The 288,358-nt window shown below is 39.8% G+C and overlaps 2 protein-coding genes across 4 annotated transcripts in view; both read right to left on the bottom strand.

The window, feature by feature from the left end:
• Positions 1 to 47,287: 47,287 nt before the first annotated feature.
• On the bottom strand, positions 47,288 to 190,076 carry RSPO2 (R-spondin 2; the record flags this gene model as incomplete). Of its 3 annotated transcripts, none has more annotated exons than XM_080909460.1 (5): positions 47,288 to 47,403; positions 93,059 to 93,247; positions 95,140 to 95,283; positions 116,183 to 116,371; positions 189,983 to 190,076. In XM_080909460.1, the coding sequence occupies 5 exons, from the start codon at positions 190,074 to 190,076 to the stop codon at positions 47,288 to 47,290; spliced, it is 732 nt and encodes a 243-aa protein (XP_080765586.1). The 3 variants fall into 3 exon arrangements, with proteins under 3 accessions (XP_080765586.1, XP_080765585.1, XP_080765587.1); XM_080909459.1 differs by having other exon boundaries at positions 189,962 to 190,076; XM_080909461.1 differs by lacking the exon at positions 116,183 to 116,371 and having other exon boundaries at positions 93,059 to 93,244.
• A 73,620-nt stretch (positions 190,077 to 263,696) lies between these two features.
• Positions 263,697 to 288,358, bottom strand: part of EIF3E (eukaryotic translation initiation factor 3 subunit E) — a 30,033-nt gene continuing 5,371 nt past the window's right edge. The window contains exons 3-13 of the mRNA XM_080909484.1: positions 286,863 to 286,980; positions 285,116 to 285,158; positions 283,855 to 283,959; positions 279,474 to 279,599; positions 278,818 to 278,942; positions 274,822 to 274,948; positions 274,085 to 274,186; positions 272,681 to 272,790; positions 265,360 to 265,462; positions 264,717 to 264,851; positions 263,697 to 263,859 (exon numbers count right to left, since the gene is read on the bottom strand). Coding sequence (XP_080765610.1) covers positions 263,821 to 263,859; positions 264,717 to 264,851; positions 265,360 to 265,462; positions 272,681 to 272,790; positions 274,085 to 274,186; positions 274,822 to 274,948; positions 278,818 to 278,942; positions 279,474 to 279,599; positions 283,855 to 283,959; positions 285,116 to 285,158; positions 286,863 to 286,980 — 1,133 coding nt within the window. The 3' untranslated portion in view covers positions 263,697 to 263,820. The remainder of the gene's footprint in view (positions 263,860 to 264,716; positions 264,852 to 265,359; positions 265,463 to 272,680; positions 272,791 to 274,084; positions 274,187 to 274,821; positions 274,949 to 278,817; positions 278,943 to 279,473; positions 279,600 to 283,854; positions 283,960 to 285,115; positions 285,159 to 286,862; positions 286,981 to 288,358) is intronic.

Raw genomic sequence — 288,358 nt, forward strand, 5'->3', positions numbered from 1 at the left:
GTTTTGTTTTTGTTGTTTAGTTTTGTTTTTTTGTTGTTTTTGGTTTTGGTTTTTGTTTGTTTGTTTGTTTGTTTTTTTTTGTTTGTTTTGTTTTTTTTGTTTTTTTTTTTTTTCTTCTGGGAGCTTGGTTTCCTTCTGGGAGGAGGAAGGTCAGCTAGGTTTTTTCCTCTGCCTCTCTGAGCTAGAAGGCTTTCACCAAAGCGTCTGGCTCTTCAGTCTTCATTTGGTAAAATTGAACATTTGGGATTTTGTTTTAAAAACAACAGCATGGTGTGGATTTTAAAGTGTAAAAGCACTGCCTAAAGTGATGGAAGAATTAAATCCATCTTGAAAAGTGAATTTTTATATCTATACATCTATCTCTATCTCTATATATCTACATTGAGTAGTTGAAAGAGACACAAATGAATTAGACCCATTCAAGAAATAGTTACAAATTGGTAATTTAGCAGTGTTGAGTGCTTTTTTTTTTTTAGACCCACCCAGCTATAAACAAGAGAAAAAGGAAGAAGGAGAGAGAGGGGCAAGAGCTCTATTATATTTTTCATGCTCAAATAATGTTGAGCTGTTCACAAGCTAAAAGGAAAATGCACCCTTTGTGTATTATCAGGAAAATTAGAAACTTAACATATTTGCATAACTCCTTTGTATGTGTTGGGGATACAATCCAAAACTCCCCAGTGAATATCTGAAGTGAAAAATGGCATCAACTCAACTTATTTTCTCCTGCACATTCTTTTCTATGATTAAGTTTAATGCAATTTTATCATAGAAAATTATTACTAATGAAAATAGTGATTAAATATAACTAGTATTTTATTGGAAAACATGTGAATGTGTTCTTTCTCATGCTATATTACTGTGTGGTAATTATTTTTATTTTGTGGTGACATGAGATGAGACCATGCTTGAGTTTCATAACTTCACCAGAAAGATCCACCTGCTGGGCCCCAAATGTTTAAGTTCATGAGCTTTTGGGGGACAGTTTTTGGACCACAGACAGACAGTATATGAAGGGCTTCAGGTGTATAAGCTAATTACTTTACAAAGTTTATCCTTCATTCACTATATCCAAGTCATCTTTCATAAGCATAAACCTATTTACTTAATGTATTTTTCTTAGAGTAAAGTCTAGTTGAGTTTTTTTTTTTTTTTTCATTTTAAATAGGTTGGAGTTTTAACATAAAACTTTATGCATGCGAGGCTTGCTAGGCAGGTTCTCTACCACTCAACACTAGCTCTAAGGTATAGTTTCTTCACCAAGAACTACCAAATCCTTCACACACCTGCCCAACGTCTTAACCTCACCTTCCTCCCTCACACTTCCTTGTCTTAACTCTTTACCTCAATTCATTCTGCGTCATCCTGACCTGGTTATCATGTTGTTACCCCGATTCCTAGTCACCCATAGTTTGGGAACAAGTTCAGTAACAACAGCAAGTTAGGCCAAATTAAACAGATCTCTATTGTCCGTGATAGACTCACCAAAAGCGAGCCAAAGCTAGATAGCAATGGGGGCAAGTTTACACATCCCAGGCAATTTAAAATAATGTATTTCTCCAGGAGGCGATATAAACCATGAACTGTCTTCTCTTTAATAAAATGGTTCAAGAAAGATCTGTGAGGCAAATTTGATGTGAGCTAAAGATATCCTGAACTCATCCAAGCTACTTTAAATTAAAGCCCAGACCAGCGCCTCGGTGCATAGAATTGAGATTCCTTTTATTTCCGTAAACAGACAGAAGGGCTACAATTGTCAAATGACCAGTAAACTGCTTTGAAAACTTGAAACTGACCATGGAAGAAGTCATTTTCTGATTACTTGGGATTTAGACTAACATCTTCTCTGGTTTTTTAAATAATTGAGTACAGTTTGCCTTTATCATGCATGCGAATGCAGGGGGGGAGAGAGGGGGGAAAGGGGGGAGAGGGAGAGAGAGATGGAGTTGCAGATGGTGGCAGGGTGAAAATGATTCCAATGTCCTTCCTCAGAATCTTTATATTATAAACAAGGTCCTACAGACAAAATCTGATGCAAATGACACCCTTTTCACTAGCGCGTCTCACTTTGTGATAAAGCATCCATTCTTCCATCCATACAGAAATAAAGTTCTTAAATTCAGCCTTAACCTTGCTTCTCCTGAAACCACATACAATATTCCTTGGATTTCTAGATAAAGTTGGAATCCTCCCCCCCCCAACCTCGGACAGCCATTTCTTCTTACCCTAAGAGATGCATTTGAGATATGGTTTCTAGTCAGAAGATGGCCTGGGACAAAATATAGCAAATAAACCTCTTATTTGAAGACACGGAGAAAGGATGAATAGCAGTGACTATTTCCTGCCTCAGCCAGCCGTTGCATCCTCGTGATTCTCAACCCACACCCACTGCTCATAGCCAACACAGAACATTCTGTCCATCGCTGAGCTTCCGGTCACAGAGCAGCATATCCATCTACTAATGCAGAAACACAGAAAGATGCTTGGTGCTTTCAGCTTTGTTCGGTTCAAGACTCTTCTTTCGGAGCCTTCAACAACGCTGTAGATAAGCCCTTTACAAGCTGCCTAAAAGAGTCAAATGCTTTGCTACCTAAAACAGATACTGCTTTGCCTCTATAATGAACTCTAGTCTTGGTTTATCTCATACAACACCAATTCAGTCACAACTTAAAAGAAAACCCTGCCCAGACATGACTTCTATGCTGTCCTGGCTGACAGCAAGGCTCTGCCTCACACACTCACACAACATAAGGAAATCTGGTACTTAAGCCCTTGTTATTCTCATCCCTGTGTGTCCAGAAGGATGAGCCCACACCCACCTTCAAGCCTCAGGAAAAGTAGAAAGCAACCAAACCGACCACACCTCTCACTCTGACTATACCCATTACTCTAACCACACTTCACTCTGACCCCACCCATCACTCCAACCCCACCCACCACTCCGACCACACCCACCACTCTGACCACACCCACCACTCTGACCACACCCACCACTCTGACCACACCCACCACTCCAACCCCACCCACCACTCTGAACCCACCCATCACTCCAACCCCACCCACCACTCCGACCACACCCACCATTCTGACCACACCCACCACTCTGACCACACCTACCACTCTGACCACACCCAGCACTCTGACCACACCCAGCACTGTGACCACACCCAGCACTCTGACCACACCTCTCATTCTGACCACAGCTCTCTCTGTTCTGTAACCCAAATGCCCCACTTCCCCACCTTGCTTCCTCATCAAAAGCACCAAGCTCCCTATGTCAAGCATTGAGTCTTCTCAAGGGCAGGCCGAGAAGTTCAACTCAAGCTTCAGGCACATAACATCTCTTCTGTAATTTTCTGGATTTATAATCTAAAACATATTGGTTGGGTGGGACGATCTAGATCTGGATATTATACAGCTTATGACATGAATGGATGTGTGTTCACGTAGACTGTGATCTGAGACTGCCTTTTAAAAACAAGTTGAGGGATAGTCCGCATTTTAATCTAAATTGTGTTTAGATGAGATAAAACGTGTATCATTTCTTTTTACTTGTGCAAATAGTACATCTCCATGGAAAAAGTAAAAAACAAAATGAAGTACTTTTTTTTTTTTACTATATACTCTTTTCCTTTCCTCGATATGTTCTGAGAACCTATATATAAAACAGTAAAAAGGATAAAAAAAATTGGTCTGAAAATCTAATGTTACACTGATATTTCAAATTGACCGAATCATAGGTTTCTTCCTTCCTGGGCTACTAACTGCTTCTGTGTCCAAGTAGCCTTTGATAAATGCCAACTTTTTCCTGTTGGTCATATGTTCATCTGTGAAAACCAGGAAACACTTCCTACTCAAATTTCAGGCGGTGGCATTTATTCCTCAGTCACGGCAGCTGTTACATCATTCATTCCCTGACTAACTTCTGTTCCATTTCTTCTCGTTCTATGACATGAAGATGGGAATTGCAAATCAGTTTCTTAACATGTTGATACTGATCCCAAAGTCCATTTGGGAGCTTGAAAGTAAAGCCTTTCTTGTTTTATTTTTTTGTCTTTTCTTTTTCTATTTTCTCTTTTCTTTGGGTGTGTGTGTGTGTGTGTGTGTGTGTGTGTGTGTGTATACACATGTTCATGTGTGCACATAAAGAAAACAGAAGTAAATGTTTCTGTCTTCCACAATAAGGCTGGACTTTATTTTTTAAGATAAAAATGCCATGGCGGAGAGATGGGGGGCAGTGGGTGGGGGAACACTCTCATAGAGGCAGGAGGAGGGGTGATGGGACAGGGGTATTCCAGAAGGGAAAGCAGGAAAGGAGATAACATTTAAAATGTAAGTAAAAGAAATATCCAATAAAAAAGAAAAACAAAAGATAACAACAACAATAAGACTGAGTCTCTCACCGAACCTGGGGCTCCCCGATTGGCTGAACTGCTTGTCCAGCAAGTACCAGAGACTCACCTCTGCGTCTCCCCCATGGTTACGCCATGCTCAGCTGGGTGCTGGGTATCCAATCTTCACATCCTCATGTTCATAGGATAAGTGCTTTACTGACTGGGCTCTTTGCTCACACTTCTTTGTCTATTTCTAACCTGTCAGAAGACACACTCCTGGGCTGATAAACAAATCACCTGAAGCCCCCCGTGCCCAGAAATGGTCAGTTTGCATACTTAGGATGCTGCTGACAGAGATCTCAGGCAAATGACAAGGGGAATTTTACAGAGTGGACGATATCATACATTTCCTAAGGTGCGAATGACAGAAAATACTTGGTGCAGTTATTGACCAAGTTAAGCCAATATATAGCACTAGGGAAGCAAAATCATGAAAGATTTGGAAAGCGTCTGTTTCGCCTTGACTAAGGGACCTGGGGCAGGGAAATTGGGTTGTAGCCAGGAGAGGTATCATCTTGAATGTTTATTGAGAAAGCTGAAGATGGGGACCCTGTCATCTGAGATATTACACAAGATCTAGAAAATGCTCACGGTAGGGTTGTAAATGCAGCTTATTGCTATAGAACTTCGTTAGCATGCCTAAAACCCATTGTTTTACCCACAGCACTAAAAAATAAGAACCAAACCAAACAAAACCAACGAACATGTAACTCAGTGAGTCATGCCTCATTGCTGTGCTAGCCAGACTTTGGAGCCTTTCAACCTCTCCCAGGAAGGAAGGGTGGCTTTCACTGGCTGAAAAGAATCTAGAGATCAAGTGGACCAAATTTTAAAGGAGTTAATGAATATAATATATCCCCTAGAGTGGGGGATGTCTGCATCATTTAGCAGAAACCACAAATGATGCACAAGATGTCTTGATGCTGAATCCAATCACAAAGAAACAAACATGGCATACACTCACTGACAAAAGGATATTAGCCCCAAAACTCAGATTACCCAAGATACAATCCACAAACCACACGAAGCTCAAGAAGTAGGAAGACCAAAGTGCAGATGCTTCAGTCCTTCTTAGAAGGGGAAACAAGAATATTCACAGGAGGAAATACAAAGACAAAGTTTGAAGCAGAGACTGAAGGAAAGGTCATCCAGAGACTGCCCCACCTGGAGATCTATCCCATATACAGGCACTGAACCCAGACAACATTGCAAGAAGTCATGCTGACAGGAGCTTGATATAGCTGATCCTGAGAAGCTCTGACAGATCATGACAAATACAGAGGAGGATGCTCACAGCCAACCATTGAACTGGGAAGGAGATCCCAAATGGAGGAGTTAGAGAAAGGATTGAAGGAGCTGTAGGGTTTTCACCCCATCAGAAAAACACCAACCAATGAGTTTGCACAGAGAGACCCATAGCCTCAGGTGCATATGCAGCAGAGGACAGCACTGTCTGGCATGAATGGGAGGAGAGGACTTTGGTCCAGCGATGGCTCGTTTTCCCAGTGCAGGGGAATGCCAAGGCACTGAGGTGGGAGAGGGTGGTTGGGAGAGGGAGCACCTTCACAGAGGCAATGGGAGGGGGAGGGGATTGGGGGAAGGGGATAACATCTGAGATGTAAATGCAGAGAATATCAAAAAGAAGAAGAAGGAGGAGGAGGAGGAGGAGGAGGAGGAGGAGGAGGAGGAGGAGGAAGAAGAAGAAGAAGAAGAAGAAGAAGAAGAAGAAGAAGAAGAAGAAGAAGAAGAAGAAGAAGAAGAAGAAGAAGAAGAAGAAGAAGACAAATACCAGAGCTCCCGGGCACTAAAGCATTATCCAAAGACCCATGGCTCCAGCTGCACATGTAGCAGAGGATGGCCTTGTTGGCCTTCAATGGGGAGAGAAATCCCCGGCCCTGCTAAGACTTGATGCCCCATTATAGGTGAATGTCAGGGCAGGGAGGCTAAAGGGTATCAGTGAGTAGGGGGCACCCCCACAGAAACAAAGGGAGGGGAGATGGGATAAGGGGTTTATGGAGGGGAAACCAGGAAAGGTGATAACATTTGAAATGTAAATAAAATATATTCAATAAAAAATTCAGCAAATATAAATAAATAAATGTAAATGTTGAGAAGGGAAAAAAAAGTATTCATTCCTCCTCTCTCTTGCGTGTTTATTGAACACCAGAAACAAGAATCCAATGTAAGACCTGAAACTTTGAGGTTGTGGAACAAAATGAACTGAATATAACCAATTGAGAGAGCAAAGCCCAGGACTGTCACCTAGAAGAGTCACTGGGGGGTGAGGAGTAATAGGTTTTCTGGATCCCTTTTTGTCTCATCCACGGTCTTTAGCACTGGTTGCCATCATATCTAGATTAGAGAACACGCCCATCTCCTTTAAACTGCTTTTAAACTGTTTCTTAGAAATCAAGATAACAACTTCCCCATTGCCAAAGTCTCCCCCTGGCCTGCGGTTTCTCCTCTGAGTGTGAGCTCTGTTGCTTTCGCTCATCATGTGATGTTCTTGGCGTCTTAGGCTGGAAGGATTGCAGTATTTACCTGTTCCAGGGTAGAACCCGTACAGCAGGCTCATCTTGCGAAGAGGAGCAGACACCTTCACTGCCGCCTTCTTCAGAAGCCAAAGGAAAGCGCTACTCCGCAGAGCTATGGCACTCTTAGCACAGCTACACTTTGGACCCACAGGGGCTCAGAGGGTGGGTAATGTTTGCTGCAGCAACATAGGCTGCCCGAGGCTAAACACAGATGATGGCTTTGGTGAAACGAAGCAAGCCACTCATGGAGGTATTTGAAAACTGAAGGCCCCGTAAGTGTCTTCAATCTAGCCCATTTGAGATCTTAAGTAACAACTACAATCATTTAGCAAAAGCTCATGGTACCGACAGGCAATCGGCATTAATGTTCGCAGTGTGGCTAAATGTACTTTGGTTTCTCACTCCTAAGGCACAATTGGCCCAAACAATACTCATCTCTCACCTCTTAGGGCATCCCCCTGCTGTGTTTGCCAAGGCTACAAACCTGCAGTACCTTGGGATCATCTGCCAATCCATCTTCATAAATTACTACATTTGATAAACAGATACTAAAGCCCTATCCTACTTAATGAAGTGCTTCTCCATCCCTTTTTGAAAACAGGAAAAAATATTTTTCTCTTTGGTTTCTGTCTTTCACTTCTTTCTAGTGCATGTATTTGTGTGTGTTTGCTTGTATGGCAGGGAGCTCAAGGAAAAGGTCAGGAATATTTCTCCTGCGTCAGGAATATGCTTTGCATCAGGGTATCAGTCAATCCCAGAATTCATTGCTTTGCCAAGAAGCATAGAGTCAACTCCCCTGACCCTAACTAGATTCCATTTCTACACTAATATCCAGTACATACCTACTTTTATATCTTCCGTCCATTTTCAATGTTCTTCTTTTTTAAGATTTATTTATTTATTATATATGAGTGCACTGTAGCTGTCTTCAGACACCAGAAGAGGGCATCAGATCCCATTACAGATGGTTGTGAGCCACCATGTGGTTGCTGGAATTTGAAATCAGGACCTCTGGAAGAGCAGTCAAGTGCTCTTATCCACTGAGCCATCTCTCCAGCCTTTCAATGTTCTTGATAATGTAAGTATATCTCACTCCACATAAGAAAAATTCTGAAAATGTATATGCAAAGCAAAATGAAAATATGTGATTCTCCAGGGGAAAACAGTTGCCTTCAAGTCATTATTTAAAGGAGGCAAGAATAAATATTATATTTAATTATTCGTATTAAGAATTGCCATTATGAAAATAAATATGTTCTTTAGATCATTATATATATTAAATTAAATAAGTATCTTGAATATTAAATTAAATAAACTAAACAATTTGTAAAGGAGAAATTTGGCAGGTCTTATCTTGCATCATTTGGAGAGAAGTTAAAGGACTGGAGGGAAATGCCTTAGGGAAAAATGTCTGGTGTTTGCATTTTAGGAAGTTTTCTTTCTACTACTAATAAAATAAAAAAGGGATTTTTAATGAATCAATGTACATGGTTTAAAGGTTCAGATGCTAAGATATAGAGGGACAGGTTGTGTTTAAGATAAATTCTCTTTTTTAATGATTTCAAAGGCTTACCAATGGCAGAGAAATCATTGAAACCTGTCACAGGCTTCTCTCTAGTTAGCCCTTCTCCTTTCATTTTGCTCAAGTTGCATTTTATCAGTAACAAAACAACTCAAATTCTGAAACATTTTAATGGGTGTGTTCAAGGATGTGCATGTACCCAACACAACTGTGTGTGTGTGTGTGTGAGAGAGAGAGAGAGAGAGAGAGAGAGAGAGAGAGAGAGAGAGAGAGTGAGTATGTGTGTGTGTGTGTGTGTGTGTGTGTGTGTGTGTGTGTGTGTGCATTTGGAGACCAAAGAACAGCCTCATGTGTCATGCTTAAGGACACCATTCACTTTCTTTGAGGAAAATTATCTAATTGTTCATAAAATCAACAGTTATGACTGTGCTCTCTGGCCAGCACTTCACATGGGTTAGTTATTTTTGGTCTACATCCTTGGAACTTCGATTATAAGTGTGTGCCACCACACTTGGAATTCTTGATGCATGTTCCCCCCAATGCTACTCATATGATTCCAGTCTCCAGGGCTTAGTTTTGTATTTCTTATTGGATTTTATTACACCTACTCTGAATAACTTCTCCACAATTTCATTTTTCCATTTTCTCTATTACAACTTCACAGAAAGACCATGAAGAAGAGCACACAATGTGCATGTTATTTTAATGGTACCATTGGTTAATGAGAAGTACCCACTAAAGATGGAATAGATGGGTCTGGAGAGATATGGCTTAGTATGTAAAATACAGGCTGACTAAGTATGATGTATGCCGTTTGAATAGCCAGCACTCAATAAAAAAAGAAAGCCAGGTGTGGTGGCCTGTTTTTATAATCCTTGTGTGGAAAAGTAGAAATTCATTCAATGGCAAACTTTGTCTCCAAAATCTGAATAACAGAGCAATAAAGGAAGTCACTGATATATGCATCTGTGTTCAAATATGTGCAGGTGTATAACACACACACACGCCATAACAAAAGATGGAATGGGCATGAAATTACCAAACTATGCCGACATGTATGATGTTTTGCCATTTTGAAAAAGGATGCCGTAGGAATCACTTCACCTTACCAAGGAGAAACTCAGGTCAAGATGCTGGAGGACTTTCTAAATCCACACAACACAGTGTCTATCACACTGTCCTGCCCACTAGAATTCCTACTTGAAAGAGTTCAGGCACTGTCCCTGCCTACATGCTACACTGCCTACTAATCCAAAGTTCTTGAGACTGGGACATAAGTTTAAATGATTTTTTTTTATCCCTAAAAGGCTACCCACATGATTCTAATGCACAGGGTTTAGTTTTACTCTTCTTATACAACTTACTGCCTGGAAGCCAGGATTCTTACCTGCTAACCAGTTACCCACAATGCCCTATCATGGGTATGTGGAATAGCATACTGCAAAGTAAAAGATGAGTCTTTGAAGAACTTAAACAAACCTTGTGAACATCTAATTTTACACAAAGGAAGGTCTATATTAGCCAGATGACTCAGGATCCTTGTTCCTAACATTGTATATCTACTGTCTTCAGGGGTGTGTGCTAAGTCTCCAGGGACTCATTAATCAGCCTGACCAGATCCAGAGAATGGTGACAAGTTGTACTTCACATAAACTTCTAGTATGCACTCAGACTTTAAGGTCCCAAGAGAACATTTCTGTGAAATATTTTCTTGCATCCTTCTTTCCAGGATTGTAATCCGAACTCTGCCTATTGGATGTATTCTTTTTCTTATTTGGTTTCCCTTGGAAGAGAATGAAAACTCTGAGCCTTAGCCACTCCTCCATCTTGTTCTCATTTGTGTATTTGGTGGGCCAGCAGAATTTGTGTGCTTCCTTTAATTTCGAGAGAATTGTGTGGCATTATTTGGAAAATTTACAATGAAGACGTATAGACCTCAAACGCAAAATGAAAGTTACGTTAGATGTTGAGCTTTCCTTAAAGGTAGAAGTGGTTCGTGTGATGTTCTTGCCTTGCAGAGAAATTGGGTGAAGTCCCCAAGTTCCCTTTGTTTGATTCCTAGATCTTCTTTGTATAGAACTTTGACAGGGAACACATACACAATGGCCGAGTAAATACTATCCAATCAGGAGCAAAACGTTTTTCCTGAAATCTACTGGAACGGAAAAGTGTCCAATAATAAGGAAGAGGATCTCTCTGAGGAATGTTGCTTTTTACCTTTAAAAAAAAATGTGGTCACATCAAACTTCTTAGGCAATTTTTTTGTTTGTTTTTTTTTTTTAAATAACACTGTCCTGGTTAGTTTTGATCTCAGTGTCAATGAATTATACAACACTTTCTCTTCTTTTACAGAACAGCTACACCAATTATATTTTCTTAGTGTATTTTTTCTCTTGTTAATTTCACCGTCTTCCTCTATTCCAAGAACCTAACACGATACCTGACATATAATAACATTTAAAATGTTCTTTTGATGGAGCATAACTCTTACCATTTTCCTCCCATAGACACTGTCCTATTGATTATAGGACAATTGGCAAAAGTGAATGAGGAAAATATGCTTGCTAAAGTTTTTGTCATTTTTCAAGTTTTGACTTATAAAATGCCCAAACTTCTGAAACCACTAAAAATGCAGAAATCACTTTTCAGATGGCTTTATGTGGACTTAAAATGTAAACTTGATCTCGACTTCTAATTCTACTCCATGCTAGCAACTTGCCTCGTCATGTAAGGTTATTATATACGTTAAATCTCCAAGACCAACAACAATGGTATCCTCATAGGGTAGAGTGAGAAAATGCATCAGTAAAAAGCTAGCAGAATTATTGTCCCAGAGGAGAGTTTTAGTTTTCTAGTTTCATTTGTGTTTCTGTGATAAAATATCCTGAACAAATATCCTTGCTTTCACTAGTTTTCTCCTTTAACAAATATATTTCCCAGAGGATGGCGCCACCCAAAGTGGGCTGAGTCAATTAACAATCAAACGAACTCCCCACAGACTTGTTCATAGGCTCCTCTGATCTAATCAATCCTCAACTGAGACCCCTTCCCTGTTGTTTCCAGGTGGCGCCACATTGACAAATAAAACCAATCACCACATTCAGTTAATTCTCAGTAAATTAAAGTCTTTGAAATAAATACATGAATAGATCAGTATTTTGGTGGTCCATTTTGAACTTTGAATGGGAAGTTTTCGGGTTATGAAGAATGAAGGTGGAGAAGCTCATGTCAATCACCATGACTCTGCTTGTTGGGTCCCTGGGCCTTAGCTGCAACAGAAGGTCACTCTACCTGTGCCTTCTGGAGCCACATCAGAGGTCTGGAAAAATTTCAATTAATTTCTGCTGTTTAATGACATCAAATAATACAAAACTTCTATTGTCCCCAGTTTTTCCTTAATTTCTATTTAAAAACTCAAAATTTCTCTAGAAACTATACTGGAAAACTGCATAGTGATATGATATTTATGAAATTAGAACTGGAAGTTTGAATATCATATTCAGAAACCCACGGAATTTCTCTGACTTCGATCTTGAATTATTTTGACAAGCACTTTGTACCTACTGTGTTAAATGCATGTCTTACTTTATCCAAAATTAACAGCAGTTTGAACTAACAACTCACAGAGCTTATCACTTAAGTTTTTGTCGCTTAGTTTCCTCAGCTGTTATATGAGAATAGTGAGGGAATTACTGATTTATGCTTATTTGAGCATTAGAAAAGTTAACTGAAGTGAAACACATTGACAGAGGTGTGGCACCTATTGGCGTTTAATAAATATTTACTCCTTTGATAGTACTGAATCTCTGTCCTGTCTTTATGCATGTCTCTTTTCTCCCTCCCCCCTCTCTGTCTCTCTCTCTCCCTGTCTCTGTCTCTGTCTCTGTCTTTCTCTCTCTCTCTCTCTCTCTCTCTCTCTCTCTCTCTCTCTCTCTCTCTCTGTCTGTCTGTCTGTCTGTCTCACACACACGTACACACACAAACAGCTTTGAAAGATAATAAACAGTAATTATAGCTGATGGTCACTTTCCCTAACAATATTGCAGTTAGTTTATTTTGCATGAAGTACATATTTAGTAGGTATTTTTAAATTTCAATGTCAGTGAGGATTATTGCAGAGCGAGCGATCTTTAAACACCTCATCATTGCACTGAATGTTTTTTATTGCTGTGTAGGTTAGGCCTTTTCTAACTATAGTTCAGTAACCACCTACATTAAAAAATAGCACGCATTTTTAATGATGCAGACACTTATCCCTGCCCAATCCTGCAAATGAAACGCTGGGAGTATGAAACCAGAAAAATATGCATTTAAACAGATTCATTAAACAACCTCTTATGATAAAATTTGCAAACATTTACAACAGATTGAATGTGTTACTTTTTATCATAGTATTTTAATATCATTAAAACTGGAAGACACAGTGTCAACTTCAGTCACAGAAATCAATCAAAGATAATAAGTAATTATTGAGTACTTCTGTGTAACAAGGACATCTGGAATATGTCCTAGTAAACGTCTGTATATAATTGTGTCTCAGAGACCATTTTCATGGAATGTTCTTTAACACTCTGTCATTTTACTGAGATGTCATGGGACAAATCTAATGGTTGCATAATATAAACATGGGGTTCCAGAGTAAATCAACAGGCAGAGGGAGAAGAAGAGATATCCATCATTAAAGAAGTGAAAGTGCATAATAAATTTGGAAAACAAACCTCATAATTATGTCAATAAACTATAAAGCAAAAGATGAAATATCTCCAGTGTGACGGTACCATCCAAGTCATAGATGCAGTGGACCATTGTTCTGCATTATCAGAAACCAAGATACATCTCTCAAGGAAACCACACGTATCTCAGTAGATACACTTGGCTTTGCATGCAGATAAGGGAGATTCTGGGCCCCAGTCATGATGCTTATAAACCTGCCATTATGCAGAGATTGTCACAGTCTCTTATACTAAAATCCCAGCTGGCACCTAGCAGTGTGTGGAGGGAACTCAACACTAAAAGAACCACATCTTTCAACTTCACAAAACTTAGGATGAAACTCAAGCATCTGGAAGTTGATTCTGGAGTTGACAGTGCACCTCAGTTCTAATGCTAAATGATGAACTCTCTCTTAATCTTCAACAATGTCCTTAATAGCAGAGGCCAAGAAAACTATGCAGAGGAAGACACTGCAAGTTACAATTATAGCAAAACAATAAAGAAGAAATAATTTTTCATACTATGATGTCTCAGGAAATCAATGGTTTTAAACTGAATTTAAAAGATATATAAAATTTGTCACCTGAACAGAGGCATCTTATGGGACACAGGGCTTCTGGGCAAAGGAATGGTACACACATATGATTAAGATATTTGATATTAATCCATGAGCTTTTAGTTTATGAAAATTATAATGAATAGTACAAGCAAACATTTAGCATTTTATAATCCAAATGCTGACGTTTTAATCAAAGGAAAGAATTTCATTCATCTTTTCTCCTGAATATCATTGAAAAGGGGGATTCTTCTACTGAAATGTAGTTTTAGCCTCTGATCGCTGTAGATACTGAGGGTGAAGGGACAGGACAAAATAAGCTGTCTTCGACTCTTGAAATTTCTTAGCTTTGACTTCAAAAATTAAGAGGAAGCACATTTACATTTTCCACCCCTAATGGAAGAACCAGTGACTAACAGAAGAACACACTTCTGAAAAGATGCCAAGGAAATAGCTGGGTTTCAGAAGCCATGGACTGTACTCGGTACAAATAGCATTTGCAGTTTTAAACACAAGGCTCTGTGGCTGGGGTATATGAAGAGAAAACGAGACTGAACCTCATGTTCTGATGAGCAGAAAATGTACAGCTATGCTGAAACCACTCCAGTCTTCCAGTTGAGGGACTTATTTATTCTAGGGCAGCATTAATCTGACACTCCATGTATGATATCACACATTCGACACTGTTAGGACATAACAGTCCTCAGCGTGAACTATTTATATGTCCTTGAGCTGTGAGATCACTGTAAATATTTTCATGAAAAGAAAATAACTAAAAGAAGAAGGTGAGGAGGAAAGAAAAATGCAATAAGAAGGAAGGAAGGAGAAGAATAAAAACAAGATCCTCAGTAGGACAGTAAAGTTGAATATCGTAGGCATCAAAATTTTCATGCTCAGTAACCCTGGGATTTCTATTAAGGACAAATCACCTGATTAGGATAGACAAAATTCAGATAGTCCACATTCTGTAACTACCTGTGAAGTCTCTCCCCTTCCCCCGCCTTTCTCTTTTTCAGCTTTGAGGTTCTTTTTTCCCCCAAGCTACCTACAACTGGAGGACAGAAAGCAAAGGCTAGAGACAGTGGATTCAGAGAAGAGTGTTTTCCAGCCTGTAAGTTTGTAAGACCCTCAGCACTACATAAATCAAGAAAGGAAAACACAAGAGGAAAAGTACTTACTGCTTCGCTATGACTTAAATCAGCATTTATTTTTATACTTGTTCTCTGAACAGCTTAAATGTCAAAGCTTCAGTTTCATGAAACAATACATTTGGTAGAGGCCAAAATGTTTTGAGTTGTTTTTTTCTTTTTTTATTCATGGTATTTCCACTGCTGGTGTTAGCCAAAACCCAGGCTTCATACCCAGATGAAAATAAATATAAACCTTTAAACCTCAGAAGTGGACAGAATTTGCTGTGAAGATTGAATGACAGCTTAGGTTAGCTTGCATTCTATCTGAACTAGACCCCCTGACTTTTACATGAAGAAAATTGCTATTGGGCTGGTGGAGCAAATTCAGGTCCCAAAACTAGACACTCAGAAATTTGATGGAAACCTACTCCATCAAATAGTAGGCAAACCCCAGTGCCCCAGTGGTTCATGACATATTGTTATTTTTTCTGTTATTTCTAGTAAGGGGTTTGGTGATGAATTGAAATATATTTAGAGATTGTAACAACTGATTTTTGGGAATTTAACTCTCAAAAACTCAGTTTGCATAAAAATAAGAAAGAAAGAAAGAAAGAAAGAAAGAAAGAAAGAAAGAAAGAAAGGAAGAAAGGAAGGAAGGAAGGAAGGAAGGAAGAAACAAAGAAACAATGAAAGAAAGAAAGGAAGGAAAGAAGGAAGGAAGGAAGGAAGAAAGAAACGAAGAAACAAACAAGCAATGAAAGAAAGAAAAAAAGACAGAAAGAAAGAAAGAAAGAAAAAAGAGAGAAAGAAAGAGAAAGAAAGAAAGAAAGAAAGAAAGAAAGAAAGAAAGAAAGAAAGAAAGAAAGAAAGAAAATCAATAGCCTTTGTATCACCTCAAGACCACATAGCTGGTCAATAATTATCTGTCGTTCTCCTTTTTTACTTATTCGTGTGCATGTTGGCCTTTTTTTATTTTCTAACATGGACAGGATGAGGCACATAAAAGCACTTATTAAAGGACATGATTTTGCCTTGAAGCAGCCCTGTTTCTGCCCCCACAGGATGTGCAGGCTCTCCCCAGCCCTCGTGCTGATTGCCCTCTGTGGGAAGTAGTGGTCAATTTTAATTAACTAATTTACTTCCAACAAGTGTTTAATTAGGGCTTTTGCCCATATGTTGTGCTCTTTTGAAGATTCTGCCCAAAGTCAGACCTTTCTTCAAAAAACTTCATCTGACTCTCTGGCACAAGAAATCTTTGAGTATACAAAAGAAAGAATCAACATCCTTTGACAAGTATTAAATACGATGACTAAATGTTTAACATAGAAAAAGCGTGGAACCAACCACTAGGAGGGGAAAATACGATGTGATTTGATCATGAACCTGAGGACAAACCCTGGAAAATCAAGAAAACTATGCAGGAGAGGTGAAGTCTTTGTCACCAAAGTTGGCAGAGAATAGTCATCTATATTCTCTCAGATACTCTCTACCCTCTCATTTCATGCTCTCAAGAGTCATGGGATGTAAATGGTGCCCATTTTCCAGAGCAGGAAGCCAAACAAGAAATTTGAAAGTGACCCACGTCACATCTGGCAGGCATTACCCTAAGCGTAAAGAGCCTCTAAGATCGCAGTGAACTTCAGGTGTGTCTTAAAGAAGTGCTCCTCCAAATCCAGTAAGCAACAAAATGGCTGGACACTTCCTCACTTGGCATAGTCCAGCTCTACTGGTTTCGGGGGCTGTGTAGGAGGGCATCCAAAGATGTAGGGGTGTGAGAGGCACCATGACTATCCAGTCACATACCAGGTCAGGCTTCCATTTTCTTACCTACAACAGAATGTGTTGAGTAAACTAGGGAGCTTCCAGAACCTCTCCCAAAAATAATAGAGTAAGCCTATAATTCTATTGTGGGTTAGGAAAGGAGGTGAGGCCGTAGCCATGTTAACAGGAAAATTCCTTAGGCCAGTGAAAGCTAGAAATTTATCTGAGCAGAAAAAGCAGGTTGACAGATTTGGCAGCCAACACACCAGAGAAGGTTCTGGACACTAGTCAACACTGTGACAAGACTGTGTTAGAGAAAAATAAACATAAAACATGGAAAACAACTTAAGTGTCTACATTTTACTCTATCAACCAGTCATTTGGTTACAAGTTAAATAACTGGTTTTTTATGGTTTATGGTTTCAATAACTGTCTTGTGCAAGGAACCAAAGCTCCATTGTTGTGACCAAAAAAATGGGTCTACTTGGGCTAAGGCAGGTGCTGGATCCAGAGGCAAGGTAATCTCTTACAAAACATTTTTTCCTTATAAACCAGAGTTTTAACTTTAATAGAAGTCCATTTTTCTATTTTTTTTGTCTTGGATCATTTCTTTGATGTTGTATTAAAACAAAAAGTTATTGAACTCAGACGATGAGAGGTTACCTACAGAGCTCACTGGCCACGCCCTCCTACTCTCCAGATTCTCAATTCCAGGTTGATTCATAAGGTACAAGGAGGGATATAGGAAAGTGTGCTTTAGCCATACTTTATTTGCCTTTTGTATGTGGTCCTCATCCTTTGAGACGTACCTTCCTAGTTAATATGAAAAACTCGGCCCGGAGTTTGGCAAGTTTAACGAATAATCCTTATTTATGTAATCTGGATGTATATAAGTGAAATATATACCCAAGGATAATGGTAGCCTCTATTTACTTAATGCAACACATGCAGTAAATATTAAATATTTTAGACGTGTGCATTAAATGTCATGCTTTATAATACCCATGAAGTTTTTTTTTTTTTTTTGGTTGTATTTTGAGACATGTGAACCTACTAATTTCTTTCTTTATTTAAGCCATCCTGAACTTGGATTTTTGATTATTTGCAGCCAGAAATGCTCAAGCTGTTTTGTATTTTCTATGCCAGACATATAGATTTAAACTGACTCCTCCCCCACAAAAAATGCTTCAGTGACTCATGGTACACAGAAAGCATGCATGTCTGACAAGCAACACTGTGATAAGTTTCAACACTAAAGTATTGGAAAAGCTGTGGAAAAAGAAGGAAGAAATGACAGGGATTTGGGAATAAAAATCTATTGATTATTGGTTGGATAAAGAGCAACATACAGAGGACCCCAGACAAAGGACTGGTTTGTGCCATGGCTTAGAAATGTGGAAGAGGTAAAAGCATCAGATAGGTGATTGCAAGACTCTCTACTCTGCTTGACTGAATACAGGGAATTGGGTCTGCTCAGGACATGGAAGACTTCCATCTCGGCTTCTGAGCTTGTTAAGAAAGTTCATAGAACTGTGTTATCTTGACTCAGATGTCAGGATTCTAATCCCGACTTTGTTTTCACGTTATCTACATAATTTGCATGCATTTCTGAACTTCCTTTTTTTTTAAAAAATAAGTTAGCTATATCTAATTCTTAAGTATTGTGAACCTGAAAGATGATGAATACCGTATTTTTAGTGTCTTATGATAATAATAGCAGTTACTATTGTGCTAATACAAAGAGAAGACATTCTTCTGAAACCCAGTCCTCAAGAACGTGATGCAGTAACAATGCTGACAGGAAGGCCCAGGACAGGATGAGAAGCTTCGCATTTAAGGGTACTGTAAATTGCTTTAGCTTATTAGCCATTTTGGAAAGAATATAGACTGGAGATCAAGGTCGAACTGAGGATCACAGTATCTATGCTGGTATGGAGAAGAAAATCAAGAAGGAACCAGACGATCAGCTGAGAGCTTGCTGGTGACAGAGCTAGGTAGGGAGAAACAGATGAAAAAGAGAAAACTGATTGAAGAGACACTTTAAGAGAAAGTTGCTTGAAACTTGTGCTAAGACCTTGGGATAACGTTCATTTATCTAGCTTGGGAATAGTGATGCCATTCCCTGGAACCTGTCCTGTAGGGGTTGAGGTGATGTCATTGCGCCCTTATTCACATTTCTTCACTGCATCTACTCAGTGCTTTGTCCAAAGCAACTCTTTCTCACTCTGAGATGTCAATCTCCTGTACCTCACTGTGCATTTCTTCAGCAAGCAAAATCCAGCACACATAAGAACTTAGTAAACATAAAAACTCTTGGTGCCCATTATAGCGCTAAGGAACTAGAGATTCTGAGCCTTCATCTGACATCTCAAGTGTTGAAACAAGCCCACCAGGTGATTCTAATGCATTCTGGATTCTGCATACCCATTTGTCTACGGTAAGCTTAAGGGCATGGATGTTTTGTACCATTCTGGATTTCTAGTGAGGAAGCAACTCTCGCAGCATTCTGCCATACCCAGAGAGAAGACTCACCGTTTTAGGAGGTCTGAGGCTGAGTAGCCCAGTGCCTGCCCCCAACCAGAAACACACACATCCTTACAAGGTAAACTCCGTAAGAAACAGTCACAGTCAGTTTGGAGGACTCTGTGACTAAACTTGTATAATCGGAATCTTCTTTGAAAAGAAAATGAGAGCGTTCAGAGATGCCGTGTAGTACTCACTACAAAACTACCTCAAGCCCAATCCAGGAACAATGCCCTGAGATCCAGCTAGGAGAAAAAATTAGGGGGCATTGGAATATGTGAGGAAGTAATCAGAAGGAAAATCGTCTGGGACATTCCACTGCTCTTAGGGACAAGGCCATTCTAACTCCCAGAGTCAAAGATAATAGCTCATCATGCCAGGTCAATGGCTAAAATTTCAAGGGTCAACAAGCCATGGTCTTAAAGGCTCCAATTACAAACTAGACTACCAGACAGATGCCCAATTGTCTGCTGGATCCTGCAGCAGAAACGTTATGCTCCTAGAAGGGAGGGGGTGGGGTGAGTCTTTGGCTCTCAGGGAAAGAGGATTAATCCTATCCTGACCCCTGGGTCTCAGCTGCCAACTATCCATTAAATGTCTGGCTCAGTCGCACCCCTGGATGGGCTGCATAATTTCAGAATAGCTCTGAAATCCCTTCCTGTCTGTGTTCCAAATAAAATCCTCTGCACAGAATGTTTTTCTTAGTTTCACATCCAATGAGATTTTCTGTTCAAACATTGTTAGACACATTCAGTTTAAACTGTCCTGCCCCTACTAATACAGAAGTACACTTTCAAAGTCTCTCACATGATGAGAAACCTCAGTATAGGAGCCTCTGCCGATCAGCACTGCCTACTTTCTCACAGTTCATCTCCCTGACCTTCTAAGCTAATTACTGGTAGCCTGGTTCACAGTTCGACATCCTTGTACCAAAGCTAGACATGTAGGATTACTCTGAGGTCAAATAGGAGACCTTTCATCCCCCCTACAATCCTAATAATAGAAATTTAGTGCAAATAACCAGGAAAGGACCCACATTCTCAATTCTAACCCAAGCCTTTAGGACATTTACGGTAACTAACACATCACTGTCTCTGAATATAACATGTGACTAACAGGATCCTATAATCTTCTCACCGACATAATCCTAAATTTTCATATCGGAAAAAATAGGGATAACTGTAAAGGCTAAAGAAAAAGGCATTCAAAATCAATGTTTTGGAGAGCAAGAATTAGCAATAAGAGGAAGAGGAGGTGGAGTATATCATTCTAGTATTTCCAGGTTATGCCCCAGAATCCTGGGCATCTTCTAGTTGAAGAAGTTGCAATATCCACAAATTATATTCTGATATTTCTGATTAACTAGAAGCTTCTGTTTCACCTATGAACACATTCCTACACAAAATACATCTGCTGAGAGCTTCATCCATGCTACTAAAGCCACACCGTGTAGTGCCATAGTTCTTGGCACATATCTATAAATTACCAACTCATCTGACTCTTACCCCCTTCAAGATCATAGTTGCTACAGTTCTCTCAGTGTGGAGCATAGATCAATACATGGCTAGTGAAATAATACAACCCACAAAAAGCAGATTTGCTGTTTGTGTATCAATGGTATTATCAATAGTTCTTGTTTAATGAACACTTACTTTCCATACTATGACGAAAGACTAAAATCACATGAGTGAATAGATCAAGAAATGTCCTAATGTAAAAACTGCAACAGAAGCTTGGATATATGGTACTAAGCTTGTGATGGTGAAGTACAGTACCAAACCACCAATACTGTTTGTTGTGAAAGTGTTGTTTCAGGAATTACGTCAGATATACATAAAGTACATAACCTTTCTCATCTTATCATAATACATTATCGGTATACAGATGCACTAAGATGGCTTCTCATCTTATTTCCACCCTATGATGAGCTACTGTTCTACTTCACTTTCTGTGGTTTTGATAAATATCAGGACCAAAACTTAGGCTCCATCATCAAGGAGCAGGAGCTCAAAGCTGGAACCTATAGAGGTAGTCCCTATAGAAGAGAGGATATATGTTCTGACATTTCTGGTTCAGTTTACTGCTTTGTACTCCTGCTCAGTTAACTTCCTTACACTGCCCATCTAGTAATGAAAATGTCCTACAGCCAACTTGATGAAGCGTTTTCTAAATTGAGGTCACCTTTTTCTAGGTACATAAAGCAGGCAACCAAAAAATAACCATCAAAGTCAGCATCAGTTCACCATGTGTCGAATATTCTTGGTCAAGAACAGATTTAAATGATGATTTGGGACTTAGCGAAAGCACCTCTCCCTCCCTCCATCCATCCATCCATCCATCCATCCATCTATCTATCTATCTATCTATCTATCTATCTATCTATCTCGCTCTCATCTGTTATAAAAAGTAGAAATGAATGGAATAGACTGTTCTCTCTAAGAGACTTTCAAGTACAGAAGTCTAAAACAAAAGTACATTATTGAAAACTACTTTGGTCTGCTGGTTCTTTAGAGTAAAATAGAGAAGGAGCTGAACAATAAATAAAAGTTTCAATTTTGTTTTATAGGTGATGGAAAACCTAAAGAAGAACTTACAGGATATGTTTCACATTTTTAGAAGAATTATATCATCTATATGTTGAGGAATGGTCTAAAACTGGGCCCAGCTGGAAGCAGGCAGGACTTCCTGAGCCATCTTCCTAAATAAACAAGTCTTCTTATTTTAGGACAATATTTATGTCTTATGTTCTTATTTCTTGACTAAAAAATATTTTCAAAGTTCTAGTGAGAAGAGCAATACATAAATAATAGAATTATGCCAATACCCTTATTAACAAAGGTGTAACATACTCAGCAACATATTAGAGATTCAAATTTCACCAAATTATAAAATGTCGTGTTTGTGTGTATGAAGATGCCTTGCTTTAAATGCATATATGTCAGTCAAGGTTATTTGTTACATAGTTATAACAAAAGGAGAATGTCCTGTGTCTCCCATTAAGACTTGAAGAATGACTCAGCAGTATGCACATCTCGACTATCTGAGAGACTCTCCTAGCTAATTGCACAAATACTCTTTTCAGCTTCGGTGTCATCTCTGCAGAATCCTCCAGGAAACATCAGAACTTACAACAAGTAGGTCTAAATAAATGTAGGGAATTCTATAATTGTCCACACAATTCTATCTGAAAATATATATAAGCTTACTTTCCTTGATGTCATCAAACAGTATGTAGACATCATGACATCACCATCTTGTTCCCTGGTTTCTCTCTCTTAAACCTTTCTGCTTTCCTAGATAGAGTTTTCAATCCTCATACAATAGTTTTCTATTATTTCCAAAGCATATTGCCATTCTGAATTGTATTCTTCTAATTTTCAACACATTATAAGCATCCTATAAAAGCAAAGATGGGAAGAAATAATTTTCCATTTAATATAAAGTTTAAAAGGCCAGGAGCCCAAAAATTCACACACACACACACACACACACACACAGAGAGAGAGAGAGAGAGAGAGAGAGAGAGAGAGAGAGAGAGAGAGAGAGAGAGAGAGATTGAGAGAGAGAGAGAGCCTAATGACTTTATTCAGTTTTGTTCTTATGTAAGTATGTAAGTATGATTAAAAATTATTACTTGAGATTAGATAATTTATCAGGGGCTCCTCCCTGAGGAAAACTGATTGGCCCTTAGTAGGCAATTGTTGCCGGTAGCTTTCCATCTAAGGGTGGAACCTTGGGAAATATCCTCCATCCATGTTGGCATGTCCATGGCACTCTCAGAATTCATGTTTTGCTTGCCCAGCCATATTTCATGCATGTAGGTTCCCTGCCATGCATGGACAATGCTATCTAACACGAAGTTTTCTAGATGGATACCCTTTTTGTAATTTATTTTTATAGCCACTGAGATAAATATGCTAGATACACTACTTAGCCTTATAACTAGTTTACAAAGTATTATAGTTACAATTAGTAAAAACATGGGCACCCACATGTGTTAAAGAAGTTTACAATTGTTGGCATAAGTAAGCATGAAAGCAAAATTCTAAATAAAAGTCTCTTCGACTCACGAGTTCCACAGTGCTAACTACTGCTCTCAATTACTCATCAGAAGAAGTGACATTAAGATGATATATGTGATGGGAAAGACGGTTAAGATGGTTTTATCTACTGTCTTTCCCATTACGGGAGGTAATTATAATTGGTGGAAACCAGCTTGAAGCATCGTTACTCTAAGGCCATTTCTGAACAATGACCGAGAATCTCAGTGTCAAGCCTTCTCACGTATGAAAACCCCAAAATGAAGGTGTCCTAAGTTTAGACTCTATATAAGAGATGCAGTCCCTGGTTTCCCAAGTTCATTAATCCATACACGCCAACTTGTTTTGAGGCAGACAGTCCAAATGAAAAATAAGCAGGTTTCTGATCCGTGAAGAAAGCTGAGAAAGGAGAGTCCTCATGATCTGAAGTTTTGATGTCAGGGCCTCTTTAGTCTCCACTTAATAACTGGATATCATTTCCATAATTCAATAGTGATATAATTCTTCCAGAGAAAATTATAGAACCATCATTAGTCTACTGAAAACCCATGCTATATACAATCGAGTTGATGTCATCTTTCGTACAAATTTTGCTGGTTTCTAAGTATCTTCTACCATGGCCACTCGCATTGCTCCACGCAGAACACATTGAGAAGGAATCCATGTGATATATCACTCTATTTATCTTCAACTATGTATCTCAGTATCATATCATTGGAGAAATTAGCTTGACACTCTGGAATATTTAGCTCACAAAACTGAAAGAGAAATGGGATATACAGTAATCAATAGAAGTGATGTAAGTGAGTTTGGTTTATAGAGCTGAAGATTCACGTAACCGTTCAGCCATCTGGCTCACAAGTGGAAGGAAGCAAACTAACCGAGTTGGCTGCGAGGATAGCACGAGAAGACCCATCTGGTCCTTAGCAAACATTGCATGAGTGCCTACTCTGTGCCAGAAACTGAAACCAAGGGTGAAGATAATAGCTTGATTGAACTCAGCACCAGAGTCTCTCTCTCTGTCTCTGTCTCTCTGTCTCTCTCTCTCTCTCTCTCTCTCTCTCTTTCTCTCTCTCTCTCTCCCTCCCTCCCTCCCTCCCTCCCTCCCTCCCTCCCTTCCTCCCTCTCTCTCTCTCTCTCTCTCTCTCTCTCTCCAGTTGTTTGAATTCTCACACAATGGACAAAGCTAGGTTATAACAAACACCAATGAAGAAAAATCATTTGTTGACCAAATACTTAATAACCACATTAATTTTTTTTCAAAAACATTTACTTTTTTCTATTGTGAAAGAAGCAAAAGTAACTTAGTTAAGCTCAGTATTTGTGTGGAATGACAATCAACCTTTTTCCAGTATTTATTTTCCACTCAACACTCTTTCCTCATTCCTCCAAAAGTCTACTGCTCAGATCAACGTCCATGCAAAGATATCCAGAATTCTTGAGATCAGAAGATGTTACTAACTCAGTCATGGTCAGCAGTACCCCAGAGACTGATTTCGAGGCTCTCCCTTCTGCCCAAGATCAAAATATTTGAACTTCTCCTGGATGCAAAACTAGATACTCTTCTGTCCTAATATTGACATGGCACATAGCCATGTATAGTTTTCTTTTATTCTTTCATTGATTTTGACACAAATTCATGCAGTTACCATCAATGTGATCTGCCTCTCAGAAGTTAGGTATGACCAGGTCAGGAATTATGCCAGCTCAACATCGCTAATATTCTCTCATGCATTTCAAAATCTATATTCTACCCACACTTTCACATGTGGTTTGTGCCTCTGTGTTTTAGGATGTCTAAGAAAGGAGTAATACAGCATCACCCAATATCAGCTGCCTTTTCAATTTTTCCAAACGTATACATGTGTTACCTTTAAAGATCTTCTAGCTGCCAGTTCTGTTCTGTGAGAAGATGGAAGTGGGTTTAGATTTTATTCATGCCCAGCTGCTGCCAACAGAGTGCATCCTTTCTCTTTATGTCGGGTAGCACAAAACACTCAGTAGATTTTTCTAAAATGCAAAACTATGAGTACATTTCTAAAGCGTGCAGATCAATTTTAACTCAGAAGCTCCCTAGACAGTGAAATCCCAGGTTACTTTTGTTTATACCCACACATTGAGAGTGAACAATGTTCCTTTTCTATAGCAACTGTAGACGTCAAGGGATTCCTTTGGAAGTTTTCATACCTCCAAGGATGGGGTCATGGCTTTGTACCCTTTGGGGATAACCACATTGACATGTGGTTTAGTACATTGTTTATAATAGTCCATTTCCCTGCATTATCCAATAGAGTTACATATTTCACTAAGCTGTAAACTCCCAATGGTATGAGATGCTGTATTCAAATAAGTATTTAAATTCTTATATCCTAGCAAATACTATTGTATCTAACAAATCTTCAGTTAAAGACACTTTGATCATCTCTATGAGTACATTTCAAAGAGAATGACATGGAAAACCACTGACTAGGAGAAAACTGTGATGGGGACCAATCTCATTAAGTAATTATATCCATTATCTAAAAAAAAAAAAAAAAAGATGGTAACAACATACTAGAAGGAAAATACAAAAAAATAATGGACACAGAAGTTGAACATTTTATGAAGAAAACACATATTGATAACAAATAAGCACATGAAAATATTCTAATAGAAAGTAAGATATTATATATAATACACACCACACATTTCTCAGAATGTTGAGCTTACCTCGCCTTGCCTTGCGTTAATGAGAGTATCAGTGAAAATGCATGTGGGTAATATTACTAATGGTAATAGTCCTAAAGAAAGATGCAAATCTTCAAAACTGTTAAACATAAACAAAACATATATATGCTCATATAAAATATTTAATGTAAGCACATATATTTATTATATAAAAATATATACCTTAAGTACATATAATATACACTTATATAATATATTATACTCGTATATACCTATACATGTTATATATAAATATTATATATACATATAAAATGTATATATAAAAGACCAAAATTTAAAAGTACATACTATACAGTTATGTTTACACAAACTATATTTTTAAAAATATAGTTTACATTTTAGAAATATAAACTTCAGTGTGTGTTAGCCATCCTGGTCAACATTTGCTTAAGCCCAGAAAGCAAAACAGAAGATTAAAAGAATATTGGAAGATGTTTGAATTTTAGACGTGATGGGTGTTTTCAATATCTTAATCATCGTGATTTGTTTGTGAGTTTTGATATGTCAGATCCTACCCTATTTTACAATATGAATTTATTTGCTGATGATACCTAAATACAGTTGTTATTGTTTATAGAAAGGATAAAGTGAGAAATGATGATGACTTATATTTTTAAATTAATGTTTGACTAAAGGTTTCTATAAAAAAAAAAAAAAACACTGACTCTATTATTCCTTCGCTTAACATGCATTTATTTAGGAATTCTTATTTTCTCAGTCCTAATATATAAACAGGGAAGATGGGGTTACCACAACTCACATATTAAATCTTTGTGACTAGAGAGATGGCTCGGGGTTAAGTCCACTTACTGCTCTTCCAGCAGACCCTAGTTTGATTCCCAAAACCCATGCCAGGTGTCGCACAACCACCTGTAACTCCAACTCCAGTGGATCTGACACCATCTTATGGGTTTTGGGCATTTTTAGTAGACAGACAGACAGACAGACAGACAGACATACACACACACACACACACACACACACACAGAGAGAGAGAGAGAGAGAGAGAGAGAGAGAGAGAGAGAGAGAGAGAGAGAGCTATATTTAAAACTATGTGTTAAAAATTAATGTAAACCTTTAAATTGTATGGACAGTGGAAAAGACATGCTCTGCAGAGTCAGAAGGACTATTTGTCATTGCTAGGAAGAGTCAATTAGAGCAGGAGACAGAAAGAGAACAAGTGGAAGGATTATTATTTTATTGAGATGGACAAAGGTTCACAGGTGATTTAGCAGAAACATCTTTTATCACCTTAATGGTTTCATTCATAAATATTCATAATAGCATTTTTAAAAGATTTTGCATCCTAGAAATAATGTTCTGGCCAGTACTGTTAATTACTTGACCCTTTACATTATTAATGTCCCATTATAAAAGGAACAATATAGGCTTGCTCGTGATACAGGAGTGGGTTATGGCAAATTAAAAATCACATATAGAAATGAAGGCCTGTGAAATTTCTAAAAGCTAAACACCAATTAGAAAACCAGTTTCAAATTAGAATCATCTCTCATCATTACCACTTTGAAGGGAACTTTCTTGCTCCGTAGTAGACACATAGTTCCCTTTCCTTTTGGAGCTGAACATGAGCTGTCTACTTGCTTAACTTTCCTTGCCTGTGTTGATTTTTACACGTTGATATTGAGGCAATCAGATAAAATGGTCTCTATACTATCACTGTATTCATCTCTGCTTCATCTCGACTTCCACCTACTCATGGACCAACCCAGCTCATTCAAAACACCATGTGCTGCGTACTAACTCCATTTAGAATAACACTGAGTCAACACACCAGACCTTGAAGCAGAAAAACCTTATTGTTTGCTAGAGGAAGAAAACCATGTAAATAAGTTTTAGCAAAACACATGTTACAAGACTTATTGTCTTCAAAGTAAAGAAGGGAAGTGGATTATCAGCTCTTTTAATATAGTGTGCACACCTTCAGCCTCCTTCTGAAACATTTCCCTTCTTCCTGTCATGTCCTATTATTTGGGTCTTTAGGGTTATTGATTGCAGCCAAGCCCTTGTTATTATCCTGTGGCTCAGTGCTTTGGCAATAAATCATAACATATTTCAAATACAAAGAACTTTAAATAATTTGAAGAGTCTCATAGAGATGAAACAACTGAAAAGTAGTTGTCTGTTAAACATGTGACTTTCACCTTCCTCCCAGCCACATCACCCCTTCCAAAAAGAAATTACCATACAAATTTGAGCTCTATCTCGATCTATCTCGAGTTCCACTTTCTGTTTCTATTATGTACACATATACAAATATTACATGTGTCTACACTGCTACTTGTATGTTTTAAAAGTTTCTCTAACTCACAACATACATGAGAGGTCTGAAATACCAGACTTGACAACAAATGTGTAGGGGTTATTCTTGGCTGGTATTTATGAAGTAAATGACCTGTTATCTATTCTTCCTTTCTAGGTATAAACATTCCATGTCTTATTTCAGGTTTGGTGATAGAATTTTAATGAGGCTGATTCAGCAATGTTGCTATAAACAGTTCTGTGTCAGGAGCTGTACACACATGAGTCTTCATAGGTACAGAGCTGTGCACACATGAGTCTTCATAGGTACAGAGCTGTGCACACATGTGTCTTCATAGATATAGAGCTGTGCACACATGAGTCTTCATAGATATAAAGCTGTGCACACATGTGTCTTCATAGGTACAGAGCTGTGCACACATGTGTCTTCATAGGTACAGAGCTGTGCACACATGAGTCTTCATAGATATAGAGCTGTGCACACATGTGTCTTCATAGGTACAGAGCTGTGCACACATGAGTCTTCATAGATATAGAGCTGTGCACACATGAGTCTTCATAGATATAGAGCTGTGCACACATGTGTCTTCATAGATATAGAGCTGTGCACACATGAGTCTTCATAGGTACAGAGCTGTGCACACATGAGTCTTCATAGATATAGAGCTGTGCACACATGAGTCTTCATAGATATAGAGTTGTGCACACATGAGTTTTCATAGGTACAGAGCTGTGCACACATGAGTCTTCATAGATATAGAGCTGTGCACACATGAGTCTTCATAGATATAGAGCTGTGCACACATGAGTCTTCATAGGTACAGAGCTGTGCACACATGAGTCTTCATAGATATAGAGCTGTGCACACATGAGTCTTCATAGATATAGAGCTGTGCACACATGAGTCTTCATAGATATAGAGCTGTGCACACATGAGTCTTCATAGATATAGAGCTGTGCACACATGAGTCTTCATAGATATAGAGCTGTGCACACATGAGTCTTCATAGATATAGAGCTGTGCACACATGTGTCTTCATAGATATAGAGCTGTGTACACATGTGTCTTCATAGGTACAGAGCTGTGCACACATGAGTCTTCATAGGTACAGAGTTGTGCACAAATGAGTCTTCATAGATACAGAGTTGTGCACACATGAGTCTTCATAGGTACAGAGCAGTGCACACATGAGTCTTCATAGGTATATTGGGATTCAGAACCACTGGACCATCTAACAGGCAAAATGTACATTCTACCAAGATTGCAAATATATTGTTGGAATGTACATTATGAAATTTGTTATATGGCCGATTCTTAACAAAATCATGTTATATTTTCATAGGAAAGAGTACCAGATAGCACTTCGATACGGTTTGAATTTACATTCTCTGCTTACAAATGGAGGCAGGCATTGTTTCTGACTCAGTGGTCATCTAACTTTTTCTTCCATGGGATGTTTTTATTTATTTTCTCAGTGTCTTCCAGCCAATGAACTTACTGCCTTCAATTTAAAATTCATTAAGATTGTTTGAACATTTATTATTATCTTATGGCCTGAGAAGAATATTAGGTACTGGAGTTGGAGGGTGGTTGTGAGCTGCCTGACACAGATGCTGGCAACCCATCTGGTCTTCTGGAAGAGCAACAGCACACCTAGCCCCCAAGTCATGTTTCAGCCCTTTATGAAAGTTTTGTTAGAATATACTTGAGCCTTTAAAATCTTAAGATACGTAAGTTTAATTGGAAAAATTGTACTTAAAATATTTAAGTAAATTCTCCTTGCCATGTTTATCCTCAACTCAAAAACATTCCTCTTTATAATAAAATTTCTTGCCTGGAGCTGCCCTGGTGCCAGAGTACTCTAGACCCAGACCCTGCTGGTAGAGACGCCATTGAATGACGAGTGCAATGAATGACTAGTCTGAGAGCACAGGTGTGACAACAACATCGGCTCAAATTCCTGGACAAAGAGAGATCTAGAATAATAAAGAACGATAGAAAGAATCAACAAAACCAGAAAATGATTCTTTGAGAAATATCAAGACAGATAAACCCTTAGCCAGAATAACTAGAGGGCACAGAGACAATATTCAAATTAATATCAAAACAAAATCAGGAATTAAAAGGGAGACATAACAACAGAAACTGAGGAAATTAACAAACCATTTGATCGAACTGCAAAATCCTATATTCAACAACACTGGAAAATCTGGATGAAATGGACAATTTTCTAGACAAATTCCAAAGTTAAACCAGGACCAGATAAACCATCTAAACTGCCCCATAACCCCTAAAGTAATAGAAGCAGTCATCAAAAGTCTCCCCCCACCAAAACAAAAAACAAAAAAAAAAAAAAAAACAAAAAAAAAAAAACAAAACAAAAAAAAAAACAAACAAAAACAAAAAAGAAAAAAAAAACACAGGAGCTGATGGGTTTAGTGCAGAATTCTATAAGACCTTCATAGAAGACCTAATACCAAAACTCTCTAAACTATTCCACAAAATAAAAACAGAAGGAACACTACTCAATTCCTTTTATGAAGCCACAATTATGCTTACACCTAAACCACACAAAACCCAACAAAGAAAGAAAACTGCAGGCCAATTTCCCTTATGAATCTCAATGCAAAAATACTCAATATAATTCTCACAAACCAAATCCAAGAACACATCAATTGATCATCCATCACTTTCAAGTAGGCTTCATCCCAGGGATGCAAGGATGGTTTAATATATGGAAATCCATCAAAGTAATCGACTATATAAACAAACTCAAAGGAAAAAAAAAACACATGATCATTTCATTAGATGCTGAGAAAACTTTTGACAAAATTCAACACCCCTTCATGTTAAAAGACTTGGAAAGATCAGGAATTCAAGAGCTATTCCTACACATAGTAAAAACAATATATAGCAAACCAGGAGCCAACATCAAACTAAATGGCGAGGAACTTAAAGCAATCCCACTAAAATCAAGGACTAGACAAGGATGCCGACTCTCTCTCCCTACCGATTCAATATAGTACTGGAAGTCCTACCCAGAGCAATGAGACAACAGAAGGAGGTCAAAAGGATACAAATTGGAAAGGAAGAAGTAAAAAATATCACTATTTTCAGATTATATGATAGTATACTTAAGTGACCCCAAAATTCCACTGGAGAACTTCTAATCTGATAAACAACTTCAGCAAAGTGGCTGGATACAAAATTAACTCAAACAAATCAGTAGCTTTCCTTTACTCAAAGAATAAATGGACTCAGAAAGAAATTAGGGAAACGACACCCTTTACAATAATCACAAATAATATAAAATATCTTGGTGTAACTCTAACCAAGCAAGTGAAAGATCTATATGACAAGATCTTCAAGTCTCTGAAGAAAAAAATGGAAGATCTTTGCTATTGCTGAGAAAATTATTCTCAACAATAAAAGAACTTCTGGGGGGATCACCATCGCTGACCTCAAGCTGTATTACAGATCAATAGTCATAGAAACTGTATGGTATTGCTACAGAGACATGAAGAGACTGGTGGAATAGAATTAAAGGCCCAGAAATGAACCCACACACCTGTGGTTACTTCATCTTCAACAAAGGACCTATAACCATCCAGCTGTAAAAAGATAGCATTTTCAACAAATGGTGCTGGTTCAACTGGCAGTCAGCATACAGAAGAACGCAAATCCATCCATTCTCATCACCATGTACAAAGCTCAAGTCCAAGTGGATCGAAGACCTCCACATAAAACCAGATGCACTCCAACTAATAGAAGAGAAAGTGAGGAAGAGTCTTGAACACATTGGCTCTGGGGAAAATTTCCTGAACAGAACACCAGTGGCTTATGCTCTAAGAACAAGAATCAACAAATGGGACCTCATGAAATTGCAAAGCTTCTATAAGGCAAAAGACACTGTCATTAGGACAAAACAGCAACCAACAGAATGGGGAAAGTTCTTTGCCAATCCTACATCTGATAGAGGGCTAATATCCAATATATACAAAGAACACACATAATTTTAACTATTGATCCATCTCTATCTCTTAAATGACTCTTTTTCTGAAGAGAACAAAGACTTTTATATAGGATCTGGTATATAATTTGCAAAGCCTCTAGTAAACAAAAATTGTAGAGAAAGACTGATCCAAAATTTAGGAATTATAAGAGAACCTCAATACAGCAATAAAACCAATATAAAAATTATGCCACCCCCATGGCCTCATGCCCATTAATTCAGCCCTGGATGTAAGTATAATTTTAATTCAGAACATAATCACAAGTGCCTTAAGGGAAAATTGTGTTATGCTTTCTCAGGAACACAACATAATTGGTGCTTCCATCTGGACAATTCTTTTGGTTTGATGAAATAGCACTGAGTAATCAAAGCAGACCTGGCTGTCATTAGCAAAAAGTGTCAGGCTATATGAATCACAGCTGCAAAAAAAAAAAAAAAAAAAAAAAAAAAAAAAAAAAAACAAAAAAAAAACAAAAAAAAAAAACAAACAAGAAGAAAACAACAACAGCAAACCATACTTAAGTTGAATCACATAGAACATGTTCCAAACACAGCATTGGGAAAGGGCAGTCATTTTTAGACATGAAGAATTATGGTGCTGAGCACCAAACGGCTGTGATTCTGTTCTCTGATCAGTGGGAGCCAAAGAAACTCATACTTCACTTTTTTGTGTGTGTGCTTTCACCCAGTCAAGACAATATAATTCTAAGAAAGCGATTGAAACGTACTCCAGGACGGAACATCAATCGGTTTTTGTTTTGTTTTGTTTTTAAAATAAGAGTGAACAGACCAACATTGCTGCTTTTCTTTTTTGGAGTAACTTCAATGTCTAAAAGTTGCTAAGTAACACTTTAATAATAAGAGATTTCAAGGCCAGGAGATTAATGATCCATGACCCCATTTAAGAGAAACATTAGTGCATCGTGAGTCGAGAGGACTGAATACAGTCATGGGAACATTGGGTAATGTGTGTTTAGCCATTTTCGTGGCCTCTTCTCTCTGCTGCTCACAGTTGTCTTGGCATGGCTGTTCATTAGATTGTTTTTTAATCATCCCAGACTCACTAATAATTACATTGGAAAACCGGGTGACCTACACAGAGCAACCATTGTCTGGCAACTATCATGTTGAAAATTAGTTCTAGATTTGATAGACACATGTTTAAAGCAAACCAAGTGAGTCTTATAGTCCATAGGCTCATTTCACTAAAACCAGCTATCCATTCTTCTTTTACAAGACCCACCCCCATCCCCCGGTGCACCACTCCTCATGGGAAGCATAGATTCCTTCTGCCTTGGACATGAGCAACTGGTTCTCCCCACGAAACTGGAGCCTCAGCTCAACCACCACACCAAGAGGACACAACCTGAGCAGAAAACAACTTCTGAAGGTCTCCTGAAGCCAAACTTGGCTGCAGTCCTCTGTCTGGAGTGCAAACTTCAAAGGAGAAAACAGCTTCTGTGGATTAGTGGCCACGAGAGCTTTAGGGGTGAGTAAAACCCTTGACTGGAATTTAAAAAAGAAAAAGAAAAAAAAAACTTGGCCTTGGCTCATTCTGCTGAAAGCACAAAGCGGTTTTAGGAGGAACACATCACCTTTTAAAATAAATGACTAATATCTGTGGAAAAGACAGCGAGCCCTTCATCCCTGGGGAATATTCGTGGGAACATGGTGTCCAACACTCACAGATCACTGCCATCCGAATCTTGTCTTCTTCTGGCCTCTCAATGTCAATCATAGGAAGAGCTGCTAATATTTATGGGTACTCAGAAAGAAGCCCCCAAGAATGTTCATTACTATTTTGACCTAAAGTCAAAGGTTGGGATTCCAGTACTGGCTTCTTTTAGTTTTTTTCCTTACACCACAGAAATGTATAGATAACTTAAAGCTGGTGTCCTGGGGTTTTATCTTTTCTGTGGTGAACTAAGAAAGCTGTTACCAGAAAGGGACATTGCGGTATTCAGGGGAGGAGACTGCAACACGGACGATTATCATTCTTCCCACTCTGTGATGGACCCCAGGTTTCTCATGTTCAGAGTGGTTTGATATCCTCTTGGAAGTATTGAAAAGGGCAGTGAGAAATAAAAGACGTATTCCCTATGCATCAACAATTTAATAAGCACACATAGGCAAATGGTGCTTAGTGAACACAGCATGTTAACTGTCGGAGAGCATTAGAGCTCTGACCTGTATCACTGCTAACCAAGCCTCACAGGAAGAGCTTGCTAAGCAAGTGGCGATTCTTCTTTGTGAATAGGGCTTGTGTCCATTTGTGAATCTGTTAAAAGGGCCATTTATAAAACACAACATTTATCTGTCTTCTTTTTCAAATATACTCCCAAAGAATGTGCATCTCAAGCTAATGACTTCCAGGACAGCCATATTCTTAGCCATACATGTTAGCTTGAAGTTTCCTGGAGAGTGCCTCCTGGTTTTCAGTTTTATTTCTGATCTTCAAGCATCAGTTATCATAGTCTCTCTCCTCAGAGCTCTGAATTAGCTCTCATTTCTTTTGTACGTTAATACTAAAGATCCTAGACTTTTGTATTCTCTGTCCTTTGTCTCCTGTACATAGCCACCATTAAGAAAGAAAGATGGAGAGATGGAGAGAGAGAGCGTGAGAGAGAGAGAGAGAGAGAGAGAGAGAGAGAGAGAGAGAGAGAGAGAGAGAGAGAGAGAAAGGGAGGGAGGGAGAGAGAGAGAGGGAAAGAGGGAGGGAGGGAGGGAGTGGGGAGGGAGGAAGGGAGAGATCATTATATAGCTTCCAACTTTATAGTTTGATGAAATTTTTCTTTTTCAAATTTTTATGTTATTTACATTTCAAATGTTATCTGCTTTCCCAGATTCCCCTCCATCTCTGCTATCTCATTCCCCTTCCCCTGCTTCTATGAGGGTGGTCATCCCTCCACCCCTTCCCTCTGCTCTGACATTCCCCTGCACTGGGGCATCGAGTCTTGGCAGGATTAAGGATACCCAACAAGGGCCATCCTGAGCTACATGTGCAGCTGGAACCATGGGTTCCATCCATGTGTGCTCTTTGGATAGTGGTTTTGTCCCTCGGAGTTCTGGTTGGTTGGTATTGTTGTCCGTATAGGGTTACAAACCCTTCAACTCCAATTCTTTCTCTAACTCGTCCATTGAGGACCCCATCCTCAGTTCAGTGGTTGGCTGCGAGCATCTGCCGCTGTTCTTTCGTGATCTGACAGAGCCTCTCAGGAGACAGCCATATCAGGCTCCTGTCAGCATGCACTTCTTGGCATCAGCAATATTGTCTGGGTTTGGTGGCTGTGTATGGTCTGAATCCCCAGGTGAGGCAGTCTCTGGATGACCTCTCCTTCAGTCTGTGCTCCAAACCCTGCCTCCATATTATCTCCAGAGACTATTTTTGTCCCCCTTCTAAGAATGACTGGAGCATTCACACTTTGGTCTTTCTTCTCCTTGAGCTTCATGTGGTCTGTGAATTGTATCTTGTGTATTCGGAGCTTTTGGGCTAATGTCCACTTATGAGTGCACACCATAGGTGGTTTTTCTGTGATTGAGTTACCTCACTCAAGATGATATTTTCTAGATCCATCCATTTCCCTACGAATTTCACATAGTCATTATTTTAATAGCTTAGTAGTACTTTGTTGTGTAAATGTACCATATTTTCTGTGTCCATCCATCTACTGAAGGACATGTGGGTCCTTTCCAGTTTCTGGCTATTATAAATAAGGCTGCTATGAACATGGTGGAGCATATGACCTTGTTGTATGTTAGCGCACCTTTTGGGTATATGCCCAGGAGTGGTATAGCTCTGCCCTCAGGTAGTACTATGTCCAATTTTCTGAGGAACCACCAGAGCGATTTCCAGAGAAAGAATTGAAGGAGCTGAAGGCATTTACAACCTTATAAGAACAACAATACCAACCAACCAGAGCTCCCAGGTACTAAACCACAATCCAAAGAGCAGACATGGAGGGACCCATGGCTCCAGCTGCACATGTAGCAGAGGATGGTCTTGTTGGGCATCAATGGGAGGAGGAGTCCTTGGTCCTGCCGTGTAGGAGAATGTCAGGGTGGGGAGGCAAGAGGGGGTGGGTGGGTGCCCATAGAAGCAGGTGGAGGGATGATGGAATGGGGGAGAAAGGGGAATCTGGGAAAGGTGATAACATTTGAAATTTAAATAAAATATATCTAATAAAATCAGTTAAAAATAATAGTATGCATGTACTGCTCTTGCAGAAGACTGGAGTTCAGGATGCAGCCAGGAGTGGCTCACAACCACCGGTACCTCCAGTGCTCTAGATCCAGCACCAACTTCTGGCCACCAAGGAAACCTGCGTTCACTGGTAGATGCAAACAGGGACAGGCACGTACATAATTATTTTTAAATTTTGTAAATAATTAAATAGAGGAGAAGGAAGGAAGGAGAGACTGGGGGATGAGGTAGGGAGGAAGGTGCAGAGAAATGGTGAGGAGGGATGGAAAGGGAAGAGAGAAAAGGGGAAGACAGGAGCCATTTGAGGGCAGAGAATAAACTTGAAGCTCCAGTTTAGTGCATAGACTGAAAGCACTGCGATCAGTTTAAGCTTGTAATAAACTGTCTTACAATAACAAATACCTGTACAACGTTAACAGTTAAAAATGCCATGCTTAAAACAATTATGTGCTAGAGTTAGAAACCTTATTTAAATCAGCATACCTCTAGTGTATTTGTCATGGTGGCAACGATTGAACTCCAGACCTTGCAAAAGACAGACAAGGGTATACTCTTGTGCTACAGTCTCAACCTGTGGTTCTGCTTTTGTTAATGTACAACTGTGGTTAAAGGTAGAAATAGTCCGAAATGTTAAAGGCCAGATGTGCTTTCAGAAGATATTTTAGAACATTTTTGCACCTCCATATGTAAAATGCCCCACTTTTGCACATTGCTTGCATATGGTTGTCCATTATGCACAGGGTTGTACAATTAGTAAATCGTAGTAATTAACACATACAGTTTCAAACAGTTGCTACTTCCATTTCTTTGTGTTTAGTAACCTTTCAACCCCTGTCTTGGAGTTATGCTGAAATGCACAGTAAGTTCTTCCTGCGGTAATCCTACTGTGCTAAGAAACGCTAGCATTGAATGTTCCCCTCTTGCCACAGTTTTGTTCCCATTAGCCGGCCTGTCTCATCTTCCGAGCTTCTCACACATACCTTCCTTCTCTCCTCTGTGCATTTCCGGATATGAGTGAGCCCAGGTAATTGTCCTTCTGTGCCTGCCGTATTTCATTTAACACAGTGACTGCTGGGTGCATCTGTGTTGTCTGTTGCAGATGACTGGATCTCATACATTTTTGTGACTGAGTAGTAGTCCACTGTGTATACTTAGTACATGTGACTCTCCACCTACTCTTCTGTCGATGGACAATTAGGATGGTTTCATGTCATGGCTGGTACGAATAATACAGCAATACCATGGGAGCACTAATATAAAATAGTATGAAAATGTCAGTTTTTATAACATATCTTTATTGAAGATGATACCTTAAATTTTATCTATGTTAAAGATTATTTTTAGACCACGAGAGCTCTTCATGTTATATTTGAAATTTCCAAGAGAAACTATAAACAGCAATGAATCATGGACATCATGATGCTAAACAGCGCATACTTCTTTTTATCGGCCTCACAAAAGATATTACTTAGGAATCAGCATCATGGAGAAAGAGCATCTACTCAGCCCGGTATCATTAGTAACCATCTTTGAGTAGAGGAGGGTCACATACCCTTCCCTTAGGGAGGGTATTCGAATGATAGTTTTTAATATCATCTTCATAGCTTTGATTTTTATCACTTTATACTCCAAGTGCCCCAACCATAATGGGTAAATTAATGTCATGCTTCCTGAATGGCCATATCCAGTGTCCCCTCCCAGTGCACAGTACAAGTTCTGGAGCATCACCGGACACTGTAAATTTTAAACATATTAAAAACCTTTTGAATGCCAGTCATTTCTCCTAACAAGGATCACATGGCTTGGCATTAGACATTATTTAGTGTCTTATCAATGCTTCTAAAGCAATGAAATCAAACAGAACTGCTTGTCCATGTCAAAACATCTAAAAAGATAACAACCTCTTCCATTTAATTTTGAAGCTCAGAAGAAATCAGTGTGGGTGCATGAGTCGTGGGAAGCAGAAAGACTAGACCTATGGTTTAGGGGTCTGACCATGGAGTTGTGTGGAATTGGGCCCGTGAAAACTCTTGGTACTTTGGAAAAACTTAGACCATATCCCAGATATAGGTAAAACAGCTTTGAACTTGGGCCATTATAATTTCACTTGGAAGAACAGGTAATTTTTTTTCAGGATAGCTTAAAGACTTACATAGGTGTGGGACATGGGCCTCCCCAAGCCTGCATCCCCTTGACATCCATTTTCTGTGACTCTGTTGAGGGAGTCCATACCAGATTATGGAGTGGCCTTGAAACTGTATCCAGCCTTCAATTATATTTGTTTTTATTTACTTTTATATTAAATCATCCAAGACTGTCACAGAATCATATAAAGTGGATTTGTGGTAATGTTTTCCCCCACATTATTCAGAGATACATTTAGATTGGCTTTGAGCAGCAATTGTATTTGTCTCTGAGTGTAAATCACATAGTCATCTCTGGGAAGAATCAAACTCACATCCCAAGAACACATTCAGCCAGTCTGATGTTATATACTTGGGTGCATTTTGATAAAACACTGCTTGTGGAGATTATCAACAGCATGCTTTAAGACAGATCACTTAGCACAAAAGACAATCAGCATTATGGAGCAAGGGAAATGCCATCTAGTCTAAAAGTATACTTAATAATGGTTGCCAGTTTCGAGATGGTGGTCTTTCTAATGTTCAAAACATCCATAATTAGGGTGTAGCAAATTTAATGACAAAGAACTGCACACAGCTCCTAATTACAGTGGCGCACTGGTGATACTAAGATACTAACAAAAGGGTAATGAACACACCATCTATTTTGACTGCTGCTCTTCCCCAAAGCACACCAAAGTTCAAACATATAAGATGAAACACATTCAGCTACCCTGTCCTCAAAGCTCAGCAGCCTGTGTTTCTGAAATGCACTAATTTAAATTTAAAGACATATAGTTACTGTTTTCCCTTTGTAGGCTGTCAACACCATACACACAGTGGGGTCGCCATCTGTTTTCAGCGTGGGTCACTACCAATTCATCCTCCTGCTCAGTGTTTTCAGGTCTAGAGGGTGGACATAAATTTGGCCACCTGGGTGCTGGTGTTATTAACGTGTACCCCAGGCACAGACTCATAAAGTGGTTTCGCTTGGAGCAGAATCCTGGTGTCTCCTTTTTCCATTCGATCAATGCCCAGAATTGCTTAGTATGATTCTAATAGTGTAACTGCAGAACACACTAAGAACACAGAGAACTTCCAGGGGTGTATGCCCACAAAGCTAAGAGAAAATAATGTGTGCTGTCGGAGACAGGAATACATGGACGATACAGAAGAGGCAGAGCATTAAGGAACGTAGAACAAGGCTGGTTATACAGGGGCCTGGAATTGTCTATGATGTGCAGGGCTTAATGCTTGCATAAATCGCCGTGTGTGGCCTTTGAGGATGGGTAAGCATGACGTACCTCCACATAGCAATAAAACCTACATCAGTCCCTCTCAGGTCACTTAGCTCAACACAAAATGAAGGTGTCACCTAAAGCAGCTGTTTCACACTGGTTAAACTTTGACTTTATGCCAGTTTGTACACACCACATAGAATTGAGAAATCAGCTGAGAAATTGCAGAGGCAGATAACACAGATGCCCGTGGCTCTTTGTCCTGCCCCTCTTAAACATTGGGCGAAATTATGTCAGCACAATTCCCATCACATAAAAGAACAGAAAGCAAATTCATACTGCAATCATCTCATCTTGTAAAGAAATGTAATATAGTAACTGAAAAATCTTATAAACAATAGCAATGTTCTCTTCGCCACTCATAAAAATTTTCTTCTTGAGCTCCCAAGATGGCTTAGTGGGAAAAAGCCCTTGCCATTGAGCCTGATGAACTGAGCTTGGTTTCCAGATCTATATGTTGGATGAAGAAAACTGACTGCTACAGGTTGTTGTATGACTTCCATACCAAAAGCACACTATAAAGGGGGGGGGGGGAAGGAGAGAGAGACAGAGACAGAGAAACAGAAAGAGAGAGAGAGAGAGAGAGAGAGAGAGACAGAGAGACAGAGAGACAGAGAGAGACAGAGAGAGAGAGAGAGAGAAACTTGCAGACAGACAGAATAAAAGGGTTTTATTGCCAAGATTAAGATTCTAGGCTGAGAAAATACTGGACCATTATCTAAATCTAATCCTTTAAATTAACCAAATGTTTGCAGGATACCTGCTGCCCACTCATTTCAAGGGACTACAGCCCAGCTAGTTGTTAGAATAAAAAGATAGTTGCTTAATTGTTAAGAAAAGCGCAAACACCTTATTTTAAAACTTTGTTTCAACCTATATTCACTGTAGCAACTCAGACCAAGGTATTGGGAAATCAGAGCTATAAGACTCTTTTTTAAAGGCTACTTTAAGGAGTCACAGCTCCCTATGAAAGTCCAGAGGTTAACCTGTTAGATTGTCATGAAAGAAGACCCAAGACTGTGTGGCTTAAAGAACAGGTATGTATTTCTCACTACTCTAAAGTCCATGATGAAGGTGTTGACTCAAGATCAAGAGTAACAAAGGACTATTAAGGCTCAATACAACAATCATTTCTATTTATTTGTATAGCTTGGGCAACTGTTTGAGAGAACTGTCCTCTATATATTAACTGAAACACATAGACTTCTTTAACTTCATGGACCTGTCTTTGTGCTCACGGCTCAAACCCCGTGCAAAGGGTGCGCCTGCTATTAACTATTAGTTGTTAAGTGATTGTATACCATTTCTCTGAAACCCCATAGATTTAAGTCAGGCACAAGGACCATCTACCTGCAAGAGGACTGAGGAATGGAATGCTACTCAAAAAAGGAGAGGGACAATTCTACTAGGTTTTCCTACACTTATCCAAGTATCACACATAAGTGAGAATACACTCTGGACAGACATGTAATGGAGTAATGGAGAGACTATCACCACACATTTATTTAATTTCGATTTTAAATGTAAGTAATTAAAGATTTCATTTGCTCTATTTTATACAGAAATGCATGGGGGGAAAAAGAGGGACTTTTTTTTTTACCACAATCTTGCTTTTTAGTTAAATACCATGATTGTGTGTATGTGACTGCCTAATTCTGTTCAGACATGTATTCGCTCACATCAGAAGGCTACCAGAGAAACTCAATAATTACAAGTTTGAAAAAATCCCCATTGCTGAAAATTACAAACTCAAGGACCTGTAATTCACCGAATGCTTGTTTTGTAGCTCAATTGATATATTTTATTGATTTGGAGAGCAATAAACGAAAAATTCTTGTAGGGCCATTGAGATAATTATTTCATCATAAATGTAAATGAAATTGGTAGATGGTATGGTAACCTGAAATTAAGTATCATTATCACATTTATGTGAAGAGTAGTTTCCACGTGTTTTAAGCATTGACATACTTTTTTTTTTCAATATCAAAACCACTTTCAACAGACTGTAAGTTATTCGTAAATTTCACTCTCTGAGTATATGGTTTAGAAATAAAATTGAGGCAACACCAACCTGTAATTAGTACAATTTTTCTAACTGTCTTTACTTCTCTCATTATTTTCACTATATAACAGAAGGGAAGGGAGCCACATAAAGCCTAGAACTTTAACCCGTGTTAAAGACATGTCCCTGTAACCTTTGTCTGAGGCTATCCTTGAACTCTTGATCCTAAATTTGTCAACGCTGGGATGATAAGTGTGCATTGCAATTTCCAATGCGGCTCTTCTTGGTCGCCACTATTACCTGCTTCTGGTGTTCCTCTAGGAATACATTTTTGTTCCTCTTTACTTCCATCCCACCCCATCCCCTGGTTGACAGTGAAGGTTTGAATGTACAAAGTCTTTGTTCTCCCATCTGCATTCTTTCTGCGCTAGCACATGAAGGTCTATGATTCAAAGAATAAGCAATATTTTAATATATTCCCAAATTATAATCTGGCCTTGACCTTGTCTTTACAGTCCATAATTAGAAGCAACTGCCTTCTTGCTTCTTCTACTTAGCTACCTAACACCACCTTATGCTCAGCATATGAAAACTCAGATCACTTGTCCCCTACATATTCTTACTCAAGGCTGCATTTGTTCCTTTATTTCATATCCAACTCCCAACGGTCCTAGATCCTTCTTCTATTTAATATCGCTCACTACTGTCCTATGAATTCTCATCAGGTTAGTGCAATGACTTAATTCATTTTGCTTTTCCTCTTGAAAAATCTACCTTTTACACAGATGACTTAGTGAACTCTGTACAGAAATTAGAGCACATCTCTCTTCTGCTTAAGCAGGACAAAAATCCAGTAATTTTTTTGCCTCCCAGAATATAGAACAAAATTTGAATTGTCTCTAGAGCCTTCCTTTCTCCCTGGGCCTTCTTGGTTCTATCTTCCTTAGACAGCACTTGAGCATTTCTTCCTGGTTTTTGTTTTCTAGTGCCTTGGCTCTTCTTTCCAAGATTTCAAACCTTTATCACTGAGGCTTTATGTCAAAATATACCTGTCATGTTCCTTCCTGCCATTGACATATAGTCTACTGTCCACCGCAGAGAAACTCACAATTAAATCAAACTTCAATCTGAAGCACAAGCCATGCATAGAACAAGCAAACACTGTCTACAAGATTTTACTTCTAAAAGAAACAGTCCATAATCAACTTCTAGTCGTGATAAGACATCAGTGGACATGAAGCTATCAAATGAAAATATACTACCATGTTAGAGGACTGCTTAAGAAGTTCTGAAACCCAGATGAATAAGGATGCTTATTTTATGTAAACAGCCATTTTTAAGAAACATTTTCTGGCTGATGAAAGTTTCTCTTTGGGACATTAACATGTACCAGAAAAGCTAGGCATTATTAATTCTCTATTAACGTCAACATTTTAGAAGTATTTCCCTGGAACTCCACTTTTGGATTCTAGGTATTTTGATCAGAAGTCAAGAATCTGATCGGAAAAAAAAAAAAAAAAAAAAAAAAGAATCTGATCGACAACATTAGCTGAAGCTGGCGAAGACGGCATGTGGTAGTTTGCTGACACTATTCTTCATGCTTATATGGCAATGTGCTTAAATATTTATTCTGTACACATTTTCCTGACACCCTAACCCATTTTTCTGCTTGGAGGCGTGAACCATCAACTTCTGAATCGGAGAGTTTGTCTTTATAGTTTAAAATGTATCAATTAAGACCCTAAACAAGTGCAAGTTAAACACTGTCCCTAAAGACCTGACACTGACCCTAATCTCAGCTCACTCAGACTTTTCTCAATCCATCTAAGAAACTTAAGTGGATGCTAAACGGACATAATGTTAAAAGTCTGTAAGGCGCGGGAGCATGTTTACCAAGAGTAGTAGACTAGATATGTTAACAGAAAAATAAGTGATGAGAACATAAGGGGCTTTTTGTGGTGACTTAAAGGCAGCATTTAGAAATAATATTATAGTCCAGAATGGAGCCAAAAAAGGACCCAGCCCTCTGAAAGAAAGGGAAAAGAAAAACAAAAGGGAATGTAAACACTCATCCTCAAGACAGGCTTACTACAATCTGACAAGTTGTGGGGAACAAGAATAAATGAGAATCACAAAGAGCCTTGCTTAACCAGAATGTCCTCCGTAACTCTTAACAGGGAGGCTGCTGGTGCCACAATTCTACAGCAGGCCGGGGTGGTTATTCTGGCCAGCTTGTACTTACACCAGCCTTCTGTATCATGGCGCACAGCATTACCCAGAACGCCTTGCTCCTAAGCTCGGGAACAGGTCTAGATGACTGCTGGCCCTCTAAGAAGCATTTGAGGGAGAGGAAGCCTGGACATTTCTTTTTGCAACATTTCTCAAAGTTACCAGGTTGTGTCTGAGATTTCAGCTCCTCCTAGACATGAGTTCTGTCCTTGTTCCCAATGACCCCGGTTATAACTCTATTCTCAACTATAGCTTTAAGGAAATAACTTGGTAATTGCATTTTGGAAATTCCACCAGCTGTGTAACAAATATATTCTTGGTATTAGAGTGCATTTGAAATGCTTGGTTTGTTTTCCTTGAGTGCACCCCAACTGAGAAATACAGCCCTGAATTCAGTGCTTCTCAGAAAAAAGTAGGTATAAATAAAATCCCCATTAAAATAAAGTGAATGACTAGAAGTTAATCAATAGGTTGAAGGTGTCTGGTGCTTCCATAAATGTTTATCCATCTGTTTATTTGCAGTATGAAAAATTGACCTAGGATTATGGATGCCAGCAAAATTCTCTTACCATTGAACAATTTTAGATTCTATTTTGTTAATAGAATGTTTGGGAGAAAATAAAAATAGCCAATAGAAGAAATAATAGGTAATAATTTCTGTAGTACTTGGCAATGTGCTATAGTGACCACACTTCACACACACACACACACACACACACACACACACACACACACATATATATACATATACATACATATATACATATATATACATGTATACACATACATACATATATATACATATACATACATACATACATATATACATACATACATACATACATACATACATACATACATACATACATACATATATATATATATATATATATATATATATATATTGCCACCCAACTCTTAACTCTAAGCCTGTACTAGGATGTCATGGTTTCCTCATGACTTTGCTTCCATGAGGTCCTGCAGACACCACAATCCAAAGATGCTCACATTAAAACTGGTGTTATATTTTCTCAGATATGTGTGTACAAAATTCCTCCGTACACTAAAATTATGAAAAATACTTAATGTGTGTGAGTGATATGTTTAAATGTTTCTAAATGCATTACATGTAGGGAATGACAAAATAGCCTGTGTCCAGTGTGGATGATGCAATGTTTTAAAAAATATTTGTAATGTACAGTTGAGTGAAGTCCATCAGAGTGGCTACAAAGAACTGTAGTAATATGACTTAAGTAATACAGCCCTTAAAACACAGCCCTATGGAGAGATAAGAACCCAAAGAGATTAAACAACTTGTCTCAGGTTTGTTAGCCTAGATTGGACTTAAGCAGCCTAGTTCTGAAAATCCCACTTTCCCCTACTATGCAATAATATTTTAGATAAATGAATGTCATAAACACTAATATCAACATAATCTCTCACGGTTTTGATCACTCCCTGGTTGGTAGTAGAATTGGTAGAGAATGCAATGCCCTTTTTCTTAAGTGTACTGTTAAAGCAAAAGAAAAAGTCTAAAGAACAATTTTTGAGTTTTTAATGCACAAAAACAGCTCAGATAACAAGCATTGACTTATTAACAATGAAGTATGATATCAAGGGGACCCCCCACCCACTCAGTAAATAGGAATAGAGTGCCAATATACAAGAAGAGAGGTGAACACTTTAGGAACAAGCTCAAGCCCCAAAGTTGGATACAACATTCAGATATGGCTTTTCTTGCATCAATATTTTCACAACAAGCTTAAGACATCTATACATATCAGTAAGATGTTTCTGAATCAACAGAAATGCTAAAGAGGTAGTTTGACCAATGCAAGGCAAGGAACACCTTTGCTTTGGATGTTTCCTCAAAACTATACAACTTACTTTGTTCTAATTTTCTCTGGGATCAGCCAGGAAAATAATGCATTTAGAACTTGCCAATTCATAAATCAATTGACCAATTGACCCAAGGGGATGGAGATGTTTTGGAACCGTGGCCATGTGAGTCGACTGGACAGCTTCCATTATGTTCTCTATTCTAATGTAGTCAATTCTGACTCAACTGGAAAATGTAAAATGTGGTTCTCACGTGGGGGAAGCCATCCTATTTCTTTTTCATCTTCTGGGTGGTTTCATGGCAGCAGCTTCCCCAGTGACCCAAGAATATTGCCAGGTGACTTATCATTCGAAGTCATGGGTTATTCTGATTTGAAACAAAAATGTAATTGGAAATTGTATAATAAATACAAGCAACTGGACACAAATGTTCTTGCTTTCAGCTGTATTTCATAAGTCATCGATATTTGGACTCAAAAGTAGTTTGGCTTCTGATGGCCAGAGGCTGCATGCTGCTTTCTGTGTGTGTGCTGACATGAACTGGGGAAGTTCTATCAGCACTGAGACCCTGACATCACTCATTTGACTCTATATACAAACTAACTTATCCTATATTTACAAATAGGAACAAGCCCACCCCACCCCCTCCAAAACCAATAGCAACAAAAGAAAACAGGAGGCAACAAAGCACTTGTCAATTTTCAAAACTAGAACAGCCATGTACGAGACCATGGTTAAGAACCACTAGAAACAGCTTATCAATCAGGAATAGCTTGTTACACAATAACTCTACAGCAAGGAGCTTCGGATGCAGTTCGGCAGAATCTGTACATGTTAGTGCTAGGATGAAATGTGGCAGAAATTTCCACAGCATACACCTAGTGAGAAGGCAGTCTCGTTGAAGGTCACCGATGCGCAGAACTCTGTGAGGTGACATTAAACACTTTTTTCCATGCACATTTGTCTTTGACAATGCACACTGTGAGAATGAAAAATCACAAGTGAACAGTGCTCGATCGATTAGCACGGTCATTCACGGCAGTCGGCACAGACGCATTTTCCGATGGTGATCTACAGCCTCGTGCCTCCTGCGGGTCCACAATGCCGGGGACAGGTTCATCTGATGCACTGTGGTCATTACGACTGTGTAGATGCATCAGCTCCCACTGATTCATCTCAACAAGCTCCTGCCATCACAGGCTCCAGATTCTAATCAAACCATAAATAACCCAGAGACCAGCCTTGGGCATCTCCCTTTGCAACATTACTGAAAACGGATACTGGTCAGAGGATCAGGAATGCTGTCCAGCAGTGTGGATTGGAGAGTAGCTCTGTGCACTTTTGCAAAATAACAACAAAACAAACCAGGAAATCTCAAAGTGCCCTAGCTATTTCTTGTAATTTACTGGTTCACTCTGTCTGTAGCTAGGAAGATGCTGTGCTGCTCTTGGGCTCTCTCAATCAGCTTCCGTCTCTTCTTCTTGTTTCTCTTCTCTTTTGCCTTCGGTGTTCTCTTCCCTAAGATATATAAAGAAAGGGTAAAAATTAGACGATGTCAGAAAAGTCTCTTTCTAAAAAGAAACAAACAAAAGAACCGAGCCATTAAGGACTTTGTATAAAGCCCATCTGGAAAACATCACCTATGGAAAATTGTTCACATTAATTCTGATGAAATAATAATAATTTTCTAGATTGGATACGTCTAGAACAGAGACAGATCTTCTTGTTACAGACAGCTGGCATATTTAAGAACTTCCCAGAGGCCAGGTCGGTCTTTCAAATATCCTGGCACAAAAAAAAAAAATTATTAATGTTCTCCCCCTTTTAACAATGCTACCTTTTATAAGGCATCTCAGCATCTTTTTGCTGCTCCACGTGTCTGTAGGTCAAAAGAAAAATAGTTTCTCTCTATAGTAAATATTCCAGAAGTTTCAAACTCCCTTCTTCAGAAGTATGGGGTCTTCTATTTCCTTACTGTGCTTTAGCCACTAGAAAGCCTGGGTCACAAATAAATACTTGAGAGTTTCATCCATCGTGGATTATTGCATACAATTTCTCCTCTGCTATCTTCTGTTTCTGGTCTATTTGTCACTTCAGAAGGAATTGACACTTTTCACATACATGTATAATAAGGTTATAAAAAAGGGGAACAAGAAACAGGAGGTACTTGGGTTTGGTCATTTTATGTTACAAACATACAGACACATGACAAGTGTGAAAGAAAGGGGGCTTCAGAAATGTCTTATTTTATAAAATCACCACTGCACACCCTCAACACAGAAACTCTATTCTAGAAAAAATTCTGATTATCAACCGTCCTCTCTACCTTCTGTGCTCCCAACTTCACACACAATACATGTTCTACCCCTGTAGGGTTCAGGCATCAGATACCAAAGCAATCAGCATAGAAGAGAAAACATGAATCTGACCATCCAATGGATGCACTTCCGTCTTCTTATACATATGAAATTCAGTTCCCTAGCCCTTTGCATTACAACCTCAAAATGAAGAAGGTAACAATTAAAAACAACAACAAAAACAAAACAAAAAAAAAAAAAAAAAAAAAAAAACAAGATGCAGCTGGAGAGATAGCTCACTGGTTAGGAGAACTTACTGCCCTTGTAGAAGACCTAAGTTCTGTTCCCATGGTGGTTCAAAACCATCCGAACATAACTCAAGATCCAAGGGGCCTGAGGTTCTTCTGGCCTGCACAGGCACCATGGAATAATATCATATATATGTATATGTATACGTATATGTATATGTATACATATATATACATACAAGAAAAACACTCATACTCACAAAATAAATCTTTAAAATTTAAAATAAGCAGGAGATAAAGATATATATATATATATATATATATATATATATATATATATATATATATATATATCTTTTAGAAAACCAAAGTAATGACTCCAGTTTCCTAAGTTAAAGGAAGTATTTCCTATTCGTTCACTTTCTCATTAGATGGTCACTCTCAGGACTGAGGAAAGGAAATAGTCTTATGTCTCAATGCCACAGCAAAGTGACAGGAATATAGTCAACATTTAACAAATAGTGCCCAAGTAAAAACCAGTATCACACAGAAAACAATGAAACCTATTTTAATAGACTCTACATTAAAATAATGAGGACATGAGCGCAGCCCCGTATTAAGTAATAGAGGTCCTTGAAGTTAACTTCTGGTTCTCATTACAATTTGGCATTAAATGTTATAATGGCATTTTGCCATCTTTAAACATAGTTAAGCCTACCCAATGAAACCCTAGTCCAAGGCATCATTAATCCAAACAGCTGTGAAGTTATAACTATGAAGGTCTATTATCTCAAATGATGACACGCATGAGGAGCACAAAGAAGAACTTAAGAGAAAGCAGCATGTTTAAAGAGAAGTGTCGAGTACAAAGTTTTACAAAGATTTCTCAGTTCTACATGTTCCCTAAGCAAATATCAAGTTCGCTACAATCATTGCTGACAATAGTTTTAAATTCATTCGGTTTACAAGGAGAACGGGGGGGGGGGGGGCACACGATTCTCCCTGGCCAGGGGAAAAAGAAAAGACATCAATGGTGGACCGTGGTGAGAGTGGGGGATGGTAACAGGAAAGATCAGGTTGGGGAAGGACAAGACAGTGTACAGAGAGGAAACAACTGGAACTGGTTGGGGGGCATCTTGGGCATTCCTACAACAATGGAAACTCCCAGGAATCTATAAAGATGACCCCAGCTAAACCTCCTAACAATGGAGCATATAAAGCATGAACTGGATATATCCTGTAATCAAGCAAGGCTTCCAGTGTGGGGACTGGGACACCAACTCAGTCACCAACTATTAGCTAGCCATTATATATATATATATATATAAAACGCTTCCTAATAATATTCTGTTATACTCGTAGACATATACTCGTAGCATAACTGTCGTCAGAGAGGATTCATCCAGCAACTGGTGGAAACAGATTCAGAGACCCACAGCCAAACATTAGGCAGAGCTCAGGGATCCTGCCGAAGTGGCAAAGGAAGAATTTTAGGAGTCAGAGGGGTCAAGTACACCCCAAGAACACCTACACATTCAACTAATCTGAGCCCATTGGGGGCTCACAGAGACTGAACCAGCAATCAGGGTGTCTGTATGGGCCTGCCTTAATATGTAATATGTAATCATTTACATGTTGTAATGCTTATTGCGTAGCTTGGTCTTCTTACAGGACTCCTTTGTCTGCTTTTGAAACCTTTTCTATCCCACGGTGTTGTCTCATCCAGCCTTAGCATGAGGAGAAGAGGCTAGTCTTATTGCAACTTGATACGCCATACTAGTTTTCTATCCATGGGAGGCCTTCTCTTTTCTGAAGAGCAACAGAGGTGGTATGTATGGGGGAGGGGTGCAGGAGAACTGGGCGTAGAGGAGAGAGAGGAGCTGTGGTCAGAATATGTGTACAGAAAATACTGAACACATCAAATATTCATTAGGTTTGTCATTCCTGTATCTAAATCTTGGCGTTTCTCTTGGAAGTAAATTGAAATTAAGTGAATGGAAAACAAAGCTAACATGGCTTGCCTAAACTTGTTCTACTAGACTGAAAAATGTCAGAGAGAACTCCTGGCATTCAAAACTTCAAAATCAAATGCAAAATTTCAGAATGATTCAAAACAAAAATCAAAATTCATGTGGAAAAGGTCACTAATATAAAATTAACTAGATAGGGCTGGAGAGTTGGCACTTCGGTTAAAAGAACCTGCTACTAATGCAGAGGACCTGGGTTCAGTTCCCATGGTGGTAAATAACCCTCCATGGCTTGAGTTCCAAGATATCTGAGTTTGAGCTATGAATGCTTGTGAGCCATTATGGGAAATGAATCATATTTTCACTAAACCCTAACCTAAGCATACTGACTCAGACTTTTAAGGCAGTTAATTTTCTGTCAGTTATCTAATAATCATTCCAACAAAATCAGCAGCATCTGAGGGTCTTTGGCTTTGTAATAGGACAGTGATATTTACTTGAAACACTTGGTATTGTGGGCTTATTCAGTGATGCTTCTGAAAACTATGAAATCTTCTTTCAACTAAAGGTTTTTTTTTTTTTTTTTTTTTTTTTTTTTTTTTTTTGATGACAAGTTCTAACCAAACAATGATTTGGGGACCCAATGACCCAATGATAACTGTGTTTTCCCTCTGCAAACTATTGAGTGCAAATTCTTTGCCATTGTTTGGTTGGTTGGTTTTGTTTTGGGCCAGTACCATTTCTGGTATTAAATATATTTCAAATACCAAAGAATTAAGATAGCAAGCCAAAATCTGACCACAAACAGGAGTAAATTATGTGAAAATATTTTGTGGCCCACAGTAGATTGTACTGGTTTAATGTTCAGCTTAAAATAATAAAACAATATTAAAAAAGAAAGTGTAGAAAGGATTCTACATATATTTTCTTCCAAATTTCAGACATTAGACAATTAGGTTAATACCAAGAAATATATCTGACCTTGCTCTTATCTATTTGATACTCTTTATTGGACATAAATATGCTAGGTTTTGTTCCCACTTAATTTTTTAAAATATGCCTAGATATATTCATGTATCTACATGGGGACTGGATATTAAAAGTTGGAGAATTATTTCTGGACTTTGTATTACTGCACATTCTCAACATATTACACACATTTGAAGGCATGAATACTTGTTACTCTAAGAGAAATCTAACAGATTTAACTTTGACTCTTTAGTTCAAAAGGGAAGACTCAGAATTTTACTTCACAAGACAAGGTTTGGGTTTGTAAGTTTGGCATCCCCCACAGAATACAACTCTACTAACAAATTCTACAAATTGCTATCCCAAGTGCTTTGAGAACACATGAGCCATTACTACAGCCTGAACAGTGCGACCTACAACATCTATGCAAGATGGTGACTCATCTATGTCACGGTCTTTAAGGAAATTAATGTGAATCGAGAGAAGAGCTATGTCCATGACAATCTTGATACTGTGATTGACATAAATGGTAAGACATTTTGAGTCATCGCCTACATCTCGTCACTACTAACCAAAAGGTGATGACGTATTATATGAAAACATAATGTTGCTAAGATAAAAGGAAGATACAGTTTTCAAAAGAAAAAAACTAGAAAGGTTATTATCAAAGGCACATGGTGAAGCAACACAATCTTGTTGACTTACACACATGTGGAAATGGTTCAAAAGCATATCCTATCCGTTCTTGTACAGTGAAAAGTGGAAGAACGATTATGAAAATACTTCTAAGACTCATCTGTAGATTGCTGCTGTTGCATTCACAATACAGTACATTGTTTTTAAACAAAATAGCAGGAGGACTCACACATTACATGAAAATCTGAAAACAATGAAATCTGCTAAATTCACTCTTTTATTTTCTTTTCACAAACTTTCAAATCCTACAGATTTGTTTTCATTAGACGTCAGAGAAAATTTTTGTGTCGTTGCAGTAATGGCTCTTAAAATTCCATCAGTATGGCCTACAGGGTATCTAGGGTCTCCACGGTGCCTACTGTTTGCCCTAAGGAACACTTTCCAAGAGTAAAGGTAACAGGGGTAAACTAAAGGCAAAACCCAGTAGCTGTGATTATAAAACAGAAAAGCTTCATTTGATTCATATATTCCTGTACAGATAGATGGAAATGAGAAAAACCACATAGGACAACTAGAAAACTTTAGAATTAAGTATAATTTCTGTTGTAGCCACAACCATAACAAAATAACCCACTATGTCCAAGATGTGAATTTTGTGCTTTATGCAATTTTACAATTCTGTGAATTTATGACATCTTTCAGGCAGCTAACACTGAAGGATGTTGGGTCACTTTAATAAATGTCCTATCAAATTCTGCCGTATCTCAGAAGGCAATCTGGATGGAGAACAAGAAAAGTCCAAAGTCCAAGGGGTCTGGGTTGCAGACAATGAATGTCAACTTGGTGATTTCTTGTTCTCATACAGGCACACTGAGTTTACCAAAGAATGATTAGGAAAAGAAATTTATTTTTTTAAAAGAGCAATGACTGGTTCTGGGAGGAAAAAAAATGCCAGTTCCCTTTAAAAATACTTTAAGTGTCCATATAAAAATATACAGAAGACGTAAATACAATTCATAAAGAAAATTTAAAAGTTAGTAAATATATGTAACAATTAAAATGCCAATAAAATCAAGCGTTGATGCAGGACTCTTATGAGTGAGAATCCCTAACCGCATTAGGAATATTAGCAGGCACTGGACACAACAAAAAAATGTAACACTGACACAGAAATTTAATGAAGTCATCTGGCAATATTCATAACTTTCGACTGAGGCTTAGGAATCTATGTAGGAAAATAATATAAACTTTCCGCATGGAGATGTTTTCTGTGTTAGTGACAGAGCAGTGAATTATCTACATGTCCTGGTACAATTTTTCATGACCTCTTATTTTTATGACCACTGGAGCAATAAAATACCCTTGCAACAGGACTGGTGTACTTTATATTGTGAGGCTCTAGCAACTAAATCCATGTTGAGAGTACTACTATTACATGGTCCTAATAATTATCATTAAAGGGTCTAGAAAAATTCTTTAACATAAAAATTTTCTTATAATCGTAAGGCAATTCACTCATATAGTGGTCACACATATTTGGATGTAAAGTATATATGGTTAGGAATAACTGACCTAAACACTTCAGACATTGAAAATGAATCTTAATTAAAAAGACGCTAGTTTTATTGTTGTTTTGTCTAGAAAGATATGTTGAAGGGACAAATATAATAAGCAAGCTTGGACCTACCACAGTCTGTTGTAAGAGTTCATTGTAACTATTTTAAATGGCAAGTGAATTGTCTTTATTGCATGTATATAATGTTCTAACATATTTTCGCCTGGTAAAATGACTAAATCAATTTAATGCATTACCTCACATACTTATCCATAGCAGGAATACCTAAAGTCTCTCTGGAACTTTCCTTCATATTCTCATTTACATGGGCTTGGGAGGCAGGGGCAGGGGGAGGTGAAGAGTAAATATGAATGCTAACATTCATTGTGATTTTCAAGATGATCAGTGTGTTAAAAATTAACAAGCCATCTATTAAGACTTTACTTGACAAACCGATTTCAACAGCTAGACCAAAAAACTTCCAAGTAATAACTTAGTCACTTCAAAATTTACAAAAGAGCATATGGTTTTAAAACTTGTACAATGTACAGTGGGGGGAAAAGCCCTTCAATAAATGGCGCTGGTCTAACTGACAGTCTATATGTAGGAGAATGAAACAGATCTGTATTTCTAATCCTGCACAAAGATCAAGTCCAAGTGGACCAAGGACCTCAACATAAAACCGGATACACTGAATCTAATAGAAGAAAAGGTGGGAAGGATTCACGAACTCATTGGCAAGGGGGAAGGAAATGATCACAGGAGGCAGAGGGAAGGAGGAACCTGGGTGGGCAAGTGGGGGCAGAATCAGGTATGGGGGGAGCAGAAGAGAAGCCCAGAGGGCCAGGAGAATGGAGATTAGCAGCATGGAGGGTGATGGAAGGTGAGGGGACCCCGTAGAAAGCACCAGAAACCAGGAAGTCAGAGACTCTAAGGACTCAACAGGTATGAGCTTGGTCAGAATGCCCAACACTGGGAGAGGGAACTCAAAGAGGCCACCTCCAAGAGACAGACAGGGCCTCAAGTGGAGAGGCAGAGTTACTGACTCACAGTCAAAATTTCTGGCCCAGAACTGTTCCTGTCTAAAAGATCTGCATGAAGAAAAAAAGGTGAGACTGAAGAAAGGGCAGCCCCATGACAAGCCCAATTTGAGATCCATCTCACGGGGGTGATGGGGTGGGGACTAAGACCTGACACTATGATGGGCTTAAAAACAGGAGACTGGCATGGCTGTCCTCTGAGAGTCCCTACCAGCAGCTGACTGAGACAGAAGCAGATACTTACACCCATCATTGGACTGAAGTCGGGGACCCACAGGGTTGGATTAGGGGAAGCATTGAAGAACTGAAGGGGAGAGCAGCCTCATAGCAGCCTCAGCTTATCCAGACCTCAGGGAGCTCCCAGAGACTAAGCCACTAACCAGGACCATACAGGGGCACATTTGAGGCCCTTGCACCATACAGCAGAGTTCTACCTGGTCAGGCCTCAGTGGGAGAAGATATGACAAGAACTTTCCCCTAACGAATAAAGATTTCAGGGGGACCAATCACTGGGCGAGGAGTAGACAGGACTTCCGGGCAGAGAGGAAGAGGGGAGGCAGGGAAAGGAGACTGGGTTTTGGATGGAAAAGAGGATAGAGACAAAATGTAGGTAGGGAAGGCCCCGGTTCAGGTGGCAGATCTGAATGGCTGGTGAATTAGAGTGGTAGTTGTTATGCCCAGCAATTGTTGTTACCCGTTGGTTGTAAATTAAGATTTTTGTGGAGTTTTCCTTCACGCAGCAACTCAACTGAGTTCAAGAGAAAGGTATGGATGCTGGATGCACCAAGCCCACCATGAAATTGGGATGTGTGGGGCTGGCGTGGCAGCAACCCACCACGAGAATGTAGCGACTTGGGTGGAGAGGTTTTGAGAGCTCTGGGCCAGAGCGTCTGCCAAGATGTAAACACCCCACTGGTGCCATGGCCAGCCTGCACCTCTAGCGTGAGATGGTGCATCTTACTATTATTAACATTTACCACTTCAAGAAGATGCCCTTAAACCTTGAGACTTGAGGCCCCAGAGAAGGGAAAGGTCTAGTGGAGGAGAGAGCACCTTCTTCATAGCAAGGGGAGGAAGAATGGGAGGAGGAAATGGGGGAAGGGGTGCCTGGGGTGTAGATAAATAAAATAATAAAAACCAACGTGTACATGTAACAATAACAAACATCAGGCATGAACTTGAGAGGAAGTGAAGGGTGTCACAGGACTGGTTATAGGGAGATTGGAGGAAGGAAAAGGGAGAAACTAATGCAATTATATTTTAATTTTCAAGCACCAAAAAGAAAAGACCACAGCACCCCATAGTTAAACAGTAAGTATATAAAATAAAAAGCATACAGAGATCTGCAAGAGGAGGAAAAAACACATTATCACATGCAGGGAAACCCTATCAGAACAGCAGCTGGTTTCTCAGTGTAAACTTAGGAAGCCCCAGGATTGCAAAGCAGTGCATTTCAAGTTCCTAAAAGGCCATGATGACCAATCTAAACTAATACCCAGCAAAACTATCTGCCATCGTTGGAGAAAGAAAAACTTTTCATGAGATTAAAAGCATTGAGAAGAAAGAAGATGAAGAGGAGGAAGAAGAGGAGGGAAGGAGGAGGAGAAGTAGGAGTAATAATAATATTTAATAATAATAATAATAATAATAATAATAATAATAATAATAATAATGGAACTAGAAAACTCAACAAAAGCTCCAGGTCATATTGAAAATAGTCTAAGACGATTATATAGTTCTAAGTATCTATGTTAAAAATCAGAAAAAGCACAAACAAATGAGTTAGTGGAGAAACTTAAAATTTGGAAAAATAAGAACAAGCCAAATCCAAACCCAGATGACAGCAAGAAATAATAAAAATCAGAGCAGAAACCAATTAAATACAAACAAAGAAAAATACAAAGAGTCAACAAATCTTGAAGCTGTTCCTTTGAAAACATGATCAATATTGATGGGCAGTTGTCCAGCTATCTAAAGGAAAGAGAGGACTCAAATTAAGAAAATCATAAATGAAGAGGGAAACATCACAACAAACCCAAAGAAATTCAGAATATTATAAGAGAATTCCTTAAAAATCTGTACTTCATTAAGTTGGAAAAGACATGGATAAATTTATAGATGCCGTCAAACTGCTGAAATTAAATCAAGAAGAAAACAACATTCTAAACAAACCTATAGCAAATGAGGAGACTAAAATAGTAATACAAATCTTTTCTATGAATTAAGTCCAAGGCCAGATGGCTTCACAGCAGAACTCTACTAGACTTTCAAGAGAATACACAGCCCGTCCTTCTTAAATTATTCAAAGACAGAAACAGGAGGAGCAGTTCTAAACACTTTATATGAAGCCAGTCTTACTCTAACGTGAAAGCCAGGTAAAAACACAGCACAAAAGGAAGCTACAGGCCAAATTCACTGATGAAGATAGATTTAAAAAAACTCTCAATAAAATAATTCTAACAAAATGCAGATATATACAAAAATAGAGTATCCACCATAACCAAATTGGATTTATTCTTGACATGCAGAAGTGGCTTTATATACTCAAATCAATACATGTAATAAACTACCCACATGGATTTAAATACAAAAGACACAAGACCAGATCCATAATTGAAAAGATAAAGCCATTGATAACATAGAACTTGCATTCATGATAAAAGACCCAGAGAATGTAGAATTAGAGGAAACATACCACAACATAATAAAGGCTGCATCTGAGGAACCCACAGTTAACAGCACCCTCAATGGGGAAAACAAAAGAAAACAGTACTAATAGCAAAACTAGAGGTAATCACACAGCAGTCAGGAGTGAGACAGTCCATGACCTGACTCCTTTTCAACATCATGCTTGAAGTACTTGCTGGAGCAATAAGGCAAGAGAAGAAAATTAAAGGAAACCAAATAGGAAAAGAAGTCAAACTGTCCCTCTTTGCAAATGACATAATATTATACACTGGAAATCGCAGAAATTCTAGTAGAAAACTTCGAGACACTATCAACAAACTAAAAAACATAGCAGGATATGGAGTTGAATCGCATCAATCAATAGCACGAGCCATCAGCAGACAGAGATAAGGAGATCATGGCTGTACTTCTATACACAATAGCCTCAGAGAAAATAAACTATCTAAGAATAAACCTAACCAAGGAAGTGAAGGGACTTGAGAAAGAAGCCATCAAACCTTGGAAGAAAAAGATAGTGAGAGACATTAGAAGATAAAATATCCTGAGCTCTTGGGTTGGTCAAATTAGTATTGTGAAATTGACCATTTCATTAAAAGCCAGACTCAAAGCAATTTAAAAAATCCTCATCTCATTCTTCCCAGAAATAAGAACAACTGTCCTGAAATGTAATGGATACACATATAATGCTAGTGGGGTCACTATCCCCTTAACTCAAGATAGATTGCAGAGACACAATAATTAAACACAGTGTGTTACAGGAACAAAACCAGACCTGGACACTTTGTAGAACAATGAACAAAATCAAAGTCCCAAATATGAGTACACATAACTTTAGGCATTTAATATTTGACGAGGATGTCAAAGCCACACTCTGAAGAAAAGAAGACATCTTCAACAAACGGAGCTGGGAAAACTGGAGGTACACGAGGTACAGATACAGGTGAATCTCAGAAGAGGAAGAGGAGGAGGAGAAAAACAATGGTGACCAAGAAGTAGCTCAAAGATGAAGTCTCATTTTACTGCAGCAAGCACGGCACAGATAACAAAAGAGCCAACAACAGATGCTGGAGGGATGTGGGGGAAAGGAAATCCTTATCCCATTTCCCAGCTATGACACCTACAAAGCACAATGACCAGTGTGGCATAACCCTGAGGGTTCATACAGTAGTGGGAGAAATAGTCTTCCCCAGAGAAAAGTACACGGCTGGTTATATAATACCAGAGTCAGCCCTGAAAATAATACATATGAATAGCATCATATGGACCACGTAAGTTATACATAAATGTGTGTGTGTGTGTGAGAGAGAGAGAGAGAGAGAGAGAGAGAGAGAGAGAGAGAGAGAGAGAGAGAGAGAGAGAGAGCGCAAGGAGAATTATATGGGTGGGATGTAGAGGAAGAAAAGAGAAGGAGAAAATGATGTAATCACATTCCAATCACATTCCAAAGAGAAATGGGAATGAAATGACTAAAATTCACTGTATATGAACATGAAACTGTCAGAGTAAAAATAGGGGGAAGTCCAGTTCTAAATAAGTGAAAAATATTAATTAAAAACTCTGCACACAGACCTCGTGTAATGTTCCAGTTCCTCCTCTTCTTGCACTGTAAATGGCAGAGCAGGTCAGTGACTCCAGATCAAACATAAGAGCTGAAATGGGGCCTCTCTATGCGTACAAACATGGAGCATTATTCAGAATACCAGAATCCAGAAAGCTGACTGCCCATGTATGCCGAGTGGCTTCATTAAGCCATTAGGCCTGAAGTGTGTTCAGTGTGTCAGTCTGTCTGTCCAGGTTGTGCTATGTGTGTGTTCTTTGCGACCAGTTCTTACAGAATATAGATAGTATAAAACGTCCCATTACCCATTTGTCTTGCCTTAAAGATCTTGCTTTGCATTCAAAATGGTAGAAAGGGAAAACAATCTAATCTAAGAAGCACTCACACCCACGTGAACTCTTATACTACCACTAAAGTTTTTTGTATATGGTATTCCGAATGCCCCTGCTTTTACAGCCGTAAAAAGTCACCCATTGGCTGTGTGATATGACTTGTATAGGAACACCTAGATAGTCCCAAGCCTTTATCAATGCACCTGAAGCAATGGGGTTGACATCAAAGTGACGGGGTTAAAATGGGGCTTGATTCCCTATAACAGTTTTCACCCCGGATAGGTTACGTCCACAGACATAGCTCACAGAGGGGAGGAAATGTTTGAAGATGTGAATCTCTTCAGTTAATCATAGGAAAGAATAAGCAGGGAGAAATGGCTAAAAATTCTTCCCATAAATACTTTGTTTCATGGCAAAGGACAAAATTTCTGGGTGGGGGAAATCTAAAATAAATCTTGTTCTGTTTATACCGTGGGGTTAATAAATAATATGATATGATATGATATGATATGATATGATATAATAACTTCCACCACCAGGGGGCAGTAATTCACTTTTACTGTGAGACTACTAGTGAAGCATTTGGTGTTTGTTTAGTTGGTTGGTTGTTGTTGTTTAAATTGTTCAGGGAAACTGTACAGTTTTTATTTCTTATATTAATTTAAACCTCATTTTAAGGCTTACTTTTTCCCACAGATAAGTTCTATAGAGGATTAAACAGTAACAAACCTGAATGCAGCACAAGGGAAAATATAATTGCCCTCCTGCCAAAAAGATGTCTGTGGGCAAAAGACCCGTGAAGATGGTGCTACTCTTTAGCCATTTAGCAGAAAACCACTACAGATGTCAAACGTTAGTAGGACCTTTCCTTATGGGGAAGTGAACACATACTATATAAATCAGTCTTCTTGCTTTCATCTCTAGTTTACAAGAACACTTAAAACTAACCATGGTCTTCAGCAGCCTCTCTTTCACACACTGAGGACAGGCTGAATGTCGAGAACCAAAGCTGCCCATTTCTGAGGAGTTCAGACAGAACACTCCGAGCGAGTTGATCTCCCACCCACACTGAGTGAGCTCCGGGGCTGCAAGTTAAGAGGCAGCAAGTGACACTTCAAACGTGCTGCTCAAGTTCAGCTCTGCTGGGTGCGTTGGACGCTGAGCAAGTGAAGTGCAAATGTCTAGAACGACCTGTCCAACCTTCCTCTACCTACTGTGTAGCAGGGTCGGCTACAAGGAGGATTTCGGCGGCTCCTACACAGACTTACAGCCTTAAAAAGTCATTATAGACAGATGTAGTTGAGTCATTTGTCAGTGAAGACAAAAAGCATCTTTAGACGACGAATATTCCCCTTAGTGGTTTCTCTGACAGATGTCACCACAGCACAACCATGAAGACCCTTTACTGCTACTGCTTGTTCCGTGGGGTTTGTGTGAGTTCACTCTGATTCGTTGTTCATTCTCTTTACCTTTGGTCAATATTCAGTCTACCAAGTTTCCTGAATACAGTTCAAGACTATAGATCGTATGATTATGACCCATTTTAAGTGCTTGCTAAACAGTGCTAATTCATTGAGCATTCTGGACAGATAGGTACTCAAAACATGTTGCCAAAAACATTATGTAGCAAAACAGACTCAATTTACTCAGAATAATCAAAACTGTCAGAAAGTGTTCAGACTCACTTGGCAATTTTATAACACGTCTGAAAATAATGGCATCAGGATTGTCATAGTTTCATGTTATCCCGTCTACTCTGGTGTTAAAGGAAGCCACACAAAGCTAAAAGTTTACAAATGACACTAACATTTTAAATATATAACAAATAATTTACAATAAAGATGTCACTGAGTCGGAAATTTCCAAGGGGAGATTCCAAGTTGAAGATCCTATAAAGTCAACAAAAGCGATAACCTGTCATTAAACAACAAAAGGCATATAAAAAAAGCAATGACCCATTAAACAACAGTGGACTTTTCTGGATCTTAGCATGCTGTCTTAGGCCTGTGTTGGATGAGAAGCTAAGGTCATGGAACTGAAGCAATTCTATGACAAAAAAAAAAAAAAAAAACAAATAACCTAATTGAAACATGGACAAAGGACTGGGAGAGACACTTCTCAAAGGAAGAACAGCACAACCTGATGGGAAGGAATCTACCCAAAGGAACTGAAATCGTCATGCTGAGGGAGTCTGATGTCATTCCCATACATTCCCACATCATCCACGATATCTAAGATGTGGAAGCAACCCGAGGGCTCATGGATAGATCCATAACTAAAGTAAATGTGACGCACACTGGAAAACTCCATGGCCTTCAGTATAATGGTCTGTTATTAGTCACAGTGTAGACACAACTGGCCAAGATTACAGTAAGCAAAGCAAGCCATTACAGAAAGATAAATAATGCGGTGTGGTTTTGCTTATATAAAACCTAGAAAACTTGCTGGAAATGTCCATGCGATTTCAATCTTATCAAAGAGCTACAGACCACCAAGGAAAGGCGGAGAGGTGGTCCTCCCCAGGAAAAAGCACACCAACGGGCTGTGCGGTGTAAATGGTCAGCCCTGAAAACATATGTGAAAGTAACGTGGTATGGACTGACTGGGTGTATCGGGGGATATATATGTATATCCATATCGTATATGCATGCAATAACAATGAAAGAGGCTGCGAAGTTTAGGGAGAGTGGAGATATAGGTGAGGATTTGGGAGGATGAAGCAAAGAGGGAAGTGTAAACGGTATAAGCACAAGAAGAAAAGAGAAAAATCTAAAAGGAAAATGGAAATCATATCTACATCAAATAATATTTGGCAGAATGAACAAGTAAAGAAATAATTGTGAATCTCCATAAAAATATCTGTATCTAAATAGCTGTATACTTATATCTATATATAGCTATTAACCGCCACTTCCCCAACACACACACACACACACACACAAGGAAACTTTAATGGGGCAGAAAAACAAGACACAAACTATAAGTGTGTACTTGAAACATACAACACTTAGCAAGGTTTTTTAGCCAGAATGCTAATAATAAAATATGGGGTTAGTCAACCAATGTCTCAACAGCTGAACCACACCAAAGCTCGCCCAATCACACTGCTCAGGAGCTGGTCATGAGGCAAAGCAGCCTTGTGCATGGCAGGTGAAATGTCACCACACTGCTGAGTGACTTACACAAACTGAGGACAAAGTTGAATTCTAGCTACTGTGTCTGAGAGGCCTGTTGCCTAGTAACGCACAACCAGATGGAACCACATTGCTTGAAAGATTGTTGAGGCGAGAATGAAGAACACCAGAAATCATTTACCTTAGATTCATGCCCTACTTTAAGTTTCTGTTGGGAAGCATATGTGTGCTTTTTATCATATTACCATACATATTGTTGGCAAGTCTTATAGAGAATATTAGAATAGCAGGGATTCAGGTAGGACAGGATATCAGACATGGCTGCCTACCGCATGCCAGATTTCTACAAGCTTACACACCACTGCTTGACTCAATTGATTGGTTGATGATTGATAGACTGACTGGTATTTTTGATTCTTAGGAGGGTTTATGTGACTCTTCTCAACGCTTCGCCGCACAGTTGGTTCCGGTTTTTCATATATGAGTTCTTCACCCAGTAAACCCAGGACATTTCTCAACTTGCCCATTTTTTATTACTATCCCCCCTTTAATCCCACCATAACCCTCTAGAGTTTGTCTTGGACTTCTAAAACTCCATGTTCCCTAATTCATCCTTTCTATCTATCAGGTCATTTTGTACCTAACAAGTCTGCGTTTAAAAATAACTGCTGGGTGTAGGTTCAATTCCTTACACCTCACTTGACCTTCTTTTATCTTTAAACACACTTCGTCTCAGCACATTCATTTCATTGACTTTTACGTTCTCATTTGGTTTATGAATGTTTTCCCCGAACCCCATTGGGGACAAACATTTTCTTCCAGAAATGAATGTCAGAAGTCTGTTCTTTCCCCAATTCTGAGTTGATTTCACTCTTATTCTTAAATGATGTCACATATGTTTATAGTTGGCTTCTGCCCCTCCACCCCCACCCCCAGTTATCTCATATGTAGAAAGTGAACTGAAGAGATTGCCCTGACTCATCAATCAGGTAAGGATTAAATTCCATTTCCCAACAGGAAACTAGCAGCTCATTAACCCTTTATCCAACCTAACGCTTCATACAAGTGGTTTTCTGTGTGTGACTGACAGAGAAGCAAGCCTCCTGGTTGTCTGCATCTCCAGTACACCAGACAAAAATAAGCTCATCTTTAACCAACAGCTCTTCTTTCTAGGCTCTTAACATCATACACCTGATTACATCACACAAAGGAACCACCCTGTCCAAGATGCAATGGGTTTCCTAGATCTTATGTGTTTTCTGGAAGATGGTAAATGTTTCTAATAGTTTTCATTGTATGTTAAGGCAGCCATGACTCTTTCCCTTGCCCCAACACAACCTAAAAACAAAAAAATAAAAACAAAAACAAAATGAATTTGTTTACAACAGAAATATGATACCTTCTTCTTTCCTTGTAGAAAAAACTTTTACTGATCAATTGTAATCTTGCTAGTGCCCCTCCAGAGACACCCAGTAGCTATTAAGACAGTAACACCAAACTCCAACAAATTTCTAGATATGACTATTTAAAAAAATTTATAGACAGGTAGACAGACACACACATACACACACTCTCTCATACACAAATGCACACTCATTCCCACATAGACCCATGTACACAGTGCACACAGACACAGGCACACACATGGGCTACTCTGCTTCTTTGAGAAGTCCACACCCACACACAAACCAGGTATGTCCTCATTTCTTTTGATAACCTCTCTCTTCCTAACCCTCATACTTAAAAATCTTACTTTTTAATTTAGAGTTACAAATAGTTTAAACATTTCTCCCCTACCCTTTCTCCCTCGAAGCCTCTCCCATATAGCTCTCCTTCCAAATTCAGGGCCCCCTTTCTTTACCAAACTGTGCTCCAAAAAGCAGCCCCCCTCATCCCGAAATGCTGAAATGTTTTTCACTGTTAATGTCACAAATCCAGATTTGGCCTAAATTTTACAGAAGACCCCCAGACAACCAAGTGTGGCAGTTAGGTGTGCCACTGTCCCCACAGGACTCATAGGAGGTGAAGAATGCAAAGCCAATCTGGAATACAGAGTGACATTTTGTCTCAAAAGTCAAAACTAATAATTAGAGCTCTCCTGTAAGGCTACTGCATTAATGAAATAAATCACTAATTTAATTTAAGACAGGCCCTTCTATCGTGATAAAGCAGAGAAGGCGTACAGCTAACGAATGTCTGCTGGGGTTTCTAACTAATTAATCAGGGCTTCACTGAGTGAGGACAGGGTCCAGGTCAGAGTTTGCCTGGAGACTCTCACTCAGGCATTATCAGCAACTGGACAGACTTTTTTTTTTCCCATCTCTGTCCTTCCAGGTTTAGTTGCTGGAGCATCTTCCTAGGTTCTGCCAATGGGATGTCACTTACAATGTTATCCTTCCCATAGCTGTGTTTTGGGAAGAAATTTAGGAGCGTTGGCCAGGGCAAATCCATTCAAATACCGCTTTGACCAGAAGCCAGAGGTCACAAACACTAAGTTCATTCAAATATTCATTACAACAAAAACACAGCTAAACATTATATGACTGAGAACTACTCACAAGTGAAACACCATTTTTTAAACATGAACACAAGATGAAATTCTCACGATTCTACCTGAATGACAGGACAGGACCTCAAGGCGCATCTCCTCCATCTGTCTGCATTAAAAAGCATTTACACCCATTTATTCCAGAAAGACCATTTTAAAGACCCAAGAGAATACATAAGTATTCTTAATAACTTTAAGTACCAAGTAGCTGTTGACTCTTTGAACTCCAAACCTTTTGTGGTTACTCGATTATGACTTCTGAGAGTGAGAAAAAACTCACCATACAATCTGCAAGCTCTTTAAAACTTAGGTCACTTTTTTCCCTTGCTGAAAGCATGCAGTTAACAGATATACTACTTAGCTGACAAAGTTTGCAAAATTAATTAGCTTATATAAACAGATACTGTGTTCATTCGTCTTTTGAAATGCTGTGTTTATTTTAGAGACTCAGAAATGCATTCTTGCCAAAGTCTCCCAAAGTAGCCTGCAAATCTTTCTGCAATGCCATTCTTCTAGCATAACGCTGGGTTCATCTACTAAAGGTGCTTAGAGGAAATTAAAGTACACAACTGGGCCTCCATGTCTTTCCTATCCTTTACATGTGGAACACTTAGAAGTCTTGAAGTCTTAGAATGGATGCTTTCTCCCATCATCTTAGTCCAGAAGAGCAGAGCAGTATAAAGGTTAAAAACTTGATGTTGGAGACCAACTCTTAGTTTACTTTGACCTCATGGCCACCATCTGCTGTAAACCATAGCAGTTTCTCTATGACATGTGAACATGTGAGAAACAATAGTAACCTGTTAGGCCAAGTGGATGTTTGGATTAAGTGGAAAGCTGACACCTACTCACGGCACGATATAAGCACGTGACATGTCTTAGTATGGTGGTGTCTGTCATTGCTAATAAAAGCAATACCCAATGTCAACAGAGCACAGATAAGTTTGCGTAAACCAACTACACTAGATAATCTGAATCAGAGGGAAGCCATAGGAAAAGTTGTACAATGTGACCTGACACCATGAAGTTCAATGCCATGTTCCAACACAACAGATGTTTAATTGTTACACTCATATCAGGAAGGCTTCTTCCTATGGCTGTTGAAAGGTATCCACCGATATGATAAGATTTACCGTGTATCCTATGTATCCTCTGACTTACACAGATTTGCCAAAGTAACTTTTCATTGTTTTGAGAGATTAAGTAATGCTACAGAAGTTAGTCCTGTCCAACAAAGTAAGGATCCCACAGCCAAAGGAAAACACCCAAAAGAAAACAAATGTGTAGGGGAGATAAATTCACTTCGTGATGGATGTTTACCAAAAAGAAAATTACATGCACAATTCTCTCAGTTGGGGACCAATGGCAAGTTACATGCCCCCTGTTTAGCAGTTGAAAGCCAGCCAGATCCTGCGGCTTGGCTCCCTCACAAGCCTTAAATGTGAGCACTTCCAGAACTGCACCCAAGAAGGCAAGCTGCTCTCAGCTGAGCAGCAAGGGAAGACAGGGTTCTTTAACTACAAGCTTGAGAGATTACACAGATCAATAGCCTCAGTGTCTGCTAAGTGCAAGTATCAAATTAAGTCTTAGAATCACTGAAGGGTCCTTCAACTCACAGCATCCATCCCTCTTCTCAGACTGTATTTTCTGACTATGGTCATAGCAAGAATTTGAAGAAATGTACAACAGATCTAAATTTCAAAAGCTGCCTTTCTCATTCATTTTTTCCACCTCTCCCAAAATAAATATCACAATATGAAAGGGACGGAAAACAATTACCTGTATGTCTAATTCTCAGTTGTTGCTAAAGTTAGATGGCATAATCTCTAAAAATGTTGCTGGGTAGAGGTATTTAGGACCAAGCCAGCTGCAGAATTCACGGAAAGACAGTAGTCACCCATCTGCAGGACTCCAGGTGATTCTGATATTTTCAGTGGTTTGAAAACCACTTCTCCATGTCATTAAGACTGGTTGTATCTATTGTTTATGGCTGACGTTATCAACTGGGGTTCTAGTTAACATTAACGTACATGAACATGCACAAGTACTACAGAAATATTATTCTTCCATTACTAACCCACTAAGGATCCAATCCAATCAGCAAGAGAGAAAGTCTGTCGCAAATTATTATTTAACTCTAGAGGTCGCCAGTCGACTCAGTAAATGTCTGCGATGCGGAGTCAAAAGCTTTCCATCTTAGTAATTTGCAGTATTTCCTGTTGTTGCAACTGCCTAGACAGTGAGAAGAAATGTAGATGGGGGGTTTGCAAGAGAAATTAATGTAAAGGAAGAGGAAGGAATCAAGCAATCCAGCCTCTACTGTCTAAACACTATACTCCAACTGAGTAAGAAAAAGGCTGCTTCAGCTAAGTAACTCCGTCGTTAATGGACTACTCTCAAGCTAACCTAATGAGTATCTTTCATCGTGCCGGAATTCTCCCAGAGATTTCTTGTGGTATGAAGATACATTCTGATCCATAAAGTTGGAAAACAAATACCACTGCGCTAAAATTATACCATCTTGGTTTTGTAATGGTTCCAAACTGTGTTACCTCATCTCTAAATAAGTCATCTAACTCATGATGGATACTCAGTAAAGTCTTATTAAATAGGCAATTATGATCTAACACTGAAGAAAGGAGTATTTTTCAAAAGCATCCCTGCACTCCCCAACACATATCAAGACCAGACCCAGGCACCAAGGTTGGCCCCATTACCAACCAGATACTTGGCTTCGCTACTATGTGTCATTTTTCATCTCATGACTATAAGAGATGGTTCAAATCCTTAACAGTTGACATGCTAAAAAAGTAATATTTTATAATCCAATTTGTTTCTCATCATTTAGGCAGATGTTTTAACCAAATGGCTAATTTGTTTCAGAGCATATATAAAAGCCAACATTTCTCTACCCAAGCTAGAAAAATACTAGCATTTTGGCAGCATTAAAAAAAAATTAGATGACTCCCATAGAATCTTGTGATGAAAATAAGAAGCTAACTACAAGACAAAATTTCAGATTCAAACTACTTAATTTACTAGTCTTGCACTATAACATTTATCAACAGTAAACAAGAGTTACTTTGTTTAGTGTTATTTCCTACACACTAAAAAGAGGATTACTAGAAAGTGTGTCTTTATTACTTACATTTCCTCCAAATCACAGATTTTTTTATTCAGTCCTTCTGGCTCCAAGATAGCCTGCGTCTAGCAATGCCCTTGGTAATTTGAGATCTGCAGCATACATTTAACACAGGCCTCTTTTATTTTCCTTCACATGCCTTCAGAGTACATGAATGTTATCACTCCGCATGACTTTCTGTTTGACTGCTCGGTGCTCGTGAAACTAACTGAATCATACCTATCTGCCGTGTCACTGAAACAAATATCATACTATAAAAACAAAGAGGGGGGGAAATAAAATAGAGCTGAGTCAAAAAGAATCACGGAGACCTGGATAGGAACCAACAATAAACATGGTGTAAGCAACTCACATACGCTCTGGGGAATTCACAGCACTGCACACATGACAGCCACATTCCACTGAGAAAGACAAGGCCTAAGGGATACCATGGAGGAGAGGGAATTTCCCCAGTTTACTTTTCATTGGGGCAGCAGAGAAATCTTCACATAACCAGATATTATGTCCAAAGAACAACTTACACATTCCTAAGTACTAAAGAGAGACAGTTACGAACACAGCTATTTGTATAAGCTATTTCTTTTATGTATATGTGGGAGGAAGCTAGTATTTGAAAGATACGGAAATTTGGACTGGGAAAAGAATAAAAGAAACCACATAATGCCTTAGCAACAACATTTAGCCACCACGTTGGTGTACCCCACTAGCAAAATAATAAAAAAATTGGCTAAACATTAAAACAAAGTGACCACACAACACAAATTATAACATGTTTTGAAAAATGCCTGTTATTTCTGAAGCAGCAAGCCCAAGACCTACATGGTTTGTACTAGGTCCTCCGTGTACATATTTTAGTGAGCTTAGTATTTATACAGAACTTCCTACTGTGGGGATGAGTGGGTTCCTCTTGTACCTACGCTTGAGGTGCTTTTCCTACTGTTCTGTAGCCATGGCCAACTTCAATGACAGTTTGGCTTCTTATTATATTTGGGAGGGGGAGGGTGAGAGAGGGGGAGGAGAAGGAAAAGAGAGGGGGAGGAGAAGGAAAAAAGAAGGGGAGGGGGAGAAAGGGGGAAAGGAAAGGGGAAGGGGAGAAAGGAGGAGGAGAAAGGGGGAAGTGGAGGGGAAAGAGGGAAAGGGGAGGAGGAGAAAGGGGGATGGGGAGGGAGGGGAGAGAGGGGGATGGGGAGGGAGGGGGAGAGAGAGGGGAGGGAGGGGGAGAGAGATAGAGGAGGAGGAGGGACAGAAGGAGAGGGGGAGGTGAGAGAGAGGGAGACTGAGAGAGGGAGAGGGGGAGAGGGGGAGAGGAGAGATTGCTAAATAGCAGGTTCCTTCACTGAGCTAAGAGATGAGCTAGGAATTTGAGCACATTTGTCCACTTAGCTTGTGAGTTCTTCAGCTTTCAAAAGGATGGGTGATAAAAGATTTAGAAGAACTAAAAAAGGCAGAGGCTGAGAGAATGGAAAAGAATGCTTTGTTTTTTTTCCTTAGTTCATGTTGATGACTCAAAGTGCATCTTCTATCCCTCCTGAAAGCCAAAGCTGTGACATATCTTATGAGGCCTTCCTACCATACTCAGTACCTGAAGGAAGACCTATGATGTGATTTTTATGAGGAAGGCCCAATGAGGTCTTCATTTGTCTATCACATAGCTCTTCCACTGGATTTCCATCAACAATGTAACCCTTAGGACAAAACCCCAAAAACATGTTCTTTTAGTATTAAAAATAGTTCCTGTACACTAGGCTTATCATAAAAGTAAATATAAAAATCATACAAAATACTCAAATTATCAAAAGAAAATGTCCAAGATGACACATGTGCCATATAAAATATACATACTTAAATTATCCATTCCTTTCATTTTTAATAACCATAAAAATGCTGGTCCTAAATTTATTATCCACTTAAAATATATGTACTCATATATGTAAAATAAAATATATGCCTACACACTTATATAAAAATGTTTTAATCATTGCCACATTAACAACCCTTTAAAAATGACAAAATCCATGAACTCATTTCTGAGAGTTAACTTATATGTGCCAAGTTTACCTCTGAGAAATATTGCAAAATTCATTTGCACAGAGAAGCTGACATACTCTGGGTTCTATTTGTCTTAGCTGGCGCCACTCAACACTTAGTAGAAAGCTTAGGAAACAAGAACAGAAGCTAAAACTATCACTGGACAGAACAACATGTTATAAATCCAACACTGCTGTGTTACTTTGGACCCATTTCAATCCATCTGAAAACTAAAGACCTCATCGTTGGGCTTGACCATTTAATTATAAGGATTGAACTATAAAAATTTCAAAACACTGCCAATGTCTTGACAATGCATCTTAACATGTGAAAAATCTATTTTTTTCTAAACCTTTTAAGGAATGTTACTTGTACTATCAATATTCTTTTAAGTTGGAGTCTGAGAAGAAGAGAGGGAAGGAGAGGGAGAGAGAGGGGGGGAGAGAGAGAGAGAGAGAGAGAGAGAGAGAGAGAGAGAGAGAGGGAGGGAGGGAGGGAGGGAGGGAGGGAGGGAGGGAAGGAGGGAGAGAGGGAGAGGGAGAGGGAGAGGGAGAGGGATCAAAAATATGAAGTTAGAACTTCTAGGACTTGGGAAGAATATGATTAAAATATATTTCACAAAAATATTCAAAATAGTGAAAGAAGAAATAAAAATGGCCTTATTGTATTGTTAAATTGCTTAATTTATATGTCTCATCTTGATCTTTTATTGAGAAATCTTGACAAAAGGAAACTACTTACTCCAAGTACAGAAAAATAGAGAGTTAGCAAATGTGACTTTAAGATATAATTAAAAAATAAAATCATGTTCTTACATGCAAAGCATTTATTTTCTCATTTCTATAAGAGAATTTGGTTGTATACATGATCTTTAGTATACATTTTGCCCAGTGATCAGACATATATAGAAAATATTTGGAAAGATATTTAAAAATTAAATTAATTTTAAGCTCATTAATCTTGAAGTTCATAATTTTAAAACTTATTCCAGAAAATAAATGTTAATAAATCCAATGCTATTTATCATAAATAAAGATCAAAACTGATGTAATCTAAATACTTAGCTCAGAAAAAATGTCAATGTCATGGTATCTTACCAGGTCCTGGATTTGTAAAAGAGCCTAATCCTCCTGGGAAGACTGTCCAAATTTCAGAAAACCATTTTCAGGTCTCCAGACACAACAGCTGGGGAATACTGACAGAGCCAGTGAGGCAGAAAGCCAATCAAGAAGGAAGAATGCAAAGGCACACAGTATGAGAAGGAACAACCACCAGAGCCACAAATAGTGATCTACTGAATGCCAAATCAACACCCTTCAAGGAATGTAGCCAGGAATTTTGCCTGGCTAGCAGAAAAGCTTGGAATCAGGACAATACTGTGACTTTCTCAAATTTCCAGTGACTTTGGGAGCAACCTACAGCTGAAAGAGCTTCTGTAACCACATACATCTAAGGAGCCATATATACCCCCTGTGTACCCTACATCCTCACTGAACCTCCTAAGATAGTCAGAACCCACCGTTTGCTCCCATTTCATAGAAAGAAAGACTTATCAGCAATGTGTCTAGAGCAAGAATTAACAAGCATTAGCTCTAAGGTGACCACATCAGCATTAACTTTTATTTTAACCACGTTGTCCTGCCTCCCATTGTTTAAGAGAAGAAATATGAGGATGAAGGCAGGGAGCCAAAAGAGAAGCCCTGAGAAGTGGCAGGAGACGTTACATTATTAGAGAACTTAATTCTTACAAGAGATACCCAAACACCCCTGAGTATCAAAATAGTTAGGTCTACATTATGACCCTGATAAAATGACCTTTAGCCTGATTTTACTAACTAGGTGCTTCGTTGAAAGGATCTGATCCAGGTTACAAGAAAATACCCAGCCTCAGAATTTTCAACACACCAGTTAAGACAGCATACATTTTACTCATATTCAACACATACAGAAGAAATATGAATGAACTAGGTATTAAAAATACTGATCTTGCATGCAAAGGCACTCTTAAAATTGAAAAATAGTGGTGCTTAATTAAGTAATATCTTATTGTCTTCAGATTTTAAGTTGGAATAGATTAAATAAGAGAATCAGATTTTCTTAACACATTAACAGTGTGTGTGTATGTGTGTGTGTGTGTGTGTGTGTGTGTGTGTGTGTGTGTGTGTGTGTGAAAAATAAAGAAAAAAGGCCATAATATTGGGAAGGACTGGGGCACAGAAAGGGATGGAAATGGGGAAAATTAAGTAAATATCGTACATATATATAAAATTTAAAAATGAACTTTATACGTTAGGTTTTTGAAATTGTAGTAAAAGTCTATTTGAAGACTTAAACAAAAGTAAATCATCAATGAGCGTTAACACCAATGAGGCATGCTGTAATATATACTTCATGCACAGTCATGAAAGCAAAGTTAACAAAGTTCATCCAACAATAAATGCTAAAGCCATTACCAAACTTCACATTTTCTGTCCTTTCATATATTCAAACACATCAATTCCACTTACAGCAAAGTCTTCATCGCTTCTCTGGACAGAAATACTGAGAATAATTTCTGCCTGTAATGTTCCCACTACCCATTTCATAGACCAATTCTTCAGACACCTCTCGTGCCAAAGCTTAGTCTTAAACTTCTCATTTATGAATCCTGAAAACTCACCCGGCATACTGAAATAAAAAGGTTTTCTTTTCAAAATATACACGTTCTCAGCCGACAGTATCGGCACAAAAGGTCATTTATTAAAGCTATAATGTCCCACCCACTTAGTGAAAATAAATACAGCGAGAAACGTACTATTCCTCACCAGCCCCTCAACCAACTGGATGAAAAGTTGTGTGTTTCACCTGAAGTGGCTACAGGAATGTAGAAAGTATCTGGAGGCTAAACACAAAGTACAGGTTCAGTCAAAACAAGCCCTTCCCCTCATCACCCTCAAGCATATAGCCTCCGAGGAGACAGGTGACAGATGTGCCCAGGGACCAAAATAAAATAAAGATCCGGCCAGCCAAGAGAAGAAGGAATTTAAACACAACAAAGGCTTATGGTAGTTAGCACATGTTGGTGCTAAATTTCCTCTGCACGCTGAGGTAGGCAAGTGTGTGGAACAACTGAGGTGCAAAGTCCTGGAATTGAAATGGAAATCTTCTAGACTTCTGAGACTATAGAGGCTGATTTACAGCCACAGTACACCCCATGGTGGGGTTCCAGTACAGCCTATGGCATAACACTGGGTGCAGATCTGAGATCTTTCTACTGTGTTACTGCATTTCTAACGAATGTCAACAGCTCAAACAAAGCCGTAAGTCAGCAGAAAAGACCTTCCACAAACCTCTCCAAGTACAGTGTTAGATATCAAAAGGTCACAGAAATATCTATAATGAGAGGAAAGACATTGTGGAGAAAGAAAACATCTCTGCGAACAGCAGCAGCAACTGGGGTAATAATTCTCGCGTGTGATGAACTCAGGTCAAGCCCTAAACAAGCATTCTTTCCTTTCAGTTACCAAGTCACATGGCCACTGGCAGGAACTGTTATCACTTCATTTTCTGCAGAATGTTTCAGAAACTTGAAACCACCCCTGCATTCCCTGTGTGAATACCCTGCAGTTTCAAACAGCCATGGAGTGTTTGCTTCCCAAACTGAGTGCATTTGATGTCCTTGGTGGTGTGATCCATCACCCACTGTTTCCCAGAGAGAAGAGGGATGAGGAGGACGGAAAGGTTACTGAACAAAAGGGCCACAGTGATGTTACTGTGTGGTACAGGACATCACTGGTATTCGCAGTGAGGCCACCTCACATGCTTTGGACTCCTAGTCCTGCAGTTTAGTGACTCAAAAAGTAGGCATCCATTAGAGAGTAGGCTATAGTGCTGAGTAAGGTGACAATTTAAAATGGGACCAAACTGGTTCCTTTTGGCTTTGCTGATCCTAGAAGAGCAGCCTGTTAAGCTGTCCAAGAGTACAAGGCAAAGAAATGCTAAAAAATTATCTGAAAAGATGTGGCCCACATTCTTCATTCATTTAACCAAAAAAAAAAAAAAAAAAAAAAAATCAGTTTCTAGAATCACAGTGTGGTGTGTGTTACTGCTGTGATAATATTTGGAATAATAATCGGAATAACTGGAATAAATATTTGGAATGCAGAATTAGTATTTGGTGGGTTATGCAAAATCAAGATACCTATTTTTAGGTAAGCTTTATAATTGCTTAATATCGTCTTATCTATTCCTAGTTAGGAATGTCACTAATAATGTATATCTCGACTCAGGTTCCATCAATCAACACAGCAGGACCTGTCTTCCTGAATGGTTCAGGCCTAGCCAACCTTAGAACCTTCTGGCTCTGCCATTGCTACAATATCTTCAGTCTTACAGACCAACAAATTAAAGAGAAGTGTGCCTTTTGCCACAAAACCACCTAACAAAGGAACTTTGTTTCAAACAGGGTGCTTCTCACATTGCTCAGCCTCTTGTACTGAAAGCTAGTTTTCATAGAGGATCATAGCTCCTTAGCACACAAAAGGTAGATTTTTGCCTAGAAGGAACTTGAAATGCAAACTTCTCAGCTTTCTAACTTGGACCAAGTAAGGTATATTTTATAACAGACACTACCCAAAAGGCAAATTATTCCTACAAAGTCCTAATTCTGCTCTCAATCCCTAGAGACATGACCCTGTTACCCTTCACCCCTCCCCTCGATATGGTCCTACACTTTTAGTGCATATTTTAAAACCAAAAAATAGTAGTAAAGCTACTTTCAAGCCCACTTTCAGAGTCCCAAGAGATGATGCAGAGGTGTGTAAAGGAGCAGTTTTCTAATTTAAAAGGTCAGATTTTTTTTTTCAGGAACTGTCGATCTCCCAGGATGCTTTGCTCATAGCTCCTTGGCCCCAGACTACCAGCTTCTTCCTGGCCATACATATCCAGAGGGTCAAAGAAATCTTGGGAATCTAATGCACCCCTTCCCAGCATGATTCTGAGAGCATGATCACTTCTCACAAAAAACTTAGCTGCAACATTTGGTCAAGCGGTGAGCATGAAAATGTCAAATATATTGGCCTGCTCTAGCCATGGATATGAGCTTGATCTCTCCTGATAACGTTTAGAAAGGGTTAATGGATCTCTTAATAGATTCCGGAAACCATTGATTTTTTTTTCTAAGATGTCTTTGTGTCCCCTGCCACTGGCTCTTGCTTCCACTCCAGTTCTAGCAGCTTTGGTTGCTTTTCAAATTCGGGTCATCTTATCAGCAAAGCTAGTGGTTTGTACAACAATTATTAGGGGAAAAAGATCAAGCATCTTACTAGAAAAAATTACATAATTTACTTATTTCCTTCTAGGCTGTGAATCAAGAGACAATTATACCAAAGCCACAGCAATTACTCCCAAATTCTAGCTAACCATTTGAGATGCACTTGATTGGCATCAAGATATTAGCTGTCACTCTATGGTCTTGCTTTAAAAAAAATGCCAAACTTCCCTTTGTTTTATATTTTCATAGAATATTATATATAATTATATTATATTACAATTACACTGACAATTCCCTTAAAAACATGTGTCAAAACTTTAATAAGTAGACTTTGAAATCATTTATATGAAGATAGTTTACAGGCACCATACCCTAGATGATAATGGTAGATCCTTTCTCAATTGTGAGCTGGGGAAATGCCTATATAGACTTGACTTTAATAGCCTTCAACAGATACTCCATTAACCACAAATAAAACCCACTACAAAGTATGAGAAATGTGAAATGAGATTTGCATCTCTCTGCTGAATATCCATTCTTGTGGCCATCAGCATTATTCAGAACATAATTAGAACCAATAGAAAGTCAGCATTTTTCCCAGACCCTTCTGTTCACATAGAAATCTGCTGAGTTTGATGGTTAGCAGACTCACTAATGGTGCAATTTTGAAGTAACACGAGACTGAAAAGTCTATAAACATTGCAGTTAAACTAGCAAATTATTTATAGTGATTAATAAATCACACTACAGCTACCAAGAAAACCTACCATAGAAATGTCTGAAAAGAGGAAGGCAGCGGAACAAGGTTATAGACTGGCACATGGTTTTGACAAAAGACAACATATATCACTTTCTTCCAGGGTCATACAACTGTCTTCAATTAACTGACAACAATTATCTGCCTTTCATTAAACTGCCATCACCTGCAAGGGGACATTAGATGCCAGGTTGTTGGAGAAGGATGTCGAATTCTGTAAGAACTCCATGGAATAAATTCTCATAAGAAAGCCCCAATCTAGAATCTGTGTGTCTAGATGAGATCCTGGCCTTCTTAAGACCCCCAAAGCTGGCTGAGCTGAGAACTGTTCTTCCAAACCTATCGTCCCTCTTCTACTTCCAGATTCCAACTGCAAGCTAAAAGGCTTGCAGTTCAAATTAGAGTGAGCAGCCTTGGGGACAATAGAAAGAGGCCAGCTGAAGAGGTCAATGTCGTTTTTTCAGACTGCGTGAACATTTTAAAAACCTTATTGGAAGGGCTATAATCTAACACCCAGAGCTCTTTAATCACAACATTGTAGTGATCTCGGAAACACAATCGTGCTGGAACACAAGTTCCAATTAACTTAATTTCCCCACAGTGTAATATATCAGAAATAAAGACTGGATTTTAAGATATTTTGATTCTTTTGTAATACCGCCTTCCAACGTACAGATTTTTAAACTTGTTTTCTCATGGTGTTATATGGAAATGTTTTACTTAATAATATTTTTGTCCCTCTTATGAAAATTTAAAAAAAAAAAAACACAAGATTCTAAAGTTGTTTTGATCAAAAAGAACTATGTAATTTCCTTTTGGGGAGAGAGGTATTTTGAGCTAATAATTTGTTTTGATTTTGTTATTGTTAGAAGGAACAGATGCTAAACATATTTTAAAAGTTTGAATGCATATTCAAGCTATTTCTGAAACAAGAATCTAATGTGAGCTAAAAGTGTGGCTTTTTTTTTATTTTAGCAACCTTTGTTTCTGTCTGACTTTCTCTCTGCAGTAGCAGATGAAGGCACTAATCTCCTGAATGTAGAAAACACCAGCACTGAAGCCAAAGAGAATCAAGTTTAAGATGATTACACTAGATTCCATCAAAGCAACTTGGCACGCATCCAAATTCGACTCCCGTTAGCTGACGAGATTTCATCAGACTGTTTAAGACACAAGGAAGTAAACACAGGGGGAGAGATGCTGAAAATGATGTGTCAACTGTCAACCAGAACACAGAGCACAGCACAAAAAACGTTTCCCTCCATGCAATGCCGGGACCATTAACTCTCTCACCTCTAGGGATTTACTGCATTTGTTAGTAAACATTGAAGCTGCATTTAAGATATCACCCACGTGAGCACTGTGATTAAAAGTAAACCATTTTTTACAAAAAAATCCAGTACTTGGGAGGTCACTGTCCTTGTTTGAACTCCTTTAAGCGAATCCTTAATAAATGTCAGCGGTTGCTGAAGGAACGGTCCAAATTAGGCTACTACCATTGTTGGAGTTTTCGAGCTAGACACATTTGCACACGCCATCCACCTGGTGGAAAGTCTTCGAGTCGCGGTTTTGGGAATATACAGCTCTTATGTTTCTGATAAAGTAGAGGCAAGATTGCAACACAGAGCACACCACTTCAAACGGCACTCCAGAAGCTGGCCAAAATAGCTCTTAATTCAAAGCACATTTGATGACTGTATTAAGCCAATCTGTGCACATAGAGCTGACAATTACACACAATGGAGGAAGTGCCGAAATGCAGCAGGAGCTTGACATTTGAGATGGGAATTATGTTAAATTACTCAAGATAGCAATACCTCTCTCTCGGCATGTAAAATCCATGTATAGATGCAAGGCAGATGCACGCAGCTTCCTCCTATAGCCTTTGACATAAGATGAAAAGGAGAGAAGGGGGCGGGGGGGGGGTTAGAGGCTTTATGAAATACATCTTACCTAAGTTGGTATTAAATCCCTCTACCATGCCGCTGCACCAGACATTCAAGAATGATATATAAGTACTTGGGAAAATAGACCCTTCAGACCAACCGGTCTCATCAATTTTTGAAGTCCTCCATGATAAAGATATATTATTACTAATTCAAGCTTCTACCTTGGGTTACTATGGTGATCTAGATATCCAAATAATTAAAGGAAGAGTGAGCCAACACTGAGCAGAAAAGACATTAAGACCTCTAAGAAGTGTCTCTTAGGAAGAAGGCCTGAAAAACTCTAAAAAGAATATTTTATAGGCAATGCAAAATGACACCAAGCCTTGTGTGAGGCCTACTGTGTGCTACAATCATCTTAATTTCTTTTCCTGGTGCTGTCATTCTGCCAGAAAAAAAAAGTCAAGAAAAAAGGCAGTTTATTGTGGTCACAGTTCCAGTTTATCACAGCAGAGTCATCAAACTGTCAGGAGCTTAAAAGAACGGGTCAGATATGCATAAGCAAGAGGCAGAAAAAGGCAGGGATGGGCTAATGCATGCTGCTTCTTGGCTCTCTTCCTTCACTTTTATAGTTCAGGATCACGAAGAGGGAACAGCGCCACCCAGAGGGGATGGGTTTTTCCACCTTCTCATAGACATACTTCCTCACAGGCACGCCTCCCAAGTTATTCTAGGTTCTGAAACACCATTAACCCTCATAATCCAATTTAGCTATAAAATTGGCATGGTCCAATAAAAGACTGTAGATATAAGGGATAGCTTTTTTAAATTACTTGTTCACTTTATAATCTTGCAAAGTCTACCACACATCGGAACACTGTGGAGGCTAAGCTGCGCATCCCTGCTCTAAGATGCAGCATTGTGACAGTCAAGGACGTATTTCCAAAGAAGGAATACATAAAAGGAAAGGTGAGTTTTGAGAGTTTGTCCCAGACTTTAGTGTACACTGAATGACAAGGGGCCTGAGTCTAAAGAGTGCTAGGCTTGGCCTTGGGAGCAAAACTCGGCTGTCTTGAACCATTAGTAATGCACCAGCCTCTGGGCACCTTAGTTTTATAATGAAAGGAACACATTTAACACATCTGAAAGCTTTGATAGGACGCCAAGTACTTTGTCCTCTGAAGAAAAAAACAAAACAAAAAACATGTATTCAGAAGCTCCAGAGGGTAATAGAGGGACAGGGAGGGATGATGTACCAATTCCTTTGGTTGTGGGTAAGAAGCTTGCCCTTCCCTGCAACATGGAACATGGCAGAGAGCCTAATTTGAATGGCCCTGAAAGCAGGTCCCTAGAATAGACTTCCTCCCCAGAGCTAATGTACCATTAGCTATAGGAACCAAAGTGACAATGTATTTACAGAATCGGTTAGCAACTGTACTCACACTTCTAACTTCATGTTCATTACACGGCGTTCAGGGTGGCTCATGCTTTTAAGTTATATAGTATATGTAACACTCGTGATTTAACACATGCTTAGTGCATGTCCTAGATACATAGGCTTGAGTTTATCAATGTATCATACACCAGTGGCAGAGACTTCATCTTCCACGTGATCACTGGCTAGCCAACTTCAAATTTCTCAGGCAATATTCTAACTGTGAGGTCCAATTTGATAGGCAACTCCTGAAGGTGTTTGGACTCTCTTTCCCCACTTCATTTCTTCTCCCATGTCTATTCCTTTCAGTCAAACCACTGGCCTTTTGCTCTCTGCGACATGGATTGTTTCAGACAGATTATCCCCTTTTACATCGGCTAAGCTACGCACATGTCCCATTTTTCATACTATCTTCCCTTCTCAGCCCCTTTTCCCTGACAGACCTCTCATAACTGCAGGTCTTCACTCTGTTGTCTGCTTAGCAACCATTATCCTCTGGTATTCACCTTGCAACTGCCATCTCTAGTGTGGACAGTTGATACTGATTCAGTAAGTCTGTATGACTTCTGTGTTCATATCTAAAGGTAAAGAGGTCAGGTTAATAGAGGGAAGGCTTGCTCAGTCCAATGGCTCACTCCAATGAGGCTCACTGGCTGCCTTCGCAAATGCTGAAAGCTTAAGTGTTTCATTCACCAGCCATCCCACTACAGGTGTAGTGAAACCAACTCATCTTTGAACATGATGACATATCAGATGGCACAGAAATAAAGATCTCTGCCCAGTGATATAAACAGACTTCAAATAATAGAAAGAAAAAAAGATGAGTGAGCTATTGGGAATCAAGACTAGGTAGGTAGGTAGGTAGGTGGGTGGGTGGGTAGGTGGATAGGTAGGTGGGTGGGTGAGTGGGTAGGTGGGTAGGTGGGTGGGTGGGTGGGTGGGTGGGTGGGTAGGTGGGTAGGTGGGTAGGTAGGTAGTTTGCAAAAGGGTGAGGAATGTGACTGGGTGACGAATCTGTGTGGTAAAGCGCTATGCAAGCCCATAGATCCTGGATTTGATCCCAGCATCATCACTAATAAAAGCCATGTATCTTTATCCTTTACGGCATATAAAACAAGAATGGCATTATGTATTCCTTGTGACAAGCTTATGTCACAGGTCCATGTAATTATCCCCATCAAGCTTATATTGACACTTTTCAAAGTTGCTTGCTTTTAGAGTTGACCGAAGATTTACTTAAGTCCTTCTCTGTCTGTGCATGAGGACTGTATCAAGGGCTCAGAGCACTGGCACACTGTGATGCTGGAAAACCTGATGCCCAACCCAGGGGAACCGAGATGCATGTTAGCTATCAGCTATGGTAAACTGGGAACACTGGCAGCATATCTAGGGGGAGATGCCTGCCAGTTAGCGATCTGGGAGGCTGGAGCTCAGACAGAAGCTGGTACATAGCAGATGAGACTGAGTGCCAAGAGGAGGCCAGCTCACATAAGCAGTACCGGCAAATAAAAGACGTGGCAAAAAGCTCATCTGTGTCCATCCCTGTTCCCTGTCTACTCGGCCACACTGTGACGTCTTAGCCCCATTCTGCGCATGCTTCAACTTCAGAAATTAGATAACTCTCTGTGTTTACATTTGAAATGTTATCCCCTCCCCCCCTCCACTTGTCTTCACGAACCAGGAGGTGAACCTGCTTACAGCCAATTTAAAACACTTATTAACTTCCTGTACCATGCTTGTCAAGATACTATGTCTGGCCTCACTGAGGGCTTAACACTGAAGCAAGATCATGGGTTATCAAAGATGATCAAGCATGTGAAGGAAGATCCTAAGATGACAGCCAAGACTGGGTGTTTAGGGGATAAGAGGAACCAATGAACATTTCTTCCTGCCCTGTGTCACAAATGTAGCACATCAGTCACAATATACTTTTCCTCCGAAGCCAGCACTTCATTTAAAACCCATGGTCCGGGCACTAACATGTCAGATAAGATCATTTTAGATTATACAGCTGCAGTCAGCCCTTGTGGGAACATTTTCATCCTTGACTCGAATAATCTTTATGTGTTTAAAGAAAGTATACTGGGAAGGAAAAGACATTGGGATGTTAGTATGGCAAAGTGAAAATGACATGGAGACGAATCCAGTCAGGGATCCGGGTAGATGGCAAATAAGAGGAGCAGGAAACAGATATAGTTCACTTGGGGTAAAAGCAAAATGTGCCTAGATTAAAGAAGAGAAAGGGGAAAGGAGAGCCGGAAATGTTGCACAAATACTAACCAGGGAATGGTCTGGCTTAGTAAATTGGCAGACAGAGATAGAGAGCTCACAGCAGACTGCAAGCCAAGACCAGGACCAAATCCTACACTCATTAGAAAAGCAAGCGAACAAAAAAAAAAAAAAAAAAGCATAAACAGGACTCCTAAGTATTTGCTGGTAATTCTACCATGAAAATAAGCCTCTGCTTAATGCTGTCCATCCTCACCTTCCCAATGCACCGTCCAGACACTTGGATTTTCAGCTGGCTATCCACAAACATCCCTGCATTTTTAAAAAAAATGTCTCCTGGCCTTTCCACACTGTACAAGACAAAGTCCAAAGTCCTCCTTGCCAAAGACACACTTACACATCCCAAGCAGCGCCATGAACGGTAGGGTTGGGCTTTCTCACACTGAGATTCCACCATCTCTATTTTTAAAAACGCCCTGACATGGCATTATAAAGCAATCTCCAAAGGGACTGTTGAGTTCACTTTGGGTTGCCTATCTACTGTTGGGCATGAGGCCTACACTTAAGAGGAGTTGTTTGAATACCAAGTGAGACTCCCTTGGAGAAAACTCACTTTTCATTTGCAATTAGTTATCAGTTGGAGTTGAGGAGTTAACATCTGGGTTAAGAATGGAGGGTCCTGTCTACTTTTCTCAGTCCAGAGTCCCATCTGGTGCAGAAGTGTGTAGACCCCAATCTGTGACTTCATGTGTTTATCCATCCTACTGTGTTTAGGGAACCTTGTTTCCTTGGTATCCTCCATCCCCTTAAGGCTCTTACAATCTCAGCAGCTCCTCTACCACAGTTCTCTGAGAAGTGGTGGGAAGAATTTAATGGAGATATACCAGTCAGGACAGAGTGTTCTAAGGTCTTTTATTCTCAGCTCATTGTCTAGGTGTGGGTCTCTGTGTTTGTTCTCCCCTGCAGCAGAAGAAAGCTTCTCTGAGACAGCTTCTCATGTTATTTCTGCTGTTACTGGCTGCTCTCCACTGAGAGTCGTATCACTGAAGGCAACTCAGTGAACACAGAGAAGTTAAACTGGTAAGTATGGAGAACCTTCACCCCTACTGACTAGTAGTGTTCATGGTACTGGATCGAGCAAGACACTGCTCTATGAATATATCACAATGTCATTAGGAGACATTTAATGGCTACGTTCCTTTAGAAAAACAGTAGTGTTTGGTTTTCCCTTAGGTACTGGCACCTATCTAGTCTCAGGTTCTTGGTCACCCAAGTTGTGTTGTAGATGGGTTTCTTCCCTTGGAGTAGACCTTGAATCCAATCAGATCTTGGTTGGTTGTTCCCACAGTGTTGGGCCACTATTGCACCATCGTATCTAGCAGGTAGGTAGATAGAAGGGTTTGTAACTGTATTTATCTTTACGGTTCTTCTTGGGTAGTAGACAGAGTACCTTCCAATACCATGAACACTAGTCAGTCCCTACTGAAGGCTCCAGGCAGTTACCAGTTTGATTTCTCCATTTTCATTGAGTTGTGTAGACGCTGTCCTCAGTGATAAGACTTTGCCATCAGTTTGTGGGGCGCAACTAGTTGGCAGTAACTTGAGTTATTTGGGGGTTCCCATGGGGTGTTTCAATGATATGGATGCCATTCCTGTTACTGGAAACATTATTTGTTAACAAGACATATCTGTTTGGAAATCTGTTCCCTCCCCCCATATTGGATGATTTTTATTTAGATGAACTTCATACGTGTATGTATTATTTTAAGAGGTTTCTACTAGGTTTCCATATGACCCCTCAAATGGTCATTTCTTTGTCCCTCCCCATATTCTATCATTCACCCCTTCTGCCCCCCTCTTCCACTTTTGATCCTAATGGTCTATCCCCCAACCTTCTTCCATTGTGTGTATACTATGAATTCTGAATGTGAGTTTATTCTAAGGTTCCGATGTGTACATGTGTGTCTTTGTGTCAATATATACATCTCATGCTTTTTCTTTGGCTGCTTTTCATCTGTTCAATTGTTTTGTCTCATTTAAATTTGTTGTCATTTTATATCTTATTTTTTTATTATTCCTTAGCTGCCTGCTTGTTTTCTACTGTGAGAGCATAGGGGAGTAGATCCAAATTGGAAGGGAGTGAGGACAAACTGGAAAAAGTTGGGGGAGGAGAAACCTTAATCGGGACATATAGGATGAAAACAATCTATTTTCGATAAAAGAAAAACAAAGAAAACAAGACGTCAAGAAGTGGAGAGATAATTCAGTAGTTAAGAGCCTCAAAAACTAGGGGAAGAACCAGGTTCAATTCCCAGTACCCACATGGAAGTTCCAAGCCCTCTATAACATCCGTTCAAGGGATCTGACACCCTCTTCTGGTCTCCTTGAGTAGCAAGTATGTATACATACATGCAGGCAAACACTCAAAGTACAAAATAAAAAATCTTAATATAAGTCTTCTAGACATCCCTGCTCACCAGAGACTTTGGCTGCCCTTGTTATCTAATAATATCTCCCCCTCCAACTAAATATCAGATCCTATTATAAGAGGCAGTTGGCATTTATGATATGGCTCTTTTGCTATTGTGCGGTGCACACTTCCTTTTTCACTGACTTAATTATCTTCCTTGTGTAGATAATTCCCTTCTCTCCATCTGTTTAATTTCTTCAGAACATGGGAAGAATACACAGAGGAATCATAAAATCATGGATTTCATAGCATAGCAGATCTCATACAGCAGCATCTATGGGAAGGTGCTCTGCAACATATTTAGTAAAGTGAGTTCAACTCAGGAAGCATTTACTCAAGTTCCATGTGGTTTACTCATAACTAATAATTTTGATACAGATTAAAATCATCCAAGAACAGCCTTGGGAAAGAGACAAAAACCACAAAGGGCTTCTTAAAATATTACTGTAGGAAGCCCATTGAGAGATCTATCTTACCACCTAGTAAGTGTACCATATTTACAGACAAGTTTCAAGGACAGTGCCCATCCCTCGGACAATCTGTATCATATCCAGATACTCCAGATGCCAAACTTTTACCTGTCCCCCAAATCCAATATTCACTGAGAAAAGATTGTAGATGATCCCAGTTAAACAAAAAATGGATGATAATTCACAGAGTTCGATCTACTCTACACCTTCCCCACAACCCTGGGGAGTCACACCATGATCACACAATTTCTACTTTCCATTAGGGGATATATGAAGTTGCCTTCTGGGAACTCAGGTGTGATATACACATTCTTTAGTATACCTCCCATCACAGGATCCACTGCTCTGGATGCGACTCCCACTTAAGAAACGTATTTTATCTGACAGTAACCTCCTCAGTGTTTCTCTTCCTGAGGAAACAGAATGTTTGGTGGGAATTATCAGCTTCCTCAGCTTTAGTCTGTCATGTAAATCCTTCTCATCCGACATTGATTAAACGCACATACTTCAATAACTTCTGATTTTTCTTGGTCCTCATATTTTTATATTTGGGGATTTTGTTTCACATGCTACGATGTACCTTTTTGCATGATCACTAGATATGATGGGCACTTGGCAAAAATATAGAAGAGCATTGTGCAATTATTAAATGTTTTTTGACCAGACAATTTTACATATCTTATTCCTAGTCTCCAAAGTCCTTAAATAAAAAGAAAATAGTAGACCTTTGAAAAATTATGTCTGTGTATTACAGAGATGCTGCTTTGTACAGCAGGACCTTTCCATAGTTGCATGCTAACAGTGAACATGTTTGACAAACCTGTTATGCAAACTAACTGTATCATCTCAGCTACTTCTGTACGGTGACATTATGAGTCACACTGGGATTTTGGTAAAAACTGCCATTCTTTCCAACAAAATGTTCTCTTGTTGCCTCTGGCCCTGGAGACAGTCACAAGTACAGCTGGAATTCAGTAGCTGCAGAGGTGGCACAGGAAACGCAACTGATTTGCTCCTATTCTTCATCAAGGCCACAGAAAGATCACAGGCGTCAGCGATGGAAAAATGATGTCTAAGAAATAGTAAGGGATTTTTAGGCAAGGCTTTCTTGTCTCCCAAGGGGGGTAAGGTGATGCCTACAATGAAGGAGGCCCTCCACATTCAGCACCGTTTGTGTCCTATTAAAATTGTTTTTATTTTTGGAGAGTCATAAAAATGGTTTTACATCGTTCGCCTTAAGATCACACTAGCTTATTGCTGAGCGAAATTCATAAAAGAAAGAAAAAAGGCTCTCTGGAATTTTCCTTCTTGCCTTGGTACATATTGCACTTCAGGCCTTCAGTGGCCCATGTAGTTGAGAAACTCTTTTTATAAGTGCCCATAAAAGGGGCTGAAACATGGTGCCCCAGACTGTGATCAAATAGGTCTGCCAGATGGGAAGCATCATGGATGGCAAAGGTGGAGCTTCTTTCCCATCATCACTCACTGACTGGCCCCTCTAGACAAGCAGGAACAGCATCAGGACAGATTCACAACAAAGCTGAGAGAGGAAAGTCTTATTTCCCTCCTTTGGATTCTATAAGTGCCCTGAACTTCTTGGATTTCTCACACCCATACCTAAGCCCAGACTATTGCTATTGGTTTTACCATTTCTAGACTTTTCTATTTATCCTACAGGAATGTTCTTTGAAACTCTACATTTCCAAATTACTTACACTAAACTGTTTGAGAGTCAGTAAGCCTAAAAATAAACATATTTATTGACTACAGCAATGACAGGTTCACCGTCACTGGAAACAGTGGCACAAGCCAGAGATCCCAACACTTGGAAAGTAAAACTCTCAAAGACTCTGGGATTTCAAAGACACTCTTTCTTGCATTCATATACTCAACAGCACATACATATTACACACACACACACAAACACACACATCACTACACACAAACTATACACACAACACACACACACACAACACACACACACAACACACACACCACTACACACAAACTATACATACAACACACACACACACAACACACACACCACTACACACAAACTATACATACAACACACACACACAACACACACACCACTACACACAAACTATACACACAACACACACACAACACACACACCACTACACACAAACTATACACACAACACACACACCACTACACACAAACTATACACACAACACACACACACAACACACACACACCACTACACACAAACTATACACACAACACACACACACAACACACATACCACTACACACAAACTATACACACAACACACACACACAACACACACACCACTACACACAAACTATACACAACACACACACACAACATACATACCACTACACACAAACTATACACACAACACACACACACAACACACACACCACTACACACAAACTATACACACACAACAGACAGACAGACAGACAGACAGACACACACACACACACACACATACCACTACCACTGACACCACCACCAACAACAATAGCAATGAAAATTCTACTAACAGCAGGATTCCAATGTTCATCCTCTGCTCCTTTTCCAAATACAAGGAAAAAAAAGAAAATAATTTCAAGCAGGGTATGATAGAAAGACCCAGAAAAGGATACTTCTCAAGGTACCATTCACCCCCGAGACAGGACTTTTAGACACTCTACAGCCTTTGTGAGCAAGTATACAGTTTTGCAAATAATTATAATTATTATAATAAATTAACATTTACAAAGTGGCAGGTATTGTTAGCTATTCATGTTTACAATCACCGCACATACCATGTATATACACAAAGTATCTGGAAGCAGTGCACATTGCTTAATTCCAAATCACTACAAACCAATGATTGCTCAAAGAAATACAACAAAGTGCTTAGCAAAATACACAGAAATGCAAAAAAGAGAAAAAACCCTCAGTTTAGATACTTCAGGGTCTAAAAATGCATTAATGACACCTTTGACGATGTGTGAGTCTCAGAAGAAAAGTGTCTTTGCCTAATCCTTTCTTGCAAACTGTTCTTGAGGCTGGTATGTGAAAACGAACCACATAAATTGTAAGGCAAATGTAAACAAAATGTAGAGAAATAAAGAACACATGTCTATAACATATTTTCTTGACCCTGTCCTACTGAAAATTTGCTTATTTCCTGTTCTTGGTTTAATCCACCCCAATCTGCAAGCATCTTTAGTTCTATTATCTAATGCTTCGTCTACATGATACTGTCAGTTTATACGCACACAAAATAGAGACCAGTGAGTTCTCAGGACTGTCAGCTTCTAAAATTAGATGTCTACAAAGATTAAGGGCCTAAGCTGCTAAATAATATTTCCATTTGCTTCTTACTAACTGAAGACCTACTTTTGAAAATAAAGCTGTGAGCAAGAATCAAGTAATGTCCAGAAGAGGGATTATTTTCAAATTGAAATACTATATATAACAGCGGGCTTCGTATTTACCTTGTTGGGACGCTGTGAAGAAAACAAGTGTGACTGAAAGAATTACACTATGAGGAACCAACAGTGAGTGGAGACGCCACAACACCAAATACAGAAAGCCACTGAGCACCTGTTGGAGCGTCACCCTGAGAGGCCGATTACTGAACCGTCTAAGAGAGAAAGAGGAAAGACAGTGATGGGTAGAGACCCACCATGTGTGGAATGGATCCTAAATGTGGTCCACACACACCAAACAGCCTCATCCAGAAAGCTGACTCTGCAGGACAAAGTGTCTTAAAGCCATATACCCTGGTGAATTGATGACCAGCAACACTAAAATTATAGGAAGGCAGGGCTTTCATAGAGTCAAAGTATAGCTCCTGGTCCCATGCATTGGCACATGTGAAGTATGACTTCTGGAATTCACCTCACATGTTATTCTACACAGCAAGGGGTTGGATAGGAGGAGAATGAGGTAGGGAAGCATGAAGCTATGTTTCAGAGTACTAGTAGAGACATCAAATGCCGTTTCTGAATGAAGGAACAGAAAGAGCTGAAACTTGGGTTCATCATGACGCAAGACAGCCGAGGCTTTCCTTTGACCCTTCACTACAAGAGCAAGGAAAGGCCACAAGAAACACAGCCTTCCTATGCAGCAAGACTTTGGTCAAACTCTTTACATTGACACTGGCCACTTACTAAGGGCTGGTCAGGGCCTCCCAGACATTCCCTGGGACATTCTCTTTCTCCAAAATTTTGTGGGAAGAGCCAAAAATATTAAACTAGCCATTGAGTAAACAAAAACAACACAAGGATTAAACTAGCCATTGAGTAAACAAAAACAACACATGCATCCTTGATCTTCCCAGAATCACCTTCCCTCAGATCCCTGACTAAAAAGCACTTTTACAGCTTTTTTCATGTCAAACCCGAGTTAGCACACCTCAGCGAAACCCCTTCCTTGCCCTGCTTACCTTCCCGCACAGCTCACGCCTCCCCATGAAGCTATATAGGCCCATCCATTTTTTTTCCTTTACTACAGTTAGTATTTCGCAGGAAAAACCCATGAACTCTTTAATCAAGAGAACAATAAACACTAATCAACAAACACCTAACGAATCTTGCTCTCAGAGCCACAGAGCTACTTAAACAAGCAACCACACTTTGTTATAGGAGCCAAAAACAAATCTGAATTTGCTCCCTGGAACAAAGAAGGGTAGGAGAGAATTAAAGCCAAGATAGTCCCGGCTCCCACACCCCTGTCTTTGTCTCTTTCCTTAACCATCAACCATCCTTTAACACCTTGTGGCTGTTTTCCCGTTTATTCGCCAAATATATAATAGTTTATCTTTTTCTCTTAAAATGCTGCCTACTATACAACTTAAACTAGACTTGAAATTCCTCCCATTCGGAGTTTTGGGCTATTACTAAACCCAGCAGGAGGAAATCTGGAGGTGGGAAGGGATGGCTGTATCTGCACCAAGTACAGCTTTGACTCTTTAGAGGTCCTACTCTTCTTCCTACATGTTTCCCAAACCCATTATCAATTCATTGTCTCCTCTGGTCTTCCTCCCTTCGTTTCTTAAGCCCTCCCATTTTTCTTTCTCTGTCCCTCTCTCACACTTCTCCTTTATGGTAGCTGAAGCCACCAGGAACACCTACATTTTAAAACAATTCTTCTCTAGTCTTAGAAGGATGACACAGAGAAGTCACTTTTGGAGTAGGAGAATGAAAGCCTCTGGTTGCAGAAGTCTCAGCACATGTTCGGGACAACCACCAGCAGAAATGTGGTTGGCTCCATGGTCCTTCTGGGCTCTTTTTCCCTTGGATCTCATCTGCTCCTTTTAGCAATTAATCCTGCAGTCCCTGGAGTTTAGAAGAAGTCTAAGCCTGAGAGATCTCCCCCATCAGTATTTTCAGTTTATAAATGAGAAGGGAAGAGCAAAGAGGGGTTAAGTGACATGTCACAAACCTGAGTTGTCAGAATGTAGACACCCAGACCCTAGACCAAACCTCTGAGAGCTGATCGAGAAGTCCAAGAAGCCTTACATGTTTCAGCCACGATGGAAGAAAAAGCAACTGATCGAAAACAAAAGTTTAGAAATAAAGAATGGGACTCCAGTACAAATACATCTACTAAAGTTTTTCTAGTTTTCTCCTTTTCTGCCCCTCGCATACAGATCACCCTGTGATGGGTAAGGGAACTAGAATGCGAGATGACACCGAGATGTTTTCCTTGTTATTTTTACTTTTATAGCTGTGCATTTTCTCCTATTTAATAGTTTTCCGTGGACCACCTGAGACTCGCGGCAGCTATTCCACGATGCTGACCTCTAACTCCGGCCTTCCTGTAATCGAAAGCAGCTGATTTTAATGCGCCTGCGCTGCAGTGTGAAGGAGGCTCGGGCTGCGTTTGAGCGCAATCAGGTTAAGATTGGCTCCAACGGGAGAAAAATCCATACATATGTTGAAAAGATCTGAGAAAAAAAAAATGCCCGTATTTCCAACCTGATTACGACTTGCATTTTTGCATGGTTTGTCAAAGCAGATCACTGAAATCAAATCAAGACGGAAGGGGCATAACGTGGTCCCCCCCCCCATTCTTCCTGTAATCAGCATGACCAGTCAGGACTTGCCCCACATCACCTGTGGCGAGGTGGGACTTCTCCACTGGAAATTATCCCGATTTTTAGCAACTGCTGTTCGAGTGCCACAATTTATTTCTTAGCTGCTATAGCCTACATTTGTGATCAGAAGACATTTTTATTACGGAACCATTAATTTCCACTAATTTAGTTTATATGTCTTTGACTCGAATGATCAAACAAGTTGCAACATATCTTTGAGACCCTGTTATAAAGACACGAATGTTTGCTATTTGACACTTAAGACAAAAAGAAATTAGGTGAGTAAACTGAAAATCAGATAGAGATTGGAGTAGCACTTAATGGGAAAAATATGATTAAAACCTAAATAAAGTTTAAGCTAGAATCTCTGATTCCTCTGTCCAAAGGGGGAGGGGGTAGAAAATCAGACTAACAATTTTTGTGGCATAATTTATCAGAAGAGCCTATCAGAGCCCATTAAGATAAGAACTGTTGGTGGCACCAGTTATGCAAATGGAACAAACATTACGGTTAACAACCCAGAAACTTATCAATCATGACTACGGCCAGACAAATGAAAGGCTGCAGAAGGTTGAGGGGTATTGGAGCTCTTGTTACACATAAGCATGTTTGTTACAAGAATATTTTCAGCTTAATTTTTGCTACTAACGTAAACCACAATTGCGGGGCCATGTTGCTGGAAGAGGAGTGGGGGGGGAGGGACAGTTATATAAACAATATACAACAAAGAAAGTCTTTCTTTCCAATACCTGAATACATCAGGTTTGCTTTTAGGCAAAAGGTTGCAGGTTAAATGCTCTCAGCTATCCAAGACATGGCTTATTAGTTTTGTAAGAAAATATTTTCTTATATTTTGACTGAAAAATAACCACTTAGAGTGAACAAAACCATCCTTGTTAGTGAAAAGCAGACCCAAAAAATTTTTTTGTTTCAAAGGCCCAGTAAGGAAAAGCAAGACTAATTCAAGAGGAAAAGCTGGCTTCTCCACGGGAGCTTCTGAGTCTGGATCTAATAGTCCTCAGAGGCCGACTGGAGTCTTCCAGTCTTCAGAGTTTCGTCTTTCTCCATGGATCATAGACACTCTCTCTGAGGCAGCAGATCTCGGATATAAACCCACTTTAAGCAACTCTGTGGTCTCTTTCTGGGCTTGAGTTAAAAGGTTGAGAAGTTACCCAGCAACAGTGGGGGAGGGGGAGGGGGCAAACAAAAGTCTGGATTATTTTAAAGGCGCTTTTCCAAAAACAACTTTTCTTACTGCTTTTTTCTTTTCTTTTTTTTTTTTTTTTTTTTTTTAAATTTGTGCACCTAAAAAAAGAAAGAAAGAAAGAAAAAGAAATCTCCATTTCATCTGTAGCAATGTGGCTTTGGCTAGTGATACAGCAACTGTCAGCAAGTGAAAGTGATCACTGCTTTAAGAAGCACTTGTATTGTGGAAATTCCACATGTATATGCTGGTGAGCTGGCTCAGCCTGTGATGTGTATATGCTGGTAAGCTGGCTTGGCCTGTAATATGCTTGCTGCACTGTTATAAAGACCAAAGTCCATATACCTGGCATCTCCATACAACTCAGGTGTGCCAGTGACTCTAGCCCTGGAGAAGTCACACAGAGACAGAGGGGCCTAGGGCCTTTCTGGCCAACCAGTCTAGCCAAATTAGTGAGTTCCCGGACAGTAAAAGACTGAAAGCAATAAAGGGAGACGCCTAATGTTGCCATCTGGCCTCCACATGCACACACATGTATACATACACATACATGTCACAAACACACGTGTTTTCAACCCACAAACACATGCACCCAAGAACTGCACCTTGAGCTCCTGGTTCCCTGTTATCCAACACCTCAATAAATACTCCTTTCCTAACTCCCAGATGAGCCTAATCCGGCTATTTAAAATAATAACTGCAAATCAGTATAATTATTACAAAGAGTTATGCACACACATACCAAAACAAAGAGAAAGGGCTAATTGTAACATTAAGACAGAAGATGTTCCTCCCAGTGTTTGGGTAAGCTTATTTTAAGTTGTCATCTTCAACTACTAATGATGCAGGTAATTTTCGACTCTGTAAACCTTTCTAATCTAAACTCTTCTCAACTCAAAGTTGGCCCCTTCTCCTGAACATCTGCAAAAGCCAGATTTCACAAGTACCCTTTATTATGGCACATCTGAAAACACACACACACACACACACATACACACACCACTTTTAGAAAAGCACATTGCTACCCCTTCAAGTTATTTAAAAAATTATTATACAAGCCAATGAAATGTTCACTGCATATAAATCACGACCTAAGCTTCTGCTTCTTAAAGCAAAAAGTAGAATTTTCTCTTGTCTCCAGTGTTAGTCTTGGGTTTCCATCATGGATTAATAGCGTTTTCTGGGAGAGCGAGGGAGGAAGAACAACGTCAGAAGGCAGCCAGCACAGGAGCAGGACTCCCTAGACCCACCTCCTGGGCAGTGTCGCACGGCCATCTTGCACCTCCTGGACTCCGCAATGGTTGGGCACGGAATTGTGTCTTTAGCCGGCTTCTTAACAATCTGCCGTGTTCTGGTTTCCAGTCCCCATTTAAATCCACAGGTGCGGTTGTTTCTGCTGCAGGTTCCCCATTCGCTCCAGTGACCAACTTCACAACCTTCTGATCAAAGAGTTCAGAGACACAAACACAGACAGCAGTTGGGTGTCCACTATTCACTGTACTCTATGCGTCCCCTCCACCGCAACTATCAAACCACCTTACAGAAACTACCGTTGTTTAAGCCACGGGGCACTGACAAATTCTTCGCGAGTAATTAAAAGCCTTGTGCTTTCCATCCGTCACGTTTAAAAAATAAAATAAAATAATAATGTTGCAGTTCGGGCCTAGGTGCAAAACTGCATCATCTCTAGAAGATGATCTTTAAACAGACAAAACCGAAAGCAGAGAAGCTCTTTGCAAGCCGTGATGAATGCAGGACGGAATCTGACAGGCTAATTTTGTATGCCCTACTCCAAATCCATAACTGTACTTGCTTTAAGTACTAAAAGGCAGGCAAGGTGCGTGCGCATGCCCGCGCATATTTCTGATTCTGCATAGTCTATTTATCGAGTGAGTTGACATATTTCATGGCCTCTGTATCTATGCTCTATAATACAAGTGTGAAGAGCAGCAGACATCTACTGCAAAGAAGGTATCTGGGTTTTCTAGGCATGGGCAATGTTTAGTGTCCCTTTGTGTAAGATTATTGAGTAGTGGCAGAGATGGCATGAGTGACGCCATGGGGAGCTGAACCTTGTAATGGCCTTGCCACTGAAAAGCTCCTCGAGTAAGGACATGAGGACCCAGGCCTGGAGTCTACAGTTGGCATATAGCATTTCCAATCTCAGTAGGCACCAGGGCCAATTCTATCATTTTTTCAAACCCATTTAAAAATGGTTATATAGACCAGTGTACAAGATTCTGTCATGAAATATGTTATGTACTTTTCCATTCACAATTTATAACGGGTGCGACTTATCAAAAAACTAAAACAACACTCAGACTATATGTTTCAGTGACTTTCTCATTTTTAATTGAGTGATAATCTGCATGCACTAACTCACACATAAATACAATTAAAACACATTTCTTTCTAAACCACACTCGAGTAAATTTTCCTCCACAATAGTTTGCAAAATATTTCAGCAATATTTCTACAGGTAAAAAAAAAATTGTCAAGTTCCATTTTAAAATATCTCCTTTTAAGAAATGGGAGATATAACTGGTGATTATTGTATTCCAAAACCAGTATAAAATGCATCTAGTAAAATATGAGAGAGATGGGCATGACATTATAGTTAATAAATCAGTGCATTTGCAAACAGCAAATTTACATGTTAATCAGTGCTACATGCACAGTATTTTATAAACCCCAAGGTGTGAGTTCATATGATGCTTCTAAGATGTGTGATTATTTTTCACACTATGTATATTAACATATGCATTCTATAGATCTAAAACTTCGTGAACAGCAAATCTACTTTAAGACATTTTGTAAAAAAATTTAGACAGTCATCAAGAAAATACATTTTGACACAAAAGTATTCTTTCAACTTTTCTTTTACAGGATGACCTAGCAAGAAGGCCTGTGGTTCATTTACTACAAGGCTGGCCCGATACTGCTGGGACGTTTTATTATTCTACTAAATAAAATGTTTTTCTCTAACTACTAACCTAATAAGTTATTAATAATAATAATAAGTTATTAATATCTACTAATAACTTACGATATATTAGAAATGGATATGTTACAGGTGATAAACTCTTATCAGCTCTTAAGTAGCCTAACTTGGCAAATATATAACTAACTAGCAAATTTTGGAACAATGCTGTCCATCATAATATTACCTAAAATGTTCAGAATCAGCCAACAAAACCATTTTCAGTTCTAATGAACAACAGAAGCCGTTTGCTTTTCGGTTGACTATACTCAACATGAGAATTCACCAAAACAGGCGTGAAAATCTGCCACGAAATCTTGAATTTCAAAAGTTGAGTTAAGCACTACTCACCTACACATTCCATGGTGTCATCTAATGGTGCAAAACCATCCGGACATTCATCAAAGCAGCGGCCTCTATGCAAATAAAAGCCTACTTTGCACTTGGTACAGAAGTCTTTGCTGAAGCAGGAGTCACAGTTTCCTATTCTGCATCCTACAAACAGTTTTAAAGGACAAAAAAAAAAAAAAAAGTTAAAGGATGTTGTGCATCTAACAAATCACAGTTCCACAAATCCACCTTAAGCAGAATACTAATGATCAGAGAAATGCATGGACATGCTTTAATTTATTTATGCCATAGCATTCGGATGCACCCCTAATTCTCCCAACAGCTTGCCTATTGATAAGCTACGCCATGGTGTCAGTGAAGTCCTTGAGACGGCAAGAAACTGCAGACATGTTTGGAAGTTCAAAGGGGATTAAAGCAGATGATTATAAAGAATACCCTCTGACAACAAGTTACATAATTTCTAAGACTCATATCTGTTCTGCCTTTGAAAGTCCCAGAGTAGGAAAGAGAATGGGACATCCTGTCAATATACTGTGCTCAGATAGTCAGAGAATGCCTGGTCTGTCACCTAAAGCAGGGGTCGATGCTATCTGCTTTCTTCTGTTCAGAGAATTCTGTGACATGGGCAAGGAAAAGATACATTAGGTCGCTTTTGTGGGAACATCGCTGAACACAGGCCTTTAAATACATTTTCACTTACTCTTTCTCACTGAGTGGAACCCACAACCTTAGGCACCAAGAATAAGTCACACAGGGAGTCGTGGCTGCTTTGGTGCTGACTGAGCTTTCCCTAAACCCAGTCCCCTTTCTGGATAAGTGGGTAACAGATGGCTGCTTGTAATAGCTCGTGAAACAGAGACTGGAGACCCAGCAGAACAGGTTTGGAGCCCTAGATTTGCCTCACAAACTCTGCAACTTTGCATAGCCGCTTGACTTTCCAAACCTTGGCATCCTGTCATTTAAAGTAAAGAACGCCAAACCTTTCAAGATTATTATACAGATCTGCAATGATGCATACACCCACTACCACATAATATGAAGATAGAAGCAATGGGTAATTAGAGCTGTGCCTTCTCAATCAAAAGACAGGATGCTCTGACGAGGTGTTTAAGGAAAGCAATTAGTAGATTTGAATTCTAGATCAGATTCTCTGGCAGAGCCAGTAAATTCTGGGCCTCACATAGCTGTCGGGCACAGGAAGTAATGATTATTCTCTCTAGAGAAAACAGGAGAGGGGGTGGCAGGTTGGTTAACTGAAAGGCCACATCTGAACAAATTGCAGTCAATTGTTACGTGTAACCATTTAATCGGTGCTGATCATCAGTATCTAAAGGAAGATGCAAATTCAATAGCACCATTCTTTTCCAAGAATACTGTCCCAATACTATACTCATTACCATCAAAATTCTGAAAAGACATAAGTCATACATTTCCTACAAACCGGGAGATAATTGGGATAGAAATTTTAACTGAAATAAAACATCACACTGTCCTTAAATTTTCAAATATTAAGAAAACAATTCCAAAAATTAGAAAAAGGATAAAACGTTGGATAAAGCGGATTGCATAAAGGTAATTTCTAAGCTGTAAGGACAAAATGGCAGCTCTCTGCTTTCCATTTTGATTCTATACATATCTGCACATTAAATGACCACAATGCACCTAACTGAATACCAGCAAATGTGGGACCAGAACACAAGTTTTCTGTGGGTCCACCATTCAATTACATCATTGTCTCTTTACTGGGGGAAGAAAATAGTGGGTGTGGAGTTATAGCTTATTACCCTATAAAAGATTTATTTGTAGCCTCAAATGTTGTAACTTTGATAAACAGAGGCCTATGGCTAGAGACCTCTCAGTCATGGTCAAACTACATAACCAGAATGTCCACAAATTGTTGGGTTTCTTGTTGCAGTTTTTGAAGAGGCAAGAAGCCTTCATGGTTACAGAATCACTTTCTAAGACATGGTAATCATTTCACAGGATAAAACAGACCAAAGTGATGGGGCATATATAATTGTAAATATATACATTGTTTTAGAAGTAAGGGTTATACACTTTATTAATCAGCCATTATTGACAAGGTCCAATTTTGCTTTGATTTTAAATATGGTTTGCATGTTAGGTCTTTTGAACAAAAAGTTATAGAAACAAGCATTTTGAATTAATTTTGCAAGGTCTTTCACTGGTCCTTACTGTTACATAAAGCTCCCCTTTCCTGGAATCATTCCTTACTCCCCAAATGCAGAATTTCTCAAATGCCTGCCGTTCTCAGTACAGTCCCTTGGGACTACTTCAGGCCTAAATCTTGCTGGAGAAAGCTGAATTATTTACTCTCAGATTTGATACATTTGATACATGGATAGTAGAATACTATAACCACTGGTAATTAGGAACAATGACTTAGAGAAAGTGCTAATGTCCTATTGTGAACTGAAAAAAAAAAGGCAGGCTACAAGTTTCATGTAATGTGATGTGACGTGAGACAACAAGATATATATGTACAAGAGTGCACGTGTGTGTGTGTGTGTGTGTGTGTGTGTGTGTGTGTGTGTGTGTGCAAAGCACATAGGGAAGTTAATTTGAGAAAAGGGTAGTAGAATTGTGAAATGTCAAAAAAGTGTTACGTGTCCCTAAAGCAAATGAAATCCTTATAATTGTGATTAACTTATAGAATGAAAATAAACATTTAAAATATATAGTTTAATAAACTACCTGGGGTTAGAAAAAAAAAGGCCTGTATATTAACACTTTGAAATAGCCCTTTTGATTTCATCAGGAAAAAACAAGTAACATTTTAGTTCATGTCACAGCCTTTTCTAGATTTGGGAACACAAGGCTGGGGCTTTAATCTTACCAAACCTGCTTTAACCTGTAATCTAACTTTATGCTTGTGTTCTCTTTCCTTGCCACGGCCTGTTTTCTAATGTTCTGTGAGTAACACCCACCCTTCCGTTATAAGAAAAGAACACCCTAAAATATTATCTATGCAATAAAGCATTCTTTAAACACTAGGACTGATGTTGAATGCCCAAATCTAAAGTTTGGCTGGACCATCTGGATTCTGTGAATTCACAGCTTACATCACAGAGCTAGCGTGCAGCTCTAAACCAAAGGCCTTCTAAAGCAATGTGCAAGTCAGTTTCCCCAGAAGACCCACCTTGATATTCTTTAGCATGTGAAAACTTTTTGCAGCCACCCCATGTCCACCCTCCCAATCTGGCCACGTCTCCAAGAGGCAAAACTTCTAAGTAGGAGCATAATTCCTTTGGGGACTTCACAGACCTACATTCACCCATGAGCCATTTCCCTGGAACCCCATAAGCTTGTTACCCTCCTTTTAAAACTAAGTTTCACTAATTCTTTCTTTCCATAAAAAAGTCATCCTAAATAAAATTTTAAAACATTACCACAAGCTGTTAAGAACGTACAAAACTTTTCTTTCTCCCATAAAGGCATACCAGGTTCACTCCATCAGAATGGCCAATGTCTTAACTGTTTCAGGAAATGTCTTTATAACACATAAATGTAATGGGTTAAACACCATTTAAAGGCCAATGGGAAACACTGTAGTTGGTTTAACCTTTGAAAAACTTATACTATGTAATAGGTATATCAAAATTTACTAAGCATAGGCTTTTGCTATAAAAGTATGTGTTTTAAGTCGTTGTTCAGAAATGTAAGAACCTACTTTAGCCAACTTACATGCTTCCTAATTACAGTGCCTCCTCAAATATGCAGTCCACCAAGTGAGGACTGCCAATATTGGTTTAAGTAAAATTACGGTCCAAGTGAAACTGTGGCCCAACTCAAGCAGACAGGGCTGTCATTTGGCCACAAGGGTTTATCCTAGCCAAGAAACAGAGAAGCATGCTAGGAACCCCCCTCGCCTTTCCTCCCAATACCACAGCATACAGTCTCTAAAGTAACAGTTTTCAAATTATACTGTAATCTATTTCATACCAAGCATTCCCCAAGAACCTAGTATGTGCCGAGGATGCTGCCAGACCCTAAGAACATGGTTCCTTAACACTCGTCCCCCTAGCCGAGGGATGCCAAAGTGATGGGCCACAGCGACATGGCACTCACACAATATCAAACAATAACAGAATACACTGTAGAGAAGTGAACATTGGCTACTGAACAGGCAGAGATCAAAGGCCCGTCGCTGTTCTGCCATTAAGTTTTGATTTGTTTTAATTTATGAATTCTCCCTGTCTAGCACGATGCTAGATATGGGGGGGGGGGGGGGTTAGCTCTTGCCAAGTAGACAATCATGTGTATGTCATCCAAGCGCTTAATTTCTTAACTATCCGAATACTCAGTATGAGATGCTAGCATGGACCCTGTACGGACATCTGATATGAAACAGAAAACAAAAATCAACTAAACAAACCATCCTCGCTAGCTGCAGAGAAGTAAGTCACACAGGAATAACCAGTAAGTACCTGAAAACAATTGAAACTGGGAGGGCTAGATCAAGATGACACAGGTGATGTACACTGTGGATGCTGGGCTGGTCTAACTAAGTCCATCTTAAAGACACATAGACACATACAGCGCTGAAGACATTGTGGCAGCAATGGGGGAAACAGAAATGACCCGTGAGAGGCCTGAGGAAGAGTGGAAGACGGGAACAGGTCAGAGAAGGTGATGATTGTGTTCAGAAGCCATGGTTTAGAAGCATGAGTTACCTACATTGTATGTGGTTTTTAAATGTTTTACTAGTTACTAAGAAATAAAATTGGGTTCAAGGTTAGGGACTTGAAGTGACCCAGTGTCTGGTATCCACGGATACCTGAGCCCAAGAGCAAACTGGCCAAAATAAAATGGCTACTTTGTTTCCCCATTTAAACAAAGAGAAACCTGCAAGTGCCTGTAGACATGATGGATGAGTGACCCCAAGAAAGGCATTTGGGCAAGCAATTGAATAATAATGTGACTACACAATGCTAGAAAGCTGTGTGTGTGTGTGTGTGTGTGTGTGTGTGTGTGTGTGTGTGTGTGTGTGTGTGCCACAAATGAATGCAGCAAGATTAAAAACTAATATTTGTTAGAGATAGTGGTCATTAAAAACACTTGTCAATTGAGGATTGTACATATTCACTTAACTTTTCATTGCATTAATGGTTAACTATGTATTAATGAAAGTTATTTTTCTATATGAAGTATTTTGAAACTTTTGACCTTCTTCCACCCACTATAATGTTCTAGTTAGTAAGTTCATTTGTTTATTCTCTTCTCCCTGCTCCCTCTCCCTCCTCATTCCTCCCTTCCCCATCCCTCCCCATCCCTCCCTTCCCTCTCCCTCTTCATCCCTCCCTTCCCTCTCCCTCCTCATCCCTCCCTTCCCTCTCCCTCCTCATCTCTCCCTTCCCTCTCCCTCCTCATCTCTCCCTTCCTTCTCCCTCTTCATCCCTCCCTTCCCTCTCCCTCCTCATCCCTCCCTTCCCTCTCCCTCCTCATCTCTCCCTTCCCTCTCCCTCTTCATCCCTCCCTTCCCTCTCCCTCCTCATCCCTCCCTTCCCTCTCCCTCCTCATCCCTTCCTTCCCTCTCCCTCCTCATCCCTCTCTTTCCTCTAACCCCTCTCTCCCTCTCTTCCCTCTCCTCCATCTCCCCCTCTCCCCCTCCCTCTCTTTCTTCCCTCTCCCTCTCTCCCCTCTCTCTCGGAGATAGTCTTTCTATGAAGTCTAGTTTGGTCTTGAGCTCATGACTGTCCTTCTGCCTCAGCCTTTGGAATTCAAAGTACATTCTCTTCGTAAAAGAACATCAAGGGTTATTAAGGCAAAGAGACTCCTAATCTTACTGAGTAAGAGTACTAATGAATCTACCTCAGGTCTTGCTTACGACAGCACAACCCAGTTCTCTCATCACAGTCCTAGCTGTGCCTCTGACCCATGTGCCTTGTTCTATACTCAAGGTCATTGAATCACATTTGTGTTAACTGTGCTCACTAGTGAAAGCACTTTTGACTTGAACTGATTCTACTGGGTTCTCCCCAGACTTCAGCAGGGATGTCTATTAACTTAATAATGCTGTTTTTCTACATTGTCCTGCAAGGAGTTGAGCTTTAAGTTTGAAAACTCAAGTGTTGCCCTTTATTTTATTTAGTCTGAAAGGCACTAAAACTCCTGAAGAGCAGCGTGTAGCTAAATTCTATGCAAAAAGAAAACATCAATCTAGTATTTAGGTTGTAGTTTTTATCATTTCATAGTGTGATGAAAATTTTGTTCTCCTAACATTAGAAATATGTAATTTGGATAACTTAAATTTTATACTGAGGGTTATTTATAACCTGTTGCCAGTTTGGAGAAGGAGTGATACACAGTGGCGTTTGAAATTATGACAGATGTCTAAAAATATGCAATTTTAAGACGCTTCAGTTGCGATCAATGGTTCCAAAGTCAAAAATTCCTGAAAGTCTAATTTTTTCTGTTTTTGGAATAACTCGTCCCTTTAACTTCTATTCACTTTTTACCCTCTAATGTGCAGAGAACTCTCTAGAAGTTCCTGTGGACTGGGTGCTTTTAGACTGACAAAGCTTTGACTTGGGAACTAGGTGCCTTCAGAAAGTGGAGCCTCTCTAATGTGCAGTGAGTGTTGATGTGAAGTAAGCAACCAGCTGTGATCCAGCAGAGGAGCGCACCGCCATCCCAGCATGCAGCAGGGGCACAAGGGCACTGAGTATGAGGGTAACCTGGAAAAGGGAGCAAAGGGAGCAGAGGGAGAACAGGTAGTGAGGATTGGTGGCTACTCGGTGTTGGTCAGCATCAAGAATTAAGAGGATCCTGATGACTTCCTCTAAAGTTGTCTTACTAGACAGTCTGCTTTCTGAAACTACATGCATACACAATCACAGGCACGCTCACACACACACACACACACACACACACACACACACACACACACCCCTACCTTGCTGGAAAATCATCTACTATGAGCATTAGATACCAGGAGTTAGGGCACTGAGGACACAAAGCATCTAAGAGGTAAAGTCAAGATGGCCACAAAGAAACCTTTCCATCTCTACATTCTTCATGAGGGAGGAGGGGGACACCTAACTCAATTCCTTTAAACAGTGAAGCCCTGGGTTCGGTAAACTTTATAGCTCAAAGTCTAACCAGGTCAGGTGAATGAACTCAGCCCAGAAATAAGTTACTTTTGAGATAGTTGTTGAATTCTATTTTGTGTCTGTCACAGTGCTCCTCTTTGACACAGCGTTTCATTGTGTAGCCAAGGTTGATCTAACACATCATCCTTCCCCTGCCTCTTGGTGTATGGTCCAAGTCCTGCCCTCCCATGTGAGGCATACTTTATTTTGATTCCGAAAAATGCATATGCTGCCAAACACTTTCCTTCACGGGCTCATTTTAAACTTAGGTCTTTAAACTGTATTTTGTGTCTGTAAGCACCAAATTCAAATTTGCGGATTACATTGTTAATACTATCTCAACACTACTTTAAATATGGCACCCCCCCACCCCACCCCAAAAAAGAAAAGAAACATTCAATCCAATATAAAACTATGTAGTCACAGAAAGATATTGGCTTCTTTTCTCGCATCTCAAGTGTTGCATATTTGAAATTGCACTGCAAACAGATAGAATGAACAAACATATCCTCTGGGAATGCAACGCCAGGCATTAAAGGGATTTGTGTTTCCATTTAAGGAAGATGGGAGAAAAACAACAACCTCAATGCAAAATTGACAAGAAGAGAATTTGAATTATGAGACTAATTAATATTTCATACCAGATTTTCAATTCTTGCCAGCAGCCGGTCCATCCCCTTGGTCACTCCTTGTGCTTTTCCTAGTTTGGTAATTTGTCACCCCATCGTCTTAAGGTGAAACCAGAACAGTGTAATAAACTTCAGACCTGAGCCCCCATTGGAAATTGTTCCATTGGAATGTTGGAAAAGGTCATTTTCTCTGCCCAGCTGCAAGGATAATCCAAATGTCTTCTAGTGAACATCTCATCCTCCACTTGACCACTACCCAATGGAAAGGAAAAGAATCTCTCAACTGCTTCACACTTGAAACAGGCTTAGATCAGGGGTGTGGAGCTTCAGAGTAAATGTTATAGAATGTAGACCATAAGTCTCTGTTGAAACCATTCAACTCTATTAGAACGCAAAAGTAGCCACAACACACATCACAAAGCATAGCTGTTCCAATTAAACTTTTTTTTACGAACACTTAAGGTTCACAAGTACGTTAAAAACTAAATAAACCATGGGACCAGGCATAGTGGAGCATACCTTTAATCCCAGCATTAGGGAGGCAGAGACAGGCAGATTTCTGAGTTTGAGGTTAGCCTGGTCGAAAAGCGAATTCTAAGACAGCCAGAGCTACACAGAGAATCCTGGTCTGGATAAAACAAAACAAACAGAAACGGGTACCACCAATGCTTTACTTTTCAAAGAATCATAGAGTACAAGGACGTGTAACAAGCCTTTTAAAAGGAATGATGCTGGGACCAGAGAGATGCTCAAGTTCAGTTCCCAGCGCTCACACTGCACATGTACACAAGTGAATACACTTGAAAGAAATGTCTAAGAATGAATTTTGATGATGCCACACATACTGGCAAATGACTACAATGCTAGCAATCAGATGACTGAGACAAGAGAACTACAAAACTTGAGACCAGTCGGGCATCTGTGGGGAGATACTGTCTCTAAACTAATGAGCAAATAATTATAACAAACCCTGACATGGCGAATTAAATTATTCATGCCTTAGTCATCATACTCCCCGTCAATATGACAAAAAATAATGTTGGTCAGCCATACCTAGTAGGAGGTATACTTTGATCTTTAATGGCCACACACTTTTTTTCCACTTGACTTAATTACTTTAAGCAATGATGGTATATTTATAACTCAAAAAAGAAGAAAAGGTTCCAGTTCCATCTTTGTTGCTGTCATAAAATAGTCGAGCAATAGTTATACTGGGTTTGGCCTAAGGCTGCTTGTATTCTCATGGTAACTTGGGTCCCTAAAATTAGTTTGCTCATCATGTGAGACACTATGGGATTCTGCCCCCAGTAGGTAAATAAAGATGCTGGCAGCCAATGGCTGGGCAGTACAGACAAAATCAGGACTTGAGATCTTCCCAGGCTTGGGAGCAAGGAAAGGGGAGAATGAAGAAAACCCACCATGATGGGAGGAGAGAGAGATGAAAGATGCTATGTTTAAAACAGTGGAGGAAAGGAAGGCATAACCAGCAAGTGCAGGAGCAAGGAGAGTGCGGCCCAATGGGCAGCTCTCTGGGTCCAGGACAGCCAAGGTAGGATAGAGAATTTGTAAGTAATAACTTAGGATTATTGGCTGGAGGTGGATTAACAACATGGAGGTTAGGAAGTAACCTGGTTGTTGCGTTGTTTAAAGTATATCAAAAATATAAAGGCTGTGTGTGTGTGCATGTGTGTGTAGTGTGTGTGTGTGGGGTGTGTGTGTGTGTGTGTGTGTGCTTGTGTTTTCATTCAGGAATATAAAGCATTGAGGTGGGTAGTGAACCCACTGCAGGGATTTATTTATAGAAAATAATGCTACAGACAGTAACTAAGATGAGAGAAGGGTTTATTGGCCTTGCAGTTCAAGGTTACTGTCTGTCCTGTGGGGAAATTAAGATGAGATTCAAGCAGGAAATTATCACATGACATCCAGAGTCAAGAATAGAGAGAAACGAATGCAGCACTGCTGTCTGCTAAGCTGTTTCTTCCCTTACCTAGGTTTCTTCTACCTGATAAAAAGGAATGGTTCCACTTTCGAGGCTAGGTCTTCACAGATTAATACACAATTGGGACCATCCTCCACAGACATGCCATGGGTAATATAAGTAATTCAATTGATATGGCCCTCCCAGGTAATTCTAAGTTGATGTAAGTTGACATTTAAAAGTAACAGCAAACCAATAGCCAACAGCGAACTAAATGGAGAGAAAAAGGGATTCCCATAAAACCGAGGAAGAGACAAGGCTACCCACTCTCTCCCGACCTATTCAATATAGTACTTGAAGTTCTAGCCAGAGCAATCAGAAAACTAGAGGAGATCAAGGGGATTAAACTGGGAAGGAAGAAAAAGAATCACTATTTGTGGATGATGTCATAGTATACATAAGACTCGAAATTACTACCAGAGAACTCCTACAGCTGATAAACGCCTTCATCAAAGTGGCTGGATACAAAATTAACTCAAATCAGTAGCTCTTCTTTGTACACATGATAAACTGGCCAAGATATAAAGTAGGGGGGAAACAGCCTTTAAAATAGCCACAATTGCTATAAAATATCTTGGTGTAACTCTGACCAAGAAAGTGAGAGACCTATAGGACAGTAACTTCAACTCACTTAAAGAAATTATGGAAGATATCAGAAGATGGAAAGATCTCCCATGCTCGTGAATAGGTAGGATTAACACGGTGAAAATGAGATTCAAGGCAATTCCCATCAAAATTCCAATACAATTCTTTACAGACCTTGACATGGAAATTCTTAAACTTTGGAGAAAAACAAAAACTCAAGGTAGCAGGACCAATACTGAACAATAGAAGAACTTCTGGAGATTTCACCAACCCTGACCCCGAGCTATACCACAAAGCAGTAGTAATAAAAATGCATAGTATTAGTATAGGGACAGACAGGTTGATCAAGGGAATCAAATTGAAGTCCCCAAAATAAACCCACACACCTATGCACAATTAACTGATTTTTGACAAAGAACGCAAAACCATTCAATGGGGAAAACACATACTTAACAAATGGTGGTGGTCTATCTGGATGTCTACATGTAGGAAAATGCAAACAGACCCATATTCATCACCCTGCATGAAACTCAAGTCTACGTGAGTCGAAAACATCAGCATAAAACCAGATACACTAAATCTCATAGAAGAGAAAGTGGGGGATAACTTTGAACTTTTTGGTACAGGACATTAACTTCCTAAGAAGAACACCAATGACTCAGGCTCTAATATCAACAATTTATAAATGGGACCTCACAAAACTGAAAAGCTTCCAAAAGGCAAAAAACACTGTCAATGGGACAAAACAGCAGCCAAAGGATCTTCTCCAACCCTACATCTAACATGGTGCTATTATCCAAAATTTATAAAGAACTCAAGAAGTTAGACACCACCAACCCAAAAGATCCAATTTGAAAAGGGGGTAGAGAGATAAATAGAATTCTCAACAGAGGACTTTTGAATGGTGAAGAAGCACTTAAATGCTTAAGTCCTTAGTCATCAGGGAAATGCATACCAAGAGATTTCATCTTACACCAGTCAGAATAGCTAAGATAAAGAAACTCAAGTGATAGCACCCTCTCCGAGGCAAAGGGGGAAGGGGATGTGATGAAGAACTGTAGGAGAGGGAACCAGAGGAGGTAAATAAATAAAATTATTAATTAAAAAAGATACACAGTGAGTTCTAAGCGAGCCTGGGCTACCTGGAAAACCCTTTCTAAAACAATCCTATCATAACGAAGATTCAATCGATCTACCCAGAATAACTTCTCATTATATAGTGAACCTGTACCTAAGCACTTACATTTTATTTATGAACAGATGTTAACTTCTCATATTTTTATCTTCTGTTTATAATACTCAATCCTAACAATGCAGAAAACACCTACAGTCTTCATATATACTAGTCCCATCATCGCTACACTCAATCCATAAATTTTGGAAAGGGCATGTATGTTAACCAGTTTCAGTAGCTTTATCCCGCTAATGTAAACATACAACCTGCTCGCACTATATTTTGGACAATTAAGGAAAAAAATGCATATAATAGAGATGTTGGCACAGAACAGACATTAAACAACAAACGGTCTTTCTGTGCCATACAATCAACTCGATTATCTTTGGCTTTAACTATTTAGAAGTGTTTAACATAGAACTGTGTGCTGCTTATACATTAGAATAGTAGTTAGGATGAGAAAAGAGAGAATATTGGAGAAGAAGCCCCAGATTGTAACTGTTGACATTCTTGTTGGATCCCAGGGTGACATGGGCCATTCTTCTTTGTGACCTGTTTTTACTACTTGTCAACTTTGTTTTTAATTTAATATTTCATTTAATGTTTTTAAATTTTTAAGACAGTTTGGCAGGTAGAAGAAAGAAGGGAGGTTACATGTTCTGGAAAATATACTGAATGTCAGCATCATACTAACAATAAATGCATATCTGCATAGATTCATTTGTTAATTTTAAAAAAAAACATTAAAACTAAACTACTACTCTACATCTTTTTCATTAACACCTTGGTAGGGACAAGAAAAAAATGTCTCCTGTTGGTTAAGGTATCAACTAACTTGTGTATACATTATATAAACATGCAGAGGACCTGGGCAATAATTAAATACCTAAAGACTTTTAAATAGGTACCATAATTAAATCTACATATTACAAAGATGAATCAGACAAATATGAAAAAGTATGTTTGTACATGGAAAGAGAAGCATTCATAAATGAATTATCTCTCAAAATACTTGGAATCCTTAAAGGCTAAAAGTGAGTTTCCAATGGGTAGTTAGCTAAATTTTTTAATCTGACTCAGAAATATATATACAGCTATGTGGAATAGCATAGACAAAGCCGTAACTCACTGAGATAAAATAAGTCACAAATACAACTTGCTTGTAAAGAGGGAAGACAAAAACTTGCAGAGAAACACACTGTTGAGGACTGAAGCCAAGATGTTAACTTTCAGTATCTTTAAGAAATGATTTGCTTTTGGTCCTTGCATTTGCATTTTAAGATTCATTTCAAAGCTTTCTAAATAAGAGAATATGCAAAATTTTAAAAATTGATATTTCATGTAAATGAATTTGCTAATAAGTGAGAAAGAAAAAATATGACAGACACATCACCTAAGATATCAGGGACAATAGAAGCTTATATTATCTGTGATTATCACAGCATTCTTGAATAAGCTATTTCCAGGACCACTTCCATGAACACCTTTGAATTTTACAAACTTCACATTGTAGATCCCAAGAAGCGAAATTCAGCCAACATAGAGTATGTATTCCTTTGGAAGGTAACCACTTTATACGTGCATGTCTACTATATCACAAAACACCATTATAAAAAGGCAGGTTTCATTTATAGTACAACCTACTGCTGCTTAAAATTATTTATCTTTGGTCAAGCAATAATCTCAGCAAAAAAAAAAAAAAAGTAGCTATAATCTACAAATCTCTAAAATCAGTAGAGTAACTTAAATTATTCCCATATTCTAGATGCTATATAAAACTTGGTATAGCTTCTGGTTTCCGCCTGCACCTGGACCCAGACCATGCTGGGAAAGAGTCAGTCTCACAGAAGTGTTGGCACATCTGAGGGCACAGAGGAGACCTTGGTCAAATTCCTGTCCATAGAGGAACCCGCACAGACCACTCAGAACACTGGAACCAAGGAGCAGTCTGGGACAGGATCCTTTTGGTTTCTGCCTATGCCCCAAGCTGACTCTGTGCCACAGCTCTCTGTACCTAGACCCTTCTGGGAGAGAGCTGGTCCCCCAGTAGAGCTGACACAAAGGCATACAGGAGGGTAAAGCTGCTGACAGAATAAGCCAGACCGGCTAACACCAGAGATAAGCAGATGGCAAGAGGCAAGTCCAAAAACCTAAGCAAGAGTAAACAAGGCCATGTGGTATCATCAAAATCCAGTTCCCCCTGCACAGCAAGTCCTGGATACCCCAATACATGAGAAAAGCAAGAACCTGATTTAAAATCACAACTCATGATGATGTTAGAGGACTTTAAGAAGGTCATAAATAACTCCCTTAAAGAAATACAGGAGAACACAGGGAAACAGGTAGAAGCCCTTAGAGAATGACAGGAAAACATTAGCAAAGAGGTGAAGGAATTGAACAAAACCAACCAGAATCTAAAAACAGAAATAAAAACAATAAAGAAATCACAAAGGGAGACAATCCAGGAGACAGAAAACCTAAAAATGAGATCAGGAATCATAGACACAAGCATCACAAACAGAATACAAGGGTTGGAAGAGAGAATCTCAGGTACAGAAGATATCATAGAAAACAGTGACACAACAATCAAAGAAAAATGCAAAATGCAAAAAGCTCATAACCCAAAACATCCAGAAAATCCAGGACACAATAAGAAGATCAAATATGAGGATAATTGGTATAGAAAAGAGGGAAATTCCCAACTTAAAGGGCCAGTAAATATCTTCAACAAAATTATAGAAGAAAACTTTCCTAACCTAAAAAAGATGCTTATAAACATACAAGCAGCCTACAGAACTCCAAATAGATTGAACCAGAAAAGAAATTCTTTATATCGCATAACAGTCAAAACAACAAATGCACAAAACACAGAAAGAATATTAAAAAGAAGTGAGGAGAAATAAAGGTCAAAAATTGTAAAAAGGCAGACCAAGCAGAATCACACCAGATTTCTCAACAGAGACTATGAAAGCTAGAAGATCCTGGGCAGATGTCATACTGATCCTAAGAGACCACAAATGCCAGCCCAGGCTATACTTTATATGCAGCAAAACTTTCAATTAACATAGATGAAGAAACAGATATTCCATGACAAAACCAAATTTACACAATATCTTTCCACAAATCTAGCCCAACAAAGGATAACATTGAAAAACTTCCACACAAGGGGGGAAACCAAACCCTAGAAAAAGCAAGAAAGTAATATTTCAACTAACCCAAAAGAAGACAGCAACACAAACATAATTCCACCTCTAACAACAAAAATAACAGGAAACAACAATTACTGGTCTCTAATATCTATCAACATCAATCGACTCTATTCACCAATTAAAAAAACCAACAGCAAAGACTAACAGACTGGATACATAAGGAGGACCCAGCATTTTACTGCATACAAAAAAACATGCTTTAATGAGAAAAGCAGACACTACCTCAGAGTAAAAGACTGGAAAACAAATTTCCAAGTATATTCTCCCAAGAAAAAAGCTGGAGCAAACATTCTAATATTGAATAAAATCAATTTTCAACCAAATGTTATCAAAAAAGATAAAGGCGGACACTTCAAACTCCTCAAAGGAAAATCCACAAAGATGAAATCTCAATTCTGAATATTCATGTTCCAAATTCTAGGACACCTACATTTATAAGAAACCTTACTAAAGCTCAAAGTACACATTGCACCTCACACAATAATAATGGGAGACTTCAACATCACATTCTCAACAATGGACAGATCATGAAAACAGAGACTAAACAAACACAGTAAAACTAACAGAAGTTATGAACCCAAATGGATTTAACAAATATCTATAAAACATTTCATCCTAAAACAAAAGAATATAGTTCCTTCTCATGGTACCTTTTTAGAATTTAATGAAAATGAAGGCACAACATACCTAAACGTAGGGTGACACGATGAAAGCAGTACTAAGAGGAAAATTGTTATCACTGAGTGCCTCCAAACAGAAACTGGAGAGAGCACGCACTAGCAGCTTGACAGCTCACCTAAAAGTTCTAGAACAAAAAGAAGCAGATACACCCAAGAGGAGGAGACGGCAGGAAATAATAAAAAATCAGAGCTGAAATCAACCACGCAGAAACACAAAGAACTACACAAAGAAACAAGACCCCTGTGTCCTACATTGGGGAGGATGACAATGGCGACGATGACGACGATGACTTTAATGAGAACGAAGAGAAAGATTGATTACTCAACCGATAGACCCCTCTCCCCTTCAAATCGGCTTCAGGAAAAACATGTATAGAGAAAACAAACTTTTACAGTGGTGTTTTCTGTTCTTTTTGGCCTACTCCCAGGAAGATACCCACAAACTGTGAGGTTGGATATGCAGCTCCAAGAAAGGAGAGTGCTCGCAGTTTGAGCTGAGCTGGGGATGTGTGGTGAAGCCAGCGTGCTAAGGTGGAACCTCCATTGCCCCTCAAGAGTTGCTTCTGGATTTGCTGAGGAGACGGTGCCCACACTGGTGTCAGTGACAAAGTACCACCCTGCCTCCACTGTCCAGCACCCAGGTGGTGAAAAGCCAGGCTTTAGGATGAATTTTTCCATTTAAATCATGCAGTGTCCAAAGAACCGAGCTAATAGCAAAGCTCTACTTGTTAAACGCTAAGCAACATATGCCTTATTATGACCATTTTTTCCATAAATTATAATGACTGCCATAATTCCATCAAGTCTGTACATCTTTTCTCTATTGCAGCAACAAATTTCAAAGTAGTTTTTCTTGTCTGTTTGTTTTGGTTTTGTTTGGAAGAAGCTTACTGACACGCTGGTGCAGTATGGGAATTGTCTAGAAAGTTTATTTGTGGTAAGTTTGCCTGATTTCTTACAGGCTACACTTGGAAACTTTTTATTATATGGTTGCTTACATACTTATACGTCTACCATTTAAAGATGTGTCCTGAAACAAATGTTGTATTTGTTTCATAAGCATCTTCCTGTAATCAAATTAAACAGAGAATGTTTTAACATTTTTTTAACTCGAAACTTATTTTAAATAGTTCTTTAAAAAAAAAGAATTTAAGGACAGGCAATAGTCTCTTAAAATTTATTCACAATAACCTATTAACTGCCCTTAGCTGCCTACTCTAAAATGATGGTCTTCTTATTGAAACACAAACTTTTCTGTAATATTTTATAAAGGAAAAAAGAGTCAACAATACCAGGAGTTGGTTCTTTGAGAAGATCAACAAGATTGAAAACCCTTAGCCAGACTAACCAGAGGGTACAGAGACAGGGTCCAAATTAACAAAATCAGAAATGAAAGGGGAGACATAACAGAAAGTGAGGAAATTCAAGAACTTGTCAGATCCTACTACAAAAGCCTATACTCAACAAAACTGGAAAATCTGGATGAAATGGTCAGCTTAAGACAGATGCCAGGTACCTAAGTTAAATAAGAATCAGATAAACCATTTAAATAGTCCCATAAACCCTAAAGAAATAGAAGCAGTCATCAAAAGTCTCCCAACCAAAACAAACCCCAGGGCCTTGTGGGTTTAGTACAGAATTCGATCAGACCTTCATAGAAGATCAAATGCCAATACTCTCCAAACTATTCCACAAAATAGAAACAAAAGGAACACTACCCAACTCATTCTTCAAAGCCACAACTACACTTATACCTGAACCACAGAAAGACACAACAATGAAAAAACTTCAGACCAGTTTCCCTTATGAATATCAATGCAAAAAATTCAATAAGGTTTTTGCAAACTGAATCCAAGAACACATCAAAACAACCATCCATCACGATCAAGTAGGTTTTACCCCAGGGCTACCAGGATGGTTCAATATACAGAAATTGATCAATATAATCTAGTATATAAACAAATTCAAAGAAAAAAACCCACATGATCATCTCATTAGATGCTGAGACAGCATCTGACAAATTCAACACCCCTTCACATTAAAAGTCTTGGAAAGATTAGGAATTCAAGGCTCATACCTAAATGTGATAAAAGCAATATACAGCAAACCAGTAGCCAACATCAAGCTAAATGAAGAGAAACTTGAAGCAATCCCACTAAAATCAGGGACAAGACAAGGCTAACCTCTCTCTCTCTCTCTCTCTCTCTCTCTCTCTCTCTCTCTCTCTCTCTCTCTCTCTCTCTCTCTCTCTCTCTCTCTACCTATTCAATGTAGTACTAGTAGTCCTGGCCAGAGCACTTAGACCACAAAAGGAGGTCAAAGGAATACAAAATGGAAAGGAAGAAGTCAAAATATACCTATTTGCAGATGATATGATAATATATTTAAGTGACTCCAAAAAAGTCCACCAGAGAACTTCTACAGTTGATAAATAACTTCAGCAAAGTGGCTGAATATAAAATTAACTCAAACAAATCAGTAGCCTTCCTCTACTCAAAGGATAAATAGGCTGAGACAGAAATTATTGAAATGACACCCTTCACAATTGCCACAATGAGTATAAAATACCTTGGTGTGACTCTAAACAAGCAAATAAAAGACCTGTATAACAAGAACTTCAAGTCTCTGGAGAAAGAAATTGAAGAAGATCTCAGAAGATGGAAAAAGATCTTCCATGCTCATGGATTGGCAGGATCATTGTAGAAAAATCTTGCCAATAGCAATCTATAGATCCAATGTAATCCCCATCAAAATTCCAATTCAATTCTTCATAGAGTTATTAAAGCTATTTTCAAATTCATTTCTAATAAGACAAAACCCAGGATAGTAAAAACTATTCTTAACAATAAAAGAAATTCTGGGGAAATCACAATCCCTAACTTCAAGCTGTGTTACAGAGCAATAGTCATAAAAACTGTATAGTGTTGGTACAGAGACAGGCAGGTAGATCAATGGAAGAGAATTGAAGATCCAGAAATGGACCCACACACCTATGGTTACTTGATCTTTGACAAAAAGTAACTAAAACTATCCAGTGGAAAAGAGATAGTATTTCCAACAAATGATGCTGGCTCAACTGGCAGTCTCAATGTAGAAGAATGCAAATCAATCCATTCCCATCTCCCTGTACAAAGCCCAAGTCTAAATCAAACAATTAACTGAGGACCCAGCTATACCACTTTTGGTCATATACACAAAAGATGCTCCAACATACAACAAGGACACATGCTCCACTATGTTCATAGCAGCCTTATTTATAATAGCCAGAAGCTTAAAAGAACCCAAATGTCCTTCAACGGAGAAATGGATCAGAAAATATGGTACATTTTACACAATGGGAAACTACTCATCTACTAAAAATACTGAGTTTATGAAATTCTTAGGCAAATAGATGGATCTAGAAAATATCATCCTGAGTGAAGTAACCCAGTCACAATATGACACCCATGGTATGCACTCACTGATAAGTAGATAGGAGTCCAAAATCTCAGAACACCCAAGATACAATTCACAGACTACCTGAAGCTCAAGAAGGATGGCCAAAGTGCAGATGCTTCAGTCCTTCTTAAAAAGGGGAACAAAAATATTCTCAGGAGGAAATATGGAGACAAAACTTGGAGCAAAAACTGAAAGAAATGTCATCCAGAGACTGCCCCACCTGGGGATCCAGCCCATATACAGACACCAAATCCAGACACTATTGCTGATGCCAAAAAGTGCATGCTGACAGGAGCCTGATATACCTGTCTCCTGAGAGGCTCTTCCTGACCCTGACAAATACAGAGGTGGATGCTCACATCCAACCATAGAACTGAGAACAGGGTCCTTAATAGAGAAGTTAGAGAAAGAATTGAAGGAGTTCAGGTGGTTTGCAACCTTATAAGAACAACAATACCAACCAACCAGAGCTCCCAGAGATTAATTAATCCTCTAACCAAAGAGCACACATAGATAGACCTATGGCTTCAGCTGCACATGTAGCAGAGGATGGCCTTTTTGGGCATCAATGGCAGGAGAAGCCAAGGCTTAATGTTTCGGTGTCGAGGAATTTCAGGGTAGGGAGGCAGGAGGTGGTGAGGGGTGGGTGAACACCCTCCTAGAAGCAAGGTGGGGGTGATGGGGTAGGGGATATGGAGGGGTATCCAGGAAAGAAATAACATTCAAAATGTTAATAAGATATATCCAATAAAAAAGCTTAGCATAGTGCTAGATTGAAACAAGGCATTAGCACAGAAGAATTATAATAATCTGGTGCCATGAACCACAGATTGTTTCTCTGCTCTCACTGTTTTGTACAGTTTTGTTAGTAAGTACTTCCTACTTGAACCAGGTAATGAGGAAGTTGTGTCCAGCGCTGGTTGCATTCACTTAAAGTAAATAAAACCATTGCAAGCACTTTCTCACGTGTAAATTCTTGTTCCCCAACCCGGTTTACAATCATTACTCTCCATTGCTTAGGAATATGGTCAGCTGTACATGTCAACCCTTGTCTTGAGTTCTGAAGGAAGTGCTGGTGCAGGAAGCCCTCCTACGGAGCTAACTGTTGATACCAACTTATCCAGGAGCATCCTGAATTATGACCCCATACCCTCAACCAATTGCTAATAGCATTGTTTTTCATTCGCTCCTGTCCCAGGTTGTGTAGGTTAGGGCACAGCCATACTGTCGCCTGTGCATACAATTCGTACCACAATAGCTCTAGAGTTTAGAGTAAATGTTTCAAGCTAGCTACTTCTAGCATTATGACCTTGCACACTTTGAAAAGTGTGCAAAGTAAAAAAAAAAAAAAAAGTGCACAGGAGAATAAGATACTCAAATTTCACCAGAGGTGATCCGAGCCAGTAAGAACAGAAAATTGTTTCCAGGTAGACCCCTGTCTTTTGCATGGTCAAATTATAATTCTTAAAGACATAAGATGCACTGAGAAATTCAACCATGCTATTGATACTTTTAAGTTATGACCCTCAAATGATCCAAACAATTTCATGAAATAAAGGTAAATGCAAACTTCATCTAAGCCTAATACTTCTATCTTGACTACTGGTACAAACTACTTATTCTGTTACTTGACTAGAATGCTTTGTTAAAACAAAACAAACAAGACAAAAACCTAAACATCCTAATTGTATCTTTACCAGTAATGGTGCCTCTAATAAATTTAAATTATATATATATATATATATATATATATATGTGTGTGTGTGTGTGTGTGTGTGTGTGTGTGTGTGTGTGTGTGTGTGTACATATATGATATATCTACTATATATGTTTATTTATTTGTAAATCACACAGAAGCAGGTAAATGAAAGGACAAAGAATGATAAAATTAAGACTAAATTAAAGATTTTTCCATGTATATTAAAATTGTTTGGAGGGGACAGTTGGTTGGTTTGCAAGCAGTCATTTCTCCTTATAAAGTTCTATGGAGCTAGCATTTTCAGATTAGCATAATGAGAAATGGTCAGTCTAAGTAACTGAACGTGTCTGGCTTATGATATGCCTAAACAAAGTACAAAGTTTAAAAGTTCTCTGATCTCACCACATTCACTTTTGGAAGTTTTAGTTTAGAGTATATCTACCGACTGTTACGTATACATTTTTCCATAAACGACTTAGTGCATTGCGTGCATGGAATATCCGTTAAGACAGGGTGTTGGAAAGTTGTGTATTTACTTGCGCATCTGTTCATATCCGGGGCTCGGTGTCCGTAGTACCCTGATGGGCAGGAATGCAGACATTCTCCATACTGACGCATCCCCTCTCTCCGAAGGAAGAAGAACAGCTTCTGCTGACATCGGCTGCACCCGTTGTCCTTTGAACAAGACAAACAACCCTTGCAAATGGGATTTGATATATAACTAGCTGTAACAGAGAAACACAAAACAAAAATGTTACAGCATGAATGTGATTAGACACTTGGTCCGTGTGCCACTGTGCACAGAAAGGCGTTTCAGATCACGTACCCAAGAGAAGAGCCTACTACTGCCAAGTTTCTACACCAATATAATTTCTGTTTTCTAAACACTCATCTTTCTTCCCATAGATGCCTGTAGCTCTCACCCCTTATCAAAGGAGCTTCGTTTTGCAACAGCCGGAGACTATTACAGAGATCTCCCCTGGTCCAAACACGGAGACTACATAACTTCGGAGTAAGAAACTCAACTTGATACATCTAGAAGGTAACCTCTATACTAAGGCTCAGGAAAAATCATAAAAAGGGGGGGAAGAAATATTCTGAGAGGCAGGGACCAAGGATTCCTGCAGATGAATCATGTCCCCTAGATGTGCCAGAGAAAATGCAATGATGAACTTTCAACAATATGGTTGTCTGACAAAGACCACCACAGTTACACCAGTTGACACACCAGCGCACACAGGAGAGTCTAATGGTCACACCCCTAGATAAGAGGTGTAGGTCAATAGGTGATGAGAGGGGGAGATTCAACTGCCTCCAGGAAAAAAATCTAGCATAGGTTTGCCAATTCCAAGAGGTCAGCCCTAGATGCATATACAAATGGACAAATCTAATGGACCCTATAGCTAATATACACATGGGTGTATATACAAAGAAAACATCAAATAAAAACTGCAATAAAGGATTTTAGAACACAAATATTCCCAAAACATAGCCACAAGAGGGACAGAATTAATACACCGAATCTCAAAAGAATCAAGACACACAGGCAGAGGGAATGTTCTGGAAAATGAGCAAAGATGCTCTATGGAAGATGGAGGTTGATGCTCAGAAGATGGAGGTTGAGAGCTGACCTAGGAAGAGGTCTATGTGTAGAGTTAGTTTCGATGGGGTAACGAATACCACAGTGTGGTTTAAGTGACACAGACTCCTTCCATATGTTGACTATCATGGCCCCAAGTGTCTGAGCAGAGCTTCCTTCTTATCAAGACAATTCTTTCTTCCTCAGTCCTGGGGTTCGGTGACTGCAGTCTCTCAGTATTCTTTTAGTTAGCTGGTCCAGTACCTCCATACCTAATTTCTTTCTGCCCACCATAAATATTCTAGGAATTTGATATTCACCTGTATCGTATTTTTACTTTGTTTTATTTTATCTCTTTGTATTGAAAATAGTATTTTTCCTCGTAGAAAATATCCTAATCATGGTCTCTGGCCCTCTACTTCTCCCAGTTGTGCATATGTTGAAACAAGATCTTATTACAGCCCTGGCTGACCTGGACCTCACGTGTTCCTTCACTTCTGCCTCGGAAGCGCTAGGATTAAAAAGGTGTGCCACCAAATCCAGCTTCTCTTTGCTTGTCTAACAAAAAAAAAAAAAAATAGAAGTATTCTATTTAGTAGATAAGATAGGTCTATGGATAAGATGTAAATGTATGCCCGAAAATTCAATATTTTATCGTAAGATTTGTTATTCCTAATTTCAATCAGTATTTTAAAATACAAAAGATTCTCTGGGCACATGCTATAAAATTTGGAGACTACACAATCTAGAATTGAATCTGTTACTTTAAAAGGACATCCTTTTGCTGAACATACAACCTTTGCTGCAGTACCAAGAAACACATGTCCACATGACCAGATAGATGCACAAGATGGCGCACTGTTCCCGGAGTACTATTCCTTTATTTAGCATGACTCAGATTCCAGGACATTGATAACTGTGGTTGATCTATATAGGTTTTAGCACTGTAAGATCCCCTATCTCCTGGACTCTCAGAGATCTATCCCATGAATATTCTCTTTCTTACAAAACTCTGTATTCCAAATAATCTTCAATTTATTGCTTTAATTCTATAAATCTAAATATGTAAGAACAAAGCACAGATTGGCAGGAGATAAAGGGTCATCTTTTTAGCTATAAGTAATGCTATTGGGTGAATGTTTTTCCAGGTGTTCCTCCACATTTATATATGTGTGTGTGTGTGTGTGTGTGTGTGTGTGTGTGTGTGTGTGTGTATGTGTGTGTACACATATATACATACAATATATGATTCATAAGTTTTCATAAATATGATAATATAGCATACAATATATCTTAAGTGTTTCCTCTAAGCATTCCAAAGCAACAATCCAGCTCAATGTTTGTAATCTGATTTCCTGGCAGCAGTTTTACCTGCTGCCTCTGCTTAGCCCAAACCACCAGTTATCTAAGAGAATACTCTTTCTGAAGACCACAACAATTTCTATCCTTCAGCTTTACACCTCCTTTTGTAATTTCTGAAATCTGAGGTATTTAAACAATTATCAGAACCAGTGAATACTTCATTCAGTCCAGATCTTATATGTCCTCATAACACACACACACACACACAGAGAGAGAGAGAGAGAGAGAGAGAGAGAGAGAGAGAGAGAGAGAGAGAGAGAGAGAATTCTCCCAACAACATAAGTGACATGAGCCACATCCAATATAACTACTCTCCTTCCTTTTCCTAACTGCAATAGCTTGGGTTGCTAAGGTTGTCTTCCTTCTCCTACTCGATGAATATCATACAACCTCTGCTACCCACTTCATTCGACTCCTTATTCTTAGCAGTTTTGCTAATCTCTTCACCAGGGACTTTATTCTCTTTTGATGGCTTATAAAGCTCAATTCTTGGCTCACTCAACCCTGAGTTACACTGTTAACTGAATTTCTAGAAATTGCAATTTTTTTAAAATATAAAGCAGTTCCATGCAGATTGTCCACATTCCATTACCTTCAGAAAAGGTTCGACTCTAATCTTTCTCATTCTTGGGGTCCTGGGCAAGTGTAAGTTTCAACCAACTTAGAACCAACTGACCATCTGTGTGTAAGGAACGGAAAGCAGTAATGCTCAGAGGAATAAGAGTAGACAATTGAGTGGAGAGAGCTGGGAAGAGAAACAGAAACACTGGAACCGAACACTGGCAGGGGACAGGCCAGCTCTCTCATTGTTCACCTGATGCCTCCACCCTGTGGACTGGCATTTAGAACTCCTGTCTGAACAACTAGGGGACTAAAGCAGAAACAGGAATTGCGGCAGATGCTGCATCCAGAGCCCAGCAAAGAATCTACTGCGCCAGAGCTGCCTGACTTCTGCTCTTGGAGTTAATTACAGATTTGCAAAAGCTCATTCAAATCTCAAAGCTAGCTTTGAAGGGAGAGGAGAACTCGGAAGGTTTAGACCCATGGGAGAATGTTTAAGGGGGGGCTTCTATCCCATAATGATCACAAACTCCAGTGAAGCTATACTTGCTTCGAGTTCAAAGGTCAAACCAAGAGCACTTTATCATCATAAACCTTCCACCATAGTAAGAACAGAGGAAAGGGAATTACAGAACCAAAGGGGAGCAACACAAATTAAAGGCTTTTTGTTTCGTATTTATGTATCAAAAGACTTCTTTAATCTTGACCACAAAGATTTCAGAGTCAACAAATTTTGCCCTACACTTATTTTTTTAAAAGGTATTCTTAAAACTGTTACAGAGCATTGCTTTGGTTACTTGAACCTTGACAGACTTAAGCAATAAAAGTGAATTGGGGAATGGATGCCACAGTCTGTGTCTTTCCATCTCCATAACCTGACCCATGAGGAATGCTTGTAAATCAGGAGTGATGTGCCACACCCAAACCTAAGTGATCTCTTAAGACTTCTGCCCAGCATGGGTTTCTGACCCTGCTCAGTACCAAAGAAGAACAGCAAAATGGGTTTTGCCAGGTGATGCTCTTGCTCCAATCCTCCAGCAAACTTTGCCATTCAACTGACCTTTATCCCACACCAATTACCTCCACAGACTGCTGTGTACTGTAAATCAATACTCCAAGAGTAATTCAACCACAATATTTCCATCTATTATGAACAACTACCCTAACTATGTATCCAAACACAGGCAAAATAAACTTAGACATGACTATTTTATCATGGTCATAAGTCAAATGGTACTGCCTATTTCTGTGAGATTTCCATTCAAACGTGCAGGTGGATAAACAGTTCTTAAACCTCAGCTTTGATGGGCATGTTTATTTGTTTTTTTCCTGGAAGCTTCAACTTCTCCAGCCTCAAAGCCTGCTGAGATCCAGAGGGCCTTGTACTTCCAACCAAAACATATTCCCAAATCTAGACCCACCCAAGACTGAAAAGATGAAACTCCTCACATGAAACATGGAGAACACTGAAGAAAAGGCAATGGTGATTCTGCAAGGGGCCGAGCACATCTCCTGGAAATGGTTGGATCAAGGAAAGATGCTGAATTGCCAGTACTTTATCAGGAGAAAAGGCAGCATAATTGTATCTACTCAACTATGTTCTTTTAAAATTGCAAATCAGATCTGGCTTTAAAAAAAAAAATGTTTAGATAAAATATTTTTACATAGGGGACTTCCTTTTTGTGATACTTTTCATTGGAGAGTTTGTGTGTTTACATTTCAAATGTTCCCCTTTCCCAGTTACCCGCTTCCTAAGTGCCTTCCCCCTGCTACTATGAGAATTCTCCCTCTGTCACCCACCTACCCCCACCTCATCAATATGGCATTCCCCTACACTGGGGAAATGAGCCTTCCCAGGACCAAGGCCTCTCCTCTCACTGATGCCAGACAATGCCATCCTCTGCTACATATGCAGCTGGAGCCATGGGTTCCCCATGGGTACCTCTTTGGTTGGTGGTTCAGTCCCTGCGAGGTCTGGTAGTTAAGGTTGGTTATATTGTTCTTCTATGGGGTTGCAAACCCCTTCAGCTCCTTCCGTCCTTTCTCTGTCTCCTCCATTGGGTCCCATGCTCAGTCTGATGGTTAGCTCCAAGCATCTTAATCTGTATCAGTAAGGCTCTGGCTGAGCCTCTCAGGAGGCATCCATATCAGGCTCCTGTCAGCAAGAACTTCTTGGCATAAGCAATAGTGACTGGTTTTGGTGGCTGCATATGGGAGGGATCCCTAGGTGAGGCAGTCTCTGGATGTCCTTTTCTTTAGTCTCTTTGTCCTTGTATTTCATCCCATGAGTATTTTGTTCCCCCTTCTAAGAAGGAAGGATTTTGGTCTTCCTTCTTCTTGAGCTTCATATGGTCTGTAAATTATATCTTGGGCTAATATCCACTTATTGGTGAGTACATGCCGTGTGTGTGCCTTTGTGCCTGGGTTACCTCACTCAGGTGATAGCTTCTATTTCTATGCATTTGCCTAAAAATTTCATGAAATTGTTATTTCTAATAGCTGAGTAGTACTCCATTGTGTAATGTACCACATTTCTGTATCCATTCCTTTGTTGAAGGGCATCTGGGTTCTTTCCAGCTTCTGGCTATTATAAATAAAACTGCTATGAATATACTAGAGCATGTGTCCTTTTTATAGATGTTGGGGCATCTTTTAGGTATATGCCCAAGAGTGGTATAGCTGGGTCCTTAGGTAGAACTAAATCCCATTTTCTGACTGGTCTTTTTAATTAACCTTGAATGTTTTAAGTTTGGTCATGTGTTATATATATCATGTATATACGTTTGATCATGTGTTATATGTATATCATGTACATACATTTAATCATGTGTTTTATATATATAATCATGTACATACATTTAATCATGTGTTATATATATGTATATATATATATATCATGTACATACATTTAACCATGTGTTATACATATATATATATATCATATACACACATTTAATCGTGTTATATATGTGTATATATCATGTACATACATTTAATCATGTGTTTTATATATATAATCATGTACATACATTTAATCATGTGATATATATATGTATATATATCATGTACATACATTTAATCATGTGATATATATATGTATATATATCATGTACATACATTTAATCATGTGTTATATATATATATCAAGTACATACATTTAAACATGTGTTTTATATATATATATAATGTACATATATTTAATCATGTGTTTTATATATATAATCATGTACATACATTTGATCATGTGTTATATATGTGTATATATATATATATATATATCATGTACATACATTTGATCATGTGCTATATATATATCCAGTCATCCACATTTTTGTCTCATGTCAAGCAGACATTCATCTTTAATATGTTCTTAATATTTTTAAAATGGCTCCCCTGTTTCTGGAGTTATCCCTACCAAAGAAGATGAGCACTAAGTTCCTTCTAGGTACAGGCTTCTATTATTATTTTTTTATTTTTTACAAAGAGACAGATGTCTACTTCTGAAAATACGGGACTCAACAATTGGCTGCTGGAAACTTCCCATCATCCTCATTTGCTCATTAAATACTATTCGATTGTGAGCTACGCAGATTCTTAAACTAACATGTCAGTCAGTGCCACCATATGACCAGGGATAATCACAACACTGCTAATGTGCATCCAAAAGTCCACAGTGCATAGTGAAAATAAGAAATTTGTGGCACCAACAATTTAAATGAAATCCAATGCAACTTAACTTGTGCCCAGACGTTTTCTATAAGTCCTTGACAACGCTGCACTGAAAATCCAGCAATTCGGTATATCAGCATATTCAACAAGGCAGCTATCAATTAGCGCTTCAGATAACATTTGCTTTAAAACCCATACACTCCTATCTGGAAACTTTTCTGTTTGCATGAAACTAATCGTGCCATAAAAATATCACCATCAAGCATGAAATGCAATTAACATAAAAACAATTTTTCATATTGTATGTTCATGTTTCACCAGAGCCAAGATTGAAAAATAGTTGAAATTTGAAATGTTTTTAAATTTTAGATATGCACTACTAAATGTTATCCATTATAGTTTTAGGAGAAAAATAAACATGAATTAAATATAGAAAAACTGAACATAATAATCAAGGGTAAATTTAGTGCAAAAAAAAAGATTCTTTTGAACTTCTAGAGTTTAACAATATTTTCTCAGGATTTCTGTTCATTTCTCATCACAAGTTCCTCAACAATATTTTTTCCAAATAAGACTTAAATAAAATAGGGCCCAAGTGCTGCAAGGGGAAGTGGGCATAAGTCCCCATCTCTAACCATCACCTATCTCCAACTGGTAACTACTAACCTAGGAAAAACTAAGTTTCTCCCAGAGTCTTACTGGGAACTCAGACCACTCGTTAGGGCAGGCCCCATGCCCAGCAGTAGATGATTAATACAACACGAACTTGGTGTTCTTAACCTTGTGCTTATAAATCATGACTTCTGTTTTTGTGCACATATGGGATTCCTGTGTGTACAAATGTGTCTTTGAATCCATGTGTTTCTTGTAGTTCTATTTGGCTCTTTTTTTGTTTGTTTGTTTGCTTTGTCCTATTCTGTTTTTTTGCTTTTGTTTTATTTTATCATAATATTTTAGGTGTCCACTTGTTTTCTAATAAGATAGAAAACCTTTGGGCAGGTAGAGAGGTGGAGAAAATCTTGGAAAAGTTGCATTATATCCAGTAAGAACTGTATAAAAATACATTTTAATATAATGAATAAATATAGGAAAAATAAACACCAAAAATGAAATAAAATAAGGTTTAGAAACCTGTGACTTCATACTCAAGCAGTAACTATAAGAAATATTCACTGCATAGCTAGAAATGCTATTATTAGTAATTATATTTTATGCATCCAAGTATGTCAGTTAGTAATAAAAACTTAAAATATCTGCTTGTATCTAAAAGTATTCATTATGAAAATACTATTTCTAAAGTATATACATTCCCAAAATAAGTAACTTTTTTATCAATTTTTTTTTCATTTTGATTTTGGGAGCATCACACCTGGTAGCCCAAGATGAACACCCGACTTGAACCACTAAGAACTAAGTCACAGGAAAGTGTTACCACATCCTGCTCAGAAAGCATTACTCTGAATGAAAGGGCTCTAAATTAACTGTAACATTTTGCTTCTGACAAAATCTATGTCACTGTAGAAAAACCTAACATTAGAAGAATGCAGATTTTAAATTACGAAGAGATTTAAGAGTCCCAAATCTATTTAAACACATGAAGTGCTAATATCTTCCCAAACATAAATTACTTACAATTATAAGTCCCTAATTACTCTCCAGAGCCAGCACTACTTCAGCTATAAGCTTCATAACCTGGTACTATGGGGAAACATTTACAGCCATGATTAACTACATCCTCAGGATGGTTCACTGCCTGGAATTTTTTTTTAATATAGGTCACAGAAAAAAAAAAAAAAAAAAAAAAAAGTCTGCAGGAAGCATTATGTCACTAATACTTAGTACAAGTGAACTAAAATGGCCCAAGAAGCTCAGAACACCCAGAACTGTGGGTGTATGAAAAACAAAGGGGTGAAGTGAAGATGGTGAAGATGCTGCCTTACACAGCATTGCTTGTAGGCAGGGCAGAAAGTGACAAACACATTCTCTTTCTAACATAACAACTAACAGACTTCATTAATAGTCAAGACAAGCTACAAGACAGGAAGAGATGGAGGAACTATACAAATGGTGGTTAAAGCAAAAATAACTTTGGTAACTCATTCCACCTTAAGAACATGCAACATTTCTTCAATATATTTTACCAAAAACTGAAGCAAGGGAGAACTGCACGCATGGTGTCTAGAGCCACAGAAACTTGAAGGAGCATCCAAAACACCATAGCTCACAATGCAAATCACAGTGGACCCACGCTCATATTCATGCTGGTTAGCTTTGTCAACTTGACACAACTTAAAATCACCTGGGAAGATCCATTCAATATGGCATTGCCTCCAAATGGGCATTTCCATTTAAGAGTGTCTTATTTAAATTATTTGGTGGATAAAGATCTCGCTCACTATGGGCAGCACAATTCCCTAGATGGGTAAGAATCAGTAAGGAGTTAAACGTTACACTGAGCACAAACAAACAAGCAAATGAACATGCATGGATTCATTATGATCTTCTCTTGACTGTGGATGCAATGACACTAGCTCCTTAATGTCCCCATAGTGATGGGTCCTAGAAATATAAGCTAAAATACCTCTTTTTTTTCCTCTCCTAAGTTGCCTTTTGTTGGGATGTTTTATTAAAGCAATAGAAATGAAATTGAAAAAGACATACGGGGGGGGGGGGGAGAGAGAGAGAGAGAGAGAGAGAGAGAGAGAGAGAGAGAGAGAGCGAGAGAAGGAGGAGGAGGAGGAGGAGGAGGAGGAGGAGGAGGAGGAGAGGAGAGGAGAGGAGAGGAGAGGAGAGGAGAGAGAGAGAGAGAGAGAGAGAGAGAGATTGAGTAAGAGACACAAACAGAGAGCATGAAAGCTAGCAGGAGAGCTGTAGAAGGAAGAAAATCTTCATGAGACGTGGTTGCCAAAGAGACAGAATGGAAGTGGGTGGTGACTCCAAGGGGAATACATGATATAATTGGAAGGAAACACAACACTGTGTTCAGTAAATGTAAGGCCAATTGGTGTTCCTTAGCTGAGAATTCTTTGTTTAGCTCTGTACCCCATTTTTAATAGGATTGTTAGATCCTCAACATTTTTAGCCACCAGGGAAACGCAAATCCAAACAACCCTGAGATTCCACCTCATATAGTCAAAATGGCTGAGATCAAAAACTCAGGTGACAGCAGATGCTGGCAAGGATATGGAGAAAGAGGAACACTCCTCCATTGTTGGTAGGATTGGAAACTAGTACAACCACTTTAAAAATCATTCTGGTGGTTGGTTCCTCAGAAAATTGGACACATTACTACCTGAGGACCCAGCTATACCACTCCTGGGCATATACTCAAGAGATGCTTCAACATATAACAAGGACACATGTTCTACTATGTTCATAGCAGCCTTATTTATAATATCCAGAAGCTGAAAAAAATCCCAGAGGAATAGATACAGAAATGTGGTACGTATATTTATACAATGGAGTACGAATCAGCTATTAAAAATAATGACTTCCCAAAATTCTTAGCCAAATGGATAGAACTAGAAGCTGTCATCCTGAATGAGGTAACCTAGTCACAAATGAACACACATGGTATGCACTCACTGATAAGCAGATACTACCCTCAAAAGCTTGGAATTCTCAACAAACAATTCATAGACCATATAAAGTTCAAAAAGAAAGACCAAAATATGGATACTTTAGTCCTTTCTGGAAGGCAAAACAAAATATTCACAGGAGGAACTACAGGAACAAGGAGTAGAGCAGAGACTGAAAAAAAAAATCATCCAGAGACTACCTCACCTAGGGATCCATCCCATATGCAGCTAAAAAACTCAGTCATTTTCTGATGCCAAGAAGTTTTTGCTGACAGGATCCTGATATGGATGTCTTCTGAGAGGCTCAGCCAGAGCCTTAATGATACAGATGAGGATTCTTGCAGCTAACCACTGGACTGATCACGGGGACACCAATAGAGGAGCTGGAGAAAGGACTGAAGGAGCTGAAGGCATTTGCAACCTCATAGGAAGAACAACAATATTAACCAACCAAACGCCCAAAGCTGCCACGTTAGTCTACTAACAAAGAGTACACATGGGGGGAACCATGACTTTAGCTGCATATGTGGCATAAGATGGCTTTGTCAGGAGAAGCCCTCCTTGGTCCTGAGAAGGTTCATTTCCGAAGTGTAGAAGAATGCCAGGGTAATGAGGAGGGGAGTAGGTCGGTGGGAGTGGTAGTATCTTCAGAGAAGCAGAGGGGGCGGGGAAAGGGGGACAGAGGGGAAAGAGGATAATATATGACATGTAAACACATAAAATACCCAATGAAATACTAAAATTAATGAATACAATGCAATAAAAGATACTTCAGAAACATATTTTCTACTAAGTTAATATCAAAATTCAAGCTAGAAGAAAAAGAGTAGTCATCCATGGAGCACAATAAAACGTCTCAACTCAATACTCAACTACAATTGTTAATTTTTTTTTTCTGTAACTAACATTCACTTTGGGGGCACAAGCCTTAACAAGCTTTATTCTTCTTTGTAATCTGACGAAGTGTAGGGCACAAAAGCTTACTGCATATCCCTCCACCAGATGTTAATTCTGATATATAATGAAAAGTGTGTCGTGAAGGATGAGAACACACTTATCCCAAAACTGAACTACTGACACGTATACACACACACACACACACACACACACACATACTCACACTCACACACACACACACACACACACACGCACACGCACACGCACACACACACACACACACGCACACGCACACGCACACACACACACGCACACGCACACACACACACACACACACACACACACACCAAGGGGAGGGGAGGAAAGAGGCGAGAACAACAACCAGCCACCAACAGTATAAGGTCCTCAGCTGCAGTACACACAGCATTAATTATTAGGTAAATAAACATAATGGCTGAATTGGTACTGCCCATTTGTTTTTTCTAAGGAAAAGGTCTGTAAAATGGTCCTCCTTTTCAAAACAAAGGGAGCATCCTATCATATGCTCTATAAAACAAGCCGTCTGCTGGGATCCACATGGAAACATAATTTACTCCATGAAACGGTCCTAATGCCAAAAGAAAGTCTTAACGTTAGAATGCGTGTGAGACCCTCTAAGCCATGGTTAGAAACTGCTGTGCTATACAAATTACTCATGATTAAACTTGGCTTAAGCTTTAACAACATACTTAAAAGGCCCATGACAAAGTATAGGCCCAGCGCTGTGCTCAAGGCAACCCCAGCATGAGCAGATCTAAATATATACATTCATGAAGATTGTAAGACCACCACTTTCCCATGGTTCCCTGTTTATACAAGGAGATAATCTATTTACTTAAATAGAAAATAAATGCTCACAAGCCCAAATTTGTGTTCCATAAAACATTTAAATACTTCTTGCTCTAACACTGTGTGAAAAGAGTTTTGCATTCTTACTAAGTACTGCAACATATGTGTCTGTCTTTGGCCCATTTAATTAGCGCTATGCAAAAGCTTCCTTCCCACCTAGGCCAAGATTAAATTGATTTAAAAGGAAGGAAGCAGGTATCACAGCGTCTACTCAACAACTCTCCATAGGCCACCGACATTCTAGAAAACAGTGTATCTGTTAACTCCTGTTTACACCATCTTAACTTTTAGAGCAACAACTGAAAAACAAGTAAGATGGCCTGTTTCATGTCAAACCAAAAAACCCACAAAAATGAACCAACTCTGGTGTCCACGTGACCTACACGTGGACACGTCTACAGTGATCAACAGTGGGTTTTTAAGGGAAGAATGAACACACACGATCCTTCAGGTCTCTGACCACATGCTATTGTTCTCTAAACTCAGACCCATCTGGGAGACAGCTGGCCCCCCAGAAGTGCTCCAACACTTGAGAGCACAGGTAAAACCACCACTTCTGCTCTGCGGGCCCCACCCAGGGCCCTCAGGACACAGGAACCAAGAACAGTCTGGGACAGGATCCTTCCAGTCAAGCTGACCTGGTGCCAGAATACTCTGGACCCAGAACTGACTGGAAAAAAAGCCAGGATGCTCTCAGCCAATAATTGACTGTGAACGGGGTCCTTAATGGAGGAGTTAGAGAAAGGACTGAAGGAGCTGAAGGGGTTGCAACCCCATAGGAAGAACAATATCAACCAACCAGACCCCTCAGAGCTCCCTGGGATTAAACCACCAACAAAAGAGCACACATGGAGGGACCCATGGCTCCAGCTGCATAGGTAGCAGAGGATAGCATTGTCCGGCATCAGTAGGAGGAGAATCCCTTGGTCCTGCCAAGGCTAAATGCCACAGTGTAGGGAAATGCCAGGGCAGGAGGGAGTTTATGGGTGGGTGCACCCTCATAGAAGCAGGGGATGGGGGGATGGGATATTGGATATGGAGGAAAATCTGGGAAAGGGGTTAACAATGTGCAAATAAAATATATCCAATAAAATCAGTTAAAAAAGCAATGAACACATGCTTGTTAGCTCTATTGTGCTTGAAGACAATAAAATTGTTTAACTTTGTGGAAAAACACATACTTTGGCAAAGACTATCGTGTACATGGGATGACAGCCATGACTTTCACTTTTATACAGCAGTGGATTCCTGCACATATCCAATGTGGGTCATCATTTGTTCCAATGACCTGTGCACAAAAGCATCAAACTAATTTGCCACAAAATCTCCTCCCTTACAAATATTTTGTTCTCAATTTTCAAACCAACATCTCCCATTACCTATTTGAAGATGCTTTAATTGGTGGGTACGCTAACTTCACGTTAACTCGTAACTGATGCCCCAAATAAAATGTATTCTAAGACAAATCTGTAAATTCAGAACAAGAGAAAGAAGGATGTCTTCAGAAACATCAGAGAGGCATCACTGGAGATCACGCTACGTCAGAGAAGAGCAACATTTCTTGTACTTCTGGAGAAGGTACTTAGCACTCAGAACTTCCAGGCCTAAGAGTGCATAAATAAATTAAGAAACCTTTCTAAGGTCTTACAGACTGAATTTGGTCCCCACCTTTTACTTCAAACGAAGCCATGTTTTTTTGTTCCCCCACTTAGCAAAACATATACAGCATCTAGAAAGAAACGGCATTAAAACCCTGAAGATCGTTAAAACATCTCCAACCAACACTTCCAAATAAAACTGCCGTCACATCAAAGAGGATAATGGGGGAAACTGAGTTACAGGTTTCTTCTGCCAGAAGTTAAAGAGAAATCTCCAAAACTATAAATGAAAAGTCTTTTAACTGGTCAGATAGCAAAAGGCCAGCACTTTTTAAGCAGGGGGTTCTACTTGACAAGTTCAAAGAAAACAAAAATCACCCTCAAACCATGCAATTTCCTGCAAATGGGCCACTCTCTTCACTGTCTTTGAGACAGAGCCCATTCTGGCTAAGGGGCCTTTGAAGTCACTCAGAAAGCATACCTATGTAATTAAAAAGCCCCATTCAAATGACCAAACTGAACTGTAAGAAAACACCAGAAAGAGAGGTGTGGACAGATCTGGGTGTAAGCTGCTCACTACTCTGACTCTCCTCTAGTGCCTCTAAGGGTGGAAGTTAAAAGTATATATATATATATATATATATATATATATATATATATATACACACACACACACATATATATACATATATATGTATATATATATGTATATGTATATATATGTATATATATATGCATTAATTGAAAACTTTTAATAGTATTTGCTCTCAAAAAGGATTCTTAGAGAATAATTTGAATAGGCAAATTATACAAACACATAAGACAGCAAAATGTATATTCAAATGTTTATGTTATTCTGAATCATATGCCTATTGTCCAATATTAGATCCTTTGTGTCAAGTTGTCAGGATTCACTAAATAATTTCAAAAGCATTTGTCTTTCAAACTTACTTCATTATCATTTTCTAAAGTACTATCAATTATTCCAATACTGCCTTTTATAGTCATCAATATTCTTATTTTCTAGTTAGAATCTCACCCTACATCACACACTGCGTCAGGTTTTCCTACCTCCTTAAATTTCTAATCTGAAACCATCCTTTCATGTGAATCATACTTTTTCTTTTATTATATTTATTATTTAAACATTTTTAAAATTTAAATATAGTTTGATACTTTCCCCTCTACCAAATCCTTCCAAATAATCCTATTTTCCTCCCAACCAATGGAACAACAAAACCAAGAAAACAAAATAAAATACCCAAAAAAAGAAAAAAATGCCAAAATCAAACAAAACAAAAACAAAAAGACACAACCCAACTCTATCCAAATAAAAGAGCACTTCGAATGCACGCACGTGCACACACACATACACACACGCACGTGCACACACAGGTTGGCCAACTACTTCTGCACATGAGGCCTGCCCTGGATTGATTGATTATTCAGTGTAACTCCACTGAAGAAAACTGACTTAGAAACTATGACTGTAAGGCTCAGGAATGCAATTTTGTATTTACAGGTAAACTTTCCAAACAAGAGAAGGAATTAGAATATTTATGAAATAAGAAGAAATTAATGATGTTCTAGAGAAGTCAACGTAGGTGAAATGAAGCTTGCTGCTCAAGTCAAACCTTTGAATAAATGTAAAAAGATATACTCAGGAAGGGAAAAAAATAATAAAATAATCCTAAAACAAATTCAGGCCAAAGGGCAAGTTTCCTAAGCCATATAAGAAATGTTATGGTAAATTTATCAAAATATAAAAACTTACCGCCACCTAGTAGGATGTAATGTGCTACTTTAGAAAAATTACAAAAACATTGTAGTTTATCTATTTTCTAAAAATAAATAGCTTTAAAGGGCCATGCAAATGAGAAACTAGATAAGTTCCCATAGCCAGGATATGGTCTTCTATAGCCACAGCATCATTGTTAGACGTCCAACATCTAACATGGACGAAATGTTCCTTCCCTTGCCTGCTTCCACATACTCTGTCCTCTCTGAAATGACATGTTCCACCCATGCAGAAACCAAGTAAGGATTGCCATAGGTCGCTTATTTTTATTTAGTTTAAAAGAAATCACACACTATCCATTGTCTTCTGGTTGACATTTTTATAGTCTAGGCCAATTGTTTCATAGAATGCCTTAAAAATCTGATAGTGATTCAGCAATTATTATTTTGTGGTCAATTAACTAAAATACCTTACTACTGTAATAGTGATGAAGTTGTTCTCTCTCTCTCTCTCTCTCTCTCTCTCTCTCTCTCTCTCTCTCTCTCTCTCTCTCTCTCTCTCTCTCTCTCTCTCTCTCTCTCTTTCTCTCTCTCTCTCTCTCTCTCTCTGTGTGTGTGTGTGTGTGTGTGTGTGAAGTTAGTTACCCAAGAGATAACCTAATAATTCTAATGAATTAACTACCTTACAATAAAGTTATTTGACCAAACCCACATTAAGTAATAAAACTTAGCATCACCAAAAAAAAAAAAAAAAAAAAAAAAAAAAAAAAAAAAAAAAAGACAAACATGGAACAAACTTCATGTTACATTCCTCTCCCAGCATAATGGGACTAGGTGTCCACCTCGACATAGATGTTTTGCCAACAGGCACTTGCAAATATCTTGTCATACTGTCTCTAACTCTATTTTCAGGGATGACGGACTTAGCATCGTAGAAACCATCTTCTTTCTCTACATTCTCTTCATTCTCACTAACAGTACCCTGCCAGTAACAACAGATTTCCTAAGAGGACGCAGCAAATGGGGAAAAGCAAACTTTTCAGTGAACACTGTTATAAGGGGGTTGGTTTTTGTCCAATACCAGACAGAATCCTTACACTGACCCACAGAGGCAAGTGTGTATGCAAACACACATGCAAGCACATGTGCACACAAACACGCATGCGCACACTCACTCACACGGCAGTAAGTAGAATTAGCTGTTTTCTGGGGAATCATTTTATTATCATGTTGTATGCACAGTTGAGCCTCCACAGAGTCTCATTTTTGTTTTTCTCTCATATAGAAATTTGTTCAATAAAAAGTCTCACTTTTTGGTCATTCTCCAAAAGGAATGAGACACGCCCACATTCCTGCTTAACTCATCATCTAGAGCAGAGCAGCGGTGTCTCTGTATACAAATTTGTGTATTTTACAGGTCCACCTCTGCGTGTCATGCTTGTAGCAAACCTCATTTGCAGAACGAAGCAGCTGTCTGACCTTTGGAAGCACCATCCATATTTGGACAAAACACCAAAGTTCATGCTGTCTTCAACAACCTTTCACCCACATCCAATTCAGCCACTCACACGAATCCTCGAGTCATCTTATAAACCACTGCACATGTCCTCAGTGTGAATTAATTGTTAACCCATAACATGATGGTTTTCTAACTGGAACTTAGTAGAGCCGGCACAGAAAGAACAGATGTTATCATATAAATAGTATTAATAAAAACCAAATTAGATTCACATATGAAACTATTATAAACACATGTAAATGTTACTTAATTTTATAGCCATGTCAAACAAATACACTATGCACAACGCTTGCAATTTTTTAAGTCTATGTTCATACAGGAAAAGTTTATTAATAGGCCATGTGACAAAGTCATAAATCTGGAAAAAAGGTAAAGCCATAAAAAGAAAAGAAGCAAATTGGAAATGTTGTATAATATGACAAGTAACAATTTTTTATTGAGAATATTTGAAAACCTAGCAAAAAAAAAAAAAACAAAAAAAAATTAAAGAATCAAATATGCTGTTAGGAAAGATACACAGGGAGATGTATTGAACCTGACTAGCTACAAAGGATAAATCAAAATAAAAAGTCATCACCATCCTATGTTGAGTTTAGGATAGTGATTCTCTAAGAAATATTGGTTCTGGCATTGAGGTCAGTGAATCACAAGTTCTAGGTCGACTGCATAACATAGTGATACCCTGTCTTATTTTTTAAGTGAATGTTTAACCTTTCTGGTTCCCTTTCCCCCTTTAACCGTGGAGGGGAGGGCAGGAAAAGGGGGAATGTAGGGAGGGCTAACTGAAACTAAAGGCCTTCTGAAGAAGTCAAATGGAAACCTATTCTGTACAAATTTCCTATATATTATATATTATATTACATATATGTGTATAATACACACACACACTAGTTTTAATGTAATAGCCTACAATGGTGGAACAATCCACAAAAAAAAAAAAAAAAAATCTGCCTGACAAGATATTCCCACTGGCAAAATAGTGGCATGAATGTTACAGGAGTAACCAACCATTTTATGACTGGATAGAAGGCTCTCTCCATGAGATAAACCTTGCACTCTTAATAGGGCCAAGAATCTGTGGATAGATGGGTAACACACCTTGAAAGAGAACCTAGCATTATTATTCTGCTGGAGTAATATAGAATGAAAATCACCGCTAATGATTTATTACTATACCCACATAGTAGTTTATCGCTCAACCCTCATGAGAGAGGCTTCAGCCTATAGTAGATATCAATTAACCCAGAGACCATCAACCAGGCCGTATGAAGAGAATTAAGACACTATGGAGTGATCAACCATAAATTTGAGAGTTCTATCACATGCTTCCCCACGAGGCTCTGGAATTTTCACAGAGGAGTAGAAAGAAAGATTGTAAGAGCCAGAAGTGAATAACTTTAAGACAACAACGTTTTCAAAACATAACAGCAAAGTGGCACCTATGAACTCATAACAGTTTTCAGAACATGCACAAAGACTGTACATGATCAAGCCAAACAAAATCCCTGCCTGGGAAGCTGAGGCAGGGGTATGTTGATGAACACCATTCGCTGAGGTGCTATTGGCATCTGATAGCTTCTCAAAAAGGGAGAATCAGTTTTCTTTACTTATGTGACCACTGGTATGCTGACCACTACAGAAAAAGCCCCACTGTCCAGAGTAACTGGGCAATACAACTGGACTAAATTGGAAAAAGAAAAAAAAAAATTCTAGGTGGAAACATAGGTGAAAATGGAGAATTGAACCCAGTAATAAATCAGGAGATAAATATGCTTACGATATACTGTATGAAAATAGTTTTAAATTAAAAAAAGAGTAAACTTAAGCACTGGGCTCTCTACAAGCACAACAGAGCATCAGGAGTAGTGTCAGGGTTTGGTGCCTGGACCATGACGGGCAACATTTGGGATGTAAATAAAGTAATTAACTAGTTAAAAATGTTTAAGGAGGGGAACAAAAGGACATGGACTCTCAAATATTGATCCTGGCAATATAAACTGGTCTAAATCTTCTACAACAGTACTTGGTAATATTGACTTTTCTATCTAACCCAATAAACAAAATTTCCAAGAATCTAGCTGAAAAACAAAATAATTAATTGGGTAAATGCACATATAAATTCAACTTAGGTTATAGAATTTGTTTAAACAGTCAGTTAACAGCCTATCATACCTATTGACTATTGAGATTGACTACAAATTGCCATTGATTATGAGTTACAGTGTTAATATGTGTAGAAGGTATTTTATGTAAAAGATTCAGAGGACAGATTATAAAATAATGTATATTCCTATTTTTCTTTGTTTAAAAAAGTATATACATCATGTATGATATATTTTGAAATATTAACTGAGAGGTGTTTTTTTTTTAAACTTCATTCAGCCCTTGGCCTTTTTTACACTCAAATACACTAGTGGAATTCACTGGCTCAAAAAGATTGCTCAAAGAAAGTAAGACAGATGCTCAAATTTTGAGTTACCAAACAGAATTTTTAAATCTTGGCAAAGCTCTGTTCTTTCTTTTAATCTTACTGCATTGTAAGACACTTGACTTTGAGTACTAAAACCAGAAACTCAAGACTCAGAACAATAAACATTCTCATAGGTAAACATGGAACGGTATCTTTCAGAACAAATTACCTACTCCGGCAGGATAAAAATGCTGAGGGAAAGACTGGGAAAGGGGTATTGGATAGGTCCTTTCAAGGAGAAGTTGCTTCTCACCTTATAGAAATGGTAAAATTGTAATCAATATCCTGCTGGAGAGTTTGAGAATCTGAAAACAAAAGACAGAAGGCACACCATAGTTTCTGCACCCACCAGGAGGACTCACTCCTTCCCTGGAGATCCAAACTGACAGCTCAGGAGAGAAGGTAGGGAGACCTCTAGGCAAGAAGACTTGTGGTGGCCTCTCTGTCCTGAAGAGGTACAGGAGAGGCTATCTAAAATGTGTCTCCAATGGACTGAGCGAACCCAGGCTAGAAACAACCACAGAGACAGGACAGAAATGCAGAATCTGCAAGGTGAGTAGAGAGGCTATGCAACGACACGCTCTAGGCAAAGAAGAGGACAGATGAGCAATGACAGCCCACAGCAGGAAGAGCAGCAGCACAGGATTGTGGCCCTCTATGGCCTCCCCCACCCCACCCCAACACCGTGCAACCCTTGGTGCAAAAGTAGAAGAGAGAGAAACAGGGTCAGGTTCACCCAGAAGTGAGTTGGGAAAACATTTCATGGGCAACATTTCCTACAAGTAATTCCCTCTAAGAAAACGTTCGCTAACCCTTGAGAAGGAAGCCAACTTCCGGTATGGCAAAGAAAATGACCCAACTTCCGGTATGGCAAAGAAAATGACTATTTGCACCACTGAGCGAGGACATTTCACAGAAAAGATCTGCCTTTTTCACACATGCAGAGAAATACCATACAGTGGTGTAATTAACATTGCTGCAAGCTTTTGTTGTTTTTATGGTAACATCTTGCAGGGACCCACATTACTTGGTTAACAAAACTAATCCCCGTGTTCAAGAAGACGTTATTATCAAAATAAGAGGCTATTCTATCCCAATAAACTCAGTAATAATTATATCACTGAAGGGATTTTGATAGCAAAGTACTGGCAGTGTCTCTCCACTCCTTGGTCCTTGCTTCAAGTTGCCCATGGGTTCAAATGCAGAGCTAATTTGAAACAAAACAAAAATTCACCGAATTGGTCATTTCCCTGAAAGACCAAAGCAGGGCACATGGTACTTAACCAGTGTGTACTAACGGCACTCACTCTACACAGCCAGGAAATGGCTGTGAACGGAAGTGTTACTGTCTCTTTAAAGAAGACATAAAAATCCTAATTTGCTTCAAATACACAGGAACCCAAAGACCATAATAACCTTAATTACAACTCCCTCCAAGTAGAGCTTTCATAAGCCTTAAATCCCTTTGCTCATTTTTACTGCCAGCAACTGGGCAAAGTACACAGGGCTGGACCCCTGTGTGTTTTACAGTATCAAGAAACGTTGGTGTCACTTAGCCTGTATTTGCTCATTTTCTTTAATACAGTGAAAATACTTACAGAAAGAGGCGGGCAGGCGCGCGCGAGAGAGAAGCATTAGTCAACATAGGTAGGAAAAAAGTTATAAACTAATTGGATATCCAAATAAATACTTAGCTCTTGTTCATAAAGCATAATGTGCTTTCATTATTCCTCTGCCCTTCCAATAACATGTGGAGTAGGAAATCTGAAACCAAGATCGATTGTAGAAACTGTGGTGCTAAATTAGCAGGGATGCTTTAAAGTCTTGCCATGCAAAGTACGGTCCTCTGCCCCACAGGATTAACATTCAAACACCATCTTGGGCCTGTCTTCCATGCAGTTAAGAAAGATCCCAACACACCACCTCACATCCCAAAAAAGAATAGATAAAACAAGTCATTGTACCTGAGAAGCCTAAATGGTGTATGTATGTATATATATATACATGTACACACACACATACATATATCATGTATAACACAAAAACCAAGCCATAATAACTGAAGAAGAGACGTTCTAATGCAGAATCTGAAGGTGAAAATTGAAGTTATGTCCAAGAGAAATTGAAGGTTCTGTTCCTTGAGCTGATTAGTAGACCCTATTCAACCTCCAATACAAGAAACACCCAGGTAGGTAACTACCATTGTAGTCAAATAAAAATATATAATAAAACTTTCTCCCAAAAATGGAAAAAAAAGAGCTTTGAAAGCACCCTATCTATAGAAGAACTAACAAGGACAAGGGAAGTAGAAAAGTTAAGTCCTCTGGTTTTATCCATCAAAACATATGACTCTCATATTGGAATTTACTCTAAATTTACAATTTGTGCATCTCTGGCAAATATCTGAGCCTAATGGTCCATCTACAATGGTTCAAACTTCAACAAGTGTTTCCATCTTGGATTCTGATAATGTCTCTGAGGCATATGCTGTAAAGAACAGGTAGCATGTTTTTATTGCCAACCTCAAAGGTTAAGAGAATGCCCAAGTATTCATCTCTATAATATAGCATCATAAATCTTCACAGTTAAATCATTTTAGTATTGTTTTGCATTTTCACCCCCACTTCCTCTTAAAGTAACCAGTTCTGTCTGTTTATGACCTTTGGGGGCAGGTATGTTTTTAATCTAGGGCTTCCTCCATCCGGGACTACACTGAGCATATCGCCCATTGCACAAAACTGTCAAAATGAAATGATCCTACGTCCCTATAGTACCATCTACATGGGTCTCAGCACCATCTACACTACATGGGTCTCTCTGTTCCTATTTTTAAAACAGTCAGTATAAAAGGCCATGGAATAAAACCCTTCTATGTGTCTTTTTTTGTTGTTGTTGGATATTTTCTGTTTACAATACAAATGTTCTCTCCTTTCCCCCGACTCCCAACCCCCTTAACCTCCTCTTGCTTCAGTGAAGGTGGCCCTCTCCCAACCACCCTCACCCACATCAGCACTTTAGCATTCCCCTAAACTCAGAAAATAAGCCTTCCCTGGACCAAAGGCCTCTCCTCCCATTGATGACAGACAAAGCTGTCCTATGCTACTTATGCAACTGGAGCCATGGGTCTCTCCATGTGTGCTCATTGGTTGGCAGTTTAGTCCCTGGAAGCTTGGGAGGGTTTAGTTGGTTGATCATTTTGTTCTTCCCATGGGGTACCAATATCATGAAGTTTTTATCATGACTGATCTGTAATACAGCTTGAGGTCAGGGATGATGATTTCCCCAGTGTTGCAGTAAATATTAATAAAATGGCTTAACTTTTTATCCTGCACTTTGCCAACTCCCACACGGGGCCAGCTGGCGCTGCTGGGATCTCTAACTTGGAGACCTAATGTCACCTCCATGAACTCAGTCTAGTGCCCCGGCTGCTTCTGTCCTGAGTGAGTACAACTGCCCTTGTATTTGGATTCTTCTATGTTTCTAACTGGCATTCTACATTGTTCTGGGGGCATTAACAATCCATCATGCATATTTTGGTTGTTAAAATGTAATAGAAATATTCTGTATTAAATTTAAAATACGTTTTTGGCCTCATAATCATAAGAGTCAATAACATGGTATCACCTAACCAAACTAAACTTGTATTGGCTTTTCTGGCTTTCTGGTTTCACCAGCTTAGTTTTTGCTTTCACATGTATAACTGTTGGCCATGATTAACATGAATGTGTCTGCCTCTTAGACTGAGGGATGGCCAACAATCTTCCCCCACTGGGATAAACTTCTACTTTTGCCAGAGTTTATTGGTATTTATAGCTAACAATGCAACCTGTGCATACTCCAATCGGAGTAAATTAATTTACGACTAACTCATCCTTTCGAATGTGCCAAGACTCCTCTGTCTTTCCTCTGAAGAAAATTATGCAACTAATCAGTCTTGAGACAGTTTGTGAGCCACAACTGAAACAGCATAATGCATCTTGCATTCCATAGTAACTATTTTGTTTTAAACACAAAAATCCTATCAATTTTGTCATATAAATACATAAGTATATTTAATTGGTCAGATGGTTATAACATCTTGGCATGACGAGGCTTATGAGGCATTTCTATGTCATTATTCTGCGTTACGTCTTTATATAGTTTTATTTGTCTATATTAATGTTACATACTATTAGGTTTCATGTGGAAAATATCTTTCCGGTACATCATGTATGTTAACAATATCATTCTTTCCTGTCATCTCACTGTATCCTTTCTCCATTCTTTTCTTCTCCTACCCTTCTTGTTGCTTTCATGGTGTGTGTGTGTGTGTGTGTGTGTGTGTGTTTGTGTGTGTGTGCATGCACATGCTCACGTGTGTAATTAACAATGCATAAACAATACATATTTGTCATGTTTTTTAGATTAGTACTGTTCTTTGTGAAAATTCTCAGCATGTGTTCTATACACATAAAAACAACAATATTCTTGATAAATATTATAAGGACTACCTTGTTGCCTTTGCTAATATTTGACTCCACATAATAATAGGTCCAAGAACCCAAACCAGGACAAAAACTTTCTCCTTGATCAAACTCTCACCAAATACCTCTGAGTCCTCTTCTTCTACGGTTCTTAAATTTGGTCCATTGCTGGGCACGGTTGATGCTAAAACTGACTGAGCACGTTGATGGGGAATAGTTAGTCCTGATGTCTGATGGAACTCCTCATTCCTGGATATCTCATCACCCTGGTAAGATCAGGGAGTTTAGTCTCTTCAGAGTCCCCTCTACTAGTGTCTTCTCTGACTGACTTCCTATATACTTCATCCATAGCTACCTACTCTCATGCTCCTTGGTAACATGTCCTACATTTTACTTCTTGTACCTGGGAGTTAGCCCAGCTACACTCAAGGTCTCATAATTCCTACTGTAAAACTTTCGAAAAGTAAATTTGCTCTTGAAACTTTACTGCCCAGCCTTAGTTCGCCAAACAAAAATAAGACATTATTTATCAACAACTCTCACCACTTTTGAAGATAAAAGAAATGGCTGGAAAGAATGATAGCTTTCAAGAGAAGCATCATCTTCTAAATTACATACACTGTACTTGAACTCTTGAGAAAAAGAGCTGGAAAAGACAGTAAGAAAGATTGGGATTTAGCTCTGTGATAAAGCACTTGCCTAGCAGACACAAGTCCCTGGGTTCCATTGCCAGTACCCAGACATGACAGACAGAGAAGAGAGAAGAGAAAACTTTATGTAGTAGTAGCGTCCATCTTGGGGTTGCTACCTAATAAATGCCAATATCAACCACAACAGTCATGTATGGTCTTAAGACAGTGTGATATATATATATATATATATATATATATATATATATATATATATATATATATATATATATATATATATATATACATATATATATATATATATATATATATATATATATATACATATATATATATATATATATATATATATTTTTTTTTTTTTTTCTCAATGAGCTACTGTTGGGTATGTTCCATAAAAGCAGGGGAAAAGTTCAGAGAATCTAGGAAGCAGGACATCCAACACAACTGAGAAGTTAGGGGAATCCTTAAGGTGGTTCTTGAGAGAAGTCCCAAGATAATGGTAAAGCAGGCTTTATAGTTGAAAGCAGTGTAACTGAATACATATCAGAGACTATGAGCAAGAATTCTTTTACTCAGAAGGATCAAATAAAGTATTCTAACATACTGAGACATACAAGAGTCTTCAGTTTAATTGGAGAGTACATTTAAAGAAGAAATACCATCCCAGAGAAAATGACTCATAAATTTTTAAAAAAATGTAAGAAGCACACACAAGGGGATGGGGGTGTAAGTACCTCAGTTGGTAGAGTGCTTGCCTAGCAGGCAAAGCCCTGACATAGGCATCCCAGCAACATGTAAACAGGCATGGTGATGCAGGGCTGTAATCTCAGCATCCCGAGGGTGACACATAATGATCAGGAGGTCAACATCACTTCCTACAACACAGTTAGTCCCTCCTATATCAACACAATGTGATATAGGAGATGCTGAGAAGGACAGAAGAGACGGAGCGAGGAAGACACAGATCAGCTTGTTTTAAGGTGAACCACAAAGAAAGAGTGGTCTCATTTACCCGCAAGATTCCAAGTGCTTTTTACATTTTCTTAAGTAAAAAATTGAACTTCCAATGGAAAAATGCCTATATTAATAATACATGACATTTGTAATAAATCATTTTACGCTGGTATTTCACTGATATTTCCCAAACCTCTGTTAGGTCAACTGGGAGACCTCAAACCACCAAACAATATAACCAGAACCATACTGAATAAAACTAAGCCACACAGAAGTACTTTTCTACATGCAAGACAAGGCCATACATGTATGATTTTAAAATTCAAGCTGTCTCAGTATTGGTTAAAGCATATGTCTCTCTAGACTCAGCAAAAATAAAAACATCATTCAAGCCTAAGGAATTTCGTATTTAGTTAGAGTTAAATCTCTTTATTCTCGTTTGCCAAATGTCTGTGTTTAATAGGAGAGAAAGGAGGTATGGATATGATTGGAAACACAGACAAGGCATTAAAACTAAATGCATAGATCACCAAGTGCTAAAATTTCGTCTGTAAAAGACCCAAAATCTAAAAGTGCCAATACTCTAAATTCCATGCCTTCATCTTTGAGTAATTTTGAATTTTATATGCAATGATTCATATATTAAAAATGGGTTGCATGCCAACTTAAGAACTGTATCTGTTACTGCGTGCATGTTTACAATAGTTCTGAAACTCGGCCTGCGATATACTTAAATGTAGCAAACATATTTATTATATAAAAGATTTATAGAGAAGCAAACACGATGAATTTGTTTTATTTTTAATTTCTAGTTAGTGACACTCATAATCTCTGATATATTCAAATTTGAAAAAAATTTAATTTAATTCAAAACTCAGTAGTTTATGCAGCACTAATTCTTTTTAAATGTTTAATTTTATACATAAGCATAAGTGTTTTGCTGCATGTACTTCTGATACCTACAGAGGCCTGAAGAGGGCACCGGATTCCCTGGAACCAGAGTAGAAGACCATTGTTGAGTGTGAAGCGGGTGTCAAGAACCAAGCTCAGATCCTTTGGAAGAACAACCAATGTTGAGCCACCTCCCCATCCCACAACTTTGATTCTTTTTCCCGTTAAAAAACTTATCCATTTAGCCCTTTATTTCATCGTTTGCAACTCTGATCCATCCTTCATGACAGGTTTTCACTTTTGTCAGATTTCCAGAGACTTTTGGCTCAAGGCAACTGTCAAATATGTGTTCATGAACTACATCTAAACTCTCCTTTGATGGATTCTGTTTTTTGGCTGTTTCATTTATTTTTCAATTTGTGTTCTTCTTACTCATTTCTTTCTCAACCTAGTTTTTTTGTTTTTGTTTTTCTCTCATATATAAAAATGAATAAACAGTCTCAGTACCAAAGGACTGGCTAATTGACTAAGAGCATTATATACATTTTCCCCACAGATAACGGTAGTCCTTCATTGGCACATCCTATACACACACATTCTTATGAATAGCACACCTTGGGCTGTTTGAGATTCCTAATAAGACCAGTATCATACATTCCTACCTGTCTACCCATCTAGAATCACAAATCTAAAAAAAATTAATGAGTAAAACTGCTTTCTCCAGTCCTGGGTGATTTGGCAAGATCAGTTGCTTAGCATTCTAAGTAAAGGTAAGATGAATACCAATTTATTACTTTGTTTTCTATGAGAAATCAACAGCCTAACTAGAAGCTATGTCTGGGAAACTTACCATCTGTCTCTTGATCAAACCCACCCTTCCATCCTAGACACATCCACGCCACAGACAAACGCCAAATGCTGAGTCTGCATTCTCCAAATCAAGCTTCCTACAAATTTCCTACAATGCCTTGGCTTTAATTAACATAAAATAATAAATACTATCATTTATGGAGCAGAGAAAAATGATGATGTGCATATATAACTGGAGATGATCAAATCAAGATAATTGCATTGCTTTTTTTCAGGTATTTATTATTCCTAATTCAATTTTTTTTTAGCTATTTAGAAATATATAATAAGCTAGGGTATAGTTACACGTCTAGGCTACTAACACTGACAATATTTCCTTCTGCCTAACTGTCTTTTACTTCCTAATCCAGCCTCCCTCCATCTTCCCTCCCTCCCTCCCTGCAAGGCTAGTTTTTGTTCACATTTCTACACATGACAACGTGTGATATCTTTCTCTGCTATTTTGTCTTCCACCTCTATTAATTTTGGAACAAGTGGCAAGATTTGGTTCCTTTTATATTTTAATAGTATTCTCTGAACATGTACATACATTCACACATATGCATAATATGTGCACACACACTCAGACACACACACCACACATACACACACACAAACAATCTGTCAAGGGGCATTCTGATTGACTTCTGTGAATAATGGTGAAATTGTAGGAGGCAGGTGTCCTTAAAATCCAGTTTGTTTTTTTCTCCCACCTCCCAAATATTTTTTTTTTGTTTTTGTTTATTCTTTTATGAGTACACTGGTTGCTGTCTTCAGACACACCAGAAGAGGACATCAGATCCCATTACAGATGGTTGTGAGCCACCATGTGGTTGCTGGGAATTGAACTCAGAACCTCTGGAAGAGCAGCCAGTGCTGTTAACCACTGAGCCATCTCTCCAGCCCCCCAAAAGTATTAAATAGCATCCTGATTTAGGACTGGTATACAAAGTATGAAACCCAAATTTGAATTTCTACTTCTGTTTTTTCACATACTCCAAGAATACATCCAACCATCATGCCATTATTCTGAGTTTTTATTCAAATTCATGCCTCATATCGTATCTATTTTATTCATTTGTCCACTAACAAACATTTTCCTTATTCGCTGTATCCTGGGATGGACCAATGATGAACTAAAGCGATAAAAAATTACTTCACTTGAGAAGCACGAGGAACTTAAAGTACACTGTGTCCTCCCCTGGAATAAGTCTCCGCTACACTCACTGTTAGAGGTAAAGACTCTATATGAATCAAAAAAAAACAACACCCCCAAATATTTTTATCCTATTTCTCATATTCTGGCGAACTCACACAATGGTGCTCTGAATCTTCCCATAAGAATGTCACAGCCTGTGCACTGTGGCACACCAAGAATTCAACTCAATGCCACAATATTGGCATCAATCCTATTATTCCCTGAACAAACGCAGCTTCCATTATGGCTGTCCTGAGGCTTTGCTTTTTATTTATTGAAAATAGATTCTTTCGTCATACAATGTATCTCAATGACAGTTTTCCCTCCCTCTACTCTTCCCTGTCCTTCCCCATTACATCCTCTTTTTACTTGCCTCCTTAGAAACTAAATTTAGGCTCCTTGTCATCGGGAACGTACAGTCTACCAACGGATACCTGCACAGTATGCCAAATTTAGTACAATGTTAGGTGGCAAAGGGAACGATATCTTTAAGGCTTTTTCACAACCACTGTAAGCATCATTAAATGTTGTGTAGTGCGTCTGCTTAAAGGATAATCAATTCTATCTCCTTGTCAAATAAATCGTTGAGTTACTGAAATAGTTTGACACAATAGGATATATATATATATATATATATATATATATATATATATATATATATATATATATATATATATATATTACATTTTTTTTTTTACTAATAGTTCCCTTTCTTCAGTTTCCCCAAGCTTCATTTTCTAGTTAGTAGAACACCATACTACGTTCCAAAGTACAGAACACCAGATTCCTTAAGTTAAAAACAAATAAAAATACACCATAGTTTTTAACCTATGAAAAACCCATTTCTTTTCATTGAAGGTGTTTTTAAACATAAAATCTCTCCCGTAGTCCCCTTCCCATAACACAGGTAAAAACTGCTTTTGTTCTTACAAGCCTGGAGAACATTCGTGTTGGAGGGACATACGTTCCCAGGCATGCTTGAGGGTAGCAGTGCTGTCCGCCTCTTAAAGGGTAAGGACTAGCCTTCGCTTTGGTTGCTCTCAATGGTCTCCTGGGTAAAGATGGCTTCCCCAACCTTCAGTATCTAAGGAAACTCTGCCTGGCAGGTGCTACAATACCTGCCTTAGTACTGCAAGCCTTAGCAACCCATTAAAGAAAGTCTCGTTGCATTCTCGGTACTTTCCAGAGACAGCCCGTACCTCAAAAGGTCTCCCTCTTCTTCTTGAGATGTTGGGGACATACTCGAAAGCAAGAGCCAGGACAAGAGATCAGGTATAAAAAAACGAGAATGTGCAGGTCTAAACCAGAGTCCAAAAATGAAGAAGGAGCTCTCTCCTTTCTATCAATAGCACCAAAATTTAGGGCCTTTTGTTCCTTTCTTCATCTCTGGGGATGTTGCTTGGGAAGAAATGACACTTCTACTCTGTCCCCTAAACACCTATGAGTTTATGCAGAAAGGAGGGTGAGGGAACCAGTAAGCATAGGAGCAAACAGAAATTGATCACGTTAGGTGCTCTTAACATATATAGCTATGGGAAATGAGGGTTACACACATTTGTTTGACTACAGCAGGGGTTCTCAACCTGTGAGTCATAACCAAAACATATTTGCGGCTTCAACAGCGTTTTTATAGGGGTTGCATAGAAAATGCCCTGCATATCAGATATTTATTTACACTATGATTTATAACACTAGCAAAACCACGGTCATTAAGTAGCAATAAAAATAAATGTATACTTGGGGGGTCATCTCAACATGAGAAAGTGTATTAAAGGGTTGTTGCATTAGGAAGGGTGAGAACCCCAGGACTGTAGTAATCATTCATGCTGGATATCTCCAATGTATACAATGAAATATAAGTCTAAATTGTAATTGTATTAGGGAAAAAGAAACAAAGTATCATAGGGAACATGCTTTTACCTCCCCCCTATATAGTGAAGATATATGTATATTAAGATATAGCAAAATGAATCCAAGAGCAAAGATAAATAGCCTTGTGGTAATCACAATCATTATGCTTAATCTATACTCAACAAGAAATCTGTTTCCATGTTATATTCTGTCCTGCATGTACTATATGCTTATGGTAACTAGTGGGATTTCAATGCATGCTATCAAACCTCTAAAAGAATTAAGTACTGACAAAAATATTCATATAAATAATGTTACGCCAAAATGCCTTTAAAAATCTGTATATGTATCCCTCTTTTTTAAAAAAATAAAGTTCTAAGAAAAAAGATAGCAAAATGAGAATGTGCGAAGAATGGAGAAAAGGTAAGAGAGGGAACTGATTCCTTGTAATAAGTCACTTAATAATCAGTTTAAATTAACTCATATAGTTCATTGGTATTCATACATAATCAATAATTTACTCTTTAGAACCAGTAAAGGTGACCTCTCTTCACCATTACTTTGAGACAACAAAATTGTATTCCTTTAATCAAATGTTCTGATCTCCAGAGTTGAGAAAAACCTGAGGGTTTTCACCATCCTGGAAGAGCACTCCACTGTGCCCCCGGAGCCCCATCGGAAAGCAAAGCTTAAGAAACCACCAGCTTCTGGTTAAAATAAATCAGACCAGAAACAACAGGGCCTTTGTAAAGGAAACTGGAGTTCAAGTGCATGAGGCCCGGATAAAACGCAACACATGGCATCTGAACTTAAATGATATGCTTTGATTTGTAGATTAAAAGTTAAGCAGCCAGCAGCATTTGAACACTTAAGAGAAAGGATATACATGTAAAACCAAGACTGGCTTCCTTATAGGTAGATAACCAGACAAATGATGGGGACAGTCAAAGAGGGGTAGGGTGTACTGTCACATCTGTTTTAAAGCTTCATTTGATAGGACATTTTGTTATGATTATGGATAATAGATATTTGACAACCACACTCAGAAAATACATCTCAAAAAAAAAACTGTTGATTAAAAAAAAAAAAAAAAAAACAGCTCTTCATCGGACAATACACAGGGCCAAGCTCATGGTGTCTTAGGCCCCTGTCTTCTGCAAGGGGAGGAAGTGGTGGCTGGAAGGAGTTAAGCCCAGTTGTGTCTCAATTACCGCTTTAAAACCAGTTACCCAAATTCTCTTAGAACCTCTTGTTAGAAGCTACTCAGATTACCTAAGATAATAAAAACCCCAGGAAGCATAAGGGTTCTTTTGACCGCACATTAAACATGAATTAAATTACTGAAATTTCATGGTGTGTAGTCCCAATATAGTGTGTTTCTATGTTTAAAAGAAGTTAACCATTTTATACATTGAGGGTAATTTTAAAGAAAAGAAAACACTTTAACAAAAAGTTGGAATGCTTACATGAAGTAAAAATAGTTAACAATAAAATATATATGCAGATTATTTTTGTAGCAAAATTTATGCAAACTATGACTGTAAAATACTGGAGAAAGTATAAATATAAAATACAGGAGGAGTGGTTGAGTAAATATGCTACATCCATGTAGTAGAGTATAATACACTCATCATTAAAAATTAATAATTCTTGAACTTGAGAAGCAGAGGCAGGCAGATCTCTGGAGTTGGGGGCCAGCCTGGTCTACGTCAGAACTCCAGGACAACCAGGGTTACATAGTAAAACCTTGTCTCAGGGAAAAAAAATTAACAAGATTCCTGATAAGGACTTACATACCAATAGACAAAATATAAAAAGTTTTAATGCTAAAGAATATCATATATGCTATTATATGCTATCTTTTGATTCTAAAACAAAGGGTAAACATGAAAGTGTACATATGGGCTTTTTGTGCAAAAACAACTGTAATATGAATTAAACTGGAAATGGGGGAGACTAGGTACCTACTGCAAGCAGGAGACAACACAATGGAAAAGAAAGAGAAATGGTATTCGCATACTGGTCTGCCAGGAATGCGAACACCTCTTTCTGCACTGCTTTACCTTCCCAAATTATGTTACTGTGCGCCATATTGAAATCAAGAAAAATCATAAGGATTGGGAAATGTGAGCCCAAAATAGATAAAACCTAGAAGGTCTACACAAATTTATATAGAGGTATGGACAAAGACACATGTTCCCTTCTGGGTTCCAATTGCTTCCAGGGCCCAAAAGCAAGGAATTTACCCAGCATACAAATTTTATTTTCTAAGTTACCCTTGTCATTCAAAGGATTCTTTTGGAGAAATGCTGACTCCAAGGCTGGGTCAAAAAAAAGCACAAAATCTGCTGGACACATCTGGTTTCTGAGAGCAGTGCAGGGTTCCCAGAATGCTAAAAATGTGCCACATAGACCAGAAAGATTCAAGACCAATCAGGGATTATTTGAGCAACAAGACAAATGGCAGCAGATTATATCCAATCCATGCAGAAAAGACCAAATCATGAGTCAATAGTGCCTGAGTAAACATCTGAATACACAAAGCAGGAAGAAGAGAAACTTCTTTCATACCATAAAATTCTATTCAGTGACTACGAAATAAAGGAGGAACTCAAAGAGTGTTTGCTAGAAATGTCTTAGTTTCTTACTCTAGCTAAAAGCATTTAATGAATGTGTGATAAGAAACAAAAGTTCAGGCCAGCAAGATGGCTCAGCAGATAAAGCACTTGCCAGCAAAAGCAGATGACCTGAGTTTGGGCCCCAGGATCTCTGTGGTCTAAGGACAGAAAAGCCAAAGGCAGCAAGGTATCCTCTAACCTTCAAATACATACCATTGCATGCATATGTCGTCAAATACACACACACACACACACACACACACACACACACACACACACAAATACATTTTAGAACTTAAGGCATAATACATTTTTATTTTTTGAAATTATAATATAGTTACAGTTCTCCTTTTCTTTTCCTCCCTCTAAATCGATGCTTCTCAACCTTCCTAATGCTCTTGTGACCTCTTAACAATTCCTCATGTCATGGTGACCCCAAGCATAAAATTATTTTCATTGCTACTTCCTGAGATTTGCTTCTATGGCTTTGCTACTGCTATGAATTATAATGTAAATATCTGTATTCTCCAATGGCTTTAGGTGACCCCTGTGAAAGGGTCATTGATACCCCGTAAGGGGTTGTGACCCATAGGTTGAGAACCATTGCTCTCAGTACTCCTACATACCTCCTCCCTTTCAAAGAAACAACATTCAATAAGGTATCCAAGTGTACCTAAGATACTTGGCAATATCAAAGGAAAACTAGGGACTATGCAACTAAACTGTAATGCAGTGACGAAAATTAACATCACTCTAATTGGATCAGCATGGCAACAGGTACTTCCTGACACAATGCACTGGGGGAAAACCTTCCTATCACATCCCAGACAGGGATGAGATGAAATGCTTCAGCCCAATGATGTTGAAGCATGGGAAAAGTGCAAACAGACATATAGACCAACATTTTCTAGGACAGATAGTTGTGGATCAGGGCGTGTCTTGGGGTTAGCTATGACTGTGATGAAACACCATGGCCAAAGCAACTTAGGGAGGAAAGAGTTTATTTCTACATCACTGCTCAGAATCAAATGAAGTCAGGACGACAGGAATTTCATCCTGGCAGGAGTTGATGAAGAGGCCACAGAGGGGTACTGTTTACTGATTTGCCTACGGTCTGATCTTACAGAAGCACTTTCTCAATGAAGGTTCCCCCTTTCCAGATAACTTATGTCGGGGTGACATAAAGCTATCCAGCACAGTGAGGAGGGAATAGGAGGATGAAATGAGGCAGGGGTTAGGATGAAAAGTACAGAATAACTGAAGGGGAACACGGGTCGGGGAAGGACAGCTAAAACTAACAGTGACTTAAGAAGTCACTGGAAACTTAGTGTTATAGATGCTATTACCTAAAACATATTCATGTGTGATGGCATAAACAAAATTGCCCAATAACAGGGAAGAGGAAGCCCAGAGTGGACATATGTCATCACCAAAGGAAGCTTGCGATGATGAGAATGCGTGGCATCTAATCAAATCGTTGGCAAAGCATGGGAGCCTGCAAATATCCAAGGTTTTTGCCATGTCAGCTGATTGCTCTCCACAAACTGATAGTAAGACCCTACTGCTGAAGACAACGCCTCTAAAATTCACTGAACGTGGGAAAGTCAAGCTAGTGCCTACATAGAGCCTTCGAACTACGGACTAGTGGTATTCATGGTACTAGAAGGGGGTCTACATACTACCAGAGGAGAACTGTAAACGTCAACGCTCCCTGCAAAATATGCAACAGTGACACCAAGCTTGGGGAGGTAACCAACCAAAATCTGACTGGATTTAATACCATCATCAAGAGATGGAACACTTCCCAACGCTGGTTGTGTGAACGTGAACCTGGGACTGGATAGGCCAGGGACCTAGGGTAAAAGAAAACACTAATGTTCTGATAATGGTAGCCTTAAAATAACTCCTGATGACATACTGCTGTGCTCATATATCTGTGCCTTGCTCAGCCATCATCAGAGAAGCTTCTTCTTGCAGCAGATGGGGAAAAAAAATAATGAAACCCGCACCTAGACAATGTGCAGAACAAAAACTTTAGATCATGAAATGGGATGTCTCTAATCAAATCCCTCCCCGAATGGCTGAGGTAGCCTTGTGAAAGAGGAGGCAGAAAGTGTAAGAGTCGAAAAAGTTGGAGGACACCAAGGAAAAAAACGAGGCCTTCCTAGTACAACAGGTCTATGTGAACTCAGACAGTGGCACCATCCACAGGTCCCAGTAGAGATCTACACCACAGGTCCCAGTAGAAATCTACACCACAGGTCCCAGGGTTGAGAGGAAAAGTGGCCCTCAAGCCTCCATCCCCAACTCAAAAGTCGACAGACAGATATCTCTACCACAACCCTCACTCAAGTCTCAGAGATCACCATGGAGATGAAACAGAAAGATTCTGAAGAGCCAGAGGGAGTGGATGTCTGTCGTGGACTAATATTTGCCACACTTGACTGATCAATCTTGTACACAGACTCTCAAGGGCTGGGATAAATGGGCAAGGCGTGTACAAAATGAAGCATTTAAAATGCCAGTGTGGATGGGGAAAAGAGTCACAAGTCTCTCCTCTAGTTGTGGAGCCATTGGCAGCTGATGCCTAATGAATGACAGTCAGTTTTCTTTGTGGTGGCGCAGTGTTCCCTGTGAGGTACCCTAGGCTCCGGTTGACAGTCCCACATCCATACACACATACAAAAAACAGAGAACAAATACCATGGCATCAAATTTGAAGGAGCAGAGATTGGGTGGATCCCAGACGTTGGACACTAAAAGTATTCACACTTGTAGTGTTTGCTTTTGCTTCATTCCAATTGTGACTGTGCCCTGAGTCTTCATTCTTAAAGTAAGAAAGCACTTAATTTGTGTCGTTATTAATCAGTGACCTCGGAGATAAACAAGAAAGAAAGAGATGTGGCTAAACAGCGATGTGGTTTGTGTGTCAAACTGACAAGGGATCAGTTATGCTGAACAGTTTTTTTTTTTTCTCAACTTAACAAAAAACTTGAGTTATATTTAAAGAGGAAATCTCAACTACACAAATGCCTCATATGAGACAGCTATAGGGCATTTTATTAGTTGGTGATTCGCAAGAGGGCCCAGCCCATTGAAACTGGTGCATCACTAGGCTGGTGGTCCTGGGTTCTACAAAACATCAAGTTAAACAAGCCATGGGGAGCAAGCCAGTAAGCAGCATCCCTCCATGGACTTTGCATCAGCTCCTGCCTCCAGATTCCAGCTCTGTTTGAGTTCCTGTCCTGTCTTCCTTTGATGATGGACAGCACTGTGGAAGTATAAGCTGAATAAGCCCTATTTCCTCCCTTCCTTGCTTCTTTGGTCATGATGTTTTGTTAAAGCAGCATAAACCCTAAATGTGACAACAGTCACTTGACATCGCAAGGGAAAGTGAGATTAAGGGACTCAGGAGGAATTGGAAGGGAGTAAATGGGGGATGGATTGAATTCAAATAAATTATATGCTTGTATGAATAGTACATATTTTTAAAATACTGAGACAACAAAAAAATTAAACATGAAATGTAAGTTTTGGCAATCATTAAATCTTGTTGCACACTTCATACCCCTCAAAATATCTTAGGTCATTCCCAGCCTAGTGGTTCCACTAGAAGATAACTGTGTTTGAACAGTGTCATTCCAGCTATTCTTCCCTATTAACGTTCCACAAAAAGGGAAAAAGAGTTCTCTTTTGAACAGTGATCTGTGTATTGTGAACCAGCCACCTCCAGCATCATTTCTTCTTCAGAACAAACCTATCTGTGGGTAGACCAAGCTGTCTGCATGCAGTATGAATATAAAAAATTATTTTTCAGGTATTCAAAGTTCTTTTATGAGCTTTCATCAACACTAAAGATACTTAGTTTGTTCTGTGAAACTCTTGATATATAACTGTTAAAAATAAATGTTATTTGTTGGCTATCTCATCAACTAAACTAACAAACTCTAAGGTCATCTTAGCATGCAAAAACACACTTTTGATGGATGGGTGGATGGGTGGGTAGATGGGTGGGTAGGTGGGTGGATGGATAGAGAGATAGATAGATAGATAGATAGATAGACAGACAGACAGACAGACAGACAGACAGACAGACAGACAAGAGAGAGAAAATTTGAATCATTATATCTTAGAGTCAGTTCAAATCCTGATCGATTTATTAGAATGTGATTTGAAGGTACAACTCTTAATGTCAGCATTCATTTTTACATTTTACTACCCACTGTTTGAAAAAGGCATTCTATGTAGCAGAGATCAGCAAACTAAGACCCAGAAGACAAATCTAGTCCATGACCAGTTTCATTTTTAAGTTTTTATAATAGAACTATGTTTATTCCTTTACATACCATCTATGACTATTTTTGGATTCTGAAGGCAGAACTAAACAATTGCTATAGAAATATGACCCATAAGACCTAAGATATTTACATTTTGGACCTCTATTAAATATTGTATAAGGATTGTTCTAAGACTGAATAAACTGCTATCAATTGCTCGCATCTAACATTTAAATGTTTATTATCAAATATCATGGCAATATTCCAAGTAACATTTTAAAAGAAAGTTCCCTGAAAATATAGACTTACCAAGTAACATTATACAGACTGATCAAATTTTATCTATATACTTGGAAAACACATTTGACAACAACTAAAAGTTTTTTTTTTTTTTTTTAAGCCATAAATTTGAAAGAGAGCAGTTGTGTGTGTGGATTTTGAGGGAGGTAATAGAAGGAGAAATTATGTAATTATAATCTCAAATTTTTAAATTATTTAAACAATACATACAACGCAAATTTCTATGGCCATGCAAAATTCTACACTCAAATATTTCATATGTTAAAATAAAGAAAGGCGACCTATAAAAAAATTTCCACAAATCTGAAGTCTCAGGAAGCATTACTCACAGACCCTTACACTGGGAAGCATCCAAAAAGCAACATTCATCACACTGTTCCCAAGAGCAATGGTGAGTCAAGGGGACGATAACAGAAGCCAAACATTATTTTTCCTACCAAAAGAAATATCCAACTAGAACTTGGAAAGGACAGTTACAGATACAATGGATAGGAAGAGGATGCTGAGGCTCCCACAGTTAAATCTGACACACACTTCAATCATTTCTTCTTCCAGGTAACATAAGAGTCCAAGATATAGACGGTCCTTGTCTTTGTAGTAAGGACTAGTGAGGAACTGTTAAATACAAGTGTGCATTGCACAAGACTCCAAGTTATTCTTCATATACTTTTCATAGAAAGAACTTCCCCTTTTCCTCAACCCTATGCTAGTCTGGAAACAGGTTGGAGGGATGAGTTTTGCAAGATAAGTTTTTAAAGACAGTAAAGGAAAGACAACTGGCATACCAATTCCATTTGCTTTTGTTATGCAAAAATAATTTAACAAAAGCCACATTAAGGAAGGTGGGGCGTATTCGGCTTATAACTGCTGGTCACAGTCTCTTATTACAGAGGAGTCAGGGCAGAACTTGTAATGGCTAGTCACAGTCAAAACACAGAAAGAAAGGCGATAAGGATATCTATACAGGGCTCACTTTCTCACCTCTCACTTTTTTACACCCAAAGACAGGAGCCACCCACTTTTAGTCTAGATCCTCCCAAATCAATCAACCAAACAATGATACCCCCCTAAGAGTTGCCTACAGGGTAACTTGATCTAGACAATCTCACACTGAGACTCTTCCTCATGATTCAAGGTGGTGGAAAACTGACTACCCAACCATGACAGTTCCACTTCCCGACTTGACACACAAACGTTATTTTAAGCATAACTTTCCATCCCTTGTCCCCAACATCTCCTGTTTGTCTCAAAGTAAAATACCAGCCCAACTTTAATTTTTTTAAAAAAGTGCCTACACTCTTAAAATTCAAGACTTTTAAGGTCCAACGTTTCTTGACATTGAACACAGTAAAATCAAAAGCAAATTACAAACCTATAGCATCTAATAGAGAAAAAGTAAACATTATTGCTTCAAATGGAGCGATCAGACTTCCTTAGGGCAAAGCAAACGTCAGATCCTACAGCTCCATGTCTCATATCTAAGGATTATGATATAGTCAGCAGAACTCCAGAAGTTGTGAGCAGCTATACTCCCCCTCTGACCCCTGCTACAGCACACACAGCTACTCTCTTAGGTTTGTGAGAGCTCTAACCCATGCCTTCAGCTCTCTCTTCAAATATCACATGGTCCAATATCCTGGGATTATTAAGACAATGACAGTTTCAATCAATTGCCTCTCCTGGACTCTCTACACAAGTTCTAACCCTGCCACATAATAGCCCAGCCCCTGGACCACTGATGTGTCAACTCCTGTGTGCTCACACTTGTCCCAGTGCAATGTAGGAGGCTTCTCACCAATGATCCTCATCTATCAGTTGAAGCTGCTTCTTTGACACCTGCCTGAATACCATCTTGGCTTGATGTTTCCTCTGTCAAGCAAATCAGTCTATTACTTTGAAATTTAGCTTTATTTAAGTTCTTAGGACACCAGCAGAATGAAGCTGAGTTCTTGGCCAAAATATCATCCAATCACACAGGAATACATCACAGGAATGGCCTCTCTACAACCCTGTCAATCTTGCTTCATACACCGGCTCCAAACTGGGCCCTTAGAACCTGGTTAATGTCCTACATCACTAATGGATCTGCATTATAAGGTACCGGAAACTTACGAAGCTACAAGAGAAAACTGGTGGGAGCCCATCACAAGCTTCCTTTCTTCTGCTGTAACTAAATGGACCTATTAATACCATCAACTTAAAAACAAATTTTATTACTAATAATTAAAGGTGCTACATTTCACAATTGCCTTGAAAAATTAACAGAAAGTCAATCCATTTTTCAAAGAAAAAAAGGTTAAACTTTCATGATGAAGGAGAGTCTTTCAGTGTAAGATGAATGTGCATATTGATACCTTGATTTGAAGAATAAAGGCTGAAAATCTATCTTTCTGTATTGAAAAGTCAAGATATAATGTCAATCAAAATGTGAGACTAAATTTGCTGGCACTGGGAATGGGGAAGATTGGTGATTTACTTGGGATTTGTTTCTTTTGTTGCTTTCTGAGAATGGAACAGAAGGTAAAAGACATGTGACTATATCAGGAAAGACATCAGTTTGCTGTACCCAGATGGAGAGACACCAGCTCACCTCCTCCATTTCCTGAAATTTAGTGCGGTGGACTAGAATAAGGTTGATGCTTCACCCCAACTACAGTACAGGTGACCCATCAACTCAAGCAATGGCTAACCAGGCAAGAAACAAAGAACAAAGCTGGGAGCTGTCACCTTGTATAGGTGAAGGCTTTAAACCAGGAATCCCAGCTAGATCCCCAGGCATGAGAGTAAAAGCAACTACTGACTCCACCTTGCCTCTGAAACCAAAATCTTCCATCTCTTTGTCCAATTCAAAAATTAAACTTTATTCTAGAGACAACAAAAGTAGGGCAGGAAAACAAAGTGACAGAAAAGCACCTGTGGCGTCTTCCAACTTTGGGCTTGACCAAACATATTCGTCAGAATTTAAAAACATGATCATTGTCCCTGGGTTACACATCCTCTGTGAACTCTTATATTCCACTTCATTCCTGAAAATGAGCTTGCAGAGAGTAGACACACATCCGTGTGGCCATCCTCCCAAAGACAGTTTCTGGCTTTTGAGGATAATGCCATTTATATCATTAAGTAAACATGGTCCTCTTTTGTTTCACTATTTTTTAGGTATTCTTTTTCTTGACTTAATGATTAAAATAAGGAAATAAAAACCAACTTATCCCTGTCAGTCTTTCTGGCTATCTTTGGAAGGCAAAATAATAATTCCTGTTAAGAAGTACTACAACACAAATTGTTGAGGACCACCTTATTTTGTCCCAAGGAAATATTATGTTCCCAAGTTGTATCCTCACTTCCTAGCATCTCATGTCAGCCATGACCTTTCAGGGATGTATTGTTTATAGAATTCTGCTGGGTCATAGTTCCTGCACATCATTCATCCTTCCTGCCCTTCAGGCGATAAGCATCTTAGGCACCTCCCTGAGGCAGGTACTGCAATCACTTTTGCCTCAGTATCTTTTCACGTATTCACCATGAAAATACTCAAGGTACCATATAAGCATCAGTTAATATTCAAAACTCAGTTCCTTTGGAGTCGTAGTTTTCTCTGAAGAAAGAATAAATCCTGAAACCGAAGAGATAGATCAAGAGATAAAAGTACTTCCCACATAAGCCTGATCATTTTGGTCCTCAGGACGCACATCAAACCAGCCTGATAAAATGGTGGGAGGGTATACTCTCGGCAGACTGGTGGTGGGTGGGGAATGGAGACGGAAGAATCAGCTGGATTCTTCTTCCCTGTGCACCACAGCATCAGAAGCAAGATGGCTGGCTCAAAAACAAAGTAGGGGGAAAAAATCAAAAGTTGTCCTCTGGCCTACACACACACACACACACACACACTTGCACAAAGTAAAACTTTAAGATATATATCCTTGTATTTGTGAGCACGGGAGAACTCACGTTTACTGCTTAGTAAACATAGCTCATGGAGCGAGGAGGAAGCCAATTCAGACCATAACAATCAAGGCTCCAGGTTGTGTTGCCAGCACTACCTGAAGCCTGCTGTGGTAGCGCACAACTACAACCCCAGAACTCAAGACGTGGGGGCAACAGGTCAGAAGTTCAGGGCACGCATTAGCTACCTGACTTCATGGTCAGTCTCAGCCAAGAGAGACCCTGTGAAGAACAGGAGGTAACAGCAAGAGATATTTGCAACTCATATGTCCATTATCATGGTTTTAAGGAGAAAAAAATCATAACCAACAAAGGAAGAAAGGGTAGCAGTGTGGGCTTCAGAGCTGTACTGGGAATATGTGGAAGGCACCGACGTGAGTCTGTAAGCCGTTGTGTCCTATCTGGAAAGCTAAAAATTCCAACCCACTGACAATGCCTTCTGCTGAGCCACTATCTGCTCTGTGTGCTTTTTTGTCCTAAGAGCAATCAAAATGGTGATTGCAGGACCAACTTTAGAACGTGAAGCCGTTGCATCTGTGCCGACATGAAATGCAGTGCGAAAAGCAATCAGTCCGTAAGCTAGAGGCTGTGGGGTACACTGCTTAATACTGTGCTCCTTCTCCACAGTATTCCATAGAGCCCAGAAAAAAACAAAAGACTAAGAGAAGAGAGAGTATTAGTTCTTTCCTTAAAATACTTAAGAAATTCAGTGAGATTGTGAGTTGTGTGTGTATGTCTCTGTCTCCCGTCTCTCTGTCTGTCTGTCTCTGTCTCCATCTCTGTGCCTGTCTGTCTCCATCTCTGTCTCCATCTCCCTCTCTCTCCCTCCTTCCCTCTCTCTCCTTCTCCCTCTCCCTCATTCCCTCCTCACATCCTCCAACCAAATCAAAACTAAAGCACTCTTTAATTGTGTCTCTAAGGTACCCATTTCCTAGCCAGATGTTGATTCAATTAAACAAAATATGAATACAGCATTTTTTGAGATAACCTTAGAAATCGGGACAATAAAGTGTTCAGTGAGACTGAGCAGTTATTACTTTTGATAAATGTGATAATGCATTGCTAAAAATGAATACTTTATTAATAAATAATTCAGCGTGTTAGGATAAATACACATTAGACTTGCTCTAAAATATTTATAGTGGTTGCTAGGGGAAGAGCCATATTCATCATAGTCATTGGTATGAAGATCACACCCTTATAAATAATCCTTTATACAAAATATCATAAGAAACCGTAAAAATTACAATGTGTGTATACACATACATACATGCACATACACACTCACTCACACACACACACACACTCACACACACACTCACACACACAAACACACACACACACTCACACACACTCACACACACAAACACACACAAACACACACACTCATACACACACACACACACACAGCTAGGAAGTCAATCATCTATCTGGAAAAGGAACAGGATCTATAGAAAAGGCAGGAGGAGATAGGAGAGGAAACATGGGATGAATATGATAAAAATATATTACATCTGCATATGAAAACGCTATAGTGAGCTTTCTGTATAATTGACATACATTCATAAAAATGAAAATAGCCAATGACTGTAGCAGAGACAAGAGAAAAGGCAGAGGAGGCCCATGCAGCATAAAAAATTGTTGTATCTTTGCAATGGATACGGAGGTCATCCTTCATTTGCGCTTGGATTATCCATTTAAGTGAAAGATTGTAAAATCTGCTCTCTCTCCTTTATCTGAGACTTGGCATGGTGACTACATAAGCCCAGGCACAGGATGAAGCCACAACAGCAATAACAAAGCATTAGATGATTGCTGTGTACACATTGTGGTCAAACCTATGAAAAGGTCGTATCGGTATTGCAGATGCTCACTCGCTGGTCAGCAAGCCTCGCCCAGTCAGTGAGCTTGGAGTTCAATAGAAACCCTGACTCGGGTAAAACCAGAATGGAACACGATATTCAACATCAACCTCTAGCCTCTACAAGCACAGGCAAATCTACAGCCACATACATAGACCAGCACCACACACACACTCACACACACACTCACACACACACTCACACACACACACTCACACACACACACACACTCACAAACACACACACACTCACACACACACAAACTCACACACACTCACTCACTCACACACACTCACTCACACACAAACACACACACACACACTAACATACACACACACACTCACACACACACAAACTCACACACACTCACTCACTCACACACACTCACTCACACACAAACACACACACACAAACACACACACACACACTAACATACACACACATACTCACCAAATTTGACATGGAAAATACACTTACATTATCAAGGCTAATAAAGATACACATATGTGCACAGGGCACTAACAAATGTAACAGCCTCCTAAGACCATAAGGTTTATGTTCTTCATGTTTTGACTGAAATTATCACCCCCTCCGATAACTGTTTTACTTACTCACCACTCACAACACAAATACGTCAATCAAGTTGAACACAGTACCACCTGTGTTCTAAGTTTTAATATTTGCTTATTAGAGGGGAAAGGAGGAAAAAACACCCATGGAAGACATGAGGAGAGAGGAACAGGGAGGAGAAAGGGGGGAGGGAGAAGATAGGAGGGAGGAGGGGAGGAGGAAGGGAGAGACAGATTGGGTGAAATCATTTGTCTAGCAGCGGTAGTAAAGGTTTGGAAAATCACTGACAGTGGATATAGCTCAGTGGTAGAGCATTTACGTCTCTGCACTCATTCAACACTGAAGAGCAAGGTGATGCCTGAAGCCAGTACAGAAACTAAACCAACTTACTGTTCATGTGGCTTTCTTCAGATGCCCGGAGGCAGGGAGGAGGAGCAGGTGAGGACAAGCTTTCTGACCCGCCAACAGTCAGAAGAGACAGATGAAAGCAGCAGGAAGCAGGAAGAGCCACTGTTATCACAGAACTGAGGACTTGCTGGTTTCAATGCAGGACAGCGGGAAGAGCCTCCGCCTCACGTGGCTGACCCTCTCCAACCCCTTGCCTATAAGGTCCACCACCCACAACAACTACATAGGGCTGCTACTAAGTGTAAATGCATCAAGTCTTAGAAAAACACAAAGCTGAAACACACTATACATAAAGAAACAGAAAACCACAGAATGGGAAGATCTTTGCCAATCCTACATCTGAAAGAGGTCTAATTTCCAATATATACAAAGAACTTAAGAAGTTAGACTCCAAAGAATAAAATAATCTTATTTTTAAATGGGGTACAGAGCTAAACAAAGAATTCTCAACTGGGGAATGTTGAATGGCTGAGAAGCACCTGAAGAAATGCTCAACATCCTTAGTCATTGGCGAAATGCAAATCAAATCAACCCTGGGATTCCACCTCACACCAATCAGAATGTCTAAGATCAAAAACTCGGGTGACAGCAGATGCTGGTGAGGATGTGGAGAAAAAGAAAACACTCCTCCACTGTTGGTGGAATTGCAGGCTTGTACAACCACTCTGTAAATCAGTCTGGCTGTTCCTCAGAAAATTGGACATAGTACTACCTGAGGACCCAGCTATACCACTCCTGAGCATATATACAAAAGACGCTCCAATGTATATCAAGGACATATATGGTCCTCTATGTTCATAACGGCCTTATTTATAATAGCCAGAAGCTGGAAAGAACCCAGATGTCCTTCAACAGAGTAATGGATACAAACATTGTGGTACATTTACACAGTAGAGTACTACTCAGCTATTAAAAACAATGACTTCGTGAAATTTTTAGGCAAATGGAAAGATGTAGAAAATATCATCCTGATTGAGGTAACCCACTCACAAAAGAACACACATGGCATGAATATGCGCTCACAGGTAAGTGGATATCAGTCCCAAGGCTCGGATTACCCAAGATACAATTCACAGACCACATGAAGCTCAAGAAGGAGGAATATCTAAGTGCGATGCTTCAGTCCTTCTTAGATGGGGGAACAAAAATATTCACAGGAAGAAATACAGAGACAAAGTTTCAAACAGAGACTGAAGGAAAGGCCATGCAGAGACTGCCCCACCTGGAGATCCAGCCCATATACAGCCTCCAAAACCAGATAATATTGCTAACGCCAAGAAGTGCATGCTGACAGGAGCCTGATCTAGCTGACTCCTGAGAGGCTCTGCCAGAGCCTGACAAATACAGAGGCAGATGCTCACAGCCAACCACTGAACTGAGAACAGGGTCCTTATTGAAGGAGTTAGAGAAAGGACTGAAGGAGCTGAAGGGGTTTGCAACCCCATAAGAACAACAATACCAACCAGAGATGCCAGGGATTAAACACACTATAGCGTGTTTTATATATATCCAAAGAGTACACATGGACGGACCCATGACTCCAGCTGCACATGCAGCAGAGGATGGCCTTGTTGAGCATCAATGGGAGGAGCCCTTGGTCCTGCCAAGGCTAGATCCTCCAGTGTAGGGAAATGTCAGGGCGGGAGAGGCAGTAGGGGTTGAGGAGGTAGGTGGGGGTGAACCCTGCAGGGGGAGCAGATGGGATAGAGAGTTTAGGCAGGGAAGCCAGGAAAGGGAATAACATTTAAAACGTAAATAAAATATACCCAATATTATTAAAAAAAAAAAAAAAAGAAAGAAACAGAAAAACCTCAAAGAGGAGCAAGGAGCTCTCAATACCCAAGGGTGGGGGGATGATCCTGACTAGAGGCTGATGAAAGTGAAAAAAACAGCCTGGGGCAGCCAGCCAGTGAGAAAGAGCAGGAAGAGCCATTAAGTAACAAGGACCTTGAAAACGCAGCCTTTAAACCTTATGGCTAAGTATCCTCAGTTTGTAGCTGGGAGTTTGTTTTGATTAAAATGCCCCCTCTGTTTATATGTAAGGTTAATGCTTTGCCACCTAAAAATTTGCCTTCCTAGTGTGGCATAGCAGCATGCCAGAGGATAGATACCCACTGCAGACCCTGCCACCTTGCCTGGTGAGGGCGCCTTTCAGCTGCTTTGTCTATGGGACCCTGCCAAACAAGCACTATGTGCTACGTACTGAGAAACAAAACAAAATTTGGCGTCTGAAGTTGCTTCTAATATTTTCGACCACTCTCTTGGTAAACTGCTACAGAGAATGATTGTCTTTGGCGAGACTTTCTACTCATGTACTTTGAGGAGGAAAATTACACATCTTGGAAAAGACCCAAAACATAGTCTTAGCACCTCTGCTTCTGGGGCAGGCCAACATTCTCTCGTTCCATGTTTAATTTGAAAGAAAATTAAAGAGATACCCATGACAACTTGGCTGAACTTTATTCCTGTGATAGCCAGGCAAGAAGTTATGGAATGTGCAAGGTCTGCAGCCTAGTGACAGCTATTTCAGCCAGGGACTGGGAAGGAAAGATGTCCCCGTGGGGCAGAATCCTCAAGGGAAAAATGAAATGAAGGAGCCATTTGTGCAAAATACTGTGTTAATGGCCAGGAATTTTAAAGGAAAAAAAAAGAAAAACACCTCATTTTTCACTTAAAAAAAAAATAAACAAAACTAAAGAAATATGTTTACTGACTTACAACGAGTAACTGTTTTCATCATAATGCCTGGTGCCTAGTGGGCAGTCAAGAACTCTGTGTTCTGTGAATACAAGGTCCACAAGAACCTGACCTGTCGAAAGACATGTTACACTGGAAGTTTAACTGGGGCCATGAGCGATCATTAAAAGCCACTCAGCCCTCAGAGAGAGAAATCGAGATATATTTAGGAATCCACCACACAAAGAAAAACTCTGCCTCTAGAAGACATAACACTAATATTTTGGTTGCAAAGCCCATGTATTGGAAATGTGCTCAAAATCTAAACCCATTCCCTTTTCCCTTTATTACATAACATGATTATATTTAGATTATCAAGATACTTTATTCACTCTATAAATACCAAGACTTACAAGTAATATCGTTTCAGGGGACTGAGGAAGAACAATCTGACCCATATGTAAGTGCAGTGCAAAGTTATCTAAATGACGCTCATTCATTCATTCATTCTAGACATCAAAAGCTAGCCATTTTGTCTGTATATGTTATCCTGACATACAGTCCTAAACATTAAAATGTTTTCCTCCATTGTCATAAGTGGGCTGCAAGGGTTACATGAATGAGTTGCTGACTGCTGACTGTATCCAGACGGCCACACAGTCAAACTCCAGGATGGATATATATGGTTAGAATTAAACTGTGTAATATAAAACACAGCTACATACATTTCTCTCCCTTCACTTCATCTCTATTTGAGAAAATGGATCATTGCTCCAGATCAGTGTGAATAAATGTGTAAAACATGAAACACCTCTTGTCTCCTAGAAGCCAAAGAAAAGAACAGGTATAGTTCAATATAAAAGTTCCAGCTCTATCCCAGAAAATGCAAATCAAGGCAGTTTCTGCCCAAATAATGTTTGCCCACACATGTTTCGAAGCATGGAAACCATTTGTTAATGAGCAGCCATAATTTAGACCTATGGCTTTATGAAAAGAAAACGTTTATACATTTGTAGAACAGCATAATAAGAGTTTACAAATGCACAGATAAAAGGTGATATTATTTATCTTGGATTATCAAACCTGGGGACGTGATTGCCTTGCAAAACATCACAATCCAGAACAATCATTAGACTTGTCTCCCACCACAGACACCATGAAACGTTTAGCAAGTGCGTCTTTAATGCGATTCTGAAGATTAGAAAGGAAGGAAAATAGCCTACTCAGTGGCAGAAGAAAACATTTAGGATGTGAACATGGCTTTTAGGCAGAGTGAAGAAATAAAGTGTGAGACTCAGTCAAAAAAGTCAGTGAACATTTTTGAAAGGAACAACCATATCCTATCTGGTCGGATTAGTGTTTAGATTAAAGTTGGGTACCATCAGCCATAACCATTGTTTGCAGAACACTGCTCTTGGACCCCTGAATATGAGCAAGGCATACGTCAGGACCATAATTTAAGGAACACTCAGTGTACTGACACAATCCCATCAAAATACACACAAAAAAAAATGTACAAGAACTAAATATTTACTCGACAAAATTTTTCTTCCAGCAACCGTTAAGGACTGTCTATTCCTATAGATAGATAGATAGATAGATAGATAGATAGATAGATAGATAGATAGACAGACAGATAGACAGACAGACAGACAGACAAACAAATAAACAAGCAAGCAAGCAAGCAAACTGTTCAAGTTGCATGAAATACTAAGCCTTGTCCTAGCCATCAAAAGGAATCTTAATTGTTTCCAAAAATAATAGTTGGTTCCAAGCACCTGGAGAAAATACAACTAAGATAAGTTCAAAGAGAGTAGAAGAGTGGGGCAAAGATGGAGACTGGCTACTGTGATTCACATGCAGACAACAGCACCATGAGACAAGGAGTGCTCACAGCAGGGCTTAGGGACCATAGCCAGTTCCTCAGCAGCAGTTGCCCCAGAGACGTGTGGTGTGACTTGGCATCACCTCCCTGCCCTTCTGCTCCACTCATGGGCATCCCCCAGGACTGTGCAGCGTTAGAGGGAGATGTGGCCACATCACATTTCACATCTCTCATTGCAACTCCCAATTCCTCTTGAGTCAGAGGCCAGGTCAAGCACACTGAAGGGAACTCTGGGAAATGTTTGTCTTACTGTTTGACCAGCAAAGGGTCTTCCTTGGCTGATGATGCAGAAAGGATGATGGCCCTCACAGAAGCCCTCCACAGGGCATTCTTTCTTATCTCACACTATCTTACCATTCTTTCTTACCCAACCGGAATGGAAAAAAGAAGAAGAGGCTCAGGGTAGTGCTTGTTTCCACTTAGGAATTGCAAGGTTCATTCCAGGTCATGGGACAAGGGAAGAGATTAACACAATAACAAAAACTAATTTCTTTTTTTTCTTAAGACAAGGGATCTTTATCAGATTCTTAATTTTGCAGAAAATTTGAAACATAACATACCATGTGCCTGTTATCAGGTACCACATGAACCACTCTTGAAACATTACTGTCTAGTCCTTATGATTACCCTAATTAGGTAGGTACTATTAGGTAGCTACTGTTAACATCCACTTAACAGATAGAAAAAACTAAGGCCTGGAGGACCAGGCAACGTTCTGAGGACATGCAGCTTCTGCCTAGAATGCCTCTCATGACATGCCTCATACCACTTTGTGAAGAAAAATCACAAGAAACCTTAAGGAAGCAAATTCCAGAAAGATCGTTGGAGGTGGGGGGACAGGGGAGGTCTGTTCAGGCCTGCTCGCTGTGATCACATGAAGCAAACAAGAACACAAAAACTCTAGCTAGAAACAAGAGAAAGAGGCAAAGTCTCAGCAACATTACAGGAAAGTCTAGGCCAGAAAAAGAAATGTGTTTAAAAAAAATTACGTGTTTGTTTCTTAAATTTCCAACATTTAAAATATTCTTTTTCATTGAACTGGAATCTCGGCCTTCCAGAATGAAATACTTTCATGATAAGTAACTTAGGCATCACGGTGCCTGATTAAAACCCCAACATTTAGGAAGGAAGAACACAAATCTCTTCCCATCCACCCATCCCGAGCACAGAATTACTTTAAAGCATTTTTTTTTCCTATTATATACAGAGCTCCATAATCTCTGGGGATAGAAAAGACATTAGAACGTTTGCTGTTCTGTTTCCACTGCAGTGAGTAAATACCGGGACATACTTACTATCCATCATAACTCCTTGGAAATATCAGTTTTGCATCTGTTGCATTTTCAAATACTCTTTCCCCAGCCTCAAAAGAGCCTTCTGGGGAAATTGAGACCCGGTTTAGTTACAAGTCCACAGATACTGCCGTATTTTTGGTCATAAGATTTTGGACTTGATGGTGTTAATTATGGTGGGTTATACAAAAAAATCACCTGTAAAGGAGTTTACGTGAGAATGAAATACATCCCACTGGAAGGTTATTTCAAAAGACCCCTCCACACACCTGTAAATTTACCTACCAAATGCTCAACAAATAGAGGTTAAGGAAGCAAATGTGGCAAGATATTAATCACTGGCTCTAGGCTACATGTATGTGGGTATTTATTCTGTTTCCAACCTATGCCTATGGCCATTTCTATTTCAACAAAAATTGGACACAAAGAGATTTCTTTGGAATCTAAAGGAGACAAGGCAGCATTAATAAAAACTCCAGTTGTAATGAAGAAAGCAAAGCAATTGCCTTGCAAACATATACAGTAAAGTCTTTGGAGAAAACTACTGCCCCTACCAAGTCAAAGTCCAGCAGGACCTGAGATCTGCCTGTACCTGACAATCTAGCTGCATCTTATCAGCATCTCACCACTTATCGGAGAACATCATTCACTCTGAGACCAGAAAGGGCAAGTTAACTATGTTTACCCAGAGCAAGGAGTCCAGGATTCACTAAAACTGGATTGAACCTTTAGATTTCTTCCTGGAAGAGTGGTTACAGTCATGGCAACAGCAACATGCCTCCGATGTGTCAAAAGGAAAAAACAAAACTAGTTAACTCTATAAAACTCAACTCTCTGGTAAGGGTATGCCCAAGAGCTGTACAGAGCTTCCTGAGCCATAAGCAAGGTCTTTCCCAGACCCTCAATATCTCTTTCCACCACCGACACATTTGACAAACAGAAAAACAACTTAAAATTTAAACAAGTCAACGAAAGCTCCTGTGAAGGTAAAAATGGGATCCCATGGAAGCTGAGGAGATGGCTCAGCAGGTAAGAGCACTGGCTACTCCTCCGAAGGATCTAGGTTCAATTCCCAGCACCCATATGGCAGCTCACAACTGTCTGTAACTCCACTTGCATGGGATACGACAGCCCACACAAATGCATAAAAAATTAAAAAGTTAAAGAATGTAAAAGAAAAGAAAAACAGATTCCATCACAATAATGCAAAGTAAAGAGCATGCCATGTTCAGTGGCATGAGGTCACTAAGTCAAGAATGAGAAGAGCAAACAGAATTGGAAGGAATAGGGTGGGATCCAGATCAAGACTGCAAATTTAGCTTAATTAAAATGGGGATGTGTGCCTCCATCAGCAGAAGGGGGTTGTGGCACAAAGACAATGTTTCTTCAAAGTTGGCTGCCTCTTCCTGTGGGTCCTGACAAATCTTAAATGATGTGGAGAAAGTATATAAAATGGATTATTTCCCAAAGGTCTCATGAATTAAATTAGAAATGCATGGAGAAATAGGCAAACGGACTTGGTACACAGACTTGGTACAAGACCTGAGGTCATAAGGGTTTTGTTAAAGATATAACATAAGACCTGGGATGGAACCGTGTAGAAAGGAGTGCCGGAGAGATGGCTCAGTGGATAAATCATGTGTCACACAAGCGTGAGGACGAGTGTCCAGATCCCCACTATCCACATAAAAAGCCAAGCAGGTACAGATGTGGTACAGGTGCAGATGTGGTACCCACATGTAATCCCAGCACATGGGAGGCAGAGACCAAGCTGGCCAAGTGAACTTGTCAATATTGGACTTATTTTGTTAATTGCTATTGTGATTCACAGTTAACTAATCTTAAATATTGACTGTTTCTCTTAAATTCCTTTTCTTGACTATGATCTAAACACCACTGTGCTGAACAAAAGAAAGGCTCAGTACATAAAGAGAAAAGGCATACAGCACCATGAGCGGGGATAGAATACATCATTTCACAAATCAAAATTTGGTCCATGGTCCCTACCACTCCAAAGGATGCTGGGAAATATAATTTTGAAATGGAACAAAAAGGAAAAATGCAATCAATGAATGTATGGTGTTGCCTATAACAGGAACACAGGGAAAAAAATCTAGAATATTTGAGAAATAAACAGATGACTCAACATAATGGAGCTGGAAGAGAAGGAAGATAATAGGGACTCTTGGGGTATAAAGTCCAAAGAGGTCCTCATCACATTCAGGAAAGAGCACACACACACATCTCAGGTTGTGCCTTGTTCTGGCCTTGAGAGTTTACTACAGAAAACACAAGGGAGGAAAAAGTGCTGGTTTCAGTCCTTTCCAGTTACTAAGAAGGAAACTTGTCTCAACAGTCCACATGCCACACAGCAGTCTTGACACAAAAATGCAATTTGAGTGTTTGGAAACAGAAAGGACAGGCCAGATTGAAAAGACTAAGGAGAAGTAGAAAGCAGATGGGGCTCAGGTCAGTTGGCTTCAGGCTGGGCAAGGAGACAGATTTATTTGAGATGTAACAGACACAATGCATTGAAACACTTACGCTGGAGAATCTAAATTCTCGGATGTTTGATAACCATCACTCTGAATGCCCAGTGGTGAAGAGAACACAAGATGCATTGGAAGGTTACTGGTGTGGGTTGGGAAGAAGGCGACCATATGGTGACCTACAAAGGACAGCAGATCTAGAGGAAAGTAGCACCATTTGTACCAGAGAAGGGGGTGTGCATTACTGAAAAAGTAAAGAGTATGAGCTAAGCCATCATATTAACATGTAACTTTTTTGGAGCCACAGGAAAGGAGGGGAGAAAGTCTTGTCTTCCCACTTAAATATATGCTATTTGGGGTTGAGGGAGGTAATGACTTTGTTTTCAATGGGAATAGATTTAAGCAAGATATTTAAAAAAACAAAAGCAAAAATAAAACATTATCGAAGGCCCAAAGCAATACATCCGTCATTCTCCCCAAAATAATCACAAACAGTACAGTGTTCTAGAAAACCAGTGGCAGCAAAATCAATAGCCTCCATCCCCATCTTGGTGGTAAAGGGCGTGGCAGAGCTGGGATTCCCTAGACTGAACCTCTAGTCCAGCTCTGTGACTTAGAAAAAACCCATTCCCTCATTGGTGCCTCTGATGCTTCATCTGTAAAATGAGAAAAAGCAAAGCCTATGAAGAGGGTTTTGGATAACTAAAATATGAACCTATGGTTCAAGTGAGCCACTGTGTGGTTGCTGGGAATTGAACTCAGGACTTTTAGAAAAGCAGTCAGGGTTCTTATCTGCTGACAACAATATCAACCAACCAGACCCCCAAGAGCTCCCAGAGACCAAACCACCAACCAATGAGTACACATGGAGGGACCCAGCTGCACATGTAGCAGAGGATGGCTTTATCAGCCATCAGCAGGAGGAGAGGGCCTTGGTCTGTGAAGTCTCCATACCCCAGTGTAGGAGAATGCCAGGGTAAGGAAGTGGGAGGGAGTGGGTGGTTGGGTAGAGGAACACTCTCATAGAGGCATGGGGATGGGGGATGGTATGGGGATTTCAGATGAGAAACTGGGAAAGGGGATAACATTTGAAATGTAAGTAAAGAAAATATCCAGTTTAAAAAGAAAAAAAAAAAAAACAACAACAGAGCAGAGATTGAGGAATTAGCCAACCAATGACTGCACCAGCTTGAGACCCTTCCCATGTGAGACAGCCAACCCTTGGCACTTTTAATGGCCATGTGCTGTTCTTGTCGACAGGATATGAGCATGGCTGACTCCTGAGAGGTTTCATCCAGCAGCAGATGCTAAACATCAGCATCAGGTGGAGCTTAGGAAGTCTTGTGGAAGAGTGGGAGGGGGTGTGGTCAAAGACACAACAAGAAGACCTGTAGAGTCAATTATCCTGAGCCCATGAGGGTTCCCAAAGACCGAACCACCAGCCACAAAGCATACACGGACTGGGCTTAGGCACCCTACATATTTGGAGCAGATGTGCACCTTGGTCTTCATGTGGATCCCCTAAAACTTGCAATCTCTTAAAAGCAAAACAACAACAATGAAAAAAGAAAACTATGATTCAAGGTGCTGAATAATAGGTTGGTGGTGGAAAATTTGCCTAGTACACCCGAGTTCAATCCCGGCATCATCACAAACCAAAGCAGAATGCCAGAAGAAACTATGTTTGGCACACACAAAGTGGTCAGTACATGGAATCGTTATAACATTTCATAGTACCCATTCTGCCAATGGTATGTAAGTAAAAAAAGCTGTGAGAACGCATAGGATATTCATTCACTGATAGCAGCATTTTAAATAAACATCTCAGTGTTTTAACGTTTTCAGAATCCGAGATAGAAATGTTTAAAACATAACTGCTCAATGGCTAAGGCTGCCTGCCTCTTGAGCTTCCACAGAACCAGACTTGGGTCCCTAGCACATTGGCCCGTGAAAGGGGTCTTACACACTCCCCTCTACCTGCTGCTCCAGGGGATCTGATGCCCCTCTTCCTGCTTCTTTGGGCACCTGGACTCACACACATAACTAAAAATAAGATCTTAAATGACCATTTTCAGCAGTAACTATCCAACAGGAAATAAGATTTTAAAATTACATCGCGAATGTTCTGTGGTGCAGTCATTACAAACTGTTAGAATGGTCTAGAACACGTGCCTCGGATTCCTATTTCCTGAATTCTGTGCTGTGTCAGAGAAGAAAAAGATACCTAAAATGAAAAATGCCAAGTGTTAAGAGGTCAGTCACTGCTTGGTACAAAGATTGTTGTTTCTCTCCTGGTCGTGGTATCTATTCCCTCTTGATAATTAATAAATTTGGGAGTCGTATTCATTTTATAAACTACATTTGTAAAAGCCACCTCACTGCATAAATGCAAGTAGAGGAATGTCTCATTTGGTCCAAAGAACAAACATCCCAACAAAGTAGAAAGTTTGTTGTAAAACATCTTTCAGAAACCAAATTTTTAAGGGTTGGTATGAGTAATTTATGCCTTTATGCTTAATCATGAAAGGCTTTATTTTACTTATTTCAAAAAAAATACCGTGCAGATTTAAAAAAAGAATTTATTCTTTCTTTTATTAATGTAAGGAAATTTACATATTCCTAATTCTATTTTCTACACCTTTTTTTTCCTTTCTTTCCTTTTTTTTTTTTTTTTTCTAAAGAACTCCACAGTCTAGAATGTGGCTCAGCAATAGAGAGCCTAAGACTCTTGGGTTCAAGCCCCAGTAACCTTTTCCAAGATGCACCATGAAGGCACTTTCTGAGCAAGAAAAGCATACCAGCAGAGTTATAGTTCTCTGCAAAAAGGGTTCTTATGATCTGTATACAGTTTAATTCTTACAACATATATTCATAACTAATAAAAAGTTCCTTCACTTTATCCCAATAAGAAAAAAAAAAAAGAATAGAACTGTTAGGTAGAAAAACTATTATTAATTCTATACCAGTGTTAATTGGGGTGATAGTGGGGAGTTCCATTGTTAGGGCTAAAGAGTTCTATTGGGAAGTGGGTTTTCTTTTATCATTATTGGTTTTTTTTGTTTGTTTGTGGGGTTCTTGTTCTTTGTTTTGAGGGAGTTGTTTGGTTTGCCATTTGTCTACCAACCACTGAAGACAATATCATAACCGTTTTCTCTGGAAGTCTACAGGGTGAGCATATCTGGCAGAAAATCAGCCATGTGTGGGCTACTGGGACAGTTTCTAAGTGGCTAACTGCCTTGTGGGTCAAGCTTTGAGGAAGCTAATTCCCCTCAGGTGGTATTTTTTTGTACTCCCCATTCTCTCTAAAGGGTGTTAACGTTGCACCAAGTGATTTGGGGGTGCTTTGATTGTTTAGTTTCTCATATTTGTTTGGGAGGTTTTATTATTATCTCATATTACTTTGGGGTTCGGAGTTTGTTTGCTTGCTTGTTTGTTTGTTTGTTTAATGAACCTCAGAGTATACTACGCTAAAGGTGCTGCTCCCTCACTCGGAGGCCTCCCTGGAAGCTGTTCACAGGTCCTGAGACCTGCCCCATCGGACAAGCAGTGGTCGGACACAAACCAAAGCATTTGTGAAAAAAAAGATCAACTCATTATCTTGGGTCACGCAGATCAACTCTTTACTGTCAAATTTTAGCCGCTAATGGAGAACTAGGATTTTTGTTTTGTTTTACTCGGGCTTTGGCTTCCTTTGTCTGCTTTGCTTACTTTTGCTATGGGACCTGTGTTTCACAACAAAATAGCTACGGTTGAGAAGAAACGGTTGTTAATAGAGTTTCAGCTAATAAATGTAGAAAGAAGTTTTTAAGCCACATTATTTTGCAACCTCTAATGAAACTGATGACTCAAAGATCATCAATAGTTGGAAGCAAGAGATGAAAGGCTAATGGGAACCTGGCAATGATGGGGCCGAATCATCTGGTACCACAAGAACCCATCTCTTAATCTCAAGATGTGTGTGCTGTTCCCTCTTGTAAAGTATCATGAAGCTCACAGACATCCTTGTGAAGTAACCTAGCCGGAAGAGTGAACCTGAGTCTAATCAAGGCTTCTAGAATAAAAATATCACTTGGCCAAACTTGTGGAAGATAAAGAAGTTAAAGGAACAACACAAAGGATTAAGTGACCAAATGTCTAAGGTTAAATATTCCATGGAAAACTAATGTTTACAAAGAACTAACTCAATGGCATAACACACACAGAGGGGTGGAGGGGGAGAAAGGGGAGGAGGGAGGAGAGGGATGAGAGAGGGGTGGGAGGGGAGATGAAAGAGAGAGATAGAGGGAGAGAGAGGGAGAGAGAAAGATTGAGAGGAGGAGGAGGAAGAGGAGGAAGGGGAGCAAGGTAGAAGGTGAGAAGGAGAGAAGGAGAGAAGGAGAGGAGGAGAGAGGAAGAGGAGAGTACTATTTTTGCCTCACTGGCAAAGAATCGGGAAATCTTGAAAAGTGTGACACACGTGTAAAAATGCCACAGGAAAATGGATTCACGGGATTAATAGTGGCCTAGTTTGCCTTTCGTTGCTGTGAGAAATATCACAACCAAAAGCAGTTCAGCAAGAAAGTGATTTATTTTATCTTACAACTACCACATCACAGTATACCATTGATGGAAGTGAGGGAAGGAACCTCCAGGAAGGAACCATATCAGAGACCACCAGGGAACACTGTTTATTCAACTGCTCCCTCTGGCTTCTTCAATAGCATTTTTACATGCTCAGGGAAACCTGCCTGCCTAAAGTACTGCCCACAGTGAGCTAGGGCCTCCTGTATCAAATGACAATTTAAAAAGAAGAGTCCCCGTATGCCCAACTCTAATGGAGATATCACTCCACTGATGGTTCCTCGTCTTAGATATATCAAGTTCACAACCAAGACTAACCATCACAACTGACAGGTATTAAAATTATAACAAATCAGTTAAGGGGATCTTAAGGACATTCAACCAAATGAATGGGTAGCTGTTAGGCTTTCTTTATTGTTATTTTATTCATGTCAGCTATACAAAGAAAACTGAGATAATTGAAGCAGTCCACTATATTTGGATAATAATTAGTATTGCCAAGGAATAGTTATGTTAGATACCTGAATGACATTGTGACCTATTTTAAGAAATGCCCATGTTTTAAGAGATGCATTCAGAATTACACAGCCTAAGACAACAGGAACCCGATATTTGCTTTATATCATTTGAACATTTTATCATTTTAACAAACAGAAACAAAATGACCCAACAGTAAGGACAGGGAATTCTCTATTGTTTCATTCTCACGATAGACATGAAGATTTATGTGCTGCTCTACCCATCCACCTTTCTAGGCACTTTTTAAAGTTCACAGATGCTTAGAAAGAACAAGACCTACACAATACCACCACCAGCTAGCTCGCTAAGGTGTGGGAAGACTCAAAAGGTCCCACCACTAGATGGGAAGCCACAAGGCAATTGATGGCTGCCGGGAGAGGGAGAATTGGTCTTCTTCAGGATGAAGCCCCCTGATTGATTACTGAATCCCAATGGTCTGTCTGCCCCAGGCAAACACACATCACATGTAGGCACCATTAAATAAACTCACCAGGATGTATTTATATGGGATTTCTGTCACGACTACTGCTCCACATAACGTTATCACCACCCAATGGTGTCTTTTCTATAAGGCTGTTTCCGGAAATAACATGCCATTTACGGACCCTAGGTTTTGATGCAATCCGTACTAGGTACTGACTACGCCAAAATATACCTTATCCCCAGTACCTGTTTGGAAACATGGTTTTCATAGTTGTAAATAAGATACCAGTAAGTTGAATGCTAATACAATATAACTGGTATTCTTTATCTGCCGTTATTTTAAGACGAAGTTTCACTATGTATCTCAAACTGGCCTTCAATTCCTGATCCTCCCTTTGTTGGCCCCACAGATGCTTTAACAGGCCTGTCCCACCTAGAACAGCTATGATTATTATAAGAAAAGAGAAACACGGAAGGAAGTGAGTATATAAAGGAAGAGATGGGCTAGGGATATGTGTCTACCAGAAGCAAGAAAAGACAGGAGATTACACTCTCAGCAAAGACTTAAATTTGCTGACTTGTTTTGTTGTTGTTTTATAAAGTATAGTTCCATCTTTTTTAAAAAAGACTTATTTATTATATATGAGTACACTGTAGCTGTCTTCAGAAACCAGAAGAGGGCATAAGATCACAGTACAGATGGTTGGGAGCCACCATGTGGTTGCTGGGATTTGAACTCAGGACCTCTGGAAGAGCAGTCAGTGCTCTTAACCACTGAGCCATCTCTCCAGCCCCATTTGTTGACTTGTTATTGTCTTAATGTTGGACATGCAGCTTCCAAACCTGCAGGAAAGTAAGTCTTTGGTGCTTTCATCCAACCAAAATGTGGCACTCCGTTAGAGTGGCCCTAGTAAATTATACAATATCATAAGGTGTGCTTCCAATACACTTCTGAAAGGAGCAGCATTCAGAAGACTACAGAGGACGTCAATAGATTAGGGGCTTCACCTGCCTTACTATTGAGTCGAGATAAGTATATCTTTTTATGTTGTCACATCATAATCTTAAGGGAAGTCAAAAATCAATAAAATTCAATGTGGTAACACACACACACACACACACACACACACACACAACCTATCTATTATCTGAGCATTTCCAAGGCTGGGCCAGGAGAATCAGGAATTTGAGGTCAAAGGGGGCTACCGAGTACAACTTTATTTTAACACCAAACTAAACAACACAAACAAAAACCAAAACAGCTCACATCATCCATGGTCCCCAGTCGGATCAAACCATTGGCTCTTCACCCTTAGAAAAATTAAAGCTCTGTTTTGTGCCTAAGATTTCATTAGTAAATCTGTCCTATCATCCCAGTCACTGCTTCTTTTCTGGGATCAGTCACCCGACATGTTCGATGTCCTCACACTCTACAACATACCAAGTCTCCAGCTGAATCTCTAACAGGACACTGCTTCAAATAAGACTAGAGCCAGAGGCCTCCCCTTTGCCAGAGGGTCCTCCAGTGAGCAGCACTCCGTTCTTCACCAAATACAGAATATAATTGCAGTAAGTACATACACTACTTTATCTGAACAGCTTCTTCGTGCTTGTTCTGTGGTTTTCTTTGTTGTTGTTGTTTGTTTATTTGTTTGTTTGATTAAATACATTCATCTGTCTTCTTTCAGGCCACTTCAGAACATCAAACTCCTCTTTAATATATTGATACAAATGAAGCAATTTGCTTAGGAAGCCGACATCTATGCTGTTGGGCACATATTTCTTTTATGATTCCCTCTAGTAATCCTCATTTTTAAGCCTATTTTATTCATTTCATAAAATTCCAACTCTGCCTCAGAAGAAAAGCCATAAAGGAAACATTCACTTTGCAATTGCTCATTCGACAAAGCAAGGACAAACTAAATCTCATCCCTGTCACAGAGAGTAATCTAAATGTCCAAACAGCTTCTTAAACCCATTGGGCTATTTTAAATTGTAATAAAAAAGCTGCTAATCAATACTTGTCAGGTGCTTATCCTATAGTCTAGTTACCTCATTACATAAAACAGTTTATATAGTACCAGCCCCTGCTGGTCATAGCTATAACTCTTCAAATGGGCGCCAATGACATGGAAGAACTAATAAACATGACTTCTCTTTTAGGAATTCTGACCAAACCTCAAAGGGCATCACTTATGACTGAAGGCCACATTGATGATGTAAACATTTGGAGATTACTTTAAGAAGCAAATTCGTTTCATGTTTTCTGTTCAGAAGGGAAAGTCTCGCCATCGGTGTACAAAGAGTTGTTAGCAAGAAGCGACTAGGTGTCACATGAATTCCGTTGTCCACATTCTGACTTATCCTGCACGAAAGGTCCTTGAGCACCCTGCATTTGACAATTACCCACTCAACACAGTCCCCGTGAGGGTTCTTGTTGCTTGGCAAAAGCAAATTCTAAAGTCAGCATGTTTAAGTGTCTCTTTAATTAGTGGGTAGATTTCTATTCTGTTTAATGGATAGTTTTCTAAATATCAGCATTCATCTTCCTCCATATGCCTGATGTAAGATTAATGTTACATTAACTCAAAAGAGTAGAATTGAAATTCTCTTCCCACTTGATGAGCCTCATGCATGTAGAGATGAGCACCTTGTCTCTGGCTTTTTCCCAGCATTAACTATCTTCTCCATCGCTTAAAACTTTTCTCTCTGAATTTAACCAAACTTGAGTGTTTGGTGCACAGGTTGAGGTCACCTTTAGTAGCCACATAGAACTAATGTTCTGACTTTGATATAAAGGAGCAAGCAACTATATCACACTGAAGTCCAATCTGCAAGGAGTCATTTTTCAGCTTTCTATTAATTTTCAGATAACACGTCTTAAAGGAAAGGGATAGGTCATTCATAATTGCCACAATTCAGCTAAAAGTCATATTGACTACGGCATGACTTGCTATCAGGAGTGGTCAAACATTCCTTCCCAACCCCCACAATACACTAACCTCAACCAACCCACTAAAAGTGATTTGGGAATCTTCCAAATGGGGTTTTGTTGTTGCTGTTCTGTTTCATTTTTCCTAGTTAGGTGGTCTCCTGACACTAGCAAAGTTTCTCCATCCACCATGCTCTGCTAGAGAAGGTGAGTAGCAGCCGTGATCAGTGAAAGAAAAGCTACAGGAAGAATAATTCTACCACTTCTCCAGCACTGGGTGGGCATTGGGATTCTTGAGGAAACAGATTTGAGTTTGTTCCTCCTAGTCACCTAACTTAAGCTGTCTTCTACCATCGTGGCCTATCATAGCCCAGAAATAGTACCCAGAGGCCTTCACAGTACCCCATAAGTCTGGCTCTTAAGCATGCACATACAAAGAGAAGGGACTCGAATGTAAGAGAGAAGACGCCTTTAAAACATCAAGAAAAATGTGCCAAAAATTAAATTAGCTGTAATGTTCCACAAATTATCTATCACACACACACACATGAAAAAGAGAGAGAGAGAGAGAGAGAGAGAGAGAGAGAGAGAGAGAGAGAGAGAGAGAGAGAGAGAGAGGGAGAGAGAGATTCATTTTAGGGCCTACTTAGTATGAGAACTAGGAGCCTTGACTGAAATCCTTCCTAGTTAACTGTACCTTCAGCAAGCATGTCTGAGAAGGGGCAGGGCATTCAGTAACCATCAATGCCCATGGAATAGCTGAGAACTATAAACATAGTTAGCTCAAAGAGCCCTATCTTGGGAGGTGTATATGAGACGTGTCATTTGATCACAGGATATATACTGTACTAGGAGAGAGAAGACTGGACATCCAGATGGGACAAAGCAAAGTTAAGTTTTAACATCTTCCAGAAAAAGGAGGTGGGTGGAACTACTGTTCAAGTTAACACTGACATAGCATAAACCCTTGTACATTACAGGCTGGTTCTGAGTTCCAGAAAGGTACGTTAGAACACATGTCAGGAGAGTAATGGACTAACAGATTTTAAACCCTGGCTTACATTTTATTCCAAAAGATAAGGAAAGTGCACTTTTTTAAAAGGCAGATTTTACATTTTCATGTAAGAGTAGATGACCATGTTTGAGCACTAAAATGTGAAGGGTAATCGTGTATAGAACCATCTATAAAGATTAAAGGGAAGTGTGAATTTGGAGTCTGTTAGGCAACTCTAAACTTTAGCAACACCTTAAACATTCAAGCATGCACTTTAATGGGAAACATTTAAATACGACTTTGAAATGAACATTTCTCTAAGAGGGTATAGAAGCTGGTGTTTAACTGCAAACCCGGGCAAATTCCAACTTTAATATCCATGACACGGGCATGAAAACTATAATGCTGGTTTCTGGAGAGAAGAGGAAGAACCCAAGCCAAACGTGCTTGGAAAGAGTTAAAGCCTAAGTATTTGCTGCTTTTATTCCTCTATCTAATGGCATCAAGATAATCACATTATCAATGGAGAAAGCACAGCTGCCAAGGAAGCAAATAGGTACAAAGTCTATATAAGAGGCAAGCCGGAAAAGAATGCATACTGTGCCCCCTATTGGTCTATGCATCCTAATTGCTGAGGTGCTTGGTTGACAAGTTGTATTTTTTTTTTTTTTTTTTCAGCAACAGGTGAGGGACAAAAGCTATTGTGGTACGAAAACCATTTTGTGGGCAGATGCAAAAGTTACGATCTAGTATCAGAGCACCATCCCAGAATGCACGAGTTGCTAGCTCCAGCTCTAAGCATCCTGCAGACTGAGAGTTTGATGCATCTGCCCACGTTGTCATTTTTAGGGCTCCAAATCACTGGCTGAAAATTATAACAGAAATCTATATCACTGTAACTATCTCTCTGTAAACACAATGGACAACTTGTTACTGGGATAAAATTAGATCATTCCAGGTTTTAAGAAGTTCTTTTACATTAAGTATATTTTAAAAGTGCTCTAGGTGTATGTAGAATTATCAGTTTTCATTTTGTAAATCCAAATGTGTTCACTATGTTGGTTTCGGTGTTGCTTGCTCAGGAAGGAACAGCCTTCTTTAAGCCTTGCTTTTTGCTTACCAGAAAGTGACTCAAGACAGTAGGTCAGTAGACACACAAATTAACATGTGTGCAGAGCTGAAGACTGGAAACTTGACAGCATCCTGGGCATCTCATATCCATGTAATAGGAACCAGATCTTTCCATGAGGCACTGTTTCTTCTCTTTGTGAAGATGGCTGAAAGGGTGCTTTGGAAGAGGCGTGTTCTCTTAAGGAAATCTTTGCTACAAGAAAGGTGAACTATATTATCTTTGAAGAAAGGGACTGTGCCAAAGTAATTATCTGTTGTGGCTTCTGATGTGGCCTTCTAGTACATGTGCCCTATCAAATGACTGAAACCCCAGCTTTTAGAAAACAAAATTTGTATCACCTTCAGCCATTAGACATCAGGTTCATTAAGGTCTCTACATTATTTGACTAATCAACATGTATTAAACTATTAAAGGAAAGAATTGAAGCTTGTAGCATTGGACACTTTAAAGAAAGGCCAAGGTCTAGATTGCCTTCCCTGCTCATCAAGAAGACATGTTTTGCCTTTTAAGAAACACACAAAAGCCAGTGCCTGTCTCCTGAACCCCAAATTTATCACCTCTTCTCAATGGACATGTGCCGAGCAGGAAAAAGTCTGCTTGACAAGTATTAATTTTATCAATATAGCACTAAAATAAGTGACTTCAGGTAAATTACAAATTTACCTGATAATCCTCAGATAACAATGTGAGAAAAGCCATCTCAAATGCGTTCCACTGTATTTCAGAGAAGTAAAAACATTTTAATAGGTTTCTCTACTCTTTACTGAGTATTCTGATTATAATGTGTACATTTCCATAAAACACATACCACCTACAAATGTATGTGTAAAGACAAATGCAAACATGAATATATTCATATGTTTGTGGACACATGTTCTGATTCTTGGAGTATTAGAGATAAGAAATTGCTATAATTCATATATCAAAGATTGGTGAAAACAGCCCGATTATGCAAGTTTTTACTACAACATATTTATGGTCCCTTAATTACTTCCAGTTAATAATCTCAGTTCTTTATCAGCATAAAAATTATGAGGGATAAAGAAATGTTGAGACTAATAGAAGTCTCTAGTCTCCAAACCTTTTGGGTTAAAATTAAAAATGTATTTCTATTTTTTGCAAATATGTATGTATGTAAGGAAAATGCTGATCAATTCAGAAAGGTTGGCATCTAGTTATACCCAAGCAGTTCACTTTAAAATCAGCATATTATCTCCCTAAGCAGCCCATGAGCCCATGAGCATCCTTAGCAAACCAGCCCCACTTCCACACAGCAATGACATGCCAGGATTCTGAAAGGAACTATGTAATCACACTCCACGTAGCCTTTTCATACACATGAAGGAATTTGACTCCATATATACATGAACATCCCTGTGTCTCTCAGAGCTATAGTTTTATGAATGTATTATATCAAAGCCACAAGTGTAAAAGCAAGGATTAAATGTTTCTTGACTAATTCACTGTATTAGTATGATGCCTTTTAAGAAAGTGCCTATCTTCCAATTACTTTGTCCTCTATAGTTTCTTCATTCATGTGAATAAAGTATCCAGGGTACACAAGTCCATTGCTGCCTCTTTCTCTAAAGAGGTGATTTTAGAAATATAGACATGCCTGTCCCAGGAGTATCCCTACCCTGTCCCCAAGCCCAAAACCACTTAAGAAACAGTCAATTATGGGTAGGTGCTTGGTTCCACACGCAGATGCTGACATCCCAAGAATTTCAGACTTACAGTGTGTACCGACTCCTAGACACAATGAGACTACAATGGGCAGTTAAGCATTAAGACCTGACATATGTGTAAAACGCCGTAAATTTTAAGTCACCAAAATTTCTTAAGTACACACAATGAATTCTATTCAATATCTGTTTGGTTAACTCCCATTCGTTTAGGGAAGACTGTTGGGAACGGCAGGTATTCTTAAAAGGGCAATGGCACAGGTATTGCTTATCTACAGGAGTTCAAGTACAGGCTAGCGCACACTGCAAGATAACCAGAATAAGGAAGAAAATAAGATCATTGAGTATCATGAAAAGCCAAGAAATCAAATAGGTATAATGTCACTGGGCCTCAGCCACCAAACCCAGACAATATCACTGATACCAAGAAATACATGGTGACAGGAGCCTGATATAGCTGTCTCCTGAGAGGCTCTGCCAGATCATGACAAATACAGAGGCAGATGCTCACAGTCAACCACAGAACTGGGAATGGGGTCCCCATTGGAGGAGTTAGAGAAAGGATTGAAGGAGCTGAAGGGGTTTGCAACCCCATAAGAACAACAATACCAACCAACCAGAGATGCCAGGGATTAAACACACTATCCAAAGAGTACACATGGACAGATCCATGACTCCCGGTGCACATGCAGCAGAGGATGCCCTTGTTGGGCATCAGTGGGAAGAGAAGCCTTGGTTCTGCCAAGGCTTGATGCCCCAGTGTAGGGGAATGTCAGGGCAGGGAGGTACAAGGGCAACAGGGGAGCACCCTCATAGGAGCAGGGGGAGGAGGGATGAGATAGAGGGTTTATGGAAAGGAAACTGGGAAAGGGGATAGATAACATTTGAAATGTAAATAAAATATATCCAACAAAAAAGTCCACCTCCACCCCCACTCCCCCCCCCAAAAAAAAAAAGATGAGCAAGTATTTCCAGGAAGGCCACCCAGAAGTGGCTTTCAGTAAAACAAGTGAAGTAAGCCTGATGAAGTTTAGCTATGTGATGCTTTAGGGGGCTGGGAAGAGGCTAGGAACATACTCCAATCAGAAGATGAGAACACTGACTACCATGTAAGAGATGCTGGACACTGGTACCATGTAAGAGATGCTGGACACTGGCTACCATGTAAGAGATGCTGAACACTGACTACCATGTAAGAGATGCTGAACACTGACTACCATGTAAGAGATGCTGAACACTGACTACCATGTAAGAGATGCTGGACACTGACTACCATGTAAGAGATGCTGGACACTGGCTACCATGTAAGAGATGCTGGACACTGGCTACCATGTAAGAGATGCTGGACACTGACTACCATGTAAGAGATGCTGAACATTGACTACCATGTAAGAGATGCTGGACACTGACTACCATGTAAGAGATGCTGGACACTGGCTACCATGTAAGAGATGCTGGACACTGACTACCATGTAAGAGATGCTGAACATTGACTACCATGTAAGAGATGCTGAACATTGACTACCATGTAAGAGATGCTGGACACTGACTACCATGTAAGAGATGCTGAACACTGACTAGACTACCATGTAAGAGATGCTGAACACTGACTACCATGTAAGAGATGCTGAACACTGACTACCATGTAAGAGATGCTGAACATTGACTACCATGTAAGAGATGCTGAACACTGACTACCATGTAAGAGATGCTGGACACTGGCTACCATGTAAGAGATGCTGGACACTGGCTACCATGTAAGAGATGCTGGACACTGGCTACCATGTAAGAGATGCTGGACACTGGCTACCATGTAAGAGATGCTGGACACTGGCTACCATGTAAGAGATGCTGGACACTGGCTACCATGTAAGAGATGCTGGACACTGGCTACCATGTAAGAGATGCTGGACACTGGCTACCATGTAAGAGATGCTGGACACTGGCTACCATGTAAGAGATGCTGGACACTGGCTACCATGTAAGAGATGCTGGACACTGGCTACCATGTAAGAGATGCTGGACACTGACTACCATGTAAGAGATGCTGGACACTGGCTACCATGTAAGAGATGCTGGACACTGGCTACCATGTAAGAGATGCTGGACACTGGCTACCATGTAAGAGATGCTGAACACTAGCTACCATGTAAGAGATGCCGATATTGATTTTAGGGTAGGACGGAGGCTGGAGTGTTTGAGGTTTGTAAGCAAATGGTGTGAGTAGAGCTGTGGCTGCAAATGGTTCACAAGGACTGGGGTATGGGAAACATGGTGGTATTCGATAAAGAGGCTATGAGGTCCAAGGTAGGAAATATACTTGGAAGTGGGAAAGATACATTCCTGAAACATAAATATATCTGAGGCATATTCTACAATAAGGAATCGCTGTAGCTGTAATGAACTGAGAGAATGTTTTAGACAGCAGAAGCAATGTCAAAACAAGAGCAACGCTCACCGTTTTAACACACAGAAACCTCGTGACTGGAAACCAGGAACACAAGCAAAGGCACATATCCAGCCACGAGGAGGGAATACGTTGTCAGGGTCACGTTTACATAAAGTATTTATCCAAGTATCGGCAGTTGAGAAATCGGAGTGTGCTATAATTTGAAGCCTAGAAAGAGAAGTTGAGAAGTAAACTTAAGACTGGCTATGGAAGAAAGGGTTGGGTATGGAAGGAAGAGAAAGAGAATAAAGGTTAGTAAACAAGAGGTCTCAACTATTTGCAATACAAACCAACAAATAGGAGTGTATAGAAAACTGGAACCAAAAGCTACACTGTGGTGTCCCTGGATAGAGGAAGAAGCCGGCAGTGGAAAGAAGAACAGGTTATCTCCTGAGGGATGAGTTATGGCGGATCAAAGTGATGTCATCAGAAAAATACAGAGTACAAATGGCCGTCAAGAAAACTGTTTTCCAGACCAGCGAGATGACTCCATGGTTAAAAGTCCTGGCTGCTTCTTTCCAAAGGACCAGGGTTCAATCGCCAGCACCCACATGGCAGCTCACAACTGTTTGTAACTCAGTCTCAGGGCATCTGCATTCCTGGTCACAAGGTCCTAGGCACCAGTTACATTTATAGTACACATACATATATAGGTAAACCACCCATATGTACACATAAAATTAAATTATAAAATTACTTAGTTGGTTGGTTGGTTTGGTTATGGTTGGTTTTTTGAGAGAGGGGTTTCTTTGTGTAGCACTGGAGGTCTTTAAACTAGCTCTGCAGACCAGGCTGGCCTTGAACTCACAGCCTTCTGACTGCCTTAGCCTCTGGAGTGCTAGGATACAATGCTTGCTTCACCACTGCCTGGCCTACTATAAAGCTATTTTTAAATGCTAACTTCTTCATCAACCAACCTCTGTGTTGCTGTGAAATAAAAGTGCTGTAAAAGCAAAGATCGGTAATCTTGAATAGAAAATCCTTTCAGAAAAAGGATGGAAATGGAAGCCAGACTGGAACCAAGTGCAAAGTCAATGATGCCCCCAAGGTGGCCACGCATAGCAAGCAAGCAGAGAAGGAAATGGAAGAGGAGAGGAGAAGACTGGACAGTGATTATGCCAAGGGAGATGACTGAAGAAGTGAAGGCAACAGAATACATGTGACCTGTGACAGAGCCGTCACTTATAAGAAGTAGGTGGCCCAAGACAAGATATGGAGGGAAAAGTCAGTGAGAGATTCAAGATGAACAAATTATAATGACACATGTGTGTGGAAAGGTCATTAACAAAGCCCTTTATTGTGTGTGTGTGTGTGTGTGTGTGTGTGTGTGTGTGTGTGTGTGTGTGTGTTAACTAAAAAGTAACTCAAAGCAAAATGCTGGGTTAGCAGCACTGCAAAATACCTTAAAAGTCTGGTGGGAAGAAAGAAAGAACAGAGGTGACACAGGCCTTGGGGAGAAATAACACCGTCATCTCATCACCCCACTGTGGTCCTGATCATTACATCCCAAGAGGAAAACAAAAGGAAATGAAAGACAAGGGGAAAATGAGTTTAAAAAGTCATTTTAGTTCTGAAAAGCTAAATCTCCATTATAAAATCCCTTCTACTGTACTCTCTTCACACACATGAAAATATGCATATATAGATACCTTCATTATGATGTGTGTGTGTATGTGTGTGTGTGTGTGTGTGTGTCCTATGCATTTTAGTACCATGATTATACTTGCTGCATTTATTTCGGCTGAAACCATAATATGGTCCTCCCCTAACGATTGGTTCTTGATTTGCTCTTGGTAAACAGGGCAGGATATCAACCCTAAAGACATCCTAAAAAGTACCAAAAATGTAAACATCATCATCCTAAAGCTTAGCGCTTCTTTTCAGAAGAAATTAACAGAACAAGCATTATAGCAAAAGATGTGTCTGCCATCTATCTCCTGGACTTGGGGATAGAAGCGTGACTGTATCCAACAAGAGGGAAAGCGATTTAAAGGCAGTCAGTTGGAATAAAAGAAATAAAAGCGTAAGTTAGTCTGGGTAATCTACGAACTGACCAGTTCATGAATGACTCAGAAGGTAGGTTTGCATTAAGAAAAGGGAAGTGTTATTTCCAACTTACGATTGCTGTAATATTAGATGTTACTCCGGCTTTGCTTGAAGAGCAGATAAAGCCAGTGAGAACTCAATGGAAGGCTGAGAGAACTTCACCTATTTTGAATCTCTTCCAAATGTCAGTGGCAAATAAGATGTTGGTCTAGGCTCAGCACTCTCCTGAGCTCCTCTAACTGGTTTAAACACCAGCCAGAAAAACTGATACAATTATGCTACAAGCGAAAGAAGCCAATGGGGATGGGGAGGTGTTGGGGGGGAGGGAAGAAAAGAAAAAACATGTTTATATTGAAAGTTAAACATCACATCAACTTTTCTGAACTACTTTGGAACTTTAAAAAAGCAAGCATAAATACAAAATGTATTTTGAAGCTTTTAAGTGTAGGTTAATATGTTCCATGTACTCCCTTGTATCTTTGAAAGGGAGAAATAAGCCCTTATTAAAAAGTAGTTACAGAAAACGAATACCATTAAATCTCTTCATTAAACTATAAATGACAAATTAATTTAGTTCTATACAGTTAAAAAGAACCTGTCTTTTTCTCCAACCTCAGCTGCCAGAAACACACCACACAGTTTGTGATAAGGCATTCATCTTTGTAAAAGAAGCCAAAAGTAATTTTGTGAGTATAGAGGTTATGGATGGAGGAGTGCTGGAAGCTCCCGAGAGAAAAGGTTACAAAGCAACAGCATTCGGACTGCCACGCCCACCAGCCACACCAGTTCCAGGTCCCTGAGCCTGGCTGCTTTCCAGAGCTTCCTCAAGAAGTCTCTTCTCTATGGGCGTCCCTGACTCTGCCATAAACAAGCTGATCTGAAGCGTGGAGGTTGATGAAGAGTAACAATCGGAGTCCAAACTTAGGAAATTCTACGAGACCATAATGAAGTTATAGTTTACATTTTCTGTGATTCAGCTCAACAAACTCGGCTTGCCATCACTCCGTAAAGTACGTAAATACAACTAAAAGGAAAAGAAAAAAAAAAAAAAAACCACTGAGGAATACAATGAAATCACAAGATAGAGATAATGGTGGTTAAAAGTATCTAGGAGGGACTGCCTACTGATGAAGAGGAAGAAACTAAAAAGCGTGAGCAGTTACTAAGGAGACAAAACATGAGTTGCCAATCAGCCTCCCCAAATATCAGCATGTGTGTCCCTTCTACAAAGATATGCATTCTTAGCACTGTGTTTGTGCCTAATTAATAAAATTGTTTCAGCTGGGCCCTATTAGTGACCATTAAATGCACTTTTATGAAATAAGAGGAGAAAACCCAGCCCCAGTGCATGATGGTCTTTATGAGAGAGTTTTGCCCCAAAGTTGACAAGGTTGAAATTTTATTTTCTCGGTCCTCTGGCTATCTTTGGAATAAAACACGGGGCTAAAGGATACATTTGCTCTCGATTTCAGACTGGATGCAATTGATTTTAACTGACTAAATGATCCGGTCCCTGCCAAGGATTTTATTTCATTAAGAAAATGATATTAAGGAGCATCTGAGATCATGGAGCAGACTAAACATAATGCCAAAGGAGTTCTGAAAATATGCCACAGTGAAGGTTTGATTATTTGCAGATGGAATACAAAGAAAAAGAAAAAGAAAAAGAAAATCACGTCCCAGGGGCAAGCCTAACCAATCCTGGTACCATTGCTCTCTGCCGGCATCAGAGCACAGAGCCAAGGAAATAACTCATCTTCTATGCTACAACACCTTTTCGTAAAAGTTGTAATCACTTTTTTTTTCCCTAGAAGATAATATTTAACCGCCACTGTGCGAAACAAAAGAGCAAGGGGAAATGTTGGTACCACAATAGGCTTGAGCATGTCAACTGTCAGTATTGACACGATTTGGCTGCTAGTCAGGCATTCACCCCCCCCCCCAAAAAAAAAAAAGCCAAACCTTAATTTAAATCAATCTCCTTTGGAAAAGCCAGTTGTTTCGTATGCACAACAATCAGTGTAGGATCAATCGGTGGACATGAGATCAATTAAAAGCAGCTTAAGTTTGTGAGGAGGGACAATTCACACAACTTGAGTTAGATCTCTATTCATTTCAATATGCTCACAATACAGTCCCTTAAGCTTCCTTGCAGGGCAGAAAAGCTACTATGACCCTGCGCTGTCCAGCCGGTCCTCTAAGCAGTTCCACTTTTAATTAAAAACACAGTGCACCCTTTGTTGTCTCAGATAGTATGGTCACTTTAAAAACTAGTTATTTCAGGCATAAACTTGGGATTCAGGAAGAGACATCTGTTGAGGGAGAGAAAGCCAGAAACGTACTTTGATAGACAGTTTTTGAGACAGCTATACCAATCGACGTGTACGGGCAAGCTTTCAAACTTTAGGAAATGACAAGGTCCCTTTGGCACAAGTTGCTGCCACACACTTCCTAAGTGGGTTTTTAAATGTCAGAGCTTGGGCCTGTAGACAGCAACTGATGCAAGAGATTCTGCTAAAGCAAGTTCTGAAACAAAATACGATGTGATTCAGATACTCAAGAAGAAAAGTACAGGCAGAGAGCCTGGGCTATAGCCCTATGGGAGAAATAAATACATGCAGTATCGCCCCTGGCCACAGAGGTGCTGTGATGCCATTCTCCACCCAGCGGTATCTCTGCATCTCAGACAATGCCCTTCCTTCTTCTCCACGAAACCACAGGGGCCAGCAGGGTGAATCAGAAGTCCACCAGCGATTAGTAAGCCATGTGATAGTCAAGAACATGCTAAGGAGTTTTAGGTATTTCTGTGTTTTGCAAAACTTTATATGCTTTTCAACAAAATTGATACACCTCCAGCTTTTAAGACATAGCTTTTCCAAACACTGGACCACGATGCAACAACAACAATAACAATAATAATAATAATAATAATAATAATAATAATAATAATAATAATAATAATAATAATAGCAAGGAGAAAGGACCCTGTTGGAAGAGGTGAGATGAGATGGAGAATCCCTTTTCAAAGTTGGGTAGCAACATGAAACTCTCCCAGCTTTTGAAGAGGAGTTTCTCTGTGGTGTTTTATATGTAGTAAGCTCTGAGAAAAAAAGATATTCCTCAAATGTCAAAAATGACGCAGACAAAAAGACCGGGGGTGGACATATGTGTTCTTTATAATTAGCCAGAGATACTTAACAATACTAAAATTCTCTGGTTCTTCCAAAGTAGCACATCATGTGTGACCTAAAGCTTTGCTCTGGAATAGGCCAAGCTCTTACTTAGCTCAAGAGAAAAGCTCAATGCCCCTCAAAATGTCAACAATCACAGCAACAACACACGGATTTCTCCAAAACTAGCTGCAGGACCAGAGTCCTTATCCCACCTGAGACATTTATAGCCCAGAAAAACAAAGTCCAGGTCTCCAAGCCCCATGACAAATTCTATCCGTGTAAAAGACCAAATTGGTAGTTAGACAACAGAGTTGCGTCAGGTACCAACAAAATGCTGCTGTGCAAGGGTCCGGTGCTGGTACTTCAACGCTAAGCGTGGGCGGTACAGTGGATGCTTAGGTCCCTACAGAAAACTTCATTGTGTCTGGCTCAAAAATGCATTTGGCTTAGCCACCCCACCCCACCCCCAAGTAAGACTGGAAGACAGGCGTCCAGAAATCTGTGCACACTAAGGTCAAATTCCCTGAAATCTTTCTGGAGACTTCTATCTGCCTTCACCCTTCACACAAATGATGGAGAAGAGAGCACTTAAAAAATCTCACTCAGGACAAAACCCTTCCCCGAAATTGCAGCTTTTGAGAAAACAAACCGGGAGATGCCGGCTTATTTTTAACAAACAAACACGCTGCAGGGGAGAAGTCCCTGAGAAAAGCCAAAGCAGGAGTTGCTACTTAATTCATTAAATTCCTATCTCTACTCAGGTTCCAGAATAGTGTAACAATGTTGCTTGTTTTTTTTTGTTTGTTTGTTTGTTTGTTTTTGTTTTTTTGTTTTTTCTGGGCAATTCAGATTCTCCCATACAACTTGACATTTCTCCCCAACAACAAACACCCCTTTCACTGCAGGCGCGCGCGCACGCTCACACACACACACACACACACACACACAAAACCAAGCCAGAAGATGTCTAAAATTATCTGAGGCACACGTGGGTCGGGAAATTAGACACTTGGACTTCGAGGAAGATGATTAAGAAAACAAAAGGAGAAAACCAGAAAAAAAAATGGATGTCACATAAGAAATGTGATCCAAAGAAGAGTTCGGGAGAGCCTGGGGACCGCATGAGAAATCCCTGAGCGCTCAAGAGAGGGAAAGCCCAGCACAGCAAGCTCCAATGCTTCTCTCTAAGGTCTCGCCGCGCCTACTAGGGGCAGAAGAAAGCGTTCTGTGGAGCTCGGAAACACTGAAAATGGGCAGTTGTAGCCCACGCAAAAATTGGGGTGCAGAGCACAGTCCTGTCCCTCGAGTTCCCAAAGCCTATACGTGAATAAGCACTACCCACCCACTCAGGAGCCCCACGCACCTTCAGCCGAGCGCGACCCACCTCGCTTATTGCGTCTCCATCGGTTGCCTTGGCACTGGCTGTAATCCATACAGTTCAGAACGATAAGGGCAAATGAAAAGAGGCAAAAACGCATCTGGACGGCCGGGCTGGGGAGAGACACCTCTCAAAAGTCGAGGAAACGCCGGCTCCTGCGAGGAGGCAGTGCGGGTCACGCTCCTAGGGAGGACTCAGAGACAGATGCCACTGCCCTGGGGCTGCAAGGATCAATTTGGCCGGACGAGCATCTCTCCCTCCGCGGTGAACCTGGGAGACGAGGAAAAGAGAAGCTGGATGGGTGGAGGACCGAGGGAACACGGAGGAAGTACCTGCACCTTCGCGCCTCTTGGTTTAAAGAAAGGAGGGAGGGCGGACGCGAACTCACTGGCACGACCCACGCAGCGGGTTAAAGCAGATGGCACAGCTGCAGGCGACTTGGAGAGGAAGGTGATTACAATCAGTGAATTAGCAACCTCTGCCGAGCAGAGTGGCTTCTGACCCTGGGGAAAGGGCGTTGCGCGAGCTCTGCGGAAGGAAAGGAGCTCCCGAAGCAGCCAAGCGCCGGGCTTTAAAGGGGCGCTCTGAAGCTCTTCGCTCCCCGGACGGGCTATTCCAGAGCCGCGACACCAGGTGTGGGTCGCCTACCGTGCGCTCCCGTCTCGGGCTGCACAGCGTGCCTAGGCGCGGCGCTCCATCCCAGGCTCGGGAAAGCGAGCCGGGCTGTTTGGTCAGCACGTGGGCTCGGAAAAAGTTTGCGGACACCCGCCCGGGAGTTCTTGGCAGCTCTGGGATTCCGCGGGCTGGCAGAAGGGTCCCCGGACCCCGAGGGTCCTCGGGGCTGGCGGCGCGTAGCCAAAGCGCGCAGCCGGCCAAGCGCGATCGCAAACGCGGGGATGCTGGGTCCGCCTGCGAGAGCGATTCCTGGGCGAGGGGCGAGTCCGCTCTTCTCTTAGCGTCCGGGTCCACCCGTTGCTCCCGGAGCTCTCTCCACCACCACTTCACAGTTGAAGTTTCTCGCAGCCTGAGCTAGGGGAGAGAGAACACTGCCGGGAGGCCGAAGGGATGTGGCCAGCGCACTTTCCGATGGAGATGCAGACAAGCTAAGGCTCGGGGATGCTTCTATAAGTAGGTGGTGCTATGGTCCAAGACTTCTAAAGCCAGGCTGCCTCAGAGTTCCTGGGTCCTAAAGCCAGAACCGCTCCGGTTTCCCGGAGGTCCTAAAGAGCACTAACAGCAAGCAGACAGTTTCTGGTAGGAAAAAGAACGCTCACCAGGCTTTCCCAGAGGGATTGTCTAAACTGGTGAGTACCTAAGGGTGAGAACTATGGCCCGACCTTACTGTTCACACCCACACCCACGGTGTCCTCTCTGGAACAATGGGTTCAGTTCCCACCTCCCCAACTAGCCTTTCCCAGAAGAATCTTATGGGGGAACTGCAGGTACCTTCTACCAAGGTATCTATCTACCAGTTGTGACCTACTGAGATCTGCCATACACTCACTGCTATTGGAAATGAAGTATTTCTTCTTTCAGCAGAAGATAAAGAATCTATGTTAAACATGGCGACGCAGGCGTCTCTTTAGATGTGTTACTAGGTGCGTTGTGGCTGTAGCTTTTTAGTGGCTGTCGGTTGGCTTTATTTTTGAGACTGGGTTCCAGGCCAAGCTGGAACTCTTCCTGGTGAGGCTGACCTAGAATCCCCGAGCCCTCTGCCTTCACCACCTAAGAGCTAGGATTACAAGCACGTGCAACGAGCCCAGGCTCCTTAATAACGTCTTGTGCCATTTCAATTCTCTTTTTCGTTCCTTCAGTTTCGGAATGTGCCCAGAAATTTGAACTGAAGAATCATATAAACGTCAAGGGGGCCTTAAAAGCCATGTTTATTAATTATTCCACGGTTGGCTGTAACATGCCTGTTCCAGGAGTCGTGGTCCCTGGAGGTGGGGGTGAAGTTGCTGGTGTCCTTTCATTGATAAGATAATTGAACCATGAGACTTGCCGATCGACAGGGTGCAACTTCCGACCGGACACATGGAAGCAGTGACTTTGACCCAGCTTCTCAAATCCTCAACTATTTACTTTAGAAGATATATATTGTGTGTGTGTGTGTGTGTGTGTGTGTGTGTGTGTGTGTGTGTTGGTGTTGGTGTTTTGCCTGCCTGCAAGTGTGCAAGTGTGTTGCATGTGTTCCAGTCCCTTTCAAGGCCACAAGAGGGTGTCAGATCACCAAGGTCTGGACTTACAGACAGTTGTTGGTCAATATGTGGATGCTGGGAATCGAACCCTCGGTCCTCTGGAAGAGCACACAGTGTTCTTAACGGTTGACATTTTATAAACCGATTTGGAAATGACGGGAAACCACTCAGCGTCAGCTATTCTCTCTCCTCCAGCAGCCTCACGGGCACACACCTAGTGTGCTGTTCTTACAGGGATGAAATTCAAAGGGAGGGAAATGAAGGCTTTTTTCAATCAGCGTCCCGGTCCCAGCATAGCTATGAAACACATTTAAGACCAACCCATGTATCAGTATCCATTCAGATGAACACAAGTGTGTGTGAATGCAGGGTGCTTGACTGGGTTGCTTCTCACAGATATCTGGATCGACATTTCTGTGGCAGGGCTTTCAGGAAATTAGATCAAGGTCTCTTTCACCTCTCCTACCTAAAATCCAACATTTAGGAATTTTCTATGAGGGCTAAGGCTTCTGAGAGCAAAGCCATCAGTGAATAGATTGGATTTATGGGCTGCTTATCCCCCCAATACTTCAGAATTTCACTCCTCTGGGTTTCCCTGTCTTAACCTGAAATATTTTTTTTTACAACAGTCAGCTTCAGTGTTCAATGCATGAGAAAAGAATTTTTAGCACAACACTTGCAGCCTATGGACAAATGTGTTTAATAACACACACACACACACACACACACACACACACACACACACACACACAATAGACTCTAGAAGAAAAGATGCCTGAGTACTTATTGGTGAAATTCTAGTCTCTTCCTTCTTTCTATAGATAGAGCAGGACCTTAAGGTCTGTCATAAATGCGGCATTTAAAGTCTCATGCTTGATTTCTGATGCAAACTTCTCTGAATAAAGTCTTTTCCTTGTCCCAACACTAAGTATTTGTTCCAAGAATCTAAGATCCGTTGTCCCTCTTAAAATATAGCAGTGCTGGATTCTAAATTGTTAAGGATCTTAATCCCGTACGTCTCTTTGCTTCCTGCATTTCTAAACTCAAAATGTTCTGTTGTTAGAGCTGGTGGTTCACACACACAGTCACTCCATTCTGGAGACTCAATAGCTATTTTCCTCTGAGTTTATTGGTTTCATTAAGGAGCTTTGTAAATAGGTGCATGCCCAGAGTTTGTTTACAAAACACACTGATAAGGCTGACTCGGTACCACTCACTGCTGTTGGAATGGCTCTTCCCTGGAAACAGCTTATTCCTGAAAAGCCTTTTGGGTTATGAGTTTACTTCCACACTTCCAGAGATGAATATGTTCTTAATAAACTATTCTTAATAAACTATCAATCAACTGTGTGCATTTAGGCGAGGCGTGTTCTTATCTTTAACAGAGATTCTCGCGGCTAGCTCGCTCTTTCCTGCTTTTCAGGGTTGTAAGGATGGGGGTGTGAGATGTCCTAGAGGGCACGTGATTTTTGTGTCTTTCCTCTGTATCATTCATTCGGACAGCTTAAAATTTCAGTTCTTGCAAAAGGCCACCATGTCAAAGGCTCTCACACCTCCCTCTCCCAGGCAGCCTGCTCTCTTAGTGTAATTTTAGTATAAATTTTCAAGTTTTGAGGAGATGTCCAGAGATAAAGTCTTTAGCTGTATTTCTGCTTGCCAATTAGTGTGTGTGTGTGTGTGTGTGTGCATGTGTGCGCGTGTGTGTGCTTCCATAAAGGCTTAATGATATTTTATTGTGTGAGAATCCTTTCTTAGTAAAAACAAAACAATACATTTTTTAAAGAATTATTTATTTAATTTACATCAGTACACTGTCACTGTCCTCAGACTCACCAGCAGAGGGCATCAGATCCCATTACAGATGGTTGCGAGCCACCATGTGGTTGCTGGGAATTGAACTTAGGACCTCTAGGAAGAGTAGTCAGTGCTCTAACCACTGAGACAACAATACATTTCTTAAATCCAAGTAACCAAAAGTGGCTTTGTGGGCTGGAGAGATGGTTTAGAGCTTGGACTGCTCTTCTGAAGGACTGGGGTTCAATTCCCAGCACCCACATGGCAGTGTATAGCTGTCTGTTAACTCTAGTTCCAGAGAGACACCCTCTCACAGACATTCATGTAGGCGAAAATCTCTCACACATACAATAAGGGTAAATTACTTTTCTTTACAGTAGGCATTCAGTAAAGTTCTAATTAGTAATTCTTGGCTTTTAAAGAAAACCAGGTTCCCCTAGTACGTGTAAAGCATTACATTTCCTTTCCTGTTAGCTCTCTACAGATACAATGTATCCCTTTCCTATTGCCTTCATAGTGCCTTTCCTGTTGTAGAATATAGCCTGTTAATACAGATTATGTCTGGTGATTTGAGTAGAATGGATGTTTTCCTGTTTGCCTTTTGCCTTTTAACTGTGGTTTTTCTGTATATTAGTATAGAGGAAAAACTTCAAAGAGTGCACTGGAATGGAGTTTGTCAGCCTTCCCCTCACATAGGTTACAGCTGGCAGAACTACTGCCCATTGGCTTTGCGCCTCAGCCTCATTCAGGAGGTGGCAGACCCATAGCTTTCTCAGCACACAGAAGACCTGCGCTCTAATCTCCTGTCTCCGCAGAAGAGGCGAGGGCCGGACAGACTCGGCTTTCTCTGAATCTTGGGTGTTTATGTTCACAGATTTGGTTGAATTTGGCACTGACTCTAGCTTTCATTAGATGACTGAGTCAGAGTCTCTTATCTTTTATGTTATCTGATATTCATAGTCTCAGACTACAGTTTCCCACAATGTTTTGATTCGTTGTTGATATTTGTTAATGGTACGAGTAATATTACTGGCTGGAACCATTTTGCCATTTTGTGTCGATACGGATTATGTAAAATTTTCTCCCATAAATATGTTAAATTCCACTTTCCTAGCTGCATGAGATAGTACGTGTTCATTTATTATATTTGTGTAGAGAAAACAAATTAATTTCTTATCTGGCCCAACAAGTCACACCACAAAAGCTTATTTAATGTTTTTAAAATGTGCAAATGTTTGATTCTCCAAAAGCTAATCCCGTATTCTGCCTCTTGAGAACTTCTCTATGCTGATGTAAGAACATCTATGCTTGATTTTGGTCTCCATCTCCTGGAAATAATCCAGGAGGCCATATTGTTGGTTCCAAAGGAAACCCAGACCAGACCAGCTCAGCAGAGCAAACTCAAGATCTGACCTGAAACCTTAAAGTTATTTCCCTTCTGTAACTTTCTGTGCCCTCGCACGTTTTTAGCCCCATCACTGCCATATTCTTCTGTGTGACTGTGGCTTTTGGAAGCAAATGTTATTGTGAAAACAACAAGAGATACGTGGAGATTCTCAGTTATCTAAGACTGGGGTTCAGTTTTCACTGCTGTGAATAGGGTCTCTTTCACTCCTTTTGGACAATAGCTAATCTGTTTGTGCTGTGGCAAGGATAAACAACCGGGCAGGTAACATCCTCCCCAGTACTTTTCAGTCTTAGCACCCAAAGCAGATACACCATTTCCAAACACCATCTTCAAGGGCAGACTTACAGTTGGCCCTCAGCGAGTGGATGGGAGCTTTTGGCAGCCAGTTCTCCTGATATACTCTTGGATGTTCCAGTGTCCAGCTTTATTTTACCTTTACCCTGGTTTTGTTCCTGTTTTTAGATGTATTTTACCTTATAGTGTTAAATGAATTTCTGGGAGCCATGATGTTGAACCAATATGGGGGATATTCTTTAAACATAATAGAAAAAATATACATTAGTAAGAAAATTGATATGGGGTTCTTTGAGTTCCTGAAAACAGCTACTCCATTCAGAATGGAACTGAGAAAATAGTATCAAGTCAGAGGGGGGGAGGGAGGGAGGGAAGGAGGGAGGGAGGGCAAGAGAGAGCTCGAAAATCTTTATAAGCCCTCCTTCTGGCAGACCACAGTGATATTTGGAAACATCAAAAATAACTTTAAAGTTGTATCTGAGGGTCCCCTCCAACTCAAATTATTTTCCCTTCCAGAACATGGTCACTTAAGTAAATAATCCTAGCTCTTACTGAAGATGGACAAGAGGAAGACCTACAGTTTTAGACTTGACTTCATCCATCAAAGAAGTCTGGAGCTATGGGCTGGCTCAAGCCAGGCTGTGTCTCTGGGGTGAGTCAAGTTATACTTGTAAGCCACACTTACCGTTTTGCTGTTATGCAAATCAGCATAACTGCTCAATTTAATAGATGAAATTATTTTGTTATAAAAATAGATTAAATGGTCATATGTAGCCTTTTTTTTTTTTGCTTTACACAGATATCAATATTTGCTTGCTCCTATTCTTTGTCTGAATCACACAGATGTGCGGATTGTACTTAACTTGGTAGCCAAATATTTAGATTGAAAATTATAAGCCAGGTGTTGTGTGGCTTATGCCTGTATTCCAAGAACCAAGGGAAACTGTCACAAGTTTGAGGCCAGCCTGATCTACATAGTCAGTGTCATACCAGCCAGGATGAATATCAATACCTCATTTCAGTAAACCGAAAATGAATAAATAAATAAACATATGGGTATGAAACAGACAGTGCGGTGTAACTAAACAAGAATGCTACCGCTACACAAAAGGCCATGTCAGTAGGATGTGCTCTCTTCTGCAAAGACTGGTGTGTCTTCATGTAAGCATGTAGTTATTGTATGTGGAAGCATATATTCACTTTTGTGTGTGCAAATCAAATGTGATCAAGAGGTGTGCATTGAGTGGCAGAGTGCCAAGAGACAAAAGGATATATTGATACATACTGTGTTACCTGGATTAATGTGGGAACAATTTCCCCCAAATCTCTACCTGCATATTTTGAGACACAGTTGGGTAAGGAAGAGAAGCTGACATGAAATTTGGGTCCAAGCAGCAGAAATAAGATATTTAATGCTATTTGTAACTCAATTCCAGAATGAAGTACTTAGGGAGTAACTCGGAGGTGCACAGTACGAGTAGCCTCAAGCCTCTCTCTGGCTCTCCATTCAAGGCTTCCCCCTGAGTCCTGGTCATTCAAATCGGCCAGGTCCCAGAACACCAGTGGCTGCCAGCTGTGAAGAACTGTAACTCTTCTCAGTTCTGCCCATCAACCCCACTCCTGTTACCAAATGTAGTGCTTATATGTACAGCTCAGACTTTGCCTTTCCTGGTCTTCCACGTTCCTTCCAGAGCTTCAAGTCTTTTGTTCCTTTGGCAGCGTTGTAGTCTGTAATTCTGTAGGGACACTAGTATCCACTGCCCTCAGTAACAGAGTGTCATGGCAGGTACAAGCTATGGTACATCGATTCTTCCACTACACAAAAGGAAAATGCATCCCCTTTCCTCTTCTTTCCGTCAACATCATCTGCACATCCTTCAAATACACTTAGGTTAATGTTAAGTGACTTTATTATTATTACTAGCCATGCTTTATCCTGAAGGACAACATCAAGTAGCAAACTAGGACTATAGCTGCTTTCCAATGTTTTATTTAGTTTCCTCTGGAATTATTATCACCTTTGCAGACCACAAATTAGGTAATGAGGTGCTCTTCTGGCCAATCAAATCACCCTTTTGCTATGTTGTTCATTTTAGCCAAGTGGGACATTGATTTCTTCTTGTATTTTTTTTAAATGATTAGCATACAAAGTAACAACTCTTGTTATGGTATTTTCAAATATATGTCACCATACTCCCCCCTGTCCTTTCCTGTGATCCTCCCAACTATGGCTGGTCCCTGCCTTCCCCCAAGAAGTTCCATCTTTGATTCTATTAACATTTCTTCTTGTTGCCCACCCCTGAAGGTTCCCCTTTGAAGGCTACCAGAGCTCCTGCCAAGGAGATACCTTTGATGACTTTTTCAGGATGTCCCTTCCCCATCCACACCACTTCCTCTTTCCTGCTTAAGTCTTCACCACAGAGTAGTGCATTCTGTAAGGACTCACTGAATCTTTTTGTAATGTAAGAATAAATGCTCTGAAATATATATATATATTTTTTGCGTACAAAAAATGTCCCTAACCCACACTTATAACTGGTTGTTTGGCTCGGTATAAACATCAAGACTGAATTCATTTGCATTTGGCAACTTGAATTTTTTAAAAGTATCACCATTTATAACTTGCAAGGACTTTTTAGAAGGGTAAAGCATTCTTATTATGATTTTTTTTTCTGCTGAGTTTGTTCCAGGAAGCTTATGCGTCTGAAGCTGTACTGAGTAGATATTGAAGTCCTATGTGTTTCCTTGGGTTTTCTGGGAACTAGGTGGCCTTTTCAACCAGAAAATATATATCTTTCATACCTGAAAATATTCTAACTTTATGCATGATTTCTTCCTCTCCTTCTTCTTTCACACTCTGAGCTATTATTCAAATATTGAACATTCTAGAATAGTGTCTAATTTTCCAATACTTGTTCTCTTATTTCTCATCTCGGCCATTTCCCTTCTCTACTCTCTTCCCTCAAATTCATCCTCCAACTCGCCTAACATGTTGGCTGTTGCCCTCTCTTACTCTAAGATCGTATTTGTTCTTTAACAATATATAACATAGAGACCCTTTTCCTTCAACGCATATTTTCCCAGTGCTTTGTCTTCATGTTTCCTTTATAAGGATTCCCTTGACATGTGATCATTTCTGATATTCTAAATGAATAAGTTGTATTTAAAGATGAGATATTTAAAGTGGATGTAAAACGTTCAGAACTCGGAACTTGATGGTCAACATGCACTTCCCTGTGCAATACAAACTGAGCATAGGTAAACTGATGAAGCCGTTGCCTAGGAAACCAGATGTAATTCATCCTTTTCGAAAGGAAAGTCAGATTTTCCACAGAAGGAGCTGCTCATATTTTGACATGGGGGTCTCTAGAAGGACAGGTTGTACAGAGATGCACAGCTGCGATCATGGAGGAATGTTAATCCAGTATCATGGCTACTCGGGCAAGGGATGACAGGCAAAGGTATGAGCAAGCCAGAATGCAGACATACCCTGGATTACAGCAGGATCTGGCCGGAATACAGACATACCCCGAGTACACACCTTTAATCCCAAACAATGAAGCTGAAGTTGGTTTGTAGACGGAAGCAGCCATGTTTGAAAGTTCTAATTGAGGGCCAGACAAATGACTAATCAGAGAAAGATTTGACAGAATGAGTCTGAGACAGAATACGCCCAACTCTCGTGAGAACAGGCAGGAAATAGAAACTGCTTAAGAGCAGTGTAGAGTGAGTCTTGGGGAGTGGCAGTTCAGGGAGCGCAGAAGGACAATGCAGTGGAGTTCTGTTGAATTAGTTGGGTCCCTGCAGTTCATGCAATGCAGGCCAGCACAGGCAGCTGGGAATAATAATCAGAGAATAGTTAGGAGTCCAACGATTAGAACAAGTAGCCAGGGTTAGTTTGAGGCTGAGCAGAGCAATTCAGTGGGTAGCAGAGAGAAGCCAGATTGAATCAGTCAGCTTGGACATGATTTTGAGCCTGAACAGCTGAGTTGATCCAGCCAGTAAGTGTTCAGAAAGAACTAGAAAGGGTGAGCTATTCATCAGTAAGCCCCAAGGTAAAACATTCTAGGCCTAGATCAGATTGTATAGAGGCTAGAAGCTTTCAGGCCTCGGGCCTAGAGATAGTTAGTACTGAAAGAGAAATGCTCTGGGCTCAGCCCAAGTCATTTATTTGTATGGCTTCAGTATGACTCTCATATCATCCCTTCCTCTGAGGAAACAAAAGTGATATTTACAGCTTATGTGGCTCACCTTTTCTCTTGTTCTTTATTACAGATCTCCTTTTGGAAGGTAATGATTTTATCTTTATCTTTATATTTATATTTATTATCATTTCTGGGGATAATAACATTAGAGTCCTGAAAGTCTGTTCAATTGCCATTTCTTTCATGTGCTTTCGTTTAGTCACTTAACATTTATTGAAACCTCTGTATTGGCTGTTCTATGAGTATTCTGTGAAAAGGAAAGACAACAGATTCCAACAGCTAACATAAATAATTTTTTAAAAAAGTGTTAATTTTGTTTCCTGGAGATTTTATTTTATTTTCGTGCTTTGTTTCCAATTTTTAAACCTTAAGACATATTTTGGGTTATCCATACCATGCAGACAAGGGTTTTGTTACAGCTTTCTGTCCTTTCTAGTTTCACAGCCTATGTACATGCATATAAACATATACACACAGAGACACACAGACACATACACACAAACATACACACACACACACACACACACACACACACACGGCACCTTAAGTCTGAGTTCTACATATACAGAGAAAACATGGAAGCTTCCTGTCTGAGTTTGGCTCCTTTGACTTAATAAATTTTCTGCTCAGTAAAAGCAGCATGATTTCACTGTTCTCCATGACTGCATAAATTCCGTGCTGTATGTTTACATCATTTTGTTTGTGCATTCATCAGTTGATGGGCACTAGCCTGGTTTTATTTATTTATTTATTTATTTTGGTAAGTAATTTGGGGGAAAGTACATATCTAACTATCTCTGTGCTGTGTGACTTAAAGTCTTTCAGATTTATGACCATTAATATACACATGTGTATATGCATACATATACATATGCATTATACATATACATCATATACATATACACAATCATATACATGCACATACATGGTAGTTTTATTTGCAGCATTTGTTAAAATTTCAATGTTGGTTTCAGTAGTATCTATAACAGATTATTTCCCAACAGTACAAAGGCTCCTAACACGGTTCCAGAATTGGATATTTGTTTGTTTGCTTTTTTTGGGGGGGGGGGTGTTTCTTTGGTTTGGGTTTTTGTTCTTGTTTGTTTGTTTGTTTGTTTGATGTTAGCCATTTCAACTGGGATACGGTGGTATCTTAAAGCAGTCTAATTTGTATGCCATGATGGCTCACTTAACTCCTGGACATGTGACTTTCTTCTTTGGAGAAAAGCCAACTTAGTCAATCTATTATATTGATTGGATTTGGTTGTGCTTTATTCCCAGTCTTTAAATTTTTGTTGTTATTACATATCCTAGATATTAACCCTGTGTTGTGCAGCATTGGTAAAGGGTTTCTCCGCCTAGAACACTGTCTCTTCATGAAAGTACCTGCTTCCTTTGATGGGCAGAAGTTTGTATTTTGCTGTAATCTCGTTTGTCAACCCTTGAGATTACTTCCTGTGTTACACTGAAAAGTTCCTGAGTGTACCCACATCTTGAAATGTGTGCCTCTGCACCCGGTATGTGTGTACATGTACACGTGTGCAAAAGTATGTATTTCTGTGTATGTGTGTGTGTGTGTGTGAGAGAGAGAGAGAGAGAGAGAGAGAGAGAGAGAGAGAGAGAGAGAGAGAGACTTTAACATTTTAAAGTTCCAGGTTTTACATTAAAATCTTTGATCCATTTTAATTGACTTCCGTGCAGATATAGATCTAGTTTCATTCTTCTGAATGTAGAACTCTGGTTTTCCCAGAACTATCTTGTGTTTACCTTTTATTTCAATGCACATTTTGGATACCTGTTTTCCAGAAATTAGGCAGGTATAGCTGTGTGAGGATATTTCTGAGTCCCGTAGTTCGCTGATCTTCTTGGCTTTTTTTGGTTCCTGTGGTTGTGTAATTTAAGACTTATAAGATTTACAATTATAATTATAATATTAGAATTATTAAGATTTATAGCTTCAACATCACTGTTTCTGCTTAAAATTGCATTGTCTAGTAGGAGTCTTTTATGCTTCCAATGCATTGGGGGATTAGTTTTCTCTACTTCTAAGAATAATGTCACTGGGTTTGGGGTACATTGAATTTGTAGATTGCTTTGGGGACCATACTTATTTTTCCCTTTCTGTTATGAAAGAACTCAATGTATATGTATATAGGTGCCCCAATTAAAGCTGAGCTCCCCACAGTCTCTTGTTCTCTGTATTTGACCAGTTACAGGCAACCATGCTAATCACCTCCACTGTGAAACGCACTTTCTCTAACATGCACGTACAAAAGTGAAAACTTAGGGGAAAATCCATTGCTGTGTCCATTTAACTGAATAATGTTATTAGGGTCTCCACTAGGACCTGTCACCCAAGCCAGCTACAGTTTCTTGGCAGATTTACAGTACCAGGCATGAATTCCATTTTTTGGAGTGGGGTTTAATGCAATCAGAAGCTGTTTGGCTGTTCCCATAATGACACTATTAATATAAGAGCAGAGAGAACAGGCAAATTTGTCCTGTATCAAAATCTTTTGAAAAAATGCTCTGCTCTTCCTTAGCTGGTATAATCTTGGCCATAGGTTTCTCATGTATAGCCTTTACTACTTTGGGGTACGTTCCTCCGATTTCTAGGTCTTTGGAATGCTGAACTTGTTGAGGGGCTTTCCTGGATCTGTGGTTTTTGTATGTAAGTTTGTGTTCTGTGTTCCAGTTCTTGATTGGCATGAATTGAATAAAACTTGCCCCCTTGGAACAAAATTAACCTGCTCATCATATATAGACTTCTTGCAATGTCCTTAATTTTGTCCTACTTGGATTCCTGTTGCTATGACAAACACCTAGAAAGAAGGCAACTTACGAAAGAGCTAGCTCCCAGGCTACAGTTCAGCCAGTCAGTTAGCAGTCTACCTCCACTGGTTCCAGCTTCAAGTGTCTGACTCAAATGTCCATCTTGGCTTGGATGTGATGAACTATAACCCGAGAGATAAAATAGCGTATTCCTATATATCTGAGTTCCGTCTTTGATTTGGACACCAGCTTACTCTCCAGACTCATCTTGGTTTTTGTTGTTGTTGTTTGGTTTTTGTTTTAGAGAATTATCCTTAGTGCGAGGACCTGGGTTTTGAGTGTAACAAGTCCTCCTTGAAGCACGGCGAGCATCTGGTCCTTCTCAGCATCAGAGCTAAAACCTTGAGTTTCCCCTCTCCCCTTTCAGTCCAATGATAAATCTATTCTAGCCTTTTCTTTTCCATATTTGTAGCTGTGTTCTCACAGCAGTGATGAGTGTAATGTGGAAATGGTGAAAGGCTGCCTTTGCAGAAGCACCGAAAGAATACAAATGAGCTTATTCTTCAAAACTCAGCAAAAAGCTATCAGAGAAATAAGAAATTGGAATCAGAAAATGATAGACCAGGGAACAACAGAAAGGAGAGGAGCCAAATACTTGTGTAGCAAACTGTGTCCTAATGGGGTGGAGTGTGAAGTAAAGAAGGGTTAGACCACTGTTTCTCAGCCTGTGGGTTGAGACCCCATTGGGAGTTGAATGACCTTTTACAGGGGTCACCCAAGACCATTGGAAAACACAGCTGTTTACATTACAATTATAATGATAGCATGATTGCAGTTATGAAATAGCAAGGAAAATGGTGGGACAGTTGGGTATTACCACATCATAAGGAAATGTGGTAAAGGGTCACAGAATCAGGAAGGTTGAGAACTACTGGTTTAGACTGAGTAGAAGAAAGTTGTCAGACTACATACAGATGAACCTCACTTCCGTGCTGATAACTGTGAACTTTTTCTTCAATGCCTTGAGTTGCTTTTTCAATTCTTCCTTTGAAAGATAATTATACAAGAAACTATGACTCTATTGGAAAGAAACCTGTTTACAGAATAATTATAAAATATCTATTTATGATGCTATATAATTAGTTACCTCGTATATAGGATATTCCACATCACTTAAAATATGTGAGCACAGTTGGTTCTTCTTTCTCATTATAGATATGCTCCATAGAGTCACTAGAAATACTGAATTGTATATTATTGAATGTTGTTCTGAGGAAAACCACAGAACTGTTTTTTTGAGACACCTACACTGCATTATTTCCATAAACCAGTTGGTACATAAATTTATCTTATGCCATGTAGGTTTCAAGACACCTAATTAAATATACACACTGATCGGCTAACATTGAGACATGGTGACACTCGTATATCTCAGGCCCATAGTCAGATCATTTACATGTATGTTTTCTATAAGGCATTTAAAATCCTGCTTGCCCTTAGGAAAACAATCTCAATCATTTTCCATAGTGAACAGTCAAAATGTACAAAATCTGGCACTGAGTAAGTCACAAAAAGTTGGTGCTTGGTTGTGGTTTTAGAACTGAGACAAGAAAGTAGGAGAGTATCTAGCTGATCTAGGAATGTGCACATCGGGCAATGAAAGCTTTTTATAAGTTTGGACATGTCTATTAATGACAGAGCAGGGCAAGTATCACAAACATTGACTTTGGGATGACTAATAAACTTTAAACAGTATAAAAATGTTTTAAAATGGACGCTATGTAAATACATCTATGAAACTAAACTAATACCCAATTTGTATAAATAAAAAGTGAGATTTGCAAATAAAGACAAGGTAAGATAAAAAAGGAAAAGATAAGTGCCCAAGTTTCTGTTTTGGAACATGTGATGGTTTGGTAGAAACAACCCCCATGTGTGTGAATGTTTGGCCCATACATAGGGAGTGTTACTATTAGGAGGTGTGGTCTTGTTGCAGGAAGTGTGTCACAGTGGAGGTGGGCTTTGAGGTCTAATATGCCCATGGTGGGCTTACTTAGTAGGGTATTCATTTCTGTTGCCTATAGATCAAGATGTAGGACTGTTAACTTCTCCAACTCTATGCCTACCTGCATGCTGCCTTGCTATCTGCTGTGATGATAATGGGCTAAACCTCTGAAACTATAAGCCCCTCTCAATGAAATGTTTGCCTTTATTAAAAAAAACAAAACAAACAAAAAAACGGGCCATTTTCATGGAATCTCTTCACAGCAAAACCCTAAGACCAAAGTTTATGTAACCATCAAGATACTACCACAAATTACCGTCCTGGTAGAGTCATACTGTGGAATCACTAAACGTTTGAACATGGAAAATGGCCTGCCAAAAATTGCCAGAAACCTTTGGGCAATTAGAATGGTACCGGATCATCTTGAAGGCGACGTCATTAATGATATAAAACTTAGTTATCAAGTGTGCAAAGGATACAGTCGAAGCTGTAGGGATGTAAAATAATTATTCTGTGTATGGGTATTATATGTCTGTGTACCAGGATCAGGCAGTGTCTGTGGACACCAGAAGAGGGCATGCAATTGCCTGGGAGTGGATTTAAAGAGGCCCATGTGAATACTGAGAATCAAACCTGGGTCCTCTGGAAGAGCAACCAGTTCCTTAACCACTGAGTGATTTCACCAACATCACCACGGTCAAAATCCTAGACCATTTATAAGTAGCTATTTATAAATCAGAAGAAAAATCCAACTGAGATGCAGAGCAAACTCTCAGGGACGGTACTTACACTTCTTTTTGAGTTTCAAGTCCAGGAACGTTTTTTTCCTCCCTCCACCCCCAAAAGGCTAAGTATGCATAAAATGTAATAAGAAAAATGTGGTGTTTTGCACCCTGAATCCTCATCTTTCAGACTAGACCTGTTTTTGAGTGTCAGAGTCTGCCAACTGTAGGGCTGGATTTCTGCTGGAAAGGCCAGTGTGAGTGTATCTGGTTTCTTCAGCAGTGGAACCATTGCAATTTGCTAAGATTTGTAAGAGGAGAGGACACAGTCTGTCAGCCATACCCCCAAGGTGGTTTGGGAAGCGAATGACTTTTGTGCTCTGGAAGATATTTTACATTCTGCTTTTTAGTGTGTGCTGTGTGTGTGTGTGTGTGTGTGTGTGTGTATGCACATGTGCGTGTGTCTGTGTGTGCTTGTGTGTGTTTGAGTTGAGATATTCACTCATTGAATGAGGGAATTTGGTTTCCATTCTTGTTGTGAAAGGAATCTGTTCCCCCTTTTTGGTGGCAATTCATTATTTTACAAGATTAATTACTGACCATCAATCTCATGTGTCCACAATATTTGGCTTACATTCAGCCGTATCACTATAAAATATGAGTAAATCTAATATAACAGATTGTGTCATCCAGTGTATGCATTTTGGAAAGGGGAAGCCAAATGTAAGTAAATTGAATTGGCTGGCTTCTAAGAACCAGAGCTGCATGAGGTAGTTTGGACCAAACACAGTCTCAGTGCTCCGCTGTTGTGCTCCTCCCTGCAGTAACCAAGTTCTGTAATTACAGGCACCTGGCTTCAGAAGGTGGGGCTTAATTTACCAAGGACCTTAATTCCACAGAAACAGAATTTGAATCCCCCCAGCTCTCAGTGCAGTCCCATCTGCAGACACACCTTCTCTCTGATGGCAAGCACAATACTCCACCAAGCCCAGTTAGCTTCCCAGTGGTTTTGAAAGAGAGGCGGCCTCTTATTCTTCTGAATCCTTTAAAACAAAAGTAGTACCAAGCCCTCATCTGATGCAGGGTCGGTCAATTACTCTACCAGCTAGAAGGGCTCCGATTGGCCGTACAGATTGATAAAGTGAATAGAAACACTGTGATAAGTTAGACTTTGTTCACCATATTGCAAGACAGTGGCCACTACTCAGCTATGACCTAATGTTTGCACATAAGCATTTGATATGCTGAAGCCAAATCTTTTCCATCTTTCAAAATAATCCAAACGAGAAAATTAGGCAAATCTGGTTTTGTAGTATATCTTAATTTCTATGTGTAGTCACTGAATTATACATTAGGAAAGGGCCATGTGTCTCTAGATATGGGAAGAATAAAGTTAACTTCTCAAGATAATTCATTGAATTGAGTCTCAGTCTCTTCAAGTCTGCAAACCCACCCAGTATTCGAGCTTCAGACTACCTCATCTTCTAATTACTTATTTATTACCCACACATCCCCTACATACATATCGAGTGGCTATGCTATTGGATGGGTATGCACAGAGAAAGAAGACAGCGGCATCTGCCTTTGGGGAATTTACAACCTACTCAATGAGTCTGACATACAACCTAAATTTGTAACATCAAAGTCATCTAAAAGTCTCCTGTGGAGGTTCATTGGATGGTGATTCAAACTGTCATTGAGTGATTTTTTTTTTAATTAGTTCCCATGTCTACAGTGATGTTCAGCCTTTTTCCAGTCTTCCATGTTCTGTTCCACCCACACAGACTCTATTCATGTCATAGCTGCTGATTTTTGCACATGCGCAGAGAGCTGGGTGTGCCTGTTGGCTGCTTCATGTTCACCGAGATCCAATTGCACAGTCAGAAGCCTGTGGACATTTATAACTTAACAGAGTAGTGTACTTTTAGAAAGTGTTTTGAATTAATCTTACTTTTTTACTGACTTATTTCCTAACATTTTCAATCTACCTAGTCTAACCCTTTCTTCTATGTATAACTAGAACATAGCATGACTTTCAGACACTAGAGATTAATAAAATGAAACTCACCTTTAAACTGAAGAAACTGTGTCATTTGATTTTTACGGGGGGGGGCGGACTTGTATTTTTGGTTTTGTATTTTTGAAACAATATTTGTTGCAAAACAAGAGATGGCTTCATCTGTTGGCTGCCCTTTTGTTTTCTTGACAGTGTCCTTAGCCCACATCTGATAGAGGTCTAATATCCAATATATACAAAGAACTCAAGAAGTTAGTCTCCAGAGAATCAAACAATTCTATTAAAAAATGGGGTACAAAGCTAAACAAAGAATTCTCAATTGAGGAATATCGAATGTCTGAGAAGCATCTAATGAAGTGCTCAACATCCTTAGCCATCAGGGAAATACAAATCAAAACAACCCTGAGATTCCACCTCACACCAGTCCAAATGGCTAAGATCAAAAACTCTGATGACAGCAGATTCTGGCAAGGAAGCTGAGAAAGAGAAACACTCCTCCACTGTTGGTGGGGTTGTAAGCTAATATAACCACTCTGGAAATCAGTCTGGTGGTTCCTTAGAAAATTGGACCTGTAGACCCAGTTATACCATTCCTGAGTATATTAATTAAACATAATGATATTTAAATACCAAAAATTACCACAAGGCTCTTGAGTTATCAATGATTTAAGGTCTAGGTGTACCCCACTCTGACTGGGTGCTATACACTTGTTATTTTTCTTTTCTAAGAAGGACTGAGGCTTCCACTTTTTTGCCTTTTTTTTTTTTTTTTTTTTTTTTTTTTGATCTTCATATGGTCTGTGAGTTGTTTCTTGGGTATTCAGAGCTTTCTGGGGTTAGTATCCAAGTATCAGTGACTGCATATTGTGTCTGTTCCTTTTTGACTGGGTTATGTCACTCAGGATGATATTCTCTAGATACATCCATTTTCTTAAGAATTTCATTAAGTCATTGTTTCTGATGGCTGAGTACTCCATTTTGTAAATATACCATAATTTCTTTATCCATTCATCTACTGAAGAACATCTGGGTTCTTTCCAGCTTCTGGCTATTATAAATAAGGCTGCTATGAGCATGGTAGAGCATGTGTCCTTATTGTATGTTAGAGCATCTCTGGGGCCTTTACACACCAAGAAAATTTTGACTATTTCCATGTTATGTTTTGTTTTACATGTACTTTATGCTCATTGTAACTAGTAAGATTTCAATGCCTACTATCAAACCTTAAAAAAAATCAAGTACTGACAAAAATATATTCATATAGTTTTATGCCAAAACTTTAAAAATCTGTACTTGTATCTCTGTTTTTTTAAATAAAGTTGTTAGAAAAAAACAATATAACTTAAAAAAAAGACCAAGAGAGATGGCTTCATACTTGTGAGTTCCTGACTCAGTTTCCCTAGTGCTATTATTTGCGCTGAAGATATCTCACCTTACTACCCAAAGTGTAACTCTCAACCCAAATATACTGAACTGAGAAATTAAAAATTAAGTAACTAGAAAGGAAAGGTTCTCAGATATTGTCTAATTATTCTTTCTGTGTAATTAAAAGCTGTGTTTTGAGTCTCTCAATACTTTTATTTTCTTTCCTGCAGTATTGAGAATGAATACAAGAGTTTGCACATTCTAGCAAGCTCTGTACCACTGAGTCACATCCTGAGGATCTGCATGATTTTTAAAGAGATAGATCTGGTGTTTGCTTCCTTGTTTTGACTCTCCGAATAGACACTAGTATAAATTATAAGCTATCTAAGGTGATGGATGGCATTTATTGCCCGTTTCCTACAACTCAGGTACCATGTCAGAAGATGCACATTATTTGAGGGTCACACTCTATTCAGTAAACAGATTTAGGAAAATGGAATAGTTCAGGCAGAATTACATACTGGATAAGACTGCAGTGTAAATGCAGGTCTACTGAAACCTGGGTTTTTCCTTCACTTGGTAAACGACACTACCACTTGACTTATTTACTGGGTATGGGGAAGTGTGCACTTGGATGTGCTGGAGACTACGTGCATGTAGAGGTCAGAGGTCAACAACTTGGAAGAGTTGGTATTCTCCTTCTGCCACAAGGATCCTCGGGATGGAAGTCAGGTTGCTATGATCGTGGGCAAGTGTGTTCCCTGCTGAGCTATCCTGTGGCACCATAGTGCCCTTTAATGTAGACACTGGCTATACACTTCCCACTTCTCACACTTTGCATGAATAGATGCTTTTTGCCTCCTCCCAAACTTCAAGCAAAATAATAAATCCGCCAGCTCTGTTAACTTCAAATAGAGTTGTGACTGACCTTATTTTTTTTTTAACAACAAAAAGATTGCAGTTTTATTTCAGCCATAGTCATGGCAAAGACAAAGGACAAAATGCTTATGAGTTGCTGATAATAAGCACAAAATAAGATATTACAATTATTCTCTTGTAACTTTCTTCGGGAATTGACTGGCTTCGGTAAATGAAAGTGGTTGAACCGGATTTGTTTTCATTATATAAATTTGTTTTCATTATACAAGGCAAAAGATGAACTATCTCTGGCTGTTGCCCACAGGTCATCAAAACACCAGAGCTGTTCCATCTCCCCCAGTTGCCCCTTAGCCCTACTTCCTTCATAACCCACATGTATCACACATATATGCATTCCTGTAAATGCAGGAACACATCTAATGTTACCATCCAGCAAGTTCCATTGCTCTAGCAAAACAGGCAAAGAAAACAAGGATTTGCTACCCTCTTGGATTATCAGACTTCTATTGGAAAATCTGTATATAACCAACAAGAGAGTACAGGGTTCTACACACACCTGTATGCTTTCTCTGTCAATTCAGTCTTGAAGCCTGTGTCGGGTCATGTGCAGATTCCCTGTCCAGATTTTCATCCTCTCCCCTCAGAATTAAGGGATACTATCCACTGTGTTCAGCTATTCATCCCCTGAAAATGGAGAGTTCAGAGTCAGAGATGAATGCAAACTCTGATTCGTTTCCTGTGTAGATTCTGCCTTCAGAAAAGCCACACACAGTATATTACTTTCATTCATTCTGTAGTTGCAGTAGGATACCCAGTTTCTATTGGATTCGTACTCAAGACTCTGAACTAGTGGCAACAGAAGAAGGTATACGGAATGTAACACCCTCTCCAATTTAATTGGGAAGTTGCCAGGATGACTGCTGATAGGGCTAAATTAAAACACACACACACACACACACACACACACACACACAAGTTTATTCTCATCTTCAGAAGGTGTCTTAGTCAGGGTTTTGATTCCTGCACAAAATATCATGACCAAGAAGCAAGTTGAGGAGGAAAGGGTTTATTCAGCTTACACTTCCACATTGCTGTTCATCACTAAAGGAAGTCAAGACTGGAACTCAAGCAGGAGCTGATGCAGAGGCCATGGAGGGATGTGACTTACTGGCTTGCTTCCCCATTGTTTGCTTACGCTGCTCTCTTATAGAACCAGGTCTACCAGCCCAGGGATGGCTCCACCCACAATGGGCTGAGCCAGGGATGACTTCACCCACAATGGGCTGGGCCCTCCCCCCTTGATCACTAGTTGAGAAAATGCCTTACAGCTGGATCTCATGGAGGCATTTCCTCAACTGAGGCTCCTTTCTCTGTGATAACTCCAGCTTGTGTCAAGTTGACACAAAACCAGACAGTACAGAAAGTGTGATTTAATTTTTTTTTTTTTTTTTTTTTTTTTTTTTTGTGGAATTTGGGTAGTTTTTCTCCATGGTCTACTTGCATATACCTCTCAGGCTAATGTGATGGTTTCTGTTGAGATTCAAAAGTCATGCTATAAGTATACTTGGCTTATTAGCATATATTCTATTTAGAAGTATAGCAAATTTCACTTGCTACAAAAACAACCATTTTCAGAAGCTTCTTTAACTACTGAACTAAATGATTACTTGATTAGTCAACCAAAGTAGAATAGGCTGAACCCACTGTGATGTTTCAGTTGATGAAGTAAATGTCCTTAGGCATTTTAGATGACTAGACTTTATTCACTTTTGAAGAGTTTTAAATGTTTGGTCAGACAAATCTGTAGTCTACTACAATTCTTTTGCCTGAGAAATTGTATGAATATATAAGGGGTCTGGTGTGTGTGTGTGTGTGTGTGTGTGTGGGTGGGTGTGTGTGTGTGTGTGCGTGTGCGTGCATAAATTCAAGTTTTTTCTTTTTCCAATTCCTCAAAATTAGTCAAATTTCATTAACTTTCCACTTTAAATTACCAACCTAGTATCAATTACCTTTAAAAAATCACAAGGTTAATCACAAGGTTACCAATGCACTAAAGTTTCAAATTTCATCATTACAAACTATTTATATTACAAACACAGATTAGTCTTATTGTAGTGCAGAGTAATTTAAAATACTGGATTGGTTTCATCATCTGGGTATACAATAAATTCAAAAGTTACATATTAAATGTCAGCCTTTTCAATCGGAGGATATGTATTGAAACATTTTATGGTGATTTCTCGGTTTAGTATTCATTTTTATTTCATATGTGTGTGAGTGCTTTGCAGGCATCTCTGTGTGGTGCTGCTTTAGTGCCTGGTACCCTGGGAGGCTTAAAGAAGGTCTACAATTCCTGGAACTGATGTTAAAGTTAGTTGTGAGTTTCCATGTGGGTCCTGAGAACTGAATCCAGGTCTTTTGTGAGAGAAGCAAGTGTGATTAACTAAGGAGCAATCTCTCCAGCCCCCAGTGGTTTTATACGTGCTTGTTTGTTGGGTTGGTTGGTTGCGTGGTATGAAATTACTCCAAAACTCACAGTCTTCTATACCGTATCAGGCATTTGGGTTGTTTAGGTCATATTATTTTATACGATTAACATATTGAGCAGTTAATACTAACAACCATCACTGACTAGAAACTTCAGTCTAAAATGAATAGTAATGAGGCACTAGTAGAGAAATGCTAGCATTTGTGATGCTAGATAAGAGGGTATCTCTTTGATAAGAGAAAATTGATAAACATGAACGCACAGAGAACAGATAATAGGTATGTGGTATGTTGTTGACTTTGATTTACAAAGTTGCATGTATTAGCTACTAACCTATTATAAATTATCCAGTAGAGGGTTATTTTTCATATAAAAATGTTAGCCACATACCAGCAGCACACAGCAGTAGAGTAGATCCGTGGCTCTGGCACTCCTCGCTCCGCCCTTCCTGGCTGCCATCCTCAGCATTTACTTTTCCTTCTGTTTACCTTGTGAACAAGTGATAATTATTTTCTCTGGCACTTCTGTCCCAAGTTTCAGGCATGAAAAAGGCCCAGGAGAAAATGCTGTGCTGTGTTAATATCAGGAAACCAATCTCGATCTTCTTTAAAAGAGGTCCTATTTATTATATGCATGAGTATTTTTTAATATGTAGATACATATGTACGATGCATGCCTATTTCCCACAAAGGCCAGAATAGGGTGTCACATCGGATAGGACTGGAGTTACAGGCAGTTCTTAGCTGCCATGTGATGCTGGGTCTTCTGAAAGATCAGTCAGTTTCCTGTGAGCTATCTCTTTGGCCCCCAGAAAATCATTGCCCAGAAATTTGCTTGTCTCAGCGGCTGGCATATTAACCACCTGTGCTCCAACGATGATTCTCAGAATGAAATCAGGACTCTGTAAGAAGAAAGAGGGAATCAAGTTAAGTAGGTGATGTTATCCCTGTCCAAAATACTGAGATGTGAAAGAGGGGAGAAAATTCATGGCTCCTGTGATTGGCAAGGTTTGGACGCTGGAAAGGGAAAAAGAACTAGACTTGAAAACAGAACAGGGATTAAATGCCCATGAGAAAAGAGTCGTTCAGTAGCATGAACGTAAGTCGGGGGAGATTGGTCTAATGTATTCAGACACAAAAGCTGCGCTGTTACTGAGCTAGCAGAGTAAATAAAATGGAGACGGAACACTGGCAGGAAGACTTTGGACTTGATCTCGGGCAAGTTAGATACCCAGTGGACGTGCTGACGTAAGGGGTTAAGTGTATACAGAACTGGTAGTCTAAAAGAGAACACCCTGGTCCTGGCCTATATTTGAATGGAGAGACTGGATCTAAATTTGCACACAGAGTCACTGAATAATACAATACCTGCACTGTAGCAAGTACTGTTTTTGCCTCCCTGAGACATGTACTAGAGTGGTTTGGGATTAGTGGTTCACACCTGGCAGTCATCGAGTGTGTGGCTCTGATCCTTCCTCGCCGTGCGCTATCTGTTCTTAAGACTCTACCAAGTCATCGGAGCAACACTGTTGGCTGTCCTGCAGTATATGGTTGGATTGTGGCAACTGAACCACTGGGAAAGAAATGCAAAGAATTGTTTTTCTAAAAGCAGGCTATTTCTGGCTAACATGTTTAAACTTAAGTATTGACAGTATCCATGTGTGGACAAGTGTGCGAAGATTAGCATCTTTGCCAGTGTCCATTTCAAAACTGTGCATCCAAACTCTGGCTTAATGGCCTGTCTGACTCATGGTCTATACCTTCTCCTAACCCTCCACTCCCTATCCCTGGGGAAACTCGGATTTCTGCTGCAGGCTGGAGTTTATTTCCACTTCCAACTTCAGGACCAAATCTTTCTTCCTTCCTTTTATTGTTACAGGAGAAATGCTGAAACCATAATCTAGTAGTTCAATGGCCTGCTATAAATGGCTATTCCTGGTTGTCAGCTTGACTGTATCCGGAATGAACTGCAATCCAGAATTGGAAGGCTCGCCTGTGATCCAATCTTGAGGCATAATGTCTATAAATGCCAAGAGACTAAGGCAAGGGGATCTCTGAGTTCAAGGTCATCTGGAACAAAGCAAGTCCCAGATCCAGGCATGGTGGCACATACCTTTAATCTGGGACACACCTTCTGCTGGAGACCTACATTAGGACACTGGAAGAAGGAAGATTCTCTCTTCTTTACCTGCCTGCCTTGTGGGACTGAGCAACTGCTAGATCCTTGGACTTCCATTCACAGCTGCTGCCGACCATTGTTGGGGACTTGGACTACAGACTGTACGTCTTCATAATAAATTCCCTTATAATATAGAAACTTCCCATAAGTTCTGTGACTCTAGAGAACTCTGACTAATACACCTACCAGCCCAGAAAAGAACCCAGCATTGTTTCTGCACAGGGTTACTATTCAAATCCTTTTCTAGATAGTAGATTCTCATAGAAATTTTCCTCATTGAGTAACCTGTTATTGTGATTGTCCCAATGTCTTGTTCATTTAGTACTGAGATCCTACCTAGTGCCATTTGTTCTCCTTAAGACCAATGTACAAATCCCCAACCTATCCCTGCTCTGATAAGCCTTCCTGATGCTTTTTCCCTCCCTGATGACTTTTTTTTTTTTTTTTTGCCAGTATTTATTTCCTGCTTCATACAGTTCAGAGCTATATGGTCTCTCAAGTCAAGCTTCCTGGGCAGATGACTACAACCCTTTAGTTTTGGAAACATTGACATCTCAAGGTTTGCTTATCTGCCTTTTATTTGTGGAAGGATGTCTGTGTGTGTGTCTATGTCTGTGTGTCAGAGAGAGAAAGAGAGAGGATATAAATATACTTTTATTCCTCATTTTAATTTTTTATTTCCTCCCTTCTCACTAGTGAAAGTCAATAGCTAAGCCCATAGTGTTTCTTGGACACAGAGACTATTGCTGGGAAGGTGGACATTTCTAGAAGAAGATAGCTTTTCTCGTTTGTTAAAAATAAAGAAAAAATATTTTCTATTCAAAATCTTTGGTAAGCCAAAGAAAAAAGACATGTCATCTACAAGAAGCAAAGAATGAAGTACCAAAACACTATCAGAGAAGCATCCTTGGTAGTGGACAAGACAACAAAGAATGTCTTGATCTGGGTACCAATATCTACTATTTAGGAGTTACTATTTATGAGTTTAATCCAGCCCCACTAAGAACTTGCTTATATTTCCCACACGTTTAGAAATCATAATTATAGCATTGCATTTTCTCATTTAAAAGCAATTGTATGGGCTAGGATAGATGGCTGTCAGTAAAGGGATTGCTATGCAAGCACAGAGACCTCTATTCAGATGCCCAGCATTTACAGAACACTCCCCCTTGCTTTAAGGAAGATGGCATCAACTCTGACCTCCATACAGATGCATGCACACACATTGATATATGCACACACCCACAAAACACAGATACATACACATGCATACACAAGCACGTGTATTGTCTCAATGATAAAAATAAAAATAATATTTGTTTCATCCTTCCACATACTTGTAAAACACACCTTTCCCTTTTTGGCTACTGAAATCTAGTTTTTGAACCTAAATAAGATAAATTCTCCTCGGTCCTTGGGGCAGCAATGAAAGAAATTTATCATGGGGTGTTACAGACAAGGCCTGAGCTACATACCTGTCATAACAGAGAAAATGCCACTGGCTTTGAGTTTCTCTTGGACTAGCAATGTAAAAACAGATTTTAAGTCCCACGAAAGACACTGGCTAACTGTTTCCGCATAAAGGAAGGTCCCCTCAGCATGAATATCCTACGTGCATTCTGGTCTCTGCAACAAGACTTGGCAATAGATTATAGAATGGCAAGAACAGATCCAAAACAGCCCTTCCTTCGTAGATCACCTTTCTCTCCTATGCCTCAGGTCTGTCCCCGGTATCACCCACTGTTCCCACTAAGCCCAGTTCAGTCTTTTACCCATATCTACTGGAATACTTCTTCAGAAGAGGATTTGTCAACCAAGGGAAAGGACACGTCCTCTTGTGTTCCCTGCGTCAACAGCATCTCCATGTTGTGCATGTGGAAGGACCGACAGTATTAGCAACACACAGACAGTTCAGGAGAGGACAGGAGAGCCAGCCTGGGACCTCAGAGCTGTCCCATAAGATGCACAAAGACTGCACAGCACAGCAACGTTAACAAACCTCCCCGTCTCTGTTCTCCTCAGTCAATTGCCACATCATAGTTCTCTGAGAGGCCAGAACATGCCCTTTATTAATCTCATTACCAAGACCGAATCCCTTCAGAGCAAGACTCCAATCCCGCCCGGCTCTGACACAATAGAATTCTCAGAAGCAAAAACTTCTCCAGCAAAGAGCAATAAATCAGAACACAGCAGTTCCTCTCCGAGTCTTCTCCAGTAAATAATGTCATCTTTTCCAGGCAAATAGGGGCAGGCAGCGAAAAGGAAGGGAGCTCGGGTTTCCCTGTGATGTGATTACTACCTTGGGGGAGGGAGACGAGGGAAGATGGAGAGAAAATCCGACCCTACCTTGGAGGTTTTTTTTTTTTTTTTTTTTTATAAAGCTGGTATTTTGGCAGTTCATCTACAAGAGCTTTCTGGATGCCAAGTCCACTGCAGAACCCAGCCAGAAACAGAGACCTCCGGTGCCTCGTGATAAGCCACAGTTACACCCGGCCTGCTTTTCAATAGTGTCAGGTGAACAGAACCTTGTGCTGCAACCTTAGAACCGGGGAGCAGCCGCTGCTGCAAAGGCAACCAAACACTGGCCACCGCTGTACTGCACCCGCCAGGCAGAGGGAGGAGGAGGCCAGGCTTTTCTTCTCTGTACAGAAAGATCTTGCCACCCTTCCCCCTTCCTCAACCTTTCTTTTCCTGCCCTGTGGTTTCTTTGGGTTTATCAGTCGCGGGGTACCAATGTCACCCATCACGGGCCACACTTCTGCTCAGGAAGTTTCACCCTTGGGGTTTTTCAAAAGTAGAAAAGCTCTCCGTCTGTATTCCTGGCTTTGCAATCATGACGAGAGCACTGACTGGTCTTGGGAGCCGGGCAGAAAGACTTACACTGGGTCATATGTTTGGGGTTCATGAATTTAACCTCTGTGAACTTTGGCCTCCGTGTTTGTAAAACGAAGATGGTTGAACTTGCTTTACTGTGGCTTGCTAAGGAAAAATAAGATCACACAGGTATTTACCCAGCAAATAGGGGGTACAGTTGTCTACACAGCAGGTATGCAAAAGCCATAGATCTTATTTTATCCAGGGGGTACCCTATCCTGTTAGCCAACTTTTTAGGTAACTGTTTTTTGCTCATTTGAGCTGCAGGATCTTTCTATCTCCCGACAAAAAGAATGTTTCTAACGTCACCCAGTTCAGTTCTTTCTGCATCAAGCTCCGGGAGAAATTGTTAGAACAGTGAGTCAGCTTCAGCCCTTCACTGTAACAAAATGCCCGAGAGAATCAACTTACAATGAGGAAAAAAATGTTTTGCTCACAGTTTCAGGAAGTTCAGTTTATGCTTGATTGGTCATTGCGTGTGGGTGTGAGGTAAGAGTGTATGGCAGGGACATCTTCATCCGATGGCCACCAGAAAGCAAAAAGGGGACAAAGTAAGGACCACAGCCCCGATATCTCTTTCAAATCCAATAGAACGTCTTAAACATTTTGACAACAACATGGTTTCAAGAATTTAAATTAATGGCAAGAAGTTGTTAGATAAGAAGAAAGGGGGGCCCAAATGACATATTTGAGGCCATTTCAACACATTATCAGATGATACCATTTAAAGTTACACACACACACACACACACACACACACACACACACACACAGTGTATCTGAAACACACACAAATTTAGATGGTCACCCAGGTCGTCCTTTAAGCAGCCTCTAAAAACTGAGTCTGCAGCTGAGTTAAATGTTTTATCTTTTTTCTTTTTTGAAAGGTAACCAAATGTTCTACCAATGATATCTGCTATCTGTGAAGGAATTAGAGTCCAGGGATTATAAAGTCACTTTCTGGAGCCTGATGCTTTTGTGACATGTTCATTCTAAGCATAAATCACACTTACCTTCCTCTGGCCTGCAGGGATCGTGGTCCACAGCCACTAGGAAGGCAGGGCTTGGGCTGAAGGGGGTCTCAGTGAGCATTCCTGCCTGGGGTATCACTTACTACCCATCACTTCTGCATGATTGCTACCCAGCATCTTCCCATAAGTACCTAGTCAAAGTTCTTTTCCAGGGTAATAATTCTGGGGAACCTAGTTCATCTTACAGGGGAGATGAGACCCACAGATTCTTTTTTTTTTCTCTCATTACTTTTCTTCCAGCCAATCCCAGAGAGGAGGTTTGGGATAAACTTGGTTGAGTTTATAATCCTCTTACATCAACAAACAGCAACCCAAACTGTCAGTAGCTGACTTTGCCCAGCAGTTTCAAAACAGGAAACCAAAACAAACTGCCAATAGGAACGTCTCTGTGCGAATGCAAGATTCTACCACATTCTTGTATGTTGTGTTGCCCAGCCCCCTTCCACATTCCCTCCCAGAGATCATTCCACGGGGAAGGATCAGTTCCTCTGAGCCGCCCTACACTCGTGCCCTTTGAATGCATCTGTACTTTATAAGATTCCTCAGTCAGATTGGATGTGGCAGGAATGGACTTTGGAGGGATCAGAACAGGAGACAAGGACGGGAGCCTGTGAATTCTCTCCCAGCCTGACTCTTTCCCCAGAGGGTGGCTCTTGGGAATCTATGAGTCCCGGGAACATTAGAGCAGGAACTTGTACATGCTTAAAATTCAGCTGAAACTCCAAACCATTAGCAGTGGACAAGAAAAGCCAAAAGAAGGCTTCCAGGAGCTGGGAGAGAGAATGAGGCAGGATTTGGGGTCTTATTGAGTAGTCCGTCAGCCTTGGTGATAAGAAAGGCAGTACCTGCTCTGCTCCACTGGGGAGATGTCTTACCATCCACCAGCTCAGCAGACACAACGCTGGGTGTGCAAGTCCCACTCTGGTGGGTGAGGGCCCCGAGAAACCAGTCAGAAAGAGCCTGAGCCTGGTCACTTAGTGGCAAGGAAAAGGAGCTGGGGCTGCAACTCTGGCCTATTTGGCTGCCATGGTGGCAGTTTAGATGTGGCCTCTGGATGAAGAATCTAAGGTGCAGTTCTGCTCCCCTGCCACCATCTTGAAGCTAGTGTGCAGGAGAAAAGGGGGTGTCAACTGAGGGAATATGCAGTTTCTGTTTCTCCCGGGGACAAAGATGTGTTCCATTTCTAAAGGTGAGTGTGCAAGCTATAGTAAAACAAAGCAAACCACGAAACAACCGAAAGAGGGTCATTTGGCAATGCCAGCTGCCCATCTGCCCCAAGACTCCTGGGCCCACAAGACTCCTTCTTGATAGCTTTGTTTTCCTGTCTCCTGGCCGTAGTTTTCTTGTTGAGGATGCTTGGTGTTAACATTGTATCCAACATAAGTTGCCACATACGGTCCCTCTGACACATTGTAGGATGGAGCTGCAGCCATGTTCCTGGTAGTGGGTAGGCTTGGTGAGGGGAAGAAACCAAAGGGCTTCAGAGCCAGCACTTCCTTGGCACTGGATTTTTTTTTTCCTCCCAATTTGACAATGGATATGACAGGACTCCCCAAACACAAATAATCCAATTTTTTATTTTGGCAGAATTGCTCTATAAGTGCTTTACCAAGAACAGGGGTCTGATGAGAGAGGCTCCAAAGGAAGGGGTGAGGAAGACTTCAGAATCCCCAGGAGAAGCCTATTTTCTACTGCTAATGGGATTTCTGCTGTGCATTTGAGGCTTACCCAGGCTACAGTATTGTCTCCCATGCTTCTGCCTTATGATCAGAACTCCACTCACACTGCTAGCTTGATTGGTAACAAGAATGCCCTCTCTTCAGTGCTAATTATAAAAAAACGTGATGACGAGGCCTGGAGAAATAGTTTAGGGTATAAAGCATGGATTGGTCTTGTGGCGGACTTGGCTCCCAGTATCCGTGTCATGTGGTTCAAAACTACATGTAACTTCAGCCCCAGAAGGGTCCAACTTTGGCCTTTGTTGGTACATACACACACACACACACACACACACACACACACACACACACACACACACTTAAACACAAGATAATTCTTTAAAATATAGTGACAGTAGTGTCACTCATTTATATTTGAGACTATGCTTCTTTAAATTTTTTTTTTACTTTATTTTATTTTATTTTTTTGAGACTATGCTTTAAATGGTGGTGACCGACAGTTATTTAGGATTTGATGCACATACACACCTAAGACAAGTGCATGTCTAACAGATGACATGTGCATATGTGAATGTGAGCATTGGTACCTCAGTCACACCAACTAATAGTCGTAAGGTGGACACGATTGCACAAGGAATGTAGCCTGCCTAAAGTTATAACCCTAAAAATGGATAGATACTCCTAACAAAACTAAGCCTCAAAAAAGCTAAGAAACCTACTCCAGACCACACAGTGAGGATCTTAAAAACATCAGCATCTACAATGGAAGCCCCTGCCACACACACACACACACACACGCACACACACACACACAGCCTAGGACCTAGGAAACTGGAAGTTTCTAAGAATTTACAATATTGAGGCTAGCTAAGCATTTCTAATCTTGGTACACACAGAAAAGCTTTTGACGGGGCCTCGGGTCACATGCAAAAGGCAGTTGCAGGCCCTTTGACCCCACCTCCCAGCCTGAGAACAGAAAGGTCAATATTTTGGCTCACCTGAAATTAATCCTGCTTGGGGAGTTCTGCCTGGGAAGAATGTTCCAGGCATGTAAACAAGAAGGGAATTGAGATCCTGCCCCACGAGCCCCTCTCTGCCTCCCTCCCATTCCTCGGTTCATTCTTTTGTTGTGAATTTCAGTGTCCCCCAGAGTAAGGAGAAATGTGTCAAGAGAAGTCAGGTTCAGTAGTAAAAACAAACAACACCATGGCCCGCCACCTGTAAGATTCCAGTTTCAACTTCCTCTCGGGACTCCACATAAACAGGACAATAGCCTTTAAAATGGAAGCATGAAGAGGCCCGGGGCACACGGCTGACACTCATTCTTTCCCTAAACCACAGCAGAATCTACTCCTCCCAAAGGAACTTCCATCTCTGCCTTGTGTGACATCACAAGGTCCTGGGGTACTTCTGCCAGGCAAAATGCTGTGAGCTGTACCATTTGGGGCTGGTTTTTGGTTTTGCAAGATCACATATCAAGGTCAGGTGTACCCTGACAGAAGGGCACACTGTGTGACTGCCAGCCAGGTTTTCCTAGGTTTTTTTTTTTCCCCCAAATGTTTCCTTAGTTCTGCCTAGCAACCACACCAGGAATCGCAGCTCTGCTTTGGTCCTGTTTTATGTGTGGGTGGGCAGTCAGGCTTCAGGGCCTTTTGACTCCTGAGAATAGAGGGGCACAGTCCCAACGCTCTCTTTGAACATAAGGAAGAAAACGAGACGAGGGTACCTGGACGCCTGCTCTTTCTCTGGCTGCCTTTTCCCCTCAGCGGCTGGACAATGATAGATGCCCCTAATGCCAGACGCCATGCGTATGTGTTGTCAAACCAGGATTAGTTTGTTGTTGCTCCTTTAAGTAGGTTAAGCTTTTTTAAGCAGGCGTGATTAAGATTATGACTAGACAGTGAATGAAAGAAATGACGGGCTAATGAGGGTAATGTAGATACCCTCAAATAGAAAGATAATAAGTTTCCCTTTGTTGGTATGGAAGAGGGGGGAGGGGAGCACGGCAGTTAGAGATGCGAAGACTCAGAGCTTCATGCACTATTACTTAGCAGAAATCAGCAAACGCCAGATACTAATATAATTTTAACCTCATTTCGGGGACTCTTTTCTTTTGATTGTTATGTTATGGTTTGTGCTTGTTTTTTTTTTTTTTTTTTACACGTCATCCAATGTTCCTGGCTTCCCTAAATTTTTGTCGGTTACGAATTTCAAAATAGTAAGACCTTGCTTTCCCTCAAAGCCAAGGTGGTGATGTTTGCGCGCACACATGCGGATCACAGGAAGTTAGCTGCGAATAGGACTTAGAAAGCAATAGACCAGCACAGGAACAGCAAGGCAGTCTCTCCCAGGATGCAGAGCCCTTTCTTGTAAGCCTACATTCTCTGTTCTGCCCATCTGTCCTCCTCGGTTTTCTTCGGCGGCTTTTTTAAAAAATCTTTTGTATTGAATATTTTATGTATTTCCATTTCAAATGTCATCCCCTTTCCTCCCTCTCCCATCGTCCCTCCCCCTCATCGTCCTGCCATTCCCCTACACTGGGGAAACGAGCCTTCACAGGACCAAAGGCCTCTTGTGTTGATGGCGGACAATGCCATCCTCTGCTACGTAGACGGCTGGAGCCATGTTGCTTTTGACAGCTCTCGCTACCCCGAAGCAATCAACAGAACCTTGGCCAGACTCACTTTTGGTTGTCACTCCTGCTCCTCCCTCCTTCCCACAGCTGCTGGGTTGACATCTGTAAAAGGCCAAGCCACTGATGTCATTCCTCTGCCTGACTTCCTTCCGAAGCCTCAGAAACCCCTCCTTAAGGAATGTCTTTTTACACAAGAGCCACGCGTGTTCAAGAGTAGGACTATTCAGATCGGCACCGCTTGATGACGAGTGAGGCACCAAATGCCTAGTATTAGTGGGACTGGTTAAATAAACCGTGGCTCAACCACATCGTTGGAAAATCCGCAACCGTGGGAAAGACTGAGAAAGATGTGGGCGTGTGCAACATGCGGATATGGAAGAGCCTCGGATAGGACGCAGAATTTATATGGTGCGTTTGCTCCTGTGTGGCGGCACAGGAGAGGGAAGGGAGATGCTCACACACAGTGTCTGCGCCTAAGCTCAGAAGTTAGAGGTTGTGATGCCTCTAGGCAGAGGAGATGTGGAACCGAAGAGCTCAGATGACTTCTCTATCACATGGTCTTTATGGAGGTTTTCAAACCATATGCTAATGTTACTTTTGTGTTAGAAAAATCTGATTAAAAACAAACAGAAACCATTAACTCAATGAATGCAGTTATAGCTATCTAACAAAAACATGTATCTCCTTGCCTCAATCTTCTTTTGCTGTCCTCTCCTTTGACTCGGTACCATTGGCTGACATCTGGCTTAGTGCACACGCAACACACACACACACACACACACACACACACAACTATACACTGCAGAATGTAGCCGCATCTATTACAAAGTTCTCGGAGGCTTACATGGGATAAAAGACATAAGTTCTTGTGATGATGCTAACAAGGAACTCTCCAACAACAACAACAAAATGGCAAGTTGCTACTGTTATTTTGTCAGAAGGTACTTCTGCTCTACAAAAAAAAAAAAAAAAAAAAAAAAAAAAAAAGCCCCCCTCTGCCACTTCCACTATGAGGCTGAACTCACATCTCACCCTCCAAGCTCTGAGCATTTTGTTTATGGCTTTGGAGAACGCTTTTCATAGTCTATCATAACTAACGACACAGCAGTCCGTTTCTAGCCATCTCTTATGGAGTGTTTGGAGAAAGGATTGTCATATACATCTTTTTTTCTAGGGTCTCATCCAGTTTTACACTAATAGAGAATTTAGGTTTTTTCTTTCTCTCTCTCTCTTTTATTTATTTATTTTTTTTGTTAAGGATTAGCATGCACTCAGCAGCAGCAGCAGCCAAGAGTTCTCTTGCAATGAATCTGCTAATGGTTTCCCCACCGCAGGACAGCAGAGGAGCCTTCTGGGAAATGAGGATTAGCATTCTTGCCAAGGCTGCCCCCAAGGTGATCTAAGCGCTTCACACCACTGTGGTTGTCAAGCCTCACTGTTCACAGCTCATCCTTCTTTGGCAGGATGCTGGGCCAGCTTTTAGTACTTAGCAGTATAGATTGCGAGCGAGCGCTTGGCCAGTGTCTAATTTAAAAGATTGACTGTGCATTAAAAGCCTTAGAAGACTTTTTTTTTTTTTTTAAAGGAGACTTGAATAAAGCATTACAAGAGAAATATCTCAGACTGGTATTGTTTTGCATTTGAGTCTCTAACATCAACACAACATTTGTCCTCGGGTGCTCATGTGAGAAATAACGTCTGACTCACAGAAGTAAAACAACTCGGGAGTTTAATCAGACGGAGGGAAAGGGTTATTTAGACTGATTTCTCCACAGACAATGGGTCATCAGAATCATCGGTGGACACTTATTTAAGACTAAGTTTCATAAGCGCCACCAAGGCCACCTTACTCAAAATCTCAGGCACCAAAGAGCCAGTCTACCTTTTGACAGAGTTCCTCATGACCCCTAAGCAACTGGTTTATATTCGCAACCACCAATATCAGCTTTAATATTAAAGAGCAGCACATTCAAAGATTTCATAAAATGACCAGATACCTATCGTGGGCTGCCATTCACGAGCCAGAGTTCTATGTTGGTGATTGTTCTGGGTATCTGGTATCTAGGTATCTGGTTCTCAGCTGAGTTTGCCACTTCTAATTTAAGCACCATCTTCGTAGGCCCCAGGCACAATTGGGAAAAACTAGGCCTCTAGTTTGTCTCAGGGCTCAAATACCATAGAACAGAACACCAAGAATAAGTCAAGATCACATTGTGCCCATTACACACACTTTCCCTGAACCTTAAATGGCTTTTTTCTTCGGAGAAGAGCTCTCACCATTTCCAGTCCTGATTTTCACTGACATCTGACACGGACGCAATGCACAAAAGCTACATACTCCCCCACTCACTTATTCCTTTTCATCTAACGTAGGCAAGGCACCTCATTCCCCAATGGAAAGCATCCTGGTTTATGAATGACTCTACATAAGAGCCATTCTCCAGAAAGTTCTAGAGGGCTTTACTTTCTACAAATGAGAAGTGGTTCTCAAGCTAACAGCTACGTTTGGATCCACTTCACCCTTTCTTTGGTAAATGCCCTTAATTAAGAAAACTATTTTTTCTTTACATAAGCAGTTTATCTACAAACTTAGAATGAGAATTTCCAGCTGAGTCTTTTAAAAATAATATTTTTTAAATCACTTGGTCTGGACCGGGTGATACATGCCTTTAATCCTAGCACATGGGGTAGGGGTAGAGGCAGGCAGATCTCTAAGTTCTAGGACAACCTGGTCTACAAAGTACATCTCAGGGCAGCCAGGGAAAAGGAGAAACCCTGTCTCAAAAAAAGAATCCCTTGGATAGTACATAGTAGTTAATAATATGTGAAGAGGTATTTATTGTAGGAAGCCAACTATTGATTTCTACTATGGAGTATAAATGAACTATGTTGCTACAAGAAATTCTAAGGAAGTACTATAGATCATGTTTAGGCTATTATCTAAGGTATTCAAAGATGAAAAATGAAACATACGAGCTGCAGTAATATTATTGATATTTGCAGACTGCATTATGGGCCAGTTTGTAATCAGTTTCTAGAGTCTGGGTGTTATTAAGAAATGCAAGAAAAAAAATGAAGCAGGAACTAATGCACAGACAGAGAAACAATCTACTAAGTTCTCATTGCATATTATTGAGACACTTGGGATTCAACCAATGTCTGAAAGTCTATTAATATTCACTGTTTGGGGCTCTAGATATAACCATAAGCAAGACAGAAAAGATCAGAGAGCCTATGCTTGTTTGGTGGCAAAAAAAAAAAAAAAAGAAGAAGAAATATATATTCAAAACATGTGTACGTTCTAAAGAGAAAGGTGAATCAGGGTAAGAGTTAGAAGGACAGGTATTTTAAAAATTGAGAGTCAAGAAAGCTCTTCCTTCTTCAAAACTGAATGTTCATCCGGTCCTGAATGGAGTCAGAAAACGAAGCAGACGGCGCTCTCAGGAGCAGTGAGTGTAAGATCAGCTGTGAACTTGGCCTTTGAGGTCCTAAGAAAATCAGCTGCTGGAACTCTGTGATGACAAGAGGCAACTGTAGGAAATGGGCAGAGATGGAACTTTGTGTAGGTCACACTAGACACTGGCCACCCAAAGACATGTTTTTTTTTTTTTTTTTCTGTAAGTTGTATGGTCAGCCTATTGCCTGATTGTGAACAAAACCCCTCCCCTTTGCAAAGGTCATGGGTCAGCAACAGCTTGAGGTCAAACAGAAGAAAACTACAAGACCAACTGAAAAAGTGGTGCAGTATATGAGGCAAAGAGATGATGGTTTGAGATGTTAATGTCCAGGAAAGAAATTTAAAATGCAGTCAGAGAGAGAGAGAAGTGAGGGAGGGGGGAGGGGAAGAGAGGGAGGGAAGGAGAGGGGGGAGAGGGAAGGAGGGAGGGGAGGAAGAGGAAGGGTGAAGGAAGGAGAGGGAAGGAGGAAGAGGGTGGGGAGGGGGTGGGAGGGAGAGGAAGGGAAGGGGAGGAAAGAAAGGGGAGAAGGAAAGGGAGGGAGGGAGGGAAGGAGAGAGAGAGAGAGAGTTTTCTCACAAGAAAAAATAATGAATGTGAGAAGGTGGCAGTTGATCCAAGATAGTAAAGAAGAAGTAATAGCTAGAGCTAGATGAAAACTAGGAAGTCTGGATCCCAAGCAGTAAAGCAGGAGTGTCAAGTCTACCTTGCACTCTCTGTATTCCCGTGGCATTCCCCTTCCTAAGGTGGTTTTCTCAATCACAAATTAAGAATAATAACGTCGATATGATAGTGTAAGAGTCAAGTAAGGAAACAAGCCAAGTCCCTAACACACTGCAGGTTCTTCCAAAAGGATTTTATTACTCCATATCCCTCGAGTGAACTTAGATATTACTTCCCCACATAAACTCTTGATAGTGAGAGACGTTTAATTTTCCTTATTTAGGGGAAAAAAAGTGTAACGTCTTCACGGAGAGAAGTTAACAGCTTAGTTTTGCTAATTGTTGCACAGTTTAATGCTACAGGGAGCGTTCTAAGAGCTGAGAAAAAAAGGGGGAGAGATTTCTAAGCAAACTCTGTGTTTCGAGCTGATTACCTAAAGGAGAATCCCTGTGCCAAACTCCATTGGACAGATGGCCCAGAGTTGGGTCCAGTGTAACTGCGAGGTGTTAGAGCACACACTGTGGGGTGAGTTTCATTGTCTGGGACACTGTATAGGGGGAGGCAGGCTCTAAGGTAATCAAAGCATAAACTGTATAGGGCTTTATGGATTAAGGTCACAGCCCCTCGGTGAATGCATAATAGCCCTAAAGATGGTTCTCATTTGTTTATCCAAAAGGGGGAAAGGAACAACAGAAGGGAGGTGGCTGCTGTTTCCCTGTGCTGCACCCAGTGACTCTGGGATGCTGCGTCCTCCCATTAGCCCCTCCCCCCTTCCACGACTGCTTCCTGTTCATCACGTGGCATGGAGGGAAATGGAAATTTCCCCCAAATTCGAATGGCTCCATTAAGCAGCTGCTGATGAAACGTTGAGTCATAACCTCTGGGTATGGTTATGGGCTGCAGCTCAAGACTGGGCTTTTATACAGGAGGAAGCACTTTAGGAAATGCCGGACACGCTGGGTACTGATTCGTTGCTATTTAGTTCTTAGGGAACAACATCTCAGCAAAAGGGAAGGTTCTAAGAGCTTCATGAGATTCCTAGGCAAATGGATAGAACTTGAAGCTATCATCCTGAGTGAAGTAACCCAGTCACAAAAAACACTCATGGTATGCACTCACTGATAAGCAGATAGTAGCCCAAAAAGCTTGGAATACCCAAGAAACAATTTACAGAACTTAGGGAGCTCAAAGAGAAGGAAGGCCAGAGTGTGGATGCCTCAGTTCTTCTTAGAAGGGAGAACAAAACACTTACGGGAGGAAATATTGGAACAAGTAGAGGAGCAGGGACTGAAGAAAAGATCATCCAGAGACCGCCTCACCGGAGGATCCATCCCATATGCAGCCACCAAACCCACACACTATTGCTGATGCCAAGTAGTACTTCCTGGCAGGAATCTGATATGAATGCCTCTTCAGAGGCTCTGCCAGAGCCATACCGATAAAGAGGATGCTTGCAGCTATCCATAAGACTGAATATGGGGACCCCAATGAAGGAGCTAGAGAAAGAACTAAAGGAGGTGAAAGGGTCTGCAATTCTATCAGAAGAACAAAATTATTAACTAACCAAACCCACCACAGCTCACGGGGACTAAAACACCACCCAATGAGTTCTTATGGAGAGACCCATGGCTCCAGGTGCATATGTAGCAGAGGATGGCATTGTCTGGCATCCATGAGAGGAGAGGACTTTGATCCATCAAAGGCTCATTTCCCAGTGTAGGGGAACGCCAAGGTGCTGAAGTTGGGAGAGGGAGCACCTTCATGGAGGGCAATGGGAGGGAGAGGGGGATGGGATTGGCGGAAAGGGGATAACACCTGAAATGTAAATAGAGAGAATATCCAATTAAAAGAGAGAGAGAGAGAGAGAGAGACAAAGGGGGAGGGAGGGAAGGAGGGAGAGAGGGAGACAGAGGGAGAGGGAGCTTCTTACAAGAGAGAAGGACGTATTTCCCCTTTCCTTGGGTCTGTAAACATAAGTCTATATCATGGTTGGCACCCAGCACAATCCTGAATGCCATGACTGTAAGTTTATAATGACTTAAAGGTCATCAGTGATGTAAGTACCACGAGTGCCTCTGAATGCCAGAGCTTGCAATATGTCTTCAACCTAGAAACTGACAGAACATATGGCCTGAAGGGTGTTTCCTGTCCTGGGGGATTGTATCACTCTTACCTCTTGCTTTACCATGTCGAATTGCTCAGATGAACCAGGTACCTTGATATCTTCGTTTCTCCCACCATTACATTCCACCTATCTTTTTGTGTGTTCTTTTCTAGAACATAATCTGAATTATGTCACTACTATGTACTTTCTCAAAGTTGATAAATTGTCTCTTGTCTCTTCATATATGCATGAGATACTATCTAGAGTCGCAGTCTGGGAAGCGCTGACTCTGAGATTAAGCTTTCTTTTGTTCTGTAGAGTTCTAGTCTTCTTATCACTATCGCTTCTTTATTCAGATACATCTGGAAATGCTAAGGGTAGAATAAAATTTAGATTTTTCAGGTAATAAGAAGCAAATTTAAGAAATCATTCTCTTTGCTAACATTTCAACTATCTTTTTAATGTTTTACTCTTCCCACTAGAACGTCACTCATCAAATTAATGTTTTGGAATATTATGTTCATAGATAATAGGATAATGGTACATTTTTCTTAGGAAACATAACATATAATAGATACAAATTAAGTTTGTTCTAAGGGGAAAATTGCCAAATGTAAAGCCATAAAGGTAGAAAACACACATTCACCTTGCAAAAGATTTTTCTTATCTTTGAGAAATCATTTGAATATAACAACTTAGTTGTAAAAAGTGTAGATCTGGTCAAACATCATTGACCTGATGTAAGGGACAAAATAGAAACCTCTGCAGTCTCCAGGAGAAAAGTTCTTGGCATCATCCACTGAGAAGTGAAGACTTGACTAACCAAAGAACAAGACTGATAAGGAGATAGGAGCCTTCTGGGAAAAGAGAGACTAACATCTCAGTATCCAAAGATACAAAGGCTGGCCCTGAGTGCTTTGACTAAGATTCTCAAATGAAAGAGTCCATGGAGGACAATGTCAAACATGGTTACACTAAAAGGCTTTAAACTTCACAGAGTGAGTTACGCCTCATAAAACAGACTTACTGAAGTCTTCCAGAGGATGTCAATGAAAAATGCCTAGAAGGTTGAGGAAAAGTACAAAACTAATACCCAAGTAGCATCTGGAAGCAACACTGTTTTAATACCAAAATGGATACAGAGTAGTTGCCTTGCTCAGTCCCTGGGGCTTTTGTCTCTCCCTGAGCACTGGTGTTGGCCAACAGGACTTGAGAGCCACAGAAATAGGGGTGTTAATAACAATCATCTTTGACTTTTGGATTAACTGTTGTGATTTGTATCAAAATATTGCTAACTTAATTTTTTAATTATGAATGCCTTGGCTATAAAGTTTGTAAAATTTTAAACACTGGTGATTGGATGATTATAATGTCACTTCTAATATAATCCAAACATCATCAAAAATTAATAAAAGGCTAAATGTGTTGTTTTAACTGATGTGCATACAATTAGTTTGGAGATTTAAAGAATAAAAATAAGGCATCCTGTTAGCATAAAAATTAATACAGAAAATAATGTGGAGTTTGTTATGAGAGAGGAAGCAAGGTGAGCCACATAAAGATATACAATCTCATAATTTTTAAGTCAAAGTTTTCAGTCTTCCAAAAACATACTAATACTTAGTTGAAAATAATTGCTACTTAGTGTGTGTACAGTGTACAAAATATTATCATGTTATTCCTTTTAGAACATTGAAGCTTAGTTCCATGGCTCAATTCATATAGTTCAGTAAAATGTCCCAGGAACAAACAGAAGAGGGAATTTGGGTGATAAATGTGTTGGCCTTTCAATAGTGCTGACTCTGTCAGATCTCACCAGAGACCATTGGTTTTCCATAGCAAACTGAATAACAGAACCAAGGCAGGAAATGCCCTTCGTGGCTATTGGGAAATTTTTATTGAAAGTAGGTTTATACAGTATATCCTGATTACAATTTTTCCTCCCTCATACCCTCCAAGATTCTCCCTGCCTCCCTGCCCATCCTATGCCATGCCCTTCTTTCTCTTTTTAGAGAAGAAGCAGGGAAGCAAGCAAACAAACTAGAATAAAGTCAAGCAAAAAGATAAACGGGAATAGAAGAAGCATTAGAAATGCACATGTATATGTGCACAATGTCCCTCGCACGCGTGCGCGCGCGCGCGCGCACACACACACACACACACGCACAACCAGAAACCATAATTGTGATGGTTTGTATATGCTGCCCAGGGAGTGGCACTGTTAGAACTGTTAGAAGGTGTGGACTTGTTGAAGTAGGACTGTCACTGTGGATGTGGGAAATAAGACCCTCATCCAAGCTGACTGGAAGCCAGTTTTCTGCTATCAGCCTTCAAATGAATCTGTAGAATTCCCAGCTCTGCCTGCACCATGCCAGTCTAATGCTACATGCTTCCACTTTAATGATAAAATGAACTGAACCTCTTAACCTGTAAGCCAGCCCCAATTAAATGTTATCCTTTATAAGAGTTGCCTTGGTCATGGTGTCTTTTCACAGCAGTAAAACCCTAACTAAGACAATAATAGATAATAAGCAAGACAAGGTAGGTTTAAAAAAATGCCCAAACAAAACATCTTCCCAAATACCACTGAGCTTCTCTTGTGAATTCATGTATTCTTGGTGTAGTGGCTATTCCTGGTTGTCAACTTGACCATATCTGTAATGTATCACAATCCAGAATTGGGAGGCTCACCTTTGATCCTGATCTTGAGGCATAGAGGCTAGGCCGGGAGGTCTCTGAGCTCAAGATCATCTGGAATAAAGCAAGTCCCAGATCCAAGTGTGGTGGTACATACCTTTAATCTGGACACACTTTTGTTGGAGATTTACATAAGGACATTGGGAGATGGAAGACTCACTCTCTTAGCCTGCTTTGCCTTGTGGGACTGAGCATCTGCTAGATCCTTGGACTTCCACTCACAGCTACTGCCGACCATTGTTGGGGAGTTGGACAACAGAGTGTAAGTCACCAACAAATTCTCTTACTATACAGAAACTACCATAGGTTCTGTAACTCTAGAGAGTCCTGACTAATACAGTTGGGTATAGGCTTCCCTTAAGTGTGGTTTGTATACACAGTGAGACTCCTTTGGAGTTTTAGGTCCTCAAAGCAAGGACCCCCACGCTCCATCCTAGGGAAGGCGGCACCCCAAATAACTCACAAGAAGCGGTCTTGATGCAAACTGCAAGAGGATTTTTATTCCAAGCGTGCTGGGACCCACAGTAGTACACCACGCAGGGGTAGGGGACTGTGGACCCCAAGTGCAGGATTGGGACAGCTTTTATAGGCTTCACAAGGCCCAGGAAACACAAACCAATCATTTTAAATTATCTAAGCCAGTGCTTCATGGACCAATTATGTTAAACTATCTAAGCCCGTGCTCCATGGACCAATCAGTTCCCTAGTCTCAGAGGTCTGTATTTGCGAGGTCTCCTGGGTGGGGGTGACAATGGAACTTAGGATAAGTCACTAGGGTGGGGGGTTTCTATGGTGCAAGCAGTTTGCAGAAGCCAGATAAGCGGTTAAGTCAGCTTATCTCCTGTTAACTTACTAAGCCCAGCTCGAGTATCCAAGGGCCTGTCCTATGCGTTTTCACCCAGTTTCATACAGAAAGCGGCTCTGGAACAGCAAGAAGTGTTACCTTATATCTACTTACTTAGAGAGGAGGATCTGGAATTTGAGTTATTTGGGGGTTCTTAGGCTCGGGGTAAATTAGGCTCCTTTAGTTTTGGGGGTCCTTGGAGGAGTTAGGCTATATTTTTTTTATCATTTTAGGAGAAAACTAACTTTTCCTTTGTATCATTTTTCAGTTGGGTTAGGGATGGGAAAGTCCGTGTCCAGCTCCTCTCTCAGAGCTGGTTCTACATCTGGATCGGGCCTGGGATGGCTTTGTGCTGCTACAGTCTCTGTGAGTTCATATGGGCTTCATTCTGCTGTGCCTGGTATCTTCATCCCTTCTGGCTCTTAAAATCTTTTGCCTCCTCTTACACAGAGGGAAGAGACAGCCTTCTTTAAACTGGGTGTTCAAAGGTCTCCAAATCTCTACACCTTGTCCAGTTTTGGGTCTCTGTATTTTATCCCATCCAATTCGGGAGAAGCTTCTCTGATAATCAACAAGACATGATCTATTGGTAGAAAAGAATGTCCTTAGGGGTCATTTTATTGCCACATTCCTTTAGCAGAACAATAGTATCTGTTTTTTTGTTCTTGGGAGTTTTGATTTGAAAAATGAAACTTCAAATCAAAACATCTTCTTGACTTCCACATTCTAATGAAATTTCAGAAAATACCAAAGAGAGCTCATAGCATGTTCAAATAATAGCAGATCTTGCTCATTCGTCTACGCACCCATAATTGTACAGGTACATTTTTTATAAATTTCCACTCACTCTATAAACATACGATCATAAAAATAAAAATGTTAAATTTGAAAATGTTATACAGACTTTAAACAACATTATTTTGAAAAGGTGCGTGGGTGTATAATGTACTTATGTACAACATTAGGACTTTCATCATGAAAACTCAAGTAATTTTTTAAATGTTCACAGAAGCATTTAATAGGACTATCGGCTTCTCACGAAATGAAGGAGTTTACAGCTTTAGACATATGCATTCCACTGTTGTTGCTAGCCATAAGAAAGACATTAATATTAAGCTCCCATAAAAATCATCCGTTTGAAATTCAGGCCAAAAGAATTCCTCTCTTTCGTTGGACAGCGTGCTCATGTTGGACAGGTAAGAATGAATGGTCACAGTAGCATAGGCGCCTTAAACTTACAAACTTTGGAAAAGTTAATCAAATATCTGAAGAAGGTAAACCTTCATGCTGCGGCTGTTGGGGGTCCTGTATGGGCTCTGCAATAAAAATGTACACACGTAAACAGAAAGACTCATTTTGTTTGTGTTTAGAAAAGACTTTCCTGAAACTCAGAAAAGTTTGTGAATATTTATTTACAAAACTGATCCTTGTTTGTAAGTAATTTCTGATGTCACATGAAAAATCTGTCTATCCTGGGAACAGCTACACAAAGTTGTAATACTGACACTTAGAAGATGTAACCAGGAAGATTGGGAATCCAAAGCTAACACTGGCTATATAGCAAGTTTGAAGACAGCTTGGTGTACCTGAAACCGCTGCCTCCGGAAAGCCAAACTCAAAACAATAAACACACAAAGAAAGAGTATATAGTTTAAAATCATTTTTCCTTGAGAAAATGAGCTTTATTTTTTGCCAACTGTACAATTGAAAGATTTATAGTCATATACTCAAAGCACATTACTAATTGCATTAACCAAAGTTCAGTGAAGAAACACCACAATTCTCCCACTGTTGGCTTAAAAAAAAAAATATGGTCCTAGAAGTTGAAAGAAATAAAATTGAATTCTTACCAATTATTCAGGACATTGTTAGCACTGGGCATTTATACAAAGAGCCTTAACTTACTATTATATCCAGTGTGCTATGGGGAGTTTAGGAATGAACAATGTGGCTTGAATGACCTATACATTTAGTTTCTACATGCAAAAAAAAAAAAAATAGTTTGGTAACAAGCTGGTCTACTGAAACACATCTGCAAGCTCACAGTAATAGATAGCCCTAGAGAGCTAGAAAGTAAACCGTCCGAAGCCACCAATCTGCTACTATGAAACACTGCCAGAAGGACCTCAGTCCCAGGGCCCCTCCATGAAGTCGCTGCATGTTCCATGGAAAGCCATCAATTAGAGTGTGGTGGTTTGAATAGGAATGGTCCCCATAGATTCATATGTTTGAATGCTTGGCTCGTAGGATACAGTGCTATTAGAACATGAGGCTTTGTTGGAATAAGTGTGACCCTACTGAAGGAAGTGTATTACTGTGAAGGCTGACGTTGAGGCCATATATGCTCAACCCACGCCCAGTGTGACACACACAGCCTCCTTCTGCTGCTATATAGACCGTTGAGCTCCTCCAATACCATATCTGCTTGACACGATTATGCTTCTCATCATAACGATAATGGACTGAACCGCTGAATTTGTAAACCAGTGAAATGTTCTCATTTATAAGAATTGCCATGATCACAGTGTCTCTTCCAAGCAATAAAACCCTAACTAAGACACAGAGCTCTCAAGAAACCTTCATGGATTATGCCTAGGACCTCGATAAAGCTTTAGCTCTCAGAATTCTTATGCTTCGATTTCCTCCTTACCCACTGGAGAAGTATGCATGATCAAGAGCAACGCCTTCTATAGCTGTTGGCCGATGAAGTGCTTACTGCCTTCTCTTCAGCATTTGGGAGTCAAGAGAAGTGATGAAGTTATTTAAATTAAAATGAAACTGTTGTTGCTGGGGAATCTCAACATGTGAATGGAAAAATGTATCTGTTAAATATATGTGTACATACATATATATGCATCATATAAATATACATATATACATATACATTACATATACATTACATCATGTACATAATATACACATACACACATACACATATACATCATATACATGCACATTACATATACATTACATCATGTACATAATATACACATACACACATACACATATACATCATATACATGTACATTACATATACATTATATCATGTACATATACACATACACACACAAACACATATACATCACATACATGTACATTACATATACATTACATCATGTACATATACACATACACACACATACACATATACATCACATACATGTACATTACATATACATTACATTATGTACATAATATACACATACACACAAACACATACATAATATACATGTACATTACATATACATTATGTCATGTACATATACACATACACACACAAACACATATACATCACATACATGTACATTACATATACATTACATCATGTACATATACACATACACACACACACATATACATCACATACATGTACATATGGATTCCATTGCTTTGCTTTGAAGCTGAGAATCCATGAAATGGGGACCCAAGAAGAACAAATCAAGTTTGATATTCCACTATACCCATCTTTATCTTAACAGGAAAGAAAAGCTTGTCCTGAAGTAAGGGCAGCAGGATAAGCATGTGCGCACATGTGCGTAAAGGCCAAAGAAGGTCATCAGTTGTGCTGCTACATGAATGTCAGTGCTTCTTGGCCTACCTGTTGGTATCATTTACATTTCATCCCTAGGGATGCCCGTGAGAGCGTTGTCTTGGCCGATTGGGTCAGGGGAGATGAAGAGAATGATCCCGTCACCGATAACTCATCACTCTCTGCTTTCTGACTGTAGGTACCATGTGACCAGCTTCCTCGAGCTGCCGAGGACAGGCTTTCCTCTTTTACTCTTGGGCTCTGTCTCAAAACAAACCCTTTCTAGCTGTAGGTCAGCAACGGTTATTAAGTGATTCAAAATTACTTTTCAAGTAACTAAGACACGCTCTATCGGTGTCTTCTCTGTCTCCTTCGAACCAGCGTCTCCCTGAACATAGCGCTAGGCTGGTGGCCAGGAAACCCCAGCAATCCTTATATATCCACCCCTGTCCTCCCACAGTACTGTGCTTACAGGTGTACTGACGTCATACTCAGCTTTTCATATGGGTGGCGGGATCTAGACGTGGGTACTCACGGTCATGCCTCAAGCAATTTTAACCAGAGTCACCTCTCTTAACTAACTGCTATTGTTTATTAGATACAGTCTCATCTATGTAGATTCTATGAATCTTAAAATACATGTCAATAAAACTAAAACGTATTTAATATCCAATAAAGTGATGAGCGCAAGACTATATCAAGGAGAAATATTGTGCAATACTATTAAGTATTCCTTATATAAATTATTTGATTATTTAAACCTACTTTTAATTACCACTGTCAACTAGTTCTGTTTTAAGATTTAAGTACTGACATTTTTTTTGTTATAGGGATGCTGGTAATGCAGATATTAACACTTAGTCATTTTATTATTTTTCTATTGAAGTAATACTGTCTGTGAATTATTTATCACAAGTCTATGTGACTGCAGCCCATGCTGAATCTCCGCAAATCTGTTTACTGCACTTCTCCCAAGAACACTCACCCAGTAATCCTCCACCATGGCGCTCCCAGTCAGTTGGAGTAGCATTGGAGGGCTCCAAGTAGCAGCAACTAATGCAGAAACAGTTCCCTCCTGCGATGGATTTATAGTCTAGCCGGAATGAAATGCTTCAAACGTAATTACAAAAGTGTGAGGAGAAAGAGCAGGGGTTACAGAGTGCTAGAGAGAGTTCAGCCAGGAAAGGTAATCTGGCCGGGGGTGGCGGCGAGTCAACTCCCTGGAGGCCAAAATCAGAGCTGCCCGCAAGAGCAGGTTTCTGATATTAGAATAAGTCTCAGGGTCCAAACAGTTACCTCCAGGAAAGAGTCATGCTTAGAACATGCTTCATTTGGCTCATGTATTGTTTTATAAGAATTTGGACCCAAGATAACCTTTTTTTTAATCAGAAAATACTCATTTAAAATAAAGATTTCAGGCCTTGGGAAAAACAAAAAATTTCAGAACTCCAAATAATTATCATCAATACGACGAATCGTCACTGTCCCTTTAAGGTAATGCAGACCTCCTCCGATTTACAGCACACACCTATCACTCCCAACACCTCCCTACCACCCCACCCCCACTAAATCTGAACCTCAAGCCATTTGCCTTCAGGCCTTCCTGCCATTGTTTACATTAAAAAAATGCATTATCTATCACAACAAGACAACAAAAGACTGGTGTGCATTTGTATTTGACGCACGTTACACACAAGGACCACTGGAGGCATTTGAGTCCTAAAGTCCCCCATAAGGATATCTCAGAAAAAGCCGTGGTCTCTACACTTCATGATTCAAGGACATTCTTACAGGGGAGCTGTAGTTCAGAACCCGAATGGTATCTCCCCACTCCACAGCACTTCTACATTTCTTTCTTAACGTATTTAACCTGACTGACCTTTCACAGAACAGGAGGCCTCTAGCTGAGACTCTCAACTCCTCTGCTTATTCCGTCATCCCTGGAATATGAAGAGCCCAAAATACTCTGCTCTTAAGGACCTGAACGTCTTCACCCATTTCTCCGGCTTTAGTCCTATACTGTTGGAATTTATACTAGTTAAGTTTATGACGTGATAATAACCAAAGTTCCCTGGTGATTTAGGGACAAATCCGGGAACTCAGTTGATGTTCTAGGTAACTAAGTCCAAATACGCAATATCAAGTCTTTCTAGTCTGCGAAAGAACTGTTCCTTTCCTTCATTTCCTCAAGGGTCTATGATACTATCAAGTCCTCTTGGAAAGCTGCAACGGCCTTGTTCTTCCTAGTGAGCAGCCTCCCTCCTTGTCTCTCATTAGTCCAGAAAGCACTTCCTGAAATAATACTAATCTTCTCTGACCAGCTCTAGTAAGAGCTTTTAAAGCCACCTCATCTGTTTTACCAAATATATTTCTTACCCGTCACTTCTGCCTTGTGTTCAGACAGAGTTCTGTTGGCGTCCTAGCCCGACTACGTGTTCTTGGCCAAATTATTTACATTTTCCCATTATTTTAAATTCAGTTTCATAAGGCTGCTGAGGGTCAAGATTTATCTGCTATAGTATTCTAATATTCCTCTACTTTAGCCTTGACCTGTACTTCATCCCTAGTATCCTTGGGTGGTTAGAATATTTTTATTAAAAATAAGGAACTTAGACTGGTTCTTCCCTTTGCTGTATGTAGTCTACTATTAATTTTTTTTTCATTCTCCTAGTTAACTGGCCTTTTATTTCCTTGACAGCAGTTTTAAAAGAAAGCAACAAGCCAAGGAATGTCTGGGGCAGATTTCAGATGCAGGAGATGAAGTCCCTATGACTAAACTTGCAATATATCAGCTTATATCTCACCCTGATCTTCATCAGGTACATTCCTTTGGCTTATCCTCACTCCATCACTTCCATTTCCACAGTGATGACCGACCAAGCTCTACTCCTGCCATATCCTGCATCGGAGAATGAATTCCCACCTCCCTTTCAGTGGGGTGTCATTTGTCAGCTGGAATAAGGGCTTCAATTGTGAGAAGAAAGCCTTTAATATTGATAGACAACTCCTGGATATCAACACCTCATTTTTCCCCTGTGGCTGATCCTGTGGCCCAGGTAGCTAGGTGTCAGAGGTAACATTCCTCTTGGAGGATTCAATACCTTCCCTGGTGACCTTTTGCCTCTACTCATGACTTCCACTATTTATCTTTGTAGACTGAGGAAGGTGAGATTTTTAAGCTTACAGAAAGGGCCAAGATCCAATCTGATGCCATTCAGAGTTCAGAAAAAAGAATGAGCACCAACCTTATTAGTTTTAATTCCTGTTATCCACAACATAGAGGACCTTCTGCTGGGGCTAGATGGCTTCCTAGACCCAATTTAAACATCAGTTATAAAGCAGGTGTTCAAGATACACATATTTTTCTCCAACATCATATATATCCACATTGCAAAATAATCTAACATGCTTAATACCTTCAGAGCTAACTCTGTAATTCACCATTCATTAGTTCTGTAATGATCATGAGTTTATCATTTTCATGCATATACAATTAATCCATTAATAATCTAATTTAGTTTGCCTGCCTTTGGATTTTATATTAATTGAATAGTTTGGGTTTTTGTGGGGACTGCTTACTTCTTTCCATATTCTGTAATATACAGGTAGAATGAGTGACTATGACCCACTGTCTAGTAGGACACCACACCTCTTCACTACATTGTGAGTGTTTATTCCATGGTCGGCAGATGTTTGCTTCTCCTTACTTACTCTGGCCCACCAGGCTGCCCCTGTTTCTTCACATGAATTCAGTTCTTCACAATTATTCACCACTATTCTTCACAATTCTTGCTGACTAGTTTATGCCATTCCCCGAAGGACTAATGTTTAAACTCATTACCAATGAGATTCTTGGAATGTTTAAGGATGGAAAATTAAACTCAATACTTCCCAGTATAATAGAAACTATAGTTCCCAAATCTTTTCATGGATCACTAATGTTGAACACAAGGGAGTTTTCAATTAGCCTTGCTAATCTAAGGTTGGCAATAACAGTAGTAACACTTGATATTCCATACTTTCTGTTGGGCATGGCTTTAGGGACTCTAGAAATATGAATGTATTTATTCTCACAGCAACACCGTGAAATAGATAATTCTACATTTATCTTAATTTCACAGATTAGACAACTGAGGGCAGTGGGATTATTTACAATCCCATTCTCATACCTATTGTATGTTAAAGTAGAATAAAGAAACCTAAACATAGTCAACCTCATTATTCAGAGTGGCATCTGGCTACCCTTGCTGGCTACATCACTTCAGAGTCATTTGTAAACTGAAAAGTGTAGAAGTCTAGCAAAGCCTTCCTGGCAACCAGCCAGAAAGAAGCTTTAAAGTTATTAAGAAAAAAAAATAACTCAGTAACTAACATGCATGAGATCCTAATTTTAATACCTGTTACTATTCCTCCAGAGAGAAAAATAATAACCTTTAAATCTCACTGAGAATTCTATGAATCGACAAATGAGCAGAGCTGTTGTAATGCCACTATAAACAAAGTGGGAAAATGTCCTGTCAATCCTTTAAAACTGTGCAGGGTTAACACCTTCGGTACTGCATTCCACCCTCAACCTGGTTACTACACTCCTCTCCTCTGTTTACTTGTTCCAGGATACATTCTGTGTTCCAAAATCAACTGCATTTTAAAAAATCTGACTTCTTTTATTTACTGAAAAGAATTTGAGGTTAATTCACACACACACACACACACACACACACACACACACACACACACACACGCACACATGTATGTATATATGTATATGTGTGTATATATGTATATATATATAATATATATAATATCATTAGGTTTTTGAATAATATTTCATTGGGTCACTACTCTGGTTTATTTATCCAAGTTGTGGCTCATTTGGATCACTTTCAGTTGTTCATTACTAGGAGTAAAGTTATGGCATAGTCTCGTGCAAATTTGGGGGAGGGCTTCCTTAATTTTTTTTCTCATAATATTCTTATTGATTATTTGGGAATTTCCCACCATAAAACCAGAGCTTACTCTCCCCAGGTACACCCTCTCACCCTTGTGGTCTGCCCACTCCCACAAAAAAAAAAAAAAAAATAAGAAAAGCAAGGAAAAAAAGAAAAAGCAAAACATGTCCAATTTATGTTGCCCATATGCTGACTGGAGCAGGGTCAAATTCCTGGTGGCCAGCCTCTCAAAGAAAACTTCCCTATATTTTTGGTTGTGAGTCTAGCCTTTAATGGCAATTTTTGTTATTCACAGATCATTATGCTTAAACTATACTCAACAAGAAATCTGTTTCCATGTTATGTTCTGTCCTACATGTACTTTATGCTTTATGGTAACTAGTGGGATTTCAATGCATGTTATCAAACCTCTAAAAGAATTAAGTACTGACAAAGATATTCATATAATGTTATGCCAAAATGCCTTTAAAAATCTTTATATGTATCCCTCTTTTTAAAAATTAAAGTGGTAAGAAAAAAAGAAAAAAAAAAAAAACTTCCCTACCCATGTAGGAATAAAAATTTTGCAACCTACTATTAGTAAGGATTCAACTTCTCCTCTAGCCCACTACCCAGCAGAGGAAGTGGAAGGGAAAATTATTAGAATATAAGGGAAGTAGACATATTCAGCAATAGTTCTCTGGGGGCGAGCTTGATCTTCTTTGGCAGCAGTTTAGTCTCGTAGCAAACACCAAACACGATTCAGCAGCTGCAGACCAGTCCTCTAGGCAGGCAGACACCACACATAAACCGGCAGCTACAGTCCAGTCTTTTTGGCAGGAAAACAGCAGGCAGCTGAAGTTCAATCCTGAAGAATCTGCCAGGCTCTCCAGCTGGCCTGAGGTAAGACCGCAGTAGCAGCAGGGCTGCCACAGGAACCTCACAAACTGTTCTTTGGTGAGTTTTTCTCTATCGCAGTGTTATTACACGTTGAGTTCAATGTTATGTAAGGCGCATCAGTACATGCAAGCTGTTAGTGAAGTCGAGCAAACCAAACCAAGGCTCGGTGCTCATTCCCCACTGTCTGTGGGGTCATATTTATACTCCCTCATCAAGTGTCTATTCATGTGTCTGCTATATCCAAACACCCTCTCACCTGGGTCTGCTTCTGAAAAGCAGTCTTTCGTATGTTTGCTTTAGCAAGATATTCTTTCATCTGTGTGTGCTAGCAAATCACCATTTGACATTACTAAATTTTCCAAAGAACTAGGTATTTCCACTTCATACCTTCTCCAGAAGCCATCACGTGTAGAGAGGTACATTTCAGCACCTTTAGCACAAATTTTAAGAGTTCTCTTTAGTGGCTTTCTGTCTAAGCGGTTATTTTTTTATGGGTTGGGGTGGGCATTGTCACAGAGTAGCCTTCTATGTCTGTCTTTCTCAACTATGAGTTTCTGTCATCGATACCATGGTCCAACCAACTTCCTTGCCCATTACAGTCAGTCAACGCATAGATCATGTACCCACACATGGTTTCTGGAGATATTCAGCACAGATATACATGGTCTCTGGCATCAGCACAGGCCATGGAGCTCAGGTGGCAGTGTAGACCATGGACAACAACACAGCCCTCTGCTGCAGTAGGAACATGAATCCAGACATGGCCCTTGGTGGCAGCACAGACCAGACAAGATCATCAACTTGGCTTCAGGTCGCAGCGTAGGCTTCTGACATCAATGTGACTCCCTGGCAGAAGTATAACCCCTGGACATCAACACGGCATCAGTCTACAGCACAGAGTATGGGCATCTGGAAATCTGCAAGGTCTTCTGTGGTAATGTAGGTTGTGGGCAACAGTACAGACCCTGGTGGCAGTAGGAACATGGACCCTGACATGGCTCTCAGAAGCAGCATGGGTTGGCACATCACCATGGCCTCAGTTGGTACCCCATGCCACCCACATCAGTATGGCCTCACTGAAGGGACCCAAACATTAATATGGGTCTTGATCTCAGACAGTGACCTGGATCAACAACATCTGTATGGCCTTTGATGGTCCCTCAGCCCTGGGGATATCAATGCGGCTTCTGGCTGGAACCATGGTCATCTGCATGAAACTCTGCCTTCAACAAAGCAAGAGGCAGTGGACCACCCATGGGTACCAAAGTAGCCTTCAGGGGTATCCCAGACTATAGAGATCCTTCGAAGAGTTCAAACCTGAAAATGATCAGTTCTTCATCTCGGACATCCTGCCATTGCTCGGAACTGGGGTGATCATGGCCAGCATGTTCAGAGTGCAAGCACACCAGCCTCTCATCCGTCACAGACTTCTCCCACACCTGTCACCACCATCATGTTTCTACTTCTACTGTTTCCACCACGAACACACTGACTGCTACGTTCCTGTGTCTTTCCCATCACTCCTTTGATTAGTTACTCCAATAGTGGCATTGCAAATTGCAGTGGAGATATCCATTCATCCATTCATCCATTCATCCATCCATCTACCCATCCATCCATCCATCCATCCATCCATCCATCCATCTATCCATCCATCCATTCATCCTTCCTTCCTTCCTTCCTTCCATTTATTCATACATACATACATACATACATACATACATGCACACACACACATGACTAGCATGGTGAGAAGCATAGCAGCAGACAGCAGATATGGTGATGAACAGTAGAGGAGGGCATACCTCCCTCCATAAGCACAAGGCAAGTGAGAGTAGGAAGGGAGGGGGGGAAAGTGGGAGGAGAGATAGAGCTAGAGATGGAGAGAGGGGGGAAAGGAGAGAAGGGAGGAAAGGGAGGGAGAGAAAAAGAGCACGAGAGAGTGGGGAATGGCAGGCTTTTGAAACCCTAAAGCCTGCAGTCTGACATACCTCCAACAAAGCCCACGCTTCTTAATTCTTCCCAAATAGTTCCACCAACTGTAGGCCAGTTGAAGACCTGCGGTGGTCATTCTCACTCAAATCACACACTGCATTCTCCTGCCCAAGTAGGCTTGTAACCGCATCCCCGTGCAAAATACATTTAGTGAAACATCAAGTGTCCCCATAATCTTTCACGGTCTCCATACATTTTAAAAGTCTCTTCTTAGACTTCAGGCAGTCCCGTAACTTTAACCCTTGTTAAATAAAAAAAAAAATCAAATCACATACTTCCGACATATGATAGCACACATTTCCTTCTAATATGAATTTAGTCTTACTTAGCACACTGTACGAGGCTTCCTAAACAACGTTGAGTAGGATTGGTAAGAGCAGACAACCTTTCTTGTTCAAGTCGAAGGAGGAACGCAGTCTGTCTGTTGGTGTGGTCCTAGCTGTAGTTTTCTCGTATATGGCCCCTGTAACTTAAGGAGGTCTCCTTCCATCCTGTTTACTATGAAATGGCATTAGAAAAAGCAGCTGAGTTTTCCCGGATGCTTCTTCATACATCTCCTGAGAGCCATGTGGATTTTCCCCATCCTATTGTGAATCATATTGATTATTTCACCAACATATCCCTAGACTAAACCGCATGTGGCTATAATATCTTTGAAACTTGATTTTTGTCTTGCTCTATGGTCTATCCTCAAATGGGATCCTCTTCTCATCGCCTAAGTCATGTGATTACTAAGTCATGCACTGCCACACCAGGGTTGTCTGATCACTGTATGTGTTGCTGTACTTGGTTTAGTAATGCATGGTTGAGAACTTTTATAGTCGTGTTCAGTATTTTTTCCCTTGTAAACTGTTGTCTTGTCTTGACTCCAGCAGCATCAGAAGTGTTGGGAAGTACACTTTCTACTTATACTACCCAAAGTGTTTTTTTTTTTTTTTGTAGAATGCATGTTAATTCTTCCTTTAATTTATTTTGTAATTTTTTTTTAGTAGAACTATAGTCTTATGGGTCATAGGCTTTTAATGTCTAAATGCAGTTTCCTTAAAGGTTATAAGACAATTCGTGTTGACATCATTTATAGGTTTCCGAATGAGTTCTGATGATTTGTAGCTTTCAAAGAATTTGTGGATTTAATCTGAGTCATAATTTATGTTCGAGGCTGAACAGATGACCTAATGGTTGAGAAGCTTGCCCCTCTTCTAAGGAACTCACGGTCCACTTCCATGTCCAGCAGCTTGTAGCCCACCATTGCTGCAGGTCCACGGAGTGAAATCCCCTCTCCTAGCGTCCAAGGACACCTACAGCCACAGGCATCTATCCTTAAGCTACAATGCAACCACATAAGTAAATAATAAAATGCCTTCTAAAGAAGAGGTTGGTTGCATTTTTGGTCTTCAGGGTCATAGAGACATCTCTCCGTTTTATTCAGAGATAAATAAGGTTGTATTCTCGATCTCTTTCTCTCTCGGAATGTTTGCACATTGGGTGCATTTCAAACAAGGAGCGCCAAGGGTGATGTGATATTACAGATTAAATGGGTCTTTAGACCCTTATGTCCTGTTCGGCTGCTGTAACAAAGAAGCACAGCTACTTCTATAACCTTGAAAACAACAAAATTCTCTCATTATTGAAGATGGGCTTTTATTCCCTTCAGCTAAACACACTGCTTCAAGAAGATAAAACATGGTGAGCCGGGGAGGAAATCTAGTGGACTCTGGGGACCAATGGGATGGCAGATTTGACAGACAGATTTCATAGCTTTTCCAGAAAATAAGACGTATAGCACACAAAGTACCTGGTATCAGCTGCAAGTGGTAACTCTGAGATAAGTTCTAGGTTTGAATAAGTCTCGCAATGGTTTGTTTTAACTCAAACACATCTCTTCATCTATAGGATTATGTCTCTACGCTAGCAAAATCATTTTATTCAAACTTGGGCTGTTTGGGAAACTCAATAGCTATTTCAAATGAGTAAATAGTGGATTTTTTTCCCATTGTCCAAACACTTCTTAATAAATCTCTACTTACCTATGAAATAGTTAACACTCGCTTGTAAGTCACACACTACATAGCTTTTTTTTTTTTTTTAAACCGAGTAAGGTTATTTTAGGTTATAAAGCTACAGGAATTACCAGATATCAACATTTTTTCCAGAGGTCCTTTAATATTGTTGATGGATTCATATACACATACTGTCTTGAGGAATAATGAAATGGGGCTCAATAAATGATTACATTATTCACAGTATTAAAATTCATTTGCCCATTGGCCTAAGTGTGCTAAATGCCAAGATAAATGAACTGGAAAATGCCCAATGCTCCTCCTCTTACAGAGGTTCCAAGATTTATGACAAAGTTATTTCTGTCTAGAAGAGACTTCAGCCCTTTCCGTAATACTGAACGCGATGCCATCATTATACGGGGTCCTGAAAGATTAATTTGTATTTCAAGCCATGTCTGTAATTATCCAGTTCTGACTTAATATAAAGACAATGGGATAGAAAATGTTCAGATATATTTCTTAAAACTACATTTTTGTTTCCATGTGTTTTACAAACACAAACTCATCTAAGGTCAGATTTGTTTGCCTTTGAAGCAACTTTAGCTTTTTCTCTGTAAGCATAAGAGGGTTTTATTAATGGTGTCAGGGACTGGTGTTTGCCCATGAGATGGGTCTCTAGTTATGGGTTGGCCATTCCTTCAGTCTCTGCTCCATCTTTGCACCTGCGTTCCTTTTAGACAGGACAAATTTTGGGTCAGAAGTTTTGTGGGTTGGTATCTCTGTGGGTACTGCTTGGGTACAGACGGTGGCCTCTTCAAACTTTATGTCCCCACTGTTAGGCATCTCAGCTAAGATCACCCTGTTGACTCCTGGAAGCCTCCCGCATCTCAGGTCTCTGGGACTTCCCAGAGGTTCTCTGCACTCCAGCAGCCCAGGTAGCTGCAGATTTCTATTCATTCTTCTGTCTCTTCCCACACTTGATCCACCTACTCCCCTCCCCCTCCCCCTTTTAGCCCAGGTCCTTCCCTCCCTCTGCACCCCGATGACCATTTTGTTTCCCCTCTTAGCTGGATTCATATATCCTCACTTGGGTCTTTCTTGTTTAGCTTCTTTGGGTCTGTGGGATGTATCACGGGCATTCTGTACTTTATGGCTAATATTCAATTGAGGGACAGCTGGGCTGTTTCTAGTTTCTGGCTGCTATTAATAAGGCTGCTATGAACATGGTGGAGCATGTGTCCTTGTTAGTATAGTGGAGCATCTTTTGGGTATATCTCCAGGAGCAATGTAGTTGGGTCTTGAGGTAAAACTATTCCCAATTTTCTGAGAAACTGAGATTAATTTCCAGAGTGGATGGACCAGTTTGCAGTCCCACCAGTAATAGAGGAGTGTTCCCCTCGCTCTGTATTCTTGCCAGCATGTGCTTTTGCTTGAATTTTTGATCTTAATCATTCTGATTGGTGTAAGGTGGAATCTTAGAATCATTTGGGGGGGGGGGTGGAGAGGTGGCTCAGTGGTTAGAGCACTGACTGCTCTTCCAGGGGTCCTGAGTTCAAATCCCAGCAACCACATGGTGGCTCACAATCATCTGTAATGAGATCTGATGCCCTCTTCTGGTGTGTCTGAAGACAGCTACAGTGTGCTCATATATAATAAATAAATAAATCTTTTTAAAAAAGAATCATTTTTATTTGCATTTCCCTGATGACTAAGGATGTTGAACATTTCTTTAAGTACTTCTTGGCCATTAGAGAGAATTCTGTTGAGCACTATACCCATGTTTTAAATTGAGTTATTTGGCTTTTTGGAGTCTAACATCTAGACTCCTTGATATATTTTGGACATAAGCCCTCTGTTGGATGCCGGGTTAGTGGAGATCTTTTCCCATTCTGTAGGTTGCTGATTTGTCCTTTAAAAAAAAAAATATATATATATATATATATTTCTTAGATTTGTTTTAACTTCATCTCCTCAAATAAAACGTTCAAAATCAACTTTGGGTAAAACAGCTGGGGGGGGGGGGAGCAAGGGGAGGAACAGAACACCAAGAGTGGTTCCCTCCAACCCAAGAGCCCCTGGGGGTCCACAGGAACTGAGAAGCAAGGCAGGGCCGGCGGCCCCAATAACCTGCCCGGTGCACAGGCCCAGCTGTTTAGGGAGCCGAAAGGGACAGAAGGTCACAGACTGGCTCCCTGAGGGGCTGGGTGGCTGGGTGGGTGGGGGTCTCTTTTGACCAGATTGTGGCAGGCATAGAGCTAACCATAGAGGCTGGAGAGAGGGCCCCAAACGCTTCCTCAGAGGGGGACATTGTGCCCACTCCCACAGAAGGCCTGAGAGTGGGAAGGTGGGCACAGTCCCTTTGTGTAAGCTCAGACTCACAGCAAACAGTGAGCCAAGCTGGCAAGGGGTCTGAGGACGGAGGAACGCTCCACCATTAACAGCATGACGGTAGAGCAGAGAAGGAGGGGGCCTGGGGAGGGCAGGCGGAGGGCAGGCAGGCCGGTTTCTTTGGCTGGAGTGAGAGGGCATAGCCCTGTGGCTGCCCACTCCTCCCCGCCTCCCTCCTTCAGTCGGCCAGTCAATGTGTGTGTAGAGAAAAGGTGAAAAGGCAACAATAAGTAAGTGGTGCTGTCCCTTGGGTCATCTGTCCAGGGTGGCAGAGCGGATCATTCACTCTCGGTGCTGTGGGTGGCGTCCAAGTTAGCCACCTTGTAGCTCGCCGAGGTTGCTGCTCCCAGCTTGCTGCCCTATCAATCGCAGGCATCTGGTGAAGCCGGAACTGTGGAAACGGGGATCTGCGTGGTCCCAGGCACTGGAGGAGGTCTGTGTGAGGTCCGTGCTACTGTCACAAGAGGGAGACGAAGGCTGTGGAGTCTGGTGCACGTGATGGCTTGCACAGGACCCTGCTGGGCCATGGTCCCACCTGGCATGAGGGTAAAGCTGGTAGGCAGCTACATAAGGCCCCCAGAGGAGACAGGGCCACGGCCTGTTGTCTTGGGCACAGTCCCGTGGGCACTGCTGACAGCGCTGGGGCTGACACTGGCAGACACTGGTGCCAGGTAGTTGGTGATGGGGAAGCAGGGGCGGCTGCTGACTTGCATGCTGACTTGGATTGTGGACATGGTACCCAGCAGGTTGGGGACAGTGAATGTGGGCTTCAGCGTGTCCTTGGTTTCTCCGCTGCTGTCAGATGGCACCTGTTAGGTGAGATCTGGCTCTTCAGAGCCAGTGGCACCCACTCTCTGGTCTGTGGTGGGGGTCTGAGCGGGGTGGAGAGTCTGGTGAGTTGAGGCAGGTCTGAATCAGCGCCTTGCCAGCCTCACTGGCCATCATGGGCTGCAGTTTGCGCGAGGCAAACGCATGGCCTGTCCCACTGGCCTCCAGCGACAGCGCCTGTGTCCCTGTCCGCGGGGACAGCTCGCAGGCCTTCTTCATGATGTCTGTCTTCCTCTTGCTGAATGTCCTGCAGCGCCGCAGCTTGTTGTGGATAAACTCAAAGGGGGAAGGAGGAAAAGCTGTGGTCACATAGACCATAGAGGCGAAGAATTACAAAACCAAACCAAACCAAAACTGTCTGCAATTAGTATTGATTAGGGCCCAATGCATTGTGGGTTGGTAGTCTGGGTCCTAATTCCTCAGTAATAGAAATCCTATGCTACTGTACGTGGGGGGGGGGGGGGGTATGTAATTTTTCTCTTATCAAATTAAGAAACTGCCCAGCGTCTCAGAAAAGACTTTGGAGTTTGAACTTTAAAATCACGTTGATTCTGAAAGGCTATGGGACTTTTTGAGTACGCTAGAACCATGATCACTGGGTACCGGAAAGTGGAAGGTGGTTGTTTAGATTAAAATTCCTCAATATGTCTTGACATTTAAATACTCGTTCTGGAGCTGATGGTCCACTGGAGAAGACTAGGAGGTGTAACCATACTGTAAGGAGTATGTCATAGGGGCCAAGTTCCCAGGTTTCAAAAGACTGCTATTCTCAACTTGATCGTTGTTGTCTGCTGGTAGATAAGATGCGAGGTCTCAGTGCCACGCCTCACTCCGGCTGCCATGTTCTCTGCATCATGACAGCGATGGAGTTGCGTTCCCCTGAAATTGTAAGCCCCAAACAACCATTTCTTCTCTTTAAAAAAGCAGATTTGATTAATTTGATGATAAAAATGTTATGCATGTTATAACACATGATTAAAAAAAAAGTTGTGTCCGTACCAAATTATATAGCACCCAAATGAAAACTGTCAAGATGAATGTGAAATGTACAAGAATGTAATGCAGGCACAATTTTAACAAACTGGAGTAAGTAGGATATAGCAAGTAGACAAAAGAACACAGGAGTTTGAAAAAACACTTTAGGTATACTTATTACAGTAAGACTCACAGAGAATCAGAAGAGTGGTTAATAGCGGCTAAGGAGAAACAGGTAATGTTGCAAAATGCACACATTTCCAGTGAGACAGGATAAAGTTCTATAGATCTATACTATACCCAGCACAGTGGCATTAATTATGTAATATATTGTACAGGTGCTTGACAATTGCTAAGAGTGATCTTGAATGTTGTCACCATTATCTCTGAACTATATCAGGAAATAGACCCATGCATTAGCTTAACTATAACTATCGATTATAATTTGTACAATAAGCCATGGTGTGGGGGAAGGGCTTCCAGCTCTATTGGTAGAATGCTTACGTAGTACTATGAAACTCCAAGTGTGATTCCCAACACTGCAGCTATGTCATGGAATGAGTGTGTAATCCCACAGATAGGCGGGGATAAAAGCACAAGTTCAAGGTCATCCTTGCTCACTAGTACACATAAGTTCTCTTACTGGCTTACATGAGACCATTGATTCTAAGTTATCTAGGCAAACACTTCAGGCCATGTAGAAATACCTTAATCATTTAATATTCTAGCCTCCATAAGACAGAGATGAAACATAAATATTTTAATTTTAAACATTAATATTTTCTGCAAAAAAATTATAAATAACTTCCAATGGTCAAAGCAATAAACATGCATTAATAATAAAAAGTTAATTTAAAAGCTACTTCAAATTAAAGCTCTTATATTTTGTCACAGTATGAAATAGAGTTAAATTTGGCACATTTCTGATAAAACAAAGTCATACCTTTCATAAATGAAAAAAAAAATACGAACCAATAGACTAACATTAAATTCAGTGAAGCTCCAAAAATAATTTCCACTCTATCAAACAATAAATAGTTATAGTGTGAGGAAAAGTGGGGAAGAGCTTAAAACATAGGCATAGGGGGAACTTTCCTGAACAGAACACCAACGGCTTATGCTCTAAGATCAAGAACTGACAAATGGGACCTCATGAAATTGCAAAGCTTCTATAAGGCAAAGGACACTCTCAATAGAACAAAATGGCAACCAAAAGATTGGGAAAAGATCTTTACCAATCCTACTCTAATAGAGGGCTAATATCCAATATATAAAAAGAAGTTTGACCCAAGAGAATCTAATAACTCCATTAAAAAATGGAGCTAAACAAAGAATTCTCATCTGAGGAATATCAAAAGGCTGAGAAGCACCTAAAGAAATGTTCAACATCCCTAGTCATCAAGGAAATGTAAATCAAAACAGCCCTGAGATTCTACCTCACACCAGTCAGAATGGCTAAGATCAAAAACTCTGGTGACAGCAGATGCTGTTGAGGATGTGGAGAAAAAGGAACACTCCTCAATTGTTAGTGAGATTGCAAGCTGGTACAACCACTCTGGAAATCAGTCTGGCGGTTCCTTAGAAAATTGGACATAGTACTACCTGAGGACCCAGCTATACCACTCCTGGGCATATACCCAAAGTTGTTCCAACATGTAGCAAAGACTGGAAAGAATTCAGATGTTCCTCAACAGAGGAATATATACAGAAATTGTGGTACATTTACATAATGGAGTATTACTCAGCTATTACAAACAATGACTTCATGAAATTCTTAGGCAAATGGATGGAACTAGAAGCTATCATCCTGAGTGAGGTACTCCAGTCAAAAAAGAACATACATCATTTGTACTCACTGACAATTGAATATTAGGAAAAAATTTCAGAATACGCATGACACAATTCACAGACCATATGGTGCTCATGTAGAAGGAAGACCAAAATGTGGATCCTTCAGTCCTTCTCAAGAAGGGGGAGCAAAATACTAACAGGAGGTAGAGTATGGGAGGGACTTGGGAGGAAGACAGGGCAAAGGGGAAAATAAAGGGGGGCAGGATCAAGTATGGAAAGAGACTGGGATGATAGACAGCCAAGAAATTGAACAGAGGTGTGTAGCCGTGGGGAATGGGGAACTGGGGGTAGCCCCCAGAAAGTTCCAGATGCCAGGAAAGGAAGAAGCTCCCAAGACCCAATGGGGACGAGATTAGCTGAAACACCCAACAAAGGGGAGGGAGAACCTGTAGAGACCATACCCAGATGTTAGCAAGGCCTCTAGTTGGAGGATGGGGCTACCCACTGATTTTGAAACTTTGAACCCAGAATTGCTCCTGTCTAAAGGAAATATGGGGACCAGGTATGGAGCAGAGACTGCAGGAAAGGTCATCCAGAGATTGTCCCACCTGGGGATTTATTCCATATACAGACACTAAACTCAGACATTATTATGGATGCAAAGAAGTGCATGCTGACAGGAGCCTGATATAGCTGCTCTTGAGAGGCTCTGCCAGAGCCTGACAAATACAGATGTGGATGCTGGCAGCCAACTATTAGACTTAACAGGGGGACCCCAATGGATGAGTTAGGGAAAGAACTGAAGGAGCTGAAGGGGTTGGGTTTGCATGGCTCCAGAGCATATGTAGCAGAGGATGGCTTTCTCTGGCATCGATGGAAGGAGAGGTCCTGTGAAGGTTTGATGCCCCACTGAAAGGGAATTCCAGGGTGGTGAGGTGGGAGTGGGTGGGGGTGCATCCTCATAGAAGTAAGGGAATTGTGGTTGGGGTGGGATAGAGGGTTTGGGGAGGGGAAACCAGGAAAGGGGAATAACATTTGAAATGTAAATAAATAAAATATCTAATGAAAAAAAAAGAAGACATTTAGAAAGAAAGAAAGATAAATGCTCTTCCGAGGATCAAAAGTCACACTAACAGTAGATTTTATTTCCACAATGGAAGTCAGAAGTCTACAAAATGTGCTTCAATTTTTCTTAGAGAAAGAAACTATCAGTGAAGAGTTCTATAATGGCAAATCTATTACCTAGAAGTTATTGAAAAATAAACGATATGTAATATTGTAGATTTTCCTGAAGCTGTTTGTATTTTAATGTTAATTCCACTTCCCCAAGAAGGGCTGCCCAGTCACATACTCAAGAGGTGACGCCATATGAACCTTTCCATTTAAATTAGTAAAATAAAGGAAAGCCAGTGACTGGGCAGGGTGAGGGAAAGAGGAGAGGTCTGAGGAGGTCAGAGGACGGTGAGGGGAGTTCACACATCGCAACATGGAAGTTCCTAAGAACCAGCTAGACCCAGGTGGGACTTACTGGCGTTAAATAGCTATAAACATTAAGACTTGTATAGGTCAAATATCTCCTATAGAAGGGCAGTTTGTATCTTTGTCTATTTGATGCAATTTTGTGTAGAGGGTTTGTGGATTGAGAGTTGAACATATAAACCTGTATGAAAAGCTATCGGGCTGTAGAGTTGTATTTATGGGGGGGGGGGGGTTGGGGTACAGAAATACCCCAGGACAGAGGCAGAGAACAGGCAGTAGAAAACCACCAGGGAAGGGAGTTTCTCGGACAAGTTGGGCTGTGGTGGCAGCTTGGACCAGGCACCAGAGGTGCTCCTGGCTCTGAACTAAAACTGGGCCTGAGGAGTGAGACCTCAGGGCTGATAAGAGACAAGCATGTTTTATTTTTAATATTTACTGCAACAAATTATAACTGCTTGATTTTTAACAAATATCCTCTAAAACGTACATCCATAAAATGATAACGAATGGTTCCTGAATTATGAATGTTCATCTAGGAATGAAACTAGACCCTTCTTACCCTGTACAAAGATCAACGACAAATAAGAAGTTGGTCTAGGCGAGGACTTTCAGAAAAAAAGATCCAGATGGGAGTTCATGAAATTAAGTCTTCTTTCCAGCCACAGTGAAGAAAATCTAGCAAAGAAAAATTTTACAAAATAGAAGACTCCATCTGAATTATACATATGGCAGTCCTTAACTATCCAAAGAATTACAAGAAAAAAAATAAAAGAAGAAATCAATATAATGAGTGACTGGGGAAGCCATGCTTGTGAAAATGTCTTCATGAAGCCAAGTACCAAGCACAATAAATATATGGCAATAAAAGATATAAGAGAAGGAAATGATGGTAAGATAAAAATGTCCTCAGAGACTTAAAAACAGGTAATTTGCTAACGACTAAGTATTTTGGGAATAATTGTAAAATGACTGTTTTTGATATCTGGAATTTGATCTTTAGCGGAGAGTGAAATTACAGAAAGCAAATCTTAGAAGTAAATTCGGATAACAGTGATAGCATAAACGTCTTTTGGATTCAAATAAGAAAACAGCTAGAATTTAAGTCTATTTATTTGTGGTACATACGGGGGGAGTTGGTTGCTGGAATCAACTGTGTGAGAACTGTGTTGTTTGGGACATTTTAACTAATTACTGAAGACCTACAAAGATACCTGAAAAAAACTATCTTTTAATTCTTTGACAGATTTGGTAGCAAAACACAACAGAAAAATAATCACATGGAAGAAAGAACAGAAAAGGTAGACCACAGTACGTGTGAGGGAAGCCATCTAAAATATGCTTACAGTTACCTAAAATAACAAATAAATAAAACAAGGTAAAATGGGAAGTGCAAACTAAGCAGGAGAGCATGAGGAGTACCCCAGTGTGCGGCCTCTGTGGCAGAGCCAGCAGTGATAAGAAATTCAGATTTGGGCTGCACAGATGGCTCGGCCTTTAAAGGCCAAGGGCTAGGCTCACAATCAAAAATAAAAGAAATTCAGATTCTAGTGGGGATAGGATGGGAAGTAAACTAAAACAAAACCTTTCCTTTGGCTTAACTAGTCAAGATTGGTAGGTCACACAAAACACGTATGTCGAGGGTATAGTAAATAATGGTGCATTAAACTATGCTTAAAAGGCAAGGTAACATTCTTAATATTCCCTCTTATCTAATTCTGATTTCTAAGAAAGACAAAAATAGGCATTAACGAAACCACCTTAAAAAAAAAAATAACCAAGCAAGATTTGAAAGTTCAGAACTTTAGAAAAGTTCACAGTTGCCTCAAATTAATAAAACAGTTTAAAACCAGCAAATGACTTTACTATTTCTTTACACACACACCGAAGGAAGCCTCTCTTCCTAGCTGTAGGCCCTCACCATGCATACTGTTCCCAGGAGAGGCAGACACTGGCTGGTACTCTTGTCATGCCACGCTTTCCTCTTGATGATACACACCCGGTGAGAGGCCATGAGGTCAAAGCAGAGACTGTTGTCACTCACTGCAGACCCAAGAGCTCATCTGGGGAAAGACCTACTTAAACTCGTTTGAAAAAGTCGTCACAAAGAACTTGCATATTTTCAGAAATGAGTTTTCTTTTTAATACAAAGAAAAATGTTGGCCACTGCCCCATGTTTATAATAACATTCCGATTTAGTCTTCCGTTTAAAAAGTCTTTAATTATTGCAACCAGCACATTGTGGGTTGCACAACACCTATATTTCTGATACTAAAATAGAGACTTTTTTACCAGTTTGGGTGGGTGTGAGTGTCAGGAATCATACATTTCCAATTCTGATAGCAATGATATATGTTGGGGTGGTGGGTGATGTTATTTTCTTTTGAGACAGACTCTTCCATAGCTCCAGTTAAACTAGAATTATGATACAGCCCAGTGTTCTGGGAATTCCCGAGACCCCTGATGGTATATACCAACGTAACCTCACCACCACCCAGTAGTGAGAAGTGTTAGAACTATTGTTTGCAAGTTTTAACTCCTCTTTTATGGGAAGCAATAAACAGGACAGAAGAAATAAATAAAAAACACTGGATCTTTACAAATTACTACTCTTTTTTTTTTTTGGTAACAGCAATAAAGCTGGCAAAGAACACAGCACTGTATAAAAATCTTATTCTGTTACAAAAGCTTATTTGTATTTGTCAAAATTTCTTTTCAGATGATATAATAGTAAACACAAGTGACCGTAAAAACTCCAACATGAAACTTCTACAACTTTTCCTTCAGCAAAAAAAGCCAGATACAAAATCAACTCACAAAACTAAATAGCCCTCCTATATACAATGATAAATGAACTGAGAAAGAAATCAGGGAAACAACACACTTCACGAGAGCCTCAAATAATTTATCTTGGGGTAACTTGAACCAAGAAAGTCAAAGAGTTGTATCATAACAACTTCAAACACTTGAACAAAGACATTGAAGATGTCAGAAGATAAAAATATCTCCCATACTCATGAACAGGTAGGATTGACAAATTAAAATTTGTCATGTTTCCAAAAGTAATCTATAAATTCAATGCAATCTCCATCAAAGTTCCAACTCAATCCTTCATACACCCTGGAAGGCAATTCTAAACGTCATATGGACACACACACGCACACACATACACACACACCACAAACTCATACACATGCACAAATACACCACCCTACTGCCAGGATATTTAAAATAATCCTGAATAATAAAAGAACTGTAGGAGGTATCACTATTCCCAATTTTAAGTTGTACTACAAAGCAATAGTAATAAAAACAACATCATACTGACATAAAAACAGTCATGTTGACCAATGGAATTGAACTGAAAATCTGACATAAATGATCTATGAACACTTGGATTTTTGAGAATGAAGACAAAACTATACACTACGAAAAAGACAGTATTTTCAACAAATGGTGTTTGTCAAACTGGATAGCTTTATGTAAAATAATCCGAATAGTTCCATACTTAACACCCTGAACAAAACTCAACTCCAGATGGATTAAAGATCTCAACATAAAAGCCAATACACTGAATCTGACATAAGAGAAAGTGGGAAATATCCTTGAACTCATTAGCACAGAAAGACTTCCTAAACAGAACACCATTGGCTTTGGCGCTTGTTTTGCTGGAGTTTTCTCACAAGCTATTAGAATTCTCCTCACGTCACTCCATTCTTGGATTGTGCTCTGACTGTATGCATTCCTTTTTATGTGGATATCGGCTGTTAAGTAGATGACGGCCAAGCCACAGTCCATAGAAACCAAAGAGGTTAGGCATAGTATAACTTAGGTAGACTTATGTGGGCAGATAGATGTCCTGAAACAGAGTCCTGACTCTTTTCATCAAATGAAGCTTCCAGCCACAGGACTGGTTGCATCTAATTGAGTTACTGGCCAAAGGAGCCCAATGGGACCCCCCCCCCCAAACCCAGGCTGTTGTCAAGACTACAGATTTCTCTCCATACAATGACAGACAGCAAGGTCCTCATTGAATGTGGAGAAGTTGAGCTGGTGCTTACATAGAGCATTTGCCCCTATTGTCTTTAGTACAGGATTGTACTCTGCATGCTAGGAAGACATGTATACACAAACCCTTGGATCAACAATGCTGTCCTGCCTGTAAGATAGGCTAGTGCAATGGTGGCACAAGGTTTGTGAGAGTCACCAACCAGTATCTGCTTGAGTGACCAAGAATGTGATGACAGCCCAGGGACCTAAGGCAACACTGAATACCACTATTCTGCTAAACGAACATAGTCATGCAATGGCTGATAGTCTGTTGTATGCATAGGTCAGTGCTTTTCTCAGGCTTATCAGAGAAGATTCCCCCAGTGAGGTGGGAACAAATACAGAGACCGACAGCCGGACACTATGCAGTGAGAGACCTTGGAAGACTCAGTACTAACTGGAAAGTCTCCACAAAGTGCCTCCTCTCAATGCTCAGGGAAGCACTTGGATAAAGTTGATAAAGTTCGGAGTACGTAGAGAGGATGGAAGACAAAGAAAACAAGGCCCTCTAAACCAACATTATCAAAGCTCAAATGAACGCAGAGACTGAGGCTTCATCCACAGGGCCTGCATGCCCAGAACTGCACCATGCCATTTCCATTTATGTTATGGCTTTGAGCTTAGCGGCTTTTTGTTTTTTAATTGGATATTTTCTTTACTTACATTTCAAATGTTACCCACCTGTCCATCTATGCATCCATCCATCCACCCACCCATCCGTAAATCCACCCACCCATCTGTCCATTCATCCCTCCATCTATCATCCATCCATCCACCCACCCACCCACTCATCCAACCATCCACCCACCCATCCATCTATCCACCCACCCACCCATCTATCCACCCACCCATCCATCCACTCACCCACCCACCCACCGACCCATCCATCCATCCATCCATCCACCCATCCATCCATCCATCCACCCACCCACCGACCCATCCATCCATCCATCCATCCACCCATCCATCCATCCATCCACCCACCCACCGACCCATCCATCCATCCATCCATCCATCCATCCATCCAACCATCCACCCACCCATCCATCCATCTATCCACCCACCCATCCATCCATCCACCCACCCACCCATCCATCCATCCACCCACCCACCGACCCATCCATCCATCCATCAGGACAAGTGATACCAGTGTGCTGACCTCTAAATTCACAGATGACTGGCCATTAAATGGTTTGTCCTTTATGCTTTGTTTTTAAAAAGTAGTGATTTAAAGCGAATCTATTTGGAATCTGTTCAGGTCTCCTTGGCCTCCTACAACAAGCACTTAGGAACAGTTGGTAAGATTCAAAGTGCAAGCCTGTGGTGGGAGAGGAAAAATCACCCAATGGCTTATGCAGGGCAGCAGCTCTGACCTGACTAGGCAACTAAACAAAGACACAGTTAAGGAGCTGCTTCTTTTCTGTGGCTCACTTGCCAAAGAGAACAATGAGAAACTCAGTGTGTCCGTAGACAAAACCAGGGAACGACATTATGTCAGACTGCTTTGACGCCCTTAATAACCCTTGTTTACGGTAAATAAGTAAACACCTAACATGAATCTATGAATTATAGTTCCTTTACTGAAAGGGCAATGCAGAAGTAATACTCAATAATGTCACTAAAATAATGCACCTCAATATTTTCTTCCTGTAGAACTTCCACACTGTAAATCCTGATGAAATAAAAGGGTTTTTGTTTTGTGTGTGTGTATGTGTGTGTGTGAGCCTATTACATTTTGCCTATCTGCCACACCTCTGGCCTTGAATCTCTTCTAACACTAATGCATATTATCTTAGAAATATATTTTTTTGGCAGATGGACACACACACACACACACACACACACAGCTCATCCACCCCCAGCCCCTGCACTCTCCTAATTACTGCAGATTAAATGGAAGGCAGGACAATGGTTAGTTTTAGAACCAAAACAGCAGTAAGTTAGAGCTTTTGTCCAGAGGTTCCTTGATCTCAGAATTTAAAACGCATCAGAGTTCACGCATGTAAAACACAAAAACAGTTTAACAGTCATCTGTTTGTAAAGAGTAATTAGAGTCTCACTGGAGACATTTCACTCCGACAGTGTGGCCCTGACCTTGGCTATTTTCTCACTGCTCGTCTTTAGAGCTCAGTTTTAGTGTTGGCCTTTACTGCTGTCCTGATGTAGCTTTGAATGGCTCCTGTTAGTGGACAGAAGCATGCAGGTTTCCTTCGCAGTGGACTCCCTCTTCCAAGCAGAGATGGTATCTAAAGGTAGCAGTACCCTTTCCCTCTGCTCCCACATCGAACAGTTGGGAAGCACACTCATGTTGGCAGGCCAGGAAATACCAGATACATCCACATACCAGCAACTTCCAACCTAAGAAGTTATGTATGCTGTCTAGTAGCTATTTCACTGAAACTGGGAAAATAAGAGGAAAAAGAACTTTGAAGACCTTTCCATGTGGTCCTATTTTGACCATTACCAAGAGAAAAGATCAAACTAAAGATGTTTTTAAAACTTTACATAAATTACAATGTCATGAAATAAGTCTCCATCTAATAGCCTCCCGCCCATGCGCAGAAAACCAAAGCCAACTAACAGCAATATTTCATAAATTCAAATGATGCTTTCAGTTTATTTATGTGTAGAAAGCTGGCTCTTACAATATCTATACTTTTATCTATAAATACAGATAGACAGTTCGCAGTCTTAGAGTGTGAGTTTGGGGCCTTGCACATGCTCAGTTAGGACTTTGCCAGTTGCCTATATCCCCTTTTGATTACTGAGGCTCAACTATTTATTCCTGTTGGTGTTTACTTAAGGCACAGTAATAGCCAAGATTACACAACAAGAAAAACCAATTTTTTGATAAGTAGACTCAGTTTTCTAATCAATATTTTTTAATTCCACAATTTACTGAAGCCTAATATACATTCAATCAAGGTGCTATTCTGGGACAACAAGTAACAAAAAGGAACACCTAGTAACAAAAATAGTGTAAGTGCATGTATGAATGACATCACAAGACTAGCTTTGTCCGAAGGCATTTTTTCTTTAACATCTGAGTTCCAGAGAAAAAAACAAAAGGTAAATGAGGAGCATGTGCATGGTTAGTGAGGCTGTGGAGGGACAGAACTGATTCCCAGAGCAGTGGAACTTAAACTCAGAAACAGAGAGGACAATTTAAACTGATTTCCTCATCTACACCCATCAATAGTTTGAACACAGAAGGCCTATGGCTGACTTAAAACGGTGTTTTTAGGAACCCAGACTCCAATTCAGAAAATAAGATGGTGCGTTAGCCAAGTTCTAATGTTCACGGAAGTAACTGGTGCCAGCTTGAACAGGGAAGGCAGAACACATCCACACAAAACAGAAGTAACACACTGTGTGTTTCTACTTTCCTGTAGGTCTAATTATTTTTGTGCATGTGTCTACAGTGGGTAAACACACACATGTACTTGAGAGTGAAAGCGTAAGTCCCAGGCAAAGAGAAGCTCGAGAACAGCCGTTCTGATTGCACAGGTCACTGAAATAAGCAGTCTACTGGTCAGCATTTCAACGGCCATCTTCATCTAGCTGTAGAGAGTATGACTTTACAAACAAGACCATGGGGTAGGAGGAGTCACCAAAGTGAGAAAGTCAATGGATATTTACCAGCAAACGAGATGAAAAGATCTAAGGAGGATCAGAAGGTACATTGTCAAAAGTAACCGAAATATGTGACACTACAAACCTCAAAAATTTGGGAACTGAATATCCAAAGACCATCTTTCCAAGAGAACAGTACAAAGGTTTTCTCCCAATTGGTAATCACAACTAACCCCAACCACTTTACCTGAAACTTCCACATACAGACATTACAGTGAACCAAAAAATGTCAAGTAAACAAGTCCTAAGGGGTGTCAGAGGTTCGTGCAATAAGACACCCCATGTGTTGGGACAGGGCAGAAAATTTTAAGTTACAAGTTAACATATGCATGCCTAACGTTCCAGGATAAGCATTTTAAGAACAGGGACTGGGCTGCTCAGATAGTGCAAGGGAAAGAACAGCTCAAAGGCAAGAGGTAAGAGAGAGAAGGCCAAAGGAGATGTTATCAAAGGATCATCACCTCCATAGCAATAATCACAATACACACAATATTCAAACTTTGTTTAAAAAAATAAAAAGAAACTCCAAATAAGTTGGAAGTTGTTGGGATCGCAAGACAAACCAAAGCATGGATGCCATCAAAGTTCACTGGGCGAGCCAATGAGTTTTTATGGTTACTTACAGGAATGAGGGCGAGTGGTTACTTAAAGAAGCAGAAACAACTCAAAGACATCTGCATCACCAAAGCCCACCCTAGAGTTGATGACAGCTCATCAGCTTGGAACATCCATTCAGGTGGCTTGGTTGTTCTAAACCTGTAGCTGGTCTGGTCTCACAGACCTCTCTGCAGTTCAGTTCAGTTTCCTTCTGTTTGAAGGGGACTCTCAGTCTACTGCTAATGCTGGAGAGAGGGGCCTAGTGAATCTCCTCAGTTTCAGGAACTTCCCTAAAGCTGTTATGAGTTGTCTGCCTTCCTACAAGATGGAATCTGAGGAAACAACACCAAAAGCAGTGAGGAGCTATGAACTAAAGCTGAATGCATTCATCTGCCGAATTAAGCAAGCTACAAAACAGCAAGTATAGTTTCAACTCAAGACTGGAAGCAGTAAGAACCAGACTCAATTACTGAAACACTCCAGATACAATCACAGCTATAAACAAATCATTTACGTGCCATGGCCGTCAGTGCTTACTTTTCAGGTGTGAGGAAAAAGTAACTCTTTAGGGACTAAGACTTTTATATCTTAAAGCAAAAGAGCTGAAAGTGGTTATTAGATGTTGGTTTCTCTGAACAGGTGTCCTGTGTATGCATTTATACACACATCGATACACATTATACATACATTTGTATAGTTCATACTTTTTAATAAGTAGAAAATGTGAATACACAAGAAAATAATCAGGTTATGACTATGTGGGTCCGTAATGTGTCTGCAAAAAAGCTGCAACTGCATGTAGTGCAGAACAAAGAGCAGGGTACCAACATGAAAAGCAACATTTATTCTGACCTGCTATCTTATTGGAAGACTTTCTGTTTAAGTTGATATCTACAGACAAGGAACTTTTATACAAAGTTATATCTTGTGTGCCAAGAATCTATTTTAATAATGGACAGATGCTATTAATGTGCAAAAATGAGCATTAGTTATGTTTTCCAAGTGATACTAATAGTGGCACATGTTTCAAGAAAACCATGTATACTAGCTGCCAGAACCCACTATGGAAATGAACACGGAACGCTCTTTGTGTTCACTTGAAACATCTGTCCCTGACCAGGGTCCGGATAAAGACAAGAGGTTAGTTAACCTTCAGCAAACAGAAATGGAAAGAATATGGGAGTGGCTCTCAGTCTTCCTAATGCTGTGACCCTTTCATGCAACTCCTCATGATATGGTGACCCTCTATAACTGTCATTTTGCTACTGGTGTGAATTTTAATGACCCCTGTGCAAAAGTCCTTCAGCCCCCCCAAAAGGGTGGCAACCCACAGGTTGAGAACCACAGATATAAGACACAACCTGACAGAACTGATAGTTGTTTTCTGCTCTACACCTTTAAATACATATACTACACCGACCGATATATAATGGTTTGTCACCAATATATAATCAATACAGGCATTTCCATATTTCTAGGCTTGCCTAAGGTGTTCAAATGTTAGCTTTCTTTCCCTGAGGGTTTTGAACCCAGCACAGAGAGACTTTTCATAGTAACATCCTTTCCCTGAACTTTTGCTAATCATCTTAGAACACATCTGATAAGCTCCTTAATTGCAAGACTGAGTAAATGTGAGACAGTATTTGCTATTAATGGGCTATGGTGAAGCTATTGATTGAAACTTGACATCTAAGCAGTATACGCTATTCTACTTTATAATCAACCACAACTTTGTTGCTGATAAGAACTTTTGATAAAGGGTCACTTTCTGGAGCTTTCTCCATACTGATAATTTTGTAGCTCAAATACTCCTTATAAATAAATTAGAAATACTTAGTAATAAAAGAAATATACTACTCACCTATATCACATTTCGTTCATTATGTTAAATTCAATATAGATCTACTTTTGTCTGAATGTTTTTGTTCTGTACAACTGTAGATATAAAACCTGTCAACATGATATTCAAGTTCCAGTTTGGATAAATTTCTCAGAGATGAGGACCAGATCAGAAGTTGACAGGTGTGGGAACCGCTGAGATTACATTATGTCCACACCTGTGAGCTAATGATAGTTCTGTGCCTCAACCATGTGTTAGACAAATCTATACATATTTAAAAGAATCATTTATATATACTGTGCCAACATTAAGAGCCTGGTTTGTAATGTTCGACAGTACCAAGGAAATAGGGTTTATATACGGATCTCTCTATACTATTTAAGCAACTTCCTGGGTATATATGATTGTTTTAAAATAAAGTTAATAAAACACACTTGCACACAAAGAAATTCAAGCAAGATAAAAATGAATCATAACCAATTTTATTCAAGTTGTCTAAAATTTGTAGCAAACATGTTAATTGCTTCTAAAAATGTATGTCATCCTTTATACATAATGGCTACTGTGTTCTCCACTGATTCCTTCGGTTTCCTTTCTTTATAATCCTTTAATAGAAGCCAGAATCTTGGGTTGCCCAGTTGGGAGCCTAAAACACATGCAGAGAGAAATCAGATGGAATGAAATCTGAGAACACTAACAGAAAAGGACGTGGTACAAGCACCTTATCATTTATAGCTTTTGGAGAGTCATAAACTATAACAATAATCAATAAACACGGGAAAGATAATCAATAAATTTATTCTGAATATATAGAAAAAAAGCAAACAAGAAAAAACTACCACATGAAATACTTTCAAAGCTCAGTTCTACCAGACTTGACTGGAAAATGTAATTCGAATTCCACCTAATTTAACCTATTTTTCAAACCTTAATTCAACAGAGTCCTTCAATATTCCAGTTGCTAACTATTTTCTAACCCTTATATGCACTCAGTGTCTACAGAGAATTAAAGACGTTACAAGGTCACGTCTAAGTTACAAAGTTACTCAAGTTGTTTGAACATCAAAAATGAGAGACCTCTACTACAAGGGAAGGGCATATTTTTGGAGAGTTATGAACGTCAGATGTATGATTAACAGGAAAAGCAGTACTTTTTATACAAGCAATTCTTTAGATTTAGAATGAGAACACACATTTCAAGCACACAGAAGTTATCATCAGAATCAAAACGATGTGTTCAGAGCCCTGAGGACGCGAGTTAATAGTCACAAAAGGGTAAAAGGAATGAACCCAGTTATAATTAGTAATAACTTTTTTGTTTCCTTGAGTAGTGAACATATCTAAAACAAACTTAGTTTCAGTTTAGAAATTTTTTGAACACTGTGTTTGTATGCTTAAACAAATATAAAAGTAATGCTAACTAATAATGATTACGTTCCCAAAGTTCATGTAATAGTAGTTACATTATTGCTAAATCCCAGACAGAAAATGTTGGGTTCTTACCTCTGATCTACTGTTCTGATTAAGTTTCTTTTCGATATTCATGGCCAACATTTGGCTTCTAAAGGAAAGACTTTTAGTCTTTTCAATCACTTGCTGGTAGGGCGAGACTGCGTTGTTGCCCATTACCACATGGCCCTGAAATCAAAGGGACAGATTATTCTAGTAAAGTCAGTGGTTGGAGTGTGTCAGGAAATCATGAGCACAACTGTTGCACACCTATACACTACTGAGATAATATTTATCCACCAATAGTCAAACAACTGTCATCCATATATTTTTTACGGATTCAGGAACGGGCCCTGACACAGAAAAGCAACTTGTTAGCTACAGTCACATCCTGGTTTTACTTTTCCAGTTTGAGACAGTATTTTCTTAATTTGCTCAAAGCGCCCAAAGGGGAGATGACAGCCTAAGGAAGACTGAAGGCGAGCACTGTGCTGTACAAGCCCATAAAGCCAGCACAGGAGGCAACTGGCCAGAATACTCGAGTACAGTGAGTTCCAAGGTAGCCAGAGCCTCAGTGAGATCCTGTAGCAAAACACGTGGTTTAGAGAATAAAATCTCTAATTAAAAAGTCTCTTGAATTATAAAAAATAGTCAGCAACTATTAAACAGCATGTACTATACCTCATGTAATACTTACTAGTTTAGAATCAATCTTGGCATCCAACCTCGCATTCCTAATCAAATTCACAATCCATCTTTCAGCTTCTTCTGGAGTCATGTTCAGTTTATCTGCTAACATACTAATGAGAGACATGAAAGCTTAGTTCTTTGTATATAGTATGACTCATACTTTGTACAGACTTCCAAAACTTCTGGGTCATGTGTTCTTATATACATGACCCTTAACAGTATATACCATTCCTGTTTATGCCTGCCTGAATTATAAAGAACCCTGACAAAAAAAAATACTGTATTCTGCATTTATAAAACTTGTGGTTTTGAAAACATGATCTTGAGTGCTCCAAAGGAAGAAGGGTTTTATGACACTGACAAAGTCCACTCACTATTATGTAGAGTTAAGGCTGCTATTTATGGAGGTCAGTAGCAGCGGAACAGCATGGAGACATGCTCAAATGTCTTTGACGATGGATCTGCATCCTTTAGTTTCCCAACTTACAGTGAGGTTGTAAATAAAGGGCTTGAACTTGAGCAGCTACTTGTCAGTCAGCCAACTGACCAAGGTACTTATGCACACGATAAGAGGAACACACAAAGGTTGAACGCATTAGTGCGCACACTGTTATTAGATGCCCCTATCTTCACCCGAATCATTCTGCACTGTTCAATCTTTCTCTTAGGGAATCTGAGTATTTAACAAGACTGGAAGTCGGCTGTGCTTATCAACCCACCACACTCAACAAAACAGCTCCTTGGAATGCGACAGAGAGAATGCCACCTTCAAATGTACTTAGCTCATCAGTAGCTGTATGAGCGACTAAGTAGTGACAAGGTTTCCACCCGACTGTAGCCAATTTAACTAGTCAAAAATACCTTACTCTACCATCCCCTCTCTCACGTTTAAAGAGAAAAGTTCGTGTAAAATGTAAAAATTGTTAGGTCTATCAGTAAAATAGTTTACGACAGGACTGAAAATGAGCCGTGGTGGTTTGACTACTCTTGGCTCAGGGAGTGGCACTAAGAGCAGGTACAGTCTTGTCAGAGGAAGTGTGTGTCACTCCAGCTGCCTGGAAGCCAGTCTTCTAGCCTTCAGATGAAGACTCCCAGTTCCTCCTGTATCACCCCTACCTGCAAGCTACCGCGCTCCAGCCTTGAAGATAATGAACTGAAGCTCTGAACCTGTAGGTCAGCCCCAATTAAAGGATACCGTGTTGTCCTTATAAGGTCATGGTATCTGTTCACTGCAGTAAAACTTGAAGACAGCGCTACATTCCCGACCTGTTTGGTACTTTCTGAAACAATTAAATTGCCATTGCTTGGTCTTTAGGTCAGAGAGGGCCTTGCAATATTCCAGCCCTACCCTGAGTCTTTGGGATTAGAGACCTAAACTAGAGACCTCCCCCAACCCCCAGTTAAAAGGCACTGTTTTCAAAATGGGGAAAATCCTGCAAGTAGTCTTTCTGGTAACTTCAGTTAATCCCCTCTATTTTCTACTAGAATGTTTCCTGAAATGCAAATTTCACCTCCTTTGCGCTAAGCAAACAAGTATCTCAAGAAGCAAATCCAAGGTTATCAAGTCCTTCCGCTGCTTTTTAAACCACAGCTTCTCACCAAAAGTCCCTTGCCAATCCTTCTCACCATGAACGGCTTTCAGCATACAGAAACAGTGTCATGTATGTCACAAAGAAGGCAACCAATAGTTATTGTCGGATCCCTTCCTATTCAAGCCAGAAACTGATTCCGGCTCCATTACTATTTTCCAGTTATTACCCAAATAATCTGTATCTTGAGCCCTTCTCTGTCTGTTTTACATATATACAAAAAGCAGAAACACTCAAACTTACCTATCCAGTTACGGCTTCCTCCATTTTAGCTTCCCACTGCCCTCCCTCAAGAGCAGCACATAACAGCCACAGCAAATCCACTCTCTTCCTTCACTGTCACCTCCAGTGACACACGAACTGGCTTTGATGCTTATGGCAAAAATCAACTCTCAGGAGGGCAAGGATTTAGGGGGCAGGCATCACATAATCCCTGAATGTATCAACCACCACCATCTCCTTCCCTTCCCCCTCCACCATTATCACTAGAAGGCCCGGGAAACCCCACAGCGTTAACGACGCTAACCTTATGTCGTCATAAGCAAACACCTGATTTCAGATTTTAAAAGAAAACTACACTCCACACACTTAACTCTAACTAGAGTCGATACCCTGCTTCTCTTTAAATGCGTATTCTAACACGGCTCGCGATGTGGCACTGCATCTGTGGGCTGGGCTCTAAGTCACACTATGTTCCTTGACCCTTTCTTAATAAACGGAGCCACAGTAAACTTGAAATACATTCTAAGAGCTTCAGCACAATACCTGATGGCACCCTGGGTTATCCAAGCTACCAGTCACCTTAAGAACAAAATTAAAGAACGTAAATACTGGCTGGCAAAATGGCTCAGCGTGTAAGGGTTCTTGCTGCCAAACCTAACAAAGAGAGTTCAACCCCTGAAGCCACAGTGGAAGGAAAGCTGATTCAGAAAGTCTTGTACCTTATGCACACTCAGAAACACATGCACTCTAGCTCAGTCACTCCTGAGGAGAATAATCAATGTAAAAATATTTTAGAAGAATATCTATACTAATAAATTCATACAAACTACTAAAGATTTTAAAAAACAAAATCAAACAAATAAAATATATGTATTGATAAAAAATAAAGGTGGCTTAGGGCACCCAAGAAAATGCTGTAAAATGAATCAAAGAAAGGAATGTCTGAGGAAAAAAGATCCAAGCTAGTTCTACTGTAAACAGAAACAAATTATAGATTCAGACAGTTGTAAAAATCCTGTGTCTGGAAACATCTCAAAAGGACTTTAATATTTTCTCTGAAATTGCTTCATTAATTTTTAAGTTGAGTAGTTTACCTGTTCTACAGATACAAAAATGTAAAAACTAAGCAAAGAATCCTCAACATCAAAGACAAACACTCTACCTCAATCCAGTGGCTTTAAGTAAGGCTGTTCACGGTTCCAGCACAAACAAGACATTTTTTGTTGCTGTTTCTTTGAACTGATCAATACTGGTGACCCCACTTACAAGCCTTAAGATAGAAAGTTTGATGTAGGGACTTAAGTAGTGTTTTATTGATTCCACATTGATTATCTATCAAGTAATCAATACTAGCTCTTGAGGGTAGTCTTTCTCTCCGCGGAACCCCCCCAGTCACTATATGTCCATTTTAGCACATATTTGGAGTCCAGGATTTCACATATGATATTAATAACTATCTTATAACTTGTTTTTCCAAATTTTAGTTGACAAATGAAATTTATTTCAAATGTTACTAAGGGTTACGATATGGGAATATGGTCAGGTTTTTACAGAAGACTGCCGCCTGTATATCTGTAAACTCTTAAATATAAGTTCTAATGTGGTAATAACTTGAAGGAAAATGCTAAGGTCTAATTTTACTTAATAAACAAAGCAGACTGACTTGTAATGCTAAAAGTGCATGAATAGTTGGAAAGAACCAAATTAATCCCCCAGAGAAATCATATTAGTGCATAATCCAACATGATTATCATATGCATTAAAATTTTATTTCCAATTTGTTTTATCTCCTGTTGAAAAGTAGTCCAAGAATTATTTTGCAACAGCCTTTAAATGTCAGACACACATATGTAATAAACTAGTAAGCTACACTAACTTAGATCCCACAATCTTTTCTGATAGATGTTGCATAATTTGTTAGATAGCATATTAATAGTGAATGTTTTGAATCACAAATATAAAGTTGTTTAATAAAACAATGGGCTTTATAAAGATACTGTATTCAGCAACTGAAATATATCCTTTTGAAGGAAAAAGAGGTTAGAGACACATACATCTTCCCAACCCACAAAAGAAAAAAGGAAGAAATTAGAATATAAACACACTAATTAGAGATCAAACCAGGCCAGAACGGACTAGAACCTAACAAGACAACGTGGCACACTAAACATTTATAGAAAGTCTAGTTTCGGGTACAAAGAACTTAGGATTGACTAAAACTTCCATAGGCTTTCGGGCATACAATTTATATTCGTGCTATTTTTCCTATCACTCCATATTGTTCTTCAAAGTATCTACGGAGGTAGTTTAAATGAGAATGGGCACCACAGCATATACATGAATGGCAGAAAGGATAGGGAGGTGTGTCACTAGGGGTGGGCACTGAGGTTTGGAAGAGCACAGCACCAGGCACCGTGTAGCTCTCCAAGCCTCATGCCCTTGGGTGAGACTCTCAGCTACTTCGGAAGCCTCACTGTGCCTGTCTGCCTACTGCCCTGGCTCCCCATCAGGAACTGTATGCAAGCAAGTCCCCAATCAAATGCTGCCTTTTCTAAACTGTCTTCACCACAGTGTCTCTTCACAGCAAAAGAAAAGTAAAACTAAGACTTCAGTGATAACTTTTAAATTTGTCTGCTTAGTATCTGCTTCTTCTTCCACATTTTATTTCCTCTGAGAACAATCACGACTTGATCCTCAGTGTCTGGCTAACATTGGCATACTTCTTTGAAAAGCTGTATTGCTGGTTCTGTTTTGATTCAAAACGTTTGGTTCACTGCAGCCAGAAAAATCGATTCTATTTAAGTTGCTATATAACTTCTCATGATGACTTCAATATACAGCAGGGTCTGAAAACTAGATCAGAGAATAAGTGCTTTTCTCCCCGTGCACTGTCTAAAGACAGAGGTTAGTTCTGTTGTTCATTTAAGTGGATTATAAACCCCTGGAGTCTGCATTAGGAGATCTGCTGCAGTTGCAAACCTTACTATAAATACCTCATTATTACTTTCAGTTGCTATTATTCTAACCTGGAAAATCAGATGAAACACGCGGAAAAGCTTTCTATATTCACTATGCTAAAGACAGAATGTTACTGGTCCATCACTTCATTCCTCTGAAGAGATATAACTTACACGGATAAAAAAACTAAGTGTTCGGATGCAATTTCTTTCAGTTCTGGCCGTGCTTTGGAATAACCAATCCTCAAGGTACTGCATAGCAGCCCTGTTACATACACAACTGCGTGTCCACATCACAAGTGTGTGTGTCAAAGGAAATTAGGAATTCTGTGATACAGTTACCAGGTGACAAAGATTTCACTCACATTTACTCTTCAGCTCAACTGATATTCTAAATGATCGATTTATACAAAGACTCTGTCTAAAAATGTAAACTGTTCCCAACAGAACAGTTCCCAGTGAGGAACACTACAATTCACGAGAGGATTATCAGCCTACATCTGGTAATCCAGGATGACACCAAATCTTAAGTTTTCCAGCTAAGTAACAACAGAGTGCATGGAGTCAGTAGACTCCAAAGTCAGAAAAAATTAAGATAAACAGCCTGAAAAGGCCAGATTAATCTAACTGCATGCATAGAAAACTTTACATTAAGACTGCATGTGACAGTTGTCACACTGTTCACTCGGGCCAGCACACACGCACGCATTTGAAAGCTGTGGTTCTGGATCTTGAAATTCATGTTCCCAGTGCCCCAGGTTAAACAATGAAGATACCACCAAAGTTCTATGTTTTCCTAGACTTATTGTACTGAGAAGAGGAAATTTTACAATAGAAATTTCTATAGGTGTGCAGCACTGGATTGGAGTTTTTCTAAGAGTCCTTGAGAACAGCCCCCACACAGCCTGAATGTGCTTCATCATGTCACTTACTGTTTTGTAAAGAAAACCGTTCCTTAAAGGAAACAAGGTACGTTTAATCTTTAAAGGCAGACAAAGAAAAGTCTGATCAACCTCAAGTAAATACAACTAAAGAACTAGGAGAACATACGGCTTTGGAATCCCTCTAGAAATTTACTTTAAGACGCTTTAGAGACAGCTTATCAGAAAACAGAAGCGATCCAAGAAAAGGTAAACATACCTACAGTAACTGGGGGCTTTGTACATAGGCCAGTGCTTAGGTGCTTGCCTAGCATTAAGTATCAGGCGGTCCTGGTATGGATCCCGGCAGTACCAAAAGGCAAGCCAACTAAACACAGATAAAACCATCAACATTCAAAGAGGTATTCTAGTCTATCACCGTTAGCAGACACGATAAATATTTATTTTACTGACAAACACAGGAAACACAGTAATGAACCCAAGTACCCATTGATACAGGTAGAGCTAGAATTAGCTGACTCCTTCCCATGGTGCCTCAGAAGGAAAATGAAAAGAAGCCTTGTGACTTAACATGTGCAGAATACATTTACTTACTTACAAAGATTAAATTTGCTTTCAAACACAGGAGCAACTACGAAAGTTCTCCTGTGTCTGACACACACAGGTAAACAGAACACATCACCCCAAACACACAAGCAACCATAGCCTATGAGGAAATGGACAAAAACCACACTATTCCACATTCCTCTCTCACAGAAAACACAAATCTGAAAAACAAAGTTCAATCAAGACCAGGTACCACTGAGCACCAGTCTCACACATGATGTGAAGACAATCAAGTTTTAAAAGAAGGCCTGCAAACTACAGCAAAGTCCTAATCCCCATGGGAAAAGCCCAGCGATCACACTGCACTGCTAACGACAGCCATTTCAAGGACAATTCTCTAAAGTTAGGTAAGTGTGGATGGTCTCCTACTAAAACCAAACGGCATTAAGAAACAGAATGTGGTCTACATACAATTCCTTTGAGGCAAAGATTAAAAGTACCAAGTTTTTATGTTTTATATTTGACTTCATCTGAGGCCAAAAGACACTAATAATTTTTGAAACCCTAATACATGAAATTAGTTTCTAATAGCTCATGTGCATTTCACAATTTTCCTAATTATTTTCTCACACTACAGAGAAACTTTCAACTAAAATTCACCACAAGCTTTCCATGTTTCAACATTTTAGGATGGCACAGAAGCTTACTATATGAGAATTTAAATATATAATTTAATAAACAAACTTAGTTAACAGAAATTATTACCAAATGTAGTGGCCTTTCAACAACATTTCCAATTTGCTAAGGGCTAAGTCACTCGACCCACTGTTGAAAGCCATCTTACCTATCCCTTCCTACTGGGACAACACGGTTAAGTCTAAAACAAGGTAACTGAAGACTCTTCAACTGGTCACTTCCAGAACAATATATTCTGCCACTCAAAGACTAAACATTTCTCAAAATTCAAGCATGTTAAAATGTTCATAAATTATTAACAATATTTTTCTTTTAAAAGAAAAGAGAAATAAAAATGGAATTAACTGCAATCTCATTACACATAAATAACATTATAATAAACAGCAATTTCCAGAGATTAAAGGTAGAAAATATATATGCAACTCATGTGCTCTTACTTAATGCTGATGCACTGGTGGATACGACAGAAAGTCTCAAATATGAAGAGACGGGCATTCTCGATGAAGTCTTCAAGACACGCTACGAGGAAGAAGTCATTCACAAGCACCTAGATACATAAAATATATTTAAAAATCAATCATGCTGACAACTGCTCTTAAAGACATGACTCACTTTGTCTACTTCATTGCTTTATTCAGTATCTAAAAAAACCCTACAGCATAGCACTTCTTAGAATGTTGCTCATGTCCAAATCCTACTTAAAACTAAAGACTAAACTAAGGCAATGAACTTCCTACAACAAAACAGGAGACACCGCAATGAATAGCTCCTGTTTCAGATACATAATAGTTACGAAAGACCATTTCAACAGGAATGTGTAAGAAATGTGCAATGTTCACATGGTTATCATGACACAAACTAACAAGCAAGCAAGATTTCAGTTTTCCATTTTGACTAACATTTAAAACCTATCACAATGAATATTTACATTTTTCCTTTAGAGAAACAAGATCTTAGTTACTTGAGAATTCTGTTCCCTAATTTGATTGAGACAAAAGCTGAGGATGGATTGCACACCTATAACCCCAGCCATCAGGAAACTAATGAACAAAGAATATGAGCCTAGGGCTGCCTTGAGAGAAACAGCAAACCGTGCACCCCTCACCTAACCTCAAATGCTGCGAATATGAGTGAGTAAACAAATAATGTGGGGAGGCCAGAGATGGCTCCCTGCGTGAAGCTAACGCATGCAAGCCTAACACCAGAATCAACCTTTGGAACCCACGGAACAGGAAAACAACAAAGATTCCACAGTTTTCCTGACTTCCACATGTGTGCACACATGCACTAAAAAACAATAAACAAAACAAAAAAACCCCTTCTTTATCAAATAAACAAAACCAAAGCCCCAGCATCGGAGCATGATGGTGCAGGCCTTCAACACCAGCACCGTGGAGGGAGAGCTGGTGGCTGTATCTCTGCAAATCCACTGACAGTTTGGCTTACATAGAGTTCCAGACTTGCTCTGAAAAAACTTTAACCTCAACTAAACAACAGGAAAAAATAGGTATAAATTCACAACTGTAAGAAACTGCCTAGTTTATAGGAAATGTTAAATTTAATCTTTTGAAAAATTCTACAAATAACTCCATCTATAAATAAGGGACCAGAGTTGTGATATGCACGGACATATGAACCACATTAGAAAAACAGAATTAAGGAGACCGATTAATTCCGACAGTTGATGTTTTAATTTTCTTAACCAAAGGAGACCAGACAATGCCAATTAGGTGACTTCATTCTAGCAATAATACGCCATTTAGTTTGTTTTTCCTCATCCAACACTTTATCACATCTTGAAACTGAAGAACGTAAACTGTTTAGTAAAAATTCATACTTACTGACTCACATTCTCTCAGCTTTCTCTGAGCCCCATCAAAATCAAAGTTAACATACAGGCATTCAACAAATTCTGTAATTGGATCTTTATATGTGTAAGACTCCTACAAAATTAAGGCAAATGTCCAGTTAGATCTTACTGAGCACCGTTTAACACAGTGCCAATAAAATATCCCAATCACAGCTAATAATCAATGTCACCTTCTCAAAGCACCCATTCTAGCCCTTACCTCATATAACACATTAAGTCTGTCACATATGCAAATGAAAGCCTCAACTCTCATCTCAGAATTACCCCACAAATGTTCGATTCTAATACCCAGTCTCCTGTAGTCAGTACGCAATGCTGTACTTTTCCAGCTATGAGGACAGACCCTACAGTAACAACCACTTCTGTATAAATGCATTCTTCGGTCTATCAGATTTTTTTTTGGCTTTTTTGGTGCTCCCCCCCCCAAGCTCCATATAAATCAAACAGCAGGAGCTTCTGCACACATTAAAAACTGTTATTATAATAGTCTATTTAATAGGTCACCACGTGAAACAGACAACAACTCCTTGAGCCTACATCAAGCACTAACCACTCATTTGGTATTTATCCTAAGAATGCCTGTGAATTTGCAAAAGATCGGGCTTGCCTCTCTTCTAGTTTCATGTAGACTTCCCTCTGACCTTGCAGATCTTCACCTTAGACCCCAGTCTAGAGATTACACGTACTGACTTACGGCTTTAGCTTTACCTGTTGAATGACTTTCACCAGATCTTTCAGCACCTGCCGGCGTTTCCGCACATCTTTGTTGGTTATGACGGCAGTGGTCAAATAGCGGAGAATATGTGGACACATTGTCTGAATTGCATTAAGGTACCTAAGGTAAAAATACAGCAATCACTTAATATTCACTAAATTCTCACAATTTTTCATGTATAGTTTAGTGTGAACTAAAGAAAACATCTAGCATCAATTAGCCTAAGACTGCACGCACTTAAGAATTACAATTATTACAAGAGAATAACCACCTGTAAAATCGCAGATTCCGATGATGAGAAACTCAATAGGAAGAGCATCACTATTGCCAATTAAGAGTGAGCTGGAAAACTCATTGCTCAATAGATGTTGGAAGGTCTTTAGATGCACACTTAGATTATTCCAAGTCTTAGAAACAGCTATGACTTACTTCCCATTAGAACAAAGGAATGAGAAAGTGTATGTGCAAAGTACTTCTCATGGTCAGAAAACTGGGCACTTAAAGATCAAGTGAACTTCTGGTGTACAAGCACGGTGAGAATATTACTGCAGTACTGTACGGCCTAGACTGGATCAGTAGCAGTGTCAATAATGAACAATAGGACTAAGTCAGATAAAGGATAAAGGTCAGTGGGGTCTTAGCAATTACTTACCAAATCATGCTACTGTTTTAACAGTGGACAAGGCTCTAACGCACTGCATTTCTCCTGATCATTTCCTTATACTGATACAAACAATATATACTAGCTGACCCCTTCCCCAGCAGGTACTATACTGAGTTCAGAATTATCAGTCTCGGGCTGGAGAGATGGCTCAGCGGTTAAGACCACTGACTGCTCCTCCAGAGGTCCTGAGTTCAAGTCCCAGTAACCACATGGTGGGTCACAACCATCTGTAATGGGATCTGATGTCCTCTTCTAGTGTATAGAAGACAGCTACAGTATATCTATATGTAATAAATCTTTTTTTAAAAAAGAATTATCTGTCTGTAAAAAAACATTTCTCAAAGATGTGTATTTACACACACACACACACACACACACACACACGGTCTAAACCACTAACTCAGCTCCTGCAGAAATAGCCATCTTTTAATATTTATTCTCCCAAGCTCTCCTTGACTAGAATGCATCACATCCATCCCCCACAATGCACACACATTGCACTGTAGATTCCTACTGAGTTCTTTAGAAGACTTTAGAATGTAATGTCTAATACTATTTAGTTCCACCTTCTTGCTTAAATGCCTTCAGGTATAAAACCAATATTCTCAAGAATAAAACTTCAACCCACCACAGCTCCGAGACTGAAACCAACCAATGAGTTCCCATGGAGAGACCCATGACTCCAGGTGCATAAGCAGCAGAGGGTAGCATTCTCTGGCATCAATGGGAGGAGAGGACTTTGATCCAGCGAAGGCTCATTTGCCCAGTATAGGGGATTGCTGAGGAAGGAGAGGGAGGTTGGGACAGGGAGCACCTTCATGGAGGCAATGGGAGGGGTAGAGAAATGAAATGTGCCGGGTAACAGCTGTATCTTCTGAGAAAAACTGAGCCCCATTTCAAGCAGCAAACTGAGATATTCATGGGAAACAATAGTATACTCAATAATCTGTTTTTTTTAATCAGGTTTGAAACAGTTCATTTTAGTAGGCATTTAGGGAACTCGCTAAACATCTAAAATCTGCAAATTTATCATACGTGGTGCTAAACTTATATTCTTTTTCCTTATTCTAAACTTTGTATACTGTATGTTTCTATATTCCTAGTGAGTCCCACCCTTTAGATAACATGTTTCTGAGGATGCATGCCAGAAGCTGACAAAATTTTTGTTAACAACTAAGATCATGCAGGTATTTACATAAAGAAGTCAAATTTCTAAAATATTTGACATTTAAAATACAGTATTTAAGTTTATGTTTTAAAAATACAAATTATGAGACAAATAGATAATTTCTTCGTTATCTACATTAACTTGCAGGGTTCAAATTTAGAAGTACTTATAAAAATTGTTTGCAAATCAACTGGGCACAACAGCACGCACCGGTTATTTTTGCACTTGGGAGTGGGATGCAGAAAATCAAGTATTCGAGTCATCCTAACTACTAATCAAGTGCAGGTTAGGTTCCATGAGACCATCTTGAGGAGGAAAAAAATTAGTAGATAAAAAAATTTGAAATTTCATCATACATTTAAAAATGTTTTTTGGTTAATACTGACCTACAGTAAGACTTTCAAATATTTAATATTTAGTCATTTTTAGGTTTTTGCAATGCTAGAGCTCAAATTCAGGGCCTCACAAATGCAATGCAAGGCTGTAGCTCTACCAGTTGCACCGCCAGTTCTTATATATATATTATCAGTTTCTTAAACATATTTTTGTGCACAGACTCTCAGGTAAATACTGTCATCAGCTGATGAGCGCATGGGAGCACTTCACTGCTTACAGAGTCCCACTGGCTGGACTTGATGCTGCTCAGCACATGACACATTACAGCGCCACCGCCCACATAATCATGTTGAATGCATTTAGAGGCATGGGACTTGTGCAGTGAGGGCTGAAACATTCTAGAACTGCCATGTGACTTAAAAGGCCACAAGTTCCTGCAGCCAGGAAGATCTGCTTCTTGCTTTATCTTTTGACAAAAGGGAAAGTGTACAAAGTCGCCAGTTCTAATTCAGACCACGCTGTCATCTAGGTGACTTTACTGAAACGTACATCTTACAGGAAAGCATTGCTCCACTTTGAAATGTCCAACTGAATACTAGGCTGCAGAATTAATCTTAGTATCATGCAGCATGTGACCACAGTAGCCTAAGGACAGCCATAACTCAGAAAGCATCACCCTTCTCCTGAGCAACCATTCTAGTGTCAAACACGTTCATTTGGTCTGGCTGTGTATCTGCTACTGAAATAAAAAAACAACTAAATCCCTGCTAGTAAATGACTAAAACAGAAACTCTGCTGGAACATTTCCATTATCTCAGTGAGCAAATTCTACCACGATATATTTTAAATTTCTTAATTTTCTTCCAGTTGCTCTCCAATCAGTTGAGACTATTGTGATTCAGTGGTTATAGTCTGCTGATGAAGACATGCCCGTTAGTACAGCCATACCGCCAGCTCGGTGTGACACATCTTCAGTTTATTTCCACTGTGCCTTTAAGGCACAAGCTATCTCTACTGTAACATGAGTATGTATGCATCACACACACACACACACACACCCTAATATCTGGAAGTCAAATGTAAAGATTTCCTGGGTGTAGTAGTATATCCATGATATGAAGAAAGATGATCAAATTTTAGGTAAGACTGAGACCCATAAAAAAACCTCAGTAACACGGGGAGAACTTTTTACAAAACAAATAAAAAATAAAATTACTTCTGACCAACAGAATGGCATCGTTCACAAAACTCACTGAGCAGGTGCCCATTCATTATTGACCCAAGACAACGCAAAAGCTGGGCACAGTAAAGCAATACAAAGACTTCTCCAGTAGCATAACCACCCACCTCTCCTTTGTCCTTCCCATCATTTACCATGAGTCTTTATTCCTCACACTTGACAGTCGCCCATCTGCATTAACAGGTGACTGGTTTCAAATGTCACTATGTGACAAAGTCCCTTATAAAATATAAGATGTTGTTTGTATACACTCCTGTATAACTTAATCTCTAATTATTGTAGTTACTGCTGTATTATTTATAGGATGATTCTGAGAACAAAGTATCTATAAATATCCAGTAACAATGAAACTTTTCTCTCCTGTGGTTACAAATGTGTAACCCATGAATTCGAGGTAACCAAGGACCATGAGACAACGCAAACTGACTTAATCCTTTAAGCTAAGCCCCGAGTCTACATGATATCTATACTGTTAGTTCGGAGATGGTTCTTTAAGTGCAATTCTGAAGGACCCACAATAACTAATAGCTACACACGCACATATCACACAATCACATAAAAATAAAAGTCATCTAACTTACTGTGGTTGGTAAAGGAAGAGATCGATGATATTATCACGGCCTTTTGGATGGTTGAAAAAAACGAACAGAGACCAGTGAATGAGCCACGTGCGCTGCTGCAGAGACTGGAGTGGAGAACTCACAGACTGCAGGATTGAGAAATGCACAGAGAATGTCAGTGTATGAAAACAGACATGGGAATACAGACTAGGAAGTGAAGGACACGAGGCTCTATTCTAGGCTACGCTAACCATGCTTGATCAGGGCTGACCAGAGGCTTCTTCCAGGATCGATGACGTTTCCAATATTACATCGCTATGATTACGTCCCAACGTGTTCAGACCAAGGACAGAAGCAAGCAGTCCTTAATTAGTGGGGGAGGGGGAGGTTAACTGAGGGTGGAACTCTTCTGCACCAACTCTACAGTAGGCGGCACAGACAGGACAGGGCCATTTTCAGTGGCACAGCAGTGACAGCCATCAAAGTGCGACTGCCTTCAAGGTGAAGGGAACTTATCCATGAGGCGAGTCAGTCAAGGCAAAACCACAAACGAGTCAAAACAAAGTAAGGTTTTGTATTTCTTTTCTTCCCTCTTAGAAGAGGCAGTGCCATCCACATCAGAAAACGTAACAGCTACAAAGAGATTCCAGAGCATCGACCCAAAACACACAACTCACGTTGTTGTCTATGGTCTCTTTTAACCGAGTGAGGTCTTCCATCGCTGCATCCCAGTTCTGCATTAAGATCTCAGAGGCCAGTTTTCCCCACAGTGAACTTAAAGCATTTCTATCTGTTGCTGGAACCTATATGAATAATTAGTTACAGCCTCAATATTATACAGCAAGAAGAAAGGTACATTTTATACACAATACATTCATCTAGCCTACCTAAAGCCATATCCAAATTATATCTACCACAAACATGCTACTTTCAGGGCCTTATTGAAACACAATAGTAAACTACTTAACATAATTTATTTAAAAATACTTTGGCTTTTATTATCAGGTCATTATTATAAAATAAAACATGATTTTAAAGCTCACAAACAGAATGACTTTAGCATATTCTATTTCAGATAATACACATGCAATCAAATTCCGCATACCCATGGCTACTTTACAAATCATGTTAGAGTCAAAGGAAGCTAATGTCAATGAATTTAAGGTGTAAGAAAGCAAAGCTTGGGATCTCATTTGCAATATAATAAGAGATAAAATGAATACTAAAGTTACTTCAAAGAGGGCACAGTAACAAATCGCTATCTCAGCACTAGGAAAGCTGAGGCAGGAGGATCACGAGCTTGAGGGCAGCCTGGACCACTTAAAAGAACTTGACTTAAGAAAAGAAATAATACAAAAATATGGCAGAAAGCAAAACGTAAAATACAGGTCTACTGGTTTATAAAAGAAGTTACTGATGAATTACATTTAAAGTTGTAAATAGCTAATAATAAAAACTGCTAAACAATATTCCCTTATAGCACACCAATGCGAACATTTAAAATTATTCTGAACTAAGCAAAAGCAAGCAAGGGTATTTAAGGAGAAAGAATATATTCCTGCACTCCAAGATGAAATTCTAAAATTCACTTTTCACTAAAGCATTTACACAACAGAATGTGCCTTTAACGTGTATTATAAAGGCCAAGTGTTCAGCTCTGCTATGTTGGCCTCCACGTGAGAATGAAAGAACCCTTCTCAGTTGGTACAAAGCTTCAACACAGAAAATATTACCTAACACATACTAAGAACTCAGTAATTGGGCAGTCATTGAGATGAATAATTTATAGCACTTTGACATAATTGTTACTATCATTTGGATAATTTTCACAATATTATAGAAACATTGAGCAAGCTCTCAGAAATATTAGAAATACCTATAAATTAAAGTTTGAAACACGAGCAAGAAGCCACTTGTTCCAATTGTTACCATGTAGTATACTGACAATATGATCCATACATAAATATGCACAACTGCCTATAGCTACAGTGCTGGGCGTGGGGATTGTGTGTTAGTCTAACAGCAGGTACAGCTAAAGACTGTCTCAAAGAGATAACGCACAGAGGGACAGAGGGCACTGCACAGGGACGCACCAATCCTGAGTGTAAACACCCACCCCACCGACACACAATCTCATCAAGTCTAATATGCTATCAAACTTAATATACTAACTTTGTCTACCTAACTAAAACTCAATATATATTTCAATTAGAGACAGTGAAGTCTAAGTCACGCCTGGGAATTGTATAAACTAGATTCCCTGTAAACTGACAGCCAATGGGCGTCACCGAGCCAAAACCTGCCCAAGACACTGTTACTCAAGGTGTGTCTGGGATCATGAAAAGTGATGGTAAATGGTCTGAAATGCCACTGACAGGTAATACATCCTGAATTCTAACTGCGAAGATAAGAAGAAAAAAAAAAACCTCTAGAGAATATAATAAGAAATGGTATTTTAAAATCACTTTTCCTTCGACAGTTCCTCAACGGTGGCATTTTAGAGGGAAACTACGGGACCCCTTGTGAGGACAGATCTGTAATAAACTCAGTGACTTTGAAAACAAAAACCGTCCAAACATTTCTACCAACTCTCCTGATTTCATTTTAATTAACACATTTTTGGAGCAAAACGCAAAGAAGGCTTACAACCAAACGAACACTCCTCAGCATATTTGAAAAGCCACCAACTCTTTAAAAAATAAACCTAGGGTCACACAGCTTTAATTTATAAACACTGGCCTACAATAGGTCATTTGGAGAGTCAAATTCTAATCTCAGCCCATAGTTACAATGGCTCTTTCATAGCTTATGTTTCCTTAACCATAGATTTAAAAGAGAAACCAACCACCAGGAAAAAAAATATAGAAATGGAAAAAAAACTAACACACACACTCACACACAACTACACTAAAACATGCCATTTTCATCAAAATCAAAACCAAGATTTTTATTTTTGTTACTAAGCTTTCTAACACCTAAGACTTTAATGGTCATATCTAAATCAAGAAAATAAAATTAACACCTAGTCTTCCTTTCTTTGTACTAAACAACAATATGCCAGTAGAAAACAGCTTCTACCTTGCTCAAGTTTTTATGGTATAAAATGAGACATTTTTTTTTATTGAATAAATACATTTTAAGAAATTTTACTACTTGAATTCCAATACAGGACATTTTAGGAATAATGAAACAACAAAGAGTTGAAAGTTTTTAAAGACAGAGTAATAAATAACTTTTCAAAGTAAATATTAAAATTCCCAATGGATACAATTTTTAGTCTAACTATAAGGCCATACTACATAACCATGACACTCATAAAACAAAAATGCTATATGTCGTGGGATAAAAGCTTTTTGTACAAGCTTAGGAAGGCTTGTGACCCCCGAAAGGTTCACATGCACTACCCTGGCTCAACTCCATGTCATTACAGTTGGCTCTTCATAGCAACCTGCTTTCAAGCGCGGATATACTAGAAGAGTTTCAATATCTGCATTTCCAGCAGTTACCTTGAGTTTCCATGTCTTAGGAAAATGGCACGTTCAGTCGCTGACCAACAACAATAAATTTACTGTGCTGGAACTCTAACATGACACTAAATCTTCATTCTCAAAATTCACTCCCAGCAGTAACAAGTGATATGGATAACCGGCTCCTTTCATGTCCCTGTAATCATACCAGGCTTCTGGCCTTCCAGTCCTAGCCTAAGCTGTTTATATTCTCAGAGTAATCAACTTTTGCTCTCCTAAATCTCTGGTAACATTCAAGGTAAAAGCGATGGAATTTCCTGATAAGTCACCCCAAGTTTAACATCAATGATTACCTTCAGTGCACTGGCACACAAACCACGGCTTATTCATAAATGAAGAACTCATTGCCAATGAGGGAAAGAGAAAAATGTTTTAAATCTAGCTTAGAAATAAGCAGAAAACACTTGTTTCCTTGAATGATGATGGGTAGTTTTAAAAACGAAAGCTCCCTGCGTAATGTAGTGTAGGGGATGCCTGTATGATCAACACATCTGCCCCAACTACTCCAAACAAGAAACTTGGATTTCATTAAAAGCACCGATAACATGGTCGAGTGTTTTTCTTTGTGACATATAAACTAAAGGACAAAGGGCAACAGAAAAAAACAAAATCTACAATTGGAAGACAAAAAGTCCTTGTCTTAATCTGACTTTAACTTCCAGGAGAAACTAGACAAACCACACTGGCTTTGGTAATTGCTAGATAAGAGCATTTTGATTACTTTAGAAAAGACCTATTACTGCAAGTATCTAAAAGGAAGGCAGAATGAGAAAACCTGTTAGTTACATCGAAGGCCTGAGTTTTAATCAGGCTTCATAAAACTTTCTCTCCGCTCTGCAAAAGCACCAAATCTAGGCAGTGACCCAGGACTCCACACTGCTGGGACGTCCCCACACCTCACTTCTCTTCCCTTTCTATTACTGGGAATATGGTCATTATAACAGACGTTAGGTCAGTATTAAAACCTAACATCTTAAAACATGCAGGATTTCAGCTGTTCGGAGTAAGGAAGGGATTAGGTGACATGCTCTAAACTATAACGTTACGAATTCTGCTCACAGTACCACAAAGATCATTCTAAGGGAATTCTGCTAATACTAAAATTCATACAAATTATAAGCTAATAGCTTCCTATTTTTGGATTTCAAGGTCAAATTAAGGTCTTTATAAATGTTTTTAAATTGTATTTAACAATATTTTTGTGCATGGATGAAGGTTGCCATAGTCTAAGTATGGCAGCCACACAACTTTATCGAGTTGCATCCTGATGTGGTCTCTGGGGATCAAACTCCGGTCGCCAGGTTTGTACTGCATGACTGTGTGATTCCGTCCCATCTTACAGCCTTCTTTGGAAGTTCTGAGGGCCCTAACAAGGTTTTCTATTTGGCTTTTGTTGTGAAGCACCCCTGGGTTTTTATTAACCTAAATTACCTTTCTCCTTTGCCAATGACGTAAAACTTAATAGTCAGACTCAAATCTAAGTTCTGGAAGTAGAGTTAAGAGAATAAATAAACAACGAACAGGTACTTACCAAAACCCTAAAGAAGTAGAGGTACTCTGCTGCTCCAGAGTAGTTCCCACACTCATACTGGAATTTTGCGTATCTGTAGAGCGTATCTAAGTACTCTTGCCTAAACTGGGGGGAGAAAAACCTTCTACAGTTAAGTTATATAATTCCATTCATTTAGCTCTTTTAGATGAGCAACTAAGTCAATTCTTTTAAGGTCTCCCTTCATTTACCACCAAGAATGCCACAACGAGAAAAACACCTGACTGTGTATGTATGCATGCCTGTGTATGCATGCCTGTGCGCACATACTTGGAACTGTCGCTTTAGACTATTAGAGTTCTGAACTGTGCTGATAGCAACTGGACTGCAAAACAAACTGAGACTGTGAAGTGAGGTGTGCTGTGAGTCTACTAAGCTATAGTCAACTACTGCGCCCATGTCCCCCCAAGGTTTCTGTGGCCTTACACAGAGAACACAGACAGTAAACCTCTCTTCTCTGAAAATTAGCCTCAAAATTACAACTTTGAGAATATGTAAATAAAATAAAACAAACTGACGAAATCTAAAAGAACTGAAGACTTCAAACAATAAACTACTAAATATTCTTAGCAAACCACAGAGAGTGTCATGTGGTCAGCAAACCATCAACATAATTATTAAATGGGAGCTAAGACTTGAAAGTTAAATTTGATTACACACACTGTGAAATTCTCTATGCTAACAAAAGAGAAATCAAAGATGTCTGCAAAACAATAAATAACATTTACTTATAAATTTGTAGATTAATGAAGGACATGAAAATGTCAAGAGCTACTGCATTCCCTAAGGTAGCATTTTTCTCTACTGTAAGAAGAAATTGTTTAACTCAACTCTAACTTCGCCTTCACTCATTTATGAGTAAAGACCACAAGGAAAGAAAATCCTGAGTTAGACACATGCATGCAATCTTAGAACCAGAAAACAGGCAGGAGAGCACCAGAAATTTGCAGACAGTCTGGCCTACAAAACACTATCCTGATCTCAAGAAGAAGAAACACTAATATGAGTTACCATCATATAATTCACAAAAGACATGCACTGTGAGGAGTTATTATCAAAAGATGATTAAAAACTATCACTTTTGAGTTTTTTTTTAAGAAACTACATTAAAAATATACCATTTGTATTTGGTTGAGTTAATCTAAGAATTATATTCTTAAGCCAAATTACTTTTACACAGCATTAGTCTCTAATGAACTTTTAAGAACATAATAATATTAAAAAAAAATAACAAAAAACTTACCCCATGCTTGTCTGCCAGGTAGTCAAATAACATCCGCCCATCCCTTAATAAGAGAAACGTAGTGGTATTATGTTTAATTCATTGTAGAACACAAAACGTGCAGCTCTATCTTCTAAGTTATCATCCTAAATCACTTTACATTTCTTAATACTTAAGAAGAAGTAACTTTTAGAATAAAACAAATATCACATGTCAAATTTTGATATAAGGATTTATAAATACCAACTTGTAAGTTTCTTTCTAAGCTCTGACTGAAGAGCAAACTTAGAAGATGGCCTATGTCACAATGTTTTCAAACTCCATACAATTAGGAACCATACCAAGCTACCAAAAAGCCCAACTTAACTTTCTTAAGTTAGTTTTGCATTAACTCAAGATCCTAACAAACTAGTAAGAGACAAATGTATCAAGAATACTAAGGGAGAAAGACTAAGAAGTCAAGACGCTTATCTTTATTCTCAAAAGAAAAGGGGTTTCTTAGGCTTTGTAGTGGCTATTCCTGGTTATCATCAGCTTGACTATATCTGGAATGAGCCACAATCCAGAATTGGGAGGCTCACCTGTGATCCTGATCTTGAAGCACAGAGGCTTTGAGTCTTAGAACACTGAGGCCAGATCTCTCTGTCATTTGATCAAGGTCATCTGGGACAAAGCAAGTCCCAAACCCAGCTGTGGCTGAACACACCTTTAATCTGGACACACCTTCCGTTGGAGACTATGTTAGGACATTGGAAGAAGGAAGGCTTGTTCTCTTCACCCGCCTGCCCTGTGGGACTGAGCATCTACTAGATCCTTGGACTTCCACTCACAGCTGCTGCTGACCACAGTTGGGGAGTTGGACTACAGACTTAAGTCACCAACAAATTCCCTTACTATATACAGAGACTACCATACGTTCTGTGACTCTAGAGAACCATGACTAACACAGGCTTCTCCATGTGGGAATATGTAGTGGCCTCACACGTTAAATTACTAATACTAAATCTAAATACTAATGCTAAATCAGGGCAGGCCCAAGCTGATGCAAAGGCCACTGAAAAATGCCACTGGCTTGCTCCTGATGCCTATTCAGTTTGCTGTCTTACACAACTCAGGACAGCCCACCCAGGGCTGACGCTGCCTCTCCTACTCAGGCTCAGTCCTCACAAACTTGCCTACAGGTCAATCCGATGGGAGCAATCCCTCAAGTTCCCCTTTTCCAAACCGTCTGGCTGGAGGCAGGTTGACAAACAAGCGCGTGTTACCTCGTGAAAGGCACTCCCTTTTAAGATCTAATTTTACTGTCTTTAGTTCTGTGCCAGTGTGGGCACTGTGTACACTGCTGCAGGTGCCTAGAGGCCAGAGGCACAGGGCCCTAGAGCTGGACCTTGGTGAGTCACCTGAACTGGACTGGAAACTAAACTCTAGCCCTCTGCAGCAGTGAACAGTCTTCAGTGCTAAGGCATCACTCCAGTTCCCACTTCCACATCCTAACCTATTTGGTAGTTCACAACTACTTGTATCTCCAGGACCAAAGGATCTGACCCTGTCTTCTGAGCGCCAAGTAAAATACTTATATGCATGTGCATAAACAAAACACTCATACACATAAAAAAGTATTAACATTCATCGTTAGGGGGTAAAGGTGAGAAGAAATGAACGAAGCCATCACCCTCACCTGATGTCATGAATTTTACTCTAGGACATGAACTTCACTATTACATTATTAGCCCAGCAAGGAGAACTAGACTTGAAATTAGCAGGATACCTGGTTGACTGCATCTGCCGTGTAGTTTCTGGATCTTCAAACATCTTCACAATTGGTTCTGTTTCTGCCTGGAGCTGTTTCAGCTGCGCAACAACTGTGGTTCTTTTCTCTCTCAAAGCTAATGAAAAACATGAGCACTAGAAAGTTAAACCACAGATTCCATGAGACTGTCTAGAGAAGTTTCCATTAATTCAAAGTACACGCCCTTACTCATTCCTCACACTTGCAATTCACATGCCGGGAACCACCAGCTCAACAGCTTCCTCACATTCACAATTTCCATAAAAGGGACCCAAGCACCTGCTGTGGAGAGGAAAACTGGACATACTAAGAAGAGCAGGGGTGGGTGGTACTGAAAGCAGGCAGGAAATGTCACTTGTGATCCGGCTTTCTAGGATTTCAAGTATCCTACTTGTTCTGACTTAATTACTGACTTACTACTACCCCAGAATTTTAACAGTCATTACACTAAGGGGTTTACATATTTTAATCTAGTCAAGGATTTTTTTTAAACTATAAACAAACTGTAATTTCACAAACCAATCCCACAGATCCTGTTTATTACACCACAGCAAAAATAAAGATAGAACCCACACATAATCTATTTGCAAAGTATCTCAGGTTTAATTGTCAGTGAGGAAGCCATTGTCCTTGTGGTGGCATGCACTTATACTTCTAGCTACTTAGGAAGCTGAGAAGAATAGCCAAGGACACTGGAGAAGGCTCAGCAGTTAAAAGCACTGGTTACTCTTACACGGGGGCTTACTCTAATTCCCAGCACCTAGAGCAACACACACTAAGTTCAGCTGCAGGGAGGTAAAGCCCTCTGTTGGGAACTGTCTACAGCCATTTGTATTTTGATGGTAACTCCACTTCCCCAAGGGCTGTCCGCTACTCCAGGGACTTCAACAGAACCTTCTTCCCATTTCAATTTGTAAAATAAAGGTGAGAGCCAATGACTGGGCCAGGGAAGGGAAGGTGGAGAGAGAAGGTTGAAGAGGAGAAGCGTGTAGAGGGAGGTGAGGGAGGGAGGAAGAAGGCCTGGAGAAACCGAAACTGATAAGGGACCATAGCTGGGGCAGGGGAGTGTAGTGGTAGAACTGCCCTATCTAGGTTCGCAGCTTGTATTCATATTAACTGAGCTGCGTTTTCACTGGACAGGCTTATTCGGTTTGGAGAGATTACAACAGTCCTCTTCCTACCTTGTAGGGCAACACACACACACACACACACACACACACACACACACACACACACACACAGCAATGTTCATACGCATAAGAAAAGTATGAAGATACAGGAAAAACCCTTGCACCACAAGCTAAGGTTATGTAGCTGCTGTCTACAAATCACAAAGGCTGTACTGACTTTAACAATGTCTGCACTATGTAGCACTTTATCCCAACGAAGTGCTTCCTTCTCCACACAAGGATACTGTCTTTATTCCAAATTTTATTCCAAATATAGTTCTTTCTGTGTGAATGACGGGGATGATC

This window comes from Micromys minutus, assembly GCF_963924665.1.
Source record: "Micromys minutus genome assembly, chromosome: 33".
Classification (NCBI taxonomy): domain Eukaryota; kingdom Metazoa; phylum Chordata; class Mammalia; order Rodentia; family Muridae; genus Micromys; species Micromys minutus.